The 281,072-nt window shown below is 38.9% G+C and overlaps 4 protein-coding genes, 3 non-coding genes and 2 pseudogenes across 15 annotated transcripts; 2 read left to right on the top strand and 7 right to left on the bottom strand.

Moving 5' to 3' along the window:
* Positions 1-780: 780 nt before the first annotated feature.
* Positions 781-2,685, bottom strand: RRS1 (ribosome biogenesis regulator 1 homolog). Its single transcript, XM_054590042.1, has one exon. The coding sequence runs from the start codon at positions 2,584-2,586 to the stop codon at positions 1,489-1,491; it is 1,098 nt and encodes a 365-aa protein (XP_054446017.1). The 5' UTR covers positions 2,587-2,685; the 3' UTR covers positions 781-1,488.
* A 116,133-nt stretch (positions 2,686-118,818) lies between these two features.
* On the bottom strand, positions 118,819-119,410 carry LOC129084014 (rRNA-processing protein FCF1 homolog; annotated as a pseudogene).
* Positions 119,411-119,718: 308 nt separating this feature from the next.
* On the top strand, positions 119,719-121,553 carry LOC129084125 (mesoderm-specific transcript homolog protein-like; annotated as a pseudogene).
* A 45,353-nt stretch (positions 121,554-166,906) lies between these two features.
* On the top strand, positions 166,907-167,497 carry CRH (corticotropin releasing hormone). The gene has a single exon (XM_054590041.1). It carries the CDS (start codon positions 166,907-166,909, stop codon positions 167,495-167,497), a length of 591 nt encoding a protein of 196 aa, XP_054446016.1.
* A 1,377-nt stretch (positions 167,498-168,874) lies between these two features.
* On the bottom strand, positions 168,875-210,304 carry TRIM55 (tripartite motif containing 55). 9 transcript variants are annotated; one of them, XM_054590217.1, is made up of 11 exons: positions 209,951-210,303; positions 209,248-209,420; positions 203,856-204,021; positions 201,783-201,878; positions 189,683-189,916; positions 189,311-189,333; positions 189,082-189,206; positions 187,524-187,822; positions 185,917-186,169; positions 184,472-184,559; positions 168,875-169,821 (listed from the first exon to the last, which is right to left on the bottom strand). In XM_054590217.1, the coding sequence occupies exons 1-11, from the start codon at positions 210,116-210,118 to the stop codon at positions 169,716-169,718; spliced, it is 1,731 nt and encodes a 576-aa protein (XP_054446192.1). In that variant the 5' UTR covers positions 210,119-210,303; the 3' UTR covers positions 168,875-169,715. The 9 variants fall into 9 exon arrangements, with proteins under 9 accessions (XP_054446192.1, XP_054446183.1, XP_054446184.1 ...); XM_054590214.1 differs by having other exon boundaries at positions 169,753-169,821; positions 185,882-186,169; positions 187,524-187,825; positions 209,951-210,304; XM_054590208.1 differs by lacking the exon at positions 184,472-184,559 and having other exon boundaries at positions 185,882-186,169; positions 187,524-187,825; positions 209,951-210,302.
* A 6,777-nt stretch (positions 210,305-217,081) lies between these two features.
* On the bottom strand, positions 217,082-217,154 carry TRNAA-AGC (transfer RNA alanine (anticodon AGC)). The gene has a single exon. It is a non-coding gene; the product is annotated as a tRNA-Ala (tRNA).
* Positions 217,155-217,282: 128 nt separating this feature from the next.
* On the bottom strand, positions 217,283-217,371 carry TRNAY-GUA (transfer RNA tyrosine (anticodon GUA)). The gene is given in 2 exon segments: positions 217,283-217,318; positions 217,335-217,371. It is a non-coding gene; the product is annotated as a tRNA-Tyr (tRNA).
* Positions 217,372-217,924: 553 nt separating this feature from the next.
* Positions 217,925-218,018, bottom strand: TRNAY-GUA (transfer RNA tyrosine (anticodon GUA)). Its single transcript has 2 exons — positions 217,982-218,018; positions 217,925-217,960 (listed from the first exon to the last, which is right to left on the bottom strand). It is a non-coding gene; the product is annotated as a tRNA-Tyr (tRNA).
* A 12,278-nt stretch (positions 218,019-230,296) lies between these two features.
* Positions 230,297-274,031, bottom strand: DNAJC5B (DnaJ heat shock protein family (Hsp40) member C5 beta). Its single transcript, XM_054590040.1, has 4 exons — positions 273,892-274,031; positions 248,790-249,003; positions 246,253-246,424; positions 230,297-230,391 (listed from the first exon to the last, which is right to left on the bottom strand). Exons 1-4 carry the CDS (start codon positions 274,008-274,010, stop codon positions 230,297-230,299), a joined length of 600 nt encoding a protein of 199 aa, XP_054446015.1. The 5' UTR covers positions 274,011-274,031.
* Between the last annotated feature and the right edge of the window lie 7,041 nt (positions 274,032-281,072).

Raw genomic sequence — 281,072 nt, 5'->3', positions numbered from 1 at the left:
AAACGAGGACCCTGCAAAAACCGTGAGGGTCCCTTTTTACAGGGCTTGTGTTCAACTTCTAAATCAAGCAGGAGTAAAAGCAAAAACAATATCCAAACAAAACAGTAACCTGACCACCTCCCTCCACCACTAACTTGAGATTCTATAAAGTTAAATGTTAAATGCTCTGTGATTGGCTTGGATTTGATGAAGTTGTTCAGAATTCCATTAAATGGTTTCATGAGTAGTTAAAACTTTTTATCATTAGACTATGAGGGCATAGCAGCCCCAAGTGCATCCAAGTGGAAAAGCTGATCAATGGATCAACTTGGTGAAGCTCAACTGTAACTCAGAAAGTATCCTACGTAGTGATTGAGCATGTATCTTAAGTAACCTGCAAAAAGTCAGTATTTTCGTTTGAAAAAAATTCCCCATTTTAATTTCCTATCAATTGTCAGACTAAAGAGCAGAGTGGCTCTCGGCTCTGTAATAGCAGCAACCCCCCCCCCCCCCCCCCCCGCGCCCCGGATGCTAGATCTACTATGAATCTTTTTTCAGGAGATATTTATTTTTACAAAGATGAGTTACTAAGGTCAAATAGGAAGAAGAGACCCAGAATAGCTGTAAGTATTTTGCCACCTAAACAAACCAGGTCAGGTCACTTTTACAAATTAATCAAAAGATAGTAAAATGCTGTTCAAGTAAGAAATCTGTAAGTTTTCTGTCTTCCCAACAGATCCTACTTGAAATGTTAAATAAATCAGGGACATACACATTGAAAGACTTGAGTATTTTCTGGATGAATGATGATTATTACCATTATTTATTTGAGCCCATTTTATCATTTACAGAAAACCAATGTTTTCAGCGTTGAAAAGCAGGAAATCCCTTTTCAGAAACACCAGCTATACTACACCTTCTATATTATACCTGATATTAAAAGAAGTATGATTTTCTTTTTACAGTGGTGTCACTGAAATCATCACAATTTAGCTACCTTGTGTTTTTTACAAAGTAAACGAAAATTATCTGTACCAGATATCTAAGTCACTGGCTTTACTTAAAATTTCTACCAATAGCCGAACAGTTAAAAGCAGTATTACATACAGGCACACTTTTATTAGTAACTTTACAACAATTACTTTTAAGGCCAGTTCTGAAAATGTTATCTTTCTTTGTGCCCATCCACCCCTTTGATAAATACACAAGCTTGTTATAAAATAACACCAAACTCTCCCTCACACCACATCCAAAGTTAAAAAAAAAAAAAGGTTGTTTTGACCAAATTCTTACGTCCCCAAATACATCCTTTAAATCACCAGCCTAAGACCTGCTTGTTGGAAAAAACATTTGTGAAGTCCAATATTTACATACTCCTTGAGGAGAGGGCATTCCTATCCCTTCAACCTCAAGCTCAAAGAAGGCAGTGGCCTTCTTCATCCCCCTACAGGACTTGGGCCTCAACATTTAAAATAGTTCTTGGTTTACTGGCGGGTCGGAGGGTGAATTTTACTTCCTCTTTTTTCCTCCTTGGGGCTGCCCTCCTTTCCTCTTGCCACCCAAGCCAGGTGGCCCGGAATTCATCTTGCCTCCCAAGCCTCCTTTCCTCTCCCTGCCCTGGCTGGGTGGACCCCCTTTCCTCTTGCCTCCTGGACCCTGCCGGCCCCCCCTTCTCTTGCCCTTTTGGCTCATTTTCCTCCTTTTGGCCGCCTCCTCTTGGTCTTCCTCCCTCATCTGTTTATTGGTGGCCCTCGTCACGTCCAGCTGAGGCTTTTTGCTGTTCATGACTCGCAGCATCTCCAACTGGCTCTTTTTCTCTGCTGCAAAGTCCCCAAAAAGAGGCTGAAACTTTCTTTTCTTGCCGGAGCCCCGGGGCGCCTTCTCCTTGGGCAGGCGCTCCTGGAAGCGCCCCACAGAAGCAGTGGAGACTTTGGCCACTTGCAAGGCGCGGCCCAGCTCCTCCTTACTTTGGTGTCCGGTAGGGCGCAAGCCGGCCGAGCTGGGCAGCTGCATCTTGTGCGCGCGGGCTAAGTTACGCAGCCGGTTCAGCTCGTTCTTGGCCACTCGCTCCTTTTTGGCCTCAATCCTCTTGGCGAACTGGTCCTCCAAGGGGTCGGCATTGCCGGGCACTTCGATCAGCCATTCCTTGGTGTCGTCGCGGGCGCGCTGGTATCCCCAGCGGCGTCGCCACTGGCCGCTCACCTCATCCCACACCAAATTGGTCTTCTTCTTAGGACGGATGCCCTTAAGACGCGCGAACTGCTGCCAGCGGGTCAGCGGCCGCGGCCGAGGCACCGGCTTCTCGCGCGGCAGGCGAGTGGTGGGCTCCGGAAGCTGCGCCACCAGCGCCTCCTCCACACGCTCCGTCGGCAGCTGCCACAGCTGGTTGATGAGCAGCTGCGTGTTGTCCCGCGCCAACGCCCGCAGTTCGGCCTCCGGCGTAGGTCCCCCGCGCCGCAGGCCGGTCGGGGGGTTCCGGTCCAAGGCCAGTAGGTTACCCAGGTCGAACTCCAGTTCCAGCTCCTTGTGCACCGTGATGCGCTGCAGCTTCTCGGCTTCGTCCCGTTCGGCCTTTGCCAGCAGCTCCTCCACACTCTGGCCCTCCATGGCTCCGGCTCGGCTCACTAGCTCCAGCAAGACAGTTCAAATTACTTCCCCGCCAGCACCGGCTTAAGCCGGGGAAACACAACCACGTGCGAACACTCAGGCGCGCGCCCTGGAAAAGAAATCTTTACATCCGGAGCAACCGGAACTGGTTCATAATCCGCGCAACTCTAGAAGAGGCCGGCAGAGGGCGGTGTTGGAGAGCAGATGAGATTCAAAGCGGCCCTTTTGGCTCCAGCCGGGACGGAGGCGGAGCTGGCACGTGGAGCCCACACTACGAATTGCAGAGGCCAAATGGGACGGCGGCTCCCAGGAGGCGGTGGCGCAGGTGGGAGGTGCAAGTTCCTGGGCTACGTGTTGTGGGGTTCCGGAGCGACTCTGTCGCAGTATCATTGAAAATGTGTTCTCAAGATATTTAGCCAGTCAACCCTTTTTGGGACTGGACAAGTTATACTTCACTGGAACACTGACCCGTGCGGGGGCGGGGGTGGTCCTGGGTGAGGGTTGAGAAAAACTCTTTCCGCAGATACCTGAAGCTAAGCGTAGGAGACCTGGTTTGCTTTGGGCCCCAGGGGGGATTACAGACCGCCCTGAGTGGTGTGCGCCCACCGCATCTTGCTGAACGCTGGTGTGCCAGAGTCGGCCACCTCCTCTCTTGGCTTGTTGCAGAAGAGCGCCCGGCCCTGCAGGTGGACGGCTGGATTCCAGTCCTGACTGTGCCACTGTTTGACCTTAAGCTTTAACTTACTTGGGCTTATTTTAAAACCTGTAACCGTGTAGGGTTGTTTAAAGATAGATGAGCCAATATGCCCCCAAGGAAGCTTAGACTACAGCCTGGAACTTGTATTGCATACCAGTTATTAGTTAATCTTCATAAAGGTTCCAGGAGCTATGCTAAAGAGGCAGTCTTACACGGTGATTAAACACCAGGTTCTTGAGTCAGACAACCCAGAAACAGATTTAGGTTTACTGTACATACCTTGAACAGGTTGCTTAAGTCCTATTTATAAGGTCATAAATAGGAAACAGTTTATGGTACATAGTAAACGCTCAAGTCTTAGCTGTCGTTATTCTCTATATTATCCTGATGACAAAGGAAAGCTCAGAGAGGTAAAATGACTTGTTGAGTGTTATGTAACTAGGAAATGTGGGAGCAGAAGGAAGCTTACTCACAGCTTTAAGACTACTTAACATTCTCTGTTAAATGTCTTCTAGGCTCTTGATACATTACAAGTGTGGTCTTTGGACCAGCACGAATAGCCCCAGCTGGGAGTTTGTTAGAAATACAAAATTTCTGGCCTCACCATAGACATAATAATTTAGAACCTTCATTTTAACAAGGTCTCTAGATGATGAATATGTACAATCAAATTTGGGAGGGACTGCTGATTGTGGGGTTAAGAGGTTTTGTTTTCCCTTAAAAGGAGTTTGGGAGTATAAAAAGGGGTTATGCTGGAGACTTAACCTATAGAAATGGACATAATAGACAGTAGGGAATAGATTCGGTTTCTCCTAGAGAGGGCTTTAGATACAGCCCCATCTGACACACCTGTCCCCTGAGTTTGGTCTCTACTTGAACTCACCATTTTTACTCAGCTGTTCTTTGTTCATTCACTCATAAAACATTTAAGGAACACATTTTATACTTCAGGCATTGGGCTAGAATCTTCTTTCTTCCTCTTTTCTAAAACTGTTTTATGATTTGCCAGAGTTTTTCTGAACTTTTTTACCTTAACACACAGCACCACATCTTTAATAGCAGTGATCCTCTGGGCCAATTCTCAATCAATGGCCATATTAGGTAACATCTTTTAACCTTAAAACTTTTGGGATTTGCCTTAGAAGAGAGTTAAAGACACTGGTGTCTGCTCTAGAGTTGGCTTAGCTTCCGAATGCCTTCCATGTTCTAGACACTAGATGCAAAGATAATTGAGGTCTTATGGAACAGTGGGGAAGAAAGAAAGGTAAAGGGAATTATACCATATGGCGTGATTGGGCATTTAATAGGAAGTACAACTATGTAGGATTTATTTCCTCTAACAACCCGAGTTAGGAAAAAAAAAAGTGATGTCAACAGGAGCTGAATGGTGTGAATTCTCACTGGTTGAAATGGTATTTGGTTTGAATCATGTAAGTCAGCTCTTAATTGAATTCTAATTGTTTTATGCTCAATGGCTTTTTAGTCCAAGTGGATTTTAATTTCCTCAATGACTGGAGACTGATTTTTACTTCCACTTTGTTGAACATAGTGCTAAATGCATAATAAGTTTTCAATACATGATTACTTGAAAGAATAAGCCTAGTAAACAGACTTATCTTTTTTAAAATTATATTTTATTGATTATGCTATTACAATTGTTCCAATTTTTCCCCCTTTGCCCTCTTCCACTCAGCACCCCCCAGTCCCTCAGGCGATCCCCACACCATTGTTCGTGTCCCTGGGTCATGTGTAGGCTATTTGGCTACTCCATTTCTTCTACTGTATTTTATATCCCTGGGCTATTCTGTAACTATCTATTTTTACTTCTTAATCCCCTCACCTCATCACCTATTCCCCCACAGCTTCTTTCCATATAACAACCATCAAAATGCTCTCTATCCATGGTTCTGTCTCTATTTTTTTGTTTGCTTAGTTTTTAGATTCAATTTTTGATAGATAAGTATTTATTGCCATTTTATTGTTCATAGTTTTAATTTTCTTTTTCTTAAATAAGTCCCTTTAACATTTCAAATAATAATGCTTTGGTGATGACGAACGCCTTTAGTTTTTTCTTGTCTGGAAAGCTCTTTATCTGCCCTTTAGTTCTAAATGGTATCTTTGCTGGGTAGAGGAACCTAGGCTATAGGTCCCCATCTATCATGACTTTGTTGTTTTTTTTAATATATATATTTTATTGATTATGCTATTACAGTTGTCCCATTATTTCTCCCCTTTATGCCCCTCTGCCCTGCAACCCCACCTCCCAGAATCTTTCCCCCACACCTTAGTTCATGTACGTGGGTCATACATGTAAGTTCTTTGGCTTCTCCATCTCCTATGCTATTCTTAACTCCTCCCCCCCCATCTATTTTGTACCTACTGTTTGTGCTTCTTATTCCCCATTCTCCCCTCTCCCCCTACCCCCTGATCTCCATTTCTGTGATTCTGTTCCTGTTCTAGTTGTTTGCTTAGTTTTGCGTGTGTGAGTGTGTGTCTGTTTTAGGTTCAGTTGTTGATAGTTCTAGGTTTGTTGTCATTTTACTGTTCATAGTCCTTCATCTTCATCTTTTTCTTAGATAAGTCCCTTTAATATTTCATATAATATGAGCTTGGTGATGATGAACTCCTTTAACTTGACCTTATCTGGGAAGCACTTTATCTGCCCTTCCATTCTAAATGATAGCTTTACTGGATAGAGTAATCTTGGATGTAGGTCCTCGCCTTTCATGACTTTGAATACTTCTTTCGAGCCCCTTCTTGCCTGAAAGGTTTCTTTTGAGAACTCAGCTGATAGTCTTATGAGAACTCAGCTGATAGTCTTATGGGAACTCCTTTTTAGGTAACTGTTTCTTTTGCTCTTGCTGCTTTTAAGATTCTCTCTTTATCTTTAATTTGCGTAATGTAATTATGATGTGCCTTGGTGTGTGCTTCATTGGGTCCAACTTCTTTGGGACTCTCCGAACTTCTTGGATCTCCTGGAAGTCTATTTCCTTGGCCAGATTGGGGAAGTTCTCCTTCATTATTTTTCCAAGTAAATTTTCAATTGCTTGCTCTTCCTCTTCTCCTTCTGGCACCCCTATGATTTGGATGTTGGAACATTTAAAGTTGTCCCAGAGCTTCCTAAGCCGTTACTCATTTTTTGAATTCTTCTTTCTTCATTCTGTTCTGGTTGAATGTTTATCTCTTTCTGCTCCAAATTGATTTGAGTCCTAGTTTCCCTCCCTTTACTGTTGGTTCCCTGTATATTTTTCTTTATTTTACTTTGCATAGCCTTCACATTTTTGTCCATTTTGTGACCATACTCAATCATTTCTGTGAGCATCCTGGTTACTAGTGTTTCCAATTGTGATCTGCTAGGTTGGCTATCTGTTCATTGCTTATTTCTGTTTTTGGACCTTTGATCTGTTCTTTCATTTGGGCCATATTTCTTTGTCTCCAGGCACCTGTTATGTTGGAAGGGGTGGAGCCTTAGTTATTCACCAGGTCAGGGAAACCCAGGTAGCTGCATTGTGATGATGTGTGTGAGGAAGGGTTGTGTGGAGAGGGAACAATGCCGCTTGCTCAGCTCTCCGCCGGCTTTCAGTTACTTCCCCCGCTACCCGCAAGTGAATTGAGCTGTTCTGGTGCTGACTCCCGGGTGAGTGGGTTTGTGTACCCTCTAAGACCCTGTGGGTCTCTCCAATGAACGGTCCTGTGAAGCTGGGAGTTTCTATTGCTGCTGCAACCCCCACAGATTTTTACAGCCAGAGGTTTTGAGGCTTTCTTTTCCCACACCGGAACCCTGTATTATGAGGTCTTTCTCACTCCCCAGCTGTTCCTTCCATTTCATCCGCCTGCAAATATGGGACTGACCAGATTGCAAGTCGCCATCTTGCCTGCCTGGCTTCATGTCCTCTCTGCCCTGGCTGCCCATCTCTACCCTTCCTACTGGTCTGGATAAATGTTTTTTCTTTAACTCCTTGGTTGTTGGACTTCCACACAATTCAATTTTCTGACAGTTCTGGTTATTTTTTGTTTTTAAATTTGTTGTCGTCTTTCTTTTGGTTGTGAAGGGAGACAATGTGTATCTACCTACACCTCCATCTTGGCGGGGAGTCAGTTCCTCTAGTGAACACCTATCATGACTTTGAATATTTCTTGCCAATCCCTCTAGCTTGCAAAGTTTCTTTTGAGAAATCATCTGACAGTCTTATGGGAATTCCCCTGTAGGTAACTAACTGCTTTCATCTTGCTGCTTTTAAGAGTGCCTCAGTTATCTTGAACTTTTGGCATTTTAATTATGATATGTCTCAGAGTGAGTCTCTTCACACCCATCTTGTTTGGGACTCTCTGTGCTTCCTGGGCTTACATGTCTATTTCCTTCACCAAATTAGGGAAGTTTTCTTTCATTATTTTTGCAAATAGATTTCTAATTTTTTGTTCTTTCTCTTCTTCTGTCACCCCTGTGATGCAAATGTTAGACCTCTTGAAGTTGTCCCAAGGGCTGCTTATACTATCCTCATTTTTTTGGATTCTTTTTTCTTCTTGTTCTGATTTTTCTTTCTTTCTTTTTTTTTTTTTGCTTCTTTATGTTCCAAATCATTGACTTGATTCTCACCTTCATCCACTCTACTGTTGTTTCCCTGTAAATTGTCCTTTATTTCAATTAGTGAATCCTTTGTTTCTGTCTGGATTTTTTTTTCTGCTCTTGAGATCCTCACTAAGTTCCTTGAGTGTCCTTATAAACAGTGTTTTGAACTCTGCATCTGATAGATTGCTTATCTCCATTTTGTTTAGTTCTTTTTCAGGAGTTTTGATCTGTTCTTTTATTTGGGCCATGTTTCTTTGCTCATTTTGGCAGCCTCCCTGTGTTTGTTTCTATGTATTAGGTAGAGCTGGTGTAACTCCCTGTGTTGGTAATGTGGCCTGATGTAGCAGGTGTCCTGTAGGGTCCAGTGGCACAACCTCCCCTATCACTTAAGCTGGGTACTCAAGGTGTGCCCTTTGCTTGGGTTGAGTACACCCTCCTCTTGCAGTTGAGCCTTGATTGCTATTGGCAGGCCAATGGGGAGAATTTACTCTGGTCAGTCAGCTACAAGGATTGGCTGTGACCAGTGACCACTTATCTCTGCTCTCCATGGATAATCATCTCTGTTGGGACAGGGTTGTAGTGCAGCACTGACATGGTCTGTAGCTGTCCACTGGTTGTGCCGACTCTGGGGTTTCCCACGTGTGCAGGCCAGGGTCAGCCCCCACCTGTGTTTTGTCCAGGACCACCCTGCCTGAGCTAAGAAGCAATCTGAGATTGCTGCTGCTTGTGCTGGGCTTGGAGATTCCCAGGCAAAGCCAAGCTGTGAACCTAGGCTGGTTGCTGCTAGTGCTGGGCCTGTAGCCCCTTAGCAAGAGGTGCAGGGGCTGGGGGGCTCCCTGAGGCCAGCTGTTGCTTGCTTGAGAGAATTTAGGAAGTTGTGAAGCATAAGCCAGGAGCAGCTATTCATATGTGAAAACCCGTAAGTTGGGTGGGATGGAGTCTCTGGGTATCTCCAGGGTGAGGCAAACAGTCTTAGCCAGGTTGATGAAGTCTCAGGCAGGGCAACAGCCTGCCAGCTCTGTGGCTCTGTGGTGGGAGGGCTCAGAAAAGGGACAATGGCCTCTGCCTGCCCCTCTGTCCCCCTGTTCTCATCTTGATGCCAGACACTTCAGTTTCTCCCTGTATGACACTGGTGCCTTTCAAGCTGCTACCCTAGTACTGGACCTCAGAGAAGTGCGTTTAAGTCCACATGTGCATTCTTTGAGAGGAATTGCTTGGGACTCCAAGAGTTTCTTCCACTGGCTCAGTTCCTGCTGTTTTTCACAGCCAGAAGTTATGTGGCTTTATCTTCCTGGCACTGGAACTCCAGGCTATCAGGCCTGGTGTGGGGCTTGGACTCCTTGCTCCTGAGATATTCCTCCCAGATTTTTATCCACTACACATGGATGTGGGACCAGCCCATTCTGTGGCTGCACTCCTCCTACCAGTCTGGATGGATGTGGTTTTTTAAATTCCATAGTTGTCAGATTTCCATTCAACTCAATTTCTGACAGTTCTGAGTGATGGTTGTTCTGTATTTTAGTTGTAATTTGATGTGGTTGTGCAAGGAGGTGATCCGTGTTTAATTAGGCCACCACATTTATTGGAAGTCCTGAGGCTTTTCTGAGGCTCTAAAATGATTAATGTTGGCTGTGTGTTAGATTCAAAGTGAACAAAACTGGTACGATGGGGAATTAGGGCTTAAAAAAAAATATCTGATTGAAGCAAATAAGTAAGTGGTGGTTTCCATCTTGCATTTGTGTCATATTTATGTTAGGCAAGACTGCAGCATCAAGAAGAAGAGAACCTGCCAAGGATGTGTAAATGTATGTGAAATTATTTTAACAGTACAACAAATGGTTGCATTTTTTATCTTTTTATTATCTTTTATATTATCTTTTCCCTTTGTTGGTTTTTTTCCCTTTGTCTTTTCTCTATGTTGGTTTCCCTTCCTCCCTTTGTCCCATAAGACAGGGCTCTCAGGTTTGATCAAGAGGCCCTCCTTTTCTCTTTATACCTGCTCTTTCTGAATTTCATCCACTCTCATGGTATCAGCTGATATTTGTGCAGATTGTTCTTTTTTTAATTGTTGACACTGTTACAGATTGCCCTGTTTCCTCCACCTGTGCCCCCTTCCACCCAGATCCCCTGCTCCTGCTTTTACTACGTTGTTGTCTGTGTCCATGGGCTGTGCATATGTGCATATATGTTCTTTGACTAATCTCTTCCAGTCCCCCCACCCTCCCTTCCCCTTTGAGATCTGTCAGTCTGTTCCATGTATTCATGCCACTAGTTTTATTTTGTTCATTGGTTTATTTTGTTTTTAGGTTACACATAGGAGTGAGATCATATGGCATTTGTGTTTCTCTGACTGACTTATTTTGCTTAGCATAATAATCTCCAGGTCTATCCATGCTGTCACAAAGAGCAAGAGTTCCTTCTTTTTTATAGTTTCATATTACTTCATTGTGTTAATGTACTGTGTGGATGGTTCTTAGAGTATATCTTTCTTTCATTCCTTTTCAGAGCTTTTGACTCAAATCTCCTGCTGGCTCTTCTACCATACTCTGAACTCAGTTTGTGTAAGGCTACGTAACACATCATGTTCCCTCAAATTTGCTTCTTACATCATCCATCCATCCATCTACTTTTTCCCCCAAAAAATATGTTTATAGAAGGCTCTTTATGCCCAAGGTACTGTGCTAGGTATTGGGAATATAATGGTTAGTAAAAATAGGCTCAGTTGATATTACTGTTGTTTTAGTCTAGTAGCTCAGGCTTGAAACTATGATGTTATCCTTGACCTTCCTCTTTTCATCCCTAAATCCACTCAGGCAGAAAGTCCTGTTAAATTTGTCTTGTGTTTTACCCTTTCTATTTCCTCTTCTATGACCTCACCCCTAGACAGGGTCTCTTCCATTTGCTTCTTGAGATTCTCCTTCTACTCTGCTCTCTGCCCCTGGCATTCAGCTGGGTGCAGCCCGCAGGAGGTGGTGATAGAAGATCAGAGGGTATGAAGAGAGTAAGGTGAAGGGATATATGCCTCTTGCCCTCTGCAGATTGCTGTGGGTTGGCTGGTTCTTCTTCTTTTTAACTTCTAATATTTGAAATTTTTTTCACTTACAGTTGACATACATTATTATATTAGTTTAGGTGTACATCTGAGGGATTAGACATTATGTAACTTACTAAATGATCATCTTGATAAATCTCGCTCCCATGCGATACCATACATAGTTATTAGAATATTATTGATTATATTCCCTCTGCTGTACCTTCCATCCCCATGACTATTCTGTAACAGCCAGTTTGCACAACTTAATCCCTTTACCTTTTCACCATCTCCTCAATCTCCTTCCGATCTGGCCACCATCAGTGTTCTCTGTATTTATGAGTCTGTTTCTGTCCTGCTTGTTTGTTTTTGTTTTAGATTTAATTGTTAATAGATATGTATTGCCATTTTATTATTCCTCTTTTTGGTCTTCATTAAAAAAGAAAAGATTTTATTCATTTATTTTTTGAGAGAGGGGAAGGGAGAGAGGAAGAGAGGGAGAGAAACATTGATGTGCAAGAGAAACATCAACCAGTTGCCCCTTGAACGCCCACAACCTGGAACCAGGCCCACAACCCAGGCATGTGCCCTGACCAGGAATCGAACCAATGACCTTTTGGTTTGCAGGACCATGCCCAAACCATTTAGCCAGACTAGTCATGGCTCTTCTTCCTCTTCTCGTTCTCCTCTTCTCCTTTTCTTCTTCTCCTTCTCCTCTTCTTTTCCTCATTTTCTTCTCCTCCTCTTTTTTCTCTGTCTCCTCTTCTTCCTCCTCCTCCTTTTAACATTTGATATCATACTGTTTTGGTGATGATGAACTCCTTTGGCTTTTTCTTGTCTGGGAAGCTACCTGTCCTTTGATTCTTAATGATAACTTTGCTGGGTTGAGGAATCTTGGTTGTAGGTCCTAGCTTTTCATCACTTTGAGTATTTCTTGCCCCTCCCTTCTGGCCTGCAAGATTTCTGTTGACATATCAGCTGACAGTTTTATGGGAACTCCCTTGTAGGTAATTAACTGCTTTTCTTTTGCTGTTTTTAAGATTGTCTTTAACCTTTTGCATTTTAATTATGATGTGTCTTGGTGTGGGCCTCTTTGGGTCCATCTTGTTTGGGACTCTGTGCTTCCTGGACTTGTATGTCTATTTCCTTCACCAAATTAGAGAAGTTTTCTGTCATTATTTTTTTTAAATTATTTATTTTATTTATTTACTTTTAGAGAGAGGGAAAGGGAAGGGAGAAAGAAACGTGTGATAGATTTGGTTGCTTCTTGCAACCAGCTGGGGACCTGGCCTGCAACCCAGGCATGTTCCCTTACTGGGAATCTTACTGGTGATATCTCGGTTTGCAGGCTGGCGCTCAATCCACTGAGCCACACCAGCCAGGGCATCATTATTTTTTCAAATAGGTTTTCAATGTCTTGCTCTCTCTCTTCCTTCTGGCATTCTCAAATGTTGGTATGCTTGAAGCTGTTCCGGAGGCTCCTTCCACTATCCTCATTTAAAAAAATTTTTCTTTCTTTTTGCTATTCTGATTGGGTGTTTTTTGCTTCCTTATCATCCAAATCCCTGAGTTGATCCTCAGCTTCATCTACTACACTGTTGATTCCCTATAATGTATTCTTCATTTAAATTAATGTATTTTTCATTCTGACTTATGATTTTTTGTCTCCATTTTTGTTTCATATCTCTTTGTTGAAACTCTCACTAAGTTCATCTACTTTCCTCCTAAGTTCATTGAGCATCCTTATAACTAGTGTTTTGAGCTCTGCATCAAGTAGATTGCTTGTCTCTGCTATGTTTCATTCTTTTTCTGGAATTTTGTTCTGTTCTTTCATTTGTGACATGTTTCTTTGTCTCTCATTTTGGTAGTCTCACTGTTTTTTTATTTGTTTGTTTTTTATTTTCCTATGTATTAGGTAGAGCTGCTACATCTCCCTGGCTTGGTAGAGTGGTCTAATGTAGTAGGTTTTCTCTAGATTCCAGTGGCACAGCCTCCCCTATCACCCAAGCTGGACACTTGAAGTGTGCCACCTGTGTGGGCTGTGTATACCCTCCTCTTGTTGACAGCTGTTTGCACATCAATGGGAGGGATTTATCCCTGGCTGATCAGCTGCAAGGACTGGCTGTGACCACCAATTACTGACCTCTAACCACTGTGGAAGATCAGCTGTGCAGGGGTCCACCCCACAGAGCAGGTCTACTTTAGCAGGGTTCTGGTGCCTGCTGATTCCACCCTTTGAGTGTGCTGCTTGTGGAGATAGTGCTTAGATGTGGTCTGAAGCCATCCCCTGGGTGCACTGGCCCTGGGGCCTCTGGGGAGGTGCAGGCCAAGGTCAGCTGCCACCTGTGTGCTGCGTGGGGCCACCAGCATGAGCTACAAAGCAGTCTGCAGATGGTTGCTACTTGTGCTGGGCTTGGAGGTGCCTAGGTGAGACCAACCTGTGAACCAAGGCTGGCTGCCACTAGTGCCAAGCCAGGGGCCACTTAGTGAGATAGCATGCTGAAGCCAGATGCTGCTTGTTTGAGAGATTTTAGGGAAGTCTGAAAAATGAGCCAAGACAGGCCATTCATATAGAAAAGCCACTGGAGAGGGCTTGCAGGGGCCTGAAATTTGGGTGGGGCTGGGCCTCAGGGAATCAACAGCTTGAGACAAACAGTGTGAGGCAGGTTGATGGAGACTCAGATATGGCACCTGCCTGCAGGCTGTCACGGGGTAGGGCTCAGGAAAGGAACAGTGGCTCCTCCCAGTACTTTTGTGAGGGAGAAAGCTGGCCCCTCAGCTCTCACCCTGATGCCAGACGATTCAGTTCCTCCCTATATACCTCTGGTGCCTTTCAAGCTGCTGCCTCTGCACTGGAGCTCAGAGAGAGTGAGTTTGAGTACGTTTGTGTGCCGACCCTTTAAGAGGAGCTACGTGGGACTCCAGAAACACTTTGTCTCCCTTAGCCTCAATCCCTACTGGTATTTATAGCCAGACATTAAGGGGACTTCTCTTCCTGGCACAGAGCCCTGGGCTGGGGGGCCTGGTGTGGGGCTGGAACCTCTGCAGTTGAGATATGCCTCTGGATTTTTATCTACCACACATGGGTGTGGGACCAGCCCTATCTGCATCTCTGCCCCTCCTACCAGTCTCCACGTGTCTTCTTTAATTGTACAATTGTAGGACTCCCATTCAGCCAGATTTCAGGTGGTTCTGCATGATGGTTGTTCTTTAGTTTCGTTGTCATGTTGATGTGGTTGTGGGTGGATGTGAGTATTGCATTTACCTACCCCATCATCTTGACTGGAAGTTTTGGCTGGTTCTTCTCAATGGCCATAGCTCCAATTAGGCAGCTGTCTCCATGCAGCCACCCTCTCCCGGCTCCTCTAACTGCTGCTCTGCTCCTGTAGGCCTGGGAGTGGTTATGGCTCTTGCCATTGTAGCACTCTTACTTTTGAGTTTCATTATACTATGCCCACATCTTTATAATATTCCCTTGGTGGATCTTTCTTAAATTACCCAGCTTGACCTCTATGTGTTTCCTGCCGGGACCCTGACTGATACCCAGGGAGCTATCCCAGAAGCGTCCTGACAGTTTTCTTCCTCTTGTCTCTCTACAGGCCAGTCCTGAATATTTATCTTACACAGGTCTTGCCAAATCACTTTATTCAAAAGTTCCTTTCTCTACTCAATAAAATATGATTGTTCTTGGTGTTGAATGTTCCTAATTGGGCCCCAAACAACTCCTTATGTACATGGTATGATAGTGCTCCTTATCAGTATTTTCCATGCCACCAAATATTTCTTCCCCATTCCAATTTTTCATCTTAGCTATCTTTCTACAACCTTAAGAACAGTCCTCAAAAAAGTAAAAATGAGGTTCAGGAAAGAAGAAACAGTTACATTTTTGTAGCAACTATTAAGAAGGTTTTCATTAACGAAAGTAAACTATAGGGAGATTTTACCCCCTCACCTTCAACCAGGGACAAGAAGGTTAAAGACATGAAAGTAACACCTTTCATCTTCCCTCAAAACATAAATACTTTGGCCAGTAAAATATTTCTTTGAAGCAATTTCTTCATTCTTTTGATACTGCATTAACTTAGATTTATTTTCTAAATGTTTTTGAGCTGCTCCTTTTTGGTAGTGGAAAATTTTAAGGATGATTCAACCATTCTTTGAACATAGTTATTTTGAGGTGTGTGTGTGTGTGTGTGTGTGTGTGTGTGTGTGTGTGTAGGAAATTCAATGAGCCAGTAATTTGATAAAATAGTAGAAAAGGTTCTTAAAATGCTTACCTTACTCACATAGTTCATTTTTACTGATTTATAATTTTAATTTGGAAGTACTTGAAAGGAAAATTTAATTTTGAAAATTTCTTAATTATAGACAAAAGTCTGTATATTGATGTGCCTCAATTTTAGTCAGAAACCTGACCAAAAAAAAAATCCTTATTTTAAAAAAGGAACAAAAAAGGTATAATATTAAAATTTTGTGCCATTAGTGTAGAAGCAGATTTGAAAAAGCCTACCAGTCTATATTTGCCTGGAAAGTAGTTTAGATTTTAGTATAGTAAAAATAATGGTAGCATTTTGGAATTAACTTAATTTGTTTTGCTCTCTGTAAAATACAAAATGGTTTCTGTTTTTTAAAAATTGGCAAATGCAGTTTTCTTTAAAAAAATTTTTTTAACCTTACCTGAGGACATTTTTTTCATTAATTTTAGAGAAAGGAGGGAAGGAGGGAGATGGAAGGAGGGAAAGAGAGTAAGGGGATGGGGGAGAGAGAGAGAAAGAAACATTGGCGTGAGAGAGAAACATGGATTGGTGGTCCTCTTGTACACGCCTTGACTGGGGATCAAACCTGTAACCCACGTATGCCCTGACTAGAAATCAATCCCATGATCTTTTGGTCTATGGGACAACGCTTCAACCATCTGTGCCATACTGGTCAGGGCAAATGCAGTTTTCTTTAGTTGCCAAAATTTTGTCACTGCTTGTGGTAAGCATCGCTGGCTGGTGATTTTCATTCATAAGACTTCATCACTATATCCCAAGGGAATGAGACTGATGTTAGGCTTCAGATTTTACTTCTATAAGGAATTTAATATGAGAATGAAGGATTGATCTATAAAGGAAAAGTGAAGTTTCAGAATTTAAGGGATATTTGTGCTCAAAGAATCCAATAACAGAAAATGTAGATCTATTTTTTAAATTATACTTTTCTATTCTATTTTAGTTTTTGAAAGTAAAATTCCAGTGAGTAAGAAATGATTTTGTATACTCTTAGTCAATAAAGTATGAACAATTTTTGCAAATAACTTTAGAATGATTTACTCTAGATTAGGCAACTGAGTCATAATAAATGCCTTTCCCCTCAGGAAAGCAACTTTATTGTCACACAGTCTTCAGTTTGTCTAATTTGTCTTTGTAATCATAGACCATGTGTAAATGTATATTAATCAAATATTTCTTCTAAATTCCCCAAGTAAGCAATATTAATAATATACAATAAGTTACTGCTATGCCAAATAAACATTAATTCTTGACTTCTCTTAACCAAAGATTGTTTCTAAATGTTATTGACCCATTATTTTTTAGAACACATCTATGAAAAATATGCACAGAAATACTAAAAATATGACTACATATCTGGTAATTTTGTAGCAAACACTTGTCTTTTTCTAGGTGCTTTTACTTGCCAAAGGAAGACAGCAGAGGAAAGAGCCTCTTAGTGGCAAGGAGGTGTGTCATTGTGTTCTTACCAGCATCCAGGAGTGTACTGCAGTTTCATCTAGCTCATTGAGCCACTTGGTAATGAACAAGATCCAGTTGCTTGAGGAGTGTGTACTTTCTTGCAAGGTCTAAATAGAACTTGTTATTTAGAATGTATAAATAATGTTCCTGGTATTTTCCAGTATTTATTTCACTTGCCTTATTATCTAAGATAGTGTTGAATTTCAGTTGGGGAAGCTGACTTACTGTGATAGGTCTTGGGTTCCCTTCTCTGGAAAACCTCTGGATTTCAAAGGAGATATAGTTTAGGTTTCAGGCCTCAGTTTATTTAGAAAATAAAAGGGTTTGACTAGGTGGCCCTTTTAATTCATCTCTGTGATCCTTTTGTTAAAAATTTGTGCTCTTCAAGTGTTCCAATATTATTTTCTTATAAAGTGCTTTCTTTTATGCTTTTTTAAATTTATTGATTTGATGGAAAGAGGAAAGGAGAGAGAGAGAAACATCTATTTATTGTTCCACTTATTGATGCATTCATTGTTTTATTCTTGTATGTGCCCTGACTGGAGATTGAATGTGCAACCTTAGTATATTGGGATGTTCTAACCAACTGAGGTACCTGGCCAGGGCACCGGGTTGTTGATTAAAGTTTTTGGCTGATATATCTCATTTTAATTCCAAGGCTGTCTGTATGACTCCACATAGTGAAATAGCTCCCTGCATGTACAAGGAGGCTGTGACTACACAGTGCTAGTCAGTTTTTAATAACATGGAGGTTAATTATTGTGTTTTGTGGATTATTCATGGTGCTTTTCTTTTTTCTTTGCTTAACAATTAAACTACTTTGAGAACTGGAAGGTAGAGTAGAGAACGAACAAGCTATAGTTCATTTTACTATTTGTTAATGGCTCGGGAAAAATAGTGGGAAAAATATAGAAGCTATTTATGAAATATTTATAAAATATTTATATTTTACAAGGTTAGGTCTGAGAATGAAAGATTGTGGATTGGTTCTATCTGTGTCTTTCCTGGCCCAAATGTAGAACTGATGATATTCTTCAATTATTCCTCAATAGTTATAATAAAATTTTAAAGAAAGCTTCAAAGTTAACTTCGTCAAATAATAAAATTAGGGCATTTTTGTGTTTCCCCGGTTTGATGTTGCTTCAGAGAAAACTAATGAGAGAATTTCAAAACATAGAAGGTAAAGTAAGATAAAATAAAACAACATTTCTGGTATGTTTAGTAATTATCATTCTGAGAATGAGTCTTGGTGATTTCTGACCTGATTACCCAGGGAAAAATTTCCCAAGGGATCATTATCCCATCTGAAAAATGGGCTATTTCTAAATTTTACAGTTCTGTGAGTTGGAGATAAATTATTCAAATATACTTTTTCAAAGAACCTTAGAGAGGTAATCAGGAGACAGGTTCTGGCTCTATCTCTGCCACTGTGTTGTTGTGTGTGGCTTTGGTAGGTCACTTCACCTTTTTATGAGTTAGTTTCCTTATCTTGAAATAAGTTTCATTAGCTTCTCTCTGTGCCTCTTTTAGCTGTGTGTAGCATTCTGTGCTTTTGTTAAGATGGCCTCAGGAGAAAAGAGTGGGTGATGGTGAAACATAGACTTGAAGACAGAGGTTCTTTAACTGGGTTCCATGGGTGAGCTTCAGAGAGGTGTGAATCCCCTAATGTTCTATGAAAATATCATATGTGGTTATGCATGTGAATTTTTACAGATCGAAGACATTTCCCCCATAAGATTCTTAAGGCATCTCTGACTCTCTACCTCACCCCCCAAAAAGGTTAAGAACTACTGTACTATAGAAGAGGGAGATAAATGAAGGCTGGAGGGATTAATTGGTGAAGACTTTATGAAGGAAGAAGAACTTGAGTTGGCGTTTGAACTTGGATAGAGTTTGAGTAGATGTGGGGAAGAAGAGGTGTTCTAGGATAGTAACAATATGAGTAAAGACATGTAGCCAGTGTTCATGGAGCAAATACAGTGTATCAGGCACTGGTTTTATTTATAAATCCTCACAATAGGCCTAAAAGGAAAATATTATCAGTATCTTTATTTTATAGATGAGAAGACTGAAGATCACAAGGGTCAAGGAACTTGTCTAAGGTCATGAAGATAGTAAATTGTAGAACCAGGTGGTTGGTCCATCAACCCAGGCATGTAAGCACTATACCACAGAGCTTCCTCTCTCTGGTCCATTAGTGGTTTGGTTTGACTAGGATAGGTGATTTGTATTGGGAGGTATAACATAAGCTTGGCTAGATAGGTAGGGCAGTACCAGATGTGGGGTACTTTTAGGATTTGATGCCAGAGGAAGATTTTAGACCAGTTAAGATGTAACCAAAATGGTATTTTCTTAATTGTATTTTTTAAAAGATTTTATTTATATATTTTTACAGGGAGGGGAAGGAAGGGAGTAAGAGAGGGAGAGAAACATCAGTGTATGGTTGCCTCTTGAGTACCCCCTACTAGGGACCTGGCCTGCAACGCAGGCATGTGCCCTGACTGCGAATCGAATGGGCAACCCTTTGGTTCACACGCTGGTGCTCAATCCACTTATCTTAATTGTATTATTTACATCTTCCATGTTCTTACTAAAATTTTATCGTTTTAATCTATCATTTACTGAGAGGTCTGTTGAGATCTTCTACTTTGATAATAGATTTATAAATGTGTAATTCTACCAAATTTTCATTCCATATTTTGCTATTATGCTACTAAAGAAAATGAACATTTAGATTTACTAAATCCTCCTGGTGAATTTTTTTTATTCTTTTATCATAACATAGTGATCATCTCTATCCTTAATCATGCTTTCATAGTACAATAGCTATATTGCTATTTTTGACTAGTATTTGTCTGATTTATATTTTTCCATTTTTCATTTCCAAACTGCATATGTCCTTTTGCTTTAGATATATCTCTTACAAGAATGTACAGTTGGATTTGTTGGTGGTTTGTTTTTTTCAATCAAATCTGACAATCTATGACTTTTAATTAATACATTTAGACTATAGTTATTTAGATTACTGATATATTTATTTCTATCTTATTTTATGCTTTCTGCTTACCTGGTCTTTTCTATACCTATTTGTCTCTGCTCCTGCATTGTATTAGCTTGATTGAGTTTTCTTTCTTTTTTTTTTAAATTGAGATATAATTGATAAATAACATTATATTAATTTTAGGCATACAGCATAATAATGTGATACTTGTGTATATTATGAAATGATGACCACACTAAGTCTTGTTAATGTCCTACTTCATCATGATTGACTTATTGGAAACACTCTTGGGAAGGAATTCAGTTATTTTCTAAGTTTTTACTGCAGCATTTAGAAATCCTTTTGAGATAATTCTGTGAATTATCTCATATAACTGTTGTAAAAATAATTGCTAGATAAGACAATGTGGTATAATTTTATGTATATGTATATAATTTGAAATATTTAGAGGCTATTAGTTTTTGTTGTCATCATCTCTAACAGCTATAAAAATAAAGGGGAAATGGGAACTGCTACTTAAACAAAAGATATTTTACCAAATATTCTTTTTTCATTTCTTATTGGAATCTTATATGAAGCTGTTTTCTTACAATACACAACAAAAGGATTTATTCTCTCGACAATATATTTAATAACAGATGATTTAGCAGGCACTATTGTTACCTTCCAAATCGTAATTTCTTCTAAGCAAGTAACTGTTGAGAACACTTTGTTACATTATATTTTTCTTCCTGTTTACAGCTCCCAGGTTAACCAAATACCTAACTACACTGCAGCTTTGCTACTGAGCCTTTATGAAAGTATCTCATACTATTTGCAGTCTTGAAAATGGACACATAGTAGTATATTTTAATTTTTTCTTTTTAGTTTGCATAGGTCATGAGTCAGCAAACACTTGGAGAATGCCTAATGCAACAGAACTCCAAATGTTACAGAAAGACAACAGGGTGCCTGTACTGCAGCGACTGTTAGTATAACTGAAGAGAAAATGCCATATGGGAAGGCATGTGCAAAGTGTGGCTGAACTTCCCGGACATCGTAATGTACCCTAGCGCAGGTATTGGCCCTTCCCGTCATACCTCAGTACCAGTCCCAGCCCTTTTCATGGCCGTGTGTTTCCTACTTACCATGTGTAGAAAGAGAAGGGAAATATATTTTGAAATAAGATCCAGTGCATCCCAGGAGGAAACAAGATTTGAATGAAGTATCATCTGAATAAAATGGAGGATAAAAGTTTGAAGAGATGTCTCAATATTTATGAAGTCCTTTCTGAGTTGTTTAGTAGTAACTAGTGGGAAATGAGAAAGATAACATAAATATAACTTACAAGTGTGCTATTTGCCAAGAGTCATAGCTCATGAGTTAATGAGGAAAAGTCAATGTTTCTTTATTGGATGTTGCTGCTCCTTCCGGTTTACATTCAGAGAGGTGAGGTGACTTCCCTAGGGAACCCTGTCCTCTCACTACTGTCTTTGGACTGGGGCCTTCCCTGTGCTCTCCTCCCACCACTGCCAGAGTCCAGGCCAGAAACCGTGTTTAGGATGCTGCCAGAAAGCCATCAGAATCAGCGCTTTCCAACTGTACCATTTGCCCTCCCTCCTCCTGGGTCCTGTCTTCTCTGGGTTTCACATGTCCGTTCTGAGATGCTGTGGGCCAGTGACCTCCAACTTAGGCTTTCTCAGAACCACATGAATGTGGTTCCTTATGATCTCTAATATATGTTCCAGACTCTCAGTACTTGGGCACTGTTACTGAGTTTAGGTGCAACATATCAATCAAATTTCTTACTGTTTTATGCCACAAAATTATAAAAATATATTATTTTAAAATTGAGACAAATGACAGTGACAACTATAATTTAAAATGTAAACCTTTTGTCCAGCAGAACTGAAGTCAGAAATACGTAGTTTTGGAAAACAAAACTTCAAGTATCCTAAGTTTTTTATATGATTTAAAAATGGCCCAAGTACTTTCTAAAGATTCTTTAATACTACCAGATTCCCCAGAGCATACTGAACCAAGTGGCTTGTTCTGTTTCTTCTTGATACAGTAGATTAAAAATGTAGCTTTGGGATCTTGAGCCCATGGGAACAATATGTTAAGAATGGTAATAACAGTACCCAAAAGGACCAGGAAGGAAATGTATGAATGAAGCCCACAACTACTATACATTCTGACAAACTATTTGAAGAGGTATTTGGGTTAATGGCTTCCTTGGTCTAGAAAACTTGAAAATATTTTTTAGTTACTATAGGTTAATCTGGGGCTAAAAGTGACTACTCAAGAAACCTGTTAAGTGTGTTTGCATAGTCTTCTCACACTAGCATTTCCCTGAAAAGGGTGCCTGGGTACCTTTTCACATATCCACTGTGTTTCTTTCTCCGAGTCATCAATTATTTTGCAAGGACTTTCCAGTTCATCAGACTAAAGTATAATCTCATCTGCTCTTAAACTTAATCAGCAAGCAAATAATAGTAAAAGAAAAAAAAGATTACAAAAAACTGAAAAACTGTCATGGGTATATAGGTTTTTAAATGTTGACCCCAGAAAATCATATATGGCTGAGAAACAGCAGCCTCTTTCCTGAAATATGCCCATCTGAACCCAAGTTGTTATTACTCATAGCAAGAGAGATCCATCTTAAGGACGAATGATCTGGGTTGCTGTGGAGATGATGTAGGCAATCATTCAGAAGATTGGCCCAGAAATATATTTCCTTAAACATCGATAAATCTCATGCAACATGTGTCAGTCTGTGGCAATTATAAAACAAATTGGATGTCAGTGATTTTTAGTGACTCTGCCCTCAGGCTGTGCCCATTACGTGTAACCCACATTTACATGCTATTGTGAGTATGAAAGTAGAAACTTCCAAATGACGCCCTCTGCCGCATAGTTATACACACAAAGTGGATGATTTTCAGATTTGAATATGTGTGAGAATTACTAACAGTACTTATAATAGAAGATGGTTTTAGTCTGATTTAGGGGATCTTCAGGCCATGTTTTGAGAAAGTTTCAGAAGCATCATAGAGGTTTTTACTTGTTTTCTTGATAAATGGTCTTGTTCACTCTCTGGAAGCCACTCCTTCAGCTACGAAGTGTTAAGGTTACTTGAGTAAAGGTAAATATGTCAGGGCCCTTTTGTCACATATTCAGGATGACTCCAAAATTTATACCCCTAATTCAGAACTTTTCTTTGAACTCCGAGTGAATATATCCAACTGTCTCGTGGACAACTCTGCTTGAATGTCTGATAGGCTTCTCCCACCTCACACAGCCACACTCAAATCCTCCTCCGAGCCTGCTCCACATACAGTTCTATTTCAGTTAATGCAACATCATTCTTCTAGTTGCGTTGACCAAAAATCTTGGAGTCATCCAAGGAATTTTTGTCTTATTTTTGTCATCCCCCATATCCAATTGCCTGACAAACCCCCTTGCTTCTAGAGACATTCAAAGTATATTTAGAATCTGATTATTTTCCCCTTCTTCTTGCTACACCTTGGTCCAAGCTTCTAACCATCTCTCACCTGAATTATTTCATGTCTCTTTACTGCTTTCCCTGCTTCCATTCTTCTTCCTTTACAACCTGTTCTCAACACAGCAGCCAGAGTGTTCTAAAACCAAAACCACATCCTGTCCTTCTGACACGGATTCCCCATGTTACTCAGAGTAATAGCCAAAGAACTAAGATTGGTGTACGAGGTACAAGATCTTTGATGTCTTCTTATACCTCTCTCCCACCTGTTTGCTTTTCTCTAGGCTCAGTATCTTCAGTACTATTCCTTGAAGCCACAAGGCTTCGTACTAGCTGTTCCCTCATTATACTAGTTGCTTAGAATGCTCTTCCCTGAGATGTCTGAATGGTTCCCTTTCTTACCATCCTTAAGTCTCTACTCAAATGTTGTCTTCATGAAGGGCCAACTCTTACTTAATTATTTATTTAACATGGCGACCATTCTCCCCTTCCGCACGTTTTCTCTACCACGATCCCCCAGCCTGCTTTGCCCTGCTCTGGTTTTCCAGAGCACTTCTCCCATGGTCACATACTGGATTAGGTTTTCATCTTTTCACCAAATGATTCACTGATTTAGTGTTTGTTATTTATTTTTCTTTCTTCCACACTAGAGTTTGAGTGTCACAAAGGAGGGGTTTTTATCTATTTTGTTCACTGGGGTGCTCAGTAAACTCAATGAAATATTTCTGGAGTGGTTACTATAAGTAAAGTGCTGTTTTAAGTTCTGAGAATACAGTAGTGAACAGACAGGAGAGCTCTTACTTCTTGAAGCCGATGTTCTAGTGGGAACTAACTGCAAAATAGCAGTACTGCAGAGTGTGCAGCATTTTGTGTGGAGAATAGCACAAGGGGGCTGATAAAGGGGAACACCTGGAAGTGGCTCTCAGCAAAAGACAGAGTGGTGTGCAGGAAAGCTAAAACTTCCAGAAAATAGGAGTATTTACAATATACAGAAGTACAGGAATTACAGAAAAGTGAGCATGAAGAGGAAAGAATGTGGGGCAGGGGGAGAGAAAGAAAGTTATGAGAACAGCATATAAGAGCAGCTCCAAATAAAAGTGGTTTAACCACACAACCGTTTATTCTCCCAAACGAAAGAAATCCACAGGGAGGAGCCAGGCGTTGGATGGAGGCTTCAGGATCCCATCAGAAACCCAGCATCTTATCTTTCTGTTCCGCCATCTTCAGCATATGCCTTCCATCCTCAAAAATCACTTCCAGGAAGGACACACAGGGAAGGGCAAAAGGAGTGCATCTTCTGGCTGAGGAATCTTTCAGAAAAGGACACAATACTTCATATGGGCTGGAACTTAGTTGTTTTGCCATAGCTAGTTGCAAAGCAGTCTGAGAAAACTGGTCTTTTAACCCAGAGCATTGCCACTGCAAATGACTCTCCCCTAGCAATAAATGGACAAGTTAGAATTTATTAGAAGAGGGCCCAAGATTAAAACACAGAACATTAAAGGATCAGACCAAGACCCTGAGTTATGATGCCTGGGAGGAAGGGTTGGTCGTTAAAATGGTACTTTGATATCATTAGTTCTTTATACTTGTGTGTTCAGGGGTGATTAGCAGGGAGGGAGATTTCAAAATTACAAAATCAATGTCCCAAGAAGAGATGGTTAGAGTTTCAAATTGAAAAGGGGCTTTGGTAGTTATGTGATTAATGCTTCTAACATGGAATGTTGAATATTTTTATGTCTTTTGAATAAAAGGAGTGTGGGAAACTAAGACAATTGATCTGTCTTTCAGATCACATTTAGAGAATTTTTATAAAGAGGATCAGGAGTTACTTGTTTCTAAATTTATTTTAATATTAGTATTTTAAATAAAAAGGAATAAATGTACAGTGAAAAGTAAGCCATTTCCTATCCCAGGCCATTAGATCCCCAAACCTGTGGAATTCCAGTGTCTCTCCCCAGAAGCAACCACTTTTATCAGTTTTTTGTAGGAGTCATATGAAACTGGTGAACCATGTGAAAACAAATGTGTGTGTCTCATTATTAACAGTGAAAACTCTGATTTTAAGGCAATAAAAGAAGTGCAAGCTCAAATGATACCACTGTGGGATCCCCCACCTAGATTAAGCCAGGCAGATGTTACTGCCTCTCAAACTCTTTCATGTATATTTATAACTATCGTTATTTTTATTCTGGCAAAACATAATATTTGCCATTTTAATTATTTTTAAGGGTACAGTTAATGGCATTAGATACATTCACATTGTTGTGCAACCATCACAGCCATTTCCAGAACTTTTTCGTCATCCCAAACAGAGACCCTGTTTCAAATAAATACTAACTCCTCATTTCTTGTTCCCCTAGTCTCTGGTAACCACCACTCTAACTTCTCTCTCTCTGAATTTGACTACTCTAAGTACCTCATGTCAGTGGAATCATACAATATTTGTCCTTTTGTGTCTCACTTATTTCAGTTAGCATAAAGTCTTCAAGATTCATCCATATCATGGCATGTGTCAAATTTTCTTCCTTTTTAAGGCTAAGTAATATTCCATTGTATGGATATACCACATTTAATTTATTCATTCATTTGTTGAACATTTGGGTTGTTTTCACCTTTCTGCTATTGTGCATAATGTTGCTATGACCTTTGATATAGTATAAGTATCTGTTTGAGTTCCTGCTTTTAATTCTTTTGTATCCCCTATATTTTTGTGTGTAGCAAGCTGTGATTTATTATAGTTGATGCATAGAAACACAGATGCTTTAAATTTCTTGTTAGATTCTAACCCTTAGACAGGAATTTTAATTTTTTTTCCACAAAAACTTACTCATTTGGTCATGTAACAATTATATATTTCGTACCCACTGAGTACCAGATAGGCACTATGATAGACTTTGGGAATACAGAGTATAACAATGAATATGACATCTATCATATTGCTATGAGTATAGGTCTAATGAGGGACATTTTTTTTTCACTCATCTAGAACAATGCCTTGCATATTGTAAATATGCAACAAATATTTGTTGACTTGTGACTTACTGACTTCATGTGTCTCAGTGTATCCTAAGAGTGTGATGTTAGTGATTCAATAGTAGTAAAAATATTTGGAACAAATGGAAGCTCTATGAAATTAGGAATCATGCCTTTCTTGTTCATGTGTATACTAGCAAATAGCATGGTATTCAGCCCCATAGTATGGGTTCAATAGTTCAAAACTGAATATTGATGACATATTTTGTTCTAATGAACTGTGACAAGTTCAGATGAAATCTACCCATGTATCATGAATGGACAAACTGAGGCATTTAAGAAAAACATTGACCAAGTCAGAAATAGAACCTGGGTCTCCTGATTCGCAATCTGATGCTTTATGCTCTTGATCACACTAGTGTATAAAATTAGAACTGATGTTCCACCTTTCTGCGAAAGATGTGAACTTTAATTAGGTGTAATCACACACAGTATGGAGAAGATTTAAGGCCTTTAAATTTCCTAAAAATGATAATGAATCAGATTCTAAAATGAGCTTGTTAAATGCTATTCTTAACTTAAAAAGATAGTAGCATATGATGGTGAATTGCTCTTTGTGCTGTGAGGTGTGAGGTGTTACCGTGTTGCCTGTTTGGGAATGCCTTACAAAGCTGCCTAACTTTATATACCATTTCTCTGTTCATTCAGCTTGACCTCATTCTTGGAGTTTGGAAAGATATCCAATTCTTGGCTATCAATAAATATTTAAGCCTTCTGGGTGTTTCTGAGCAACTTGTTTGAAAACATTTAATCTTAAATTGTGTGAGTTAAAGTTCAAATCACTTTATTTCATTAGGAATTGTGGCTAAATGTTTCATGAGGGAAAAAGTTGAGGTCTTTAATTATTAAAAAGTTTTTGGATTCTTTGTGAATCTTAAAGCCAAGTTATTCTAAAAATTTCAGACATTTTAATTTCCCAAATGCCTCCAATATTTGAAATCAGTAAATTTTTTTTATAATAAAACTTAAGAATACCATTTGGAAACGCATGGAATTCACACCCAGCTTTAGCTGATTAAGTCCTGAAACTGTTATAAGGCCACTAATGGCACAGGAAATAGAGGACCTTAGTTCACAAGACAAAACTGTTGTGTGTGTTTGTGTGTGTGTGAATGTACAAAGAATTTGACATTTTAAGAAGAGTGAATTGAGCAGAAATTATCTAGAAGAAGTTGAAGAGAACAGAGTGCTACCAGTGCTATCCCAAAGTTAAAAAGGACTTGGGTACTGTGAGGAAGAGATTAAGCCTCAAGGTAAGACTTGTTGCTTTTGTATTTTTAAATCAATTATTATTTCTTTTTTCTTGAGAGTATCTTTTTTCTTAATATATATTTTATTGATTATGCTATTGCAGTTGTCTCGTTTTTTCCTCCCCTTTATTCTCCTCTAACCTGTACCACCCCACCTGCCAGCATTCCCTCCCCACTTAGTTCATGTCCATGGGTTATACAAATAAGTTCTTTGGCTTCTTGATTTCCTATACTATCCTTAAACTCCTCCTGCCTGTCTTGTACCTACTATTTATGCTTCTTATTCCCTGGACCTTTTCCCCCATTCTTCCTTCTCCCTCTTCCCTCTGTTTTACTGTCAATAGTTTCTGATCTTTTTTTTTTTTTAGATAAGTCCCTTTAACATTTCATATAATATGGGCTTGGTGATGATGAACTCCTTGAACTTTAACTTGTTCTTTTCTGGGAAGCATTTTATCTGCCCTTCCATTCTAAACGATAGCTTTGCTGGAGAGAGTAATCTTGGATGTAGGTCCTTGCCTTTCATGACTTTGAAAAGTTCTTTCCAGCCCCTTCTTGTCTGCAGGGTTCCTTTTGAGAAATCAGCCGATAGTCTTATGGGAACTCCTTTGTAGGTAACTGTCTCTTTTGCTCTTGCTGCTTTTAAGATTCTCTCCTTATCTTTAATCTTGGGTAACGTAATGGTGTGTGCTTCCTTGGGTCCAACTTCTTTGGGACTCTCTGAGCTTCCTGGATCTCCTGGAAGTCTATTTCCTTGGCCAGATTGGGGAAGTTCTCCTTCATTATTTTTCCAAATAAGTTTTCAATTGCTTGCTCTTCCTCTTCTCTTTCTGGCACCCCTATTATTCAGATGCAGGGGTGTTTAAAGTTGTCCCAGAGCTTCCTAAGCTTCTCATTTTTTTGAATTCTTGTTTCTTCATTCTGTTTTGATTGAATGTTTATCTCTTCTTTCTGCCCCCAATCATTGATTTGAGTCCTGGTTTCCCTCCCTTTACTGTTGGTTCCCTGTATATTTTTCTTTATTTTACTTTGCATAGCCTTCATTTTTTTTGTCCATTTTGTGACCATACTCAATCATTTCTGTGAGCATCCTGGTTACTAGTGTTTCCAATTGTGCATCTGCTAGGTTGGCTATCTGTTCATTGCTTATTTCTATTTTTGGAGCTTTGATCTGTTCTTTCATTTGGGCTGTATTTCTTTGTGTCCAGGCACCTGTTAAGTTGGAAGGGGCAGAGCCTTAGTTATTCACCAGGGCGGGGCAACCCAGGAAGCTGCATTGTAATGCTGTGTGTGGGGGTGGGGTCTAAGAGGGAACAGTGCTGCTTGCTTGGCTCTCCGCCGGCTTTCAGTCACTTCCCCTGCTACCCACAAGCAAATTGGGCCCTTCTAGTGCTGATTCTCAGGTCGGTGGGTTCATGTACATTCTAGGACCCTGTGGGTCTCTCCAATGAATTCTCCTGTGGGGCTGGGAGTTTCTCCTGCTACCAAAACCCCCACTGTTTTTTACCTCCAGAGGTTTTGAGGCTTTCTTTTCCCACACAGGAACCCTGGATTGGGTGGTCTGTCTCACTCCCCAGCTGTTCCTCCAGTTTATCCACACACAAATGTGGGACTGCCCAGTTTGCCATCTGCTGCCTTACCTGCCTGGTCGTTTAGTTGCTGCCTTGCCACATGGCCTCTCTGCCCCAGCTGCCTGTCTCTGCCCCTCCTACCAGCCTGAATGAATGTTTCTTCTTTAACTCCTTGGTTGTGAGACTTCCATACAGTTCAATTTTCTGGTAGTTTTGGTTATTTCTTGTTTTTAAATTTGTTGTCCTTCTCTTTGGTTGTGCGAGGAGGCAAAGTATATCTACCTACGCCTCCATCTTGGCCAGAAGTGTTCTTTTTTATGGTGACAACAATAAAGATCTAGAGTCTTAGCAACTTTGAAGTTTATAATACAGTATTGTTGACTATAATCACTATGGCATGCATTAAATATCCAGGATTTATTTATCTACTAGTTTTAAGTTTGTGCACTTAAACAACATCACTCTAATTCCCCCATCTCCCAGTCCCTGGTTACCACTGTTCTACTCTCTGTTTTTATAAGTTTAGCCTTTTTAGTTTCTACGTATATGTGGTATCATATAGTATTCATCTTTCTCTGTCTTATATCACTTAGCATAGTGCCCTTAAGGTCCATCTATTTTGTTGCAAATGGCAGAGTTTTCTTCCTTCTCACGGTTGCATAATATTTCATTGTATATGTGTATGTACATCAAATCTTTATCCACTTATCTGCTGATGGACACTTAGGTTGTTTCCATATCTTGGCTGTTGTGAATAATGGTGCAGTAATCATGAGAGTGCACATACTTCTTCAATATCCTATTTTCCTAAGTCCTAGAAAAAAACATAGGAGGAGCTCCTTGGCCTTGGTCTTTGCAATGATTTTTTTTTTTGGATATGGCACCAGAAGCACAAGCAACAAATGCAAAAATAAACAAGTAGCACCATATCAAACTAAAAAGCTTCTGTAGAGCAAAGGAAACCATCAACAAGATGGAAAGAAAACCTATGGAATGGGAGAAAGTATTTGTAAGCCATATATCAGATAAGTGGTTGTTGTCCTTGATGATGTACAGGTTTTCTACATAATAAAATATGTTTTTGCCTTATAACAGGAAATGCTCAGAAGCCTTCATAGTTACTACAGTTTGTCACAATTATGCATATATCTCATCAATTTTGTTGTTGTTCTTGTTTGCGTATATCCCAGCACACACTTTTGTAGAGTCAAGAGTATGAAGATAAAATAACCAAGTTGTGGCCCATGATGTTTGGCCCTTCACTACCAACCTTTTTAATTTGGGTGAAATAAATATGTTCAAGTGTTTGTTGTGTTAGTAAGGACCAGAGCAATACCTATAGGTAATTTGCTAAGATCAAAGAACTGACAGTGGATTTTGGTCAAAAGTTGTCTTGGTGACTGACTCAATTTTGACGTGCTGATTTCCTTGGTGCTACCCTGTTTGTGTCCCAGTGAATGAAGGGGGCTCTTCTTCTAGCATGCCATCTTTTCTCCCTACCCAACCACATGTAGTGAAAGAGCAGAAGCTGAAGTAGGAGAACCTTCTTGTCAGTGAGTTCCACTCCTGATCCTCCCAGACAATTGTCAGAGCCCAGTGAGAGGAGATATCAGTAGTTCCCATTGTTCTGGTCAATTAACATGTATACCTCTGAAAAAGGTGGGGAGACTGTCAGGACAGGGAGAATTGGGGCTAGCGGTGGTAGGAAAATATGGGAGGAAAAACTAGGGTCAAGTATTTTCACCAACATCTAAGACAGTGAACAGAAAGCTAATGCCTTGGCAGTCTTAACCTCTAAAAATATTATTGCAGGCTTATGTTCTATCCTAAGTGCTTTGCAGCTATCACCTCATTAAATTCTTACAACACCCTATGAAGTAGGCATTATCCTGTATCTCTACAAATAAGAAAACCAAGATCCACAGAGAGTTGCTTTCCTAAGATTATGTGGCAAAAAGGGGCAGAAACCAGAATTCAGATTCAGGTGTGATCTGCCTCTAAAAGCACTCTGCCATTGTGCATCTCCAGAATAAAGTATGCCCTTCCTCTAACACTGGACAGCTCTTGAAAAAGTCCACATATGGTCTGAAAACTGACTAAGGTTATTGACTGGCTGCCTGTAGTCCCAGGCCACTTTTAGGCCCCCAAAGGAGTTTGGCAGAAATGATCACTAGGTAAGGGTCCTGAATAACTGAAATTTGTCACATAGTGGGAATAGATTTACAGAAAATTTAATCTCCTATTGTCCTGCAGAAATTGTGCCACTGTCAGAAGTTTGTCAGACCTCTGTTTTTACAGCTCCACATATTCTTATGCAGCCATCACCAAGTTATTACCTTAATACCATCGTCTACCATATATTAAATTATAGCAAAACATCCCTGACATGCTCATTAAAACAAATGTCACACTTGCATGATCACTGTCAATAGAAAGGTGTACACACAGAGGCATCTGGAAAACTGATTTTTTCAAGTAGCAGCTACTGTCCTCATGGAACACATATTTGAGGAACTGTTATGGGACCTCTGCTGTCCTACCTTTATATTTCTTAGAAGTCTAGACTAGTATAGTTAACTGGAAAATTGTAGAGGAGGATTAAAGGGAGCAATCTGATGAAAACAAGTTTGTAATGAGAAAAAATGACATGACTGAGGGGGGAAAATATTTCAGAGAGGGGTATTACTAAACAGGAATGAGGACAGAGGAGGGCCTTCAAGTGGGGCCATCATCTGATAATGATATGATGATTTCATGTATTAGAAGAAGGGGACAATTTATTCAGTGTGCTCTTAAGGGTAGAACAGAGTCCACCAAACCGGGGTCCATCCACAGGAGAATAGGCTGGAAGGTCCAGAGCCTGCAATATTATTGGCTCAGGAATGGAGAATGCAAGGAGGTTTATGATATGCAGAATACTTTGTGATTTCCAAAGTGTTTTCAGTAAGTGATTTCATTTGATCATCTTGACCCTGGCATGAGATAGGTGTTATTACTCACTTTTTACAGATGAGGACAAGACAGTAAGCAAGCTATTGGAGCTCACATAGCCAGGAACTATCAAAATGGGGACTAGGGGTTTAGGACTCCTGACTCGAAGACCAAACAGTTGCACATTCTAACAGGGACACAGAGAATTGCCCTACTTTGGGGGCAAGGATGGGAAGGTGGGGAGAAGATCTATCAGCAGGAAGCAGAGGCCCAGCTATGAAACTAGGATTTGATGATAAGTCTTAGGTCTTTAGAAGGATCCCTGGTACCACGCAAACATCCGAAGATCAACCAGAAGATCCTGGTGCCAGGGCAGGGAGAATGGGGAACAAGACAGCAGTCAGTTTGATAAAGTACTGTTCTGGGCACTTTTAACAATCTAGTGAAGGTAGGATTATAATCTTAGAAGAATTAGTTGGGCTTTGGGGGCAGGGCTGGATCTGCTATGGATAAGATGGCCTCTGCCACAGGGGCCAGTGACATAAGAAGATTATCCCAGGACCAAGGAGAGTGTTGGAGGTGAGTGCTAGACAGTCTAACACTAATGCTCAGTGTGACATTTGCTGCCTTGTAAAACAAGCTGGATACAGGGTACAATGAAGAGGGAGCCCTGTTTGGGGGAAATTGTAGATTACATGACATTGAATGTCCCTTCCAAATCACAGCATTGATAAGCCTGTAAATAAAGTGCTACTGGTCAGATCTCTCTTTATCAAGGGGTTCATTGGACACTTACAGGTATTTTATTTCATCATACCCCTCACCACTCCCTCTCCACCCCCATTCACCCCATGGCTCCTCAGAGGCTCTCTCACTCTTTTCCCAGTTCCCATAATGGCTGAAGATGGACCCTGATCCTAAATACGGCTGTATATAAAAGGCCGATAGCTTTGTCCACCAGTCCTGGGTACTGACCACTCAGCTTTCTTCAGGCCAATACATCCAGAACAGGGGCATCCTCTATCCAGTAACTTTCACAGGGCCAAGGACCATGAACATCTTGCTCACCATTGAATTACTAGTGCCAGTCCTAGAGTATTATATGCAGTGAATGACTGGAGAGTGATGAATGAGTGAACACAGTTGCCAAAGAAGTCTTGGGAGAAAGGTGTTATCTCCAAGATCATTTCATGCTATTCAAGGAGCTGATTGAACCGAAATTCAATGCCTCCAAGAAACCAACCAACCAACCAACCATAATCATCTCCCATTTGGCCCATATTATGAATTGGGAGGGAATAATTGTATAGTCATACCTAGGAAAGGCCCCCAGGGTAGTCCCTTCATGTTTTAATTGATCTATAGACCTTTTCTTTGTATTTTAAAACCCAGCACAGTCCCTTGGATATAGAATATGTTCTACAAATGTCTGCAATGGTGACTTAAGTGCCAAGAGTTCTTGCAGTAAGGCAGTTTCATGTACTTAGTAGTTTCCTCACCCAGGCTTGAGAACCTGATACAGTCAGCCTCTAGGGTTTGTTAGGACTGTAAGTCATGAATGCTTGTCCTGTACTCAAAGGGAATATAGATTCTTCACTAGGGGACTGTACCTGCTGGTACAGAAATACACTGTAGCTTTATTTACAGAGTATTTTGGGCCTTTAACAGAATAACCCTGCTCAAAATCCAACTTTTTTTTCTTTTTAAAAGTGATTCATTCAAGTATTCTTTTTGTGACTCTTCTGTATCTAACACTCTTTTAGGATAAATTGTTATGTATAAATAAAGTTTTAAAGACTTAAATCCTCATTGTAATCTTGCTTCTGAGCTCATCACAATTTCACTGAGATCAGTTGACCTCCAGTCACTAAATTTAGCATTGAACAGTTGAGAGTTCTCTTAGCTCTAGATCTATCTACTGCCTTGACATGCCCATTTGGATATTCTAAACCACTTCTAACTCAATTTGTCCACGATTGAACTGTAAAAATTGAGTAGTTTCTCATAAACTGGTTCTCTTCAGGTATTTTCTAGTCTAGCTAATGGTATCACCAGCCAACTGGTTGTATGAGACATCAACTTCCAATGCATTTTTTAAATTTGTTAATTCAGTAAATTACAATACTTTTTTAATTAAAAAATTTTTACAGTTTATATTCAATATTATTTTGTATTAGTTTCAGTTGTATAGCATAGTGGTTAGCCAATCATATATTGAATACAAAGTGTACCTGCTTGAGCCATTCTTTATTTTTTTTCTTTATTGACTTGAGAGAGAGAAAGAGAGAAACATTGATGTGAGAGGGAAAACATCAAAAATTTTCCTCTCATACGCTCCCTGACTGGGGACCAAACTACAACCTAGGTATGTGCCCTGAATGGGAATCAAACCCATGACTTTTTGGTGCTTGGTTGGCGGATGTCCTCCCCCAAGCTATTCTTGACAAATGCTTCCCTACCATTCACTACAAAATCCTGTTGATTTTATCTCCTAAGCATCCCTCAAATTTATCCCCTTATTTTCATGCTCATTGCCATCACTTTAAGCATGCACTATAAATCAACTGGGCTACTGAAGTAGTTTACTTTCTGGTTTCCATGTCTCTGCTCTGATCTCCAATCCAAAAGTAAGCTTTCCAAAATCCATCTCTGATTACTTCACCCCCTTGTTTAAAGCCTAAGCAGATTATATTCCACTGCTCTTAGGTTAAATATCAGACTCTTTGAGAAGATCTACAAGGTATGGCCTGGCCCATGCCTATGTGGCCAAACTTCATCTTTCCTTATATATGCTGTACTTCTCTCTCTCTGTTCCAGCTACACACTGAATGGGACCACCTGCTCTCTTATTTAGCTCAATCCTCATAGATTACAGATGGGACAACAGGCTCAGGGATAATAAATAGGTTTGCTTAAGATCAAAGCAAAGCAGGCTCTTATCTTCAAGGTCACTTTTCACCATAACAGCCTACACTGCGTTAGTTCATGAGTGTTATCCTATTCTAATATGACCAAGAGAGCTCTGCAGAAAAGAAGGAAATAAATTGTGTGTGACTTCTTATTTAACTCTAGTGAAACCATCATTTTTACTTTTTTAAGTTCTTCAGAAAATTCAGGATGTAGCCAAAGTCAGGTAAAACTATTAATAGTGTCTTTCTTTGGATGAAAATTCTTTAGAACATTTTCAGTCCATGAAATCGTATTTGAAAAATGTTCTTGTATTATCCTTGGTTAATGATAGGATGATAATGTGAAATAAAGATTAAAGGTCCGTTGTCAAATGTAGCTATTAGCCAAAAAAAGTCTTCCAGACAGGGTTTCCTAAAGCCTTTTGAGCCCTGGCATAGTTGATGAACAGAGTGGGTTAGAGATGTGAATCATCGGTGCCCCCTGTCCGATAATATTTCCTTGGGTAGCAGCCTGGATGTGTTCAAGTCCCAAGTTATCTGATGGTTCTTTGTTAAACTGCTTTAAAATGTACTTTGTCACCCTATTCTTGATAGAAGGCCGGAATGACCGTGCTCAATTGTGAGCTTTGAGGACTATTATGGGAAAGTGCTTATTTCATGAATTAATTTTCTTCACTGCCACAGAGACCCGGATTAATGCTTTTCATTCAGTTGGGAAGATATGGGCAGTCTCTAAGAATGTCTTGAAGTGGAAAATGATGAAGTGATCATTGTCAGAGGTGTAATGGATGTGATATTGTGAATAGCTGTGCTCCATTTAATGAGTCCATGGTTAGAAATTGAAGAAAAAGGCATTTTCAGCCCCTTTATCCTCTAGGACTTTTTAGAAGTTCTAGAAATTTTAAAAACAAGCATTAGAAATGACCACTCCAAAGTACTCTTTTCAAGTTACCAAAGATTACCATGGCAACTAAATTACTACAATTAAGGGAGCGTGTTTAATGATGTTTTTCAGCCCATGTACCAGTTCCCTGTTTATTTAAGAGGAAATACCAGCAGTTGAAATGCCTATGCTCTTTGTTAAGAAAGAATGAGTATTCTCTCATTCTCTTGAGAGAAGAGAATGGTAGGGAGAAGGTGTATACTCTTAGCAATATGAAGAGAAGTGTGTCAAAAGCCTCCACATTCATCTTCATGTAAGTGCCTGAGGACATTGAAAGAATGAAATTGTTCAATGACCTTGCAAGAGTCAGAAAGGCAGAGTTTTAACTATAGGGACAGTTTTGGGATGATCTGGTGGTAGCTTCTTTTCTACATATGTTTTTGTGTTCACCTATGTTCTGTGCATTTCATTTCATACCCCACTGAGTAATTTCTTTTCATGATCTGAAAAGGGAATCAGGAACCAAAGTCTAAAACCTTGTTACACATCTTCAGAGGACCTAATATAATGGCCACCCTGGGATATCGCTTCAAGTTTTATGGACTAAGTTTTTTTTTGTCATTTATGTGTATGTTCTTAGTAAACTCCTTATTTCATTGCAATGTACTACAAACATTAATCACTAAAACATACTAACCTTTGGTGAAAAAATAGCAAAAAAGGTATTTAAAATGGAAGTTTTTGTTTTATTTTTTAAATTAAAACATTTATAGTAAGTGTAGGTGTGTCATTTCAACCTGGAATCATTTATTTGTACACTCAAGTGATTTTACTTCCTTGATTCCACTTGAAATTACCACAACATTATATACTTAGAAGTATAGATTCTTGTGTTTGGAATGAACTTTAAAAGCAATTTAGTTTGACCCCTCCTCACTCTCCCCTCCTCCCATACCTATGTAACCTCAGTTCTAACAATTTTACTGACAGGACCATCACTGCCCCTAGAGACAGCCACCTCATTAACTGTACAGCAATAATGGTTAAAAAATTCTTTATTTTGTTAAATTAAAAATTGATACCATAAAACTTCTATTTTCTGATCCCTGCTTCACTATCTGGATAAATGGAAGTATTATATGCTGACAACAGTAAAAGTGATAGGCTTCTAATGAATTATTTAAGTGCCACTGGGTCAGAGGTTAAAGGTTTGTGCAGAATGGGATGAAATTCATCTGGAAGGAAATTGGGCTTTGTTTGGGCTAGATTTTGAAGGAGGTGATCACCTTATTTTGTGCTTATGGCATCTTCTTAGTCTTTCTTCAAATGAGGACTATCTTTGGTTATTTCAGTTTTGTGAGAAGAGAAAAGGGCAATTGGCACAGGGAACGGAGGACAAAAGATCAAAGCTGAGTTGATCCTATTTGGAAATACATATCGGATCTTGGTCTTTAGACTTTTGCAAACTTGAAGTAGCTGGTAATTTGATGAGATGTCCAGAGAGAGGCTCCACACGGTAGAGGACCGGTAGGGGATTTTCATAGAGTCATAGATTCTCAAGGTGGTTATAGAAATTCTCACCGCAGTGAATCCACACTACTTTGTGTGGCAGCAGCTGAACTTTTCAGCTGCTCGTTGAACAGTTCTTCCTGTGTTGAGTTAAAAGCCATTTTTCTCCCTGTAACTTGGACTTATTGGTCCTAGTTCTTTTATCTGTGTGACAACTTTCAAATATTTGGAAGGCAGCTATACTTACCACTATACCACCAATGCTGCACATCTTTCAAATATTTGAACATAGCAATCCCATTTTGTTTTCAAGATGACCCTTCTTTCAGCTAATCTTCCCAGTTCTTTTAATGGTTTTCGTATGAAGTTAACTCAAAGGAAACTAATTTCCCTGTATACTTCATAATACTTAAACATGTTTAAACCATTTTTTGAGAATATTATCTTTGCTAGGCATTATGTTTAACATTTTACCTTTAGATAAATATTGGATAAATATCTCCCGTAAATATTACTAAGTATTTTCTCATTTAACTTTCATCACAATCCTATGTTATATATCCTATTAATATAAACATTTGGCAGATAAAGAAACTAAAGCCATAGCTGGAGCTGATATTTTAGTCTCCATCTTTTGAATTCTAAATTCACCATAATAGATTTGTTCTAATTTATTAATCATCCTATTAAAGGACCATATCTAGAGCCAAATACATGACTGTAGGTATGATCCTACATGCATAGAGCAGAGCAGAACTCCTTTTATTTTGGAGAATTTGCTTTTGAGAATGTAGCCAAGATCTCATTAGTTCTTTGGCAAGAGAACATCATGCTGTTGACAATCAAACAAACTCATGGTTCTCAAAATATGTGCTCTTATCAGGATATGCCTTCCCAATTATACTTGCATGGTTTATTTTTTGGATATGAGTATAGAAATTCTTAGCTATATTTATAAACTTTCATTTCTTGTTATTCTTAGCTTATCATTTAAGATCTAAATTCTGGCATCCCAATACCATTAGCAAAGTGCTAGAGTGAAGGTAGGAATTTTTGTCTAACTGAATGATCAACAAGGAAAGGTTTATTCTATATAAGTTATGAAGACAAAATATGTTTTAGAAACATTTAATAAAAGAGAGTAATACATTTAAAGTTTTATTAATAAACTAAAATTCACATATGTAAAACAATTTGGTCCACCATAATCTGTGTCCTGTTTTATAGTCTACATTTTTTTTGAAGGAATCCTGAGGTATTCTACTGTTGAGATTTGTAGGTACACAGTTTTAGGTTGGTTGGTTTCATGGCAGGTGCAATGCGGTAACCTATTCCCAGCCTTTGCTGTGGATATTTCAGTTTTGTAGATATGGGGTGGGATCTGAGAATTCGTACTAGAACCAAAATTCCCCAAGTGATTTAGACGCATAACCAAGTGTGGGAACCACTGATTTCGACCATTTCCATCACTCTTTGTGACTGCGATTAGTACAATTCATCAAATCTTTTGAGTTCTTCCTTCTTTCTGATCACATGGTAGAATTGCCCTCACTGGCCTTTTTGTGGTTCTGCCCAGTAAGCTGTGAGTGGAAATGATCCGTGCAACTTTAAAGCAGGAACATTTCATTGGTAATGCTAGACCCTCAGGGCTCTCTTTTTGCGTCTGGTATGGGGATCAGAAACATTCAAGATGATGGTTGTTTCATCAAAGTCCCGAATTGAGAGAGGACATATAGAATGGGCAAGAAATATATTTTTGTAATTTTTAGCCACAAAACATAAAATAAGCCTATTTTTAACTGATGGATCATAATATCTATTTGTATAATATTAACTTTTATTTTATTAAAGTAGTCCATGAATAATGAAAACATCAAATAAAACTAAAAGACATACTTCTTATTAAACTTTTTGTTCTTTCTCAATCCCTTAGTCTGCTTCCCGGAGTCAACCATTTTTAATCTTTTACTTTGTTATATTTGGGTTTCTTTCCTTCATATTTTAAAATAACACATTTATCATGTTATTTATTGATTTATTGGTTTATCTCTTGTTTTGGTGGCTGAGTACTTAGCTCTCTTATACCATGATCACTTAATTTCCCTCCCCCTAACCTCCCAGTATCATATTTTTGGATTAAAGAATCAGTTTTACGTTATTATTATTATATAAAATTATTTACTGTTAAGCCAAGACATGTTCTCCAGTTGTTTTCTTAAACAATAATGGCTTTTTTCCCCCCCTAACATATTTTTTAAAGTCTTTCATTTGCTTAGTTTTCTTATGGCTTTCTCTGCCTTCTTCTCCTCCAAGTATTAAATATATCTGGCTGAGCAATAGATTTTCTAAAGTCTCCAACACATCAGATAATATATTAGTTCCATCTCTCCCTCAACACCTCATCATCCACTCTTTTAAGGGTTACTTTTCACCTGATTTCCATATCTTCCAAAAATGTATTGAAATCTCTCATCTGCTCTTCTTCTTTTCTCCCATTCTTTCTTTTCCTCTGGTTGGATACCATTCTAGTTCTCTAAAAAATTATTTTTGGCCCTGGCCAGGTGGCTCAGTCCCTACGCCTCTTGCTCTGATAAGGACTGATGTCCTCTAGATCTAGGCTACCAGTCAGCCTGGGACTTCCACGGCAATTTTCTTGCATTAGATCATGTATCTTCATTTTTCTTGGATCTCCCGTCAGCTGCGGAAGCCCCTACTTCTGTTGCTTCCCAAGAAAGATGCATGAGAAGTAATATTTTTGAGTACTTATTTTAAAATGTCTTTATTCTTACATTTATATTGTAGTTGGGCTGGATATGTATAGGTCTAGGTTAGAAATGATTGCCTCTCAGAACTCTGAAGGTACTTTCCCCCCATTTTCTTTTAAAATCCAGTGTTGATATTGAGATTCTAATGAAATTTTGATGATTCCATTACTTTGAATGTGACTTTGTGTGGAACTTTTATCCTTGATGTTCTGAAAATTTCATGATGATGAGCTGTAGTATAGATTTTAAAAATTCATTGTGCTACATACTCTCTGGTAAATTTATATTCAATACTGGAAATTTTTCTTGTATTCTTTCTTTGATAATTTCCTTCCCATCATTTTCTTTTTGGAGAACATCTGTTGGTTGTGGACTCTCTGAACTGATTCTCTGGTTCTTATTTATTTATTTTTCTCTAGTTTTTATTTCCAACTCATTCTCTTTTGGTCACATTTTAAATTATTTTTGGAAATTTTCTTCTTTTGACCCTTCAATTAAAATTTCCATTTGGTTATAACATTGACTTCTAGAGAACATTCTTACTCTCTCAGGCTTCCTTTTTTAGAGCATTTCAGCTTTGCTTTATGAATATGATTAATTCTCATTATTTTGAAAATGGTTATAGATTTTAAAAGCATTTGTTTCATTTTCCTATATTACTGTGTTTTCTCCAGCCTCCTTTTCCCTTTTGTTTGCTTTGGGTTTTCATTCATATTGCAAACTTTCCTTAAGTGTTTTTAATCTTTGGCTGTTTATTCTTGCTTAAAAAGGAGGCAATGAAATATTGACCAGAAGCTCTGGGTATTTGTGAAGGACTTTTCAACTGGTAGGTTTCATTTGGAAAGTGATCCCCAAATACTAGTGTGTTGAAGTATTTTGGAAGGGGAACTTCAGTTCCCTATGAAAGAACACTGCAATCTCTTCCTCTTGAGAGAGCTTGTGTGTTTACATATACTTGTCTGTAGGTACTCTGGGAATTGGTGGGGAAGGAGGCTTTTATTATCTGCCTTTCTTCCTACCCTGCTTTGGTTTTTTTTTTTTTTTTTTGTCATACCATTGTGTCTGGTGTATCCAAGATTAGAGCTTCTTTGGCTCTATTATTTTCTCCTGTTTCCTGTGGAGGAAGCATAATCACTGCTTTGCACAGTGGCTATGCAGTGAAGGAGACTGGCGATCAGTCAATCAGTAGAGGTTTTTAAGATGTCTGCCTGTTTTTAGCCTCACTCCCACTTTTGCTTTCAAGTGCTGAGCTGCTCAGGGGCAATGCAAAGCACATGGCTCTCTTCTAGCCATATTCCCTTTCTGAAGGCTCTGAAGTTGGAATATCATCCACTCTTTAAAGAGTTATTTTTGAATTGGTGATTCAGGATTCTTAGGGTACATTCCCAGCAGTGGAATCACTGGGTCACAAGGCAGTTCCATTTTTAGTTTTTTAAGGAAATTCCATACTGTTTTCCACAGTGTCTGCACCAGTCTGAATTCTAACCAACAGCACCATTACGTTCATAGAGGCATGATTTACAATAACCAAGTGCTGGAAACAGTCTAAGTGCCCATCAGTAAATGAGTGGATCAAAAAGCTGTGGTACCTTTACATAATGGAATACTACGCAGCAGAAAGAAAGAAAGAGCTACTACCCTTCGCAACAGCATGGATGGAACTGGAGAGTATTATGCTAAGTGAAATAAGCCAGGCAGCGAAAGACAAATACCATATGATTTCACCTATAAGTGGAATCTAATGAACAAAGTAAACTAATGAACAAAATAGAACCACAGGGCGTGAAAACATGGAACAGACTGAAAGGGACCAGAGTGGAGGCGGGAGGGGGATAATGGTGGAAAGAAGGGGAAGGGACTAGAAAAAGAACATGTATGAATGACCTGCGGACATGGACAACAGTGTGGGGATTGACTGTGGGAGTCAGGGGTGTGGGATGGGCAGAGGAGGGCAAAGGGGGGAAATTGGGACAACTGTAATAGAATAACAATAAAAAAGATTTAATAAAAAAAAAAGTTACTTGCCCTGGCTGGTGTGGCTCAGTGGATTGAGAACTGGCCTGAGAACCAAAGGGCCGCCAATGTGATTCCCAGTCAGAGCACATGTCTGGGTTGCTGGCCAGGTCCCCAGTTGGGGGAATGTGAGAGGCAACCTATTGATGTATCTCTTGCACATGGATGTTTCCCTCTATTTCTTTCTCCCTGTCTTCCTCTCTCTGAAAATAAATACATAGAATCTTTTTTTTAAAAAAGTTACTTTTCACCTGATTTCCATCTTGCAAAAATATGTTGAAATCTCTCATCTGCTGTTGTCTTCTCTCCCATTCTCTCTTTTCCTCTGGTTGGATACCATTCTAGTTCTTTAAAAAAATACATTTTTAGCCCTGGCCACGTGGCTCAGTTGATTGGAGCATCGTCCCATGCATTAAAAAAAAAAAAAGCTGGAGGTTTGATACCTGATCAGAACACATACCTAGGTTGCAGGTTCCGTCCCTGGGCAGAGAGCACAAGGCAGGCAACTGATCGATGTTTCTCTCACATCCATACCTCTCTCTCTCATTCTCCCTTCCTTTCTCTCTAACATTATTGAATATATCCTCATTCATTCAGGTGAAGGATAAAAAACTAAATAAAAATAGGTAAGTAAAAAATTATTTTTATGGGTTTTGAGAAGAGACAGAAATCAATGACAATCCTCCATGTTTAACTGGAAATCTACCAGTACCTCAGTTTTTAGAGGAGAAAAGGAAACTTTGAGAGGTTGATGGAGTTCCTTAAGATTATACATTATAGTGGAGTGGAGAGCACAGACACATTTCCTGAAATTGATGATAAAATTCTAGCAAATCATAACCTGTGTGTTACCCATGTCCTATATCTTAGTACATTATCTATACTGCTAATATTTTATTCTTGACCCATGAGATCAAGACATGAAACATTGGCCTTTTCTCATTAAAGAACCTCTGTGGATATGGACTCATTCTTCCCTGATGGTGAACAAAGCCAGGAGTGGGCTCCTTTTCAATGAGGAGACAGAAATAAGAAGTGTTTTGTTTAAACTCATCTAGTGAACCATCAAGAGTAGATACAAGCACTACTTGCAGTTATTTTTCTTTTGGAATTGTTAGTATAAATATTAGAAATGGAGTAAAAGAATTAATACGTATTAAAGGATAAGTCTTATTGAGAATCTCACCAATGTGCTGCACTGTAAATGTGAATCAGTGGCCAACTGACAGTTCCATTAGAATTTAGGAGGCCATGGAGGTGTTTCATCTAGGAGTTTGTGATACTGGGAAAACTCTGGGAACATCTGGGTCTCCACTTGTTTAAACTTTCATTTCTAAGTTGTGCTATTAATATATTGCAAGGAAGCAGCAGGAGGGGGAGGAAAGTGAGGGAGGGAGAGAAGGGAAGAACAAGAGAAGGAGGGAGAGAGATTGATTCCTAGTTGTTTCCTTTGTGAGCAAGTACTTTCCCACAAAAAAGTAAATGGAAACCTTAAAATTTGTCAGCACGTCTACATTTAGCCCACATGTTAAGCACTGAATAGTGTAGATGAACAGAGGAGAGAAAAGCATATGAATTGGTGAGATGGTTATAGAGTTAAGGATATCAAATAGGTATATTCAGCATATTAAAAATGTAGAATATTGTATTTTGAGGCCTGATACCGATGTAGATAACCAAGATCTCAGTTTTTTTTCTCCTTCCAGAATTTGAACCAATTTGTACAATGTTGCTTATGCTTAGGAGTTCTAGAAAATGTTTGGTATAAGCAGAGGCAGAAATAAATAGCTAGCATGAGGCTATAGAATGTTTTGCAAGTTTCTTTTTTTTCTATTGTTTTACCTGAGAAGACAGTAGAGAGTTAAGATTGAGGGCCGTGGAGTCAGATGACTTGGTTCCAATCCTGGAGTCATGGGCTGGGGTCTTTCAAGTTTGGCCTGCAGGGTATTTATAGGAATTGACTCCTCTGGACAGGAGAGGGAGGAAGCAGACTTGGGCAGAGGGAGGAGTGGAACTGCAGCACCAAGTCCAGCAAAACCTTAGCCCACCCCATGGGGTGCCTTGGAGTGAGTAAGACCCATTACAACTGCCCCTCAGGGATCCCAAAAGGTTAAACCTTCAAACCCCAGTGATAATCAGCCATTGGGTTTGGGCTGCCCTGGGAAGGGTGTACTCTTGGTCGAGGTGCTCTATCTAACTGAGGAAGACTCTGAAGGAGCTGACAGCTTGCAGCTGTTGCTGACAGCACTCCAAGTAGCAAGGAAGGACAAGTCATTCTGTGAAGGTGGTCTGGGTGGCACATCTCATTGAGTGTCACAACTGGCTCTCTTTTTAAAAGCTATGTAACCTTGGGCATATTACATAAAACCTCAGTGGGTACTCAGTTTCTTTATCTGTAAAATGGGGATAATAACAGTACCTATCTCAAAGTTTATGTGAGGATTTAGTCAATTATTGTAAAGCCCTTAGAACTGTGCCTGGCACACAATGGGCATAGATATAAAGGTTTGCCATTATTCTATTTAGGTAATCTTCCCCTCTCCTGATGGTAGTCCATTTAATGGAGAAGGTTTCTAGCATTTTCATACTTTGTAAGATATGGTTCACACTTTGGGAAGAAGGTCACAACAGCTCTTTTTGAAAGATGTCATAATTAGGATACTTCATGTTCTTCCTTTGTCACTTGATATGTGATTTATACTGCTAGCAGAATGTGCTAATGACCTCTGAGTAATAGAATATTAACAACTTCTAATAAGCTGAACATCATAGTCAGAGAGCTATTCAGAAGTGATTTGTAAATTACACGATCCCATTCTTAATGTGTATGCATTCCTCTTATAAAATAATATTTAAAGATTAATAATTAAGGGAATTTGTCTTTAACCCTCTAATGATTCATAAATGCTCAAGAGTATCAATAGAAGTTTAAAACCTATTGGACTTTTGTAGTTTCTGTAGCTTTGAATTTTTCAAATTTTCTTTGAAAAGCACTGAATATATCAAATAAAACCCTTTAAATTCCATTCATGACTGAATTTGAAAGGATTATGCTCTCATCTGAGAAGTGGCAAATTATCGATGATGATGAATTATCAACTAGGGAGTACTTACTATTGAAGAAAGTAGGTGGGGGTATTGAAGTAGGAAAAGGAGGATCTGCTAGAAATAAAGACCAATTACTTTTTTCATATATTTGTTCACTGAAGAAATATTAATCTAGCACCTACTGTGTGCTTGGGTGTTGGGATGACTAGAACATGAATCCTCCTTTTAAGAAGCTTATAGTCTATTAGGGGTTGCAGATGAGGGGGTAGGGTAGGGAGATGCACATAATATTACAGATATTGTAATAACGATACAAGGTGACATTGAAGTGGGAGGCCTGCATTTAGAGACTGGCCTTGGGAATGGCAAAGAAGGAAGTGATGTCAGAGATACTGCAGGTGAAGAATAGGAAGTGCTTGACCATCAATTTGCTGAGGCAAGACAGAGAACTACTCAACAAGTGTCAGAGAGCCTTGGCTGGTATGGCTTAGTGGATTGAGTGCCGGCCTGCAAACCAAGGGATTATTGGTTCAATTCTTGGTCAGGGCACATGCCTGGGCTGTGGGCTGTGTCCTCAGTCTCGGGCCTGCAAGAAGCAACCGATCACTGTTTCTCTCCCTCTCTTTCTCCCTCCCTTCCCCTCTCTCTAAAAAAGTAAAATCTTAAAAAAAAAAATTGGAGAAAGAGGCTATCCTTAGGAAAAGTAGGACATTTTGGTAAGATGATGGATTTGGTTTATACACATTAGTTTTAACTACATGGGAACATCCAGACAGGTATGCAGGTTTGTGAGTGAATTTGTGGATCGGAAAAGAAAATAAAACTGAGGTTTCATTGATAAAGTTGAAAACAAAGTATATCTTTACTGAGTGTAACAGTTTGCAATCAACTGTGTATTGTGAAATCCAAAGTACATTTTCATAATTATATTATTTATTATATTGAATTTTATTCAGTTAAAATGGCTGAAATGAACCACATAATTATATGCTCGAAGCTCCATTTGCTAGCGTATCTGTATTTGATTTGCTGAATTTTTCTCTAAGAGTGATTAAGCCCATAAGTATGAGGGCTACTGAGTTTTTTAAAAAATATAAAATATTATTTGCTTGTCAAAATTAAACTAATGGAGCACTCCATACAGTAAAGAGTGGCAGTCTGCTCTTCCCAAGCCCCAACCCATCCTACTCCCTAGAGCTAATAACTACTAGCATTTGGTATGGATCATTCTGGTCTTTAACTTTTTTTTTTAATGCTGATGGAGTTTATGATGGAAAACGCAGGGTGCTCTGTAGCCCAGCATTCACCTTTCAACAATCCAATTAACCAGGTTAGATTGCACTGTGACCATGTTTATATACAAGTGTATCTCTGAACAGGGCTGGAGGGAGATTGTGGATTAAGACAGTCTTTCCCAAGCATGGGTGTCCCCTCCTTCTGTGGTAGCAGGGCCTTGGTTACAAGAGCCCCAATTTCTTAGCTTCCTTAGTTGGTCCTTCCAGGACCCACCTGTCTCTAGTGCAGGAAGGGTAAGGGGCCAAATCTGGGGGTGCTGAGCACAGTTGTTCAGTGCCATCATAGTGTATATTTTATATTTTATCTGTATATTTTCTGTAAATGAGTTTATACCATATATACTGCTTTGCATCCTACATTTTTCTTTGCACAGAATATATTGTGAACCTTTTCCTTGTTGAAACACATGTATCTTATTCTTTTTATACACTGCATAACACATACCTTAATATAGATAAATTATAATTCATTTAACCATTCCTCTATGGATACCTGTTTACAACTGCTGTTTTTCAAATTACAAAGTGTGTCTGCAAACATTCTGCATATACATCTGTTCACTTGTTCTAAGTGTCCTAGAAGTGGAATCACTAAAGGAGATCCACCTTTTAAATTTTGATGCATTTGTCGAAATGTATCCAAAGAGGTTCTACCAATTTATACACCCTTTTAAAGACTTCCTTTTCTTCAATAATTATAGCTCATTTTTATTTCCTTTCTTCATGCAAGGAAATTTGTGTACATTATTTCATTAATCCTTGAAAGGGTCCGTGGAGGTAGGTGATATTATTGTCTTCATTTTGAAGGTTAGGGAACTGAGACTCAGAGAGATTAAATATGATTCCCAAAGTCATGTAGGTAGAAAGCAGTGGCGCCAGTATTTGAACTGATTTAATATTGGAATTCATGCTGTTAACCACTGTCTTGCCTCCCTGAGGGACGAAAAAACCACAAATCTGCAGACCACAGTGGCCTCTAAAGTGTTATGCTTGAGCCACAGATTTGGTTTTGGTCTTTCTTTTTTTTCAATTTAATCTTTATTGTATTTTTTTTTTTCATTACCATTTAGTCCCCTTATATCCCGGACCCCAGCAATCACCACACTGTTGTCCATATCCATGAGTCCTTTTTCCTTTTTACTCAGTCCCTCCACCCACTTACTGCCCCCTGCCCACTAGTTGTGATTGTCTCTCCATCTTTGAACCTGTCTGTTTTGTTTGTTGGTTCAACTTGTTTATTAGATTCCACATATGAGTCAAATCATATGGTATTTGTTTTTTTCTGACTGGCTTATTTCACTTAGCATAATGTTCTCCAGGTCCATCCATACTGTTGTAAAGGGTACAATTTTCTTCTTTTTTACGGCAGAGTAGGATTCCATTGTGTAAATGCCCCATAGTTGTTTTATCTTCTCATTTATTGATGGACACTTGGGCTGCTTCCATATCTTGGCGACTGTAAATAATGTTGCAGTGAACATAGGGGTGATTTCGCTCTTCTTGGATGCTAAAAAGAAAGGGAAATAATCAATTACATAGAACTCATTTTAAAGGCTTTTTAAAAAATCAGATTGATATTTTTTTCTGCTTGTAGCTCTCTCTAGTCATCTTGTCTGGCATCCTGCTTGAGAGAAGCCATGTCAAAGATACTTTACTGAGCCACGTCCCTAGAGGGACAAGAGCTCAGACCAGTGTTGGCCACACTCCCTGTGACTGTCCTCAGTGTCTGCTGACAGTTGCACAGTTTGTGTTCATTACTCTGATGCAATAGGTTATCTGGGCAAGGAGGACAGAGGAGAGGAACATGGAACATGGCCGAGACCCTATGGCTCTCTTGTGAATATTTAAGAACCATTTAAATAGATTTCTTTTTATCCCCTAATGATGACAGCACTGAAACTACTTGTCTCATTTTTCAAATCAAAGCTTCCTAAAGCAAAATGGCCTGGAGACTGAATAGCTCTTGAAGCTCCATTAATCACAACAGGGGAGGGGTGAGGTAGGGAGCCCAATAAGTTGTTCAGGGAGTGGAAAAGTACTTAAGACTCAAGACCACCTCTCCTTTTAGCCAACCTTTTCATACTTCTGCTTTGAAGCTGTATATTTTTGTATGTGTGTGAGGAGTTCTTTTGTTTTCTTTTTTCTCAGAAATGATTTCATAAGTACCTTCTTTCAATACACACCTATTGCTTTCTCTCAAGAGATATTGCTGGAGACAGGCAGCTGTGCCTTGGGCCCTATCTGATGCATCTGCCCTCAGAAGATGGGGCTCTGAGAAGACATCTTGAGGTTTGGAATGGTAGCCCCCACTGGGGTCATCATCTCCCTCATTTTGAGGAACTGGAGTGAAGTGGGTTGAAATTCTGCCTCAGCCTTGGTTACCTGTATGACACTGGTCAAGATACATTTTTGAGTTTGCTCATCTGTAAAGCCTTGGTGTCCCTTTTGGGATAATACCTGTCTCCCAGGGTTATTTTTAGGATAAGGGGTAATTCTCTTTTTGTCATTGACAAATCTTGCACCAGCTCTGTCTTTTATCTATTGTGGCAACTGCAGAACTTGCACAGTATGGGAGCTGGGATAATCATATGGTTACGTTGTACAGCTTTGGTAGGTATTGGGGCTTTGAGGCTGCTCTCCACAGCTCTTTAAATAAAATGGAGAAAACTCAATTACTCATTTCAAAACTTGGGGAGGGATGTTCAGAGAGACTCTATGGGGTAGGGACTCTAAAGCCTCTACAGACCCCTTTGGAGCATTCATTGCTCAACTACTTTGTTTAGTTCCATAAAATTTGGTCAAGTAAATAAACCGTCTCCTCAAATTTTTTTAGTTGTAAAAAGAAGGTAGCAGTTTCTACTGCATATCGTTATTGTGAGGATTCATGAAAACTTCATATCAGCATTGCCTGCTTTATTTTTTCCATTCAGGTACCTTTTATGATCTCACTTATTTTAGTTTCCTTGTTTATCTTCGTAAGTGTCCACCTTTCCCACTGTAAGCTCTTTGAAGCCAGAGATTTTGTCTGTTTTGCTTACTGCTCTATCACCTAGTACAGCACATGGCCCATAGCAGCTACTAAATAAATATTTTTTGAATGAAAAAATATGGAAATGCTTAGAACAGTGCCTGAAACATAGTAAGCACTCCATAAATGTGAAATCCTCCCCTCTTTTTTATCCTCACCCGAGGGCATGCTTATTGAGTTTAGAGAGAGGGGAATGGTAGAGAGAGAGACACACACATTGATGTGAGAAACATTGATTAGTTGCCTCCCATATGTGCCCCAACAGAAACTGAACCCACAGCCCAGGCATGTGCTCTGACTGGAAATTGAACCCATGACCTTTTGGTGCATGGACGATGCTCCAACCTAGTGAGCCACACCAGCCAGAACAATGTGAGCCCCTTTAAAAAAGCATTAGCTACTATCTATAAATTGGGGATAATAAAGCATATACCTCATAAAATAGGATAAGAGATCATATAGTGTACCTGGCACAGCACTCAGTAGGTCCTCAATAAATGGTACCTGGATTATGTATGAGTGATTGTCAGTTATGCTAGTAAAGTATCTTATAAAGAGAGCACACAGTTTTCTTCAACTCTGTGTTTGAGCTCATTGATTTTAAAATATTTGACCTCATGCAAGGGTAAGAAAAAGGGTTAGAGGGGGAGCCTTGAACAGTCAATAGGTATTAGGAAATGGTAGCTATTTTAAAGTAATTTCAGTACATGCATCCAAAAACTTTTTAATGAGTTCCTGATTATGCTCTTGACACTGTGCTAGGCATGGAGGTAATGAAAAAGACAAGAATGGCTTCCTTTAATGGCCAATCAGGAATCAGCATATTTTCAGAACTGAAGTGCCAGTTCTCATGGGCAGCTGTTGGAGGTACCCTTTCTGGAAGGCTTAAGTGACCTAGATATCATTAATAATACATACAAAGATACACATCCACCCACCCACTCATGAATATTCATCGCAACATTAAAAAATTTAAACCAATCTAAAAGTCCTGCAGGAAGGGCTTTTAAAAATAGTGTGTTTAGATAATGGAATACTATTTGGCCATTAAAGGTAATATGTGTAAGTATCTTTATTGATATGTAAATATATTCACAATATAGTTATTTTAAAAAATTTACAGTATGATCTAAATTTTGAAAGTCTATAGGAGTAATCGATACACAGATTTTCTTTTAATTATTTTGTTTTATTATAATTTTTAAATACACATGGGTATTAATTTAAGCATAAAAATCTAGAATGATACACACTCAAGTGTTAACAGCATTAGAGAAAATGTTCTATTTTCTCCTTAGTGGTTATTTGTATTTTCTAATTTTTCTAATCTAAATTTTTCTTCATTATGTAATAAATGTAATAAATTAAAAAAATTATTTTTTATTATTTATCTTCAGGAAGTTACATGAGAAACTGGTAACATTTGTTTCACCAAGGGAGGGAAACTGGGTGTCTGGAGAACAGGGTTGTATGGAGGAGCTTTCACTATACACTGTACTTTTGAATTTTAAAATATATGAATGTAATACCTATTGGAAAACATTTTTTAAAATTTATAGTTGATGGCCTGAGAGATGGCAGAGGGTACCTTGACTGGACTCCTGATGTAGGTGAATGAGCTTTCTCAGATAAGCAGCAGCTCCTGCAGTGGGGAGATGGTGGCTGGGACCTCAGCAGCATACATGGGGAGGCTGTACGTGCTCTCTGTAGGAGGAGAAAGCAGGCGGAGTGAATTCCTTGAGTAAAACTATGCTGCTGACTGTGCTAATCTTTCCCTTTTCCCTGATGAATCACCTGGACTAGAACTTGGGTATCTATGAGAGCCCAAGATATTTATCTAATAAATTATTATTTTTAAAGATAAAAAAGTACATGTTCATTGTAGAAAATTTATATAAAGTGAAGACAATGAAAAAAATTATTTGTAATTCAATTCTAAAAATACTCACTATTTACATTTTAATGGTAGTCCTCAATTATGTGTGTGTGCATGTAGTACATTATACAATGCGTATGGCTTTGTAACCTGCCCTGAACATGTATGAGTGCTGATGGACTGACCCAGGAAGGACTGGATAGGGAATAATCACAAAAAGGTGTTCCAAGATTTCTTCTTTCAATGTTGCTTCTGAAAAATATATAAATTAGGATAGAGAATCGTGGTCATTGAACAAACTCATTCATTTATTTATGTATGTATAACCCTGTGTTCCTCCATCCTGACTAGCCAGTATCCATGGTCTGAAGTCTCATTTACTTAATGATATTGAGCCCCCAACAACTAGATTGTCAGGACAGTAGACTTTGTGACCCTGGGATCCCTTAGGATTGATTCCTTTTTTGTTCTGTATCTTTTTCCACTTCCTTTCTACTGGATCATTTCAATTGACATTAAAAGTTGTTCAAGCCTCTCTTATCTACATATCACCCTCCTAAACCTGCTCTGCCCTCAACATTTTCCATTTCAGAAAGTGGCATCTACAGAATTGCTTATGTCAAAGAGCAAAGAGCAATTTCTCTTTTCTTTTTTTTTTTCCACATTCAACCCATTAACAGGTCCTGTGGTCTTTATCTCCAAAATGTACTCGATTCATCTACTTTTCTCCATTTTCAATGTTACCACTCTAGAGCAAACCACTATTATTATGCAAATAACTTCTTTAACTAGTCTTTCTACAACCCATTTCCTACACAGCAGCCAATGAGACCTCTGACAAATCTAAATCCAGTATGTCTTTTCTCTACAGAAAGCCCATGAATGACGTCTTTATGTTTAGAATACTTCATTTTTTATGATGACCTAAAAGGACCCTTGTAGGCTAGCCCTGTCCACATCCCTGACCTTGCCTCATCTACTTTGCCCCTTTAGCCACTCTGGCTTTTTTGCTATTCCTTGTAGACTCCTATTTCTTCTGCTGCAAAGGAAGCTTTACCAGGAAGAGACCATGAATGTCTTCTTTATTGATGACTCCTCAGTGTGCATTCCAGCTTCTTAAGCATAATAGGTCTACCATATATACTTTGGAACAAGTAGCTGAATTTATGAGCTAGTGAGGATGATAAAAAAAAAATGCATAAGCTTCTAAAATATCAAGCCAAATGAGATAAGTTTGAAGTAAGTGGTCTGAAAGGCCATGGAGGGGCTACTTATTCTGGCTGAGGGGGTCACTGACATCAAGGATGCCTGACTCTCCAGGCTAGAGAAAAGGAGTAGGGGCAAAGAGGATGACAACCAGTGGTCCTGTTGAATTGGGACATAAAGTATATGTACCTGTGCAAATTAGGACTGGAGAGGTAATTTGGGGTGTGATTATGAAGGATCTGTAGTGCCAGGTGTTTAGACAACTCATCTGATAAAGGAAACATCCCCTTCTACCTCCTAGGAAGCAAAATGATCATGGCCATACGAAGATAAATTGGTCCATGATCTTATGTGATTGACAGTGAAGATGAAAGAAAAACGTAGAGATGTGAGGATTATCCTAAAGAAACCATCAACAGGAATTAATCACTGATAAAAGTGGAATGACTATGAGATGAGGAGACAATGCAGATTTGAGCTTGGGTGATTCAAAGAATGGTGGTATTATTGACAGAGATAGAAAATCATGCAAAAAGGATTTTTTTTAGGGGGAAGATGATGAGTTTGGTTTGTAACCTCTTGAGTCTAAGGTATGAATAGGACTTGCAGTGTGTGATGAAATTTGTATAGGCAGGATTACAGATGCTTTCATTTATTCATTCATTTGTTCAAATATTTGTTGAGCATCTAGCATATGCCAGGCTTTGTATCAATCATGGGGAATACGAAGATGAAAAGCATAAATGATACCCCTGGGATTTTCCTTTTGCATTATCTAGCTTTATGGCTTGGGATCAAGAGAAAGATACTCCTTTACTGACATATAATTTTAAATGATCAAGATCAATATAACTATTATCATGTGCATGAATGTTTATATTTTCAGCTCTGCTGTGATTACAAGCTTGTATTAGAAGGAGTTTTATCATATAACACAATTGCTTATAACTCATAACCTAGGGTTCAAGGAAATTTTGATGTGATTCTCAGAAGAAATTTTGAGGAACTATGTCTTTGACATTGACCTATGATTAAGTCATCTCATCCACACATTTATCACATTGCAATGTCACTGGAAGAAGAGCCAAAAATATCAACTCCAATGTACTCCAATGAATTTGGAAGTCTGTTTTTCACTGGGTATAAATTCTGTGGATAGCTTTTAACATGGTGTTAATCTGGAGCCATCTTCAAAAGTGAAACAATACCACCTACAGTCAGCCTTGGAAGAAACAGGAATGACTATTTAATGAGATTCTTGCCATTATTCTTCTGTTGAGAAAGGATTGGGTATTGCAGGCAAGGTGAGGAAAACTGTGGGGAGAAATCAGAAGGCAGAAATGTGGGTAAATGGGGAGAAGAGTCTTGAGAAAAAGGGACATAAGTTTAATTATAACCATGCATGTTAGTTTCTCGTTATCATATTTTATTTGCACAATAGCATGCAAATGTGAACGATAATTACCTTTTCCTCTTTACAGAAACAAATCAAAGCTCAGAGAAATTAAGTGACTGAGGTTACAGGACTAAAAGCTAGCAAATCTGGGGCTTGGCCCATGGCTTTGTTTCCAAGTCTAGGATTCTTAGTACTGTACTGAACTGCCAGGAGATGCTGTTGGCTCTGGTGCTCTGTCCTACTGTTATACCTTTGCTCAGGCTTGCAGCTGAGCTTAAGTCCTTCCCTTACCCTCCAGGGTTCAAACCATACTCATCCTCTCATGTTACCTTCCCTGTGAAAGTTTCTCAGATCCTATCAGATAGCACTCAGCAGTTCTTCATCTTTACCTCTCTTATGGTGGCTCTCTTTCTCTATGGATTGTGTTACACTCTCTCTTGGCATCATAGTAGTTACTTATGTGCATGTTTTATCTCTATGGATAGACAATAAACCCTTTCAGGATAAGCCCTGGAGCTGAATCATCTTTATTTTCTCACAGTACTTAGCACAATGCCTTGTAGGCATTTGGTAAATATTTATTGAATAAGTAAGTGAATGAGTAAATGAGTCTTCAGGTCTGCTGATCTGAACCAGCTGGATAACTGCTAGGATTCTCCTTGCCTCCCCACTTCAGGGCAGGGCTGATATCACTTGGGTGTTATGGAGGGGAATATCCAGATGGAAAAAAGAGGACAAGTTTGTTTTACTTTTCACAGATAAAAAATAGAAAGATGTAGAAGTAGCGAATGGTTAGGCTTAGAACTGAGATGCAATCTGTACAATGATTGTCTGAGGGTTTTAGGAAAATATTTCCAATTCCTTTGCTAATATAAATTGGAATACTTAACACTCTGGGCTGTGTTATTTGGCACAAAGAGAACAAAAATGTATTATATGAAGTGTGTTATAGGGAAGCCAAAAAGATCAAGAATAAATTGAGATCATGGCCTTTTCCAGTCATTTCACTTTGGGCATGCACCATAATAGTCTAATGTCTGCATTATCCATTTTGGAGTCCGGTAATTCTGTCCACTGCTAGGCTGCCCAGTGTGCTTGGAGCAAAGACAATTAATTCAGTGGCTTTGTGGCTCACTTCCAGCACACTGTACTGAAGAAGTTAGGCGTAGCAGTGAGGAAGAACTGAAGACTAAGGAAAAAGAAGCAAAAGGAACTGCTGCCACATCCCTGGGTGAAATTATCCCTGTGCCAAAGAGATATTAATCACTCTCTCAACCATCAAGGGGAGCAAGTCAAGCATAGCTTATTCTGTAACCACTTTGAAGTGGAATTAAGGCTATTCAACTTTAAAGTTTGGAACCAAGTAATGTGGGTATAGTCTGTGAATGTGGTGACATACTTTTAAGGAATCCATATGTGTGTTGTCCAATACCCATTCTAGCATTCTCTTTCATTGGCTGTTTCCTGAAGAACTAATAATTAGTCCTCTTATGTCAATGAAGGCAAAAAATGGAAAATTATGAAATTCAGTCTAAAATGCATTAATACTATTTTGACCAGGTGAATAAAAATTAATAAGACTTTAGAATGTAAAAAGCTAGCCATTTAAAGGCAGTTATTATTTCTTTGTAGCACAGCATTCTTAAAAATGACTTTTCAGATAGATTGTTGTAAATCATATAATGTTTTCTAAAGGGAACAATATTGTACCTTGGGGTTTCATAACAATATCATAAAAGCAATGTTAACATTGAATCTGAATCCTCTACAATAATTGAATATGGAAAAATTGTGGTCCATATTTGAGTACCTGAAGTTATCCAGTAGAGTTATATATTTTAAAATACTTTATAAAATATAAAATATTACATAAATTCTATTATTATTAAACATGGAAATAAGGGAATGTTAATATTCAAGAGGTTGTTTCATAAAGCCTACACAAAATAGAGCCATATTATATTAAACATTTGACCTATTGTTAATATGCTACTTAGAATAAACTATTAAACATCTAATTAGTGACTATTTTTCTTAGTTTTCTAAAACTTCTAAGCTTATTTTTCTTTAAAAAGGGGGTAATTTCAATGAGGCAACTCATTTCTAAATATTAAAATTGTTGTTTCCTTTTTTCTTAATATATTTATGATAAGAAAGTTGATAATTTGATTAGGACTATAGTTCAAGTAGCAAATTCACTTAACTACTGTTTGTTGTCTTTTCAAATGTGCAGGTGTTATCAACACTAGGGTATCGGGAGAACATTCATTCATTCAACAAGTATTTTATTGAACATCTGCTATATACCAGACACTGTAGGTAATGGGGTACAAGTGCAAGCAACATGGACAAGGTGCCTGCCTTAACAGAGCTTTTGTGTCAAGAAAGGAAAAATAACATGATGAGATAGAGAGTGACTGGGTTAGAGGGAGATGTGTCTGTTGGGAACCACCCACACTGAGTGACCAGAGAAAAAGACTACCGGAGGGGGTGCTATTTACTCTGTGATTTGAATTACAAAGAAAAAGCAGTCATATGACAACAATCTGGGAATAGAAGGCTCCAGGAAAGGAACAACAGCATATACAAAGGTACTAGAACAGGGATGAGCCTTGAAAGATAAAATATGGGATGCCCAGCTAAATTTGAATTTCAATTAAACAATTAATACCTTTTTTTTAGTATAACTGTGTCCTCAATATTGTATGGGTTGTACTTATATAAAAATTACTCCTTTTCATCTGAAATTAATATTTAACTGGGCTTCCTGTATTTCTATTTGCTAAATCTGACAACACTAGCCTGAGGTGTTCAAGCAGCAGGAAGTAGGCCAATTTTGCTGGAAAAAAAATATGTAAGTGGAGGATGGTGGGTGCTAAGTTCGGAGGTGTTGGTAAGGGCTGGAGTTAGGGTCTTCTCAGTTAAAGTAAAGAGTTATGGATTTATTCTTAGTGGAATGAGGAGCCACTGGAGAATTTTAGATTTTGTTTATTTATTTTTAGAGAGAGGAAGGAAAGGAGAAAGAGAGGGAAAGAAATATTAATGTGAGGTTGCATCTTACGCTTCTCCTACCAGGGACCAGGCTTGCAACCAGGCATGTGCCCAGCCCTGGGAATCAAACCGGCAACACTGGTTTGCTGGCCGGCGCTCAGTCCACTGAGCCACACCAGCCAGAGTCGCCCCTGGAGAGTTTTAATACAGTCTGGCCTACATTTTTATACCTCCTGTGTGAACAAATTGTGGGAAGCCAGAGTGGAATCAGTCAGACAGGTAGGTGATTATTACAGAAATCTGGCAGAGGGATGATGGAGGCCTGAACTGAGATGGTAGCAATGGAGGCAGAGATAAGTGCATGGATTTGGGAGAGAAGTAAAGCTATCAGGATTTGTGGAAATGGATATGAGAGGTGAGGGAAAGAGAAGAATTGAGGATGACTGAGCAACTGGGTGGAAGGGGTTGACATTTAAAGATTAGGGAAAAGTGGTTTGGGAGAAAACAAGTTTGTGGGAAGGAAAAACCAATATTCTGTTTCGAACCTGCTAAGTTTGAGGTGCTTGTTACACATCTAAGTAAAGGTATCAAAAGACAGTTGTGTTAATTAACCTGCTCCTCAGGGGTTTTGTTAGGGTCAAGATATAAGTTTGGGAGTTTTCAGTGTATATATGGTTTTAAAAGTCATGGAACTGGATAAGATGGTAAATTCTTGTTTGTGGTAGTTACATAAGCGGCTGTAACACTGAATTAGCAAATATTGAATCATTATTCTTTGGGGAAATACAGAGTTAGGGTTCCTTTGAGCAATTAATAAATGATCTTGTTTTATGTTTATTTCTGTTTATTACATTAAAAAGTATATTGTTGATTCATTTACATTGAACTTACGGGCCAGCAGCCCTATAGCTCATTCTTGACTGAAGCTTATCTAACATACGTGTCTTCTCCATAAGGCACATCATAACCTTCACATGCTTAGCAACACTACCCAGAACTACATTTGGAGATCATTTTAAACAGCGAAATCAACAACAAAAAGCATAAAAATTCAAAAACATGTGGAACTGAATAGACTATAAAAAGGGCATTAGTTAATAGTATGCAAGCTGGAACAAGAAGGAAGATGCCACCTCAACTGGCAATGTATGTGCATCAGGGGACTCAAATTTTGCCCTGCTGTACATATCCATGAATGACCGTGGAAGTGCTATTGAGTATTTATTTGGGGATTATAAGTCATTTTAGTGAGTAGGCTAATTTTCAAATACAGGCTCCATGAATAATCAGGAGCTTTGCCTGCTTGTTGTTATGTCTTTGAGAAATTATCTCTTCCTTAACCTTCTCTACACAAAGAGTTTATTTTCCCATTAATTTCTCTGAAAGCCTAGAGAAGGTATTTGCCTGAAGTCTTCTCTTCACTGAATAAAATGGACATAACTGTTGAACAAGAAATAAGATCCTGCTGGAGAAAAAAGTTCGAGGACATATGGAACAGTCTTAGAGAAAATTTCCGAAAAAAAGAAAAAAAAAGAAATATCATAGAGAAAAGATGATACTTATGGAAGACAGATTAAGTGACCCAACAGAAGCATAACAAAATTTATTTGAATAAATAAGTAGAACAAATGGAGAAAGAAAAAAATATTAAAAGTTACAGTAACAGAAAAATTTCCTGAGATTAAGAAAATGTCAGAGATAAAGAGAAAAAATGAATATATAATGATTAACACTGATAATATCCTGAAGTTATTAAATTTCAAGGTTAAGAAAAGTCTCCTTTAGGCTGAGTTCAAAGGTAAAACTTTTCTACCCAGCCAAGCTATTTTTACAAGTAAGTATAACAGAAAGACATTTTTAATATGCATGGTCTTAGGGTATTAATGCATCCTGCTTGAAAAAAATTGGTTATAAAATATAGACAATTAAATGATACACAATTTTAAAAAATTAAGAATGGGAAAGCTATGATATGAACTGACTAGTGGTGAGCACTTAACATATTTTTAAAAGCTACTAAAGCTTTAAAAAATCCTTTTGAAGGGAAATGAATGTAGCAATTGTAATTTAACTCTCAAAAGGGAATTAGATACTGCTTATGGTCATTTGAGCAAAGGGAGATGAAATTACTAAATTCAGATAGTGTGTTAGTTTACACTTATGATAACACATTCATAAGAGTTGTTAAATATATGGATAGATAAGAAAAGGATGGTCACATATTACATTGCATATTTTAATTACTGATCTGTTAACAAGTCTAATTCTAATCTGAACTTTATAAACTAGTTTTTTTTTTGAATTTTGAATTTTTTAAAAATTTTTTTAATGAATTTTGAATATTTTTAAAGAAAATATAAATCCAACGAAAGAAATAAAGGTTAATGAAAATTTCTATTTGCCAAAATATCATAGACAAATAATTTTGAACCTATCTTTAATGCAGAACCCGGCTCTTAAAAGTCCACAGGAATCAGGTATGCTTTCACAGCCGCTTTTCTCAGTTCTTTCCCTGCCCCATGGTGACGCAAGCCCCAATGAAGTTTATACATAGGGCACATACCCATGTGGACATATTCTGAGAGCTGTAAATCTACCCCTTTCTCTGCTCCTCAAGAAAGCCTCTCACCATGAAGTGAGTCCATCAGTTAGGGTGCTGTTAGCTGCAAGTAACTCTTAAAATTGTTCAAGTAATAAGGGTATTTATTATTTCACAAAACTAAATCCAGAGTTAGAGTGGATCCAGAATTGTTAAGTTTAGAAAGTGAACAACATCCAAACCATGTTTTTTCCACTTTTCTACTCTTCCATCTTTGGTGTGTTTGCTGTTGTCTTCAAGTTTAACCTCTCATGGCTACATGCTATCTATAGAAGCTTCAAGCTTTACATCCTCACATAAGTATAGAACACAGGACATCCCTTTCTTGTTTCCCTTTCAGAGTCAAGAAGAATCTGCTGGAACCTCCCTGAAAAGACTTACATGTCCCATTGGCCTGATTTCTGTCATGGGCCAATTCCTAAATCAAACATTCGTCGCAAGGGAAATGGCCAGGGGGCTCACCTCCTCTGAAGCTAGGGTCCTGTTTTCAGACAGGAAGGGACAGGCAACCAACAGTTTCTGTTAGAGTGAAAGTGACATGATAGGAGTAACTTTCAATTGGCTATAACATTTGTATAAATACATGAAAAACTGTTCTTTACACACCAGTAATTATTGTTATTGGCAAGATCAACTGAAGAATGCTAAAATTAGTGGGCAAAACTTTCAGGAAAAACAGGATATTTGCATAGCCTGAAACTATTTTTCCAAAAATATTTGTTAATTACTATGGTGTTTTGACATATGTCCACAAATTCTTATACCAGAAGGTGGAACTTAATTCTCCTCCCTTTCATTGTGAGCTTGATTTAGAAACTTCTTTTAAGGACTAGAGTATGGAAAGGGAAAAATAGTAACTTTACAGTGAAGAAAGCTGGCAGATACTGTCTTACCCAAATGATCAAGGTTAACATCACCAGTAATAAGTCATATTGAAATCATGTACCCTTGATATTATGTGATGAGAAGGACATATCACTGCTGTGGTATTCTTCCCTCAAATGTGTAACCTCAGTCTGAGATGTTTCTCAGAATATCCGACAAACCCAAATTGGGGAATGGTCTACAAAATAACTGGTCTGTATTCTTCAAATGTGCCAAGATTATGAAAAAGAAATGAGGAAAGACTGAGTAAATATTATAAATTAGAGAAGTTTAAGAAGATATAAAGGCTAAGTGCAACATGGTATGATGAATTGGAATCTGGAAGAGAAAAAGAACATTAGTGGAAAAGCCAGTGAAATCCAAATAATACTGTAGCTTAGTTAATAGTATTGTACCGATGTTAATTTCTTAGTTTGTAAGTGTACCACGATTATGCAAGATGTTAATGTTAAGGGAAACTGAGTGAAGGGTATACAGGAACTCCCTGTACTTCTTTGTAACTCTTCTGTAAATCTAAAAGTATGTCAAAATAAATAGTTTTAAAATAATTTGGTTATCAGAAAAAAAAGTTTTTTTATTATCAGGACTGATTACTTTAAACATATAACAGATGATGACACTCCAACATCTCATGGTACCTCATTTGGTTGAAAGCAAGTGCTCCCTTCTTTTGCTTATTTAAAACTATTAATAGGTGTGTACTATGTGACAGGCATGATGCCAGGTAGGAGTAGCAAAGCCAAACTGGAAAGATACTGCCCCTGTCCTGTTCTATCTCACATTCCATTGACCCAACCTGGAAAGCAATGTTTTTTTCCTACCCAACACAATAGTGCTTTGTAGAAAAGTTTGAACATTGGGAGTTTTGAAATGGGTTACATTCTATATGCATTTTTTTATTTAAAAAATTGCCTCTAATTTTATAAAATGTGGGAAATTTATGTTATTCATTTTTTAATACTATTAGGGCAGGTTAGTAGGAACCTAGGAAATTTCCTGCAATTACCTGGATGAAGGATTATCTCAGAATAAATGAACAGGACTTGTGTGGCTTTCCTAAGGCGATGATGAAGCTATAGCAGGATATGTAGAGGAGGTTTTAACAAGGCTGCTGAGAAAATTTTTATTCAAAATTTATTTAAAATTACCATGTTAGTTCTTCATAAGAAGCCAGGATAATAAAAGTCTGTTTTGGGGTTTCATTTTCCTTCTGGATATTTAAAAAAAATTTAGGAGTCCCATACATAAAATAAGAAATGAAGTAACTGAAGACATGTTTATTTCAACAAATTAATTGTGGTCAAGATTCATCCTATAAAATTCAGAAAATATTTTCTGGAGCTAAATGAAATAGACAAGTTTAGTTTTCGTCAATCTTGAGGAACATTACTTTAATCAGTGAGATATGTGATTTCTATGTTTACTTTGGTTCTCTTCATCATTGCATTTTTCCCTCTAAAGCAAACTTTCACAGCTTTTACTTGACTGCATCTATTCTTCTTTCTTTTGGTGATATCAAGAGATTTTTATTGAGGTGATTTTTACAAAAAATTAATGTATGTATCTTAAGTGCATAATTCAATTAGTTTTGACAAATGCATGCACTTTTATATAATAATTGTCATCTCAATCAAAATAAAGAACATCTTCATCATACTAGAAGGTTCTTTCATGAACCCAGCAAGTCTACTCCCAACCCCTAAGCACAGTGTTATGATTTCTATCACTGTAGGTTATTTTCCCTGTGTTTGAACTTTGTATACATGGAATCATTCAGTATTTCTGTGTGTTCGGTTTCTTTTGCTCAACATATTTTTGAGATTCATTCAATTGCTATGCATATCAGTAGTTCATACTTTTAAATTGCTAACTAGAATTCTATCTTCTGAGTGTTAGAGTGTTGAGTTAGAGTGTTGTCCCATAAACCAAAGGGTCATGGGTTTGATTCCCAGTCAGGGTGCATGCCAGAGGCAACCAATCAATGTTCCTCTTTCACATCTATGTTTGCCTCTCTCTCTTCCCTGGCCTTCCCCTCTTTCTAAAATCAATAAGCATGTCCTCAGCTGGGGACAAAAAAAAGTTAAACATACACCTACCCTTTGACTTAGCAGCTCCACTCTAACCAACTGAGCTACACCAGCTAGGGAAAACTTGATACAATCATTTCCCAAAATGTTTGTATCATTTTATAATTCTACCAGTAATATACAGTATTTCAGTTGATCCATATCCTTGTCAATATTTGCCACTGTTTAATTTTAACCATTCTAGTGGATATGAAATGGTAATGCATTGTGGTTGTTTAATTTGCATTTTCCTAGTTTCTAAAAAAATGAGAATATTTTTTCATGACTTAGTGACCATTTGTATACATGGTGTTTTTTGTGTTTATTCAGGCCTTTTGACTTTAAAAAATATTTTTATCTTTTGTTATTAATTGATAAGTAGTTTAAGAATATTCTGGCTATTAGTCTTCTGTTGGACATATGTATTATAAACATTTTTCCAAGTGTTTTCATTATTCTCTGGGAATTTCTGGATTCTAAGGTATATGTATATTTAATTTGACTAATTCCAGATTGCTCTCCAGAACGGCAGTAGTCTCTGTACTACTAATAGGAGTACGTATTGCTATGAATATTTTGCGTTATTCAGTTTTCAACATGGTACCAATCTGCAAGGGTAAGTTAAGAACTCATTGTTTTATTTTTCATTTTTCTGATTGCCAATGAACTGGAAATCTCTTCTAAGCCCATTAACCTTTTCAGTTTTCTCTTTTGTAACGTGCCTATTTATACCTTTTCTGCATTTTTCCTATTGGCCTTATTTTCTTTTTCTTATTTATTTGTAGGACTTATTGTCTATTCTATACAGGGTGGAGGAAAATAGGTTTATAGTTCATATAAAAATATTAGAATAATTAATAGAAAATAATACAAGAATAAACTGTTTCACACACTCACAACAGTAAACCTACTTTTTGTCTCACCCTGTATATTAATTACTTGTTAACTGAAGAAAATGAAAATATCTTATTTGTAATTTATCAACATTATCTGTTATCCCCTATTGAAACATAATTAATTTGAATCATAAAAGCTATTACTTATTTTGTTAGATCACAAAGGTATTTTCTTACATTTTGTTCTATTAACTTTATATTTTATATTTCATATTTTGATGTGAGATCCATCTGGAGTCTATCTTTGACTAAAGAGTTAGGTAAGAATCTACTTTTATTTTTCTCCACATAATTAGCTGTTTTCTTAAATAGAGAGCTAAATAATCTTTCCTTTCGCAATGATCTGTAGTGCTACCTTTATTGTATGTTAGGTTCCTGACTCTGAGTTTCGTATTTTGTTCCATTGATTTTATGTGTTTTTATTGTGCCAGAACCAACATTTTAAAAATTAATATGGCTTTGTAAAAAGTCTTACTACCTGGTAAGGTCCCTATTTATCCTTCTGTGTTTAGGTTGACTTATCTATTTTTGGCCTTTAAAATTTTCATATAAACTTGGAGTAAGTTTAAAAACAAAACAACAAAAAATCCAACTGGAATTTTCATTTGAATTGCATTAAATTGTATGTCTGCTTGGCTATCGATATCTTTATAATTTTAAGTTGTCATATTCAAATATCATCAAGTGACTTTCCATTAATGCAGTGGATCATTTATGTTTTTTCTTTTAAAGTTTTAGGGTTTTCTCCGCAAGAATTTTATGTATCCTTGTAGCAAAATACTAGATACTTTAGAGTTTTATTGCTCTGCTAAATGATTTCTTGTCTTGTTTTGTATTTTCTAGTTGGTTATTGCTGATGTGAGAGATACTATTGGTTTTTATTGATAATTTTATATTTTTACTGTACTTTTCATTTAGTTCTAATACACTCATTCACTGTCTGTTGATACACTTGCATTTTCTATATGGATGGCATATCATCTGCAAATAATATTTTTATTTCTTCCTATTCCATCTTTATACCTCTTATTTCTTTTTCTTTCCTTTTAGAGTTAACCACAGTCTCGAAGACCAAGTTAAATTCATTCTGCTTTTATTTCTTATCTTTATAGGAATGTGTATTATTTTGTTCCAGTTTTGGTGTAATCTTTACCTAGTTAAGAAAGTTCCAGCCCAGGCCAGTTTACTCAGTTAGTGATACTGTTGTCCCAATATGCCAAGGATACAGGTTTGATTTCCAGTCAGGGCACATACGAGAAGCAACTAGTGAATGCATAAATAAGTGGAACAACAAATCAATGTTTCTTTCTCTCCCCCGCCCCTTTCCTCGCTCACTAAAAAATCAATAAGTTAAAAAAAGAAAGTTCTATTTGATTTCTAGTGTTACTAAGAATTTTAAATAATCAAACATGTTGAACTTATTCAGATTATTTAATTCTTTTAAAAATGTGGTATATATACACATAACATAAAGTTTACCATCTCAACCCATTTTAGTGTACAGTTGAGTGGCATATAGTACATTCACACTGTTGGGCAACCAGCACTACTATCCATTTCAACAATAAACCATCTCAACTCAAAGGTCATAGATACCTTGTATATTTTTTTATAGTGTTTTAAATTTTGCCCTTTACAAAAGAGGAATCTATCTTAAACTGATTGTTTGGTCTGGTGTAAAATAGGGATCCAATTTTATTATTTTATTTTAATCAGTTCTAGCAATATTTATTTAAAGTCCATCCTTTCCCCCTAATAACATGAAGTGACATTTCTGTCATACACAATTTGTTGGAGGGGTAGGAAGAAGGACATTTAATTTTTATTTAATTGTGGTAAAATTTATGTAACACAAAATTTACCATCTTAACCACTTTTAAATTACAATTCAGTACTCTAAGCATATGAGATTTTTTGAAATGATTATCTTTTTCTTATTGATTTAAAATTTTACTCAGCTCTGGTTAGAAAGCTGAGTCTCTAAAAATACTGAGTATTTGAAATTATTGCTTTTTGTGGCTTACCACACTCAATTTCTGTTAATATTCTAACCATGAAAGGAAAAAGACTAGTAGTTACTTTTCTATAAATCTGTGTTTCCCCCTTTATTTTTTAATTTCCAAATTTATTTTGGGACAGGGATACAGTAGCCCATAAAAATACAACATCTTGAAATAGGATACTTTCACTTTTATACATTTAAGTTCCTATTTAATTAGTAAAATGAGATTTTTGGATCATTATAGAAGGATGTTCTTAGTGAAGTCAACATATAGATTTAGACATTTCTTTATTGTCATAGAAATACAGTATTTTTTCCCTAATTTTCCTAAAGGGATGAGTTTTTGGAAAGTTTAAAACTAAAAATTCTGAGACAACTCAGAAATAAGTATAAGATTTAGGTAATTAAGCCCATATTTTGGGAAGGACTTTGCCTCCTTCCCATCTCTACATTTTGCTTCTTACCTCTCCTCACCAGCCACACACAGAAGAAACTTGGCTTTTCTCATTTAACCTGAAAGACTTGTATAGGTAATAAAAATGGTGAGCAATTACTTTCTAAGGAAGAGGATTCTGTTGTTCATCAAAACCTAAGAATGCAGACCTGGTGCTGAAGCTGGAGTTCTACTGAATTGTTTTTCATAATTGTGGAGGAAGGTCTGGGATAGAAAGATATCCCAGAGTTAGTTGACTGAAAAGAGGGACTTTGGGAGAACTAAAATATCAAATCGAGCATATTTAAGTTGAATCCCATAGAGTATATAATGTAACCCCCTTTGTCAGTTTTCCTATGAAATCTTAAGTAAAATCTATGTCAAAAAGAATGTAAGAGGCAAAGAAGACAAGTGATATTTATTATGCTATTGAAACTGTAGAGGAGAGAAAATCTTTTGCTCTGCCCCCTTATAGTCTTTGACCAGAGATTTATGAATTAAGCTGACAAAGATATTAACGGGAGAAAAGGCATAGGAACTTTATTTATATTAATATTGTTATGTGCACAGAGGCTTTATAGAAAAGAAATGAAAAACCCAAAGAGGTGGTTAGTCTTGGGGGTTTATATACCATTTTAACAAAGGGCAATAAATTGTGGAGAAGTGACCAGACACAGGAAAGGAAGTGTATAGGAAGGTGACTAGAAAATGTATGGGGGGAAACTAATAGTAGATAAAGGTTTGTTGACATAAAAAACATCCAAACTGTAGAGAATTTTTATGAATTTATTTGAGCCAACTGATGACAATTGCTGGGAAGCAAAATTTCAATGGATCAAGAAAATGACAGTTTTGCAGCTTATTTTTACCTTAGAATAAAGAGAGATATAAGAAGGTTCACATGAATTTCATTGGTGGTAGAATAAGGAGGTGAGAGAAAGGAAAAGTGGGGGGATCTCTGGAACTAAATAAAAAGAAAAGAGAGACACATACTTCTTCTACTTTGGGGGGTACAGGATAGCTAATTAACATCTACAGCGCCTAGAGATGTATGAGGGGAGCAAGATAACAACGAGGGTTCTTTGGTCTCATGCTCTGGTTGGCAGCTGTGCCCTGTGGGGTCTGGAATCAGAGGTTACTCTGACATTCAAAGGTATGTTATCTTAGATGCACAAAGACAATAGATGGGCTCACCTAAAGAATAGATTGACCTTTATCAAGGCAGTTACAAGCCTAGGACATGATTACCTGCCATGACTTGCTTTTAGTTAGGAATTTTTATGTTCAGACCATCCGATATGGTTACTTTCGGTCTCTGACTTTGTAGGGCCTGCCACGCAGGCCTCCCTGGAGCTTGTCAGGTTGAGTGTGTGCCCCCTTTCTCACCCACAGGTTATTTATGCAGACTCATCTTGGTGTCATTTCCAGTGATGAGTCATTCTTCTCTTCCTGATATAGAAGAGGGGGTGCCTTTACAAGTGGTTATTTCCTTTGTGGAAAAGAAATTTATGTTCTGTTTTTAGTCAGATAGGAGGAGGGCACCTCCTGTTTCTGCTTTCTCAATTACCGTCAGTTCAAAATAATCCTGTGCCAAAGTGGCATTTTTTGATCCCCTTCAAGACATTTTATAATCAGTAAGTCCCTGTGCATCTTGCAGATGTTCTCTTGGCAAGAGTTCCTTGAGGTTTAAGTCCTTGCCATTCTACTTTATTTTTTATTGATTTTGGAGAGAGAGAAGGAAGGAGGGGCAGAGAGAGAGGAAAGGAGGGGCGGGGGTGGGGGGGAGAGAGCATTCAATGGTTGATTCTTAGATGTGCCCTGACTGGGAATTGGACACACAACCTTGGCATATCAGATGACACTGTAACCAACTGAGCTACCCAGCCAGGGCTAGGTCCTTGCCTTTTTTAAGTTCAAGGTAATCTGCTGCTTGAGGCTGCCTGATTTCTCTCTTTGCTCTCTGCCCACACCAGTTCTCCTGAACAGCCAGTATTCAGAGCAAAAGAGTAAAGTTATCAGAAAGGGATTTGAAGGGGTTCTGTGGAACCTAATTATACAAATTCAATCTGTCTTTTTCGAAAGTTACTGAATTATCGCAAATGATATAAAAATAACTTTCTAAATCAAAGTTATTTTTCACTCTGTCCTCTCCCCAGTGCTTCCCCTTTGACTAGATTCCACCATAGACACTGAGTTGGAACATGATCCCTATCATCTTAGCACCTGTTGAACACTTATTGTTCGTTCACCGCATGAGAACAGCTTTGCTTCTCTGTGACTTAAAGGAGACATTTTTGTCTCCCTGAGCCCTTGCATCAACCAATTATCAGCAAAAAATACAAGGAAGCAAACCCTGCTCATTGATTTATTAACTTGGACCCCTAAACCAGTGCTGCAGAGGAGGAAAGGCTTTACCAAAGCCTGGGACTCTGGGAAGGCTTCCCTATCACTCAGGAACTAGAGCAGCAATTACAATGTTACTCAAGACTGCTCAGTGCGCCAGGGCTGAGCCTTCTGCTCAACAAGGGAGAGGCTCTTTGGCTTCCCATGGTGCAGGAAGAAGGCAGAGCCCACTAACACTGCATCCCTATTTCCTTTCTGATCTTGAAACTTGGTTGAGCATTTCTTTGTGATATACATCACTTCTCCTTACCAGCTGTGTGGGCAAGAGGAAAAGCAATTAAGGCTCTTATTAATCACCAAGTTCCCGATGAGAAGAGTCAAGCTGCAGCAGAGTTAGACAAAACAACAGCAGCCCTTTTGGCAATGGAGTTATAAAAGCAGAGAGCTCAACATCTTAGAGCTATATTTGGACTTATTCTTTCTTGGCCTAAAAATCCTATTGAAGATGTACGAACATCCCAGAGGTGATTAAAAACTTGCCTTCCTTTAAGTTTTGGAATTGAGTTCAAACAGTATTTGAGCTTGGCAAGCTTTGAATCTCCCTTGGGAAGTTGCAGCAAAAATGAATTGGAAAATGTGTCTGCACTTCTACAGAAGAGAAGAGAAAAGGTCTCATTGCCTTTTGTTATAATGTCTATATTAGAATTTTTTCTTCACTGAAATCCATGGAAAATCAGGAAAACATTTGATGGAGATAGTTCTATAAATAAATTAAGAATACCTATTGAAATTCTGTCCATTTTATAGGATTAGTACTATTCAAAATTTTTGAAGTGGGCAGTGTCTCTTTTTAGAATTATTTAAACAAATTATAGACATTAATAGGACATAAGCCCCCTTTTCAGGCTCTCTTTCCCAGAGCTAGCTGGACCCCATAAAGCATGACTGACCCTAATTGTTTTTTGAGCCTTTATTCTCAGGACTATAACATTACTGGATGCATCCTGAAGGCACAGGGGCTCCAGGACCACCCAAAGATAACATCAAAACAAGCTGCAGCCTAACTGAAACATCTTGCTCGACAACCACCCCATTACCCGATTAAAAAAACTCAAAGCCCTAACCCCTCGGTGCTGCTACTGGTACACTCCTCTGCACCCAGCCCTTTCCCTCTCCTGGGAAAGTAAAAATAAAAAAACTTTGCTCTCTGCACTGTCTTCTCTTTGTGAATTCTTTCACAGTCCATATTACCGACCACCCTAACACTCATCACATCATTTTATCTTTAAATCCATGAATATGTACGTATAAAAATAACCTTACATTTTCTTACCTGTGCTGCTAATTATATTATCTGTGATACAGGCAGGATGTGGTGGCTTGCTTAGACACAAAGACCAGTCACCTTCCAATTCTAATACTAACCCATCTGGGGTAGAGGCTTTAGGGGCATTTTGGTTAAGATCTTTTTCAGAATGTTGCTGGGAATTGCTTTGGCTGAAATGATAGAATGGGGAGTTAAGAAGAAGGAAGAAAACTAAGTACAAAGAATGTTAATTTTACAGCTTCAACCCAAATCCCTGCAAGCAAATGGGTGTAAGGAAACACAAGAAGGACAAGAAGGGAAATCCCAGGCAGGACCAAACAAAAAGTTCCTGAAGTGGCTACTGGAGCCCCAGGCATGGAGGAGGAGGCTCAAATTTCCCTATTCCCATGACATTTTCTTTTACACTCAAAATGACTCCTTTCTGGTCTGAGGGATACTCCTTCACAGGCGATTATGAGGAGTAATTTGTGTTTAAATAGTCTCTTGCATGGTATTAAAAAAAATTCAACTGAGTAAATTTGAGGATCTAATTGGTTTTATTAAGCCATTCATGGATTGGGCAGCACCACATCTAGCAACTAGAAGGTTGCTCTGAGCGCTTGTACAAATGGAAGGTTTTTATAGGAAGAAGGGTGAGGCAAGGGAACTACTGACAAAAGAAAAGAAAGGATCATTTGGGGGCCAGGACATCTTTTTTGGGGGGGAGAAAGAAAAGGGGAAGGGTTTTTATCATGAAAATTGCCTCCACTTTCTATAGGGGCTGGAGAGGACCCTTGTGAGAAATTAACTTACTAGTGCTTGACTAGAAAATCCCAGACTGGTTGGTTAAGATTACATTTTTAGGAGAGGCTGAAACAACAGTTAGATCAAGTATTAAGTCTAGGTTTGGTATCATGGGCTTTTAGCATTAGTAAAGCCATTTTGGTCCTGTGGGTTTTTTTCTTTATCAGGTTGAACACTCAGGGATTGCCTCAATAATCATGTCTAAACAAATTTTGTCATGTAACTTTGGAAACCTCCCACCTCAGCACTCAAAGCCAATATAGAGACAACAGAAATCAATTATTAAAACTTGGATTCTGAAACCAGGCTACATGGTTCAAATGTGGATTCTTCACTTACCTGCTATGTGAGCTTGGGTAAGTTATTGAACTACTCAGTGCCTGCTGGTTTACCCATCTCTACAGAGGGAATAGAAGTTGTATCTATCTCAGGTTGTTGTGTCGCTGGCACATAGTAAGGTCATTGTAAATGTTTTTAAATAAAATTTAAAAAATAGAGGAGGAGTGATTGTGTGCAGACATTTGGCACCATGTAATTACTACCTATAGTTGATACGGAATGACTTCTCCTTGGGTATTGCTTCCAATCAAACTCCAAAGCAAGACAACTTTAGTGGCTCGTTTATCACCTGTTCATACCTGCCACCAAATAGTTTTCAAGTGACCCAAACTTCCTAACAGGATGCAGCCTATTATCTAGGGAAGTACAATGTTTGTGAAGTGGATACATGAGCAGTAACAATTTTCAGGTGAGGATCCACATGACTGCTGCAATTTTGCAATGTCATTAAACATGAAAAAATGGCAGCAAATGTAAAGGGACAGGAAGGATTCTAAGGGGTCACTACAGCTAGGCTCTCCACAGATGCAAAGTTTGTGTCCAGGATCTAATAGACTTTGGGATTGTTTCTGACAGTGGGAGGAACAACTTGTGACACTAAGTCTGAAGGTAAACGCTGACATGTTTGAGATGGCTCAGTTCATTTACCTTGGATAGCACAAATGCCCATAATTAGCCCCCAATTATTCAACATGTGGCTTCTCTTCTGTTCTCCCTCCTACTCTCTGGATTTTTACAGTTTCTATCCTGAGTAGCTCACACGTAAGAAGGCATCAAAATAAGTATGTCCATCTTATTACTCACTAATAGCCCTGCTGAAAGGATTTTGGGATGGGAAACTACAACCCTCAGCTCAAATGAAAAGTTTGGACTAGCCTTGTGTTATGGGTTGTATTGCGTCCCCCTAAAAGATATGTTAGAGCCTCAATTTCCAGTAGTTTAGGGTGTGATCTTATTTGTAAATAGGATCTTTATAGAGTTAATCAAATTAAAATGAGGTTCTTAGAGAGGGCCCTTATCCGATATGACTTGTGTCTTTTAGAAAGGAAAATTTGGATACAAAGATAAATATACGTAGAGGGAATATCATGTAAGGAGATACAGGGAAAGAACAGCCATACATAAGCCAAATAGAAAGACCTGGATCAGATCCTTCCCTCATAGCCTGCAGAAGGAACCAACTCTGCCAAAATCTTTATTTTGACCTTCCAGATTCTAGATCTGTGAGAGAGTACACTTCTGCTGTGTAAGCCAACCAGTTTGTGGTACTTTGTTATGGCAGCCCTAGGGAACTAACAGTAGATTTGCATTCCTACGTATGTATTGACTGCTCCTGGCACTACCATTACTTGTGTCTCCCTAGCTTTCCCTAGCTAAGTGGCTAGGTGAGGATAATCAATGGTTATGCGTAAGAACAATGATATTTGGTTCCAGCTCTATTAGCAGCATTGCTAGACTCCAGTCTCTGTGTTTTCTTCTTTGATAGTCACTAAAAAGCTCTTACTTTAATGTTTGATGCCACTTTCTACTCTGATCTGTAGCCTTAGCAATAGCTATTAACTTAGGCTCAAACAAGTCCTGTTTAAATGGAACCTATACATCTCTGTTTGACAAAACATTTATGAAACTTATTTGACCACAGAGCAATTTTGTGATATAACACATGAAGGATCCTTTGGAATTACTACCCACAGTATTTTTGATTTTCTGTGAATAACTAAGGTGACTTTTCAAGGAGAAATCAGGATTAGATCCTGGATTGGGAGACAAGAATTCTTGGAACTCCCATGGGATGAAAATTATAGTTGTCATTCTAAAGTAGTTGACATTTTAGATCAGATAAATCTTTGTTGTGAGGGGCTGCCCTGTGCATTGTAGGATATTTAATAACATCCCTGACCTCTACACACTAGATGCTGGTAGCACCCACCTCCCACTCATTACAATCTAAATGTGTTCAGGCATTGCCAAACATTGGTGATCAAATTGCTCCTTATTGAAAACCGGTAATCTAAGGTCACTTAAAAAGATCACAAATTGACACTCATTTTCCATATTGAAAGTAGCAAGATAGATGAGTGAACCAGAAAATCATATTGTTTGCGTGTGTGTGTGTGTGTGTGTCTTGAGGGAGGATAAAATAGACAGGTAAGAGCCTCTATGGAGTCACTTACAAAAGATGCAGAAAAGGGACACAAGACAAATGTAGGCCCTATTTACTCTGAAACCTCTGTGAATTTACTAGGTAGAATTATTAGCAACTTTCCCATTTTTACTGATTTTGTTATTGATTGGCTATTTATCCATATAGCAAGTATCAGTAAAACTCTTACGGAACAAAGAACCCATGTGTTTTAGGAACTATGAAGGAAAGTGTACACATAAATGATTTACACTTGGTAGAAGACTTGAACCAAACCAAGCTCTTGTCTGTATCAGGATCTTTGCGTAGGGTACTCATTCTACTTGGAGTGCATTTTCCTAGTATCTTCTCAAACATTGCCTTCAAGAAAAAAACTTTTCCTTATCGTTCTCTTTAAAAGTATACTCTCTGACCCAGAAATATTTGTTTTTTAACCTCACTGGCTAATTTTATTCTAATAAAGGGACCAAGATTTTATACTTCCTGAAAATGTTTTCTTGTGTATTATGTGTATAGTAATTTCATCTATGTTGCCAAAAGAAAGTGAGTATTATAAAGTCACATATAAGACAAAGGAAATCCTTTTAAACACATCTCAGGAAAAAATTTCAAGCAGCTCATCATGTCATTTATATATTGTCAGTAGACTGTAATACATTTTAAGGCTTGAGTCAAACATACAAACATTTTATTAGTATACTGTTCATAAATTAACAGTCAGGTATTAGACATAACATTGTGTTTCTAAGAAACAGGAATAATTTGTAAATGATAAACTTGTCAGTTTATAGTCTTTGTGTTATTTTGTATCATTTTATAGCAGTTGCACTGGCTATTATATCGGGACACTCTGAATCCTATTTATTATTTTATTTTAGTAGGCAGTCACTCTATTTAGGTTTAGCAAGTAAGTCGCGGCCTACTATTGTAGACTGTGGTTTCAATGACAGTTTAATTTTCAGAGCCTGGATAGTTCTGTTTTGGTCTGCTTGGATTTCCTGGTGCCCTTGTGGCTCTAACAGATCCAAGCTAGTGCTTCTTGAAAGGGTAAAAGGAGCTTGTCCAGGCAGCATGGAGGCCTGGTGGGGACAAGGAGCACTTGCTGGGTCAAGCACTCGTTGAATCAGAATCCTGTGCCTCCTAACTGCCTGATATTTTTCAGAGAGGGCTGTCTTAGGCCCAAGACAGAAAGAAAGCCCTTCTGGCCACTTAATGTCAGCAGAGCTCCAGAGAGATTCTTCTTGCTGGTTCTACTGGGCTTGCTCAATAAAGGAAGTTTTATATCTTAACACCCTGATTATTTCCTTCCTAGCGCTCTTTATCCAAAATTATATTGATTGATTTGATTTCTTTTTAATTATCTGTCTTTACATTAGAATGCAGTTCTGTGAAGGCAGAGGTTATTATTGTTGTTGTTATTTTTAATTTACTGCTGCATTCCAGCACCTAGACAAAGTAGGACCTCAATAAATATTTGTTGAAGGAAAGAAGAAATTCCAAAGATAGAAAAGATGGTGACAGCTGTAAGGAGGAGTTGAGAGTAGACTTGGGTCTTTAAATACATTTTCTACTAGGCAATAAGGCTAAGACTTATTATCTATCTTATCTTCTACAAAGTTATTGAGTTCCTCTTCTGAGCCAGTCATTGTTTTATGGCCTGTGAATTCAAAGTGAGTAAAATGCAGCTTTTCCACCCATGGGGCCTGTGGTCTAGGTGAAGAGACAAAACCACTGATCTGTGTGTTCTCCAATACTGGCAAAGATGAAGGGATTGCTGTATAAAACATTGAAAATGTTATCTAGCCTAGGCCAGCCTGCCCACCTACTTAGCTTCAGATTTATGCAGAGAAATAAAAATGAAATAGGAGTAGCTAGTTCTTTCCAAATTTTAGGAAGGGTTCCTCTTTTATGACTACTCTAAAAAGGACTTCTACAGACTTTAGGCTTCTTATTTGAGTGGAAAAAACAGTGACCAGTACATTCATTTTTTATTACAAGAGGAGGTGGATGGATTTCTTGTTCTTCTGTATATTTGCACAAATATTTGTTGGTTAACAATTATGTGCACTAAGCTAGAGTTACAAAAATAAGTTAAAATCCTTACTCAGAGTCTTGTGTGGAGGGAGATCTGAAAACTGTTGTAAAACAGTAAGATGAGCCCTGGCTGGTGTAGTGCAGTGGATTGAGTACTGGCCTGTGAATCAAAGGTCACTGGTTCAATTACCAGTCAGGGCACATACCTAGTTGCCAGCCAGGTCCCCAGTAGGGGACATGTGAGAGACAACCACACATCAATGTTTCTCTCCCTGTCCCTCCCTTCCCCCTCTCTCTAAAAATAAATAAATAAAATCCTTAGGGAAAAAACAGTAAGATGATCACTCCAGTGGATGTAGGGATAAGGTGCTGGGGGAATGTGGGGAAAGAAATTCCTGTGTCTGCAGTGGAGTCAGGAAAGGTTCTCCAGGGAAGCTAGGCTTTGAATTCACCAGGAAAAATGACAACTTTCCAGGTGTCCAGCCACAAGGAGATCCCTGCTGGAAGGATGAGCCTGTGTAAATGGTCCAGCAGGCATGGTATGGTTGCAGATCTACAAGAAGCTTAGTATTGTTGGCACAGAAAAAGTGAGAGAGAAAAGAAGTAGAACAGTAAATAGAAACTGAAATCTGGGACCAGACCATGAAGAGTCTGCGGTGTAGGAAAAGGTGTTTGCCTTTTATGGCCTAGAGTGCTGGTTTTCTAGCTGTAATTAGAATTATCTTGGAGAACTTTTATAAAAAACCAGTGCCTTGTCCCAGTCCCAAAGATTCTGACTCCATAGGTTTGGGGTCAGATCTGAGCATTATTATTGTTTTCAAACTTTTTATCGAAATAAAATATACATGCATATTCAATCTCTATAGTCATCTGTGGCCACTGGCTGGTCTTCAAATGTGCTGTTCTTTTCTCCCCCCATGTATCTTTTCTTTTGTGTATGATACTCTTAGAATATCTTTATTTTTTATCCTGTTTCTCTGACTTTTAATTGGTTATCATTACTCAAATCTAGCATCACTTCAAGAGCCTTACTTGATCTTCCCAAGCAGAGTTATAAATCCCTCCCTGTGTTTCCATTGTACTTTGTACATGATTCTCAGCGATTGTTGTCCATTTGACTTAGTTTGGGTCTTGGGTAGAATACCATGACTGAGTTATTCCACCCAGGCTGAATTCAGTGGGAGAGACAAAATCAGAAGGGGGAATGGATACTGAACATCATAACAACAAATACGTTGTCTTCATACTGGACTATGAGATCTTTAATAGAAAACACTGTGTGGTGTTAATCTTTGTTCCAAGTCAAGCTCTTGGCTCAGTAAGTGTTTGTTGAGTGAATGGTTCCTACCTTCAGTTTCAAAGACATGGGTTTATTCTGACATCTATTCTATTTGGCATTTATCTTTTCTAAAGTTTTTCAGTTTATTCTGTCAAGCCCCCAGTAATTCAAGGATGGGAAAAGAAACTACACAATGGCTTTTAAGATTATTATCAACCAAAAATGTCTTTGAGAATCTCTAAATCAGCTTGTTTCTATTTGGCCTCCTGAGGAGATGATGCTAAAATGTGAAGGTCAATGATAGGGAGCTAGGCCAAGCAGCTGGGATCTAAACCCTTTGACCCCATGGACAAGTGCCCTCTATCCCTGCCAAGATTCAGATTAGTGATAGGGAGAAAACTAGAGGTTTCTGGACTCAGGGTGAGAGGTGCTCTACACTTATTGAATTGATTAAATTGACAAACTACATGGAGATAGAAAATGCTGTTTTAATTCTGCCTTACCTGTTGAATTTTCTCTAAGGACTTCTTCTAACTTATATTTTAAAATTGGAGAAAAAGGCTGACAGTCAAGAAAGTTCATATGTAAGTACTAGTTTATAAGCAATTTTCCTAATTCATCTTAGTCATTTCAAAGTTGCCATTTAATGGGTAACAGTGTTTCCCTGGAGGGATGAATATATTCCATTAAACTCACTACTACCTCAGGGGCAGACTGGATTTGATTTTATGAGGAGTAATGATTTTTTCATAAGATGCACTTTACTTCGTGCAGTATGGTATGATTCATAGAATATAGTTTTTATGCTTTAATTATCCTTTCCATGAATAAACCCTATTTCCTGAAGCTATAATTCCTATTGTAAACCAGCTAGGTCCTTGTGCATGATACTGTGCAATTGACTGTTATCTTGTGTACCTGCATTAAATGTCACAAAATGCTTTACAAGGGGAAATGAAAGAGAAGGAGGAAGATAAGGAGGAGGAGAGAATAGGTGAGGCTGAACCTCCCCTAGGTCCCCAAAGAGAACATCTCCAACAACCAGTTACCTATCGGAGCTCTAGGGAGAAAGATGGATCTCATTGCTGAACTTTTATTAAATTATCTCCGTAGAAGTTTGCTCTGAGCCATCAAAGCACTCTTTCCAGTGCTGAGGATTGAAGGGCATACCTCAGAGCTACTCTCTGCTTTCCCCTCATCTCCCTCATTGGTCAGAGCTTATCTGGGCAGCTTGGATTACTGACTACTTAACTAACTAAGTAGAATTCTGTAGCGGCCTGACTGACATCTATTTCTTTTTCTTTGTTTTCTCCCATGGTAGCAGGACCTTTGTTTTCCTTTGTAGCAAGGGGGGAACAGGTGACCAAGAATCCTGCTTACCTACATTTCTCCTATCTGAGTCCTATATGCTGGCTGGATTACAGGAAAAAGTCCAAATTCTTTGGCATGGGATAAAATAGAATAATAAAAGTGATATTTTGGGACTAATAATTTGGCAGCAGAAAGTGAAGGCAGGGAGTAAATTAGCAGCCAATTAGAACAGGTTGGCAGGATATGGCCTCAACCAGGAAGAAATTGTGCCAGAATTATTATTTAGTGAGAATTTGGCCAAAGAATATATATACATCGAGCACCTATTAGAAGCTAAACCCTGTGCTAAATGCTTTACCTACATTATCTCATATGACAAAAGTAATTCCCCTTTGAAGAACATATATACTTTTCTGCTATGACACAGCTGGTAACTACATATTTATTTGTGTAATTAGTTGGTTTAACATCTGGCTCTACCCACTGAGTTTCCAGTGCTGAGGATTGAAGGGCATACCTCAGAGCTACTCTCTGCTTTCCCCCTCATCTCCCTCATTGGTCAGAGCTTACCTGCTCTGCAGATGCTCGAAAAGTTTGTTGAATGTATGAATAAATGACTATGTCTTAGTTATGACTATCGTGGAGCCTAGATTCATGAGAAGAAACCTCACAGAATTCTAGGAAAACCTGAATAACCAGTATGCAGGAAGGGGCTGAACTGGGCAACTTGACCACTAGAGAACTTGCTCATTAACATGACAACTTCTAATGCTTCTACACTATGGCTTTCAGTTTAAATTCTTGAGAGGGATTCTGATTGGCCCAGCTTGAGTCAGTTGCCCACTCGTGATTCAGTCAGCTATGACCAAAAGGGCAGAGTCACGTAGTAGGTAAGTATCTGCAGGATTCCTCCCTTGAGGGCAGTGGGCAAGGCAGTTCTCAGAGAAAGAAGATTTCATGTAACAACTTTATTTGGGGCTGAGAAGAGAACCCAAATAGTGTTTATTATCATACAGGTCTGGAAGGAAGAATGTGACATAATGCATAGAGATGCATTGAAAAAATATGCAGTATGACACAGTGTCTGAATGCCCGATTTCAAGCCCCAGATACAACACTTACTTCCTGTGCGATCCTAGGCAAATTACTTAATTCTCAGTGCTTTAGTGTCCTCCTATACAAAATGAGGATCATGACAGTAATAACCACTTAGTCTTAATGTGAGTTTTAAAAGAGATAATACATGTAAAACATTGAAGAGTTCCTAGCATTGTAAGCACTCAATAGAAGTTAGATTAACATCATTCTTATGATAAAAGATGAGAAAGTTCCATTTAGTATATCTTTTTTCCTTTTAGTAAAACAAAATATCTCATCAGGATTCTTTTAAGATATTAAATTTCTAGGAGAGAGTAGGTCTTAGTGTGATGAATAATCTAGATTTGGAGAGGATTTCAGTAAGTCCAAAGTATTCATTAGATCATTTGATCCTCAACTTTAGCAGTTTATTAAAACAGCAAACTAGATTTAACATCAGTTCCCACATAGATGCTTTAAAAAATCAGTTTTTCCATACTTTCTAGTTGCACTGACAGTGGAGGACAGAGATTGCATTTCAAAACTGTTAGTGCTTCACCCAGACCCCATGTTGAAAGCCAAGACCCATAGGCATGTGCTAATAGGGATGTAATGAGTTAACCATCTGGCTCTCCAAGGCTCCTAACCTAATCACTTTACTAATGCTTTAAGGATAAGGTGAAAATTTTGTAATCTCTATCTGTTAAAGCAGGGAGAACAGGCAATTGGGTATGCTCATCCACCTATTTAGTCAAAGGTCATTGCATTGATTTTATTCCTTCACATTTAGCAACACATTACAACCTGAAACATATGTAACAAATGTCAACCTATGCTTCTTGAGCCTAATGAATTCCTCTGCAAAGCATCAGAAGGGCAGTGAAGAGCAACTTGGGGGAGCCTTTCAGAAGCTTTGTGAAGTGATTGTACTATCAAATATATGGTTTTCTTTTAATTTAATTATATCCCCCTTCCTGTTCCCTGAGGTCTGGGTTCTTGCTTTACATGCTGAGGGATATATTAATAACAACTCCCATTTAAAGTCAGTTTATGTAAGGAAATATTATATTATGATTACAATTATAAAAAAGTCCTTTGAGTTTCTGATTGCCTTTTGATTCTAATATTTCTTTTGGTGGTCAAGTCATTTATCATTGAAGAGCAGAAGAATTTTCAGGTTGAGAGTTATGGTGAAGGGTTCTTCTTTAAAAACATGCTACTCTAGATTTTAGAGAATTTCAGCACTGGGAAGCAGTTTAGAGATCTGCTGGCCCATACCACATGCATTAGAAATGAAAACACTGGAGGCTGGGGAAGTTACATGATTAGTTCAAGGTCACTCATTTGTATAGTGGTGGAGTTGAACTGTGGATTAATAGATGAAAGTTATTTTCACTGAATATCATGAACAGAAAAGAAGTTATACTCCCATCACTCATCCTATAGAAAAATTAGTTAATGTGAGTATTATTTTATTTAAAGTTTTGTGGCTTTGATGTTGTTCAGAGTTCAACTTTTTGTATTTGTTTTCCAACTTTAGCTTTTGTGGTTGAGATATATAATCGTGGCTACCTTAATGACTGCTGTGATTCCCATATGCCAGTTTAAACCGAAGGACTCGGGATTAGTCATTGGACTGGTCAGTATGATCTCGTTTGGTTCTTTCACTTCAGGGATGGTATAAATACACTGTATTTATTACATATTTTTCTTCTTAATTATAATTAAGGAGATAAATGAAGCCCTCCAACCCAAGTATGATACTAAGAAAAAGTTACTGAAAATATGTAAGCTCTTATTAAGGTAGTAATCTTTTAAACATTGGGAAAAGCTACAAAGCTTCCCTGCAAGGTCTTGTGTGCTCCCCTGCCCCATATTTCATATAATAATTTTACTTGGGCGGGGGGCATTCTTACTCTTTTTACAAACTTTTTATTTTTTTTATTTTTTTATTTTTTGAGGCTCAGAAGATAATTTTAATAACATTTAGCTGATTACTACAATCCCTTTTTAAAAAATTAATTAATTTATTTTTTCAAATACATTTGTCTCTGCCTCCCCTCCACCACTTTCCCTTGCCCCCTCCCTCCCTCCCTCCCTCAGCTCTTCCCCTTTGGTTTTGTCCATGAGTCCTTGCTATATGTTCCTTGACTTTCCCCTTCCCTTCCTTTTCCCACCCCCCTCCCTCCTTCCCTCTTGTCTCTGTTGGTACAAACTTTTTATTTTTTAGTGTAATAATTCCTTTGCTTTTTCTTTATAGCACTACCATATGTATGTATTCAACAAAAATAAAAAATTAAAAACTTTATAGTGTTTTGTGAAATGGCATCATTAAATGAGTACTCTTCCATTCAACACTGCTTTACATGTCATCTTTCGTTCAACACTATGTTAGTGAAATTCATTCAAATTTGCATGCAGTTGCCACTTTAGAATGTTTGTTGTTGTATACTATTCCAATTGTATAAATATTCTAAAATATATTTATCTCTTCCTTTAAGGATGGATATTTAGGTTGCTTCTAGTTTGGTGCTAATACACATGATGTATTACAAAAAAGCCTGTATTGTGCCTTCTGCTGAATATGTAGAGAATTTCTATAGGGTTTACACGTAGGAGGGAATTGCTGGATCACAGCATAAGCTCATCATCAAATTTACTTATAATAGTAATTATAAATGCCACTTTTCCAAAGTACAGCTTATCCTCATTATTTGCAGATTCTATATTTCTGGTTTCTCTTGCTTGATAGAATCTGTAACTCCCGAATTATGCTCATATTGCTTTCATGGCAAACCATGGACACGCACAGAGTGACACAATAATCGAGTTCCTGTTTTAAAGGGCTCCCAGTTTTAGTGCTGAAGTGCTGTCTAACATTGCTAGGCACAGGAGGCTGTGATGTACCTTAAGAAGAAAATATGTGTTAAATGTCATCCTTCAAGCATGAGTTATAGCGTTGTGGGCCAATAAATCTACAATATATATTAAATAAGGTGTCCTTGAATAGAAACACACACAGAACATGTTATGGATTAATTGGTTGATGAAAACATTGTTGCTGGAGACTTGTTCCCCTGGAAGCAGTAGTTCAATATTTGCTAACTCAGTGCTTGTGGCAACTTTGTAGAATGTAACTACTGCAAATAACAGAATCAACTGTAGTTGGAAATTTACACTTCTACCAGGAATGTATGAGAGTTCTCAATGAGCCACATTCCTGAAAACACTTATTAACGTCAGATTTTTTTAAAAATTTTGCCCATCTGGTAGATGTGCAATAATATTCCGTGTAGATGTTTTGTGATGATTTTTCCTATTCCAGCTCTTGCCTATTCATTTTTATTAACTGTGTGTGTAGTTCCCTCCCCCTCCCCTCCTCCTCATCTTCCTCCTCCTCTTCCTCCTCCTCCTCTCTGTATGATTGTAAGCTTCTTGAGGACAGGGGCTGAGTTTTTTTAATGTTTGGATCCCACACTAGAGCACAGTGTCTTGAAGCACATAATCCTCATCTTTTAAATAAATGTCACTTTTGAAAAACTTAGCCAATCATTTTTCTATTTTCTCTTTTATTTCCCAAGTCACTTGCATGAAACATGGTCCTCCTGCTCCTGCTGAGTAGTCAGCCTGCATCTTTAGTTCTTGTGGTGACAGCCACATTGTTCTACTCGTGGTAAGATGAAGGGCATCTTGGACTGTGCTCCTGGAGGGCCTGGAGGATTCATAAATCATGTGAGCCTGCCCTCCTGCAAACGCCTTTAATAATTAATGAATGAGGAGAAAGGCATAAGCTGCGATATGTTTTTCTTTATCATGGAACATCTTTGTAGATTTTTCAAGTCCAAATTTAAATGAAAACAGAAACAAAGCTTTCACTTTGAGCCTTTGGTTGCATATCATGGAACAATTTCAGTTTGGAGTGAGATGATAACTCCTTTGGAATCAGAGGGATTTCAAGAGATTATAGAGGAACCTTGTTTTTTGGTTTGTGACCAGTTGATTCAATTGGAAATGGATTATGATTAGAAATATGATTTAAAGCCATGCCAAAAGCCTTCAGAAAATTATACCTATATGTCCTCATAGAAGTCACCTTTTTCCAACATGACAGAAAACACTCTGTAGTATCAGATTCTAGAAACATGGAGTGTTAGAACTGGAAAGAACGTTAGCGATCCAGCCTCTTCATCCTATGTAACCACAGCCATAAAAAGATTTACTGAAGATCACACGGCCAAGTAGTGATTGAGGCATGCTTGATAGATAGGCTTTTTAACTTGTTCACATTCTCTTCTGTTATGAATATGTGATAATAACAGAGTTTGGAGAACTACAATACTATCATCCCATAATCCCAACATGTTGCCTCTTCTCTTAATTTGACTTCTCTGGGCCTTAGCTTGCTGGTGCATAAAATGGGGCCAGAGGGGAGGGGGCACTAGATGATACACGAGTTTGTTTCTATTTCTAAAGTTTCATTCTTTCATGGCTCTTTAAAAAAAGAAAATAGAGATAGTTATTTAAAGAAGCTTAGAATTATTTCCTTCTTCAGTCTCATCTCTTGCCACTTTGTGCCCATCCCATCTCCTCAGCCATCAGCAGAACTGAAAGTACCACTTCCCAAATGTCTGAGGTTTTCTTGTCTCAGAGCATCGGGCCATGATGTGCCCTCTGCTGTCTTTGCCCTGCTAACTCCTATTTGTTCTTTAAGGTTCAGTCTGAGCATCGACTTCTCAGGAAGCCTTTCTTGGTGTCCTTTTATAAGCTTCCCCAGCAATGGCTCTTGTTACACAGTGTTTATCATTTGTATTGTAATTATCTACTTAGATCTCTCTCTCTCTCTCCCTTTCTATGTTGTGAACTCCTCAGTTCTGAATACCAGTGCCTGTATCATGCCAGGAACATAAGAGACGTTCGATTAATGTTTGTTAAATGATATATAGATAGATTGCCAATTGTTTATCTTCAAGAGGTGACCAGCAGTTCCACACTTGTGTCCATGTCTTGTCTTTTTACAGACATTGACACCTTGGCATTGGCTGGTGGGCACAGCCAGTCTGTGTCTTGGATTGAATAATGAGGGTATTAAGATTCACTTTCCATGATCCACCTCTACACATTGTCCCTGTGAAGGTCCTTGGTGCCCATTTGCTGATGGAAGAAGCTCAAGGTGAGTGACTTTTGAACTTTCATTATTAAGGACAGCAGGAAGCTAGTAATTTGCCGTCTGGCTCACCTGAGCGTGCCAAACTATGTTCCAATGAGGGGGCTCCCCAAGGAGGTGCAGGCCCCAAAGAAGGTGTGGCTCCTATGAGTTTACAAGGTATGGTGTACACAGGCAACCTCTTTAGAGTTTTAGGAATTTAGGTGTGATGTTTTCTCTGTAGCTGGAGGATGGAAAGAGGTCAGTCATTCTCTAAAATGCTCAGAGGTTTTTCCCTCTGAGTTTTCTGAGTGGTTTCTAACATGTGTTAACTCAGGCTGCTGCTAATTGCTTCTGATGGCCGGTTAATTGCTGGCAATAGCAAGTGGCTGTCCTGAGAGTAGCAAAGGCCTATCCCAGGATAACAGGAGTAGGGCTAGAATGGTATAAATGGCACTGGGTTGCCCAAACGTAGAAGCCCAGATTGCCTAGGCAGCCCAACAAGCCACTTAGCAGGGGGAGCCCAGAAGGGAAAGCTTGCTTGGGAGCCCAAGGCCATCCGGAGTATGAACACAGAGGGCATGCTTCTGGCAGGAGCTGGGACTCTGCTGTGTTAATTTTCATGCTAACCAATAAATGGAAGTTGGGCTCCAACCTTGAGGAAAGTTGCTTCTCAACACCTCAGTGTCAGAATTCTGGAGGGATCCAGGATAAAATAAGAGAAGTATTACCAAATAGAAATCAGGAAATTCAAGATTTTGATAACCTGATCAAAATTAGTAGAGGGTATGCACATGACATGCAACAGAAAAGTAATTCCAGGCTATTGAGATTACCTAATGATTGCTCACCCCTTCCTCCTCTCTCCAGCATAGTTATGAGAGAGACTTCCCTTCTTCTCCTCTGCTTTTCCTTTTCTCCTGGGCTGCAGTGGGGATGTGGACAGAAGCAGTCCTTTCTGCCACTCATTTACTGAGGTCACTGATTACATTGTAGCAGGCTTTAGGGATATAACATGCAAATAGATAGAATTTAAAGTGATTTTGTCCTTGCTTTTCCTTTATTCCTCTGAATGTTTAATTCAAGTATTGATCCTCCCTGGATGCTATTTCCTTTTCTTTGGTTGGGGTAAGATGAATGGGTGTGTGTGTGTTGGATGATGTTTCAGCAGGAAGACCAAGGTACTTTCTTTGTAACTTTGAAATCAACAGCAGACACACAGGGAAGGAAATTTTGGCTTGGGAGTCTTTGGATCAAAGGGTGTCTGATTAGACTGGTTACTCTATGTCAGAATGAAGTTACCACAGAGAAACATATTTAATCACTGGTTACATCTGCTGGGACCCCAGAATGAAACAGTTGGCATACTGGAATAGTAAATTGAAGAGTGTTTAATGAACAGATATTTTTCCAGAGATACAGGCTGTGTTGAGGACGTCAGCAAGGGATAAAGAAGCACTCAGAGAACAGCAGCATGTAAAGAGGCTTCTGATTAAAATTTCGGTGATTTTATGGAGCTGCCACTTGGAGAGAAGATACTAGCTGAGGACTAAAGCATTTGACCATCATGGCGAGTCATTCCCTTCTCACTGGGTTGCTTATCCATAGGTAGTATTAAGTAATTTTATAGATGAGGCATGTTAAGGAGTTTGCACAATACTATATCTCCAGTAATTGGGAAAACTGAGATTTGAACCTAGATCTATTTGAATCTAAATGCCATGTCCTTTCTGGCTATAGTCATTGCATCTTTCATTTAAGGCAGTAAGAGATGGAGGAGGGGTGATGTCATTCTTACCTGTCCCTTTTATTATGAAAGCAAAAACTACTGTAGTCTTCCCTAGCAAACTTCTACTTATTTCTTACTGGCTAGAGCTGTGTTACATGGCTTCCTTACATGCCCATCTGCCACACGTCCAACTGCAGAGAAGGCTGGGAAGGCGTGAAGTATTTGGCTTTTCCATCTTATATAGTGGAAAGTAATAAGGGAGTAAGAGTTGAGAATGATTCTTGGGTCAGCCTACTAGTGGCTGACTCTTTAGTCTATAGTGTTTGTGGCACATTCTTTCTTCAGGAAACTTTACACATTCTAGCTAGTTTTGGTGAGTTAATGGAACTCTTCGCTTTCTGAGTAATTAAGGTGGCAGCATGTTTCTGATCTGTTATGTATTGATTTTATAGTTTAACTCTGAATGCATTTTGACATACCCTGTCTCTGGGTGTATGAGAGACACTTCACAGGAAAGCCTGTGGGTGCTAGCAATCATGCCTGTGGTACCGGCCTTAGAGGTCGAGTGGAAAGCCCTGATCCCTGGCACATAACGGATATTTGGCAAATGGTGGCTGTTATCATTCTTCATTGTTTCTGCATTTGGATAAGACAGGGATGATAGAGGAAGATCTTGGATGGAAATGGCTAGCTATGCAGATGGTGTTGACAAATGGGGTTTGGATGTGTGAGCCCTGGTTTAAGACACCAGATGATTCATTCTTGGCTAAGTGTGGAGAATGGATGGAGGGGTAGAATTTGTTCAGAAGCTAGTTAATAGATGTAGAGTGCTTTGAACTGAATAGGGCAGGAGGAGGAAAGAAAACCACAGCCAGATAAATCAGTAAAATCAATTCTATAGAGAATAGGAATTGTGAGTTGAAAGAAAGGTAAAATGATGGTAAATTGTTGCAGTTCACATGAGAGAGGATTGGGGAGTGAACTGGGGATTGTAATACTCTGTGCTTTACACCCTTGTCAGACTGGCCCCAGTGTATTAGTCATGTCATATTTATGTTTACTTTGTCTTGTCAACATAATCTGAGATAAAGCAAGCACCATCCTAATTTTTTCCAAAGAGGATGAAAATAGATCGTAAGCCTCAAGTATGACATTAAGTCTAGATGATGACTTAGATAACCCAGGATTCAGGCAGTAAGGCCCTTCTATCCTGTGTGCACTCTATTAATGTATTCTAACTATGTGCTATACATGGATTTTTAACAAACCATTCTGTAACATCCTGGTAGTATTTTTGGCATTTTGGTCGCCTGCAATGGCATCAAGATAATTTCCCACAGGACAGGGGGAACCTCAGCAAGGCCTCTGAAAATCGCGAGGGGGGAACCAAAAAAATCCGGAATTTATGTATCAAAAATTATGTACTTATTCTTACATGTTTAAACACCAGGCTCCTTCAAAGTATTCTCCATTTGATGCAATACATCTATCGAGACTTTTTTCCCACTGCTCAAAACAGTTTTTGGAACTCATGGATTTTGATGCCGTTTAGTTCTGCCTTTTTTTGTTTTCCCTCTTCCACATCAGCAAAACGTTTCCCTTTGAGGACTTTTTTTCATCTAGGGAAACAAAAAAAAGGTTGCTTGGAGAGAGATGGGGTAAATAGGGAAGGTGGGGCACCAGGGTCATGCCATTTTTTGCTCAAAAATTGCTGAACACTCAGGGCAGTGTGGGCAGGTGTGCACCTAATTCACCCATCATGAAATGGGCAAATGTGTTGAAAGAGTCTTCCAAAGAATTAACTGAAGCTGAACACAGCTTCTCACAACTATTCCCACTAGCTCTCTGCTACAGATGGGTTCCTAGAACACTCACCTAGCCGGAAAGCCTGTACAAAAAGGGACCCACTCTCCAGAAGATAATTCCCTTTTTTGGGGGTCCCCCTTCATACATGAGATCTTTGTAGACAAATATCAGCTGGGAGGTACTACAAACAGAGGGAATCCTGTCTGCTCCTAGTGGCAATATTCTGGGACTTGTGCTCCAGGAAGGAGGTTTCTGGCGATGCTCCATCTCTCTGGTCTGTTCTAGTGATTGGGTGAAGACACGAAAGGTAAGTTAATCAAATTTTAAGACATGGTAAATATTGACAGATTTTCATGTTGGCATGGTGTTCCATCTGTTCTGATTCCATGAATGGAGCTGTGGGAAATCAATTCCATTTTAGACCAGGTGATGAGATGTGAGGGAGATGAGAGCGTGGGAACTGGCTATGGAATATAACGAGGTATGGTTCAGTCCACAATATTTTGAATGAGGTGAGGGGGAAGAATGAGAACAGGACTCAGCCTTAAGAGGTGTGTATGGCAGAAGAGATCTAAGAATGTAGGTCCTAGGTGAGGGATATCACAGAGCAGGAGGTGAACTAAATTCGGGGTTCCCTGGTGGAGGGGACCAGTGGTTTCCTTACGGAATATGAAAGAAGCTGCTAACCACCAGCATCCTTATCACATGTCTGCTCTACCTATGTTAAGCCAGCCTGGCTCACTACATACCATTGATAGGTATAGGGAGTGTGGGCATGTAAGCACTGGGGTTCCTGCTCTCACACTGTTCCTAATCAGTTTCTATCCTCCTTCCCTCAGATGCTGAATCACTGAGATGTGGTTTTGAGACATGGCTTTCTCTAATAAATAGTTTTCAAAATTCTTTAACCTTGACCCACAGGGAGAAATACCTTTCATATTACAACCCAGTATACATACATTGATATATACATGCCTATGATACCACAATAAGAATTTCATGAACTTTACCCTTACCCCATTTGATGAACTCAAATGGAGTCCATTCCATTTCACTTAAAAAATGCTAACCACAACACACTAAACTGATGTATATCCCACTAGTGAGTTGTGACTCATAGTTGGGAAAAAAATTGTGGTAAAGGACTCAGGCTTGACTTTTGATCTTTTTGCTGTCAGAACCCTGCATTATCTTGGGTAACAACCCTTGACCCACCTGATCCCATGGAACCTAATCCATGCCTCCAACCAAATGCCTTAATTTCTTCCTCACAAATGGGCTAACAATGAATGACTTTGGGGGACCCCAAAGACTTTTGACCCAAATAATTTGCATATATTTCTTCATGTAATTCTCATAGTCATGCTGTTTGTCCATTTGGATATTTTAATTCTCCTTTCACAAATGAAGAAAATGAGGATCAAGGAAGTTGTGTGATTCATCATCAATGGTCATAAAAATATTAAGTGGAATAATTAGGACTGAAACCCAGTACTGTTTGAGTATAGTTTCAAGATAAGATGTCTCTCCTCTATACTCAAGATTCCTACCCATAAATCTCTCCTATATAGCCACTCTGGAGCTTGAATTCCCTTTCCACTTTTCCTCCTGAATCTCAGACCCTCTTTTTGCTATATATGCCATTGGAATAACTTGAGAGTAAACATTTTATGTAGCAATTTTTTTTTTGTCAATAACATATATCATTGGTGACTGTCCTCAGCCCCTTGGGTAACAGTGTATAAAAGTTTGACTTATCCTCACAAGTATTTCCTAAGAAACATTTTTAATGATGCCATCACAGAAGCAGCTGTCTGTTATGTTGTCTCCAATGACATATGACAGTCTACCTCCTTAATTAGGAGCAGAATGTATGTATGATTTATATCTTCAAGCTGTGCCTCTCTAACAGGTGACATCTCAGTTGTTAGTGTTTGAAATATTCTTTATAAAGCCTAAATTTAGTAAAACAGAATGAAGATAGCAAAATGGAAGACACACCAGGTTCTGGGAAAATTCCTTATTACCCTGTACCTTCTTTATGAATAAAATAAATGTGCCAATACATGGCACCTGGAGATGCAGAGAACTGTAGAATTTTAAAGCTCCAATGATCTTTAGTCAAATATGGATTCAATGTCTTTGTGTTTGAAGGATATTTTCAAATGGGCTGGGGCAGTTTTATTGCTAAAAAGAACATGAATCATGTATGCATAAATAGAAAAAGATCCTATAGTTATTTCATTAGACTGGGAGTTTGGTCACTTAAAAAATACAACTTTTTTCCTAATTTTAAAACAAATACACATTTATTGTAGACAATTTTGAAACAAAAAATGTGTAAAGCAGGAAATAATGCACTCAATACCAGAGTTAACTGTTAATACTTTAGGTATATTTATCTCGTCTTCTTTTCAATATATCTCAATATACCTATGTACTAATATGTTTACAAAATTAGGGTTAAACACATTATATTAAAATCCTGTCTTATATCTCTGCTTAAAAATTAAATTAAAAATTAAAAAATTGTATAACGAACTTTTCCTATGCCTGTATTCTTTGGAAATATATATTTTTACATGTATTTATTCCTTTCTTGGGCATTCTAGTTTGTTTTTAGGATATTACAAGTATAGTCAAATATTGCTATGTTTTTACATGCAAAATTATGAAATTGCTATATACAGGAAAATATGAGAAGGTGGAAAATATGAAAACCAATAGTTCATGTAAAAGCAGTTCTAACATTAACATTGCCTGTTTGCAATGGTTTGGCTTATGAGGAGGGCCTGTCAGGCACACTGTTTTATTTTGTGACAGCATAGGTATTTGTTTATTCTATGTATATTTGGTTTTATGCAGCACAGTTCCTTCAAAACCCCTCCTTTCTTCTGTTTGGAATGATACACAGGTCCTCTTGGTGACTGATGTTAGCTGATGGAGTTGATCAGTTAAATCATTGGTGCCAACTTGAAAAAGAACACTTTTTATTAATGGCATTCTTTGACCAATATATTTTTCTTTAAATATCACTTTTCCATTGTAAGATGTTTCAATCAGACTTTGTGTTATAGATTCTGAATTATTTTAATAAATTGCTATTTTTAAAAAACAGGATATTTCATGAAGAGAGGAATTTGAAAGAAAAAAATCTCCAACTTTTTCTTCTATTACTGTTCACCTCATAGCTCAAAGAAACAAAAGCAACAGGAAGTCACCTGGCCCGGGTTTGGTCTTGGGTGTGCCAAGGACCCCAGGACTGCCCGTGTTGGTTGCCCTTTAATTATTCACAGTGACTGGAGCTTTTTGTCTTTCTGTTTCCACTTAATATTCCCCAAAGAGATCTGATTTTCTCTCTCTGTTATGTTAACTATTAAATTAACTTTGTAATACAGTGATTTTAAACTGTGTTCCACAAGGCACAAAGGTGTTATCTCCCAGGCTACCTGGGATGTTGTTATATATGCTGATTTTGGACCTTAATTCTAGAGATCCTTACCCAGTAAGTCTGGAATTGGGTCCACATTTTGAGAGGCATCCTCCTAGAGAGAGGGCTGGGTAGTGGTAGGCAGATGGGTGGGCTTTAACAACCACTCCCTGTGTTCTACAAGAATAGAAGTTTTAAAAGAAGAATCTAAAAACAACCTTTCTAAAGACTGCTGTTACTCCACCCTAATACAAGGTTTAGAAAAGCATTGACTTTCAGAAGCTTATAGAGACTTTCAGAATCTATAACACAAGGATGTTACCAGCTGCTCCATTTCTGGAAAATCTATAAAATGCTTTGTCGATACTTCTGTCTTCTTCCGGTCCTTCCTCCTGTTATTTACTCTCAGCAGTTGAATGGACATTCTCTGTGATGTGAAGGGTGATACTAGTGGAGATTTCCATGAAGAATGAGAAAAGGAGCAGAAATAGCTACTTAGTTTTTGCAATAGCCTAAAAATATAATACTAATGTGCTTCACAATTTTTGACGTGTAGGGGTCATCCCACAGTGACATGTGAATATGCTGTTCTTTTCAAGTGGGTTGTTGAAAATAGATAGAGTAAGTCATTTTTTTAAAAAAACATGTGCATTATGTGGTGCATTAAAAATAATTCAGTATAGACATGTAAATGTGTGTGTCTGACTTGCTTGGAGTCCATTCAAATTTGAGCAGTCAGTTAACCTAGGGTGCATGCATGTTTCTAGGGATGGTCGCTTGATATTTAACCAAACAGGCAGCCCTTCATCCCTTCCAGTCATCTTTATCTCTGATCAAAACAGGACAAGGCATTTTGTTAATGCTACAAATAGGTTCTCATTGGTGAAATAATGGCTTGCTCTTTGTACAATGGCTTTTAGAAGTAGTTTTTTTTTCATTGCTGAAATCACAGGTGTTTAAGATATATGGATTGTTTGCAATATTTTAGAGACACTTTCCCTCTCTGCATGAGAAGGTATAGGAAGCTAGGATGCTTGTCTCCCTTTACCTATGGGGTTGGTGCCTGAGGCTTCAATATAATTTGATGTTGGGTTCCCACAACTTTGAAGATTCTGGTCAGTTAAGGCTGACTGAGAGATTAACTGAATTTTGCATGTATAATTTATGTTTTTCTTGACTCTATATATTCAATATATATATATTTTTTCTTGAATATATATTGTGTGCAACATGTGTGCATTTAAGAATCAAGAGCTTGGGCTCTGGCCAGGTTTCTCAGTTGGTTGGAGAGTCATCCCATACACCAAAAACAAAACAACAACAACAACAAAAAAACGTTGTGTGCTCTAGTCTGGTCAGGACATGTGCCTGAATTGCGTTACCTCCTTGTGCACCTCCTAGAGACAGGTGCAGGAGATAAATGGTCGATATTTCCCTCGCATTGATGTTTCTCTCTCTTTCTCCTTTACTTTCTCTCTAAAATCAGTGGATATATCTTCAGGTGAGGATTTAAAAAAAAATACAGAGTTTGGGACTTCATTTAGCTAAGGAAACAGGTGCTTTTGCATTATCTGCTAATAAATGCTTGTAGTTGTAGCAGAATTTTATCTGAAATTGCTTTATTTATAACCTGCCACAAATATAAATATTTATAAGCAATATGTTACTACAAATGTATTTTCATATAACAACATTTATGGTATCAAGATTATAATTGAACAATGTTTTGAAGTATTAAAACAAACCATTCATTATTACAAGAAAACTCCTTTTTGCCTTAAAAAGAAACCCAATTTTCTGATAAGAATCAGAATAAATATATGTTTAATTTAAATTTTATGGTAAGTAATATATGTTCATCTCACAATAAATACATTTATCTGACAATATAATGGATAGTGCGTTGTCTTTTCAAAAAATCTGTGCCAATAGTCTTTCTATTTTTTTAATTATTCTACATCAAATAGATAAGGAAGAAGCACTTCTATTTCTGAGAAGATGGAGTAGACAATTTTTTCCTGTTTATTCTGCTATGTACAACCCTGGATAGTATATGTAAAACAAACATAAGGAGATTCTGAAAGAGGTAAAAAAGAAGGCAGATTAACTAGGATCCTCAGGACCCATAGAACAACAAAACGGTTAATGCCATGGGTTTTCTTTTTGTCTCAGAAATTCCAGACTTAGTTCTCCATATGCTGGTAATCTGGAAATATCACTAGCTGGTAGCTGTAAGAGCTTCCACAACTGACTGATCTTTGTTCTGAATGACTTGGTCTTTTAAAAACAGCAGTTACTTTCAGTGAAGCTGTGGTCAAACTCACAAACCTGGGACCATCTTGTCTCAGATATCTTTGGGTATCTTTTACTCTTTCTTGAACATTTATTTTAAGCCATGCTGTTACCATTATTTCTAAGTTCTTGGATAAACATCATAACTCTAGAATTTTGACAACTTTTATTTTTATAGTTGTAATCATTACTATTTCCACTGAGACACTGACTTTGATCCCATTTGGGATCCATAGTGAGGTTTTCCATGAGTGGTCCTGAGTAATACTGGGAAAAAGGCAAAGTCGACTCAGTCTCCCACCTGCCATCTCTGCATCTTGTGCTCCAGCTGTGAAGCCACAGAGAATGAGTGCATTTTATGCACCTGTCACATGAAGTATCTCTGGAAGCCCCACTAAGTTCTGAGCTCCAGACCCAGTGAAGAGGACTTGAGTGACTCCCATTAGACAAATGTCATGTAACACAGATAGAAGTAAAATTCTCTTGGGGGTTTATTAGAGTGACTGGGTCCTTCAGGTTCTGCCTGTTTGGCCGACCTAATAGTGGTTCCAGGGGGTTTCTTTACTTTTTGAAGTGACTACATAGAGTGATCCCTCCTCTATGGAACCTGCAGTGTCAACTTCACAGAGCAGACCTCCCTGGGATTTAACTAGATCCAAGTCAAGTCTCCAGCATCCAAAGCCCGAAATGATGCTGCCCTACCCATTAACAGTGCATTTCTAATAGGAGAAGGATGGTGGTTTTGAGGAAAGGGAGGCTATTTATCACGTACTTTCTGTCTGATTGCTTTTTAGCCATGGGGATCTGGGCTCTTGCTAATATGCCTCGCTGCCCCAGCGTCTTAAGCGCCCTGAGTGAGAAGTACTATGCATTGGATTGGAAAGGTCAGCCTTGCCAGAAATAGATTCTATCCTCATTAACATCTTAACTTGATTAATCACTACTGTTTCTATCTTTTTCTGCACTTTTTGTTTATTGGTTCTTTGGTTCACCAATTCTTGTATTTACTGAAATTTGGAAGATGGAGACAGAAGAAGAAAAAAATTTGAATTCTCACTGTTTAGAGTCCAGTACGTGATTTTTTTTTAGTTTGGAAGTATTTGTATAAGGTTAAATTTTAATTTTCTCTTTAATAGGTTATTCTTGATATTTTATTTCATTCTCTCACTTTCCCAATTTACTGTTTGTATGCATCAAGGTTGTTTTGTATTATATGATCTTCAGGCATGAGTGAAATTTACTTAGCCCATTATATTCAACATTCATATATACACATTGATCTTCAGTCATTTTTTATATTAAAAGCTTCTTAGGATGTGGAGTAGCATAGCTGTTCATAATGGAAAATCCTGGTTGGTAGAAAATAAACTTCATTTTTGAGACAATAAAACATCAAGGACAATAACCACTTGCCATGCTTATTTATTATACAATCCCTTGTAGGATTATACACTTAAACAATAATGAAAAGAAAAACAGAAATGAGAACCTGTCTCTCCTGAGAGTTTACTTTTTTTACTTTACATTCCCTGGCCGGAAGCCTCAACTTTTTAATCGTAAGTCTTAAGAAGAGCATCATCTTGCATTTCCTGGACAATATATCATGCAGTGACTCACAGAGCTGGCGTGTACAGGACAGGCACATCAGGTTGCTCTAACTGAGAACAAGACAACATGATGTCACAGGGTCAGTTCTGTGTAATGCGTCATCCACACAATATTACCAGGCAGCTCCTGCCTTGATTCTGAATCTCAGATGCTGCAAAATGCTGGAGGGAAAAATCTATCTTATGGGATTTTCTATCACAGGCATAAAATAAAAATCAATTTGATCCATTGGAGGTACCTTTACTCCCAAAGGATCCCAATGTACTCAGCTCCTACCCCAGGAGTATTAGTCATACACCTCTGAAACGTTGTCTCCTCTGTGCTAGAAAAGGCAGGCTCTTCCGAGGCAGCCCCCTCTGCAACATTTTATTTTGAGTGAAATATTAAATAGTACTTCTGATTAAAATATCAGAAGAAATTGTAGAGAGGCAAAATGTAATTTTCCACCTCAGGATTTGATCAAGACACTGTGGTTAATATCTTCCTTTTTTAGAGGATTGTATGATTTAAGGGGAAAAGCGCCCCTGTTCATTGCAGAGGACAATGTGAGTTTACAGGGATGTGGGTAGAATGAAAGGATGGGAGAAAACAGGCCACCACAGTTGGAGGAAGGGTGGGAAAGCTATTAAGTCATTATCTGTGTGAAAAATATGTGCCTGGTATTTTTGAAATGTTTGTTAAAATTGGATTGTCCATCAACTGACAGGGTACATTTCCTCTTGAAACTTTTGAATGTTCAACATCCTAAGGACAGAAAGCCCTTAAAAAGCCATTTGCTTCATCTTCTGCATTCAGGTTTAGTTGCTTAAAAACATCTCAGAAAGATACCCTTGTTAAAAAAAGAATTCTGGGGAAGGAATATCAGAATCAAAGGCAACATATTCTGTAAGTTAAAGTCCTCAAGTTTCAACTAAAATAAGTTTATCCTGTTGCAAAGGTAAGATTATTTAAAAAAAACAAACAAACCAAGGTTCTCTTTGTTCTTCATTTAGAGTAAGTAAAAAGTTGCTCTTCACTCTGTGAAAGCCATTCCCACACTGAGAGACAATATGCTCCTCTTTTTTGCTAAACTGAATAATTTCCATTTCCTTAAAAGTTTTTCTAAGTTTCATTTCCTAATTCTAGCCCTGTGAATGTTAATGAGAGGGTCCAAAATAAATGGGAGAGCACTTGAAACTTGACTGATTTAAAGCATTTTTACCATTATTACTTCATATTCATTCTGAAGAATCTACACTCTTCACTGAGGACACAGCAGATAGCTGAAATGCTGACAGGATAGGTAAGAGCCAGTGAAATCTTTGAATTTATCTCTTTGTGTAGCACAAGAGCCACTGACATGTTATAGACTATGAGAAATATAGGACAGAAACAACATTGATTGCATTGGGCTTTCAGGTGGCACCTGGCAGAAGTGTCTCAGACATGGCATCATGGAAGACTGGTTGGTGTCAGTTTCCCTGGTCTAGTCACTGGTTGTGAGGTTTCAACATGGATGGCTATTGCTATTTTCCTCCCAGTGTTGGTACCCAAGGGTAATCCTACAGGTACTGTTCCTGGAAGTGGTTAGAATCAATTCCTTGTGGAATAATTGCCATCATTCTGTAGGTTCACGTTTGCAAGGGTAATGTTCCAAAGGCTGTTGATTAGCTTCTTTGCAGTCTGTTGATGATCCACGTAAGTAGCACCACATGGATGGTGCTATCTGGCTTCAGCTTCTTTCTCTTATGTGTAGATAACTGTGTTAAAGGTAATATCATGGTCTAATTTGGCCAGTTTTTAAACTACTTAAAAAGTAAAGTTAATTGTCTAAATAATATAATTATAGCAAATTAAAAACCTAGTACCAAGCCCTGGCTGGGTGGCTCAGTTGGTTTGGAGTGTCGTCCCCTACACCAAAAGTTTGTGGGTCCATTTCCTGGTCAGGGCACACACCTAAGTTGCAGGTTCAATCCTTGGTCAGGGCATTCATGGGAGGACACTGATTGATGTTTCTCTCTCATGTTGATGTTTCTCTATCTCTCCCTTCCTCTCTCTCTAAAATCAATAAACATATTGTCAGGTGAGGATTAAAAAAAATTTTAAACCTAGTGTCTAAATATGATAAAATATAATTTTTACCAGTCTTGACCTCATTTCAATTTCTGCCTAGGCTAACCCTGAGTCTAAAAAAATATTTTAAAAATGTTCACTCAACAAGTATGCTTTGAGATGTTGGGTTTGTAATAATGAATAAGACAAAGTTGATCCATATCCACAGAGAGATGATAATTGGCAGGAATACAATCTTCTAATGGGTTGAAAGCACTGCCCCCGTCTCCCGCCCCTGGAATTGCCGTTCTTTTGGGATACATAAGGTACCTGGGGTCTGGCTCTAGTTCCTGAGCAGGAGCAGGAAGTATGCTAAAGCTCTTGTCAGTAGAAGAGGAGTCAAAATTAAAAATGCACCTGGCGAAGCCAGGCTTTCAGTGTCCTGCTCCTAGTTCTTAGAAGAAAAGTGCTGTTTGATCCTTTGTTTCCCTGTGGTAAAGCAGAAGAAAGGAGAAATCTGGGGCTGTGTCCACAGAGTAAGTTCCCTTTTTTTCCAGAGGGCTTTTGACCTATTAACTTCTAAGGCCCTTCAGCTTTCCCTTACCTCCCATAGTATAGTGACTCTCTTACCTACATCTTCTCATGCACTGTGATTTTAGTAGTGTGGCCTCTGAGACAGTTCAGTTATATTTTCAAATAAATATTTTTTATAAAATATGAAAAATTGTACATGTTCATTAAGTTTTGCAAACATATGTCTGTGAAAAGAAGAAAAAAGTCTATAATCTCATAACCTAAACATATCCACCATTTATATTTTGTTGAACTGTCAACCAGACTATATTTTTCTTTATATGAGTTCTATTTTAAAATACAAAACCGTAACATATGTTACGCTTCCTTGGGTTCCCTTTGCCTTTTGACTTAACATTATATCTTAAGCATTTGCCATAGTATAACATTCTTTTCAGAATCCTTATTTTAATTATGTCATAATATTCCATTGAGTGGTGTCACCTGATTTTATTTAATTATATTCTCTCATACATAGACTTCCAGTTATTCACTGTTATAAACAATGCTAAGAAGAATATTGCTGTGCAGGTTATTTAATCTATTTCATCTAAAGCTAAGAAGATGTATATCAGTTTATATCAAAACTAATTCATCAGATACTTTTGAGTAAGACATAGGGCTTTGAAATAGAACTCTAAAGGCACTAACACTCCTGAAACTTTCAAAATGCCCACTCTCAGCCCCTTTCCGGTCCCCCACTCTCCACTATGAGGAAGGAGTGAGCCTCGCTGCTCCTGTCGGTTTCTCCTTTCTCCCACAACTATGTCATTTTCCCCATCCAGCCTCGACTGAATTGAGTTCTCATTGGTTAGGTTTTTGAATAACCCAAAATGTCATTCTGGAAACTTCAGTCAGCTCATGTATTTCTGCCTCTAGGTGAAACACAGACTTTGGCAACTATCTAGTAAATTTACCTCAAGCTTCTTAGAAACAATTTAGGTCTGAATTGTCTGGTTTGGTTGGTACTAGGGACATTGTAATTTGGTGATAGCTGAGTACATTTTATCAGGAGAGGGGGCCAGGCCCTCTCTGCAGCAGATGCGTGGAAGAGTGGAGTGAGGTGATCAGCAGGAAAGTAAGCATAGAAGCTCCAACAGATGTGGCTTGGAAGTCAGGGAAACAGAGTCTGAGAGGTCAGTGGGGGCCCTGTAATGGCTCTTCTGAAGGCAGCATGCAGTATGGCCGCAATGAAGATTTAGACATGCTTATGTGATTTGTTGACTGTCTAGGTGGGGACGTGAATTGGAAACGCAGTCTCATGCAGCGTATTATATCTATTTCCTAAGATGAATAGTTAGAAAATTAAGGATTTTATGGGCCACTTACCTGCTTTTGAGCTACGTAATGGCACATAATTCATATGACGTATTGAAATGGAAAGTAAGATGTGCCTGATGGCTTTAGATAATCTTGTCATTCAGTTGTGAAATATAAGTTATGAACCTGAGAGTTTAGATAACAACCAAGACCTATGAGCAAGAGGACGTGAAACATCACTGCCATTCCACTCACTTGAGAACATCCAGGTGGAAGTAGAGTAGAGCTCCATGAAGCCTGAGGGGTCCAGAAATTCATTTACAATGGACAGGGTCCAGGGTCAGAAGGAAAATGTTGGAGGGAGGGAGCAGTGAAGGTCTAGGTTAGGGAACCCAGAAAGTCCCCCTCTTGTCACTGTTATTTCTGCAGCTGCTTCCTGCATCTTTTCTTCACACTGGCTTTCTCTCCTCTGTCCACTTTGCTGAAAGCAGCTGTCCTCGGAGCCCCTGGGTATTTATATCTCCTCTCTGTAAGGGGCCAGCCCAGACAGAAACTGGACCCTCTTAACCCTGATTCCAAATTTCCAACTCTGGCCCAACTTCAGGAGAGTGGCTCACAGAGGGCAGATATGCCTGGAAGGCCTGGTTTGACAAGGGGCATTTTTCAGAGAAGAGAGATTGTTGAGAGCTGAGTTAGCAGCCTAGAAAGTGACTTCCCTGGTCTACTTTTTAGGAGTCTAAGGGCTAGGAAGGTTGCTGAGTGTGTGTCCTCCAGTGTAGAGTTTCTATGGGGGATGGATGCTGCAGTTAGGTTCACTGGCATTTTGTTATTTTCTGAAGTCTCCTTCAGACAACTGCAAGGGTAGAAAAATGCCAAAATTTCCTCCAGCCTAATCAGATTAAGAAAGAGACAACCTTACTCCCTGGCTGTATTATTGAAAGGAATCTACATTGGCTTTTCTTCTCCTGGGCAGATCAATGTCAATTAACAGCATGTTTTTATTCATAAAGAAAATGTACTATATCTTTAATCCAGATGAAAAATGAATACACATCTAAATGACAAAGTAACTTTATTAATTTCTCCCAACCAGCTAAGCTTCATAACTGCATGATTTTCATCTTGTTGCACAGAAGCCCTCTTTGCTTCTCAGACACACTCTTTGGGCATACAAAGGTAATCTGTAAGAGTTGATACAGCTGGTGGTGTCCCTGAGTTGTGGGCCTGCATCACTCTTCTCACTTTCAGGTGCCAATGGCAAGACCAGCCCCGTTGTTGATGATGGCAGTCTTGGCCTTTAGTGTCTGATGGATGGAGCCTTGGACCAGGTTTATGGATTATATATTTAATGGGACAGTCAAAATTCAAAGAACCTGGGTAGGTCTTTGGTTTGACATTCCCTGCTTGGACAGACCCTGTCAGCAAGACCAGAGGGGTCTATTTTTAGAGCACATAGGAGAGACCTCTCAGGGGCAGAGGAAATAAATCAAGCTTTATCCCTGTATTCACGTACTCCACTCATTTATGAGTTCATATTTTGAACACGATATTGTCTATCTGATGTACAGTAATGATACAGTGACCTAGACCTATCCTCAAGGAGCTTTCCAACCAGTGATAAGCAATTTCCATCGACATCAATGCTTCAACAGGGAGTAGAGGTATTAGGAGAGACCTTAGGAAATGTACAGTCCTGCACCTCTGCGTAGCAGAGATGGCACGAGGGGGAGGTGGTAAGTAAGTAGAGATATGAAGGTGCCACCTGGCAAGGAGGATATGGGCATGGAAATATTCTAGGTACAGGGCACATCTGCTTTGGAGAAAGTGGGGCAAGGTGTACTAGAGAATCTAGGGAAGCCCAGGAGCACAGGTCTGGGGCTGGAAGAGGAGCCATGCTGTGCAGATCTCATAACCATCTAAGATGCTGGACTTCTGGCCAAAGAGAATGGGAGCCACTGAAAGGCTTTAGGCAGTGGAAGGGGATGAAGACTCTTCTCCCTTAGTGCTTCCAGCTCCACTTGCAGAGTCAACAATGCTTTTATTAAATGTCATGAGTCCAGTTTTGTAAATGTTTCCGGGCCCACTCTTATTTTATCCACATGTGTTGAATTAGAAGTGAATTAAAATGAAGGAAATTCATGTGTTTGGTCCTGTCTCTGGGGTCAGCCAAGGCCATTTCTCAGCTTCCTCTCTTCTTATACCCAGTTCTTCCTGCAGACTCTTGTGACTGAAGTCCCAGATTCTCATCCAGCATGACCACTTTCTTTGGCACAGATGTGATTTCTGTAGGAGTCCATGACATTTTTTTGGTCTTTACTTGTCTGGTGTGCACTGACTTATTCTCTCTGTGAGGCATACAGGAACCTGTGTCATTCTGCAAAATATGTAGAAAGTTTGTGGTATGGGAACCCAAGTCACAGCTGTTACAATGAATCTGTTCAAGGTTCCCCACAGAGCCTAATCTGTGGGAAGTGTGCTTGGGTACAGGGAGGTTATTTTCATCTCCTTGGTATCGCTTTGTTCTGTGCTTCCACTCAGGTGGCCCTCTTGCCTCATCCCACCATTTGTGTCAACAACTGGAGGCAACAGGGAGTGAGGGAGACAATTGAGGAAGATTCCAGTTTTGTCAATAAGATTCGTTTATGGAAGTACAAGAGGACAAAGTTAAGTTTCACTCAATTCAAAGTCTTATTTCTGACTTTAATTTCTGAAGACCTACCTGAGGGTGCTGAATGTAATTTAGCCAAGAATACGGGCTTTAGAATGGAGCCAATCTGGTCTGGAATGTCGGATCTGCCACCTACTGACCATATTGGCATTAGGCCTCCTTGGGTGAGCAGCTCTGCACGGAGATGACAGCATCCTCGTTTTATAATTCATAAAGTTGGAGAGGAAGAGGTCAACACAGGAACAATCTTTAGTGTGCCAGTCATTGAATGACAGCTGTGACCTATAGTTCCAGATGGATCTTCAGCATTACTACCATAACTGAGGTAGAAGATAGTGGTTTTAATTTGAGAAGGCTAGGTACTATAGACAGAAGCAAAGGGCCCGGCACAAAGCAATGCTTCTGGCTGCTTCAGCTACAACAGGGATCAGGGCCGCCTCCAGGTGGCCTTTGACATGCAGGTATGGATGTGAAGAAGCAATGGCAGCCACAACCTCTTGATTTCCCCACATGCTGGAAGAGGAATGAGTGGCATATTGTACAATAGCTCTGAGTCTACTGTTGCTGTTCCAGCTCAAGGATCTTTGTCTAGCAAAATGGGTTCACAGGGCTCAGAAAAGGGTCAGTAAGAAAAACAACCAGAAAAAAAAATCCGTCTTTGTTTTGGCAAACAACCGTGAGCAGAGTTTGAGAGATGACATTCACGACAAAGGCGTGGAGCTCCTGAAGTTTTACCCCATGAGTCCCCATCTTTGCTGAAGTCTCCAGCTGTTGGGACCAGGCTGGTATGAGACAAACAAACTAAATTTGCCAACTCACCTAGCTGTCCTTGAGGCTAGAGTCTAGACAGAGGTCACTTGAGCCCGCTGACCATGTGTTCCCTTGTAATCCTGTGGTGAAGGCAGGTAATGAGGCCAACTTCACAGCTTGCAAAATCCATCACCATCTGCATTCATTCATCAATAATTTGATGCCCACAATGTACCCAGCACTGGGCCAGTGGGCTGGTAGAATCTGGGGCTACAGGGATGAAAATCTGATTTTTTTTTCTCTCAGAGTCATGGTTGGGTGGAGGACACAGACAAGTGGACTTTATAATACAGTGTGATGAGGACTAGGCAGGACCCCAGGAAAGTGTGGAGGAAAGGGCACCCAGCCCAGCTCAACCAGGAGGCAACGCTCAAGCTGTGGCTTTAAGGACTACTATAAGTTAAAAATTGTGGCCCCCTCAAAAAAGATCTGTGGGAATCCCAATTTCCAGTGCCTCAGAATGTGACCTTATTTGGTGTTAGGATCTTTTTAGAAGTAATCATCTTAAAGGGGGTACTTAGGGTGGGCCCTGATGCAGTATATGTCCTGATAAAAGGGGAAGACTTAGACACAAAGAGAGACACACACATAGGAATAAATGCCACAGGAAGATTGGAATTATGCTGACAGCTTGATTTTGGGCTTCTGGTCTCCAGAACTGTGATAAAATACATTTATGTTGTAAGCCAACCGGTTTGTGGTACATTGTTATGGTGGGAACAAGGAAACTACCAATAGACTTGGTTTATCCAGGTGGAGGAAGAGGGGAAGGGAGCTGCCAGCTGGGGCGTGAGACAGGAACATGGTGTGCTGTTTGCTGGTACAGCTGAGGCATAGGAGTGGGGGCGGCTGTGGTAGGAGTTGATGCAGGAGAAGACTGCAGGGGCCCTTCCTCTCTTTTTCCACCTGGATAATCTCCAAGTCCTTGTATTAGTTTCCTAGTTCCTTCCATAAAAAGACTGGAAAAGAAGGTATTACTTAAATTGTGAAGATCTTGGCCTGAGGCCAAGAGTTTGGGGTTTATTCTGAAAGTGATGGGGAGCTACAACGGAACTCCATCACAGTCAACTCGCCCCTTTAGCTGCATTGCACAGGTTGAGCTGCTAGGAGTGGAGCTCAGGGAGGGAGGTGCTGACCTTCTTCAGAGGCTGCTGCAGAGACTCAGAGAAGGGGGACCTGGATGAGAAGCTGGTAAGGGGAGGGTGACCAGCTGGCTGAGGGGGATGAGGGAGGGGCTGGCGAGCTGAAATGGATGCTGGTGGTCTTCACTGAGGTGAAAGAGGAGCAGGAGCCTGCAGGGGAAGATGGTGCTATTCTGGGCCTGCGGAGTTTGAGGAGTCAGTGAAACATCTCAGTAGAGAAATCCTGCACGACCCTGGCTAAAATCCCTGGTGAGTAATTTAGGAGATGTTCTCTAGGCTGCCTTTTGTGGACACAGTCATCTGTGAAAAGTGTGGAGAGGAAGACAGGGCTAACGGTGGCTCAGAGGTACCACTGGGACACCCTCCCCCACTGTGCTCCAAGGGGCTGTGTGGCATCCTGAAGAAGCTGTGCTCCTTCCGTCCTTCTCCATGGCTGGGTCCCTGACTGGGATCCAGGTTCACACTGGATGGACCACAGCTGGCTACTCAGTCTTGCTGACCCAGGGCTGAGCTAAGAGGCAGATGTGTTGGTCAGGGGAACCCATCTTAGAGATCTGAGTTCTTCTGCTAGTCTGAGCCTAACAACTCCTAATGTAAATTCCCCATTTTCCTGGCCTCACTGATCTGTACTGCACCTCATCACTGTCATTGTGAGATGTCGGCTGATGTTGGTGGAAAGAACCCTGGGCCTTGAATCTGGAGCCCTTATGTGTGGTCTGACTCATCCACAGGTGAACCGTGAGGCAGCTTTTATTCTGCTGGCTTTTCCTGTGCCTTGGCTTCCTCGCCTGAGTGCCAGCCAGGATCTCCATCAAGTCAGATTATGGAGGGTTAAACAGATGATACAGTAAAATGCTTTGAGATCTGTGAAGGAAAAGTACCTTGTAACTGTATATTTTATTATATTATCAGTGTTGTTAATAGTATCTTCTCTGCTGGAAAGACCACTGCATTGTTTTTAATTCTCTGTTGGGAGGTCATGCTCAGTATTTGATTCCTCTCCATTCATATTTCCCCTTTTTCCAAGCTGGCCTTCTTCTAAGACCCACTTTCAGGCCCAGATTACCTTAAGACCAGTTTTCCATTGATGTTTTTCTGACCCCTTCTTTTCAAGTGACTCTTGTAGCACTTGATGTGCTTCTATTAAAGAACATACTCCCTTTCTCCCAGCCTGAGCTGAGGGTCTGGTCTCTCTCCTAGCAGCTGCTGGCTACATTCAGAAAAGATGCACTCATTTCCCTGTCTCATAACTAGGTGAGTTATATTAAACGCAGCCTAAGATCTGTAAACCAGCCATTCACAATGAGAGGCAGGACCTGGGTTTCTCTTTAGGAGATGCTCAGAAGAGTAAAAAGGAAGGCTTTATTACTATTAGTATCAACTAACATTTATCAGGTGCCAAACAGAACACAAGGCTCCATACAGCACAGAACGTCTGTATTATTGGCCAAATAAGGGAGAAATTCATCATGAGGATTCTAACCATCAGTAACCCTTAATATTGGATGTCATGACTCCCCAGCTTGGCTCTGTGGCAGGTCCCAACCTGGAAGTACAAAATCTGCAGGGTGAAGTCCAGGAATCCGTATTTTTAAGAATCTGCCAGGGAGACTCAGGCACCTGTTTAAGTTTGAGGACTGCTGCAATGCTCTGAACGGCACCTTCACCGACAGCGCTGTCAGGGGTCGTGGGGACTGTCTCGCCTACCCCCATCTTCATCCATGCTTACTCTTACGTATTCGTTCCACAAATATTTTATTGACAGCTGGCTCCAAGCCAGGTGCTGTGCCTTGTGCTCGAGGCCCTGGCCAACATGCCAACAAGCAGGAAGAATACAGTCCGTGCTCCCAGGGACTCAGTATCCTCTGCTCTGACCTTACTGGTCTTGGCCAGATGACAGAGGGCCGGAAGTTCTGCAGAAGGAAGGTCAGGGTCTTTGTGGTGGGAGCATGGGGGTTGTAGAAATAGGGGGAAACCCATACAACTCCTCCCTTCTGCCTTTCTTGCTTTTTGCTTTTTTGCCACAAATGTTAATGGAGGCAACACTTTAGAATATGTAGACAGGATACTCGGGATCCAAGTGCCATACATAGGCAATGTGGTGCCACGCCAGTTCCTTCTGTGACACGGGGCCTCCTATTGTGGAGAAGGTGGTATGTGCAATGGGAAATCAGGGCCTGGACTCAGTAAGAGCTTGATGAGCTAACAGAACAAGGCCCCCCCTTCTCACAGTGCTCACATTCTGGTGAGAAGAGGCAACTGAAACAAGTCAAACATGAAGACAAAATAAGTTTGGATGGTGACACTGCCATGAAAAACGAGAAAAATTTAAGATTTAGCCTGAAACTGGTGACAATGGGTCTTGGAAAGCCAGCAAAATTTTAAGGTACATTCTTCCTTCCCATCACTTTGAAAACACCGCCTAAATCTCATTCCCTAGCCTTCCCTGGGACAGGGCATTAGGTATAAGGCTTTCCTATTCTGTCTCTCTCCTGCCTTGAGGTTTGCTGGTGACTGTCAGGCAGCAGTGGCCTTGTAAGCAAGCACCCCAGACCTTCTCAAGCCTCCATACACCCCAGTCCCTGATTCAGTCATCCTGTCTGAATTGTGCAGTTATATAAGGTTAGGCTTCTTAAGCCTCTGTTTCTTCACTGTCTCTGGTTTGCCCAGATACCTGTGTCTAGGGCAGCTGCTGGTTCATTTACTACTTCTTGAGGCCGGGTGAGGGGGTTCAGTGAAGCTTGACTGTGGTGGTACGTGACTTTTCTGTGTGACTCACATGATCCTCAGCAGGGGCTTGGGCTGGGATGCAGGGCTTCTGTCCCATGTTATAGCACTTCTATGGGAAGGGAAGAGAAGGTGCATTCTTTCTTTATTTTTCCCAGGGCATTCCAGTAAACCCCTGTCGTGTGTGTTTGGTGGCTTATTTAGGATACTCCTTCCCTATTCCAAGTATACTTTAAGATATCTAACAAACATTTGTAAAATACAGATTAGAAGAAGTTGAGAAAGGAGGAAAACAAACAAGAGTAGAGACCAAATGGTATATGTATTAAGCCAATTCAAAATGCAGACTGGAAAATGTTTTACTTGTTTATAGATGAATAATAACTTTGCTTCTCTCACAAGCAACAAAAAGGACAGGGCTGTCCCTGCCTGCTATGGGGCTAATGTCAGTCTCTACCGCTGACAGATACATGAGGGGCAGAAGTGAACTAGATCCCAACCTCAACGTGCTGGGTGAAGGCCCTCTTCAAACACATGTCCCTCCCGAAGACAATGCAGGCAGGGTGGGCAGGAGTTCCTGGGACAAGGTTTTCAGCAGTAGCAGGATTGAAGCCGAGGAAAGATTTGGGCTGAGGTGTGTATCAGTTTTAATCCCACTGCTCTGCATATCAGCTCTATGATGTTGAGCAGTTTTCTTAATCTTTCTGAGCCTTGGTTTCTGCATCATTAAATGGGGCAAATAAGGCTTACCTTGTGAGGACTGAATGATCTATGCAGACTCAAAATGTACTCTGTGAGTGGGCCTATTAGCATTGTTACCACCAAGATGAACATGTTAATTGACAATTGGCTAATAGTTATTGAAACCTGACTTTCTAAATAGCTATGCTACCTTATTTATTCCCACTGCAACCCTGGAAGGAAGGTACCATCACTCTAGTTTTAAGGTAAGGAACTATAGATTCAGAGAAGTTAAGAAATTTGCCCTGTATACTGAGCCTCCATCTACTTTGCCTTTAAGAGGTTAGAAATAAAAAGTGTGTCAGCCTTGGCCCTAGTGGCTCAGTTGGTTGGAGCATTGTTCCATACATCAGAGCATTGCAGGTTTGATCCCTGATCAGGGCACATGCCTGTGTTGTGGGTTTAGTCCCTTAGTCATGGCACATGAGGAAGGTAACCAGTCGATGTTTCTCACATTGATGTTTCTCTCTCTGTCCCTGGTGAGGATATTTTTTTAAAGTACTTCAAAGAGGAACTTCAAGCCTGCTCAGGGAGTACTATAGTAATATTCATTGCAAAAATAATAGGTAACTCTTCTTGGACACCTTTTTGTGTTAGGCATTGTGCTTATGCATTTTACATGAGTTATCCTACTTGACCTTTAAAATTCTCTAGAATAGGTATTATCATTAAGTTGGTTTTATCAGTGACCACACTGAAGCTTAGAGAAGTTACCTTAGCAAATTGAGGATCCAGAATTCCTGAGACAAGCAAAGGAGACTGCTCATTTGTTTTTTCAACAACTAACCATTGAAGAGCTGCCACACCCCAGCCATTGCACTAGGCCCTGAGGATTCCATGAAATGCAAAACAGACAGGGTGGCTGCCTTCATGGAGCCTGGGAATCTCATGGGGTAAACAGATAGTCACACCCAGCAGGATGAGGCTTGGGCCTTGATCTCTCATCCCTTATTCTGGATTTCTTCTCCTACACTATGTTAAGGGGAGCTACAAGTTAGCACCTAGCCTGCTGGGCCATCCTAATTTTTGTAAAAGTCAGATAGAATTTTGCTAGAGTCTATGGCCTCATTTTCTGGACTGGTATTTTGTTTGTTTTTGCCATAGAACTCTTCCCTTTAATGGAGTCTTCCATAGGAGCCCAACTCTAAACAAAACAAAGCTGGAACTTTCAGGTTGAAGGTGGGGGATTTTTCTCCCCTCTCGTCCCCAATGCCGCTAGGGACACTTCTCCAGACTGAGGAGAACCCACTTAGAAAGTACTGATCTAGATCATCATACTTGGAGGCTTAGGATGGGAAACAAACATTGAGACATTTTCATTCAAGGAAATGGTCTAGTCACGAGAAAATTTGTTCTTTTGCTTCTCTTTCTTTCTCCCTTTGATTTCAACCTCTTTTACATCATTATTGCTCACTAGTATCTTTACGTGAAGGTTGACAGAGAAGGGTAACGTTATTAGTTAACAGAAAAAAGCTTATTCAGAAGAAAGCTGGAAATGGAAAGCAGACATGGGATTTTTGTTGTTGTTTATTTAGTTTATCTGGGCTCTGCCAACTCAGTAACCAGAGAGAACCAGGAGCTGTTGTGCGGTCAAAGGCATTTAATTTCCCCATTTGGGCCTTTTTGCTGTTGTTATTCTGTTATTTTCCCTATTTATTTTTAGTGTTTTTAGTTTTATGCCCCCTTATTTTAAGATCTTGCTACTTGAAAACCACAGAACTAAAAGGAGAAAGAGCTTATTCCTTTCCTTGCTGTATAAGCATGAGCAGCTATCCATGTGACTGCATGCATATTGTCACATAAATACATACATGCACATATACAGATGAGAGAGAGAGAGAGAGAGAGAGAAACAGGGGGGAAAGAAAACTGTTTCTTTACCCTCCTGGTTTTTGGAGGCCTGCAAATTAAACAGACAAAAGGCAGATTAGTAAGAGAGAAGACTGATTTTTATTCGTGTAAGTATGTACATGGGGGTTCACAGAAATATGTGACTCAAAAGGGTGGTTAGAATATGGGGTTTATTTACTATCTGAATAGGGGAAGGTGAGAGGAAGTAGGGCACTTACAGAAAACAAATGACTTCTTAATAGGGAAAAGGGAGGGGAACAAAGGACACTTATGGGAAAATAAATGATTTTTTGAAAAGATAAATGAGCTCTTAGGAGAATAGGTGGGAGATATAATAGGTTTTTTTTGACAATACCTGTTTGGGTTGGTGGTAAGAGTCAGTCTTCCCTGTTTCCTTCTGGGAATGGGATTTATGACCATTGAATTATTTGGGGAGGCTCCGTGTTAAGGCAGATAAGGGATTCCAGGGACTCAAATGCCTTCAGCTGAAAATAATTTTTATGTTTCAGTGGTGTATTCTGGATCCTCTTATGTCATGCATACTTCCATGATCCGTGCCTGTGTCCCACAGTTAACAATTGGTGAGAGGGATCTGCAAACGATGATGCCATTTTCAGATTTTTTCCCCTTGTTTAGGGACTTAAGCCAGCTCTGAGCAGAGTTTGTTTATCTCCTTAAGTATGGGATCCACATGCTTTCATGCGCATGGAAGAGCTGAAAAAATGCATACTTCTCCCATTTGTATCACTTTCTTCTATTTGTTGCATAAAGACCTCTTGATTACTTGCTAGATGGCAGACATTGTGCTAACAACTGGGAATATAAGAATGAAAAAAACCTCCCATTTTTAAGGAGCTCACAGAGCAGTGTGTGGCAGGGGATAGTCACGAAACTCCTAATAAAATACTGTGTGACAAATACTGGTACAGAGAAGGGCCCACAGTGCTATGGGAATGAATGGAGAGAATTCTCAGTTCTATTAGGGCAGGGTAGAGCATGAGAGAAGACATCACAGGGGAGATGGCTTTTAAAATGAGTTTAGAAGGATGGATGAAAGATCACCCAGGGGTACCGAGATGTTACGGGCAGAGGGAATGTGTGCAAAGGCATGGGGGCAGTGTTTGGGGGTCGCTCGTGATACCATGATTAGAGCATCGGTATGTTACTGAGGTTGAGGGTTAAGGGGAATGCAGATGACGAACCTAGAGTGTTGCCTTGGGCAGGCTAGGAAGGGCCCTAGAGCACCCTAGCAAGAGAGTGGTGGGCAAGTTAGAGGGAGAGAGCACTGTAGGCAAGGGGCCCAACAGCAGAAATGGAAATGCAATTGTGAGAATGGATTAAGATTAATCCTGTGAATAGCCTACATCTGCATAGAGGCACCTTCACTGTTCACCTGGCTGCCCCAAGGGGAAAGCTAAAAGTTAAATGGCCTCCAACAGCAAGTTGGGAAAAGTTAAGCATGCTCTGAAATATCTGTTTTGGCTTCTAGCTTTGATTATTGTTACAGAATATGCATAGCCAGGAAGGAATTATACATATGTATTTCCCAGTGGCTATTGCTAAGCTAAAGGGAAAAGAGTATTTGCATTTCTTAAAGAATTGATTGAGATTCGAAAGCCACACTGGAAAGTTAATAGTAAAAATGCACAGCTTGAAAGACGTTGCTTTTTGGCATGAAGAGTGCAGACCAGATTGACTCTAACTGTGACACAGTTATTAATTAAGTGTTTATAATGAGCCATTATAAGGCCTTTTTAGTCCTTGGGGGAGGAGACATGGAGGAGGATATGTCTGTGATTCTGGCAGAAATTACTGTATAATTTCAATATGTGTTTAAAAAGAATCAAGTAGGAAGAAGGATTTTGTGAGGTGAAACTTGTCACACAGATTAAAACTAAATACAATGGGGGAGAACAGGGAATATATATAAGTGTTTTTTATTCTGAAGCATTTGCTACTACAAACCAGCCTTAATACTAAAGAGGTTCTGGTACCAATTTCAATGTATGTGTGTGTGGTTGCTTCCCTACACCAACAAGCAGTTCCAGACACTAGCAGGGGGTCTGAGAATTTAACTTCATTCTGACACTCTCTACCCAGAGATAGAATCATGTTCCACAGATAAAGGGCTCAGTCCCACAAGACAGCCCTCTGCTTCAGCCCAGGCACAAGCCCAGGCTATTACCTGTACTTCTGACCAACTGGCTATAAATCAGAGGTTCTCCTCTCCTTGGGTTTGATTAATTTGCTAGAATGGCTCACAGAACTCAGGAAAACCCATTTACTCACTAGATTCTGATATATTACAAAGGATATTAAAGGATATAAATCAAGCCAGTTGAAGAAATACGTAGGGCAGGGTCCTAAACAAAGGAGCTTCTGTCCTCATGGAGCTTGGGGCCTGTCAAGGTGGATCTCAGAAAAAGGGCTGATGAATTATCTTTTTGTGTGTGTTTCTATTGAAGCTTCATTATGTAGTCATAATTGACTAAGTCATTGGCCATTGGTGATAGTCAATGTCAAGCCCATCCCCAGAAATCAGGGGGTGGGACTGAAGGTTCCAATCCTTTTAACACGTTGTTGGATCCTATTGACAATCAGCCCCTACCCTTGGGTCAGGACCAAATATCACCTCATTAACATAACAAAAGACACACTTGTTGCTGTCATCACTAAAGGATTTCTAAAAGGTTTCTTCAGAGCTGTGAGATGAAAATCAAATGTTTATTTCTTATTATTAATCACAATATCTCAAATACCGATTAGGAAATTAGATAACACTTTGAAGTTAATTAACTCACATTGATTTTGATTTAATAAACATCATGTTAAGTAAATACCAAATGTTTCCTCAAAGCAACATTACTGGAAATTAACTGTAATGGAATGGATGAATCCCTATTTCTTATGGAACCATTAAGCTCAATCAGTGTCCTGATCCTCAGTCCACAATGACAGGACAGGACGGTTAGGCAAGAATTTGGCTAAAACCATGTTACTAATCGCAGGGGTGAAATGTAAAACCATAGCCAATCCTCCTTGCTTCATTCCTCTAAGCAAATGGTTCCAAGCTCTACTACTGTTAGGATTTCTAGATGTTTTGTAAACTGGGCTGTGGCTCTGAGAGGAAGCATTGGTGTCTAGTGCCTGTGCTTGCTTTTGTATTTGGCATTAATGTCTAGCTCTTTAGGTATCTTCATAGTGTTGGCTTGATTTTTGCCAACTAATATTTGGCTGCCTTTCTGAAGATGTGAGATTAAAAACAAAAACAAAGTAATTTTTAAGGGAAGCTGCTTAAACTGAATAGACTAACTGATGTTTGTAACCATTACACTGGTGCCCCTTTCAGACACAACAAGAAAAACACTGTCTTCCAGAATGCTCCCTAAACAACACCATTAGAGTGAATTCCTGTCTTGTGTAGCCATGCAGCACTAATAGCCTGGGAAACTCTGCAGACTGTGGCTATGGTCCTTTTACATCTCCCCCCTTTTCCCCAGAAGCAACCTGCCTACATCTGGAGGGCTCTTAGGGGTTAAAGCAGTTTTACTTACCCTAAACTGCGTTTTCTCTGCCTTCAATGCAGGGATAAATTAGGACCTGAGAGCCATTGGGAAATGAACACATGTAAGTGAGATCATGTAATGTTTGTTTTTCTCTGACTTATTTTGCTTAGTATCATGCCCTCAAGATCTATCCACATTGTCGCAAATGACAGGATTCCATTCTTTTTTTTATGACTGAATAATATTCCACTATTTATATATATGTGATAAATATATACACAGGGGTGGACAAAAGTAGGTTTACCATTGTGAGTACATGAAACACAGAGTTTATTCTTGCATTGTTATATGTTAATTATTGTATTTTTCCACACGAACAACTGTAAACCTACTTTTGCCCACCCCTGTATATGACATATATTTTATTCATTCATCCATTAATGAACACTTACATTGTTTCCACGCCTTGGCTATTGTAAATAAGGCTGCTATGACTATGGGGGTGCATATACCTTTTCAAGTCAGCATTTTATTTTCTTTGTATAAATACTCAGAAGTGGAATTGCTGGATCATATGGTAGTTCTATTTTTAAGTTTTTGAGAAACTGCTATACTGTTTTCCACCATGGCTGCACCAGTTTACCTTCCCACCAATAGTACGTAATGGTCTTCTCTTCTCCACATCCCCCATGGTACTTACTATCTCTTATCTTTTTTATAATAGCCATTTGAACATGTGTGAGATCATATCTCATTGTGGTTTTGATTTTTATTTCCCTGATGATTGTTGTGATGTTGATGTTGATGTTGAGTGATGTTGAGCACCTTTTTATATACCTGTTGTTTATCTGTATGTCTTCTTTGGAAAGATGCCTGTTCAGATTCCCTGCCCATTTTTTAATCATATATATTTTCTCTTTTTTTTACTACTGAGTTATATGAGTTCTTTGTATGTTTCTGGATGTTAACTCATCAGATATATGATTTGCAAATATTTTCTGTTACTTGGTAGATTGCTTTTTTATTTTGTTGATAGCTTTCTTTGGTGTGCAGATTTTTAGTTTGATGTTAGTTTGTTGCCCTTTGCTTTTGGTAGCAAGCGTGAGACATCTTATTTGGTCCTTTTGTTCTGCAATGTTGAACAGAAGTGGGAAGAGTAGGTATTCTTGTTTTGCTCTTGAGCTTGTGAGCTCTTTTCATTTTCTCAACTGTATGTTCCCCAGAAGACATTTTTTACTTTCTCTTCCTCTGTTTGCATTGGTGCATTCAGCTATTGCTTTTGATGACTAATGTTCCTACTTCAGACATAATAGATAGTCTACTGCATAATTTTGGAATTTCTACTAATACTACAGAACTGAGCTCAAATATTTATGGAGCCTTTTTAATTTCCCAAAAGCATGGTTAGATACTCCTTTCTTTATGTCCCCTCATAGTTCTTCACATATACATGCTTAACAGCAGTAATCATATTGATTGTAATTATTTGTTTCTCTGTCTCTCTCACTGGACTGTGTCCTCGAGGGGCTGTGCCTTACTCATATTTGCATTCCCAGAACTGTGCTTAGAGCCCCTCTAATGCCCAATGATGAATATATGAAGAAACAGGAGTCTAACAGCTGAACATTTTCACCTATTTAATTGGAAATTTGTTCCTTCTTTTTCTGATACTCCTGTGTGTGACAGTGCATGCCCACTTGTACCCCTGAGGATATTGCCCTTCATATCTTCTCCTGTTATCTTTACATTGGCGTCTGATTTGCAAATTCCTGAATTTTTTTGGAAGAAAGTGTTCTGTGTAAAAGAGGATACATATTTATTTTAGATAGTAACAAGGTAAAGAGCCCAAATTTGCTGTCTAACTAAAATGAAAGAAGAGGTATTTATCCAAGATTCAATTTGCTTCATTCTCTCTTTGTTATGGGATGTCATGTGATACTTTTATTTACTTTAAAATGAAATGCACTGCCATGAATGCTGTGGCTCAGTTGGTTGGGCATTGTCCAGCAAAGTGAAAGGCTGTAGGTTGAATTCTGGGTCAGTATATGTGCCTGGGTTGCAGGTTTGGTCCCTGGTCAGGGCACATACAAGAGGCAACAGATCAAAGTTTCTCTCCCTCTCTTTCTCCCTTCCTCTCTCTTTAAAAGTAAATAAGTAAAATCTTTTTTAAAAATAAAGTTCACTGAAGAATGTCCTACAGACCTAGGATACAGATTATATTTGGATTCTAAATAACTGTGTAGCCCATGAAAGTCGAACTCTTTGCTGTTAAACCTACATATTCTTTTTTTCTTCCCTCTCTTATTCACTACTAAGGTAGTGATGATCTGGGGAAAGTTTTGGATGAACTTTTATTATTCTTCTCAAATAATGTCTTTTTATCTCCACGCCTTGAGGAATTGAGAATGTGTTTTCTTAAAGATTTCAAGTGAAGTTACAATCTTTTTTAGCTTGAACACTCTACTTCTTTTGGAGAAGGGCATGGCTTTTTCTCATGGAAATTTGACATTATGTTATTGTCTTACTTCAGAATAAAGCTGAGAGAAAGAGCTTAGGAAAATCAAATTGGCCATATTTTTTCCAACTAGGAAAATTATGTGATTTGCATCCTGTATTTCTTTTTAACATTCACTGACCATGTAGCAATTCTGATAAGATAAAGAACTATACGATGGTAGAGGAGTGAATGGAAGTCACATTGACCGCCCCCCAGGACCAATCTGGAATTACAACTAAATTGTGGAGAAATCACCCAGAACAAACAATTGAACAATAGTGAGAGAGAAGCCTTATAACCTTGTATCAACAGAATAATCAGCTTCAGCACAACCTGACTGCACCTGCACAACAACACACATGATGTGGTGGGTAGAGTGACCCTTAGTCAACGAGCTAGAGGGAAGGACTCACCAAAGAATGACCAAACAACAATCAAAACCCAGTTACTTCCCCAGAGAGCCAACAGAAATGGCATAAAAGGCATTCCTAGAGCATCAAGTTGAGGAGATCAAGGAGACTGCACCACCGAATCTCACAGGTCTCCTACCATAGAAGTTCATACCACAAAGTCAGGGATCAATCTAAGAATCAGAAGCAAAAGAGGAAGAGACTCACAAATAATGGGAAGACAGAGAAACAACCCCCAATTGAAAGGAAAGGAAGAATCCTCAGAAAGAGTGCTAAATGTAATAGAGGCAAGTCAGCTATCAGATATTGAGTTCAAAACAATGGTTATAAGGAAGCTCAATGAGTTCAGTGAGAATTACCAAAAACTACAGGGAAACTATGAGGAACTTGCTGCAAACTATACCAGCATGAAAAAGGACATAGAAATAATCAACAAGAGGTAAGATGAAATGAAGAATACAATTTCAGAATTGTAGAACTCAGTAGAGGGAATCAAAAGCAGGCAAGATGAAGCAGAGGATCAAATCAGCAAGCTGGAGGACAAGGTAGAAAAAAGCTCCCAGAAGGAGCAAGAAAATCTAAAAAAGACTCAAAAAGAATGAAAAAGGGTTAAGACAAATGCAAGACAACACAAAACATAATAATATCCATATAATATTGATACCCAGAAGGAGGAGAGGAACAAGGGATAGAAAACCTATTTGAAAAAGTAATGATGGAAAACTTCCCTATTTTGATGAGAGAAAAAGTCACACAAGTCCAGGAAGCACAGAGGGTCCCATTCAAGAGGAACCCAGTGAGGCCCGTTCCAAGATACGTCATCATTAAAATGGCAAATATCAAAGACAAAGAGAGAATCTTAAAGGCAGCAAGGGAGAAACAGGAAGCAACATACAAGGGAGCCCCAAAAAGGCTAGCTGCTGCCTTCTCAACAGAAACACTGCAAGCCAGAAGGGAATGGCAAGAAATATTTCAAGTAATGAAAAGCAAAAGCCTGTACGAAGACTGGTCTACCCATCAAGGCTCTCAATTAAAATGGAAGGCGAAATAAGGAGATTCTCAGACAAAAGAAAGCTAAAAGAATACACCTCCACCAAACCAGCACTGCAAGATATGCTAAAAAGACTGCTTTAAGAAGATGAAGAAAAAGAGTAAGAGAGAGAATGACACAGGTACAAGGGGAGAAATAAATAAGTACCTATCAATAATAACCTTAAATGTAAATGGATTAAATGCTTCAATCAAAAGGCAAAGGGAAGCTGAATGGATAAGAAAACATGACCTGCACATATGCTGCCTACATGAGATCCAACTCAGAACTAAAGACTTACACAGGCTGAAAGTGAAGGGCTGAAAAAAAAATATTCCAAGCAAATGGACAGGGGAAAAAAAGCCATGGTAGCAATACTTGTATCAGACAAAATGGACTTCAAAACAAAGGCCATAAAAAGGGACACAGAAGGACACTTCATAATACTCAAAGGAAGACTCCATCAAGGAGACATAAACATTGTAAAACTATATGTACCCAACATAGGAGCACCCAAATATACAAGGAAAATCTTGGAGGACTTCAAGAAAGAAGTCCTCCAAACAACAATCAAAACCCAGTTGTCTCCATTTTCCTCTCATGACTTAAACCTGTCCCACCCTCAATCCGTCCCCACTTTGGCTTTGTACATGGGTCCGTTATACATGTTCCTTGACTTGACCCTTCCCCTTCCTTTCTCCCGTTATCCCCCTCTCTTATTCCCTCTGGATACTGTCCGTTTGTTCTTTATTTCAATGTCTCTGGTTATATTTTGCTTGTTTGTTTTGTTGACGAGGTTCTACTTATAGGTGAGATCAAATGGTATTTGTCTTTCACCCCCTGGCTTATTTTACTTAGCATAATGCTCTCCAGTTCCATCCGTGCTGTTGTGAAGGGTAGTAGCTCTTTCTTTCTGCTGCATAGTATTCCATTGTGTGAATGTACCACAGTTTTTCGATACACTCATTTACTGATGGGCACTTAGGTTGCTTCCAGCACTTGGCTATTGTAAATTGTGCTGCTATGTACATTGGGGTGCATAGGTTCTTTTGAATTGGTATTTTGGGATTCTTAGCGTATAATCCCAGCAGTGGAATTGCTGGGTCAAAAGGCAGTTCCATTTTCAGTTTTCTGAGAAAATTCAATACTTTTTTCTACAGTAGCTGCTCCAGTCTGCATTTTCACCAATGGTGAACTAGGGTTCCCTTTTCTCCACAACCTCACCAGCACTTGTTGTTTATTGATTTGCTTTTGATGGCCATTCTGACTGGTGTGAAGTGGTATCTATCTCATTGTGGTTTTAATTTGCACTTCTCTGATGGCTAGTGATGCTGAGCATCCTTTCATATTCCATTGTGTAAATGTGCCATAGTTTTCTGATCCACTCATTTACTGATGGGCACTTAGGTTGCTTCCAGCCCTGTGTATGTCCTCCTTGGAGAAGTGTCTGTTCAGGTCTTTGCCCATTTTTTAATTGGATTGTTTGTCTTCCTGGAGTGGAGTTGTGAGTTCTTTATATATTTTGGAGATCAAACCCTTGTCTGAGGTATCATTGGCAAATATATTTTCCCATACAGTTGGTTCCTTTTTCATTTTGCTGATGTTTTCTTTAGTTGTGCAGAAGCTTCTTATTTTGATGAAGTCCTGTTTGTTTATTCTTTCCACTATTTATATGTTTATTTTAGACAGAGGGGAAAGGAAGGAGAAAGGGAGGGAGAGAAACATCAATGTGTGGTTGCCTTACACTTGCACTGGGGACCTGGCCCAGAACCCAGGCCTGTGCCCTGACTGGGAATCGAACCAGTGGTCCTTTGGTTCACAGGCCTGCACTCAATCCACTGAACCACACCAGCCAGGACTAATATAATGATAGTTTTATGTAGTTCAGCATATCTTTTTAATTATCATTGACTTGGGGGCTACATTTTTAGGCTTTCAGTTGGCTAATTTTTATATTCTATTATTCCTACTTAAGAGCTCATAATACATTTATATTAGCTCAAGTAAAATTATATATTATTATTTGTAAACAATGAAGAGCTAGAACATACTATAGCATTCATCATAAGCATTTCCCCAAGTATATTCAGTAACATTTTACTGAAATTACTATGTGACATTTCATGGCAATTCTTATATAAAAATTACCTTGTATTTCTCAAATTAAGGTAAATTTATATTATTACGAGAGTAAAAAGAATAATCACCATGAAATAGAAACTTGTATAGGATTTTAAACTGAATTCCTTTTTTGCCTCCCCAAGCACTATCTTCATCATGTTCTTTCTTACCTGAGATCTATAAGCAGGGTAGAACTCAATTTTGAAGTACAGAAAGGCTATATGATTTTGTTATTTTTTATTAAGAGAAAGAACACAAAATTAAACTTGCAAAGTTAGATATAGAATTTATTCCAAGGAATCACAGCAAAGTGCAGATTTAATTAAAAAATTTTAATCCTCACCTGAGCATATATTTTTATTTTTGATTTGAGAGAGAGAGAGAGAGAGAGAGAGAGAGAGAGAGAGAAACATTGACCAGCTGCCTCCTGTACATGCCCTGAATGGGGACTGAACCTGCAACTGTTTCGGTGCATGGGACAACACCATTCAACCAACTGAGCCACCCGGCCAGGGTACAAAGTACAGATTTTAAAATGCTATATATTTTTTCCCATACATTTTTGGCTCTAAATTCTTTACCATCTGTTCCTGTGACAATAATTTTATCCAGTCTCTTTTTTGTCATGGTTGATTACAATGTGTCGTTATTATTACTGATAGTTCTGGAAAGTTTTTTCAGCTTCACTCATTATTGTCATATCATGTGAATTTTTAGAACTGTTGACAAATACAGAAAGCTTCTATCAATTTTCTTTCTATGAGCTATCATAAATGTGCTTGTTCTTTGTAATATATCTTTACACTCTGCACCATAAATCCAGGGATTTCATGTGTTACTTTAAGAAAGTTGGATGTGCTTGAGGTAGGGGAATGGTTCGGAGCATGGCACTGATACTGATGACACTCTGTTTGGTTTACACTACTGTTTACTGGACCTTCTCAACTCTTGGCTATTAAAACGTGTTCAGATGGAGATAAGACTACTGAAGTGCTTTCAAGCCAGGTTTTTATTTTATTTTATTTTTTCCAAATAACTCATTCAGTACCATGTTTAATAAACTGGCAACAGAGAAAGTTGGTTGAAAGAAAGCAGAAAAACACTTCGTCTTTTAAGTATTAAAACCAAGGGGCTCCATAATCATCTGGCATCTGCTCAATGTTGTACCTGTGGTTAGAAATGTACTTGCGGGGAATTCCAGGGATCTTCCTGATTCTTCCTTTAAGGTCCCAGTCAATTGTGGCCACCATGTAACACTTGTGCTAAGTTACTCTGTACTGAACGGTCATCTGCATAGGTTCCTTTGTGTGTGCATGGTAATAGTTCAAATCTTGGATCCTTGGCGATCCTTAGAGCCATTCAATACTTCTGCCCCAATTTCTCATTTTCAGCCATTACACAGTCAGTTATACAAGGTATACACTTGGCATAGAGACAGTCCATCATTGACTGCAGTAAGTCCAGTTTAGCCTTAATGGAAATGTTAAAGTTGCTATCACCCAGGATATGGTAATATAGGCCCAGTTGTGTGTTATATTGGAAGAGTAAGCAGGGAGAGTATCGGGGCACTTCCTTTTCCCTCAGTACACTACAATCATTCTTTTCTATCTTTTTAGGTTTTAATATATCCTTTTCTTTAAGTCTCTGATTTCTCAGGCTAAGCATTTGCTTCATGGTCACATATTTCCTTGTTTTCTTTTGTTTCCTCATGATTATGCCACATTCTTATTTCTGTCAAGCCAGGTTTTTAAAAATTACATAAACTTTTTACTTTAGAATAGTTTAATTTACAGTTTCAAGCCACTTTTCATTTAGTCTTCTTAATGTTGTGAGATGAGCATTTTAATATTTAAAGGGGTATAAAGATCTTACCTAAAGTGACAGCACCTGTCAATTATGGGCCCCATGCTGAAGAGACATCAGTGTTAACAGCTTTTATACAACAAACATTACTAGGAGGCAGTAGCAATTGCTGTAAGATCATTATGTAAATAACTAAAGGCAAGTGTCTTCAAATGATGGTTGTTCTGTAGTTTAGTTGTATTTTTGATGTGGTTGTGGTAGAATTGGAGTACCACATTTACTTATGCCACCATCTTGAGCAGAAGTCCTAATTCAGTACCCAGATATTTAGTCAAACATCAGTTGGGCTCTTGTTGTGAAAATGTTTGGTTTCATTCACATGAATACTTAGAGTAAAGTTGATTAATGTGAGTGGGCCTCATCCAGTTAGTCGTAGGCATTAAGAAGAAAAAAAAAACTGAGATCCCCAGAGGAAGAATTCTGCCTCCATGCAGTCCTTGGACTCAACTCTTCCCTGGGTTTCCAGTCTACCCCCCTACCCTGCAGATTTTTGACTTGCAGTCTCCACAATCATACAAGCCAATTTCTTAAAGTCAATCAACCAATCTTCTTCTCTCTCCCCCTACTCTCTCCTTCCTATTTTTTCTGTTTCTTTGTGGAACCCTGACTAATTCACATAGATTAAGTATCGATTTGTAGAGATATTGTAAATAATATAAAGGCAACAAATTTGGTTGGAGACTTTTCTCTCTTTGGCTTATCTCTCTTTTCCTTCTTACCCTTATTTTGATTTTCAGGTTTTTAGGGGACAGACATCTATACATCTTTGCTTAGTATTTGCTCTCTTTGTTATGGATAGTCAGTAAAAGTAACCATTGGCAAAGTATGTTCCTATACATTATTTAATACTTACACCAATCCTGTCAGATATTAAAAATATTCCTGTTTCAGAGATGAAAGAATAACATTAAAAGTAATACTGGACCTCTGGCTTTAGGCAGTGCATGAACAGCGGGTTCCTCCTAACATGGAGCCTTATAGTCCAGATGTTACCTGAATCAGGCTGAGGGAGTGGTGGGTGCAGGTGGGGCTATTGGCGGTGCCCCTGCCTGTGGGCTATCTACACAGCCCCACAACTCCCTTCCCAGATTTTCCCTGCTCTTCACTCAGGGAAGTTTTCAGGCAAATGTTTCACCTGCAAGGGACAGCACATCTTCTTCCAAGACTCTGTGGGTATATTTGGAAGTCAGGAGATAGTTGTGCTTTTACATGGCATTCCAACATCCAGCTATGACTGATACAAGATTTGAGAAGGTCTGATGTTGAGGCTTTATCAAGGGGTGACCCTCAATTTCTTAGGCTTTGGCTTTAGCGATAAACCGAGATCACGTCATTACTCCATATTTGAGCAGACCAGCATTGTGGAGGCACTTTTGAGGGATCTGGAGCTTCAGGACCTTGGGGTCAACCTTTTGTCTTATGATTATGGAGACATCATTGCTCAGGAGCTCCTTTATAGGTTCAAGCAGAATCGATTTGGTCAGCTTACCGTAAAGAGTCACTGTCTGTGAAATAGAGGTATGTTTCCTGACACTCACCATCCTCTCTTTCTCCAAAAGGTTCTCAAAGGTGAAGGCATGCTGTCAGCCACCCTGAGAGGACTTATGAACTCCTTTGTATTCTCCCAAGGTCTCACCTCAGTGGGCCATGCTCCTGACCCTCTGAGAGTGAGTTCTCAGGGACATGGGACATGTGGGCAGGGATAGGCAGTAATGACGGAAATTTAGTTATAGACAGTCTCTTATAGGGCATCGATCAAAGGAAGGAGTGTAGAATACGCTGGATGTTTGCCTCTGTAACTATTCCCATTCATTTTATCTGTGGGCCTTTGGATCCAGTGAATCCCTGTCCGGAGTGTTTGGAGCTGCGCAGAAAAATGCTGCCATGGTCCGCAGTGTTGATTCTGAGTGACCACATTAGCCACTACCCAAAGCCAGAGGATCCCATGGGCTTCCTGAGTGCACATATGGGCTTCATCTACTCCTTGTGAACCAGAAAGAGTAGCTTCCCTGTATTACCTCCCTTACTGCCTTATCTGTTGTGTATTCCATTTAGAAAGAAATGCACAAAAGAGGTTCTGGTCACCAAACACCCTTCTCTCACAAAGATCCACCTGACTCACATTGGTGAGCAGCATATAGTAAAAAGCCAGTAGAAGCTTCAGTTAATGATAGCCTAAGAGTCCACCTCCCTCCCATACCATTGACATCTGATCTGGTATATGGACTTGCCTTTGCCTTGTGTTAAGAGGAAATTCTGATCAGCTCTACTACTCATGGTTGCAGAAAGACAGACATTCTTTTGCATAAAAGTCTTTTAACATTTCTATGGATTTTTCTGAAATACTTAGAAGTGCTAATTTCTGGCCCAGCCTCAAATGGAATCTTATAGTAAACAATGAGGAGATGATGCCTGCTTTACTCTCCTTGATGGCTTTTAAGAGCACATTTTTTTTTTGAGTTTTCTGTGCAGCACAGCTTCAAGGGAGAGTGAATCTCCTTTGTCATAACTTTGGATTTAGTTTCATCAGCTGCATCTAATTATAGACATTTTGTTAAAATAGATTTTGTTTTAAATAATTAAGTATTCTAAAACTACTTTAAGACTATGATTACTTACACGTATTACATGTATTTTAGAAGGGTACTAAACCAGCAGACATTTACTCTGGCAGAGTAGTGAACCTCATTAAACATATTTAACTTCTGAATAAATTGAAGTAAATTGAAACTATTTACAAAATTTCCTAAAAATCACGGGGCATTAAAGACCAATAGCATCTAGCCAGAGATTTACTGTTATTAGCTGGAAAGACCAAATCTAACAGCAAATAACAGTCTGCTCATACCTCAGTGCCTCAAAATATGTCCCTCCTGAACTAAAGGGAAGGGCAGGGGAGTGTTGTATAGTCCGAGTTATTATGCCAGTTGCTCAAATTCTCATTGCCTGCCCCAGAGAGTCTTCCTCATGTAGCTCTGTAATTCCTGTACTTTATAGACAGAAAAGTTCCACAAATTTTAAGAACAAACTCTGAAAAGCACGTGAGCAAATGGTGCTGAATACTTTTTTTATAAGCCACCGTTTCATTGTTTTAGTCAAAACAGGGTTAAGTGGTTATTTTAAATTCTTTTTTTAAAATGGCAATTGCAAGTATAACAACTGAAAGTGGAATAAGTGTTTATTGCCTATTAATAACAATAAACCTTGACAAAAAAAAAACCCTTAGTAGTTGTTGAGCTCATCTGGGCTAAGTATGTCACAGAAATAATCTCATGTAAGCCTCCCAGTGACCCTTGGCATGGGTGCTCTTACTGTTCCTCATTTACAGACGAGCACACTGAGGAATGCATCCAGCTAGTGGCTAGGTTAGAACTTGAACTCTTATCAGCTGATTCCAAAAGAGCTTGTTTTTTTCCTCCCACAGAGAGTTCCTTTCTCATCCCTCCATCTCCACCCTGGTGAACAAGACACATCCAGAGCCCTTTGGTGGCATGGGTCTCTGTGCTAGCATCGTATTTCTGGGACTGAGCTGAAAGTCTGGTATTCAATTAGGACAGAGATCAAATGACTCCAGGCTGCAAAACCAGCTCCTTGCCCCTCCTGAGCTAAGGATTCTCATTTACAGCTATTAATATTGAAAGAGATGAGATATATCATTGTATCAGTCATCAATTGTCTTCTGCCTTCATTGTGGAACTGCAGTACAATTCTGGGCACAGTTCAAAGCACCTGAGAAAGTAAGGAGAGGAAGCAGAGGCTCAGAAGATTTAGGAACCATAGAGTTCTTAGCTTTTTATTCTTCTTCCTCATTTGATAGGTGAGGACACTAATGCAGGAGAGTTAAGTCACCTGCTCAAGATACTTTAGACTGGAGCAGCTAAAATTTAATGTGCACACGGAATCACTTGGAATCTTTGTGGTTCTCTAGGGTTAGGATGGTCCCGGGAGTCTGCATTTTTTAACAAGCTCGCAGGTGAACTTAATATTTCTGATCTAAAGGCTGTGGTATGAGTAGGAAGGCAGAGTGAAACATAATGACAGAGGCATTTCCCTCAAGTATCTTGCACATCTAACCCTTGAAGCATGCAAACTAACTCAAGTTGTGCCAGGAGTGGTATGAGAAAGCTGGTAAGATGGGGTTGTAAAATGGACTTACTCATAGCTTATAAGGCAAAGAGTGCACCATCCTGAGTGGATTATTGGAAATGGGTAAATCCCTGGTACAGAGTGGAGGCCCAAGCACTAAACTTTTCACCAGCGGTGACCTGTAAATAGCCCCAGTGAGGGCAACCCCCTTTTGGGAGCAGTGAGTCAGCATTTGAAAATTATTGGGGAGAGGGAGATGTCTACAAAGGCAGTGGACTTACCTGGTTACTACTTACAGGCATACCCCATTTTACTGTGCTTTGCTTTATTGCACGTCGCAGATGTTGCATTTTTTACAAATTAAAGGTAAGACCTTCCACCAGGAAAAAGATTATAACTCACTGAAGACTAAGACGATGATTAGTCTTTTTTAGCAATAAAGTTTGGGGGTTTTTTTTTGTTTGTTTGTTCCTGCTCTTCAGTAGCTGAAATCTTTTCTTTTCTTTCTTTTTTTTTTTTTTGATAAGTGCATTCTTCCCCGCTGCCCCCCACCTCTTTGTATAGCAGATATTGCTGCTGCTCTGCTCATACCCTCTCAGGCACTCATTTCTCCATGCAGTCTCCTTACTGAGCACTTGTTCTGACTGTGTGAACACAGTGACTTTACCCATATGGCAAGCCAGATGTGACAGAGAATCATTGTGCCCCCTAAAAACAACCTTCAACCAGTGATAGATGGGTTTTGGTGGATACCCCAATTTTCTTGCCCTTCCGGTGGGCCGACTCTGTGGACTATCCTTCAGAGGTCCGATAGGATGAAGCTCCATTGACCTTCAGCACTAACTTCTTGATGTAGAATCCTTCATGGGCTACTCATATTTATAAAATATACCAGCTGGGGTACAGTGAGTAGGATGAACGTAAGGGTTATCCAAAGCAGTGGGATCATTCAGGAGGCTAGAAGTAAGCATATAGATTCGTCAGCTCAATCTGAGGAGGAAGTCAGCTGCCAGATTTAACTGAAGACGAAATCGATGGCTTATGGGTGTGATGATTCCTGAACTGTGGCAGCAGTTACGTAAAGAATGACAGGTCAAGGGGTAAGGGCTTGAAAAGGAGAATCAAACAGCAGGTTAGAAACTATAACTCTCATATCTCTTTTAGGAGTGAAATTCTCTAGGTTCAGTCAACAATAAAGTATTTTTAAATTAAGGTGTGTATATTTTTTTGCACATAATACCATTGCACACTTATAGACTATAGTCTAGTATAAACAACTTTTATAAGCACTAGAAAACAAAAAAAAGTGTTGCTTGCTTTACTGCAACATTTGCTTTACTGCAGTGGTCTGAAATCAAAATCTGCAGTATGCCTATAGTTGTACTAATTCCCTGCTGAGATGAGATGGGGGGCCTTTCTAGGAGAAACTGGAGGCCTTTGACAAGCGACTAAAGGTTAAACCGTGAGAGCCAGAGGATCTTTTTGATAGTTTACAAAGAGACCCAGCTGAGCAGTGTCTTGAGAGAGAATTGGAGAGCTCGGGGACTTCCAGTGTTCAGCTGAGGCAAGTCTGTCATAATAAGGTCAGGGTCCTGGTTAAGGAAACCTTGTACCCAGAAACATGGCAGGGAGGCATCTGAATGGATGTCTCTAAAGACTTTCTGAACCCTCAGAGTTTCCCTAGTACAAGCCAGCACTCCCCCTGTGCTAAGAGATGTTGTAGAGACTTCATCTCCATAACAGGCTTGCCCCCTCTTGCTCACTTGGCTGCCATGCTGGAAACAGTTTAGATCTTAGCATAACCTGACTGAGCCATGCTGGGCCTGATAAAGGAGAAAGGAGATTATACACTGAAGGAGCTTCAAAAATTAGTTATAAAGTACCTGCCATGAGGAAAGTACTCTTGGAACTAGATTTTGAGAGTGCTTGATCAAGGGGACTGGAATGTGTGACTAGATTAATAAGAACTCACTTTCTTGGGGACATGGGCTTTAATAATCTGGCAAGGACCCCAGGTGTAATGAACTGAATATTTGTGTCCCAGGCCCCCCAAATTCCTATGTTTTCATATGCTGAAACTCTAATTCCCAATTTGATGCTATTTGAAGCTGTAGACCTTGGGAGGTAATTAAGGTTAGATGAGATCAATAAGGTAGGACCTTTACAATGGGATTAGTGCCCTTATAAGAAGAGACCTGAGGTCTCTCTCTCTCTCTCTTTCTCTCTCTCTCTCTCTCTGTCTCTCTCTCTCTTTCCCTCTGCACCAAGAAAAGTCATGTGAGTATATAACTGCTAAGAGGACCCTCATCAAGAATCTAACTGTGCTGGTACCTTGGTCTCAAAATTCCAGCCTCCAGAATTTTGAGAAATGTTATGATGAGAGTGTGCAAGGCAACGAGAGAAGAAGAAATCCCAGCGGTTCCACACAACAAGCCTGGCTCCCTGGGTTAGGCCCCGCAGAAGGCTTTGGTGCCTGGGAGCATGAAGATGCTGGGTGCAAAGGAAGGGAGGAGGGGGAACAAAAGTGAAACCAAACTCGATCATTTTATTTTAAGACCAGTCTCCATTCTATGAAAACTTTCCTGTAAAGATTTTCAAAGGAACAGTAAAAGCACCTATGAGGAAGAGAAGTGGTCCTGCCTCTCTGAGCAGTGCTCACCATACCTGACTCCCTTTGGGAGCACATACCTTCCTCTTGTGGCCCTTCAGAGCCTCATGCAAAGGGGCCACACATCAGACTCATGCTCCAACGAGAGTAGATTCTTGAAACAGTGCAATGTGACAGTGGCCTGGAACTTTTTGAAGAGTCCCAAACATTTTAATTATCGAGAATGATTTAGCCCATTTCAGATGAGGTTTTCACAAGTCCCACATACATCAGAATTTGCTTGAGAACATGAAATAAAGTTTTCCATGGCATTTGCAATGTGGCTGGACCCCCACTTATACTGAGCCCCACTATGAGCACCATCTGGGCTTGTCTACAGGAGATACACTCTGTGCATCTCCTCCCTGGGGCGTGGTTGGAGACAAGGTGGACAAGGGGAGGGAAGGAATCGAAATAGGGAAAAGGTGGATGGAACTTTAGTTATTCTCTATGACAGGTGGCCTTTAAAATTAAGTCAAAATGAGACTTTTAGTCACTGCTGTCATTCAGCTGATACAAGGATTGGATGAAATATAAGGACACTTTTAAAGTATATAGGAAGTACTTGTCATTTAAGTGCTTAAAATATACTTATTGATAATAGAACATTATCTTTTTTGTGTGTTACCCTTCCTCCTCCCTATAACACCCTCTCCTTCTTCCCACCTGCCTAATCTTACTTCTCCTCTTGCTTCCTCCTTGAAGTCTTCCCTGCTTGATCCAGTTCACAGTAATACATTCTTTGCTTAATGCTGTAGAACTTATATCTACATACATAATGAGCACAGACAACATTTTACCTTGTATTCTGCTCTATGCACATATCTTACCTCATTTGAAAACAAAAACAAGGCAGTGGAGATAGTGATTAGAGCATGGGATAAGAAGCCAGAATGACTGAATTCCATGATTTCTTAGCAATGTGAGCAAGTGACTTAGCTTTTTTCTAAGCCCCAGTTTTCTTATCTCTGAAATGGAAATCTACAACTTACTCATACACTTGCCTTGAAGATTTAGAGATACATAAATATGCAAAGCACCTGGTACATATTAGAAACTTTTTATTTATTTATTTATTTATTTATTTATTTATTTATTTATTTATCTTATTTGTCTTTGTATTTGTCAGAGAATCTAGCAGAGGGACCCAATACTTATTTCAAATATTTCAGATATTTGAAACAAAATTGAATTGTATTTTTGCAATCATTTTTTAGATAAAGGTTGTTATGAAAATGGTACCTCTCATACTTTCCTGGGTATATGAATTCCTTGGAAAATATATTTTGGCAGATCTGAGGTAGGAAATTTGAGCATGATGATCTTCACACCACTTGGCAAAACTGCTATAAACTCAAAGGTTGCTTTAAACCCTCCACTGTGATGTGAGGCTATATATTGCATAAAAAGAACATAATTGCCCTGGCTGTTGTGGCTCAATTGGTTGGAGCATCTTCCCATACACCAAAAAGGCTGCAGGTTCAATTCCCAGTCAGGGCACATGCCTAGGTTGTAGGTTCAAACCCTGGTCAGAGCGCATATGGAAGGCAACCAATCAACATTTTTCTCCTACATAGACGTTTCTCTCTCTCTTCCTCTAAAATCAGTAAACATATTAAGAAGTTTTTTTTAAAGAATGGACTTATACAAGCCTCTTAATAATAGACTCACTCTGCTGCCCAACCTCCTTGGACAAAGTGACCACCAGGAGGAGGTGGGTATGTGTGGATAGGTAATGTTGCCATCTTGCAACCATTGGGCTAGAGCCATTAGCTGCTGGAGTGGGTACTACATCTCTAAGTGGGCTACAGAAGTATTTTCTTAATTAAATGAAATCCTAATTGAATGAAAATTTCTATTCATTTCAAGGCTGTATAATGTCGTAATTAGAAACCTAGCTATATCTAATGCTGTGAATGGTGATCCTAGTGTTATTTCACAACAGTCAAGAAGCCTGAGCAGATAATTACAAGTACTTCACTGTGATAATTGCCAGCCTCAGAGAGTTCCAAGGAAAGCATGCCCTTGGAACCAACAGCTTTGAAAAGCTAAAGCACTACTCCAACCTCAGGCATTGTTATCGATAAAAAGATTGCATCTTTTATGATGCGGGGTTGTTATAAAGGAGGTTCTTTTACATGTAATTGGTTTCCTTTTAATTCACCAGTCCACAATGAATTTGTTTTAATGAAGCATGGGCTGGGCTGAGAGCAAGATGAAAGAAGGGCAGCATCTAACAGGGAAGAAAAAGGAACATTGAGCCCAGAAGCACCTTCCATTGTGCAAGGACAATCTTGAAGGAGATTTCCTAGTTGTAGCATTTGCAGCTTTAATAGTGGACTTGAAATGTAAGCTCAATTTATTTTCAGGCAGCAAAGAAGTTATCTGTAGAGATACCCAATATATCTTAACATCCAGATAGATTCAAAACTAGCAGACAACACCTGGAATATTTCACAAGATGTAAACCAAGCAAAGTAATTCCAGAAAAGTAGGTACTACTCTATCTGCTCAAGCCTCAAAATCAAGTCCAGAAATCCAAGAGGCTGGTTTTTAAATTCCTAGAATAGGAACTGAAAGATCAGCCCACAAAGCAAGCACCAAGAATCAAGAAGTTTAGTCATTGAAAAGAATGAATGTGACCCAGCCAGTTTTCAGTGGCTTGAATGTTTATTCACGTGTTTAACAGACATTTCTGAGTTCTTCTTTGTGTCACTGTGTCCCTTAGGGAAGACTCAGACATATAAACAAATATCTTTTCTTTTTCATTCCATCCAAGGGTGAATTATTTCAAAAGAAATTGTTGTGATTAGGAAAATAAAAGAAAATTAAGTAAATAAGAAAAAGGGAACAAAACAGTTTCTTTGCATATAGATGCAGAGAGAAAGTTGAGGTCAAAGGTAGTTAAAGTTCTCAACTAGAAAACAGGGAAGTTTGGGGTAAAACAACAAATGGAATGCGCAATTCAGCTGCAGCCTGGCCTGATGAATCTAAGCAATGCACCAGATTCTCTCAGTGTCCCACAACATCGGATTGGATCAGATCCAGCACAGCTGAGACGATAACACTCATGACCACATCGGTGTGAATTCACTTTTGAATTGCATTTTCCCCTCAGTCAAAATGTACCCTTTGAGGTCCCAAAGATAAGGAAAAAGAAGGAAAAGTCAGAAATAATTGTCCAGTAGGAGAAGGTATTCTCCTGCTCTCCCGCTGCACAGCCTGGTCACCACACTCCTTCAGAGTGGTCACCTGGGCAGATGGGTAGAGAAACAAGTTACAGACTCAGAGAGGACGCTGGTCATGGATCTCCCTGACTGTCATCATCCAACCTCTTGAATGGTGAGCATGTTGCACTCTTGTAAAACTGGCAGAAATAGATCAATAAAGCCCCTGGAACCTTAGCTCATTCTGAATTTTTGTCCCCTCAGCTCAGTCACGACAACTTTGTTTTTCAAATGGAATGTTCCGTCAAGAACTTAAAATAGTTTCAAAAAATGTTTCACAGAAAAGAGAAAAGGTTAAGGTTACATGAAGCTGGCTCAATCATTTTGTGAGCTAAGATGGGAACTTTGATTTTTATTTCTGGTATATTTCATTACTGCTTTAAAGGGAGAGAGTGAAAGGCATTTGGGGATGTCTGGTCGGAGAAGGAGTGGCCTGGCACCAGCCAGGATCTATGCAGATACAGATCCTCTACCGCATCCAGTACCCGCTAGTTCTCAGTGAGGAATGGGGGAAACTGAAATTCCTGAAAGCCAGCTTTCTTTGCTTCTCTTCCCTAGACAGCAACTCATTACCTACTGGTTGCAGAGTGAGGGAGACATATTTCTAACAGAACATACCATGTCTACTTTTGAGGACCTTTTATCACCTCAATTATCTTTATTGTGTCTAATGGGCATGGAGCTAGGCTTCAACCACAGCATACTTGGAAATGGTTTTAGAATTCTTCCAGTTCCAAAGAGGTATGCTTTAAAGCTCTTAATAATATTTGCCTTTTCTTAATGAGTTAAACAAATGAAATGGAGATGGACAGGCAATAGAAGATCCACTGGGAGGAAAACCTCTTTGAGTCTCTTTGTTGTATCCAACAGTAAGTGAGTTTATAAGGGAGGAAGGATATTTCACTCATGGGGTTAACTTTGGTGTGAGAGGCAGTGAGGTTGGAACTTTTGAGGTTGATTTCAGGCTCTGCCATTTACCACCTGTGCAATTTTAAACAATGACTTAATCTCTGTGGGTCCCCCTTCCTCATCTGTAAAATGGGGATAGTAGTAATATTTACCTCCTAGGGTAGCTGTAACCAATAAATGAGTTCATATAGGAAAGGCCCTTTAATAACTGTGTCATAATGTGTTTACTATTAGAGTATTCATGTAGGAAAGGGAGAAAAAGATTAGAATAAGGTGAAGCGATAGATATCCTGAAAGATACAAAGCTAGTCCCAGATTCTGGGTCCTCCTTCAGAAACCACTTAAACCATCAGCACCGATGGTGGTTCTCTCATACATGTGGAAAGTACACTCAGAAACAAGAAAAAACCTTTTCAAATGATCATAAACCCATAGGAAGTCCAAGAAAACCAAAATGAGAACTCCTGCTTTCATTCCTGTACAAGCTCTATATACAGCATGTTAACAACTGCTTTATGGTGTATAATTTGTAGAGCCAATTAATCAAGGATTACTGGAAAAACATTTGATAAGAAAAAGTATCAAGCTCTCATAAGGTTGAATGGATCTGCCTACCTGTCAAATTGTTCAACGCAAAAAAATAGAGTGAGTAGAAATGGATAAGAAGAGGTAAACCATAAAGGTTATGCTCTTTCCAACCCTGTACCAGATCAGTTGTTAATCCATAATAAGTGTTCTTTCAAAAACCTCCACTTTTAGGAGTCTACGTCCTTTGAAGTCTATAACACTTCTCCAAGCACAATGCCTGTCACAGAGCACTCCTGGTTTTTAAAAAGAATGACTTAATGGACATATGGATGACAGATGATAGCTAGATGGAGAGACATATAGATAGACAGATGTAAATTTCTTCAGATACCTAATCCATTTGAAAGATAAGTATCTAGTTTTTCACAAATCCCCAAGATCTTAATTATGGAAATTTCTAGATTTCACCCAAATCAGTTTTCTGTATAGACATAGGCTTTTTGTGCATATCATTATACCACAAATTGTCTTTTCAATTTCCACTAAAATTTTATCCCTCATTTGATGAGCAATTTTTGTACTAGCTGAGACACCAGCTGAAACTGTTTCACAAAATACTTTTTCTTCTTTCAGTGGAGAATATATGGTGAATTGCTTGTATTCATAGAACCGGGTCACTGCTGAATTTCAGATTCCACTGCTTGATTTACCCCAAACTTCTGTTTTCTAGTTGAGAAATATAACTGTCCTCGACCTCAACTTTCTCTTTACTGCTATCAGCAACATTTGGTTGCCTTTCTTTTCAAATATTTTTTAAAACCACAGAAAAATATAATTATTTTATTTCACAAACACCATTCTGAGATGTGGAGATCTGAATGGTCAGCTATGTGAACTAAGTACCTAAGGATCTTAATCCCACATATCATTCTGGAAATATGACACATCATAGAATTGGCTTCCAACCTGAGTCCCCATGATGTAACATCTCAACTTGCAGGCCACCTTTATGAGTGTATGTATATAATTATATATAATAATTAATCATAGCTCACACTTCTGTGACTTTTTCATCATAAATAAAACCCTTCAGTACCAACCAAATCTCATATGTACAACCATGTAAAGAGGGTGACATCAATATCATCAATAATTAAAAAACAATTTTTATCAAGACAGCAGATTTGGGGGTTATTGTTCTCCAACATTGTTCAATGGGTTGGGAAGGCCTTTGTTTTTTTCAGATGAGATAATAGAGTGTCAATTTCCTAAGTGTGAATGAAGCCTATGCTTTACCACATGCCAGCTGTGTGACTCAGGGTAGGTCTCTTAACCTCTTAGTGTGTCAGGTTCTCACCTGTTGAAATGGCCCTACTTCACTGGACTGTTGGAACGTCAAATGAGATAATCCATGTGAAATCTGAAAGCATTGTCTGGCTTGTAGTCCCTGTTATTTCTGATTCAATGCCCATGCTTCCCACAGGACACCCAATTGAGTTCCTCTCTTTGGATCACGGACACTTCTGAGGCTCAGCACACTCTCAGAGTAGAGATGACTGGTTTGTCCTTTGGGTAGTATAGATTGAGGCACCTGGAACAATACTCAATTCTTAGAAACATTAAATAACAACCATTTTATTATGCTCACGTATTTTGTAGAGCAGGAATTCAGAGTGCAGTGGGGATATCGTCTACAGTGCCTGGTTCCTCAGCTCAGGAGATGTGGTTGGCCTTCACCAAGACTTTGCCACTCACATGTTTGGCACCTGGGCTGCTGTGTTCGTTTCTTAGGGATGCTGTAACAAAATACTACAAATTGGGTTGCTTAAAACAACAGAAATGTATTTTTTCACACTTCTGGAGTCTAGACATTTAAAATTAAGGTATTGGCAGAGTCATCTTCCCTCAAAACCGTCTAGGAAAGAATATTCCTTTTTATCTTCCAGATTCTAGTAGTCTCCAGGAGTTCCTTCACTTATAGCAGCACAGTTTCAATCTCTGCCTGTTTTCACTTGGTTATCTTCTCTGTGTGCCTGTCTTCACATGGCGTTCTCTCTTTTATAAGGATATATTAAGGGCTGTACCTATTCCACTATAACCTCATCTTAAGTAATTACATCTGCAACAGCTATTTCCAAATAGGTCACATTCTGAAGTACTGGGGCTTAGACTTCAACATATCTTTCAGAGAGATACAATTCAACCCCATTATAGTTTGGATGCCTCAAAGACTGGGCTTAGCTGGCACTATTGACTGAAGCACCTGCATGTGGCCTATCCATGTGGCGTGGGCCTCTCACAGCTTGGTGGTTAGCTTGTGAGAGGGAGCATTCTGAAAGAGAGCATTTCAAGACAACCAGATGGGAGCTGCATGGCTATTTATGACTCAGCCCCGAAGTGAGACAGTGTCATTTCTGCCATATTCAATTGGTCAAATTAATCACAATTCACCCAGATTCTACCACTTCATGGGAGAAATGTTAAAGAATTTGGGGGCTATATTTTATGTGCTTCCCATCACACACAGCCTGGGAACAGTTATTCTGAATTTGCTCATTTTAATTTCTATATTAAATAAAGAACACAGGACTTCTCTGAGGAAACTGAAAGGATATTCTCTCCCACATTCTTATAAACATTTTATAGTGTCATTCTGAAGATGAGATACTAGGCTTAACTAATGTATCTTTTCATCTTAATTTAAAAATCACCAAATAATTTTAAAGAAGAAAAAATAGGACTGGGAGAAAGTATTTAAAAATATTTTTTATCCTCACTTGAGAACATTTTTCATTGCTTTCAGAGAGAGGGAGGGAAAGAAAGAAACATTGATGTGAGAGAAAACATTGATTGGTTGCTTCTCGTACATGCCCCAACCAGGGATCAAACTCGTAACCTCGGTATTTATTGTGACTACAAATCAAACCTGCACCCTTTCAGTATATGAGACAATGCTCCAACCAACCAAGCCATACCTGCCAGGGCAAGGATAAAGTATTTTTTAAAAAATTTTATGTGAGCTGAAAATAGATGACATGACGTGAGCAGTTGCCAGGAGGTGGGAAGAGTCCGTCCGGCGAGAACGCTGCGATCCCACAGCAGTAAGAATCGAGGCTGTGGCATGAGCTTACTCACTGCTGCTTGATTTTAGAGAACAAACTGCCCAAATATTGTGGAGAGATGATGTGAATATCAAATCAGCCTACTTTTTTTTTCTAATAGCTTCCTAAATACACTCAGCACATACTTTCTTATAGAGCTTTCTGAAAATGGGCCTAGAAAAGTAAATAGATACCTGACCATCTACTGTGGGGCCAGATATTACTAAAAAATATGACTTGCTACATATATTTACCAAAAACATGTATCAAACTGTTCATAGCAGGACTATTTGAAATAGCCCCCAGCTGGAAGCTACCAAAATGCCCACCAACAGCAGAATGGATACAGTGTGGTTATTAACAGTCAAATACTAGACTGCATAGTGATGAAAATAATCTACAACTACACCCAACAATGTGGCTGAATCTCACAAATGATGGTCAAGGAAATAATGCAGATACAAAAAAGAATGTACTATATGATTTTCAGTTTTATAAAGTACAAATGCAGCAGCAGAACTAATCTATGATGTTGTTTAAGGCTAGTTAATAGTTACACTTGGGGAGTATCTGTGTGAGGGGAGAAGGGCTTGTGGTGATTTTCTCTTTCTCCATCTGAGTGCTGGTTACATGGGTGAATTCAGTTTGTGAGGCTCTACACTTCTGACATGTAGTTTTCTGGATATATATTTTGCTGGAGTAAAAAATTAAAAATACAGTACCTGCCCTCAATCAACAGGCTATGACAGAAGACTGAACATGTATGTATTATCAGAGATCACACAGAACTCACACTGAGACTTACAGCACTCATATCCACATAGCTGGCTTTCTTGGCCTGGCTGGTGATATGTTTTATTTCAGCAAGATATTTTCATTTTATTACATTAAAATGGGTATTGTTAAAAAAAAAAAAAGTAATTTAACTCTGGTCCTTTTCTGAAAGGATGAGTCAAGGAGTATAGGGGCCTTTAGAGTCAGAAAATTGCTCACTCATCACTTTGAAGGGACCCAAAACTGCAGAACAGGAGAGCCATTGGTTACATCAGCTGAGGAGAAGAGAGAGTACAGAGGGGACAAAAATGTCCAGATAAAATATGGGCTTTGCTGGCTTCTGCATTCATCTCCCTTCCCTTCAGATCCAGGGCTCTCTCTGGCCAGGGTCTTCCAGGATTCCAGTTTTCACTCCACCTTCTATCCCTCACTTCCATTACCTATGTTCTACTTTCCCAGGATATTCACATGGAATTCTGTTAAAACTCTTTCTCCTTTGGGCGTCCTCCTTGTTTTACTTTCTCCACTGGTATTAATGGCCACCTGTTGTCTCGGAGGTCTTGATCTTTTGTGACAAACCACCCTCAGCAGATTTCATTGAGGTCAGTTTGCTCAAGGGGCTTAGAGTCTTTGGGAAGGCAGACCAAGCTTCCAAACTCCCTTGCCCTGCAATAAACTAGTCATAGATCAGGATGTATATGGTGCATAGCATGTTTCCCATGCAACATCAGGGAAGGAATGGGATGCATTGGTTATTTTGTCAAGTTGGCAGCAGTTTCCCTGGAGAAAACTGGACCACTGTGCTGATTGAAAAGAGTGCCTAATGAAAGGAAAAATCAGTCATGGGCCAAGGTCTGAGCTGAGCAATTCCTTGAACGCAGCCATAGAAAATGTTCTTCAGGGTATGGTGTCCACATCACTGACCAGGAAAGTTGCCCCGTGGCTTAAAGAGCAGCACTCTGCTTCTCCTGCCTTAGTGAAGTGAGCAGCACATTTAACTTCCGCTCCTGAGGCCTTCTGAAAACCATCTCAGCTCTTCTCCTTTCCTCAGCTGTGTTTGTTCCTCGGTTCTCGCCGAGCAGCATTTTCACTCGGTTTATACATTACCGAGTGTGAGGAGCCGTCTGAGCAAGCAGATTGGTTGCTAATAAGGAAACTGGCACTGGCAGCTTCTCAGGCTCTGTGAGAGAAAAGAGAGATCTTCACATCAGAACAGTTTAACTCTAAATGTAGCATATCTACTCGTTTAAATTTAGAGAGAGAAAAAGAGAAATTTAATTGTCAGGTTGTGGTGAGTAGTGTCACAGTTACTTAGATTATGAGAAATACATCTTTTCAACAGCTTAAAGGTCACAGTTCTCATCTTTCTTTCTGGAATGGGCAGCTCAGACAGGATCCAGAAGCCCCAGCCTGTTTCATCAAACACTCAGCAGAGGAAACAGGAAGTATTTGTTGCATGGAATGTTCCTTATTAGTCATATGATTCTATTAACTCAGCCCATTCCTGTCAGATTAATAGATATATTGGAGGTTTTTAGAATTAGAAGGGTGCAGAGAGATAATCCTGTCCCATGTTCTCATTAAAAAAAATTTTTTTTAATTAAAAAAACAAACAACTCTAGGTCCAGTGAGATTAAGTAACTTGCCTGAAGTATTCCATTAGCCACAGAACTGGGACTGTAATACAATTTTGCACCCCCCCCCCTGCCGCCAGCCCACTAGGAACTCTATTTACTGTGCCTTCCTGATGACCTCTTTTCTGTAGAAGTCTTTTAGAGTTTAGAGTTAGTGTGACTTCTTGCCTGAGAGGTACATGTCTCTAGGATGAGGACCATTTGGGAGATCATTATGAAAGAAATAAGATGAGTTCATTTTCCCACATGCCCTCTTCACAAATCCAGAATGTCCAGCCACTTTCAACATCCATTGTGGTGCTAGGACTGAAAACAAGTGCTTCTGAGAAGCCTGCTTCAATCTATAATTGCTCTGGGGGAGTTAGCTGTGCACTGAGCCATTCCTGATATAAGGGTCCCTAGGGGATCTTAGGGAGCATCTGAAGACGGCATGTTCTGATTTAAGCCCAGGCATTCGGTTCTTTGGGGGAAACCACCCACCTTGCCATCTCAAGTCTATGCCATGGTTCCCAAATACCCAAGAGAGTAATAATATCTCCCTTTCTCCTTGAAGTCCTGATGTTGAAAGACCTAAGGCAGAAGCAAACCTTTCAGAGACTTTTGGCTGCGGTTTATAATTATGTCTAGCAGACTCTGGATGTTAGGAGACTATAATGTTTACCTAGATAAATGGCCTTTTGCATGGCTTTTTGTTTTTACCCTCAGAAAACTTTCATAGAAGAGAAGATTCTACTTTTTTCTGCTCTGTAGGTGCTCAGAGTTTTGCCAGGCAGGCTTTATAGCTAATAGCAGTAGAGGTGAAGGAAGTTGCAGCCAACACTGTGTGCCACATGCAGCATTGCAGATCATGGCATGGTTAAGTGCCCTGACAATTTTGAATTTTCTGAGTCCTTCTCTGTGACTAGTGCAACTGTTGGAAATAATGGGCCATCTCTGGGAATCCTGGGATGTTTCAGAAAGATATGAGATTTTAGACATACAAACTCTTCTGTTTGCTTATACATATTCTCAATATCTATTTCCCATTCCGTAACTTGTTAAAGCATTCCTTCAACACTTGCTGGAGAGTCTTGAAACAAGCTGATAAATGAGCTTTTATGTATGTGAGTTGTTCAAAATACACAAATACACAGAAACACAGATCTGTGACTCAATTTAGGGTCTGCTGATTGGGGTTCTGGGTAGTTTTCTACTATACTTGCGTATTCTAATGGTGTACCCTCAACCACTGAAATTATTGACAGGAAACATGTGTGATGATTTTACCAAAAATCATCATGGAAACTTTGGTCAACATTCTAACTTAACTGTAGTCAACACATAATTATGATTTGATGTAATGGATAATAAATGCAATGCAATTTATAGCCTACCTAGAAATGTATTATACATATTTTTGACAATAGATTCACCCTCATTATTTACTCAAACTAAAAAAAAATTTTTTTGTTTCCTGGGCTTATATCAATTAAAAAGAAGTAATCTGGATAGCAACTAGAAGTTAGCCTGGGACCATGGTGGATCATAACCCCAAGGACCCAAATGTTAGCAACAGTATACAATCACAACAATGTCAATAACTAAAACTCCAAGTGGAAAAAGCACACCACAATTGCCCTGAAAAAACAATTAAGTTCTTGAAGAGTCATACAGTCCTTAATCTTGGAACCATCACAGCTCAGAGGATAGGCTTTCGAGTCTGAGAAAGCCAGTTAAAAACGAGGCTCTACCTGTCATGTACCATTACAAGCAACCAGGAAATGAGTTAAACCTTAACCAAACCTCAGTTTTCGTCTCTGAAAAATGGTGTGTTTGGGAGTGGAGTGTAACACCTCTCTTACAGGATTGTTGGGGAGCATAAATGCCGCTTAGCACAGGCTGAGGCACATGTAAAATGTACTGTGAATGTCAGCTATTATTATACATCATATTATTAAATACAGTGTATGATTATATGCAAAATAATAGCTTTACACATTGTCACTCAATAAATTAAATTTATATCAGTCAGACTGGAAAGTTTCCTAGATTAAATATCTGATGAGAGCTTAGATGGATTGACCTTCACAGTTCATTCTAACCCTGAAGGTCTTGATTTAATAAGCTCTTTTAGGGGTTGAGCACTAATTTAAGCAAGATCCTACTGTCATGTTATTTTTAATTAGGTGGACTATTAATGAATAGATAAATAAAATATAACCGAGGAAGAAAACCACAGATTGAACACTTGAATTCTTCTCCACTCCTGTGCAAAACCTCACAGTAAAGCAATTTAAAATACATGAACCTCTAAGAATTAGAGACAGGAGGAAGAGATGAGAGCAGAAAGTTTTTGGTAGCTAGAAAGTAAATATGAAGGCAGTAACATGCTTGTACAATAGATTAGGGACAGTTGAAAGTTGCATGTATGTGGAGGGGAGAAGACAACAAGAAATAATGAGAGAAAAGCAAGCCAATTTTGATGTGGCACCTTGGAAAGGCTTAGGCTAGGAAACACGCAGGACCACTGAAGGAGAGGGTATTGAGCAGGTCTGAAAGCAGGAGGCATGTTTGAGAGTGTGCTAAAGGAGCACTGGACCTCAGGTCTTCCCCTTGCCGCTCAGCCGGGTGGCTACCCAAGCCCCACCTTTCTCCCAGCTTTTTCTCAGTCATCTCTGGCCATCTCTTACCAATTTTTCTCAATTTGCTACAACCTTTTTTAGTCTACTTTACCCCAAAGCATGGAAACAGAAGTTTCTTTCCATTCTCCAATGCTTACTAACACAATATAAGGTAATGATGTTCAACAAACTTTATAAAAAAAGGAAAACCTGAAACAAGAGACTGTATATCACTGTTCTTAGATTCTGTTGTCATATCCTTTTGAACATGGTAGACAATCTCCCACTGGTTCTCTCCTCTGGCCCTCACTCCTGCCCCTGGAACAAGGACCTGCCCTTCTCCTTGCTTGGAAATCTCCTTTATCTTGTGTTTCCAGACCTACAGTCAAAGTAAGGGAAAACTTGTTAACAGTGTAATAGACAATATAAGAGTTGACAATGTAGTTGACAGATCTTGCCTAATCTGAAGATAGAATTTATCATTGTTGGAGTAACAAACATTCTCATGTGAAGCATCTAAAGCTGGAGCACTCCTTCTATTCAGGGCTTCTGCAAGACCAACAAGTTGCTATTTCTCAATGCATAACTAAAGACAACTCACAAAAATGAACTACCAAGAATAAATGGAAGATGATTTACCCTCAAGAACATATTCTGAATTCTACCCCCAAAACAGATGCTCCTAACAATTCTCTAGAACCATTAAAAAACCCCCTACAGATATCAAGATTGAGACACAACCTCTGAGCAAAAAGAGTTTGTCGAGGTCTATCTCTAAAATATCATTTGGTTTCCCAGTATATTTCCTTTCTGATTTCTCCACACAACATTTGCTTTCCCCTTATTGGTGTTCTCATTCTTGTATGTTTATACAAATGATACAATTTATAGCTCTATTACAGCTTACTGTTGTTATTTGTTAGTGGGACTGTCTATCCTGGGAAGCTGTGAACTATTTGAGGGCAAAAGAGTATTTTATTCATCTTTATATTCCTGGCACATAGTAGGTACTCCATAGTGCTGCTGCTGAATTGAATTGGCTATGGTAAAAGAAAAAAATATTTCTCCTCAGCTAGTATTTGTTTTCTAGGATCCATTTCAATATACTTCCAACTCAATAATTTGATTTAAGAAACAGGCAGAAAGTGAATTAAACACTGTTTCTGTTTAAAGGTGGGGGAGGGAAGTCAGCCACATTCCAAAAATAGCTATTCTGTCTCACATCTTGAAACAATGAGTGCTGTGTTCAGAGAGGACCCTCAGAAAAAAGGTCCAACTCTTGCAGTGCAGCCATAAGCTGGGAGGGAAATGACAAAGGATATCATTATCATTCTGACATTTTTAGAAGTCCTTTGGTGACAGGTCAGATTTTTGAGAATTGAAAAATGATAAAAATAATCTTGTTATTCCACAAAGGAGGCTCTATATATATCAGGCTGATTTTGAACACTGCTTGAGAATGTTGAGAAAATATTTTTAAGTGTTAGTGAAATGATAGGCTTTGGGGGCAGACCCAGGCTTGCTTTATAAAAAGATTTATCTTGGTGGTGGTGGTGGAGGCGGGGGCGAGAGATTTTAGTGATGTAGGCATCATAAAAAATCAGCAGTGGATGTAGATTTTGTTTCCCAATTTTTTAAGAGAAGGCTCCACGTGGGAGAATTTCATGAAATATATAGAAAACTGAAAGTCACTTTTGGAGTTATTCGAGGTGCATGGAGAGCCTGGCCCCCAGCAGATAATCACGCTACTCAGATCTCAAGGCACCTTCAGTTTTCCTTGCCTTCAGACTGCAGGATTCTGCGGGGTTCCTTTTGCAGCTTCCACGTACAGCTATTGCTGAGTGGCCCCAACTAAAGGAGCATGGGGCTCCAGATTTCAGGTAGAACTGACCCTCTTTATTTGGGATGTTTGCTTCTTTAAATATGAAGCCATATGCCTCTCTAATTGTTTAGGATTAGTCATAAGTTAAGTAGGACAGAGAAAATGTCATAAATAGTTTATTGCATATTTATTCAAGAAATGTAGGCTAAGTTTATATATCCTAGCCACCAAAAAGAGAGAGCCCATGTGTTCATTTAAAACATTTGGTTCCTATTTCATTTAGAATATATCACTCTAATATAAAAATGATTCTATAAGATTTCTATGTAAGCTGCTCTTTTCCTCATACTTATTTCACTTCTTTTTTATTTCTTATGTTTCTTAAGTGTGACTTTGAGCCTTGAATTCATTCTCTTTATGTCTTTTGAATGTTTTAGAAATATGGATTAAAAATATAAGTCCACATATCAAGGGAACTTTGTGCACTTATTTCTTTGGTGTGGAGAGGTGACCACTCTCAAGGTTCTGAGTTCATTTTACTGAATAGTAGGATTTTGGTAAATTGGATCTTACTACGGCCAAGGAGACCTGACTATAAAACTGAAATAATATTAAAATGTAAAATTAAGAAATATGTAAGGGCCAGAAGAAAAAAATATTCCCCACTACTCCAGTAAAGCACAGCTGACAATAGGACCTTTAAATGGCCTATGTCATTCACCGTGTGCCCCAGGAGGCCTGGCACTATGCCTGAATGACATCAGGGTGATTTGAGGAGTTTTGAGTTGTCTGCTTCAAAGTGCCACCACATCAGTATACCTGCCACAGGGCACACATGTTCCTCCATCTGTCAAGCACTTAGTCTTAGACACTGAAGGCCTCCTGCAGAATGCAAACATGTTTCTGGGAAGGGCAATACATCAATACACAGCATCTGATATCATTAGTTATCCAGTTAACTGGCCTGTCTCCATGAGTGTGGATCAGAGAGAAGGAGGAAAGAGGAGGAGATCTGGAGAGGCAACATTGTTCTGGCCCAGATGAAGGGAGCACCACACATCCAGTCTCTGGGCAGTTAGTGTTGGGAGAGGGGAGAGGACACTAAGAGAAGGAAGGAGGAGGGAGCAGGTGAGGGAGACCACGATGACCTCACAATGTTGCTGTGAACCTACAGTTTTGAATTTGGCAGAGCCACTTGAAATAAGTAATATTTCAGAGGTAATACATATAAGCTCTCTCCAGTTTCTTGTGGAGTTTCCACAGGTCAAGGTCTCTGTTGTTATATGACCATAAAACACAACCTCTTTGGAAATTCTACTGCCTGTGGCACAGCAGGAGTTTGACACAGGTAGTTTGAGTGGTTCAGCTCCCTGAAGACAGGTATGGAGGGATTCTCTCTGGCAGCCATGAGGAGCATCCCCTTCAAAATCTTTCTGGAGTTCCCCACTCCTGACAGCCACTTGCCCTCGAAACATTTTCGTTACTGCAGCATGAGCAAGAAATGCTGGAGTATCTCTCTATGACTTAGGATTTGCAAAAGATGGTAAGAATCAGGGTGGGTCAAATGTAAGGAAAAGTGCTGCAGCTGGGGGTCCAATTGATCACTGCCAGTGCCCTTTGGAGGCTGTACACTGCATTGGTGCCCACCACTTAGGGTGGGTCTTTCCAAGTCCTTTATGAGCCCTTGAAGCCACGAAGTGTGCTGACAGGTCACTGATGTTAATGAGCCCAAGTAGAGAAGGAAACTGTAGGCTGGCAGCTTCCTCCATCAGATTCCCAAAGGAGCCAACCTGTAACTACAGGACAGTGCATTTATACAAACATCCCCCTGGGGAAGTGGCTCTGGGACAGACAATTTTCTTTCTTTTATCTTTTTGCCCAAAAAGAGGCATAATGGGGTGGGAAAGAAAAAACTTAGAGTAATGAGGCCATGTATTCAATCACATTCTAGCAATTTAAAGCTCTTGTCATTCAGAGCAATTAATTTAGTCTCATTGAATCTCATCTTAGAAATGCAGATGATTGTAATAATTGCTTCATTGAGATGTTGAGAAGATAAAATAAGGTCAGGAATGAAAATTTGACATTTATCACAATGATGTTTGTGAGATTTGTGAGATTCCCAGTTTCAAGGTCTGGCTTCTGAAGGGAGAAATTCCAAGTTCCTCCTGAGTGCACTAAGCTTTCGGAGCACTTACCAGGATTTTAGCTATGAAAGGAATATTAGAAATCATCTTGTCCAGGTACCATACTTGAGTTTATTTTTGTATTTAAAATTTATTCTTTATTAAACAAATGCCTGTATATAGTTTTAAAGCAAAATATTTATGATGATAAACAGCAGTTTCCTACCCCCAGTGCACCTCAGATCCACTCTTTAGATATCTTGATGAATTCAATTTTAGACATTATCTAGTATTTACTGCTCTGATATATGAGTGTGTAGTTTATTACACCTACCATTTATACCCATCCTCCCAATATAGTCTTCTCACTATTTTTAGTTCTTCATGGCATAACTTTTTAACTTCAAAAATTAACAATTTTATTTCTAAATTTATCATGAGGCTATAATCCTTGACTTCACACTTTGAAAGATGAGGCCTTTGGCACCCCTGCCTTCCCTTCAGCCCTCTCTACTTCCTACTTGCCAGTTTCTATCATTTGAATTTTTATGTCTCTCTTGCTAAAGTTGGTGATGTTTACATTCTGTGTTATAATTATAATTAAGTGCCTCATGGCTTGTCCATAGGTTGTTTATAAAAGCTTAAAATCAATGAACTGTTTACCTAAGTTTGGTTAAGTAAATGTGGTTTACTGTAAAGCCAAGTGGAAGACAGTGATTACATTGTCCCTCATGTACAGCCATTTGTTTCTCCCAGTTTCTAATTGAACATTTTTTCTTTATCACAATTTTGCTCTTATCATTTGCTCATTTCAAAATTTTTAAATTATGCTAGCTATTCCTCAAGCCCTCCCCTCACCCCATCCCAGGAGGCTTCCATCCTTCTCTAGTTGACTTGTAGATTTGTGTTAGACTTGTCTTTGCTTTTCTGGGTGAATCTCAAGCTTCCTGGAGCCCAAGACTTCAGTTTTTTAAAAATTTACTTTACAAGTTGAAGCAGATCCTCAAATAATTTCCTAAAAACAGGACTGCCTCAGATAAATAATTTTTCTGGGACTTCCTTCTACATAACTAACTTGATTTTTAAAAGTATTACAAAATTCATGGGCTCATGTGGAATGCAGTGTTTGATTGGACCTAATTTAGAATATTGGCTAAAGATGGGATATTTGCATATTTAATGTTTAACCAGTAAATGTGAAGACTCTTTTCATGTTCTTTATTATCAGATGCACTATTTATGACTATATCCCACCATAAGGAAAGAGCAGCAATAGTATTATTACTCACAATGACAAGCTCATGGGAACTTATGTGCTTTGAAACAATATATCTGCAATTCTGTAATACCATTTATTGAATGCTGGTTCTAGTTTTACTTATGATGCTGCCTCATACATCATGCCACTCAGGAATATTGGTTTCCAATGACAGTCTCAGGAGTTGTTGCTGTATTTCAATGATGATGATTGCAAATGCAAGTCTCATCCAGAATATGTAGGAAAATATGAACAATAATTTGTTTCCTGCTAAGTTGAATTTACCACTTGGGATTTTGTAACATAAACATAAAACAATATACCCTCCAACTCTGTCTTCTCTTAAGTTCTTTATGTAGTAATCACTGTATTCCTATAAAGGAATTATTTTTATTTTAATACTGACTGCACCCTGCCTCCATTCATTGCCACCAGTGGAGAAGACTGTAGGTGGAATGAGGTGAGTGGCCTTATGGGCACAAAGAATGTCTGTCCTTCATCAGACGTGGCTTCTGCCAACCTCAGAAAGCATCATTTCCTCACTTCAGAGGAGACAGGGGAGAACATCATTTGGGGTCACACAGAATTAAGGATGCCTGCTGCTACCCTGGGTTGCCCGAGAAGGCAGCACCATAACACAAAGCCAGGCAAGCTTTGACAGACACGTGGTCCCACACATGCAGCGCAAGCCAAGGGTCCACAGTGTTGAACCCAGGGCTTGTCCTGTATTCAGTGTTTGAGAATCACTTAAAATGATCAAGTCCATGCCATTCTGGCAGCCCAGTCTCACATGATTCTGTGAAAAAAATATGACACCAGACAGCAGGAGCAATTCACTTGCCAAAATACCCTCCTGGAACCAGGGTTAGCTCAGGACTTCAAGAAACACTGTGGCATGAGTCCAGAGCTCCTTGGAGTATCTGGGCAAGCTCAGGTGCAGGGTAAATGTTAGGAGAGCACCGAGAAGGGGATCAAAGGGAATTGGGGCCCACATGGACCCTGGTTCAGGCTGGGGTGCCCTAAAAGGCGGGTTCTGCTGGCCCTGGCTAGTCCCAGGCACCAGAGAAGAGAGGCCTTAGGAAATTTCCAAGGAGACACTTCTGGAGACCGGATCCCATGAAGAACCAGATCTGAGGTTGGTTAATCCAGCACTGCTAAGTCCCAGGAGAGAACTTAAAACTTGAAGAAAAGTACCCTAAGGAAGGAAGAGTCTCAAAGCGGAGTTGCTTGCAGATGTGAAATGTAATATTTTTCAGTTTATGCACTTCTAAATATGGCTTTTACTACCCTCATCCTTGATTGTTGAGTATGGAATTCAAGGTTGACAACCATTTTAACTCAGAACTTGGAAGGCTTTTGCTCCACTATCTTATCAGATCCAGTGTAGCTAATGAAGAAAGACCTGAAGCTGGTCAGAGTTCTTGTTTTTTATAGTTATCTTTTAAGTTGCTCTCCTTCCTGCTGAAGCTTCTTAGTGCCTTCTCTTTATCTCTGTATTACACTTTTATAATGCTGAGTCTAGATGTATACGCATGTAAATGACTTAGGTAATTCATTGTCTTGGGTACTTGACTGGCATCTTAATTTGGATGCTCATGTCTGTTGACTCTCTGAAAATCCTTTGTGATATTCCTTTGATTTCTTCCTCTTTGTTTTCCTTTTTGTTACCCTATTAATTAGATATAGGACCTCTTGGCTTGATCCTCTATGTATCTTACCTTTTATTTTCTCACATCTCTTGATTCTACTACCTGGTGGTTTTATTAGACTTTATCTACAATCTATTTGAACATCTGAGTCATATTTTAATTTTACAATAGTTTTTGCTCCTTAGCTATTTGTATTTTGTTAATGCAATTACTTTTACTCTTTCTGGGAATATTAATTTGAGAATTTTTTTTATTGTTCAAGCATTTCATTTTCATTGTACTTTACAAAAGTTTCAGTCTAAGTTTGAAAAAAAGAAAAAAAACAAAAACTGAAAACTAACACTTTACTTCAGATAGTTTGGGAAACATTGTAATTAGAGAATTTATAAAGCTTAAATTGTGTTTCTAAATTATGTTTGTTCCTATCAGAGCTACATATTTTGCTTGTTTATCTTGGTCTCCCTCTTTATTTTCTTTTTTCTTTCGTTTTTTTATTGTTCAAATACATTTGTCTCCATTTTCCCGCCACCACTTTCCCTTGCCCCACCCACCCCCACCTTCCACCCTCAATCCTTCCCCACTTATCTTGGTCTCTCTTTTGTGTTGTAGAGTTTCCTCAAAAGGTCAGTGATATTTGACTATTCCATCATATTTAAGAATCAGACAATAGACTCACCAGGTGTGTGAATGTGTCTGTCTGTCTGTCTCTCTGTTTGCCAGGAGAACAAAGATGCTTGCAGGCTGGCTGTTCCCACTGCCATTCTCTTCAGAGAGATTTTCTCTCTTTAAAGAAAAGAGTACCCAACAAATTATTAGATTTTTTAAAAATTATAAACTATAATAACAGCAAAAAGCTTTTGGGAGGAACCCATTATCCCAAATTTTTGAATTTCTTTTTAAAAGAAATTGAACTCCAATATCAGTAAATAACTCTGTTTAAAACTGGGAGGGTTGCCAGTGGATTGAGCACCAACGTGTGAACTAAAACTGGGAGGGTTGAGAGTGAATGGCTCTATGCTCCATCTTCTATTAAATCATTACAGATAAAAGAGTAGTTTCATTCATTCATTATTCATTTATTCTTTTATTTAGTTTCCCAAACTCTGGCTGATGGGAAGACTTGCAATGGGGGGTGGAAGGGGCAGTGTGTGTGCTGTCTCTGCATTTCTGTGTGGCATTTGTATGTGTGCACATGTATTGGGAGTACTAAATTTGGGTTTGCTCAAAAAGGAATAAACAGAGTTTTATGGGAATAATTCAGAAGATAGCCCTATTACCCAGTGTTTCATCTAAGAACAGCACACACTCATTCGATGTTGTTGATTTTTATTCTTTGCACCCACAAAGCACTCTGAGGTTTCTTTAAACATGTTGATGGATGGTGATTTTGACCCCAGTCCCCTGCCTCCCCGTTTGGACTGACAGTACTGGCAAACTGCTGCCTGGAGGGCTCCTGTTGCCTATCAAAGTCAGTTCTAACGACGCTTTCAACTTCAACACGCGTCAGGTACGAGGGCTGCACCAATGGAGTTGCAGCCTCTAATTCCATTCTGAGGGGGGGCCAAGGACTGTGACACCTGGAGCCCACGACCTTGACCAGCGAGCCGAAGGCACTAAATCCTGGACTGGGGAGCAGAAAGAATGCTGTGGACTGTGAGTCTCCAGGGATCCAAAAAAGGGAGAGATGGGGACCAGTCTCCAGGGGAAGGTACAGCCTGGAAGAAAGGAGGGCAGGGTTCAGTCATTTTTTGTTACCATAGGGGCTACTTTGTTTCATTTCTTCAAACATTACAAATTCTAAGGTAGAAGGGACTCCTTCATGTTCTTTTCCAGTTCCCTGACAGGGCCAGCAGATAGCAGTGTCTGTATACTGGTTGATTGATATCTGTATCCTATTCTCTGTTTCAATAATAGTTATATGAGATTTCATTATTCATATATTCAACAAATATTTATTAAGCACCTACTTTGGGCAAACCATTATTTTAACTCTGGATTACAATGGTGAGCAAAACAGACACAAATCCTGCCTTTATGGAGAGATAACAATAAATCCAATAGTTAAGATAGAATGTGAGCTCTAAGGAGGACAAGTAGAAAGCAGAAAGGGATTTCAAGAGTGTGGGGAAAATGGGTTAAAATTTTAGATAGGATGGTCAGAGAAGGTATGTGACAGCCTGAGAGGTTTCCTCAGCTAATATTGATGAGCGATGCTTTCTGTTTGGCTCACTTTGTAGTAAACTCAGCATGTCACTTACAAAATGGGGTTTTTGTTTGTTTGGTTTCCATAAAACATCTTTCTTCACCTCTCAGAGAATTTCATGATCTCTTGCTCCTGTCTTGGCCCATCCCTCCCCCCGTGCACTGGGTTCCCTCTTTCCCATCTCCTTGAGATGCTCTTACTCATTGATTTGGAACTCTCACCTTTCTGTGGGCTTAGGTTGAAACTTGCTTTAGGATCTTCCTTCTTAATAAACAAACACCTTTCCTGAATGTTACATCTATTTCTTCCTGTGACTCTACTCTCTTCTCTCTTTTACACCAAAACTTTTTGAGAAAATGGTCCCAATTTACTTGCATCACTTCACTTCTCAACCCATTGCTATATGGCTTTCCTCCAAACCATTAAAATTATACTTGTCAGGGTCATTGTGTAGATTATAAAGCTTATCACTTGGCCTCAAACCACTTTTCTAGGTTTTCTAGGTTTTCTAGATTTTGGGATCCTGGCACCAGGAATCTGCACCTCTGTTTCCCCTTTGTCATCTGGTTTCCACAAGGTCTTGCTGAGGGGACCCTAGAGGGAGACTGGCAGACAGGAGAAGGCAGAATGAGTTTGCTCTTCTCGTTTGCTTGCCGATTTGGTCAGCACCTCACCAGCATCAGCCCCACACTGCAGATGTGGTCATTGGTTCCAGTCTCCTGCCTCTGATGACACTCCCAGAGGCACCCTCCTGCCCCTCTCCACAAAGGTCCCAGCCCCTGCTCTTCTGGGTCCTATTCTCCAGGCTTCTAAAGCATGAGCCCCAGTTGAACAGGACTCCTGCCCTGAGTCCCAGCTTCCTGAGGTCCTTCTCTGAGCTCCAGAGATATCAGCTCCAGCTAGGCCCGCCTCCTCCCTGGAGGCCCGAGCCAAGCTCAGTGAGGCCTCTCCTCCAAGGGCCTGGATTCCAGGGGCTCCCACTTCTGCCCTTTGTTTCCCTGGCTCTAGGGAGCAAGTTGTTCCTTGTAGTTAAAATTCTGTGCTTTCTCAATGTTCCCTTCATTTTTTTCAACACTCTAACCCCTGTTTACCGAACTCCTTATATTAAATCTCTTTTGAAGTAACTAGGGTGGCTTCTCTTTTGCTAACTAAACCCTGACTTATACAGCTACCAAAAGTCCCCTGGTTGCCAAATCCAATGAATATCTCTCAATATTTGCATCATAGCCTTTTGGTGCAGTATTTTACTTTTCTGACTACTCTCTTCTTCAAGAGCTCTCCCCCAACAGAACCCTCAGCTTCATGATACCATTCTTTCTTGGTTCTCTCTCTCACTCTTGAACTACTCTTTCTCAGTCTCCCCTGTGATCTCTGGCTACCCCTTAAAGCTTGGCTTTCCTCAGCCCCCTCCCTGGTCTCCTCATCCTGCTCCTCCTAGGTCATCTGAGCCATGGCCTCACCCTTATGCTGAGGGCTCCTGCTCTCCAGCCCTGCTCAGACTTCTCTCCAGGGCTCACCCTCCTGTTTACAATTATTGGTTAGATATTCCTACCTGGATATTCCCCAGGTTCTTCAGTCTCAGTATTTCCCAAGTAGATTTTGTCTCCTCATTCCAAACTGCTCTCCTGCTATGTTTACCATCTGCCCCATTGCCTAAGACAAAATGACCAGATTGGTTTGGACTTGTCCTCTGCCTCAAATCCTGCCTTTTGCGGCAACGGCTTCCATCTCTAGCCTCTGTCATAGTTCAGTTAATAAAAGCTGAAATTATTACTAACACTTGTAGAGCGCATACTCTGTTCCAGGACTTTACATAAACTCATTTAATCCTCACAGCAATAACTCTACGAGGTGAAGCCTATTATTATCCCCATTTCACAGATGAAGAAACTGAGGCACAGAAGTTTATATGACCTACCCAGTCACACAACCAGTAAGTCACAGATCCAATACTGGAATCCGGGAGGACAGGATCTTAACCATGCTGTTTGACAGCTTCTCAGGCACCTTGGACTGATTCTAGCTAAATTGATTTAAAGGTTTCTGACTTGTGTCTCTGCTCTTGTCTTGTCCAGCATTGTGTCTGGAACACAGAAGGTACCCCAAAGTGTTTATCATCATCATCGTTTTACGTGCTTTCCTTCTAGTCCAACCAGCCTGAGTGTTTTCTAAAATACAAATCTTCCATTGACATCTCTCTGCATAAAGCCTCACTGGGTCCCCATCAGCCCAGGGCCACATTTCAGGTCCAGAGTCCTTTAGGAGCTGCCCCTTATTGACCTTCTAGTTTTCCCTTTCAACACTTTCCTGTTTGCACATCTTCACACACTATAGGAAACCACCTGCAGCTCTTGGGACACTGGGAGCTTCCTCGCAGCTCTGCTTGTTTCCATCCGAGCTGCCTGGTCTGGAGAGACCACTCTCCCTCTGCTTGCTGACCATCGCTGTTCTTCCTTCCAGTCTCATCTCATTGCCCCTCTGTGGAGCTCTTCCCAAACCCTCCCTCCTTTCCCCATCAAAGCAGACTTCTTTCTCTTTACTCACAGAGAAGGCACTTACCACAGATGTTATTTTTAATATGTCTTCCCCAGTGGGCAGGGAATACCTCAAAGGCACCAGGGATTTTAGGTGTTCATTTTTATCTCCAGCATTTAACATGGAGGCTTGGACACAGGAGATGCTCAGCAAATATTTGGGGGACTAGTAAGAATTGTTTTAGGACTTTCTGGCCAGTTGAGTTCAGTGGTTAGAACTGGAATTAGACCTAATTCAGGGCATAGGTATATCAGCTGAAAGACATACCCCCAGGGACAGTCTTAGAAACAGAAGTCACTTGTGTCAGGTTGAATTTGGCAGTTGATCTTGGCTGCCTGACAGTCCTTAGAGTAATATAAGAAAACTTCGACAAAACAGTGTGACCTGCTCTTGGCTTTGAGAATCCTACCAAATGGTAGAGAAATAAGAAGCAAGACTCCCAGCAAAGGCAGCATGCTAATCAGCACCCTGTGTCTTGTCTCATGTTGTAAGAAAAAAAGAATCATGCAAATGTTGTATAATTGTTTGTCTTCATTATGTGAGCTTGTTCCTCACTTCATTATATGCACAGAATTTGCAAGTTGCTTTCTGCCTTCTTCCCATTTCAAGTAGCTGAAATTTCAGGAAAGGTACATATTAATTAGCAGGACGCCATATAGCAAATATTAATTTTGAAACCGGTATAAAGCATAAACATCACTTATATGATCCATTATAACATGAGAAACTGTACACAAGTTTTCAAGGCCCAGTGAGATGGGGAGGTTGGGATCTATTCTAAAGAAGTGCCTAAGTACGTTCATGAGTAAATTGCCCCCATTGCCCTTGAGAATGGCAGTGAAGGGTGGATGGAATGGGATGTGGGCCATGGTGTCCACAGAAGAGGTATGAGGGTTAAAATGAAAGACTCATAGGTAGAGAGCAGGCTGACAGCTCTGGGGAAGTGGGTTAGAGGGTGGAGAGATCGAGCAAAACAGACGAAGGGCTCATGGACATGGACAGCAGTGTGGTGACTGTGTGTCGGGGGGAGGGTGGTGGAAGAAAGAAGAGGGTGTAAGGGGGATAAATGGTAATGGAAAAAATACAATAAAAACAAATTTAAAAAATAGGATAAACCAAAAGCCAACAGCAAATGGCTATGGATAATGCCTAGATATGTTTTCAGGATGTTCCCACTGAATCCAGACATTTTAGTTAGTGTTCTTTTGAATGACTTGAACATAAACAGTATTTCTCAAAATCACACCTTGTAGTTACTGCTGAGGGAAGAGAAACCCCGCAGTATGGTGTAAATATGGGGCTTATTCCTTCACAGCCATATAATGCTGCCCACCCATCCCCAGAGATTCTAGGGGACCTGAATAGAAAGAGGAAAAGGAGAGAACAGAGGAACTTTTAGGGGGATCCCAGGACCCTTCCATGTATCAGCTGGGAGACATCAGCTAAGTTACTCGCCTGTTCTGAGCCTCTGCTTTTTCATGTAGCAGGGGGCCAGTGAGCATTAGAGATATGGGAAGTAAGGTTTCTGGAAGAAGCATAAACAAAGCAAGCCACTATTATACTTTTCTTGACCAAAAGGGAGAAAACTGCAGTGTCCTAAATTTCCCAGAGGAAAAGTCTTGGTAGCTAGTTCCTGAGAACCTGCTCAGCCCCTTTTAGCACCTGGCCCAGAAGATTTCTGATAAAACCCCAGCAGATACAAACATAGGTTGGCATTTTTATGCGTTCATTGGTTGATTCTTGTATGTGCCCTAACCTGGAATCAAACCTGCAACCTTGGCGTATTGGGACAATGCAGTAACTATAGTCAGGGCATGTTCTTAGCCTTATTCTTATCTTGATTCTTAGTCAAGTATGTAGTTGGCCCAAAGATGGTTCTCAGTGTTGGAGAGAGGTGACATGGTTTCAGGGGCTCTGACATTGGTTTGGGAATGTCATTGAGGCTTGGATACACAAACAGCCCCTTCTTAATACTCCTAACACCATTCTGACAAGTCTCACCATTCTAGTCCTGAACTGGGGAGTCTGCCTGTGTATAAAGGAATGGAGGTCCCAGTGCTACTGTGCTCCATGATCCAGAGCCGCCCCCATGATTAGACACAGAAATGGAAACAGGGGAAATATAACAGATCTTGTGGAGAAATCCAGACCACTCAGCTTCAAGGGGTTTGGTGAAAAAGCTTGCTCTTTCTCCACTTCACCAGCAAAAAGTCATATGAAAAGTTCAAGCACCCAGGAAGATGGCTTTTAGCAAAACACCGAAGCAGCCAAATAAATATATTTATGGACTTTCTAAACTTAGAGCAGTGAAAAGACATACTGTTTATAAGCACTTGAAAGGTACAAACATTAAAGGAAGAGGAAGCTGAAGGACTGCAGAAGAAACTGTATCTCAGAATGTCTTGTGAAATAGGCCAAACACGAAATTCTCCAGGAAGTGAAGTCTGAAAGAGGCCTGCTGGTCTGGGGCTGGCCTTTTGGAAAGACACGAAGGCAGCGTCCCTGTGCTGTCCTACCGCCTCCCTCGGGCTGGGGGGTGGGTCTTCCAGGGACTGATTCAGGGAGACAGATAAGATGAGTAAGAGGTAATTTTTTAAATTTATGATGAATGATTATTTCCTATTACCTGTCTTTATAGCAGAGACTAAGAATGAAGCAATAGTAAGGTTGTCTAGGAGCATTTGGGGTGTGGACAAAAATGAACTCTCAGCAAGCTTGATGGCAGTGGTTTTCTAGGTCACCTCTGGAGAATCTGATAGGTCCAGAGCAGCCTGCAGGGCAACATGGGCTTCCACAAGAGGTGGGGGGCCTATGGATCTTGGAATAGAAAAAGTATATATTCTTGTATTTTATTTTTAATTAGGAATGTTAATTGTTTTTAACCCTCCTTATGATGCAAAATTGCCCTTTGAGTGCACCTGCTTTCAGTTAAGGCAATAAATGTTTAAGCTGAGAACAGAAGATTCAACACAGAAATAATCCTTACATGAGCAGACATTTACTAAGGAGTGAGACATGAGCCGAAAGATATTTCCCAAGTCAAAATGATGCTATTGCTGAGTAAAAATGTAGGAAGACAGGAAGGAACCTAAATGCATATTGTATTACTAAGTGAAACAAGCTAATCTAAAAGGCTGTAATTTGTATGATTCCAACTATAAGTCATTCTGGAAAAGGCAAAACTATAGAGACAATGAGAAGATCAGTGGTTGCCAGGAGTTGGGAAGGAAGGAGGAAGAGATGAACATGTGGAGAACGGGGAATTTTTAGGCTTGGGAAAGGGTCCTCTGTGACACTATCAGGGCAGGTACATGACATTAGGCACATGTCAATACTCACAGAATGTCCAAGACGGAACCCTAATGTACACTGCATACTTTAGTTAATGATAATATGTTAACATTGGCCCATCAATTGTAACAAATGTTCCACACCAGTATCAGATGTTAATGGTTATAATAATAATGGGGAAAAACTAAGAGGAGGATACGTGAATAGGAGAAAGAGTACATGGGAACTCCACTTTCTGCTCAATTTTTCTGTAAAGCTAAGACTGCTCTTATGAAATAAAGTCTGTTAATTAAATTTTTAAAAGTCAGCTGGATGGCTGAAAAGCCTCTGGTATTACAAGAAAAACTTAGTGATTGCACTTATTTTATTTTATTAATAAACATGTATCAAGCCTAATAAATACTGGCACAATACTAGGCTCTGAGGAGCTGAGATAAGGTAGGAATCACTAGCTTCAACTATAACAACAACCATATCATTAGTCCAACAACAATGACTAATGTTAATTGAATGCTTCTCATATTCGAGGCCCTGAATTTACTATTTCATTTAACCACAAACCTGAGAGGAACAAATAAGGGAACTGATATTTTATAATTTTATAATTGGCAAATAAGGAAATAAGTTTGGGAAATTTAGATAACTTTTTCAAGATCTCCAAGCTAGGAAGTAATAAGTGGAAACACTTTGACAAGTGCCATACTTGGAAATCTAGTGTGTCCCCTGCAGGAAGAGGGAGCCCAGTAACAATCTTTTTTTTGCAAGGCTGTGTTGAAGAGATTTTTTTCTAGTGAAATCTTTGAGTAAAGATATTAGAACAAATTCTATCATAAACAGGATTCAGATCTGGTGTCCTGCTTCAAAAAGCTGAATAACATTTTCACAGAAGAAATCTATCAGTTTATTTAATTGCATTTCTCCATTCAAATAAAATCCCTTCATTGCAATTGTTTCTGGGAAGATGAAAGTACATTGAGCACAAGGCAGAATTTTATAGCTATTAAGAATTAAAGTACAAAAAAAAAAAAAACCAAGTTGGAAAAGAAGGTGATGCTCAAATATGTACCTATATTTAACTACATTTAAACCTATATTTAAACTTTGCTACAGCTTGAGACTGTTAAATCTTTCCCATTATCCTGGGAACATTGTTGCTCAGATCACCTTCTAGAATTTACGCAAAAAAGAAAGGTGAACATGGCAAATCAGATGGACCCTTTCTTTCCCACATATAGGTTCCACATAACCATCCCTTCAAGAATTCGTTGACTCACAGTTATGAAACCCCCTTGAACTGATCTAGGCTTTTTCTTAAGTCAGACGTACATAGTCAGTCTCCAGCAACCAACAAATACATATCATGTGTAAGCAGTGCACTAGAAGTTACAGCTGCAAAGGTGGGAAGTAAGCTTACAACAAGCTGGGAGACAGACCACTAAGCACACCCATGAAAATTAACTATAGATTTTATGATGATAGTTTACATCTCATTTTCCACAGATAAAAAGATTGAAGCCTTGGAGATAAATAGAGCTTGCAGCAAGGTTCACAAAAGGTCTGAACTCACAACCAGTAGCAATATCTTTGAGATCCACAGCTGCTGAATGTTGGCTGCCCATCATCTCTGTTCGCCCCTGCAACCTTCATTGCCAACTGCCTCTTGAGAAATTGAATATCCTTTACAAAAAAACCCAATGTCATCCATTGCAATCAGTTCTATACAGAACTTCTGCTTTTTCACACCCTAGAAAGGTCCTCCTTTGCAAGATGGTCCCACAGATTTTTACTGGGCTAAATTACTGTAGAGATCAACTCCTTCCCCTGACTAGGAAGTGTGCAAACAGAACTGATCATTTCTTGGGTAGTGAGGGAGGGCTCAGCAGCTCCTTGCTATAAGGTGATGACTCTTCCCAGGGTAATACTCAAAAGCTCTGGTAACAGATGTCTCCCCATACCCCAAAACCCTTTCTTTAGTGGTGAAAAGTTCTTCCTGAAAGTGGTAGAAAATACTTAATAGTTCTAATCATGGACTTTACTATGGATAGAAAAGAAAGAAAGTACATCTGGACTCCTAATAAGTGCCTGTTAGGGTGGTCAATGATGCGGGCTGCAAAGGAATTCACAAGAAGAAGAAAATGCAAAAAGCAAAGTTTTTATTCACTTTCCAAGAGTGGAAAGGGGCTAGGCACAGAGAAATGCACCAGCATGGAGGTGTGGGGGCTTTGATATTTTTATTGGATTATAAAGGGTGAGGGTTTGCTGTTGTGTGGCCCATATTAGGGGCATTGCAACACATGAGGTTTCCGTTGGTTTTGCATAAGCTGCAGTTTGCTCCAGTGGTTACCTTTTGCCTGCAGCTGTGGAGAGTAGTTAGTCACATTCTGTTCTTGCTTTCCAGTGATTTCCAGTCCAGGGCACATTAGCCCAGAGGAGCAAAGTGGCAGTAATGTTTAACAAGGCCATAGGCCTGCTCCGCAATGGCACCACAATTGCAAATGGCATCAGCTTTATCCTTTCATTGCCTCGATTTATTATGTTTCACAACTAGTCTCACAGTAAACATGTTTTGTGGTAAAAAAAAAAAAAAAAAAAAAAAAAAAAAAGCCCAGGATGCTGAAGATTTGGGGATTTACACTGCAGAAAAATTATCTTGAAACACTAGCAAATTCTGCAGTGGAAAATATGTTTAATCTTTCTTTAACACCCTCCCCTCTTTTTACTATTTTCTAACACAAGTAACATTCCTAGAAGAGCTCTTTGGAACCTTTCTTTAGAGTCAAGAGATGTTCCTGAATATAAATACCTATTCAGGATGTTTGAATGATGGATTTCTTTCTTATGACCAACTATTGTGAGAGGATTAGTTCCTGCAAATTGCCCTTCATGACAGAAAGTTCACACATATCCTCTCACTGCCCTCCATTTATTATCTGGAGCCTAAAACAGAAAATTTGATGTATTATGATGTAAATAGAAAGGTCAGTCTTGTCTATCAAAACAAAGGCTTATTAGAGAAGGAGAACTATACCCCTTTCTAATTCTCTGAGTCATCCCTCCAGGGTAGATTACTTCTTAACTTCTGGAAAAATAAAGGGAGGGATAACAAAGTCCTTTTCATTTTCTCAGGAAAGGGGATAACGCACCCAAGTATGATTTCTGGATGCTGAGAGATTTACTGACCGATGGGGAGCTGAAAGGAAGCCCTGCCCCACCAACCCCTGAGTAGGAGTGTGGCTGCCCACAGGTAGTGTCCTGGGCTCTTAGAGCAGTCCGCAGAAGACACTGCCATTGTGTTGTACTGTTCTTGTCATCATTAGCCTTTGATACGCATTCTACAGCAGTCCAGTGGTAATTGTTACTGGTGATGTCCACTCTTAGTTCTTAAGTATGGCACAGAAAGGATTCAGAGCCAAAAACTCTAGCACAAGAGGAAGTTTATTTAGCATGAAAATTGAAAGTACACTCAAAGCGAAGATTTGAGTGACCTCCTCAGAGAGTTGCCTTGGCTTTTTAGAAAGAAAGTTGTGGAGTCTGAACAAGTAAGCCGGCTGGGCTGCATGGACTCAGGAAGCAAGTTACAGAGGCAAAAGAAGGGCCCTTGGAGACAGCTTCGGGGGGTTATCCCAGGAAGAGCTGCTACTGCCCACTGCTCCCTGGTTGCAAGTCTTGCAGGGACCCTTAGAGCTCAGGAGAAAGAAAACAAAGATGCAGGCCGGAAGAAGAAGGTGTGAGGGTGCCCGAGAGAGAGCGCTTGCACTGGGTCCTTTGTCTTTGGGGTTTTTATCTGTTTTCTGAAGGCAGAAATTTTAGGGGAGGTTTCAGGGGAAGATCTCAATAAAATATGTATCAGCTTTCCAGGTGTGTCCTTTAATGTGCTGATTCACCAAAATGAACATATAGGATTAAGGTCATGATCTCTACTGATTGGTTGGTGCTAGGATAGGAGGTCATTGGTCATTGCATCTGGTTCTGATGCCCGCCATGACACATTGCTTCATCTGATTTTTCTACTTTTCTGGGCCTGTAGCTGAAACATGACTGATACCTAGTTATCTCTAGTGTGATGAAAATTCTCTCTCTGTGGTGAAAAGACCTGAGGCTTTGTTCCTAATATTATATGATGTTGATCAGAACCTCATTGTTCTGAGGGCTTAATGCTTAAGGGAGTGGTTGTGCAGGGGAGAAGGAGGCAGGTTAGTCAGGATGCTGGATGAAGCCAGTCTGAATCAGCTGTCGGTCTTGGTTTCCCCATTCCACTTGCCCAGAAATTTTCCTAGCTTCTGCTTCTGTAATGATCCAAGGACCATAACTCCCTTGTCTGTCTCTTTGCCCTTTTAATTTATTCTTCCCACCGTATTCAGAAAGGTCTTTCCAAAATGCATGTGCTTTCACTTCCCCTTACTCTGAGACCCCATTGAAATTATAGTATAAACCTAAACTGATGAAGGGAGCAGGATAAGGACCATAAGCAGGTAAGAGGATTTTAACAAAATCTGAAATAAGGAGAGCAGAAAAGATGAAGTGGTGTCTGAGGAAGTAAGACAGAGGAAGCAAGCAGCTATAAAAGGTCTGCGAAGGGGTAGCTGAGGAATGAGAGCAGAGAAGATGGAGTAATTATTGAGAAAAACAGTTAGGAAGCTATTGCAGAAGGCATACAAAAGGCAGGCAGGAGCAAGTAATACAGATGAGGCACACGAAAACTATATAAATCAACGAAAGTAAAACAGAGTTAAGCCAGGGGCCTGCTACATGCTGCCTGGCATGGAAATCAGTTGACCAAAGATGCAAGCAGACCACGACAAGCCTCCAGAACAAAGAAAATTCCTGTAAAGATTGTTTAATAGCTACTCACCCATGCTTTATAATTTACCCATACCACAAAAGGAAAGCAGACCACAAAATATGCGTCATAAAGGTTAAAGTTAATCCCAGTGGTATTTTTCCACTGTTTCCCCACACCAATAATTTTCCATAGAAATTACAAACAGAGCCCTGGCCAGTGTGGCTCAATTGGTGGGAGTGCCTTATCATGACCAAAAGGTTGCATATTTGATTTCTGGTCAAGACGCATACCTAAATTTCGGGTTTGGTCTCTGGTCCAGGCACATAAGATCTCTGGTCCCTGTGCATATGGGAGGCAATGAATCAGTGCTTCTCTCCTGCATCGACATTTCTCTCTCTCCCTTCCTCTCTCTCGGAAAACACAGTGAAAAAAATGTCCTTGGGTGAGGGTTAAAAAAAGCAAAGAAACTGCAGATAGAAGCTCAACCTTTAGAGGTGGTCAGGGTCTCTCTTCCTTCTCTTGGAGGAGAGTTTGCCATTCTGTCTGTGGAGTGGCTTTTCTTGCTTATCCTTTCTGCTCAATAAACTTGCTTCCATTTTAAACTCTATGCTGGCTTAAATTGGAATTCTTTCCTGCATGAAGCCAAGAACCCTCTTGGCTTGGGGCTCAAACAGAGGTGTAGGGACTCACCCCTCCAGCATCAGAATGAGCCCAGGAAAGGCGCAGGGCTTGGAAAGTCCAAGTATCATCAAAGGCCGGCATAAGAAAGCAGGTCAAAAATAATGAGGATACTTGAAAGTCTCTTTATAAGGACAGTGAACCCCTCTATAACCTTTGTCATATGTAGAATGTCAAGCATTCAAATGTCTACCTCTTAAGAGAAAAACAAATATATAAACATTTGCAAAACTCATTGTTATTGGCTTGTGTCCTCCTGACATTTATATGTTAAAATCTTAACCCCTAATACCTCAGAAAGTGACTGTACTTAAAAATAGGGCCTTTAAACAGGTAACTAAGGTAAAATAAGATTGTATGTGTGAGCCCTAATCCAATATGATGGGTATCCTTATGAGAAGAGGAGATTGAGAGGCACACAGGCACAGAGGGGAGACTATGTGAAGACACAGGGAGAAGACTGACATCTGCAAACCAAGGAGAGCCGTCTCAGAAGTTATCAGTCTTGCTTGCACTTTGATTTTGCTTGGACTTTCAGCCTCCAGAAGTGTGAGGAAATAAATTTTTGTTGTTTAAATCACCCAGTCTGTGGCATTTTGTTTTTGTAGCTCTAAGAAACTAATACATATATTTTCCTTAACTGAAATTGAACAGCTCCAGAGAAAATTTCTCTGCAGTGTGTCATTTATGGTATCCCCAAAGTAGTGACTGCTTCACCATCTACTCAGCCTAAAAGGAAGGCTGCTTGGGGACAAGGCCCTTGTCCTTCACCAAGAGTTCCCATTGGCTTTATATTGCCTTATTTGTAAATATGAAGGTGTAATTATTCACATATAGGTTACCCTAAGAGACTTAAGGATAGTCTTCAACATAAAATAGAGAAACCAAGATAAACAAATGATCATGAATAGAATAGATAATTCAAGGAAAGAAAGTTTAGAAACTTTATAGTTAAGATTCTTAAAGAAATTTAAGAAATGTTACACTATAAAGCAAAAGTAAGAGTTAAGAAAAAATAATGGAGGAAGAATAAAAAGTTTCGAAGTTGAATATATCACTGTAAAATAAAACTAATTGAAGAGCTAGATTATATTTAAGAGCCTTTCCAGGGAGTAGAACCCAAAACAAAGAGTTCTAGGAGGAGAGAACATAACACAGAAAGCTAACAGAAGGGAAACATCTTATAATAGGAGTCCCAGAAAGAAAGAACAAAGAAAATGGAGAAAATTATTATAGAAATAATGCAAGAGATTTTCCCATGCTTGAAGAGCAAGAGTGTCCAAATTAAAATGGATAAATGAAAAAACACCCAAACACCATTGTTAAATTTCAGAACATTAACAACATAGAGAAGACACTAAAATATTCAAGAAAAAATGAAAAGAAAAAACAAGCCCAGGTCCTATGAAGAAATGAGAATCAGATGACATTGAATTTCTTATAAGCAGCACTGAATGATAAAACACAAGAAAATAATATTTGTCAAGTTCTGGAAAAAGCCTATGTTCAACCTGAAATTGTATATCTTGCTAAAGTATGACTCAAGTATCTGGGTAAAATAAAACCACTTTCTGAAATGCAGAACTCAGAAAATTTACCTACCATACATCCTTTTTTTGGGAAAGTTATCAGTGGATGTGCTCTAGCAAAAATAAATGCAGACATCAAGAATGAATAAGTCATAAAATGACTTTAATTCAGAAAAACAGAAAAATCCCAGAAAGACAGATGTGCAGCAGATTTAGAAAGTGACCAGTCTCCTGAGTACATTCATTTTGCTGTTAAAAAAAAAAATTGCTATTTTACTTTTGAGGGTTACCCTTTTGATAGGAAAGAAAACCCGAATAATAATTTTTTAAAAAGTGACCAATCTGAAAGCAGCAGGTTTGAGTGTTCAGGAGAGGAATCTTAAAAAGAGGGGGAGGACTTGATAGATTACTTGTCATGCTTGAAATCTGAAAAAGATTGGGAACATAATTAAAAATAATAATTGTAGGAAAAACCAAACTCTGAATGTAAAAAAGGCAATTGATAATTGTAAAATAAAAACAAGAAAGGAAATCTAATCAGAGCCTATGATTTTGTTCTACAGTGAACAATTATTACATAGTGAGTAATTAATAACTATATTGAACTTTAAATTTAAGTCAATCTACAAGTCTGCTTAAGCCAGAGCAGAAGACTTAACTATAATTGTCAACTTATTTAAATTTTTGACGTGAACTTTGCCAAAAGAAGCATATGTTGGAATACTCCTCAAAAGGGCAAGGAGGTGAAGATGACAGGAATAAGCCCAGCAGTTACCTATTACTTCTGATATTTCTTTATTCATTGGACTGCTGTGCCAGGTCTTTTTAACTTTAACTATACCATATAAAAATAGTAACACTGACATTCTAGAAGTAAAAGTACAGGTGACAGAGTTTGGGAGGCCAAGGTGCAGGGGAGTGAGTAAAAATCTGAAGGGATAGAAATATTCTCACAAGGGGAGGGAGTAAACTTGTAATGTTCATATTTGAAGGACCAGGAAATGATTCTGTGGGAATAATATTTAAAAGTGCAAAAGTAAGATATCAAAGAAAAATTAAAAAACAAGTTATTAGAATGGTGATCAACAGTGAGGAATAAGTAGAAATTGTGACACATCTCTTGATGGAATACCATGCTGTTAATAAAATGGACATCATTTAGATGTAAGAAAATGTTTGAAATATAGTTTTGAGTGAAAAAAGTAGGTTATAAAATTTTAGTTATAAAATATCTAGTTATTTCTGGCTGAATAGGCTTATGAATGGTTGTTTTATACTTTATTCATTCAACAACTTTTCTATAGTTTATCTATGCAAAAGGCTTGTTGGATATCTACCATGTTTTAGTACTTGCTAGGGCTGGAGTAATTAATATGGAAGTTCATAAATACAATAAAATCTCTGTTATATAGTTTACAGTTCAGCAAGGAAAATGCATGTTGTACCAGTAATGATTTTAAAATGTGATATATATGATGGACATTCGTGATGTTAGATGAACACAGAACACAGGTCCTAAACTTAATCTAGGAATCTGGAAAAAATTCCTTCAGCCAATTAGCTTCCTCTTAACTAAGAGAGGTTTTTGTTTGTTTGTTTGTTTGTTTGTTTGTTTTTAAAGTAGAGATTCAAATTAGGAACACAGTCCTACCTCAAGTAAAATGTATAAACTCAGGAATATTTCTCAAGGAAAATAACAAAATATTAACTGAGATTGTCTTTAGATTCTAGAATCTGAGGAATTTTGTATTCTTCTTTATACCTCTAAGTGTTCCAAGTTTTCTACAAGGAAGATGAATAGCTTTGATAATCAGAAGAGAGTAGAAGTTACTGTTACCTGTGAACCAGTTAGATATTTATGCTGTTTGAGATCCTTTCCTAGCCCTTCCTATGGAAGCAGAGATAGTTAGCTATTAGTCCATCTAAAGCACAGTTACAAGCAGTTACCAAACTACTTGTCCACCCTAGCCATTTTTAAAGGCTGTCATTGGAGATGGTAAATTTGTTTCAACAAATATTTCAGTAGCAAACTTGGAGACTCTCTTTGTTTGCCATGAACTTTGCAAATAGAAGCATGCATTGGGATACTCCTCAAAAGGGCAAGGAGATGAAGATGACAGGAATAAACCTAGCAGTTACCTATTATTTCTGATATTTCTTTGTTCATTGGACTGCTCTGCCGTGTCCTTTTAATTTTAACTATACCGTATATTATGTTTTAATTAAATTGGTTCTCCAAAGACGCCTTTCAAAAAGTTATTCCTACATGTAAGGTAGTCTGTCAGTGGTGATTTTTACGGAGGTGGGCATTTAGTTTACTGCACACATTAGTCCTCTGCAACAAGTTATTTTTCCAATCATACATCTATATCACTATTTTTGAGAACTACATCAGTCTATACTTTATCAAAATTAATGCATAAGTTGTCAATGCATTTAAAAACTTCCTGTTATAAGATTCAGCTTAAAGGTAAATTGCAGTGTGTGCACACAGAAACTTAAAATTTGGTGTCGCGGCATCAACATGGACAGGAAATCTCTGTGTTCTTGTGCCTAAGGAGATATATATATGTGATAAGATTTATCAATATAAGGAAAGTCTAAGAAAAGATACCTCAGGATTATCGTGTGAATATGACACTTTACCTAAATTTGTCTTCTCACTTAAGTATATTCATGTATCTCTGCTGGAAAAGGAAGTTCTAGGAGTATTGTTATATTACAGAAATAATGCAGCTGGTAGTGAAAAGAACTACTAGTAACTAGTTGAGTGACTTCAAGTAAGTCATTAACCTCTCTGGTTCTCATTTAAACCAAATGATCTCTTCAAGTCATTTCTAAGGTGAACATTCAGTGATTTGATGAGAACTAACTTGGGATAAATTGTGGGTATGGAGGGGCTACTCTGCCTAGTGCCTGTTCCTCTGGGGTATAGGCCTCCTGTTCCTCACTCTTAGAGCCACTTTGTCCCTAACTAACTACCTACTCTAGGAAAATCTCACAGCAAGGATTCAACAATGAGGAGAGAGCTCTACTGAAACAACATCCCCCATACGGCCCAATAAGATAAGCTCCAAACATGTGTCTTCTCTGGAGGAGCCCCCCAGGCCTCCCTAGCTAATGCACTGGTCTTATCCCTTTCCTTGTTCACCTTCTGCATCCATTTACTCAGACTTCACTTTCTGAATCTACTTCCACCTCCAGAGTGACATCCAAGCTGACATCTGCCAATGGGAACAGAGAAGAGTTCATAAAGAAAAGTAAGCAAAAAAGATGAGATTCATTCCAACTTAAAAGGGATAGAAACCCACAAAAATAAAAAGTAAGGTTCTGTATGTTAGCTACCAACATAAAACACAGCTTTCCTCTAAAATCTCAACCATTTTCCATAATCATGGTCTTCTACTAACAACTTACATCCTTCCCTAAAGACACATTTCTTTCTCTGTTCTCTCATGTCAAAAGAACGTTCCATTGCATAATGATCCAACTATGGGCTGACTTCCCTGGAAAGTGCCAGAATTTCTCTTTTTATCTTCCTTTTATTTCTAAGAGCAGTCGAAATGTGCATTGCATCATTTGTCATATTAGCTACAAGGAAAGTAGCAAGAGGTACCAGAAATGAGGAATGAGGAAATTTCTGATAAGCCACTCTGATGGGTATCGCGAAGCTGAATTGTAGATACTAGAGTTTGACATTGCATTTTGAATTGCAGAATTAGAGGTAACTGTCTCCCACCTATATGGGAGTATCAATTTAATTCAAAATGTGAGTGTGGTTTTATAGGCATTCCATTCTGTGGTATTGCCAGAGAGCATTTATTTCTTTATCAGCCTCCCATGGAGCACATTTGAATTTGTAAAAAGAAATGATTAATAATAAAAAAAAAAGCACCCTAGGTGCCCCTGATATGGATACTAAAGTAGATGTTAATAGTATTTGGAAGTAAAATGAGTAGTTTACCTTTTAACAGATTTAATATCCATCAATGCAAACATGCTCTGTTAAAAAGAAGTTTAAGCCTTTTCCAATATAGAAAAGAAGTTAACAGATGCTTTTCTCATTGGGTTTGCACTTAGTAACCTAAATAAAGATTGTTGCATTCATACACCTCTCACTAGTCCTTTCTCTCTCTAATTTGGGAATAGAAAAATCCACAATTACTTTCAGATTCTGATAGTAGAAACAAAGCAGGAGCAATAAGGTTCTGGAAGAACTTAAGATCTTTGCTGCACCCCAGACTGAACCTGGTTTGTGCCCCTTCTTCATGGGAGTAGCTCTCACCATTATTTAAAAATCCTGAGCTGTGTTTTAAGAGGCTTATTGGTCTCGCTGCTGCAGATGCATAAGTCTGTTATATGTTCTTGGAAAGAAAAAGCAAATGAAGGCTTAAAAACTGAGTATCCCTGCAGTCCCATCTCCTTGTTCTCCATTCTTATCCAGGCAGGAAGGCGATGGAACACTTTGTCTCTCAGCAAAGGGATATTTTCAGATTCTGAGGTATTGCCCAAGACAGCTTGGGTCAGAGAAGTTAGGAGGACAAGGGCAGAGGAGGATCCAGAACCTCTGCTATAAATGGTTGCTTTCTCTGCAGGACTGCATTGATAGACCTCCCTCCCCTTGAACTTTCCCTTCCTCCCATTCGCTGTCTCTTATTCTGATCCTCAAATTGGCCTTTCGTAGTAAGAGGTCAATATGTTTTCACACTTGGGAAATCTCATTCAAGAATTTTTGTCAATGGACAAGTCATAAGAAATCCTTCCATTTTAGGGCTGGTTGACGTCACCAAGGAGGCGATAAATATCTGTTGATATAATTGGATGTGAGATTCAGTGTTGAGATAGCAAAAATTCTGCCCCTGGTTCCCTGGCAGGGCCTTATGATTTATGCAGGAGCAGAGGCAGCACGCAATCGAGCTGTCAAGAGAGCGTCAGCTTATTAGGCAAATGCTGCGTGATTTCTGAAGAGGGTCGATGCTATAAAAGCCCACTCCAGGCTCTGGTGTGGAGAAACTCAGAGCCCACGTCCATTGAGAGAGTGAAGAGAAAGAGAAGAGGGAAAGAAAAGCAGAGTGGAAACAGAAAGGAGAAGGAAAGAAAGCCCCTTTAAAAAAAGAGAGAGAAGAAAAGAAAAACCCGGAGACGTTCCTCTGCAGCAGCGCCTCAGAAGGTAGGGAGCGCTTAGACGGAAAGGCGCCTCCAACTTCGCCCTGCCTGGGCTGCCCCCGCGCAGTCCGCGCCAGGAGCCGCTGCCGCTGTCCCTGCGCCCGCGGGCGGGAGGGCGTGGGGGCGGGGGGTGGGTGGGGAACGTGTGTGTTCGTGTGTGTGTTTGCTGACTGTGCCTCAAGATCCGTATACTAGCTGGGATGTGGCATAAACAAACTTAGACGGCTACTCATCGTTCCCCCAACTTCCAGTTACTCCTCGCTGGCGGTGTCGATGAGCACCCCATAGCTCCCCATCTCCAAAGGAAGGACGCTGGGGCAGGGATCGGTAAGGAGGAGGAGGCAGAAGTTCTCAATCTAGAGGAAAACGCGGAAACATCCGGAAAGGAGTGGGGGTTTAGAAGGGTTGAGATCTTAAATTTATAGATCTTCTCTAGAGCTCGAGAAATCAGTTTTAGGGGTCGTTAGAAAGGGGATTCTGGGATCGTGCCTGCAGGGGCCTCGGATGGAGAAGGGTCACTCCAGCCTGGCGAGGGGCTGCGCTACGGCTGCCCCGCAGGCGCGCCTTTCCCGATTTCCCCTTCACTCTGCCTCTAGAAGTCCCAGGTCGGTGGCTTCAGCACCGCGGACAGCGCCCGCCCGCGCCCCCAGCCGTGTCTGAGGTGCCCTGTAAGAAGACCCCTTATCCTCCCCCCAGTGCACCTCCTGTTGAGCTCAACTCTGACCAACTCTCTTTCTCCCTTTCCTTCTCTTATTTCGCCCTCTGCCCACCTCTGTGCTGCAGCTAGCGCCCCTAACATGAGACTGCCGCTGCTCGTGTCCGCGGGTGTCCTGCTCCTGGCCCTCCTGCCCTGCGCGCCATGCAGGGCCCTGCTCATCCGGGGGCCCGGCCCAGGCTCCCGGCAGGCTTCACAGCTCCCCCAGCCCCTGGATTTCTTCCAGCCGCCGCCGCAGCCCCAGCAGCCCCAGCAGCCGCAGTCTCGGCCGGTCCAGCTCCGGATGGGGGAGGAATACTTCCTCCGCCAGGGCAACCCTAACAAGAGCCCCGCCGCTACCCTCTGGTCGGCCTCTGTGCCCATCGCGGGCCGCAGCGGCAGACGCCCCTCTCCGGACCAGGCAGCCGACAACTTTTTTCGCTTGTTGCTGCTGCAGCAGTCGCAGCGCCGGCGCCCGCTCGACAGCCTTTCGGGTCCCGCGGGGCGCGGGGCCGAGAGCGCCCTCGGTGGTCGCCAGGAGGCGCCAGAAAAGGAGAGGCGATCCGAGGAAGCGCCCATCTCGCTGGATCTCACCTTCCACCTCCTCCGAGAAGTCTTGGAACTGGCCAGGGCCGAGCAGTTAGCGCAGCAAGCTCACAGCAACAGGAAACTGATGGAGATTGTTGGGAAATGAAACGGTGCATTTGGCCAAAAAGATTCTGCATTTACAACAAAAATAAAAATAATACAGTATTCTGTATCATAGCTTTGCTCTGATATCATTTGTTTATTTTTATATAGCTTGAAATGTAGAGGATGTACAGCAAGAGCGTCTCTACTCCTTAATTAGCATGCACAAAGTGTATTCATGTGCAGTAACAGCCACAAAATGGCATTTGTATTGTGTACTTTTAGTTTCCATTTCCAGGTGTCTTTAGTGGTGTTTAAAAGAGTGTAGATGCAGGAGGAAACGTTTTGAAGAAGCACAGAGAAGTTCACCCAGTTGATTTTGTTGTGGTGTGAGCCAAAGAGAACATCGTTCTCTTGTGTAGGTGAGAGAAAATTTGTAGGCTCTTTGAATCAACTTTTCCTTGTAAATGTTTCAGTGATAAAACATCCTTCCAGTCCTTGGACAATTTGGTTGTGTAAGAGAATGTTCAATAGTTATATTTTTAATAAATGTTGCAAAGGTAATTATGACTTTGTTTTTCCTCTTCAATGCCTGTAGCAAAACAAAACAAAACAAAACAAAAAAACCCCCACAAAACTCTCAGCTCCTAGCTTCCTCTGAACTGACTTCAACACAAGAAAAAACAAAACCCCTTGCATTTTTCTCTATCACAAATACAAATGAAAGTCAGTGACTTACACAGATCCTGTGATCTTTTTGGGTTCATCTCTGTACTTCAGATTACTACTCTGATATTGAGTTAAATAATTTGGGAAGTTGCTTCCAGCTCTAAGATCAATTCATAATGGAAATGACTGATTAACTATAAGATGCAAACTAATTGGGGAGGTTTGGGGAAGGAGGAAAGGAAAAGAGGACTAAGGAGATTTTTCCAAACCATAGGGCCAAAATGCTGCATTTTTTTTTCTGTGAGAAGTTCTCACACATTATCCATAAAATACTTTTTCTAAGTATTTCCCAATGCCTAATTCTAATAGGATAAACTTGCTAGCCTCTCCACTTAAAACAACTAAATTTAGTTGCTATAAAATGGCACTGGGGGAAAAATTTTTATAAAGAATATTTTGACTTTAGTAACTCCACAAATACCCTCCTGATTTATGTCTATGCCAACCCTAATCATTTTAATTCTTAGAAATGTAAACTATCTCTATTCACTTCTGAAATCAAATAACACAATGAATTAGTTTTACAATGCATTCACCTTTGGTAGTTTAGTTATAACTTTAAAAATTTTGTTGAATGTTTAATTCCTTAAAATTAATTTGGATGTATGAAGGTGCTTCCTCCCTTAAGACCTTTAAATATACTTGACTAATGGATTTACAAAACACTGAATAAATCACTATAAGACTAAGTTGTTAAAAACAGCATTTATTTAAGAGTTCATACAGAGTAAAGTTATACTTATGTTCTGAAGGAGGCATTATAGTGGGACAAATAAAACATTTAAATATATATACATATATAGTATTGTGCGTATATATATTTAAATACATGCAGTTGTGTCTCAGTGGATACATGAGAAAGTAGACAGTTCCTGTTGAAAGTTTTTTTTCAATTAAAGTGACTGATATCTGCATACCTAAAACTAAGATTAGAAAAATGTCACAAGAAATGTCCTAGACCTTCAGCCTTCTGGACTATGAAAGTGTCACTAGAGTCAAAGAACATTTCTGGATGTACATCCAGTGATATATGTTATGGAAAAGAGAAGACCTTTGTGAAACATTTCATGCCTTTGGTCAATGATTTACCTTTTGTCCATGTATTGATAAATCAGTCACTTCTGAATTAATACTTCACTGACCCTCTGCATTGTTTAAAAGGAAAGAGAATAAGAGCTACTATGATATAATAACAAAAACCAGTGCCTATCAGAGACAAGAGTGTAGTACCCACTTTTTTCAACACTTGCCACTTGTTACTGACACACGCTCATACATACCACACTTACACCTCCTTCATAATGCTTCCCACACAATAAAAGACTTGCATAAGACCAAGTTTCTTTTTCCCAATGCTTTCTGAAACTGTTTTCCCTTCATGTGTCAGATAAGTCGCCTGGAATTAAAGACTTTTTTGGCAGAAATCTTGTTCAGAGGTCCCTTTCATCATCTGTATCGTATTAATTTCATCTAGTTTCTCTCTTGCCTGTATGCATCTCAGCCAGGCAGACAGAGGGACAGCAGTTGGAATGAACATCATTCTTTCAGGGAATTCAACCAGGAAAAGGAGAAGACATGGCGAGCTGGCTCAGAATCAGCTCCATTCCCACTCCCTGTAGCTGCAGCCTGTCCCTGGAGGGGAGAGTCCTCAAATCCAATCTGCAAGAGAAGAAAATCTGAGTCAGAGGAATAAGAGGCTAGTCCTTCTGGGGGTTGGTCCAGTCACATTTCTACTGAGAAGAAAGGATCATCATCATAATAATTATATAGAACATAATTATTATTAGAGATGGAAAGCAAGCTCAGGTTATCTTGGCCATGGTCAAGAGCCATGAAAGTAATTCACACTCATGATCCAAAAAGGGGCAACAGTAACGCATGCAGTGGGAAGGTCTTGGGAAAGAGTCCAGGCTATTCTACATTTTTTTAAAGGCCACTTGTACACTATTTACTGAAATAAAAGTAGCCTTGAAACAAACTAGAATTTGGATTTAGAAAAGTCTGCAGTATAAATAAAATCCTGTTTTAAATGACATTGTTATATCGCATGATATCACAGAACATTATTATAATTATTTTTAATATCTCCACTGCTAAAGTAAGAATTTCTATTAGGATGTGAATATATACAGTATAACTTTTGCAAAAATGTAGGCTTAGTTTTGAGCAAATCATGAATGAAAGGACTTTTTTCTTTAGGCCATAAAATCTAATAACATCAATATTTCTAAAGAGATATCTATCTTTTATATAGATACCTGGCAGATACAAGTTGTAATTATGAAGTAATTGATCAATCTAAATGCATAAGTGAAATTTACAGGGTGAGGCAAAAGTATGTTTATTTTTGTTCATATGGAAGATAATATAATAATTAATAATAATACAAGAATAAACTCTGTTTTGTCTACTCACAACTGCAAACCTACTTTCATCACATCCTGTATTTATGTCATTTTGAATTTCAAATATAACTTGGTGAAATGAGGGACAGTTATAAAGAAGTTTTTGTTGAGATGCAGTATGATGTATAAACTCAGACTCCTTATGTTTAAAGAGACCACAACAAACACAAGTCTTCCTAGGAGAACTACCAAAGTCAGGCTAACATATTCTGATGACTTAGATTATCCTGCTGAATTAGAATGCCATGATTTCAAAGCAATGAGGTAGGCACATGCATTCAACATAGAAGCCCTGGGTGATTTTATGAAGCTGCTGCATGAATGGACAATATCTGGCACAGGCAAAGCAGAACTTTGATAATTATGTAGTTTTGTTGCTGCTCAAAATATTTTTGAGTGAAAAATGAGTGCTTGTCCTGCACTTTATCAGATTTTACCCTAAATATTTGTTTTGCGGTAGTGTTTCAAGTTCAGTAAAGTTATCCTGAGTCTTTATGGCTTTGGGATTATCTTTCCCATGGCCATGTTGCTCTATAATATGATAAAATCAATTGGCCACAGGAGAATAAAAGTGAAGCATGCAGTTTTCTATGAAGGAATAGTTGAGACATCAAGCACAACTGGGCTTCTACAAAAAGGCTGCTATTGGATTCTGTTGGTAATGGGCTGGCTACCTCAATGTCCTTAAAGTTGAGGTGGAATGAACATCATCTTGACGGAATCCTGTGCCTATTTGTGCACATCAGATTCCTCTCCTCCCCGCCATAGTTACCTTAATCCCACAAATCCCTCCCCTCCAAAAAACAAAAACAAAAACAAACCAACCAAAAACCCCAAGTAATGTGGGCATATCATTGACATATAAAGTACTTTTTCCTAACTATTCTATACGAGTGAATAGTGGATTCTGCCTGGAGGAACAGACCATCAGGTCCATTTTATAGACTCTTTTCCTTGAAGGCAATTTCTAATCTAGCAAGGCTGCCATGACAGCTGTTCTAAAACATTTAAAGGGTGGCAGTAGTGGGGTAAGGTATTTTCTGCAGAGGGATATAGTCTTTGTGAAACTGTTGGTTGCTAACAAACCATTTGGGACTTTTGGAATGTATATATATTTTTGGCTTTTCTGTATTCAGGTTTAAAATCTATCTTTCATTTCAAATATATTAGCTGTTAATGCCCTACAGTCTTCAAAATTTGGTATTAAACAATTTGGGTTTGTTGCTTCATACTGTCATGTTCTCAGTCAGTTATTAGATTTTCCTCCAAACAGTATGGACCTTATCTTTCAGATGAGCTGTCTTTCAGAGAAAGAAGGCCCGTGTGATAGTGGGGACCAAGAGCAGAGATTATCTGTAATCTCTTTAGGTGCAAGACATTTAAAAATCAAGGGCAAGGATATGGAGGGAAAAAAATGTGAAATGGTATTGCTGCTGTAGAAAATAGTATTGTGGTCCCTGAAAAAGTTGAACATAGAATTACCATATTATCCAGCAATTCCATTTTTGGGTATATACTCAAAAGAGATAAAAGCAGGGGCTCATACAGATATTTGCAAACCCATGTTCATAGCAGCCCTATTCACAATAGTTAAGAGGTGGAAGCAATCCAGTGTCCATCACTGGATGAATAGATAAACAAAATGAGGCCTATACATATAATGGAATACTATTCAGCCTTAAAAAGAAAGAAAATTCTGACATATGCTATGACTAGGATGAACCTTGAGGACATTATGCTAAGTGAAATAGGTCCATCAGAAAAAGACAAATGCTGTATGTATGATTCCGCTTATATGAGGTATCTAACGTAGTCAAAAATCATAGAAACAGAACGTAGAACTTGGTTGCCAGAGGCTGGGGGTAGGGGGCGATGGAGAGTTGTTTAATAGGTAGAGTCCCAGTTCTGCAGCATGACAAAGTTCTGGAGATCGGCTGTCCGACAATGTGAATATACTCAACACCATTGAACTGTAATTTAGAAATTGTTATGATGGCAATTTTTATGTTATGTATGTTTTACTACAATTAATTTTTAAAAAATTAGGAGACTTCACATTAAAATCTGGATTTGTAGGTTCTCTTGACCAAGCGGAAACGTAGCAGCCCAGAAAGAACCTGCATGGGTCTCTGAGCAGCACTGCCCCTTGGCACTGCGTGCGCTCTCTCCCCCGTGTCCCACAGGGCCCACCAGCCACTTTTGCCTCCCTGATGCGAGGCTGCTTTCAGTGGCCATTTATCATTGTGTTTGTACAGTTGCTTTGCTCAGAGCAGAGTTAAGAGGAAAGCAAACCATATTTTGTATTTATGCTTCTATCAACATTTTCTTTTATTTGACCTGCTTCTTCATTAATGTTACCTTCTTAGTCTCCAGGGGCACACAGCTTGTTGCTCTTAACAGAAAGCTTGTTTTTAGTAGGAAGTTATCAAAGAAAAGAGAGTAAAATGCTCAGTGGAATATTTGGCTTGATTTATATGCCAAATGTGATCAAGTTTTTAAAAAGCCAACATGCTTCTTGTGGCAAGACTGTTGAAAATCAAAGTGTGAAACCACCTTCAATGTTCAGCTGAGGCCAGATATATCCCTGGGCACTTAGCACAGGGGTACAACTGGGTGCAGAGCGGTGAGCACGCTGTTGCTTTGGCTTGGTGTGATGCCAGCAGCTCCTTTTTCTCTAAATTGAGCTCGCGACACATGGATACACTGACTGCACAAACCTAAACAGATGCTTTCCTGATATTCATTCTGCCACAAGTCTGGGTAGCCACGTTTTGGAGGGGAATAATAATAACAATTATTATTATTATTATTTTAGCTGATCCAAAGTAGAAGAGTGAGCTCTGCCAGGTAATTTTATCAGTAACCAGTGCCTGCAGGCTGCCAATAAGCTTCCTAGGGCTCCAGGAGGTGCCGGCCTCAGCCCTTCCCCAAATGATAACCTCTACATCACTCACGATCCTGATCTGTTAAAATTTATGTCTTGTGTCCCCTTCCCTCAGGCTTATCCAAGTGATAGTAACTGACCTGATAAACTGAATTGCAAGTAATGTATTAATGGATGACAACATCTTGATGTGCACTCCTGCAGTGGGGAAATGTGAGCCTGGGCCCCCACTCTTGGGCCTTCATCTCCTCTCTGCTGCTGTGAACGTCGATCATAAATGCAAGCTGACAGCAGGATCTGGTTACCACTGCATGTTAAATGCCAGTCTTTCTAGGCCAGTTCAGAGGAGCCCTTGCTTGTCTATAATGAAATACATTTGCCTTAATGGAATGTGGATAGGATAGGTAAGGCTAGACTTGAGGCTGCTGAATGGGCAATCACCCTGTGTCTACCCTGCACCTGCTAGGCTGGGTCAGAGAATCAAAGACAGATGCTGGAAACAAGTGTGAGTAGGAACGCTGAGGTCGTGTTTAGAATGTTTATTCAGAAAGTCTAAACCCAAGCATTGGCCTACTCCCCTACTTAGCATTCCTGAACCTCCGTCCCTTGGATAGCTTAAGCATTATGGATTCCAGACTAGAAAAGAGAGTACAGCCAAGAGCGTGGGCCAGTCATTATGCTGGACAAGTAAATGAGGCAGGTCTGTGACTCACAGGCAAGGGTCTAAGCCCTGGAAAATTTGTTGGGCAGGACTGCAATTGTGGGCATTTCTTTAACAGGAATACGGACATTTCTGCTTAGTGGCAGAGCAACCAAGAAATGTTAGGAACGAAGCACATAACTGTGAAAAGATAGCAGACTCTCCATGAAAGCTAGAAGAAGAAATAGAGGTACACCCTCCCCTAAAGGAGTTCTGGAAGGAAAACACTCAATAAAAAGCATTTTATCTTCTTTGGAGGATTTACAGCTGTACACACGATGAGTGACTGATCGGATGAGTGAATGGAATTGATTTGGGGGCTTTGTTGCCATTAGCTACTTCCTTCTTGCTAAGGGAAGATCTGAAACGAGTCATTTCCTTCAGCCTATGAAACAAGAACTTAAACTTGCTCACTTTTTCTTAACCTAGGGGAGGATGTACAGTGTATTCTGTTTCAAACAAACCAAACAAGAATTGATGGGGCTAGGAGAGGAGCAAAAATTAAAAGCTAGATGTTTTCTCAGATATGGACCTGACAATTGTGTATCCAGTATAGAGTGGTTGTGTGTCCTCATCATTTCTGAAAGGAGGACTGCATTAGAAAGAACTGTTAATTAGATCATTAATTCCTCACAATCAAGGGCTTCTTTGCCTTGCCAGACAGGTTCTCAAGAACTATGGGAGGGTGACAGTCTTATTATGCCTAATTTACAGAAGAAAAAACTCAGAAAGGCTGAAGAACTTGATCCAAGTAACTCTAAGGATAAAGAGCTGAGCGTTGTTAATGGTGACCACAAATCCAAAGAGAAAAAGGGTAGCTGCTGCTGTTGAGCAGATGAGACTCAGGGCATGGCCAAATCCACCCCTGGAAGTCAGATAGAGAGGCAGGTTGCTCAGCAGCATGGGGTGCAACTACAGCACAGTAATGCTCTCATTTGCAATGAATGGCCACATCCCTACAAGCGGTGGAGGCCAGAAAGGACCTCTGTGCCCTGTGGAGGTTGTACCGATGTGTCATGAATATTGAGTCAAAGCAACAGAACCTTTGGTCACACTATTTTTGCTTCAGTCACATCGCCCCAGGGGAAGTGGGGATTCATTCACTTTTCCTAGATGTGGGCTTGGCCTCCATTATACTGCACACACGCACTCCATAGAGAAAGACAAGGGACCACTCTGCACCTTACTCCAACTCTTGTGATCTTGAGCAAGTCACTCACCCTCTACGATCCCTTAATATAAAATGGGGAAGTTTAACAATTCCTTCTGTACAGGGTGTTGGGAAGTTTAAATGAGAGAATCTCTATGAAAGACTATGTAAATGATAAAGCAATATATACACATTAGTTACAGCCATTGCCACGTGGAATTTGTTTTTTAGATGAATTAACATGATTGTGGATTAATTCTTTGCTTTGTGGGCTGTAGTGGAGACAAAGACATTTCAGGGAAATCACTGAGATACATAAAGACAAAAAATCCAAGGGATATGCAATACTGACATAGGTCTTAGGTTAAATGAGAATAATAAACAATTTAAAAACACAGGAAGCAAAACTCAACTAGCTATGTCATGACTTCCCCAGAGAGCTCTCTCGGGTGCCTGCGCTACTGTTTTCACAGAATTGTAGAGCTGTAGGCACAGGTTGCCAGGGAAATGAATTCATTACATTGCTCACACACAATTTACATTATATTTTCCTCCTTAAAGTGGTTATATCCATTTAGCTTCCTATTTAAGTGACTTTTACTAAGGATGCTATTTGATCCTGAGAAATATAGTCTATAGTTTTAGTATAGGTTTTTTTTTTGTCCTTCTAGAAAAGACCCCAAATTGACAATTATTAGGATGTCACTTTCCCAGTAGGAGGGAAAATAAGCCCAGAAAAAAAAAATTGCTGCTGTAGGATACAAATGAAAAAGCATTTATAATGTTAACGTAATGGTCTCACTAAAGCTTACTTGTTTAAGAAAAATCTTACTTTCTTCCATATTTTTTTCTGTATAAAAATGACTGCATTTCATTATTATAACTTCTGATAATTTCCAGGATTATTAAGCCCTGGACAATGTTAACCAGAAAATGCAGGCTAGTCCTAACCATTGATTAGTTTTGTCTTTATTTTAAATAAGTTGAAATTCCAGCATAGTCAGGATATGGGGCATATCAGTGATTTGTAAGCTTGAATCTTCTAATTTATAAAATACAGCAATCACTCTCAGTAGGGATTTCTGTTAGAAAATAATTCTATACCCTGAACCCCTCAATCAAATTTAGAGAACATACATACATATTCATTCATTTCAGTTTCTTTTGGAAAATTAAAGAGATCATTTGAAAAAACACAGGATCTATAGTCACACTTGTGGGAAATCATGTTTTTGGTCTCCTACTTTATTTTTTTAAATGTTCTATAATACCTTGTGAAATTAATCTTGCTCAGAAAAGAAGACTTCCACTCTAGTCAGTTGGCTCAGGTTGAGCATCATTCCCTCTACCAAAGTGCTGCTGGTTCAATTCCAGGTCAGGGTACATATACATAGGTTGTTGGTTTGATCCCCAATTGGGGCCTGTATCAGAGGCAACAAATCAACGTTTGTTTCTCTCTCTTTCCTTTCCTCTCTCTTTAAAATCAATAAACATATCCTCAGGTGAGGATTAAAGAAAAAGAAAGAAAGAAAAGAAGACTTCTAGCCCCTAGTCTTTGGTACTCTCACCTCTCAATCTCTGATAGCAGCTGGAGTTGGTATTTGCCTTTGAAATCAGAGTGAATGATTTGGTCTCAAAGGTTATTTGCATGAAAATGATTTTATCTCTTTTGTGTGTGACACCTTGTGGAGACTCAGGGCTCCCCTAGCCTGCTTTGACCTATTGTTCATTCTGGTTTAGAAAAATATGAGTATTTTCAAGGGGACTGCATCTTGGGATGATGAGAAATTTGATAAGGTCTCAGGTTTGAGGACACATGTATTATTTTCTGAGAGCCTAGGAAATAAACCCTGGGCTTCAAGAAGAGAAAAGAATCTTTGCTTGCCTGTCTTCTTAAAAAGACAGCCTGTCTTTTTAACCATTTAAACCACAGGTCTTTCTCTTTCTTCCTTTCTTTTCCTTACCTTCTGCTTCCTTCTTTTCTTCCTTTCTTCCTTTCTATTAAAAAAATTTTTCTTTTCATGTTCCTCTGGAAGTACATTTATAATGTCCTGGGTTGAAAATTACGATGGCCATGGGTTGGGAGTGTGTGTGTGTGTGTGTGTGTGTGTGTGTGTCTTTTTCCACACTGGCCCTGACCTTCACATGTCCTTCTGCTATTTTAGCATGAAGAACCCACAGGTGTGGGTGATCCATACTGTTCCTCAGGTGCTGTCTCTGAGCTCATGATATGCTAGATGGAAACACCGAGGACCGGAGAAGGGACAACTGCACCACTTGGACTGAGACCCATGAACCTTCTCCACCAAGAGAACAAGCCTAGTGCTGGAAGTCCCTTGCCCATGACAAGGTGACCTCTGTGGAAACTGGTTTAGACAGGACAAGGAGTGAACTAGGCATAGGTGTGTCATGAAAATGGACAGAGATATTAGCTCATAAAGCAATTTACATCAAAACTAAAAATAGGGCACGATGGATCACTGACAACTAATCAGCAGATTGTAAAGTTCAGGCTAGTCACTTAAAAGCATCAGGAACTTCAGCCTTTGCTATATTTGGCCTTGTGCGTGGCTGGAGGAGGAAGGGGGGACAGGCTTGTTGGATTTAGCCCAGCCATTTGGAATGCCATAAGGAATGTCAGCACCTTCCTCCTCCAGGCGCCTTCCCACCTGCACTCTATCTTTTCTTAGCTACCTTAAACGATAATATATGTGAATGAGGACCCTCTTTATTTCCATTAAAATAGGCAGACATAAAGAGAGGAAAGATAGAAAAGAAGTTTTTTTTTAACACTTATCTTGGGATAAATTTTTCAAGAAAACATAGCAATGTTAAATATGAATGCACCTAAACAAAATTTCAAAACTGATAAACCTTAAAGGGTAAATAGACAAATCCACAATTATAGTCAGAGATCACAAAATTTGTCTCTCAGCAACTGATAAAACAAGTAAATTGAAAATCAGTAAGGTTAAAGTAGACTTGAACAACACTATAAATCAACTGACCTAATTGATATTTGTAGAGTACTCTACCTGACAACAACAGAAAACATTGTGTCACAATGTTTTCCATTGCACATGAAACATTCACCAAGTTAGATCATATTTTGGGCCATTAAACAAATCCTAATAAATTCACAAGGATTGGAATCACATAATGAATATTCTTTTTCCACAACAGAATCAAATCAGAAATTAAACAGAAAGATATCTAGAAAATCTCCCAATATCTAGAAATTAAACACTACTTATCTAAATAACCAGGGGTCAAAGTAGCAGCAACAAGGTAAATTAGAAAACATTTTGAATTAAATAAAAATACAACATATCAAATTTTGTGGGATCACAAGTAGTGATTAGAAGGAAATTTATCGCATTAAATGATTTTTACTAGGAAACAAGAGAGATTTTAAATCAATAATCTCAAGCTTCACACCTAAGAAACTAGAGAGAAAAGAGAAAATGCAACCCAAAGCAAGCATAAGGATGAAAATAATAAAGAACAAAAATGAATACAATAGTAAGTAGGAAAAAAAACAACAATAAAGTCAAATAAAACCAATAGAATGGAGGACTTACATTACCTGTTCTGGAGACCTTTATAGAGCTATAATAATCAAGACAGTGTGATATTGGTAGAGGGAGAAACATACAGATCAATGGAAAGAAATAGAGGGTCAAGAAGTAGACCTACACACATACAGCCATCGAAGTAATTCTCTGAAGAAAGGCTAATTTTTTCAACAAATAGTGCAGGAAGAAATGAATATCTATACAGAAAACCAAACAAAACCCCCCCACACAAAAACTAAAAACCTATACTCTTGCCTCACATATACAAAAATTATCTTAAAAAACGATCTTGGATCTAAGGTAAAGCTAAAACTACAAAATATTCTAGAAGAAAACATAGGAGAAAACATTTTGATTTTGAGTTAAGGAAAGATTTCTTAAGTAGGACACAAAAAATACAAATTATAAGGGAAAATAATAAATTGGACTTCATTAAAACTAAAAATGTTTGCTCTTCAAAATACATTGCTAAGAAAATGAAAAGGCAAACCATAGACTGGGAGAAAATATTTGCAAAATGTGTCTGATAATGGAGCTTTATCCAAAATACATAAAGAACTTTCTGATTGTCTAAGGTGATAATCCAACAAAAAATGTCAGCAAAATGTATCAAAGTAAATATAAAAATGACTAAGAAGCACATGAAAATGCAAATTAAAACTACAAGAAGATACCGTACACATTTATTAGAATGGCAAAAATGTAAAAGGTTAACGCAATACCAAGTTCTGGCTAGGATGTGGAGTAACTAGAACTTGTAACATTGCTGGTAGGAACACAAAATTTAATAGCCACTATGAAAGAGTTTTATAGTTTGTTATCCATGAAGTTATCCATGAAGTTACTATATAATCCAGCAATTCCACTCCTAAGTATTTACTCAAGAGAAATGAAAAAACATATTCACAGAGATCTACATGTGAATGTTCATAGCAGCTTTATTTATAAATAGCCAAAACTGCTAACAACACAAGCATCCATCAAATGATGAATAGATAAATTGTGGTATATCCATACAATGGACTACTACTAAGGATAAAAAGAAATGAGCTACTGATACATGCAATGAAATGGATGAAACTCAAGAGCATAATGCTAAGTCAAAGAAGCCAGTCACAAAAGTCTACAGAATGCATCTTTTCATTTATATGATTTTGTAGAACTGGAGAACTCTAATGAGAAGCAAAACATAAACTGGGATGCAAGAAGGGGATTAACTGCAAAGACACATGAGGGAACTTTTTGGAGTGAAAGAAATATTCTATACCTTAACCGTGATAGTGGCTATACAATGCTACATATTTGTAAAAAGTTCTTGAACCTTACACTTAAAATAGGTGAATTTAAAATCATATATCTTTCATCTTTTCATCCATCTAATATTCTGTGGCTGTCTCTAATGTGTCCATTCTGTCTTTGCTCCACTGGACAATGAGCTCTGTAAGTGCCTTTAAGTGGGCTTCAGAGTTGAATCATCATGGATTTTTATGGAGTTTATCTAAACTCCATCTAGAGGGGTAATAACAGCTGTGTAAACATTCATTTAAATGGGTGACTAGGAGGAGAGTTGGAAAACAGTTTGGGGAATGGAGATTTATATAACACCTTCAAGATAAGAAATATATTTTGGGCCCTGGCCGGTGTAGGTCACTTGGTTGGAGCATTGTCCCTTAAGTGAAAGGCTGCGGGTTCAATTCCTGGTTAGAGCACATGTCTGCATTGCAGGTTCATTCCCCAGTCAGGGCATTGTGGGTTTGTTCCCCTGGTCCGGGTGTGTATGATCCCCTGTCCACACAGGGGCATATGGGAGGCAATCAGTTGATGCTTCTCTCTCACATTGATTTTCTGTCTTTCCCCCTTCTTATCTCTAAAAGCAATGAAAAAAACGTTCTTGGGTGAAGATTAGAAAAGCATAAAAAAGAACTATATTTTGGAAAACAAAATGAGCTAACCATTTCACAGAGAATTTATGGTTATTATATTGTCACTCAGAATGATTTGCATCAGTCCTAAGTCCATAATCCTCCCAATGAAAACATCCTGAAACAGTTTATAAAATTTTTAGTACTAGATTTTTCACTCTCTTATATTGTACAAGTAGATGAATATTCCCATTGAGTAGTTGCCTCATTTTCCTGGTGAGAAAACTGAGGCTCAAAGAAATTAAACACTCAGGGTCAGGTGTAGAAGCAAGATGACTAGGACCTGAATCCTTTCTCCTAATTTCATTGATCTTTCTAGTACCCCAAAGCTTAGCAGAATTTCTGCCCAATTTATTGGCCTATTTTCAGGCTAGAAGATTAGAATGTGAAAAAAGGATATGATATTCTTGAAAACAACAGATAGCTATAATATAATAAAGCTCTTAGAGTCTTATAAAACTAAAACTTCATGCTCTGGTAAAATATATGAGCTGTGATTCTTTATAGAGGCAGAAATTGCAGAAATTTGAATGTCTAAGTTCCTATCTCCAAAGCAACTGGCTCTTTGTGGAGTGTGTGTGCGCGCGCAGGCGGTGAGATGGTGGAGTGGTCTTCTGACCTTGAAGCAGCTGCCACAGTCCACCTCAGGTATTAGCCAGAGCAGCTACCAAGTTAATCCACCCAATAGGAAGACATTTTTCTGGAAACCCCTGTTCCCTGAACAGATTCCATTAAATGGTTTGGACAAATTCTTCCACACAAGGCCACTCAATCTCACTGGGAAGGGAGAAAGGGGAATAAGGAGGGGTTTATATCTGTTTCTTCCACTTCAGGAAAAATCTAATTGCCATTCATATTCACCCCCAAAATACCCAATTGCCCGTGGGGGTGGGGTCGGGGGTGGAGGCAGTCCCTGTATTAACACCCAGGTGTAATTTGCATGTGAGTAATGCAGAAAGAGGAAGGGCAGCAAATGGAAGCAGACGGGACCAGGCATCCCCAGGAGATGAGGCTCACTAAGGCTGCTTTCCAGAAGCTGACCTATCTCACAGAGTTCTTCTCCGCACCTTTTTATTGCCCTATCTTCTGAGGTTGACAAGAGGCTGGTGTGACTTTTTCAAAATGAATTAAAAAAAAATAAATGCATGACAAAGGTCAAATGTCATTTCCACCAAACTCCCTTCGCATTGACCGAACATATAGTATATGCATGGCCTAGAAAGATGGAAACTTAGAGGGCAATTTTGGAGACCTGTTCATGTAGAGAGATTTTGCATGGTTTGACCTATGACTACTTTTAGGAAGTTTTCTAGGAGGAATGAGGTGTGATTGGATTCAAAATGCATCCTGCAGAAGAATAAATGGGAACCATGGTCGTCTGTGAGATCCACCTTCATATAGGGCTGAATCCAAACCTTGTCAAGAAATTATTTTTTCTTTGAGAATGAGGGTGGAGAAGGCAACAATGCTCTTCTGACCTATCAAAAAGCAGAGTCCCCCATTCACAAGTGGTAGAGAGAGTTGATGTCTAGCTTTTGCCATGACCAGCTTCTAACACATAAACTACCTATGTGATTAGGTGAAGAGAGAAAGTACATGATAAAGTATAGACTACATGAAATCACAGGCAGAAAAAGCAAGGGCAGATGAATGGCAATGAGGGAAGCACCTGGAAATAGAACACTGGCCTTCTTAAAAGATTTACAGTTCCACTGATGAGGTCTGAAGTGAGTTTACAGATGAGCAAGTGAGCCCGACATGCGTCTGAGTTTCTAAAACAACCTCATTCCCTTACATGGGACCAGTAAAGAGAGGTCAGACTGCCAGTGAAGCATGGAGAACTTTGTATCACATTCTAAATGTTCAGGGAAAGACTAATGATAAAGTATGAAATTCCAACAAGCTAACTTTGCATCGGATAAACACTAATTTAGGAAGCTGGGTTCTGAGGTGGTGAAGGTAAGTCAGGCCTGCAAAAAATTCAGAGGCCAGGAATCTGATACCATGGTGAAGTCTCTATCCTTCTGTCCATATCTCTTTTCACAAATCAAAGAGTGATACTCTATCATAAGCAGATTTCCTGCTCTATGTGAAAGGCCCTTTTTCAAATGCCAAGAACTACACAAGCAAGGTTCTCTGCAAAACTGAATGTCAATTCAGTCTACCTCACCCGGTCCCCACTTGCTTCACCCTCATCTCACCAGACAGGCACATGAATAATGTCAGTGTACGTGACATGGGCTCAGTGGATGGCGGACAAGAAGCATGACTCTCCCCCTGCAGCCTCAGAGAAGTATTACAAGGATATATAGCAACCAATCCCAAAACCTGAATTCTCAGAATGTAAGCTGGACTCTTTAGACAATTATTCAGATCCACACTAGATTATTCCAATAAAGCATGGCGTTTTCTCTCTCCCCATTTGCCCCACTGAGTCCATGGCCCATACTTCCTCCCACTTCTCTTCAACATAAATAATGACAGGAGGAGGAGCTAAGCACCTGAGCAGACTATAAGAACACTCAGAACATTCTAGTGGCACAGGTTTGTGACTATTAGACATTGGGGGCAGGTCCCACTCACACACAGGTAAAGACACAACAGGGCTCCATGGAGATCCCACTGCCTTTGCTGAGCAGACAGCTAATGAGGGGAAAAGAAACTGTGTGATGGGAGCTTCCAGAAGAGTCAATGTCAATCCAGGGAAAAGTCAATAGCCAGAAATAGGAGAGGCCTTTCAGCACCAGTCACCCTGAATTGCTTCTGAGCTACAGGCACAGGGAGCTGGGTCTCAGGTCTAGCAGGGTCATTTACTAAAAGTATAAGGGGTTTGAATCTTTAATTACTATTAGTTAAACTGATAATATTTAAAAGTTGTTAGAAGAGTAAGATGTCAGTCCCTAAGCAAACCTCATAACAGTAATCAAGAAAAGGCTTGAGAAAGTTGTCTCAGAAATAACATGTTTTTTGTTGGCTTTATGACATTTCTTTGGTTCTAATTCTTTATGGCTGGCAAATGAACATTGATCTCTGGCTCTTTACTCTTTCAGATTTCACCGGGCTGCAATGCCCCTGATGTTGCTGTACCCAGGGCCCCTTTCTCTCAGGGACCCCATCTCCCAGGAAAGACATTGTAGAGTCTCAGGGTTCAAAGATAACTGAGAGGTCACCTAGACCACCTGCCCGCCAGATCAAGAATTGCCAATATATCCCCAACAGGAATCATCTGGCCACCTCCTGAGCCCCTCTGTTGTAAGCAGATGAAATGCTGCTACTTAATCTATGGAAACCCTAGAAAGTCCTTTGCTCCTCTTCTCTCTATTTTAATAGCAGTGAATTCTCACAGTAGCTGAGACCTTTTGAAACTGGTCTCCCCTAAAGGCCATTTGGGAGGGTCCATTGTTACTGGATTACTGAATAATTGCCCACCAGTCACTTCTGAGTCAGGATTCCCCTCCATGCAAGATTAGATAATGGAGCAATTCTCCTCAGGAAGGTGCCTTGAGGTGATTGCATTGTGGGAGCTTGAGGCCACAGTATTGTCTAGGAACTTCGTTCTTTTTAGGTGGCTGAGCCTCAAGGCTCAGAAATTTATCTCTGGGCCTACAGAAGAGAAATATGATAAAAGAAACTACATGAGATGTTAGTCAAGGGAAAAGAAAATATTTCCTACCCAATAAAGTAAAAATCAAGCTCTGAATCTGACTCCAGATGTAGTGAAGTATAAGAAAAGCCAAAAGTGCTAGGCAGATTGCTAACTCCTGTGAGAAACAAGAAGAAAGCTTCACTGTTATTATCAAAAAAAATTTTCCCAACATTATTTAGATGGACTTTCCATTCTGGTTCAGAGCCCTATTTAGTGCTTCTCACAGGGTCTTTTCAGAAAACAGCTCCTCCTCACTCAACTTCCAGTAAAGATGTAAGAATTCCCATAAACTTTCTGGACATAATCAAAGTCTACTCCATTTTTTTTTAAACCCAAAATCTACTTCAAAAGACTTCCTCAAACCAAACAATTATTTTTGTCATTTTCATCTGTGAAAATAAATATATAGCACAAAATCCTGTTACTTTTAATTTTCCAAAACTCATTTCCTTTTTTTTTTTTTTAATCTCATGAAATGGAGGTTCACTTGAGTAGGTACAGGCAAGATAATGTTATTTTCTGATTTTTGGGAAAAAATGTTGTTTGTTGTTTGTAATCACCTGATGACCCAGGAGCATGGAACTGCAGAGTGCTAGTTTGACAGCCCCTTGTCTGGGCAACAGTCACTCCCACACATCATTTAAGAATGCTCACAGGAATGGAGTAACCATGAACATTCTTCCTTGTGAAGAAATTACAGAAGATTTCTTCTGTGGAATCTTTGAGCCATGCAGACATCTAACCCAGTGTTAGGCAGAAGATATGGATGTCAAACTTTCATTATAAGAACAAGAGAAAAAAATCAAGTGTCCCTTTTTAAAAAATCCGATGGAAGAAAACCCGTGCTTTTCTGCTCCCAGGAGCTCATGCTTAGGAAGCACTGGTTTAATCAAGCCAAGACTATCTTTGTCTAGACATAGCCAGCACACTCCCAGAATCCATGAATCACAGGTTATTTTCCAGAGCAGACTTAGAGCTCAATTCAAACGTGCTCCTTGGGGTTTGCTGGGAAGGGAACAAAAGCGGGTCATTAGTCTTTGGAAGCCCAGGGAGGACAGAGAATAGGCTAAGCAAGGACAAGCGGCCTTGCAAAGGGGAACAGGGACACCAGGCAGTCACTGCAGACAAAGCAGCTCTCAACTGCATGCTGAAGGGCCAGGCCCTCTAGAGCCCCGTCCCCTGGGAAGCCGGGTGTGAGGTCACCACTCGTGAACAGAGTGAAGTCAAACTGTCTTTCTTTGTTTTGTTTTATGTAAAGCTTAAAAAAACAGGTTAATATAAGGCTTAAACAATAAGCCAGCATTGAGGCTGAGTTGTTCCTGAGATTTTCCCAAGGCCACAGTCTGCCCCTTTGGAAGCCCTTCTTTCTTGCTGCGATTCTAGCAGGACCCTGGGCGGCACAGGGAAGCATTCAGACACAACAGCATCAACACTAACCTGAGAAGTAGCTGCAGGTGAACTAGTTGCCTTACCACTCACTGCTGCCCTCTCACTGGCTGCGGCTTCTGCCACTTCTGCCTTCTGCACATTCGAATCCTCAGAACCTGGAGGCCCTATGTGCCCCAGACCTTCGCTCACTGGGGTGGAAGGTGGGTTGGTGGTAGCTTTCCGGGTTTGGCCTTTATACCAACTAGGGTAAAACAAGGGATCCGCAGTGTCCGTTGATGCAGGGACTGGAGTTTCAGACTCTGTGGTCTGCTGAGAGCCAGTGGGTACAACCTCCCCCTTAATCAGGACAGATACATTCAAAAGTGAAAAGAGAAAAAGAAGAAGAAGAAGAAAAAAAGCAGTCGATTTTAGTTCTCTTCAGGTTTGACAACTGTGAGCTCTGTGTGTAGTGCCTGATATTGCACATTTTAGTTCATCCCACCCTTGGCAAGTGCTAAGAGAAGAAATGCTAACAGTAGTTGCCCTTCTTCATGGCCTCGCATGTGCCCCTCTTCTTTTGTGGGTTTGTCTTTAACGAGATGATAGCCTGGCCAGGCAGACAACGGAGTCCTAAAATGAAAGTTACTTACAAAACATCAGATATGGGAGAAAGGTCAAGCTATTGACCAAAATTAATTTTTGACATAAATGGGCCCCTAAAAACCTCTTTCCTAAAACCAAGGATTGATCTTACTTTCATTTAGTTACCACCCCTTTTTGAATTTCAGTGCAATTGTTATACCCAGATTTTTAAGATTGTAGGAACTATAAAAATAATATTTTAGCCTGGTTTCCTATGGAAGTAGAGCATAGAGTATACTTTCATCCCTGAGTTCTCCCTCTGAGGTTTTGTTTCTGGAGGTAATTTCAGTCCTCTTTAAAAGCAGGTACAAAAACAGAGCTCTTTTGTGATGAGTCTCCATCGTTCACAAACTCAACAGGTTGGGATCTGTTTGCTGAAGGTGACATGCAGTCAGCACAAAGCCTTGAAAACTGGACAGTGAATTCTTAGAAATATAAGGTCAGCGAATCAGGTACAGCATCTGGAATAAGCTAATTTCCTCGGAAACTTTTTAAGCAATTTTGTCAATTTATAATCTCATCACATGAAAGATTCATAGAAAATTAAGCTTCATTTTTTTCCCCACTGAATGAAAGCTATATTTGTATTTCGGGGTAAGCAAGAGGAACATAAACTAGCATGGCTTCTCTATTTACTTCCATTATTATCTACAGAAAATGCAAAGTTTGAAAGTATAACCATTTTTGTTTTTCACCCTATATTACATATTTCTCATGCTATACCCTATATCTGTATTCAGAGCAGGCCTAATCTTCATGCTGTTGGCTCTCTCTGAACCTCTTACATACACACACACAGTTTCCAGACAAAGATTGTCTCAAATTTGAGGGTGGTATTGATGGAAAATCATGTTAAACCAAGTCTTGCCAACCAGTTATAACAACAAGTTTGTTGAATCACCTGCAGGGACCTTTCTCCCTAATAGTGTTACTGCTCTGAAATCTTTTGTCTTCTGCATACAAATGTCTGGCATATAGTTATCTTTTCCTTAAGGTAGAATAAATTATGTAGGTTGTCGGGCAAGGAAACACCGGCAAGTCCTGTGGGAAAGAACTCTTGAACAGTTACCTGTGTCACTGGGGCATCAGCAGCAGGTAGCAGGGCTGGAGGTGTCTCTGGAGAAGAAATAGGAAGTGTGGCTGGGGCGGCCTGGAGCTCTGAGGCCAGCAGAGAGGACTCCAAGGCTTTCTCTGGACTTTCATCTTCTCCTGGTGGCTCTGTTCGAACATTTTCTACCTCTTCCAATTTTACTCCTTCTTCTCCTTCTCCCTGTCCCTCTCCTTCTCCCTGTCCCTCTCCTTCTCCTCCGCCTCCTTCTTCTCCTTCTCCCTCTCCTTCTTCTCCTTCTTCTTCTTCCTCTTCCTCTTCTGCTAAGGTAATGTATTTTTAAATCATTACAATTACCACTGCTGCCACGAAAATAATTAATGGCCAAGGCTAGGAAAAATCATCTTTAATAGATACTTGACTATGGCCTAAGTATGCCATGCTGGAACTTTGTGCTTTTAGTTAAATGGGGACTAGAAAAATGTGAAGGGAGCCAAATTGTCACCATCTTCTTTGCTCCCCTCCCAAGTATGATGTTCAGTCTTCATCAGCACTAGTCACCATCCCCCGTCCACCCCTGAGAACCTGTTCATGTTTTTATCACACTCTGTCACAGCTTCCGCCTCCTGAAGGACTAAGATTGTCACTTATTTGTCTCCATCAGAGCAAACAGAAAAGTAACTCTCTTCCTTTTCTGAGAAAAGACACAAAACCCTTGTCTTATTTTAATTTTTTACCTCCTTTGTTCAGTAAATGCTGACTTTTGCCACAGTTAATGCCATGACTCTTTTTCTAATCCACTGATCTTAATACTATTCCTTCAGGCAATATTAGGTAATTTTTAAAAAGATCCATCCTGAAGGTTTACTTTTAAAGTTATATCTATGGACACTAAAACGGCTTCATGGCATTAGTGGTGGTTGAGCTGAGGTGTTTCATCACCTAGATGTGCTAGGATGGACCAAGCCATCAAAGATTTGGTAACTTCCAAGGCTATTTTCTTCTGTTCAATGATTTCATCAGGATAAATTTCCAGGAGTGGGATTTCTGGGCTATATGGTAGGAATGTATTTATAACTCTTGGAGTACATCTGGTCACATGGACTAAGTTTTACTTCCAGGTTGTGCATTATTCTATGACTTGCTACTATTCTTGCCCTCTAAAGTTTGATTAAGTGGACGTGCACACAATATCTACCTGGATGTCTTCTATGTTTTATATATTATCTCACCCTTAACCTTGCACCTGATGACATTTTACTCATTGTGGCTAATATCTTGTGTAGGGTTGAAATTGAGATTTTGTTATCACCATCAGTTATTAAGTATTTGACTATCCAGAGTCAAAAGCCCAGTAATAGCATTATAATGGGCACTGTGATATGCAAGGCTCAATAAACACTGTCAACACACTGTATGATTTTGAAATGAAATAGAGCTTCACATTAAATTACAATCCTCGTAACATTGTCACCATCCATTCTGAAAGTGATTCTGAATCCACCTTTCCTCCCCCTGAACTCTTCTGCGGCTTTCACACACCTGCAGTTTGGGCCAAATGGTCACAAGAATAACAAACCTCTGTAAAAATCAATTTCACGTATTATTTTTTCTTCTCTATTGAGGTTGACTGTGAAGTGGTTCATGTTCTCATAACCATGCTCTATTTTCTCCATCTGAAATGCTTTCGATGCTTCAGAAATTCTGCAAAAAAGACAAGTTGCTACTTACTGTCACTGTTGACTGTGTGATAGTCTTGGGTAAAAATGAAAAATATGTATCTTTTTCCATAAATGAAAATTACTTACTTTTGTAACAGGGTTTTGGCATTCTGTGGAAGCAAAGAAAAGACAAGCCTACTTAAATTATTTTCATCAAAGATGATGTTGAGACTTAATTCTTCCCTTTGCTGACTCTGAAAATCTCATGGCTTAGTTTTAAATGCCATAAATAACTGTTTCTTTAAACCAGAATCTTCTTATATTTAAGCAATGTCATGAGACCTTACATATATACTCGTGAAATTTTTAAGCAGATGGAAAATGAGCCCCAAATGGACTTATATTTGGTAAAAGCAGATCAGACTGAGATGTACATAAAATAACAAAACTATGATGACAACTATTTCTCCAACACTCACCTGTTTGGTTAGTTTTCTTTGGTGTCAAAAAGAGACTTACCTGCAGAAATACTGCCATTTCTGGCTCATCCATGAACTGGATTCCTGACTCAACCAACTTTGATACATTCTCCAAGTGATCAGAATACTTTTTGATCAGAGCACGGACATGTTCCAATTTCTCCCCTTGGGTTCGGGTAATGACTTGGGTCATCTCATTCTTCCTCTCCTCCAGAATGCCATACAGGTAATCAAACTTCTCGCAAAGTTCCTGTTTCTGTTTTTTGCAGCATTCCTGTTAGTTGGGTTAGCTAATGTTAGAAAGTATTTGAAAGAATGTCTATTTGGAGAAATTACCTGGACATTTTAGGAAATAAGAAAATTTATTTATGTAGGATTTTTTTCTTTTCTCTTAAGCATTTACTTATACTGTCACTTACTTATAGATTCCCACTGTGCTGCTACTTTGAAAATCCCACTTTTATCAAATTTGATAGTTAAACAATCAAAAATCAATTAAATTGGCTAAATAGAGGAATGATTTTTCAATCTTCTATATTTTATAAGTGGAGAATTTCATATAAATTAGGATAGGTTTTGTTTTAAATTACATATTGGCTATATAGCTTATAGGTTTATATTTTGCTTGGAATGAATGTGTGTGTGTTCGTGTGTGTACATATGTGTATGTATGTATATGTAAGGGAAAAAAAAAACTATAGTCCTTCCTGGCTTGTACTCTCCGTTTCTCTCTGCACCGCCTATACCGCTACTGTTCTCGTTTCAGTCCTCCTGTGTAGATTCTGAAGCTTCCAGTGGCCTCTGTATCTGGGATACCTGCTTCAAGCCAACTAACGCCACTTCCAGCAAATTCATTCTCCTGGGTACAGTGCTTTGTCTCTGTTATGACTCCCCATTGCCCAAAGAATAACATTTTAACTTTACAACTGGCTTTCAACTCCCTTCATGACCTGGTTCTAGCTTTCCTTCACAATATTTTACTCTTCTCCATCACATACCATGCCTTTGTCCCACAAAAATGAATCACTCACTTTCTTTGCTCATATTCTCCCTCTGTTTAGAATGTTTTTCCCCAATTCACAGTTGCAAATGCTAAGCAACCTTAAAGACATATTGAAATACCACTTCTTCCATGAAGCTTCCCTTGATCTCTGTGGCTGAATGTCATCTTTCAATTTTCTAAAATCCCATAATAGTTATCATTTATGGCATATACTTGTAACCACCAGATGCTCTATTTATCCAATATAGTCTAAGAGAGGGAAATGCTGAATCAGGTTTTGGATTCCTGGACAGAAGGGCTGTATGTGAATCAGCCTTGTCCATCTGCACTGTGTGTCTAAAGCATCTCCAGTATCATCTTGCTCCCTTTACTCTGAGTCCATGTTTAAATCATAATTAACTTTCCAGTTGGCCTGGTCATTGGCCTTTTGGTTTTTCAAGCTCCAGTAAGTTTGGCATGTGTGTATGCCTGTCTCCCTGGACCAGACCACCTCTGGGTCCAGGGCCTTTACAGCTGAGAGCAGGTCTTTGAGCCATGATGAGCCAACCTAGAACTCTTGCCCAAGCGGTGCTTCCTGAATCTGACCAATTTATCTCTCACATCTCTGACCTTTCTATGACCCTTATTACCTGTTCTTTCATCTTAATAAACATTGTTCTCTTTGATATCACATACTACTTTCTTCCTTTATATGAATTTCTTAAATATCTAAACTATAGAATCTGGGTCTGCCTAAGACACATACCACCCTGGAGAGCAGATGTTCAATAAATATCTGTTGAATAGATTTTTAGAAATCATGTTTCATTTCCCCTCAACTTCTCTACTATTCTATGGCTAAGAGAGGAAAGAAGGATGACCTAAAGCAAATAGCTGATTATGAAGATACTCCACAAATGTGCAAGCAATACATCCCTCACTCCACTGCCTCCATTGGGTAACAGTTCTCATCACATTCTTAACCAGTTACAATACATGGAGGAGATCTAATGGTATAAACCATTTAATAGTAAGTACAGTATTCCTGTCATCCACCCAACCATTCATTCATTTAACAAATAATTCTTAAACATGTCATTTGTGTCAACCACTGTGCAAGGCTTGTGGGACCTAACGATGAAGTAAACATAATTACTGTTCTCAGGGAGCTCACAGTTCACGAAATGAGAAAGAATATGGGCCAATAATGTAACACAACCTAGTAGGCTAAATAATTGAAATATATTAAATATTTATACCAGGTTTTATAGACGCACAGAGGTGGGGCCTTAATCCAACCCTTTGTGTGGGTGGTGGACATCTGAGGGGAACAGGACCCAGGGGTGTGATGTTGAGCCAGGAAAAGCTTCTTAGAGAATGTGGTGCCCAAATTTGGCCATAAAGGATGAATAGGAGTAGAGGAGGTACAGCAGAGAATAAAATGTGTGGAGCCTTGGCAGTTGTCAAAGTAACAGGACTAGGGCGCACACAGCATGTCCAGACATGGAAATTGCCAGACTTACCAAATTTCCATCCATTTCCAGCCCTTTAGCTTGAGATGTAGACTATTATGCAGCCTAGGAACTGACGACTATTAGTAGCTTCCCAATCAAACTTTCTCTGTATTACCTTCTGTCCTAAGCTTACAAGCAACCATGTGTCTACTGCATTTCTGAAATATACCTTTGATGTTCAGATGCTTTACTGTTTACTATAAAACAATGATGATTTCAAGTTTATTTTTCTAAAATAAATTGTGACCCTGGCTGGGGTGACTCAATTGGTTGGACTATTGTCCCCTATACCAGAAGGTTGCAGGTACGATTCCTGGTAGAGGCACATGCCTGGGTTATGGGTTTGATTCCTAGTCTGGTCATAAACAAGAGGCAACCAGTCAATGTTTCTCTCCCACTCCTTCCCTTCCCCTCTCTCTAAAATCAATAAGCATGGCCTTGGATGAGGATTAAAAAATAAATAAAACAAAACAAAATGAATTGTGCATTTGAAACATTTATAATAATAAGTATTATATGAAGTTGTTATACTGGCAGAAGGTCTTTGTTTTATAGAAGTTTTCTCTGATATGATTTAATATGTGGAAGAAAATGTAAGTTTGTGAAAGCCAAATCCTTTTCAGTGAGACTAATGTGAAGTCATGCGTCATGGCTAGTGTATTCACTCAAGTCAAAGATTAGATCACTTATGTGGGCCATATAATTTTCCTTAGTGGCTTAAATGGAATACCAAGTATTATTTTATTTCTATTTTGTTTTTTTTAATGATTTGTATTATATTGAATTTTGTTAACATCACTATCATTTTAATAGCAACTATCATTTGCTTATACTTTACAGTTTAAGAAATGCTACCCCATGAATAATATATTTATTACTATTACTTATTATTATCATCATCATCATATGACTACATAGTTGTAAAGCATTTATTTGCCACATAGCAGGCACTATATAAGTTTTTATTAATTTAGATCCAGTTTTCCTTGATTTGAATTAATCAGTTGTGGAATTTTGAAGTTGAAAGGACTATCAGAAGTAACTGCTACAAGCCAATCATTTTACTCACATAGATACTAAAATCCAACAGAATTAAGTCACTTTCTCAAGCTATTCTATCATTTACTGCCAGTGCCTGGCCTAGAGCCAAGATTGTTGAACTCCTGGGTCATTGCTACTCCCACTGTACCCAGCTGTGACGTACTTCAAAGTAGCTTAAAAAAAAAATTTATGTGGACTGCTAATCAACTGAATATGCACCTTTTAACAACTCTAGTATGTTGCAGATGAGCTCTTAATGATAAGAAATCTCAGTTGTTTCAGAATTATATTCATTAATTCATTCCTTAAGCAAAATTCACTGAGTGCTCCTTATGTACCAAGCATTATAAAATCTAAAAACCTACCATAATTTTCCAGTGTTCAGGAAAACAGCAGAAAAACTATATTTTCTAATACCAAAAAAACCTCACTTCTTTTTTCTCTTGTTTAATGTGTGTCTTCAATTTAATTCTATGCAAAATATGGTAAGAGTTAAATCTGTTTCTGAAATAGGAAAAATATATGATTCTTATTTCAAATAATAAGATTGGTACTTAGAAACAGAAATTAACTTAAGATGTTCAAGTTAATCTAATTCAGATTCAAATGAAAAATACTACATGATATTGAAATTCTTCTATTTTTCCTTTTGTATTTATTTATTGATTTGAGGAGGTGTAGGGAGGGAGAAAGAGATATCAATTTGTTGTACCACTTATTTATGCTTTCACTTGTTGATTATTATATGTGCCCTGACTGGGGATTGAACCCACAACCTGGATGTACCTGGACTGTTGATGCTGTAACCACTGAGCTACCTTGCTAGGGCCAAAATTCTTCTATTTTTGCATACTCTCTGAGGTAGAAGCAACACAAAGAGAATAATATAGGCACTTTCAATCTTTCTTGGGTACAAGGCCTTCAACATGCTGTGAAAGTTGGTAAACAACAAACACCTCAGTTTATCAACTTGCCCTCCAAGGTACTTAGTAAACAATTATATGCTATGAAAGGAAAAAAAAATGCTCTTAGGAGCCACCTCCCTACAGGTAATGATTACTCTGAATTTCAGTACCAATTGGGTTTTTGTAAATGTGGATCTGAAATGCTTTCAACAATGACTTTCTAGCAACCTAAAAATGGAATGGGGAAAATGTGGACTTCTACATTATCAAAATGTCTGCAGACAGCACACTCTAAGGGATGATTGTTACCTGCCAAAGCATGATAGCAATCACATTGATTTCTTCTCCACAAAAACTTCCTTACCTCAAAAGGTTTCTCCTTGTTTTTAACATAACTTTTTATTTATTTGAGTAAAAAGGTATATATCTTTAAGCCCAATTCCAGCCTGTATACCACCTCTTTCCCTCACTTCTCTGGATAGTAACTGAATCAAGATCATACTTTTTGAACTTTCAAGTTTATTTTTTTGAAATTTCTCCATATTCTCCCTTTTAATGTCTGAGATTCCTCTGTTGTCTCTGTGTGTGTACACCTGCAATTGTACCCGCATGAGCATGCTTAACAACTGAAGTAACTTCCCTCATAAATACACTAGGTGCTGGCCTCTGATCATAATCTGATGCAAGTCCTCAGACTGCCACATGACCTTCTTCCTGTTTTGACAGGACAATTGCATTTATTGGCTTCTTAGGAGAACCAAATAAAAGTTGTCTGCAATACTTTAATGAAAAGAAAACTTATCTCATCTATAGGGAGAACCCAACATGGATGCAGTATATGAAAAAGGGTTATTTTTATAAAGGGAGAACTATTCTGCCCATAATAACATGGTAAAACGATGATAGGCAGAATATTTGTTTCTAAGCAATGCTATATACTCTTCAGATGAAAGGAAAAACCTAGTAGCATTGGCTGTTTCCTTAGAAGTGTGTAGGTAACCTTTAATGTTTATCTAAAAACCACTGCTTAGCTATAGCCTTCATAGAAATGTTAAAATTCATTGACTCTAATTTTTAGCCACTTTTATATTTTTATGGAAATAAGATAAAATAATATACATAACTGCAAAGAGAAGCTTTTAATGGGGAAAAAAAATCAACAATAGATGATCTTATTCTAAGATCATCTTAGATCATCTTAGAATGAGATCATCTATTGGTAGGTAGCCTGCCAAGCAAGGTACTGTCCTACCACCATTTTTTAAAAAAATCCTTACCCAAGGATAGTTTTTTTAAAATTGATTTTAGGGAGAGAAGAGGTAGGTGGGGAGAGAGAGAGAGAGAGAGAGAGAGAGAGACAGGCATTGATATGAGTGGATCAGTTGCCTTCCATATGCTCCCTGACCTGGGATCCAACCCGCAACCCAGGCATGGGCCCTGACTGGAAATTGAACCCACAACCTTTTGGTGCACAGGGTCATGCTCCAATCAACTAAGCGACCTGGCCAGGGCCCACCATTTTTAATGGCTAGACTTTCAGTGGCTCACTTTTTCCTCAGGCACTTAACTGCTGTCTGAAATGATCTTGTTATTTATTGTTTTATTATTTATCTCCCCTACTAGAATGAAATCTTCTGAAAAGCAGGAAGCTTTTTTGTTTAGTTTATCACTATTTTTTTCAGCATTATGTGTGCATAATATGACACATAATGCTCACATGAGAAATATGGTTTGAATGATTGGATGAATGAATGAAATATGACTTGTAATCTAGGAATAGTTTAGCCTTCACTCAAAAGTTTCTATTTTTTTCTGTTCCAAAGAAATATGTATTTAACTGGGTACCCCAAGCCTCTGCTTCATTTAATGCTCACAAGAAAAGAACAAGAAAAAGTTATGCGATCCGAAGGAAGTCATTTAATCTCAGGGCAATTTTTTATTTTTATCTGTACATTAAGGCAGGCAGCGGTCCCCAACCTTTCTGGCACCATGGAGCCTGTCTGGTGGAAGACAAGGAGTGGAGCAGGGAGGGGAGAGGCAGGGAGGGGAGGGTGGGGGCGGGGGGGGCGGGTAGCTTAATTCCACCAATGTGGATGGGGGTGAGGGGCAAACAGGGGGTGGAGCTCAGGAGAGCTTTGCATGCGCTAGGTTCCTAACAGGCAATGGCCCAGTACAGCCTGAGGCCTGGGGATTGGAGACACCTGCCTTAAGAGATCAGAATGAATAGTTGCTAAGGTCTCTTTTTCCTCTACAGTTCCGATATTCTACAGGCTATGAAATGCCTCTTTATATATAAAATGTCTCTTTTGATTCCTGGCAAGTTTCAGCATGGTCATCTACAGCACTAAGCTGTAAATTATATGTCCCAGCCCTGCATTGTCAGTCACATGGCAATGTGCCATGGCCACGACAAGAAAAACCTGAGACAATTGTGACCACCGCTCTTACCATGTATGGAGCGTGGCTCTGTGACCAAAATAGGGATGAAGATAAGCTTTTAGCCCTAACACTTGTCACTGAGCAACTGGCTCTACCCAGCCCATTCATATCTCTACCACATTCCTCCATTCATGCACTTGTTTGGAGCTGCGGCTCTGAGTCTGCAAGTGCCCTCTGAGATTCACTTGAAATACAGCATTTCAAAATTCCCTTCATTAAGCCAAAAGAGGGTAACAAAAATAATCAATAGGTTAATAATACTAAAGAAAGAATTATATTAAGGTAGGAAGATTCTCCTGAGGAAATCAAACCCAACCTTTCACTGGTAAAGGCTATAAGCACTTGGAAGAAGTCCCATGAGTGTAGCCTAGGATGAGAACCCAGGTCTCTGCCAGGCTGCACTAGAGAAGAGACAGACACATTAGAAAAATGCTGTGCCTACAGGTACTGGGGCTTGGGCTCACCCCTCTCCAGCCTGCGAGGGGGTCTCTGTGCTGTGTTCACTGGAACAACCCTATTCAATGGCCATCGATCTCAAGACTCCCAGAGTCATGCTTTTCTTCTATCATATTGTGTCATTACCCACTTTATGTTAGAAACATAATTCTGTTATAATTTATGGAAATTCTAATGCTTACTCCTGGGGTTCTTGGCATAAGGGGTTTTCTGGAATAGTCCAGATCATTTAGAAGCTCCTTAGGTAAACCCCCTGAAGGCTGAGGGCCAGGTAAGCCCTTCCTAACTTGAGACCCACAGTTCAGTAAAAGTCACAAGACCACAGTAAGCTGAACAGCTGTTTAATTCACTCCTATCTGCTGTGGGTAGTCAGTATCTTCCCTGGAAGAAGTTCAGCCTTTGTTGGTTACCAATATTTCCAGTTACTGCAAAGCCTTTTAGGTAAAGGTAGAGCTTCTACTCATTCTCAATTTTTCCCTCTGCAAAGAGTTGCTTTATCCTGCCATCAGAATTGACCAAGACCCTGACATTCTTATTCTGACTCCACTTAAAATATGCTACACATGCTCTGGTGGTTTAAATGACCACTAACGTCATTAGAGTAAGTGTGCTCTTTCTAAGATGACTCTGAGGATGATACGAGGTGATACTTATCAAGCCCCTGGCATGCGCCTCTTACCCCAATTTAGTCATCACAACAACACTGTGAAGAAGGCATTATCTTTTAAGCACATATTATATTGCCTCTAGAATATTAGGGCATGCCTTAAAAATTAGGGCATGCTTATTAAAATGATTTTTATTATAGCCATACTTCTTATTTGTAACTGCATGGACAATGTCTCAAAGCTGTTTAGGTAAAATCAATGTTTTGGAAACACAGTGGTTTGTTCTCATTGCAAAATCATTGGAGAATTTTATTAAAGTTCATTTTTTCAAATATTGCAAATGCTGAAGATCAAATATTTATTATTCAATTTGTAGCTGTTTCCCCTAAACGGGGTCATTTCTAGCCTGCCTGCCCACCTGCCTCAGGAGGGTCAGTATTAATAGTCTGCTCTCTTGGGGCCATTTACAAAGACTATAAGAGGGAGGTTATATTTTCTAGGGAGAAGAATGAAAGTCAAGCACATTTGCCTGGAAACAGAGAGCTCTGAGGCAGTACACTTCACCACGCACTCCAGCAGCCCGTCCTCAGCCCAGCCTGTCCCAGAACAGCTCTGGGCCTGGAAAGACAAAGGTAGCCCCAGACCATGCTGGGCTCCACTAGAAGAGCCCAGAAGGCCTTCCAGTGCCCTGCAATCCAGAGCTCTGGGAATGCCCCAGGCTGAGCCACAATCCACCAGGACAGGGAGAAGGAATAAAGGCTTCTTCATCTTGCATCAGACCACAGCTACAAAGGAAAGTGCCGCTCCCCTTCTGACACAGTTTGGACTGCCCTTCGGTGACTACACTCCTTCTCAGTGCCACTCGTATGGTCAATGTAAACTCACATTAACTGGATACATTATTTTTAAAGGATAACAAGGAGTCCACGGTATGATTTCCCCTGAACTCAGCAGCTGTCCAAGGCCAGTCCTAGGCCAGGTGCCTGCCCAGACCAGCCCTGCAAGACATTGCATGATTAGGGACAAAATTAGACATGTGCAGGGAACAGGCACTTGACCAAGGGGCAGGTGTCAGGCCCCTCACAGGGAGAGGTGAAGTAGTTAGGGAAGGAGAGAGCCCACCCCAGGGGCTACTCCATTTCCCATCCCTCAGGGGTTCCTCACCAATCAGAAAGGAGAATTCTTTAACAGCAGCTCCCCACCCCCGGTCAGCAGCCACCAAAAGGCTTCTCAGAGAACGTTTCCAGGCGGGTGGTGAGCGGAGCCAGAAAGGGAAACAACCACCCCAGGCAGAACAGGGGACACAGGAGCTCTGTGGTCCTGACCCCGGGTACAGAATTCACCTTCTTGGCAAGGCAGGTCCGTTTCACTCTGAGCCAAGGACCCAGTGTGTTTCACTAGCTGCCTTCCTGACTGGCAGAAGTGAGCCTCTGGTGCTTTGTCCACTGATAAGGCCCTACCTCTCCAGGAGAGTACCTTAGTGATTACAGGTGCGCACAGTGTGGCCATTTTGTGGCACTGTCTCTGTCCTCAGGGCCTCTTCAAATGGGGGATATTGGCATCAAGGTGGAATCATAGAATCAGAGACCTCCGTGGGGTCTGAGCCTACCCCTGCATTTCCAGATGAGCCAACTAAACTGTTCTGAAAGAACTGTGCTTACCTGAGCCATATTCATTCATTCATTCCTTATTTATTTTATTGGGCATTGAAAATGTCAGGTTCACTTTAGAAAAATGTGGAATGCAGGAATATATAAAGAAGGCATTGAAAATCACCTGTGCTCCCACTACTCACTGCCCTTAACCTTTGATTTCTGGAGTTTCCTCCCGCCGCCGCCCCTGCTGCCCCATGAATGTACATAGAGTTATTTAGGAATACATGCATTCCATCCTGTTTTATATGCTGGTGTTTTTTTTTTTTTCCAATTTATTTCCTTAAGGTAAAACCCAAGAAGTGAAACAAACAGGTAAAAGGGATGGACCCTTTCAAGACTCCTGCCAATTTACAGTCTTGTCTTGAAGCCTTGCTGGCAACAATCACACACCCTCCTCTAGCACCCTGAGAAAGTACTTATAAAAGTGTGCTATGTTTGATGAATGTTTTTATCAGTAACTAGAGAGGTAATAATCCTGATGGCCACTGCCAAGGAATTCCTCCTGACATCTGCACTAAATTCCTTCTGTTGACTTAACTTCAAACCTGTTCCTTCTGGTCTTGTTCTCAGTGGAAGAAAAAACAGCTGCTTCCTATTGTACCCTTGAGCCTCCAGGAACAAAGCAGGTTGTCAAATCTCGCCTTGCCCTCTCCTTGTCCTCTGACCCTGGCTAAATGGAGCCAAGCTGTTTGCATTTGCTCAGGGCCAACTGTGGCTCACGGGACTTTTCTCCTGTACTTGTTCCCCAGCCTAAAAGTCCCCGACAGAAAGCCTGTTCCCACAACAGAGGTCTCTGACCAAGGCCCAACCGGAGATGAGTATAGATCACGTCACCGGCCTACTTAGCAACACACCCCTATTTATACACTCAAGACTCATTGTGGGACCACACTGGAGTGCTGATTCATGACTTAATGATTGATTTGTATTTGGCCTTTACTGTAAATAAGTAAAAAGAAAAAAGTTTATATTGTTCACTTCACAGTCCCTGAGTTTTTCACAAACCCTGAGCTTTTCACAAGAGAAAACTTTGCTTCTATAAATGGATCCCAGATTTATCATGGATTTTAATAGGACTATGAGTGTGGAGAAGACAAGAGACTGACTTTAATTATGTGTAAGTTTATAATGAGATTATGGCCAATGTCTTGAAGTCATCATCTAGGAAATAGCCTTTGGCTTTTGATAGAATGTGCCTTTCTAATGATAAAATAATAAGACTAGGGCACTTACCTTTTGCCAGGTACTGTGCTAAGCATTTTGCTTATGCTTATTTAATTTCTCACAGTAACTATAAAGTAGGTACTATGATTACATCACTTTTACAGATGATAAAACTGAAAGATTGTACATGTGACTGGATCTTAAAAGTATAATGCTTAGCTTTTTTAAAAAAATAAGAAGCAGAAAGAGAAATACAATACAATGCCATTTATAAAATTAAAAGACATGCATATAAAATAGTACACGTTTTATAAGAATACAAGTGCACAGAACATCAAGCATGTTAGAGTGGTTATTTACAGAGAAGAGAACAGGAGTGGGAAATGGGGATAAAAGGAAATAAATAAATAACAAGAGGGATCTTGCCCACAGATATGAAGACAATAAGCCATGAACTGAGCAGTAAAGAACATCAACTCTCTGCACCTGAAGTCCAACTGAAAAAACAAATTACCCCAAAACTGAGATCGGTGGGGAGGAATAAAGGGCTTCAGGGTACCGAGCCAGAGACCCAGATGTCTGACACCTGCCCCCCTGCAGCATGGCTGAACTAGTCTGTGAATCTTTGTCTTAAAAAGATATCTGCTACAGAGCTAAAGCATTTTAGGCTTCAGCATTTTGACTTCAGCAATTATACAGTTTGTAGCTGACCTTGAGAAAAAGTGGATTCCCCGTGTTTTTCACATGCCAAACCTAAGTGGGAGCTAAATAGTCAGCCATTCATCCATTTATTCACCAAATTTTCATTAGTATTTATTATGTGCCAGGTACTGGGCCAGGAAGAGGTCAAGGAGAGTTGAATGAACCAGAATTCGGGCCTCCATGAGCTTCCAGGTACTGAACCGTTCTGTAACCATGGTCAGGCAGAGCTCCCTTCTCCTGCTGGCCCTTTGCAGCCGTACTGTCAGAGCACGGATGTGCAGCTCAAACCTGCACGTGAATTCCTAAAGCACTACCTAGCATTTCTTAAGACCATTTGGGCTTCCACCAAGGAATCGTGCTATGAAAACAGACAACGCTCATTTTCATTATTGGGAATTAATTTTTCTTGTAGGCAGTCTTTCAAAATGGGTTGACCAAGAAAGAGCAACACATGTAACAAAACCCTAGTAAATGTGGTGAAATATGCCTTGTTGACTCATGTGGTGGCCTCTCTTCCTGTACCAGAAGGTGAATATTTTAGAGACATACCAGGAAGGAGGTCATTCGATAAAGAGAGATTGAAAAGTTGAAATGGGGATTTCTAGTGTGATATTGAGGAAGCCCCACCCCCAGGAGTTCAGGCTGGGTTTATGCTCCTGTGGAGTTTGACTTACCTCAATAGTTTTACAGGTGTCCTCCAGCTGGCTGATCACTCCCTGGACTCGATCATTGTTTCCCACGAGGACAGCAATGCCATCACTGAGCTCAGACTAATGAAGAGAAAAGAGGGGCGCAAGATCTTAGGGGTTTTCTAGTCAGCACTGATTATGGATTAATCACCGTATCGTCCTCATGGGTTCTTAATCTGGGATCCGTAAAACCCTAAGGAGTAACAGTGGGGCTTGAGAGGTTTATGAACATCCTAATCTTGTAAATAAATTTCTGTATGGATGAGTATAGAAATGCACTTGTGTGGGAAGAGGTTTCATGTTTTTCATCAAATTCTTAACTGACTGTGACCCTGCTAAAACATTTAAGAAGCTAAATTATAGGCAATAGAAGAACAGCATGCTTAAGCTGAAGAATTCTAAGTATTGTTTATAAATTGAATGGAGTCCAATATGTGACATCATGGACCCAAAATAAAGTATTTGCTGAGTGTAGCTGAAGATCAGTTTTACTAGGGAAAAATATATATAGTAAATACTCATTCATTCATTCACTTATAGTTATTCAACATATACTTAATGCACCTTCTATGTGCTAGGTGTACACACACTCATATACTAGATTAAGTCACTACAAACTTGAAACTACTAACCTGCAGCTGTTTCTAGGGGACATTTCTCTCAGATTCTTGACCCAAGGAGATTCCATTGTTTGTGCTTACTCCCTTCCCAAGGTTGGCCTAAGGAGCACCAGGGGACACAGAATGGAGAGACCGGCTTGGTCCATCTCTGCCTTTAACTTCTTTATGATATTGGGCAAAACATGTCATCGAATTTTCTCACACATTAAGTGACAAGAGCAGTGGTTGTAAAACAGTTTAAGGCTGCAGAACCCTTTCTTCAAATAGAAGAAATAGATGAGAGTGAAGCTGCTTTGGCCACACAGGAGCGGGGTAGAAGTCCTGCCATCTGTCCTTCTGCCCATCCCACATGAGTCTCCAGGGCTCTGAGGGAAGCAGGTGAAACTGGTCCTATTCTGTCCTAGCACACTAAGAGTTGCGGGCATGGATGGAAGGAAAGAAGGAATAAACTGTAAGTGGATTGAAAATTAAGTGTTATATCAATAGATGTCTTAATGAATTCTGCTTCTTTAGCAGTTAGTGCTCACCGGGGAGAACTGGTGTTGCCCAAAAGTTTGACTTCTAAATTTGATGCCAGCTCTGATCCTCACAGCGAAACAGTGACCAATGTGGAATCTATAATTCTAACAGAAAGAATCAGAGATGTGGAGCTGCTCAAAGCCTAGGTGCCTAGAGTGGCTGCACCTATTTGAGCACAGGACTCTGTGTTTATTTGGATCAAATGGATAAGTTTCTTCCTGTCCATGGGTGAAGCCATATTGGCAGGTTAGTGATAGACTGAAGGAGATGTTGCATCTGGTCAGAATGAGGGGACTGAGCCTGGAGGCCCTGGAGTCGGGGCACAACGAGAAGACCTTATATCAACTGGTCCAGGGCGAAAGGCTCGGAGGGGGTTTTCACCTAGCCTTGAGGGCCAGCACAATGCACTGTTTTAAAATTGTTCTTTAATAAAATGCCATTCATTGTATCTCTTCCCAACTAGAGTGAGGAAGACAAGGTGGGTGGATTGGTGGGGATGGGGTAAAAGGAACCTTTTGTTGGTGAATGAAGAAAAGTACTCTGTGACTGGAGTAAAAACTTGTCCTCTTCTTATCTGTAGTCTGAACTTCAAATAATGTGTGAACAGCTTGAGCTGAGAGTCCCACAGTGCTGCTCATCTTCAGCAACCTGCCAAGGGCTCCAAAACAGCGACACTTCCCCTTCAATCTCCTTCTTGACCTTCCTCATCCCTTCCCTCTCTGGCCTTCCAGACCACCCTTCAGAGAATCAACCATGTGGCCACACATGCGTAGCATCCCATCCAGTTTGATCCTCTGCCCTTCCTGTCTCAAGGCCCTGTGTCCCCACGCGGCTTGGATGTCCCCCTTTGGTAGCAGGGAGCCAATCACAAGGGCACTTGAAAGGGGCTGTGGAGGAGGGAGGGGAGGGGCCCTGTTACCTTCTGCCTCTGGAACACATGCGTGAGGGGTGCCACTTGGCAGTCCTTGTGTGCCCCAAAGATCTTGCACAGAGAGCAGGTGGGCACCTCGCAGTTTAGACAGTAAATATTGATGCGCTCCTCTTCATGCTCCTCGCACCTGGGCTGATCGGACTTCTTTTCTGGTCTGGAAGGAGGCAGCAGAAAAAAGCCTCAGCTCCCATTGAAGCAGAGCCCAGATGGGTGATCAGCATTGCAAACCCCAGCTATCCCCTGGGTCAGCAGCAACTGCATTCCAGAGGCTCCCAGAGCCGACCATATTCAGTTTCCCTGAAAATGTGGCAGTAATGTTCTGACAAGCCTCTAACAACCAGCCTGGGGTGGGGATGGGGGATTGGAGACGCTGATCTGTAGCATTTGCCAACCTCAGTAGTGCGAATATTCCAAGTAAGGCAGATTTCAAGGTATTGAAGGTTCAAAAACCAGCTAGTGCAGTTCCTGAAAGTTCGGAGTATGCTCTAGTACTGTCTCCCCATCCCACCAGTTTCTCAAGAGAACTCCTGCCATTCACCCAGAAAAATTCAATGTAAATAACTTCCTGAGGACCTGACAGTGGTTAAGAGTGGGTATATGTGCTCAGTGAAAGTGAGCAATTACACTGAATAGGCAATAAGAAAAATGCAGAATTCTGTTCTGGGACGTGGTGGACCTTGGAACTGCAAATCTCACAGATAATCCCCAAATTTTAGTTTTCCCAGCTGGTCAGCACTAACCAAAACTCTCCAGCTGCAGCTGATAATAATGGAATATGGGGCTTGTGTGTGCTAGTGAGATGCTAAGCAAGCAGTAAAGGATCAAAACCATGAGGGAACGGTGACAAGTCATTGCTACTAAAGAAGAACCTGTTAGCAGTGGAATCAGCTGTAGCAGCCCAAGTTCACAGCACATGAGAGCACCCTGAATATGCCCCTAACCATCAGCACGGCTTAGGTGTCATGATCAAGGTCACATTTACACCAAGTTGTGGTGCTTTAGAGTCCCTCTGGAGAGCGTCGTGGGAGGTGTGGATGTAGCCTATTCATTCAAAAATCTGGAATTTTTAGATATCTTGTCTAAAGACTGAGGCTTTTGATAGTTTTCAGAGGTATTTGAAAAAGTTAAATACAAACCCAAACCTTGCCTTATACTCCCAAATATATGGTTATTTAGAAGTATCTCAGATTTGGAACTGAATAGTTTTTTTAGTTGTTATCAAAATCTACTTTTTAAAAACTGCAAATTTTTATGGGCCATGAAGTCAATTTAGGGGGCTGTGACCAGCATTGTTAAAATGAAATAGAATAGCCAATACCGTGAACTACATGTAGGAAGGATCAAGTGTGATATGTGAAACTTTTGTTTCAGTTGCACACATATACGTATGTACATATGAGTATAATATATGATGGTATGATAATATATGATGGTAATATATCAGGTATGATGTAAACCTGAAACAAAGTATGTATTTCATTATATTTATTATCTGTATCCATCCATGTATGTAATGGTCATTAGATCACAATGTAAAATGTACTTCCTACTGTGAGACATGAATCAAAATGTTCGAAAACCACTAATGTTGATGTGTGATATAATGTAGGTGGAGACCCAGAACTCAGAGACAGGGAATATGCTGATTTACATCTGTAAGTCACTAGGTTGAAATCAAATGCTTGAGACTGAGAGAAATCCTGGGTCTGGTAAGGAAATTGCATGGACTGCCAGCTTCAAGATTTCAGAATCTGACTTTTATAAAAGGAATTTTTGCTTGGTGTCACAGCAATGTGTTCCCATGAAGTTGGTGACCTCCTGGCCTGATTTCTGTCATATGCCTGGAAGCTAACAGAGGAAAATAAACTCCACAACCAAGAAAATGTATCTGTCCTCCCAGGTCTGCCTGTTTCCTCCACTAGAATATGAGCCCTCTGAGAGCAGAGACCATGGTCTGTCTTCTGCTATGCTCGATCCTCAGTGCCCAGAACAATGTCTTGCATAGAGTGGGTGCTCAGTAAATAGTTATTGAATGAATGAATGAGAATCAAAAGAGAATTTGTCAGATTAGTACTCCCAGTAATCTAACATTAAACCACTCGTTTGGAAAAGGCCCGTGAAATACGAAGAAAGCCTGGGGTCATTTAGTACTCATGAGTGGTAAAAAGACCAGACTATAGCCTAAAGACATTATTGATAAATGACAAAGCCTTCTGGGGATTGTGTAGAGACTGGGAGTGATGATTTGGTCTTTGGTTGGTCAAAGGCTTCTCCACCTCTAAAACTTTTCCTCTCCTGTGTTTCCACCTCATAGTAAATGCGGAGAAAGTGTCTGGAGCACATTTACTGGAAAATGGCATGGGTGATGCTGCTGCGGCTCATCTATCCTCGGCATTCCTGAGGCAGCCTGCATGCACTACACTGGTCTGAAGTCAGTAGCTCTAACCACAGATGCTGTGGTAGAACTTGGGTGTGTTCAGTATATGCCAACACTGAAGAAGTGAAAATAGCCATAGGCTCTATGTTTAGTTTTTTATTGTGATTATTTATTTTTCAAAAAACAATATAGACTGACAACTACTTCCCATGTTCCTTAGTAGGTTTTTCTTGTTTAGGGGGCAACACAGGCCCAGAGGCATTTCCCTCTTACAAATGAGCATATAATGACAACCTTTAGACAACTTAAAAGATGTAATAGACTTGGGACAAACATGGCATGTAGAATAAAGATGTAAATGCCCTTTCATGACATGAGGTGGCTCAGCTCACACTGTGGTTCAGGGCTCAGTGCCAAGTGCTGGCAGGGGCCCCAGGCATTTGTGCAGGCCAGGCTCAAGGAGTCTGTTGGCTGCACTCTCTGGTCTCTGAGGTTGCTGGGACCATCTTAGAGTTTCCTGAAGGATGGGCACCTGGTCTTAAAGAGGCATTTCAAGCAGTACCTTTAAGAGTCAAACTGATGTTAAAGCTAACTTCCAGCTCAGCTTCAACGTAAGGGGACTCTGTGGCCTTAGGTGAATTACTTAACTTCTTTCAGGCTCAGCTTTTACTAATATCTAAAAATTGGGCTAACAGTCTTCTAATAAAAATATAACAGAATTTAAATAAACACGTGCATTTATTTATTTGCGTTTCCTCTTGAAATCCCACTAAAATAAGAGGCCTTGTAGTAATATTTGAAAGTTTAAAATTATATATATTAAAAATTTTTAATAAGGTAATAATAACAATAATAGTCAAACCTCACAAGATTGTTCTGAGAATTCAAGAATTACATATAATTTATGTGTAAAGCACCCAGAACAGTGGTTGACACATACTCAGCACATACTAATTTTACTTACTATATTTTAAAGTTAATTATTACATTCATTATTAATATTCGTGAAATCAGTTCCTTCTCTTGTCATTCCCCGCCCCTACTGTGGCTAGTTCAGCACCATGCAGAATTCTAGATAAGAAAGCCAGTTTTTCCAGACCTACAATCTCTAGTGTTTCAGTAGAAGGTCAAAGTTCACCAGCTCCTCCCCTTTCTGCCCATAAGCCCGTTGACTGTGGGTCAGAGTTGGGTCCGTCTCATTCTGTATAACACCAGTTATCCCAGGATCCCCTAATATGCCCTGAAGCCCAGGTTCTGGGCTCACAAGGCCCCCAGCCTCTAGGGAACAACTGAATTTATGCCCAAACATTTGCCTGAGGCCTTTTTGCAACCAGTGGTTTTGCTACCAGGTGAAAATGTCCCAAAGGCAAGTCTCAAGTTAAGAAACAATAGCATAAGAAGAGCTTGATAACCCCCAAAATACCCCTATTGCACTCAGCTATGAGTTTCATTGTTGGACATTTGGTTCATTGCTTTTATAAAATTTGTTCACCTGGGCATTATTTTGGGCACATGCACCACACAAACTTTATAGTTAACCAATGTGTCTTATAGTTTTACTAATGCTACAAGTTGTAGTGTCTCCTTTTCTCTGGATTTCATAACAGTTATTATTATTTCACATGTTTCAAGCTCTCACTGTGGCAAATAGCAAAACAGAAAATTATTGCAATAACTAGAACAAGTAGGAAGGTTTGTGGTGTTGCTTAATCAGCTGGCACTTATGGAGCAACTATTTTGTCCAAGGCACTGTACTAGGCACTAAATCAGTTGTTGTATATACTCCCTTAATAACTGGTTAATTTTTTAAAGAGACAATGCATGTATTTGCATTTTAAAGTAATGAAGTACAATGAAATCCAAGCAACAGCAACAATTGTACTTTCCTTCTTCTCAAGAGATTTTGGGCTCAAGGGAAATAGCCAACTCTGTATCTCTGCAATATATCATCAGCAATCATTTTTCTTCCCCAGTTCCATCTATATCCTGGCACTACCTAATTTAGTTTTGAATCATAAGCAGAAACTAATAGCCATAGTGATTATAATAATTATATGTTAGATTTATAAAACAGCTTTCCTTCCAAGAGTGCAAGGCTCTCAGAGCCCTGCAGATGTTCCATAAATACATGTCTTCTAGTAAGAATCACAATGAGGTCATTTCTAGATGTTCTCAATATTGCTGTCAAGCTTTGTGGACCTGCCTGACCTGTATGCAATTGAAAAAGGCCTCTGCACACCGTGACTTCTAGGAATGAACTCTCACAGTGTTGTCTCTAGGAAAGGAACTCTATAGCCAATGTGACTTGATGAGGAAGAAGCCCCCCTGTTTAAAAAATGATTGGAGTATATACGGCATATCAATTAATCAACAGGTAAATGCTAATAGAGCAGTTAATACAATCTAGAGATAGGAAAACATAACCTGAACTCGATATTTTTCTCCTCATGTCTCTAAACTTTAAATTGCTAAATGCCAAGACTATGCCTTGCTTAACTTTCAGAGTCAATACCATAACATGTTAGAGAATTATGTTTTTATTTTTGTCTAGATACTTTTAAGGTGATACTGTTTGAACTAGGAATGAACTATTTTGGAAGATGCCATTTCTGTGATTTTCTATAAAATTTTATACTATAGTTTTATACTATACTATAATTTCCTGGAGCTACAAAGGACCTGTGAAGTACAGAAATGTCTACACTGCATATAATACAAGGTGTGTCGTGGGACAGCCTTATGCCTCTTTCAATATCACCCTTTGGGCTGGATTAGTATTGAGGTACTTCATTCTTAAATTGATACATTAGCATGGTCACCAGCTCCCTTCTTTTCTCCCCTAAGCAACTTTCACTGTCATTGGAAAAGACTGACCTGGGAAAACATTTTGCAACAAAACAATTAGCCTGTGATTGCTAAACAAGCTTCAGTGTATTGACCCACTAAAACAACCAAACAAATAAATAAAACTTCAAATAGGGTTCATACATGGAACAGCCATACCTGGTGGACTCCTGCTTGTAGATGTCAATGATGTTTTCCACCAGCAGGTTCCTCTGAAGTCCATATATCCCATGTCTGTCCAAAACCACTTCATGCCTACAGGACGGGCAGCGGAATCGGCCCCCTGATGCCACGGTGGTGCCGCCTCTCGTGGGCAAGTACGGATTAGAGGCCTGTTCTTGCCAAGCAAGAAAAGAGGAATTGAGTAATGCCACAGGTAGCCTTTCTGAGACTACTCTTCACTCTCTGTTACTGCAAACAACATCAACTTCTACTTTAAGGTTGCCGTAAGATAATCCCTTAGGGCCTTATCGGCAAGTGACCCTAAAACACAGAGCCAGCACTCACCTACAGACAACTGCAACGTACCGTTTTCAGCATGAGATGACTTTTCCATCCAATGTTTTCATAACCCAAATTTCCAGCCAGAAACGGAAACATTAATATCTTGGATAGTAATTCATTTACAATTTTGAAACAGATTCCATTTTTTAAAAAACAAATGTGATTCTTAGTATTGAAATAAAATTAGATTGGGGAATAAGAGGAGGCTGACAGCAAAGCACAAAGCAAATCATTAAAACTTTTTTGTTTTTCTTCAAAATTAATGCAGCTTTTTAAAATTTTCTAAAGGAATTCACCCCAAAGCTAAGCACTTGATTCAGTGGAATCTTTTCCACCCCTACATTCCAAACAAACCTACCTGGAATATATCACTGGCACATTTCCTACACAGGTTATGCTGACAGGGGAGAATAACCACGGGCTTCGTGAACATCTCTAAGCATATGGGACAGATGAGTTGCTTCTCCAAGTTGTCCATAGTCTGCTGCTCTTTGGAAAAAGACTTATAATTCAAGGATGCGCTCATCTCCTGGCCGTCCCCGTGCGCACTGCCAGGGAAAGGGTGCTCCGAATGGTCTCTACAAGTGTTTCCTGGAAATAATTCCAAGGCTTGTGTGATCAAGTGTCCTTCATGTTTCTTTTGGTGGAGGACATTGTTTCAGGCCCAGGTTCCGAGTGGGAGCCGGAGCTGTTTTTAGCAGCTGGGGTCATGTGACGGAAGGCTGACTTGTCCATATAAGCCAGTGACAGGAGGACAGATTCTGACAGGTGACAGAGAACAGGATCCAACATTCCTGCGCCAGGGAGTGAAAAGAGTGAGTGGCAAGAAGGATTATAAACCCCATTTAGACAGGGTTGTGAGGAGAAGGAGGTCGAAGCAGGCAGTTGTCAACAACAAATGCGAAGGGGCATGCTGTGGAGTCACTGAGCCTTCTGCCCTCTGTGAGTCTTCAGTAAGGACATGGTGACAGGTTTTTCCAGGACTGGGAAGAATGCATCCCAACCAACAGTCTAACTGTATAATGAATACCATTTCTGTCTCGAGAGTTTAGAAAGTGAGTTACCCAAAGCAGCACCATCATATCATCTTAGGTGAAAATAAACAAGACATGTCTTAAAAATCATTATCCTGGCTTCACAAGGGCAATCATCTAAAAAAGCTTGCTCAATGTTAAATATTTCATCTTTGGAAGGGCTGTGGTATGGGAAACATTCTAACTTAAAAACTGTTTTCAAACCTTTTCACTATAAAAGTGTTTACCAAGTAAAAAAAAAAAATCCAATGCCAATGGATGATTCAATTATTTTTACAAGGCTATGTGATAAAACTCTAGTATGCTCTTTTCTGTTTTACACTGCTTTCCCTCTTCTTTGACCTTCTTTCATCTTGTACGCCCACTCCCACCCCTACACACACAACCAAATACAAAGAAAATTGGTCAATCTTTAAAAGGTGCAACAACTATCAATAATGAGGTAGTAACTGGCACATGGGTTAGCAGAACCATTGTTTCATTTTGACATATGACAGGTGACAGACATCAGTGCCATTGCCAACTGAAGTGAAAATGAAGTCCTGCTTCTATACCTGTTCCTTATCTGGTCTGAAATACCTACTCCCTTTTGCATTTGCTTGATCCTCCAAGTCAATTTTTCAAATGACAGTTTCCCTGGTGGTTTCTGATATTCTTGGTCTGCTCTGGAGTCATAAACATCAGTTCCGATATTTGCCAGGATTTTGTGAAACAACTGTTTCATTAATACAAGGGGGCACCTATACAACCTAAAATTTATTTATTAAAAAATGTGCACTTATTTATTTGTACCTGTTTCAACTTCAGTCACCTTCAAAAAGTACTCTCCATTTGATGCAATACACCTATCAATATGTTTTTCCCACTGCCCAAAACACTTTTTGAACTCGTTGATTTTGTTGCCTCTTAGTGCTTTGGCCATTTTTTGTTTCATCTCTTCCACATCAGCAAAACATTTCTCTTTGAGGGGTTTTTTTCATCCAGGAAAACAAGCAAACAAAAAAAGTCATTCAGGGCAAGATCTGGTAAATAGAGAGGGTGGGGCATAGAGGCCTTGCAGTTTTTGGTAAAAAAGCGTGGGCAGGTGCACTTGTAAACCACCCATCATGAAATGGGCAAATGCATTGAAAGAGTCTTTAAAAACAATTCACTGAGGCTGAATACAGCCTCTCACAACAACACTGGCGGGTACACTGATACAAATGGATTTCTAGAATAGTCACCTCGCCAGGGAAGCCTGTGTACTGTGAGGGGCCCACTCTCCAAAATATAATTCTGGGGGTTTTTTGGGGGGGGAATCCCCTTCATATATATATATATATATATATATATATATATATATATATATATATATATATATATATATAATAAATAATATATATTTAATTTTAAGTCAGATTAAAAATGAAAAAGAAAAACATGTCTTTTTTAATGTGATGAATTTTCAGTTTAATTTCTCCTTGATTTTAAAAATCTCAAATAATGAAGATATTTTGTTTACATATCCCTGGTGTACACTTAATTACAGTAGAGACTAGGTTGTTGTGACTGGTTATGTGTGATCTTAGTGCTGTGTGCGCTGAAAGCTTATTGAGAATCTAAAAAGCTCCATTAACTAATAATAAGTTATATATATTCATAAACATTGCAGTGATCTTTGGAGAATTTTATTATTCCTTTCAATAGCTATTGAGCAACTATAGTGAAGAAGGGAATTGGTGAAATCTTTTTACTGCATTAATTCAGCTCAGTTAGCCTGGGCAGTTAATTGTGTTTATCATTGCATGGACTATGAAGCTCTGAGCACAATATGAAAGAAAGTTTCTACTATAAAAGACTTTGCAACCTAAAGAAAATCACTTAAATTAATGATATACATTGTAGCAGAGTCTATCCTTCTAAAAGGAGTTTATTCTTTCAAAACACATTGTTTATCATGTCTTTCCACTGTGCCTGGCCCTGGAGATTGAAAGACAAAATAGACACAGGTCATTGTCCTCAAGGAGCTCAGTCTAACATTAGAGATGGGGCATGCATATACAGAATCACGGTACAAGAAAACGTGTTATGTAGGCGCACAGGATTTCAGAGCTGGAGGAATTAGGAGGGCTTCATGGGTGCGGTAGCATATGAATTGATCCAGTGAGGGTCACAAGTGGGACTTCCTAGGAGAAGGCACAGAAGCAAAGACAGTGAGTTACAAGAGTTCTGGGAGTGCTCAGAGTGTAGGGTGCTTTGGGCTGGAGTGCAGAGCATAGTTCTGGCTCATTGGCAGACCATGCACACCAGGCTAGAGTTTTTAACACTTAATAAATTAGGCAGCAGGAAGTTGTTAAAAGCTTCTTAGAGGGATGTTTCCATGAGAAATGTGCATTGGCTGGATTAATCTCACATTGGTGGTTGGGAAGATAAGAGTGACAGTGACCCGGCTACGGACCAGAGGGGAGGTTGTTGCCAATAGCCTAAGTGAGAGGTCGCAAAGCCCGGGCGCCAGGCAATGGCAGCGGGGAAGGAAAAGAGGAAATGGACTCTGGGTCAGCTATGAAGGAAGAATTCACAGAGATGACTCAGATGCTGAGTGTGAGCAATGAGCCATGTTGTGGTGAGAGGTTACACAGTGAGTCAGGAGACAGGCCTGTTCTGCATTGATGTCCGCCTCGCTTTGTGGCCTCAGGGAACTGAACTCACCTAGATGGGTTTCACTCCTTTTATCTATAAGTGAGTGTAGTTCATAACCTAATTTTGTAGAATTTGTAGGGGAGAAAAACCCTCTGAAATAGTATTAATTTTGACATTGAGAATCCCCAATTTGATTATTTGATATAGAGTTGATCCCATCCTCTCTTCTTTTCCCCTGTGCTCCTTCTTGCTCTCTCTGCCTTTTATATTTTTTTTCCTAGAAGTACCCTTTGAGGCTAACACAGGAAACCAGCAAGAATACCATAGGTATATGAGTGAAATTGATGGGTAATAATTTCCTTCTCCTCTTCAGCTGCTTTTCTCCATTCCTCCATCCTTCCCCCTCTCAGAGACCAGCAATCTACAGGGTGGACAGAGGAGTTAAGAATGAGACATGGGAGAAGCACCCTGTTCTAAAGAGGAACCAGAAAATTTTAGCCCACCCCCAAATCATTCATACAGTCTGAGAGACAGGTAGAACTCTAGAACTGAACTAGAATTGAAGTCAGCTTCAAGTGACTGGGATTTGAAGTGGACTTTGGGTCTCCACAGAGCCATGAGAACCAGCCTAGTCTCCTGAAAGTATCCTGGACTCCACAGGAGTGGTGCACAACTTCCTCCCCTTTTCTTAACCCACACTAGGACAGGGGGTTGAAACCAATTTGGGCCAATTAGTAGGAAGTCCTGATTGCCCCTCGTGCCTGAGTTCCACCAGATTGGGGCGGGAGTATGTTTAAATATCGAAAGACTGAAGCAAAACTACCCCTTCCCTTACCTCCTCCAACAGTTTCCCAATCCCCAAAATAAATCAGAGGAAATAAGGTGGGTCCCTAAGAACCTGGGTAATTCATCAAACAGAGGACTTAAGGTCAGATAGAGATAAAGGGAAGTAAAAAATAGATACAGTTTGGAGCATAGAACTGAGGTAGAGAGAGTACAGCCCTGGTGGAAGAGAAAACAAGAAGAATCTCCTTACAGCAAGGACTTGACTCATGACATCTAGAAAACACTTAACATTTTCCTTTGGTCAATATTGTCAGTCTTTTCAACTTAGCAGTCTATCTGGAAATAGGCCATGTAGAAATACGATTTTTTAATTCTTAATGGAAAAAAATTACAAAATCTAAAATTAAAGAGAAATGAACTACCTTGAAAAGTACTTAACAGAAGCCAACACTTTGACATTTCTTTCATTAGTTTGCAAACTTCTGACTAAAAGCTTTTTTATCTTGATAATTACTCCTTTTCCAAATCTGTTGTTTATAAATTTTACTTCATTGTAATTATCACTGAGGAAATGTTTGAAAATTAACATATTGTACTTTTCTCTGAACATTCCTTAGCCAGAAATAAACAGCGACAGTACCAACAAGTAGCAAATATTTTAGCTAAGGCCTTCCCAGTGTCCCTGTCTGAACTCCTTAGCTTGGCTCCAGGTCCTCAACTCCATCCTCAGCATATACAATTCTCTCCTACCTCCCCTTCACCCCAGCCTCCTAATTGATTACTTTGAGTTCACTCTTGCCTCCTGCAATCTGTTTCTCATGTGTCTCTCCCTATTTAAATCCCATTAATAGTCATATTGTCCCTAGGATAAAGATATTAATCTTCACTGTGGATCCCTAAGGTCTGATTTGGCCCTTACCTATCTCTCTGACCTAACTGTCCAACAGGAATAAGATGTGAGTGACATATATGATCCATATATAAAATTTTAAATTCTAGTAGCTACATTGAAAATTAGGAAAAAATGGAATTAATTTCATTAATATATAATACTTAACCCCCAAACATATAAACTATTATCATTTCAACATGTAATCAGTATTTTAAAAAATGAGCTATCTGTAAATAGAGATAATTTTACTTTTTCCTTTCCAATCTAGAGGTCTTCTACCTCATTGTTTATTGCACTACTAGAAATACCAGAATGGGCATTCTTGCTTTGTTCCTGTTCTTAGGAGGAAAGCATTTATACTATTAAGTATAATGTTAGCTGTGTGCTTTTCACTGATGCCCTTTATCGGTTTAAAGAAGTTCCTTTCCCTTTCGTGTTTGCTGACAGTTTTAAAAATCAGGAATGGATGTTGAATTTTGTCAAATACTTTACTGCATTTACTGAAATGATCATGTGGGTTTTCTTCTTCAGTCTGTTTACTATGATGAATTAATGTTGATTTTGGAATGTTAAACCACTCATATTCTTGGAATAAATCCCACTTGGTCATGAATTCCATTCCATACCCAGGTTTCTGATCTGAAGACCTTGTTTGAATTCTTTCTCACTCATCTTCCCTAAACATGTGTTCTCCACCTGGATTTTGGGCACATTCCTTCCCATTCTTTTGCTTTATTGTGCATGTTTTGTTCTTTTAGTCATTTATAGTTTCACTGCCAGTTCCTCCTGTTAGCCAGCTAGAACACCATAATCCCAAAATTTGGAGTGTATCATCTGGTAAAAGCATCGTTTTTCCTACTTTGTAATTCATTTTCCTCAAAATGATGAGGGTATATTTTAAGCAAATCACTTATACATTCCATTGAAAGACTTTGTTGAAAAGAATAAAATGACATAAAAACAGACACCGTTCTTAAAAATGAAAGATATACCAAAAAAAAAATACAGCAGGATGTACATACTGGTAACAAAAACGTACAGGTTGCATAGAATCCTAAAATGAACATTGAATAAAAGAATGATCATTTATTAATTGTAATACTCAAAAAAAGATAATGTCTTTGCCTTTAAAAGATTTATGCTTCGAGTTTGGAACTACAGTATGGTTTCAACAGATTTTTTTGTAGCTGTATTCTAGAAAATTAGGATAGGGAGAATTTATGGCCAGAAAAGCCTTTGTGTGTGTTTTGCTCAATTTCTGAATTTTTCAGTGGGTGTATTTGTGTTTTTGTCTTTGTTTAACAAAATAGACTACAGTCAAGGGCAACCCTGTATGCAGGGTCTGGTACAAATAACACCCCTTTTTATTACAAAATCTTTTATTACAGAATCATAAGCACTAAATCATGTAATTCTGTAACACAACAATATTACACTCAAGCACACTGTGTGACATTTTAGGTGAAATGTTCAAATTAAAACTATAAATTATTACACCCATATTACTATCCCACCAACCACATTCTAGCAGGCCTTACTTCTGCTGCACCCTGTATAATTTTCCTCCAATGAATTCCCTTAGTGCTGAACTCTCTTTAACTTTTCAGTTGTTTCCCAAGAGAAAAATGGCATTAGAACTCTCTTCCATCAGCAAATCCTGGGTTCAGGGTCTTTCTCTATTGGGTCACCTCTCAGGGACCCACTGCCTTATACTCTGATTTGCTCACAGCCACTGTACACCACTGTATACAGTTGAGATGGAGCAGAATAGTCCTTGCTTCCAGAGCTCAACAGAAGTTTAAAGTAGTCGGCGCACTTTTCCAAGTTCTTTGTTTTTTGTTAGTTTTGATTTTTCATCTGTCAGTTATTCTAACTGTGGACAGCTTAGTCCTGGATGGATCACTGGAAGAGCAGCCATCAATCAGAAATTACAAAGGAATTGAAATGACAAGATGTGACTGCAATGTCATCATTTTAGGAGAGAAAAAGAACCAATCTCCTCAACTTCCCAAAGTAAGTGTGTCTAAACTTTTAAAACTGTAAGGGTTAACTGCCAGCACTAATATCCCTTGTCCGGAAGTTTTACAGAACAGCAACTTCAAACTTGCCATACTCCTCGGTAGAAAGAAAAATGACGATACCAGGCCAGAGGAAAAACTGGAGGATGCGGGCATCGATCCCGCTACCTCTCGCATGCTAAGCGAGCGCTCTACCATTTGAGCTAATCCCCCACTGGCTCTCCAACCTTCTTATCTCTTCCCCTAGAGAGACGTCAGCAAATTTAGTAACGGTTACATATTTTTGATCGGATTCCTGAACTTCCTCATAACTGAAATGAAAGCAACAAAACAGACACCTCTTCTTCGAGCCGGAATCGAATCAGCGACCTAAGGATGACAGCGGACGTACATCTACAGTCCTCTGCTCTACCAGCTGAGCTATCGAAGGGAGCGAGAGAGTAACCTTTTGACTCTTCTCCATAACTTTTAGACATTTCTTGCTTGTGTGCTTTCTACCGTTTCTCTCCTGACTTCCAGGTCTCCTGAGCGCAAGATCTTCCTCGCGGACCTCCCGCCTCCTCACGGCAGCCGGCAGCCGCAGCGATCGCTTTGGCGCCGGCCCTACTGGAGGCTCTGACGAGAAGGTCCGAGGCCCCGGGGAGCCGGCGGCCTGGCCATGCTGGCTTTCTCTGCGTGGCCCAGGGGCTCGGGAAACACCAAGGACCATTTAGTAGCAAGCACCGGGCTCTGACCTGGCAGCTTCCAAACCGAGCGCAGGCTCGCTGCCGTACTTGAAACTTGGACGGCAGGGCCCGCTTCCGGGGTCGGCAAAAGACTTCACACGGGAGCTGCTGCTCTAAGCCTAAACTGGAGCTAAAGTGCTAGAACTTCCGACTATTTTTGGAATGTAATGTGTATTTTAAAAAAAAAACAAAAAACAAAAAAAAAAACCGCAAAACCTAAGTCATACACTGTTGAGGGGGGGGAAAAAAAGAGTTGTCTCCTTCGAGCCGGAATCGAACCAGCGACCTAAGGATGACTTGTGAAATGGAAATCAACTACAGTCCTCCGCTCTACCAGCTGAGCTATCGAAGGGACGAATAGCCAAGTTTCGCCTCCTGAGATTCAACACGTAAAAACAAGAGCTCGTCCAATTTTAGACAGGGATAGATTTGAGCATGCGTAATCCAGAGGCGGGGGTCGGGGGACGGGCGGCGATCCGCGCCTGCGTCGTTTTACGCGTGCGCAGAAAGATAATCTGACTGCTCCGGGGAGATACTGACCGGGCGTGAAGCCCCCAACTCGAGTGTCGAACACGTGTGGTGCCAAGAGCCGGTGACTCTGACGCCCCTGCTGCATGCCTGTGCCACTTTTCCTTTACTGCCGCGCGTTGTGGGAGGGGATTGTCTGATTAGGCCTCCTTACTCTATGGTTTGTATACCCCTCAGTTGCCATCCCTTGGAGGGACCAGTGGCACAATGGGTAACGTGTCTGACTACGGATTAGAAGATTGTAGGTTCGACTCCTGCTTGGCTCGGCTTTTTGTCATCTCAGGGTTTAAAACCGTGGATTATTTTAAAACAAATTTCCCCGCTCCTTTCCAGAGGCTCTGAAGCACTAACCCGAGCCCAGGCCTTCGCAGGTAGGAACCTGTCAGTGTGAGCAACATGATTCCCGTGACAAAGCTTGTTCAAAATTCTGAGCAACCCGCAGTGCAGCTCAAGTACTCGGGTCTTGTAATATATTTGAAGACAGCAGTCACTGTTACTAGAGAAACTGCCCCCACCCATCCCCGACTGTGCAGATGGCAAGAAGTTAGTTATTTACATTGATTTTTTAAAATCCGAATCCTGTTTTATTTATTTTAAAGGTATTGAGCTCCTCTTTGGTTGTAAGCATAGCATATAAACCATCCAATTACTTCGGTTCTGCCCTCGAGTCTTTAACCAAGAGGGCGTTATATTGGTTTGAGCAAACCGAATCTTTATTTTGAAATTGTATTGATCTATTTGTGGGAAGGAGTTTAGAATTACTTCTTAAAACTCTGCAAGTAAGAGAGCAATTCCTAAAAGTAAAAGCTTTAATAAAATTCGGTAAGAGAGAAGTTAGGAAAAGAAAGTGTGAAGTTAGAGGAAGGGACTGTTTTTTTAAAGTGCGAAAGTGGTTTCCTTAACGCTATACGAATATGGTTAAAAGAAGCTAAAAATTTAAGAAGGGGAAGCACAGACTATGTGAACAAAATAATGGTGGATTTTATTTGTTTCCTAGTGAACATTTTGCCATTTTTCACATGTAACAGGCTAATATATCTTTGAAGTTACATAGTGTTTCTGAGAGTTAACTATTTTGTGGGAAGTTGGGGACATATGTTATACCCCTCCCATCAATTTATAGACAGATGCCTGTAAATTAGGCTAATAGAAAAGAGACTCCATCTTTTTTGTGCGTTTTCATTTTACAAGGGTGGCAAGTAAGGCATTTATTATCCGTACAGGTCACTGTCATGGCCATTGTTGCACTGTGGCAGAAACCCTGGCCTGTTGGTGTAACTCCTTTCTGATTGCACCCTTTACTCCAAAGGCCAACCAGACCATAACAACACATTCCATGAGGAGAAAGGTGGTGTAAGTTTTCTGGCTCTCTACTTGTGACAGATCCGCACAGTTAGTGTAAGCAAGAGGGACATTTATTATAAAAATACAGTGTATCTCAGGGAAACCAAATATGAAATAAAATTGGGCCTTATGCTTTTTTTCTCAGTGCCTCTTAGGTTCTCTTATGCTCTCTAGTGCACAGAGATGAAAATATGGTGCTGCATCCCCCAGAAGTTCCTGACCTTTATCCCTCAGAGTCTATTACTATAAATTTAGTATTTGTGTCCCCTCAAATTCATGTTTTGAAAACCTAATGCCCAATTGATAATATTAGGATGTGGGGCCTATGGGAGGTGATTAGGTCATGTGGACAGAGCCCTTATGAACAGGATTAGTGCCCTTGTAAAAAGAAGTTCCAGAGAGATCTTTCCTCTCTTCCACTATGTGAGGATACTGTGAGGAGTTCAAAAGTCTGCAAGTGGGAAGAGGGTCTTCACCAAGACCTGACCATGCTGGCAGCCTGATCATGGACTTTCAGCCTCCAGAACTGTGAGAAATAAATATTGTTTATAAGCCACTCAGTCTGTGGTGTCTGTTTTGTTACAGCAACCCAAACAGACCAAGGCATCTATCAACTAGAGGTTTACTTCTGTTTCTCAGTCCTTACTGCAAAACTCTTCATTGTTCTGGCATCAGTTGGATGCATACTCTTAACCCTGAAATGTGTCTCAGGATCAGGATTACATTAAGCCATCAGGGTGGCTTGCCTCTAGCCTTATTTTTAGGAGCATATAATTATATCTCCTCCTCCCTAGGATCCCAATGAAGAAATAATAAAGATATACAGAAAGAAAAAAGTCTTTTGCAGCATGGAAAACAACATGAAGTACAATCAGCAAACCTGAGATTTTAATTTCCATGATATGGAAAGCAAATGAGATTGTATAGACACATAACCTAGAATGGAGAAAACCACATCTCAAAATGCACATTCTAGAAGCCAGTAGAAACAGAACCATTCTCCCCATGAAGCTCCCAAGAGGCTACAGGAAGAGAGGCAGCAGCACAAAGATCAGAGGCCTACAACAGTGTGCAGTTGCTGCATTTATCCTCAACTTGAGCTGCCTGGAGAACTACTTAAGCAGAGTAAATTTACCTGAGAAGAGCCCATGGGGTGAGTATAAAGCTGGGGAGAGAGGCAGTGTAGAATCTAATAACAGTAGACATGGAGAGAAAGAGCGGCCACTCAGAGTGAGTCCCTCCTTGAATTGGCAGTTTGGGGGATCTTGGACCAGCATGGCTGTATTCTCTCATGCACCATTAAAGCCTGCTAGGGACAAGCAGGCTTTCCCATTTATGGAGACAAATTTTGTAGATTCAAATCAATATAGTCCTTTATTCATGAATATAAGTAAATGTCTACCAGACACCAGAGAGGAAGCAACAACTTAAAAGAAAGAAAGTCCATGGTGAACAAACAATATAACTGATCAAGGAGGAAACAAAAATAACAAAAGGAATAGTACAGACTATTTTTTAAAATGCTAATTGATATCATCCGGGACATCTAAGAGGATATTGCAGCAGTAAAAACCAGAATAAGGTGTTACTGAAGGGAGCAACAAAGAGAATAATTGAGTTCTTGAAAACTAAAAGTGTGATTGCTGAGGTGAAAAACAGCACAGACATGGCTAAAGATCAGATTTGAAGTTATAAAAGATAGAACGGAAAATGTCCTTCAGTACACCAGAATACAGAAAACAGGAAATATTAAAGTGAAAGCATGGAAAATAGACCCAGAAGACACAATGCTTATCCAGCCAGTTCCAGAAAAAGAAAGCAGAGATGATGCAGGGAAAGGAATGGAAGAAAGACATTAATCATCAGAGTGAAAGGGACATCCAAGTAGACTGAATGAAAAACAACTATGCCCGGTCAGAGCCTAGTGAAATTTTAAAGCATTGAGGATAAAGATGAAACCATAAAGGCTTTTAGAGATGGGGACAAAACAAACAAAATAAAGGCTAACTACAAAGGATGGGAATCAGATTTTTGAACAGAGTTATCAGCAATACTGGATGCTAGATAACAGTAGAGCAAGACCACCAAAGTTCTGTGGGGAAATAATTTTGAACCTAGAATTGTATAACCAATGAAAGTAGCAATCACATATGAAGACAGATAGTTCATGCTTGCAAGTTCTCATAAATCCAATGAAAAACTTAAATCTAATGATTTCTTTCTGAAACAAATTAAAAATACTTGAGGATGTTATACTGATTGGATTCTTCAGTAAGCAGAAGCTGACAGAGAACTAGAGTACAGAATTTTACTGGGGAGTAACATCTGTGAATGGAAAAGGGAAGGACACGTATTTAGGTAGGGATAGTAATTAGACAATGATGCAGACCTGACAATCTCTGCTAGCCCCCTTGATAGCTGCAGAGCAATTATTTCCCTTTTGAGGAGTCCTGAGTTGGGCAGAAATGGCTAGGTCCTCCTTCCACCACCTTGTTCAGTCACTGGCCAGAGGCTGGTAACCTTGGACCCTGAAGGAATTAACACCCGGAGGCTCTCAGTTAACCTTTCTCCTTGCAGCTGGACATTAAGTCCCTTCTTGAAAGGAAATCTAACAGCTAATCTCTGTGGCTGCCACAGATGTACTTCAGCAAAACAAAGTAAGAATCCAAGAAAGAGGAGTACACAGGATTTAAAAAAAGGCGGGGGCAGGGGGGAGGAACCAACTGAGGAACTCAAAATAAATCCCAGGTTGACAGTGATGCAGCAAGCCAAGAAAGCAATCAGGACAAAGTTGAGGGGGGTCAGGGGTATGGAGGGAGGTCTGAAGGCTCTGAGAATATGATTTTTCAAAAAGCAAGTGCATTCTTCCACAATAGTAATAGTGATTTAGGACCAGGAAGACATTAGAGACAGGATAAAAGTATGGCACTTTTCTCAAAAGCAAAACAAAAATAATTAGGAATTTCTAAAAAGAGAGAAGAGAGAGATTTCTAAAGAATTCATGGTCCAAATTAAAGCAAACTGAAATTTGGCACAGTTTTGAGAAATCGATGACATGTGTTACAGGCTAACTTGTGTTCCCCCACCCAAATTTTAATATTAAAACCCCAACCCCCAGGACCTCATAATGACTGTATTTGGAGATAGGGCCTTTAAAGAGGTCATTAAATTACAATGGAGTTGTTTGCATGTACCCTCAGCCAATAAGATTAGTGTTCTTATAAGAAGAGATCGGGACACAGGAAGAAAGAGGCACCAGATATGCACACATAGAGAGAAGACAATGTGAATGCATATTCAGAAGATGACCATCTGCAAGCCAAGGAGAGAGGCCTCATAAGAAATCAAACCTGCCGACACCTTGATCTTGTACTTCTAGCCTCTACAACTATGAGAAAATAAATTTATATGGTTTAAGCCACTCAGTCTATGGTATTTTGTTATGGTAACCCTAGCAAATTAATATAGGGGTGGTAAAGAAACAGATATTTGCTTTATTTTCTGCACTTTTCGGTATTGTTTACATTTTTGTTTAACTGTATATAAATTATTTTGTATAATGTGTGGGGCATATAGTCAAGTAATTGTCATCTAATACAGTATCTAATAAAAATTGTTTAGAAATGGAGGACCTGATACCCAAAGATATGAAATGACTTACCTTCAGTAACAGAGTTGCACAGTGGCAGATGAGATCTCAGATCTTCTGAGTCACCGGCCAGAACTCCCTCCTTAGTACTACTTGGTCTCCCTGTCCCCAGTTGAACACTTGAATTAGACAGATGACTGCTGGACTGCTTCCTGGGAGGAAGGAAGCTGAAAGGTGGCTTTTGATGTCAGATTAGGTCAGACAATGACTAGGATATTATAGGAGTAACAGAATGTTCCATTTATTAAAGGAAAAATCTCTTATCTCTAGAACCAAAGATCAAATTCCTAGAATTGATTTTGGGAGTGGTGCTCCCAAAAAGATACCCTGAGGCTTGAAGATAAAAGCCATTGTTTAGTTGAAAGGTACATTACATATATGCAGATGGAAGAACTTTCAAGTTCTTCCTTTTGGTTGAGGAAACCATTCTATAGATCAGGAATCTCTACCAAGAAATACTAAATAATAAGTAAATGAATAAATAAATTCCTCAGGATGACCCTCTGATTGGGGAGTAGGGCTCCACTCAGATTTATGGATTTCTCATCTGTGGCTTTCTGTAAATTTATACTGTGTCCAAGAAGATATTTATGAGAAACCAGAGATTGTCTCTGAGATCAGAAAGGGAATCATTCTGCAGGACTCTAGAGGAGGTACAGTTGATTCTTGTTACTTGCAGTAATTAGGTTCTATGAAGTCACCATAAACCCTAATTTAGTGAATAGGGAATTATTGTTCCTAGGAGAAATACAGGGCTAGGTTCCTGTGAGCCTCTGTTCACATTTTCATTTAGTAATCAATATATACCTATATAATATGTGTTTCTGTTTAGACACTGTGTTTAACATATATTATTGATTCATTAAGATTGAACTCACATCCAACAGAAGCTATCTAACATACATATTTTCTCCCTAAGGTACATTATAGCTTCTCACACTTAGAAACACTAGGCAGCCCTTCAGCATTATGCCTTTAAACATTTAACACAGTGAAATCACCAACAAAACACACAAAAAAACAAAAAACAAAAACAAACCCTGTGGCACTTGTTTACAGTAAGAAAGCTAAGATAAGAAGACAGAGCATTGCCTTGCCCAATCTTAGCTGGGAAACTCGAATTTCTTGTCATTCTGTGTATGTCTGTGAATGACTATGAAATAAATTTTATCAAGCAGGCAAACTTGAAAATATGGAATCTGTGAGTAATGAAGGTTGATGTGTTATTAAGTCAAACTAAATCCTCAATTATATGCCAAATCACTACATCAAAAGATTTTTTTTTATTGTTATTTTATTACAGGTATCCCAGTTTTTCCCACTTTGCCCTCCTCTGCCTAGCCAACCCTCCCACCCCGGCTCCCACAGTCACTCCCCACACTGTTAAAGAAATCCCTAGCCCCTCACCTCCATTAAGAAGGTTAATAGGAGCCATTTGTATTACAGAGAGATGAGTGACCTTGGCCAAGTTACTTAACCATTCTGTGTTTTCGCTTCTTAGTCTGGAAAATAGGGAATGATAATAATGGTGATAGCACTTGTCCTATAGGTTGTTGTATTAAGTGAATATGTAAATATAAAATATATAAAACCAATATAAATCTCTTAGAGCAGTGTCAGATATGAAGCACTACAGCTGCTGGTTATTATTATTCATTTCACATATTTTTAATTTCTGAAATTATAATACTCCTGGAAAATGACAGTTTAGTAAATAGTTAATGTATACATATATACAAATAAATCATTCAAAAAAACTTTAGGAAAACATTGAAATTTCATTACTGAAGTGAAAATCTGCCCTAAAAAATTTCCCCCAATTATTCTTCATCAGGAATGAAAATGTATTGTAGATGAAACTTTGTCTGAAAAGAGATGAATTTGGATATCTCAGGAGTGGAGATACTTGGACACCAGAGCAGATTACTCAAAAGTAAAAGGAAAAAAGCAACCCTCACTAGGTAAGATCCCCTCTTTCTTGACCTGGTAACAAGGCTCTCAGGCACTGGAGAAGCTGATAACTGGATTATTAGCTATCAAAAAGCTCAGTAGGCAGTCCAGAAGTGAACAGAATGTGTTAACAGATGTCTTGTTACTGCTGATTTGATTCTAGGAATTTAGTTTTGCTTCTTGGGGACAGCCCTAGAACAGCGTGAAAATTCCAAAAAGTTGTTTCACACTGAACATGTTTAGGTATTCTTTTGGAACAAGGCTTTTCTCAAAAATGGCATATGTTGTGAGAATTAATCAACTAACCAATAAGTATTTATTAGTTTACTACTTTGTTTTTAGCTCTGTGTAAAATACAGATGTAAGATATATTGGTAGTTCTGGAAATCATTGCTAATTTGAGCCATCTACAATTTGGAAATGGATTTGTTTTACAGAAACTGGTTATCTAAACATAACCTAAATTTTTGGCCCTTTGTAGTCTAGAATTGCTGAGGACCGAAATGAAATTAATGTGACTTAGGTGTTCAGGAAGGCTGCAGGGTGGAAAAAGGGGACTTTGGGAGAGGATGACTAGGTTATCTCTGCTTGGAGGACTGATGTCCTGGGAATGGGCGATTGTCTTTATATCGGTGAGAAGGGAGGGCAGGCTGCTGAAATTTCTTAGAAAGATAACTCTATAATTGAGGCAGAGGCTTGATTGGATTTCAAGCTAACATATTAATTTTTGCACTAATTCAATGCTAAGCCTCCCTAAAAACTAAGGATTCTAGTAGTTTTTGTGTTTCTAGGAGTAGGGATTTCTCTTTTCTATGACAGGTCAATTTACGCATTTTACAAATGTTCCCCAGCTGTCAATCCCATGTCAGGCATTGTTTTAAGCACCAAGGATTCAGCAGGACACACAACACAGACAAAAATCTTTGCCTTTGTGGTGTAGGAGACAGACAATAATCATGATAAAAAGTATGTTGTTGGAAGGTGTAAGAAGAAAAAAATAGAGAAGGGGTGAGACAGGAATATTATAGGCAGGGCGACTGGTCAAGCCTATGGAGAAATGCCATTTAAGAAAAAATCTGAGGGAAGTCTCCATGTTCTAAATTAATCTAATTCTGAATCAGAGCTGTAGTTTATCATGGTAGAAAATACTTTACCTCAGCCAGGTTTTGAGAGTCCCTCCCCTTCCTTTGGTTTGGGAGTCCGTAGGGGTTTATGTCTCTGTCCTCCTGAGTTTCAAGCCCCTACTCTTGCCCCAGCCTGTTTTTTCCTAAGGTCTCAATGTCCAAACCTGTGTGGTTCCTTTGGGGAGCCAGATGTGGGCACAGGAATCTTTCATTATGGCTGCAAAGCTGCGACTTAATTTTGTCACCTAGGCATCCTCATGTTATCTCATCATAGAAGCCATCCTCTGTAGGGAAAAGTCTGGGCTACTCTGGGAACCCTGCCCCGTCTCCCCCACAAAAAACTCCCAAACCCATCTTTAGTCTAGAGGCCACTCATGATGGGGGTACTTGTCTTCCTCAAATTTCAGCACACACCTTTCTGATGGCCTTTCTAACAGCCCAAGCTCCCCAACAAAAGCCTGGGTGGTGGCTTTCCAGGCGTCTGACTATCTTTGTTTCTAACCTCTAAGGCTATGCTAACAAGAGAGTGACCTTTTTAAAATAAAACCCAGTAGGAGAACCTTCATTCCTTTGAGGCTTCTAAACCACTAAGGACAAAACAAAATTAATGTTTCAATAAATTACCTTTCTATACATTCAAATAATGAATGTAGTCACTATAAATTATTGCTGTTTGTCAGTACACTTAGACAATTGTTTGAAAAATACCTTTGTTCCCCCTTTGCCTATTAGCATTGTGATTATTTATGTTTGAAGTTAGGAAGTTAGGGTAGTAAAGACATTCTTTTAAGAATATTCTGCTACCTGGACTAGTTCTAATCTTTCCTCCCCCACAAATTGCAGTGGATTTACAATAGTTCAGTTTATCTAAAAGACTAGTAAATGTTTAGGGAGAGAGTTGACAGTGGTGAGCAGAGAGATCAGGAGACTAAAACAGAGAAATGAGGGTCAAATGGAAGAAAGGTAGAAGTGGGAAAAGGAAGGAGGTGCAGGAAAGGAGATGGAGTACTGAGAAATAGGGAAGAGAAGGGATGATGGAGAAAATGAAATGAAGTTAAAAAGACTCAGGATGAAGGAGTGAATAAAAAAGAGGAATATAGAGTAAGAAGGACAATGGTAAAACAAGTGCGGAGCACTGATTCAGTGTTAAACTTCTGGAGGTGAGAAGTTTGACATGGTATACTGGGCTAAAGTCAGCGTGGTGATAGGGCTGTGTTTCTTCCTGGAGGCTCTAGAGGAGAATCCATTTCCTTGAATTTTTCAGCTATTAGAGGCTGCCTGAATACCTTGACTCTTGATCCCTTCCTCTTCCACCTTTGTCCTATTTCTGACCATTCTCTGATATTCAGTTGCATTTTTCTTGCCATTCTCAGTAGTCACACCTCTCCCTCTCTATAGCCAAGAAAGGTTCTCCATTTTCAAAGACCCATGGGATTAGACTGAGCTCACTTGGATAATCCAGTATCATCTCCCTCTTTTAGGGTTCTTAATAATTACAATGGCAAAGTTCTCTTTACCATTACAGGTGATGCATTCATGGGTTCTTGGAATTAGAACATGCACATCTTGGGAGGTCAGTATTGTGCCTACCACAGAAATGATGCAGCCTTAACTGGAACACCCCTCATAGATCAAAAGATCAGGCAGTGCATTGCTAGGTAAGTGTATTTCCAGGCTAGGCTATGTCAAATCTGTTTTAGCCTATTTATCATTTGAAATAGAATGTCATTTATTATCCAAGAATTAAGAAATACATATTTTGGTAAATAAAAATACATATTTTATTATATTCTAAGGAAAGACAGCAAAAAGTAAATGAGGGACCTTGGAAACTTTATGTGAAATCTCCTATTCCAGTAGCCTGGAGACCAGGATCAGGTAGTAAGATGCTGAAGTGGGTGATTCATTTGAGCCTGCATGAACCAGGGCCATGCCACCATTGCTAAGGATCATGGGCAACATGTTTCTTCTTTCCTTGATGTTTCTCTGCTGAGATGCTTGTGGATTCAGAATGACTGCTGGTGATTCCAAAGGACAGTGCCTGTTGACTCCAACAAGATGTTTAAGTGGCCCCTCCTCAGGTTGAGTTCATCCTTGTTTCTGTGTGGCTAAGGGATATTCTGTAAAATTAATTTTCTCATTCATAGGCATTCATGTGCTTGCATTTGCCATACATCATTGTAACTAGAAACTAGCCCTTCATGGGAAATATCGGTCAGGATGCACTCAGGAATTTAATTCCACCATCTGATTCTGAATCTGATTCATGCCCTGTTCTCATGTTAGACACTCTTGTACCAGCTCTCCGGGCAAGCTGGGAGCAGAAGAAAAAAATTCCATGTGAGAGAGAAAAATGAGGTCTAGTAGAGAAAGAGAAGATGAGCTTTGTTAGGTGAGGTTGTTACTAAAAAATTGACCTGACCTTTGCTGATTTCAGTCTTCAGGAAGGAAATGTAGTGGTTTAAATTATCCACAGGTGGGGCTATTTCTCTCAGAGTCTGAGCTCCTCACTGGGGCTGTTAGTGTTGGGTATCTTCATGAGTCTTGTTTGGTGAGAGTTTATATACATAAGGAACTCTCTTTACATTTTTCTGTGTGGATCAACATATACAAATTGATGTAACCCTACCTTATATTTGTTAAATACTTGACTTTTCAGAGTTCTTTCACCTCAACTCTTTAATCTGGTCTTACTGAAGTAGTTAGCAGGAACTTAGAAAGTTTCTTAACTTTTACACCAGGACTCTTTCTACTTGATTATTTCTATTTAAAAAAGAATTCCAGTAACTCAAGAGTTAGAGCAGAGTTTTAATAACATCAGAACAGTTAGAGGTATCACACCAATTTTCACAAGGTATATTTAACTTCGATTAACTATAATTTGGTGGTGGGGAATAAGAAACAAAGGAAAAAGAAAATAGCATTTAATAATATCATATAAAAACATAACAAGATCTTGAAAAATGCAATGTTACGTGAAGATCTAAGGAAGACCTTGAAAAAAAAACCACTTTTGCTGCTGTAGTATTCAGAAAAATAGCACATTGTTTCCACCACATAATGAATATTAGTATCAAATAAATAAATGCAAAGATGACCTCTAAGCTTAAATGTTCAACATGCACAAACATAAGCATTTTCTGGTCAATGTAATTAATCCCACCAAAAATGGAGTAAGTGATAGGCCTTTAAAATATAGGCTACAGAATTTAGAAATCTACCCTTTACCTCATGTGATTTCTTTTTTTTCTTTAGTCAAGCTAGTCTAGGCCAGTTGTGCAAAAATTATTTTTACTTAAAAATTGTCAGCACATTGTTTGGGGCTGATGTGGGCTCAGAATGATTTTCTGGATCATTTATAACATTTAACCAGGTTAGAGTTTTGTTTTTGTTTTTATGTACATCTAAAAGTACACACGAAACCTGTTTCTTCCTGGTTTTACTTGTCATTTTTCAGTAAGTTAAAATTTTAAAACTTTCAAACATATGTTCTTAAACATATGGTTTGTTTTTTTACCTAATAATTTCTTTCTGCCTCTTGAAATATTTCTGTAGCCATATTGAATATTGATAGGGAAAAATCTCTACAAATGAAAAATTATTCCTACTAAATTCTAATGTATATTTTGCTGATGATATTTATGGCAGATATGATTATTGCATTTAGTTAAATGAATGAAAAGTGGCCTCTGTTTTGGAATACTATTTTAGCATGTAAGGAATGAGGTCTGGCTCACATAAAGGGCAGGCTTACAAAGCCTGCCCAGTGCCACTGTCTTACCTTATGCAAGGAGCATAAAACAACTCTTCAGGCCTTTATTCACTGAAATGGAATGTTTCATTAGGAATTTTACTCAAAGAGTAAGTCTGCATACTGAGAAAGTTATGTAGGGAAAGTGATTTTTCCCTAAGCTAAAAATAAAATACAAATGTGGAAAAGTTCACAGCGTTTCATGCCCCATACCCTCTCCCCATGACCACTGAAGACATGGTTGAACCAAGAGGGGGTACTGTGGACCCTCCATGGGCTTGATATTAAGAGTCTGTGCGATAACTTCGAGCTCCTTCTCTGATTAGCTGTGTTTTCTCATTTGCGTTTGTAGGCTGGAGAACAACTGGAAAGTCCAAATCTAAAAATAAACAAAGCAAAACAATAAGCATCCTCTTATTATGCTATGTTTTCTTTAATGAGGCAAGTGGTGGATATTTTCATTGAAATGGTTGGCAAATCAATACAATGCATAAGCTATTTAAGGACTTCAGCAGGGAGGAGACACTGTCTTTACACTTCATTTAAGTTCCGTCAGTTACAGAAACATAAAACCAAAGTTCTGAGATTACACAAAACAATGCATACTGAGTGAGAGCCAGTAGGAACAATAAAAGGCCAAATCAGACCCAGAAAGGCTTCACATCTTGCATTTACCCGATACAGAATATCTTAAAAAGAGACTTGTTTTTTAAATGATCAAATGAATTTTGAAATTAATAAAAAAGAACTTACAGTGATTGAAACACCTGCAATTTTAAAAACTTAATGAATGGGTTTAACAGCAAAAAAGAGAATTAGTGAAATGAAAGACATCTGAGGAGATTAATCATAATGTAACACAGAGAAACAAATAGGCAGAATATAAAAGAGGTTAAAAGACATGAAGAATAGAATAATTAAGTCTAACTTATATGTAATAAGACTTTCATAAAGAAATGAAGAGTCAAGGCGTATTTAAAGATTTAATGGGTGAGAATTTCCTAGAAATGATGAATGACATCAACCCACAGGTTTAAGAAACAGCCAGGACAAATTAAAGGAAACTTGTATTTAAAACACCTTAGTGACATTGAAGAACACCAAAGACAATGGTTTTAAAAGCAGTCTTTTGGCAAATATGGAAGCTTCAACCTATAGCATTTTATTTTCAGTATGCTAAAAGAAGATATATCTACCAATCTCAATATGTCGACAAAACCTATTATTGTTACATTTCTTTTTTTAAAATCATGATATATGAGTATTTTCAGGCAATAAAAACAGAAATAGTGCCACCAGTAGACTCAATTTAAAAGTTGTAATTCAGGCAGAAAGAAATTGTTACCAGATAGAAAATTTCTGTTGTAAAAAGGAATGACTAGTAAAGAAAAGGATAGATATGTGAGTAAAACTAAATTATTATTGACTATATAAAACAAGAATAATAATTCATGATGCTTAAAATTAAGATAAAACTAGACTACAATGATAGTGTATAAATCAAGATAAAGGTGATCAAGTTTAAAGTGCTATAAATTTCTGGTGTTTTCAAGAGAGAGGCTTCCCACCCTTCCCCTCTCCAATAGGAATTAACTTTAAACTTTGATAACTTAAGTATACTTGATAAATTTCTAAGGTGCCCCTAAGAGAATGAAGAGAGAATATAATGTTCAAACTGGAAGGGAGAAATAAATGGAATATGAAAAACATACTCTACCAACACAGAAGAAGGAAAAAAGAAAGGAAAAGGGAAACAAAAATAGTAATGTAAAGTTATAATTATAATAATTAAATAATAAGAGAAAGCACAAATGTAGTACCTATTATGTGCCCAGCATTGTTCTCAGCACTTTATGTACATTAATTCACTTAATAACAGAACTACAAGGCAGGGTTATTATTATAGCTATTTTATAGTAAAGGTAACGGAGGCAAAGAGTATTTCCCATAGTTATACAGTTACTACCTAGTTACACAGGCAGTAATAGAATTGGTATTCAAACCTAGTCAGTATTTCTCGGTATTGGTTCTTTTAAAGACAATGCTATGCTATCTCTTTCAAAAGAGTAAGTTAATATTAAAAATCAAAATACATCATTAATTATAAGAAATACAAGGGATTTAACACTGTTTAAAAGAAAAACACTATCAGACTGAAGATACATGAAAGAACATAAGGACAAAATAGTTGAGAATAAAAGGATGAAGCATTTACTATACAAATATTAACAAAAATAAAGCTAATATAACTATATTTAAACAGACAAAAACATATAAGACAAAGAGCATTGCCAGCTCTAGAGGTTAACTACATAATAATAAAATGTTCAATACACCAAATGGCTATAAAAATTCTTAACTCATGTACATTAATAACACAGCCTCAAAATATATGAAGCAAAAATTGACAGAACTTTAAGAGAAATAGAAAATCCATTATCACAGTGGAAGATTTGAATGCTCCTCTTAGTAACTGACTAATGAAGTTATCAAAAAATCTTTATGAATATAAAGAGTTTGAAAAGTGTGATGATGTGTGCTATCCCCCCATCAAAAAAAAATTTTTTATATTGAAGTTCTAACCATCAGTGCCTCAGAATGTGACCATATTTGGAGAGAGGGTCTTAAGGATGTAATAAAGTTAAAATGAGGTCCCCTGGGTGAGGTTTATTTGAATGGTGTCCTTATAAGAATAGGATATTAAGACATAGACACACAGAAGTAAGACCATGTAAAGACGGGAGAAAATGACCGTCTTACATGCCAAGAAGAGAGGCCTCAGAGGAAACCAACCTTGCAGCACCTTAATCTTTGACTTCTGACCTTCAGAATTTTGAGAGAATATATTTCTCTGTTCAAACCATTCAGTCTGATACTTTGTTATGGCAGCTCTAGCAAACTAATACATACAATAAATTAGCTTTATTTAATCATCATATATGGAACAGTGAACCTAAAAATGCAGAGTGTACTGTTTCGAAGCATTGTGGAACATTTATAAAAGTTAAGTTCTAGATTGTGAAGCAATCTCCAAGACATTTCAATGTATTGTATCATGCTGTCTGCAATCTCTAATCACAGCACAGTTAAGTTAGGTAAGAACAATAGTAAAGTTTACAACTCACACAGGTTTACAAATTAAGACATATGTAAGTCTAAGTTATACCTCAAAGAAAAAATCATAATGGAAATTAGAAAGTATTTAGAACTCGCTCGTAAGAATAAAATAATAATGTGAGTGTGAAGCCCAACTGGTACTTATAGGAAAATTTATAACCTAATAGCTTATTATCAGGAAAGAAGAAAGGTTTGAACAGTAAGAAGTATAAAAAGTATCCCTTGCTGGTGTGGCTCAGTAGATTAAGTGCCAGCCTGTGAACCAAAGGATCGCTGGCTCGATTCCCAGTCAAGGCACGTGCCTGGGTAGCAGGCTAGGTCTCTGGTGTGGGGTGAGTGAGAGGTAACGACACATTAATGTTCCTCTCCCTTTCTTCTTCTCTCCCTTTCTCTCTCTAAAAATAAATAAATAAAATCTTTTTTTTAAAGTAAGAAGTTAGAAAATTAACAGAATAAATTAAGTAACAAAGAAAAAATTAAGTAGAAACACATATACAAGATAATCAACAAAACCAAAAGTTACTTATCTGAGAAGAGTGAAATTTTCAAATCTCTGGCAAAATGAGTAAAAAAGGAAGCAGAAAGAACCAATGTAAGTAATAAAAATGGGACCGTAATGCAGATTCTACAGATGTGTAAAAAATAATGAGAGGAAATTTTGAAGAACCTTTTCTTAATAAAGAAAAAAGGAACCTAAATGGTCTATACACATTAAGTACATTGAATCAATAATTTTTTTAAATCTTCATCCAAGGATATATCTATTGATTTTTGAGATAGAGAAATGGGGGGAGAGAGAGAAAGAAACATCAATGTGAGAGAGAAACAGTGATTGGTACACGGCCCAGCCAAGGATTAAACTCACAATCTATGTATGTGCCCTAACCAGGGATCTAGTGCACAGACTTCTGGTGTACAGAACAATGCTCTAACCAACTGAGCCACCCACCCAGGGCCATTAAATTAATAATTTAAAATGTCTACAATCTCACTGTCCAGAAGGTTCCACAAAACCCTGGAGGAATAAATCCAATGATACATATTGGGTATCTCGGGAATATGATTGTTTTAAGGCTGGAAAACCAATTCATATAATTCTTCACATGAACAGACTAAAATAGAAAAACCATAACCATCTCAAATGATGAAAAAGTATTTGATAAAATTTCACACACATCTTATCAAATTCTGACAAACTAGGAATAGGAAGACAACTTTCTTAACCTGGCCAAAAACCTACAGCAAACCTCATAATTTTGATGTAATCTTGAAAGCATCTTCTCTTCAACATTACACTAGTAGTCTCACCAAACACAGAAAGGCAAAAAAAAGAAACATGGTAAAGGATGGGAAGAAAGAATTAAAACTATCACTATACATAAATAATTGGAAATAGAGTTTAACTAGTTCTTGGATTCAAAATCAATGTTTAAGAAGTACATTTTTATATACCAAAAAACAAGTAGAAATTAATATATTATACCATTTATTTATTTATAATTGTGTTAAAGTGTTTAGAGTATTCATGAATAAATGTCACTAAAGATATATGATATATCTTTAATGAAAGCCAATAAAGAGACCTAAATAAATGGAGACATAAATACCATGTCACGTATTAGAAAACTCACATTTTTAAAAATGTCAATTCTATCTAACTGATCTACAGTGTCACTGCAATTCTAAGAAAGATCCCAAAAGTTTTGTTTAACAAACTTGTGTTAAGAACTTCACAAAGCTGATTTTAAAATTTATATGGAAAAGCAAAAAGCAAGGATAATGAGACTGTCCTGAACAACAAGTTAAAAAGACTTAATAAAGGTATTAGGAATTGTTATAAATGGGCCCGGTATTGCATCCAGATAGACAAAATGATCAGTGGACCAGGACAGAAAGCCCAGAAACTACTCCATCTATATAGTAAATATGTACCAAAATCAAGACTAGAAATCAGTGTGCTGGGGCAGTTGTTTTCTATATGGGAGAAAATGAAATTGGAATCCTATACCATACCACATGCAAAAATCAATTCTAGATGATTAAATGTGAAAATCAAAATTATATAACTTTGAGAAGACCATATAGAACACCTTTATATTCTTGGGACAGGGAATGATTTCTTAATCAAAACACAAAAATTGCTAAACATAAATGCAAAATTTGATATATGACTACATTACAATTAAGAACTTTGGCTTATCAAAAGACATATAAAAAGTGAAACATCAAGTCATAAACTGGAGAAGGTAGTTTTAACAAATATAATCAACACAGTTAATACCCAAGTATAAAAAATCAGTAAGTAAGAGGCAGATGACAGAATAAATATGCAAAAGATTTGAGCAGGCATTTCATTGAAGGATAAACCGAAATGACCAAAAAGCATATGAAAAAATGTCCTACTTTGCTAGTAATGAAAGAGCTAAAAATTAGAACCACAATGGTATACAATTTTCCAACCAGACTGGGGCACATCAGGTGATGTCAAGTTTTGGCAAAGATGTGGAATAACAGAAAGTCCCATTAACTATTAGTAGGAATGGAAATTAGTGTGACAATTTTGCAAAACAACTTGGCATTATGTAATAAGTTGTAGATATGCATACCCTTTGATTAAGTTATTCTACTCCTGTGTAAATATGTACCTAGAAAACTCTAGCACTCATGCACTGGGAGAGGTGCATAAGAACATTCATAGCAGCATTGTTTTTTTAGTGGCAAAAGAAAGTGAAACTACCTAAATATCCATTAGTAGAATAGATAAGTTATAGATGTTCTCATGGAAGAATATTATATAACATTGAAAATGAATGAAAGATAGTGAATGTCTCTCAGAAATATGATATTGAGTAAAAAAAAAATAAGCAAGTAGAAGAATAATTGTTGAGTATAAGTCCATTCATTTGAGTTCAAAAATGAGCAAAACTGACTTGTGGTCAGGATGGTGGCATAGGTCCTTGCACAACCACATCAAAATTACAACTAAAATATAGAACACCCATCACTCAGAACTGTCAGAAAAAGAGTTGAATGGAAGAATGACAACTACAGAATTAAAAAAATCACATCTATCCAGACTGATAGGAAGGACAGAGACAAGGAACATGATAGTCCATATCCCTGTATGGTTGATAAAAATTCAGAAAGAATATCTTGGGAGTGAGGAGTCCCAGCCTCACACCAGGCCCCAGAGTCCAGAGTTCCAGTTCCAGGAAGATAAGACCCTGGAAATTCTGGCTGCAAAAATCAGCAGGAATTGAGTCAGTGGAAGAAAATTCTGGAGTCTCAAGCAATTCCCCTGAAAGAACCCATACACGGACTTACTCAGACTTACTTCTTCTGAGCTCCAGCACCAGGAGAGCAACCTAAAAGGTACCAGTGGCATGCAGGGATACAGGAAGGAACTGAAGTGTCTGGCATCAAGGCGGGACCTGGGGAACAGCTTTCTCCCAGACAAAAAGGCAAGCAAAGGCCTTTGTCTCTTTTCTGAGCCCTCTCCCCACAGAAACCAGCAGGTAGGTGCCATATCTGAGATTCCATCAACATGGCTAACACTGTATGCCCCACCCTGGAGATTCCCTGAGAATCCATCAGATCCAAATTATAGATCCATCCAAACTGTTAACCATGGCTTTTCCATATGAATGGTTGGTCTTGGCTCATGTTTCACAACTTCCTAAATCCTAATCAAACAAACAACGGCAGGCCTCAGTAAGCTCTGAGGCTTCATATAACTTGCTAAGTGGCCCCAGGCATGGCACTAGCAGCAGCCAGCCTAGATTCACAGCTGGGCTTCGCCTGGGAATCTCCAAGCTCAGCACAAGTAGCAGCCGTCTCAGATTGCTTATCAAAAGACATATAAAAAGTGAAACATCAAGGGTGGCCCTGGGCAAACACAGGTGGGAGCTGACCTTGGCCTATATTTACTATATCAAATATTAAAGAGACTTAGTTAAGAAAAAGAAGATCAAGACTATGAAATATAAAGTAGCAATAAATACATATCTATCAACATTTGAGTCTAAAAAACAAACTAAACAAACAAGAAGAACAGAGACAGAATCATGGATATGGAGAACATTTTGATGGTTGCCAGATGGAAGGGGTGTATGTGAGGAGGTGAGGGGATTAAGAAGTACAAATAAGTACTTAGTTACAGAAACTCCATGGGAATGTAAAGTACAATATAGGAAAAGGAGTAGCCAAAGAACTTATATGCATGTCCCATTGACATGAACAATGGTGTGGGGATTGCCTGAGGGATTGGGGAGAGTGCTTCTTGGAGGGGACAAAGGGGGAAGATTGGGACAACTGTAATAGCATGATCAATAAAATATAATTTAAAAAAATAATAAAATCAATACCAGTAAAAATATGCAAAACCAAGCAAAATACTGATTAGAGATGTAAATGTATAATTGTAATACTAAAAAGAATAGTAAGAAATGATTACATTATCACAGCCAGCATATGGATGGAAAATAACTGTACCCATCAATGAATGAATGGATAAAGAAGGAAATCCTGCCATTTACGACATCATGGATGGAACTTGCATGCATTATGCTAAGTGAAATAAGTCAGACAGAGAAAGATAAATACTGTATGATCTCACTTACGTGGATCTAAAAAAAGACCCCAACAAAATCCAAACTCATAGAAAAAGATATTCACTCTTTTCAGGCTGGAATCATGGAGGGTGCAGAAGAGAATAAGGTTTCTGCTGTACCAGAAACCCTTAAAAAAAGTGAAGGAATTTTGCAACCTGAAAATCGAGTGCCTAAGAAATAAGTTTGCCCAAAAGACACTTTGAAAGGCAAGGAAGAAGCTTATCTAAGAAAAAACTAAACACTATCACAAGGAATACAAGCAGACGTACAGAACTGAGATTCAAATAGCTAAGGAGGGCAAGAAAAGCTGGCAACCTTCATGTACACACGGAACCCAAACTGGCATTGTCATCAGGATCATAGGTATCAATGGTGTGAGCCCAAAGTTCTGCAAGGTGCTGCAGCATCTATGCCTTTGCCAGATCTTCAATGACACTTTTGTTAAACTGAACAAGGCTTCAATTTAACATGCTAAGGACTGTGGATCCATACATTGCATGAGGGTACCCAAACCTGAAGTCAGTAAATGAATTAATCCACAAGCATGGCTATTACAAAGTCAGCCAAAGGCAAATTGCCCTGACAGACATAATGTATTGATTGCTCAATCTCTTGGTAAATATGGCCAAACATTTGGCACAGTGTCTAACTATATCCTGCAGATAAGATGGTGAATGGTGCTTGAGATGTCAGATACAGCAGGTATAGTCACTCTGGGCTGTTATATTAAATAGTTTTAATAATGAATTGAATGAAGCAGAAGTTGTGCAGAGATCGTATTTACAAATAACCCCAAACTGAAATATGCTTGGACAAAGGCCCATACTATCAAAAGTAAGTGTGATAGATGGAAAGCAGCTGGAATCCTGACAGTTTGCCAGAGAAGAGCAAGGGTGATAAGACTGAATTAGGGAAAGGAGTTGAGAGAAAGCCAGAAGGGTCTGGGGAAAAGAGTGCAAAAAAGTAGAAGAGAGGTGAAATATTATTCAGCCATAAGAAGGAATGAAGTACTGATACATGCTACAATGTGGATGAACCTAAAAGCATGCTAAGTGAAAGATGCTAGGCACAAAAGGACAAATATTGTATGATTCCATTTATATAAAATATCCAGAATAGGTAAAACCATAGAGTAGAAAACAGATTTGTGTTCACTATCACAGCCTCTGTGATCCACCTTTGGCAGGCTTATTATACCTGTACATTAACTGTGTGTGATTATGTGTTGAATATTTGTCTCCCCATCTTCTCTGCTGGAGTTTAAGTTCCAAGACAGCTGGCACCATGTCTTTTCTCTAGCACCTAGCATAGTGTCAGGCAAATATTACAAGCTCAATTAATGTTTGCTATAAAAAAATAATCTTGATAAACCTGTCTAGTAGATTTGCTCACTGAACCTTGGCAGCCAAAAATTGAAGAAGCTTTGGGTCCAACTTTGAGCTGCTTCTGGAGTAACATCCTAAGTTGAGTCACTTGTGCTGCTGCCCTGGCCCAGGACCTTGATGATGCTTACTTGGTGTTTTCACGTAAAGCAGCAGCAAAAGGCTCTGGACTAGTTACAAGAATTATTTTCCATGAACCATTTTCAGAAATCAATCCCTTTTGATTGGGTGAAAGAGAGTAGGAAGTGGAGTGGGAATTAGTGAAAATGGAGATGAATTTAGTATCTTCCTTGGTGCCCTTTTCCTGGTTAGCTTTGTTTGATGAACACATGTAGTAAATGTCTCAATATCTTAGCCAAGCTCAAGAGGCTAATTATAAGCCATATGGCTTCTTCAGCTTAGTGGCTGTGAATTTATTTGAGTTTCAACCAGGTGAGTAGCAGGAACAATTAAGCAATCAATGAATTTTTCTATGCACTGAGTCTCACATTTTTAGAACCAAGGTCAACACTATAAAATCTCCTCCTTTACATACTTTAATCTTTTTTATTCTCTCTCCTTAAAACAAAAATTAGGAAATCATGACTTCACAAAAAATTTTTAGGGTTTAACCAGAATTTTTCGATCTATTGCCTTCAGCTTGGAAAAGAAATGAATTTATCTCTTGTATTTTTGGTTTGCTGTGCCAGGGTGTTCAGAGATAACAAGTTCCCATTTATGTTCTTGCCTCTGTACTTTCTCTCTCTCTCTCTCTCTCTCTCTCTCTCTCTCACAAATACACACACACACACACACACACACACACACACACACACACACACACACACACATCGTTCCAGGGAATTGGGTTCTATCTCAAGATGGCCTATAAAGCCCTTATCGCTAGTAGAATTCTGATTATATTGTGGACTTCCACTAATACAGGAGTATAGGGTCTTATTTGTGAACATTTGAAAGGAAGGGAAGTTACCTTTGTCTTTCAAGTTTCCAATACAAATAAAGGAGGTGGGCACCCCCCACAAAGACACTACCTCTCTTATATTTACTCTTGATTGATTCACAAGAATAACAGAATTCCCCTGTGTTCCCAGGATTTCACTGGGAATACATTTTTATTTTGAGACTGAAATGGGAATCAGCTTTCAAGTTCTATAGTTTCCAGTGTATATTAAAGATAACACTATTTTGAATGTTTCCCCTTTATTTCTTAATGATAGAAGCTGGGTTATAACTCCTTCACATGGTTGAAAGAGACATAATAACCTAAGTAAATCCCTCCTCTCTACTACCAAATCTCACTCTGTACCACCCCTCTCAAACAGAGACTGGTACCATGTTACAGTATTAAAAAGTATCTTAGGCATTAGTGTCAAGGTGTAGGCATGTTTGGAGTATGCACATAATAAAAAATATCCAAGAAAAATCATAAACTTTAGCTATAAAACTAGAATTATTAAACTATCTCAAGGCAGGTGAAAACATTTCTCACATTTTAGTAAGTATATCAGTTAAAAAAGGGTTTGGTTTGATATTTCAAATTTGAATTTTCATAAGTTAGAAGATATCAACAATATCTTGTAACATGTTCTTAAATGTGAAAGTTGAGGTGTTACTGAAATCAAATCAGAAATGTATTTCTCTAGTTAACTCCCATTATTAGTCTTTTTCTTTATTAGTCTTCTTTACTAGTCTAGTTAGGCATAAGGAAACAATAAAGTATTAAGAAGATACAACTTTTATTCTGGAGAGGGATTAACTCACATTAATTTTATTATATCTTGTATCTTGGCATTTCTGGAAAGTGAGGGAAAATAATATAAGAAAAAAATGTAACCATACTTCTTTTAAAAAAATATATATATATATAAATAAATTTCTAGTTGTAATCTTTATATACTGACCAAATTTCTAAGCACAGTATAATCTGTAGCATAGCACTTAAATAAATAATTAATGTAAAACCCTCACTCTATCCATTCTGTCATCTCGATCATCTTTCCTCTCCTCTAAATGCAGAGTTCTGTGCTCCAGAGGCCTTTTTCCCTATTCCTTGCCAGTAACAAGTTTGACTTCCAGATGTAGAGCCCGTACAAGAAAATATTCTAATAGTATTAGCTACATAATTTGCAAAACCCAGTCTAAAATTAAAATGTAGTATACCTAATTCAAAAGTTAAGAATTTCAAGATCATGACAGCAGAGCAATAAACCAAGTTCTGGAAATCTTAGCCAGTGTGATTGGACAAGAAGAAATAAAAGGCATACAGATTGGAACAGAAGAAATAAGGCCCTCTATTTGCAGATGACATGACCGCTTATATATACAATCCCAAGGAAATTACACAAATACAACTTAATAAGTGAGCTTAACAAGAGCACAAGATACAAAGTCAGCATACAAAAATAGTTGTAAATTCTTGTGATGAACAATTGAAAACCAAAATTTAAAATGAATGCCATGTATAGTAGCTCCCTCCAAAATAAAATACTTACCCATCTCATAAAATATGTACTAATTCTGTATACTGAAAACTACAAAATACTCACAAAAGAAATCAGACGAGACCTAAATAAGTGGGGACACATACCATGTTGGTGAATTGAAAGATTCAACATAGTAAAGATGTCATTTTTTTCCAAACTAAGCTACAAAGTTAATGCAATACTAATTTAAAAATCAGCAGTATTTTTTCTGTCAATTTAGACAACCTGATATTAAAATTTAAATGGAAACTCAAAGAAACTAGATTAGCCAAGGCATATTCTTTTGAAAAAGAATAAATTTGGAGGAATCACACTAGTGTTTTAAGACTTATTTTAAAACTGCAGAAAGGAAGAGGGTGTGTTATTGGTAAAAGGATAGACATACAGGTCAATGGAATGGAATAGAGTCCATATAAATAGACCCACAGAAATATAGACAATTGATTTTTGACAAAGATGCAAAGACAATTCAATGGAGAAAGGATAATCTTTTCAGCAAATGGTGTTCAACAATTATACGCAAAAAAAAGTCTCTACCTAAACTTCACACCTTATACAAAAATTAACTCGAAATGGGTATAGATCTAAATGTTAAACATAAAACTTTTAAAAAACATTGGAGAAAATCTTCATGACATAGGCTTAGGCTAAGAGTTCTTAGACATGACATCAAAAGCACAATCCATTAAAAAAGTTAATAAATTTTAATCAAAATTTTTGCTCTGCTAAGCAACAGCATATATATATATGTGTGTATATATATACACACATATATATATATGACATTTTTGTGAAACAAACAAAACCCCATAAACAGTTACCTAAAAATTTTTAAAAATTTTTATCCTTGAGGATCTGGTGCCACAGGGTTGATGTAAACGTGCGTTTGACTCTGCACCTTTCTATGGTTGTTGAATTTCTATGAGTATGTCTTATTTTTCATACAAGACCTCAAATCTCCCCACCACTGGTAGCTTTCAAATGAGGTTGGGCAGCAATCTGCTAGAAAAGCTATGGAGAGATGAGGGTTGATGCCTTGGATTCCTTCCAAGTCTAAAATTTTATGATTTTGTGATTAGATCTAACATAAGATCATTAAAAATCCCCTAAGTGAGAAAATGTTTGCCATATTTTATTTAATTTCAGAATCACTGAAATAAACTACTCAAAGCTCCAACATCTCACAAGTGCTTTCTAATAGACTCAAATCTTGACATATACTGCTTATCATTTGTCATGAGTAACTTGATATATAAGTGACTAGTACCATTTTTAAGTGTATTCTCTGAAACAACTTTAAGTGGGTCACCTTCTTTTGCAGAACAGAAGAGACTAGTATATTAATTGGATCAGAGTCCAGAAAGTATAGTCTTCACATGGAATCTGCTTTTTCATCCTTACAAGACTTAACTTGTATTAGTTTTTATCAGTAAACTATATTAGGTCTCTGAATTAGTGAAGTGAAAATCTGAAACTAACTAAACTAATGCACCTAACTACAAATAAGGCATAAATTCTCATAATGAAATGTTATACTGGGGTGCAGTGGTAGTGGATTTTACTGCACAGTTAATGACATTTAAGCTTTGGGATCTTTATCTGTGCAGACCCTTCCAGGGGCCCTAAAGGCCCCTGGAAATGTCTTCACGTTTTTATAGATTTTGCAAAAGTAAGATATTTTAACCATAACCAAACACAGTCCCTTTCCGCTTTGTTTTTCCTCCATCATGTTTTTCTCCTTGATAAATGGCAACAGAGGGGCTATGGACATTTTGGAGATTTGGTTAAGGAGAAATAGAGTTGGGGATAAGTTTCATTTGAGTTTAGTAGGATACGTTTTTGTGGTTTGCAGCAACTGTGTATAATTATTAGTGACCATACTGGCACAGGAATGGCTTTAGGATACGCTTAGCGCTCACTATGCCAATTCACTTGCTGAGGGGGCATGAAGACCCACCCCAGAGGGGGCGTCACACAATATGAATGTGTCAGTGGGCTCTGATCCTGGAAGTATTGGGTTATGGAGAGAAAACAAGGTTTGAAATGCGCAGAGTAAGAAATGATGTGTGGAAATTTTTTCCCAAATTTTACATGTTATATATGAAACAAACTAGTTTTTGCAGATTTTACAACAATTCCTACAAATTTAGACAATGTTACCAGTAATGAGTTGTAAAAATGAAACTTTTTTAATCTACTAATAATAAAAAACAAATTTTGATCAAACATACTAGATAGAGGAAAGACAGAATTATTTTTTTATTCTTACATATGATATTATTAAATTTTTGTTAAATGAAGAGGCAATCAAACAGCATGCACCCAGAAAGCAAAGGGTAAAAGTATTAAAGAAATGTGCCAGTCAGTTAAACTATTGCTATTTTTCTAGATTTTGTGATATTTATCTTATTTTTAAGCTTTGCAATTTGTTGTGTTTTCTTCTCATTTTAAGTAAATATTCACTGTGATTCAATTTTGCATTCTATATTTGTATTCTTTTTCTTAAAAAGGACTACCCAAGTTGTACAAATTTCAGCCCTACAAAATCTGGATTAACTCTCCATAGGAGCTTTTAAGTATTTAGGAATGGAATAAAGGTTTTTCCTCTTGGTTTAGAATTCTTAGTAACACAGTCAAATAGGATCGTGATTTACTTAGTCTAGAATCTGACCTCTGCAATGGAATTGATAGTTCTGGGGGTTCAGAACTGAGAGCAGTGAAAGACACATAGATTTATCACCAGTCACCCTGCAGGAAGGAAACCTGGGTAGAATTTGGCACCAAGGATGAATTTCTGTTCCAGAAAAGAAATCTGCAAAAAAAGTCTGCTGAAATGACCTGGTGGAACTTTGATCTAATTTAGAAGAAAAAGGACTTTGAGGCTTTTCAGGGAAGTATGAACACTAGATTTGTGATATCTAGGTTCAATTCACCTAGTTTTGGTTTCCACAGTGTAAAACACAAGTTAAGATAAGATTGTTACAGTGGATGACAATGACAATGCTGTCCAATCTCACCGTCCCTTTCTATCCTCTGTCAGTGATTGGGCACTGGACAGAATTGATGGATGTTACGTGAGAGCCTGTGAACAACAGAGCCAGAGACCTCTGACATGATCTTAAAACAGTTTACCTCCCTTGCAAGAGCAGATGGGATTAATACACTGGGCTCATTGTTCTTAAACAAGTTATGTCAAGGTCACTGGCCCTTCTTTGAAGAGGAGTTTGCATATATGCATCTCTTTTTAACCTATTTATGAGTCATACTGCTTGCTTGCTCTTTTTGATGTTTATGCCCTCATTAAAAGACTTGTTCTTTTATATCCCAAATTAGGCAAAAGAAACTTGTAATTGCGTTGCACTATAGGCCCACAATTTGGTTCCCAGGGCAGCGATAAAAATTTGTAAGAGCACCTATCCCTGTTTGTTGGACTGGCCACCCAGTGAACCCCAAAGGAAGGAGTCATAGGTTACAGAAAAATCCCTTCTGTCCTTTCTGACTCCCCAATCCTAAAATGGTCTGAAACTAAGTATGATTCACATGACTGAGCATCCTTTAAGCTGGAGTCAAGGGTGGGTAATAACTGGATACTACTTAGCATCACATTCGATTAGGAATAAAAGTTAAGTGGAAGCCTTTAAGCAGTCTCTGCTGCTTGATGTCACGGAATTTCTGTTTCGGTGTGATGCAAAGAATCAGTGTATGGTACAGTCCAAAGAAATGCACCATTCCTAATTTCAGCAGTTCTGAAAACACTGGACCACTGTCTGAATTACCAAATAACTATCTTATTTGGAGGATTCTTTGTGACTTAGTGATACAGTCTGTAATTGAGAATAATGGTGCATTCTACAGGAGAAAATGATAGTAGGTTTATGGCTACAAGACGGAGAGGAAAATGGTGGGTTTGACTCCAGTTTGTTAAACAAAGGCATTTTTCAGAGACCATGAAACATTCCTGGTGTTGTGAATTCTGTGAGATTTTATCGTTTGTTACATTTTTTCTTTATCATTTCAAGTAATATATCATGACTATGCATATACAGAGACAGAAATGTTGGGGTTTTTTTTAAAATAGGACAACATTCTTGATGTTGGTTTGAGGCTAGCTCTAAATGTGTAAGTTGAGAAAGAGGCTTCATTTCCAGGGAAGAAAGACTATGCTCTCCCAATGTTACCCAAAATTCATTATCAAATAATCAGAAAGAATGAAGGCTTGCTGACTTTTCTTGATGTCCATTTCTCTTCTATTTGAAGTGGGATCTTAAAGTAACAGACTGAAATGCTTTTCCTGGGAAAAAATTTTTACCTTGGTTCTCTTACCTCTGGGCACTCCCAAACCTTCCTGAAGCCAGAGCTCACACAGTTGAAATGAGAACATGAACAGTACTAGCTTTGCATGTTGTATTAGATTAACATATTTCATGATTTCTTTCTAATGGTATGAGGCTCTGCTTTTCTCTGTCGTCAGAAAAATTACCTTTCCTTGTACCGTCTGCAAAGGAAGTACCAAAGCTGATAGTCTGTGGAATCCCCCACAATTGGTTGTTGGATCTCCCTCACTTTAGTTATAACCATCACCAGGGACCCAGTACTTGGCAAGGCCTATGGAAGGATACCCACTACCTCTGCTCTTATCTTACTCCACCTTTTTCCATGTCAGTCTTGATCTGCTCCTCAAGATCCTCTGGGGACACATAGAAGTCCTCTTCTGGCACTGATGATTTGGGTCGGCAGCGTCCACAGCAGCAGTTGCAACAGCAGCACAGACAGCAGCAAAAGTAGCAGCCAGTCAAGAGGCCAATAATGACAAACAGGGTCTAGGAAAAACAGGCAAAGCAAAACAAAGGTGAGGGGTACTGGGGTGTGGGAGAACCCCAGAAATCAAGTGTGTACCCTGTACCTCCAAAGACCTAAAGACATCGCAGTTCACCCTGCACCCTCATCCTTTTTGCATGCAATCTTTTTAGTTTTCTTGGAAACAAATTCTGTATAGAGTTTTGCCTAGCAGGTTAAACCCAGAGGGAATGGCTTGCGGCCAAAGTAATGACATATGACATGTTCTTCTTTATTCTTAAGCTATGGTGACCATTATTGACAGTAAAGCAAACAAAACAACAAAGAAACAAAGCAACAAGTAAAATCTCTACAGGTCTCATGATCTAACCAAGGGGACAGAATCATTCTCACCAAATGAGCTGTTGATAGCTCCCCCTCCCCCACCCACATTCCTCTTAGTCTCCAAGTACTACTGCAGGGTCTCTCTTCATTATCTCTTACATCTCTGTCTCTATCATGGCTGGTAGGGCTTTAGAACAGACCCCGTTATCTCTGCTCTGGACATTTCAGTAGCTTTGTAACTGGCCTCCCTGCCTCCAACTCTTGCCCCCTAATCCACCCTGTGCACTACTGCTGGAGCTCTCAGAAACATGTCCTCTTGAACTCATGCAGCTCTTAGATAAGGCTGGAGCTCCTTATTATGGTCATGTGGGCTCTGCCAACCCCTCCCCCTGCACCAGCTGACCCTGTTCCTGCCATACCTCCCATAGCTGTGCTTTCCCTATGGATTCATCTGCCTAAATGTCCCCTGCCCCTCCCATTCCCCAGCCATCTAACAAATAGACACTCCGTGTTTAAGAGTCATCTCAAAGATCCTCTCTCTGACATTTTTTCTGATCCTCCTCCCCTTCTTTGTGCCCCAACTGTACTCCATACAAATTTCTATCATGATGCCTTATTTGTTGACAGTTTAAGACATTTTCCACTTCATAGATCTGTTTCCGACTGGAAGATTCTTGAAGGCTAGAGCTGTATGCTAGTCATCTTTCAATCCCTCCTACGTAAAGATTTAGTTCCGAGCATGTGGTAGACACTTAATAAATACCTATTGAAGTAATGAAGGCATAAAGTAATAGGTAAACAGATGTACCTTCCTGCGGAAAGAGTGTCATGTCTGGAGGTTAGGTTCTGGGGCAAGCCCACAAAATGCCCATATTGTTATATGTGAGCATTCAGTCTATCTTCATAAATGACAGTGTCAGTGTGTAAACTCTCATTCCAAGTTCCATATCTGCTTGGCAGGAACTTGTCTCCCTCTCAATTCTTCAACAATAGAGAAAGGGATTTTCAGTGGGAAAATTATGGAGACTAAAGAAGGTAAAGGAAGCTTTAAGATGCAGACTCCATGCTTAAGTATAAAAACATATTTTCTCTCTTCTTGCATGTATAAAACTCTTTAATATAGCAAGATTTATTTTAGTGAAAGAAAATAGCAATTAGAATACTATAGAGCATGAAACCTACCTGTCTGGAGATCAGCACCTTCTTAAATGATTAATTACTACTCATGAATGTGAGTTCATGTGATTTCACAAAATGTGTGAATTGTTCACATGTATGTGAACTGTCCAAAAATATGCTGATGGATTATATGTATGGTTCATATGCAAATACATCTTTATCAGAAGATGAAGATATTAAAACTCATAAACAAATATAAAGCCATGAACAAACATACATGTACTAGGGATCCCCTGGAATCCACACAAAATTTACTGTCAAAAACCAGTTCTAATTTCACTGAGCCCTTAAAAATGTTGCCTTTTTCTTGGCCAGATATCTTTTTTCTCTCTTTCCCTCTCTCTATCAGTCCAATTCCCTGTTCTGTACCACTGAATTCTTACCTTTCCCCTCCTCATTTCCTTCTCCATAAACTCATTGCAGGCTTCATGAGAACCTATGACATAATTATCACATACTCTCCCAAGTATTGTGTTTGCTGATGTAGCCTATGTTATAAATAGTAAAGTACATGGCTAAATTTTTCCTATAATAATTTATTAAACAGTTGTCACACTAATAAGTTATTTTTGGTTTTGAGCAATGAGTCAGTTCTTAATTAGTCACTATGGGGAGAGAGAGGGCAGTCAGAATTAACCTGAAACTTCAAATTCAAATATAATTAATGTCTGGAAGGGTTTTAAGTCATGCTGTATATTATAATCATTTGATGAGCTAAAGCAAAAATGATCCTCAAATAGTAGCTTTCCGTCAGAGTTATATTTCCTTATATTTACAAGAGTTTAATAATATATAAAGTTGGCTTTCTTTGAGATCAAGTATAAAAAAAGTGAATAATATCATGATCTAACAGAAAATTGTTTTTAAAGGAAAAATATGATTTACCTTTGCCCACCAGCTTGACAACATAAAGTAGGTGTTAACATTTTCATCTCCAAATTGCTCAGCCACATATAGTCCCAGCGATCCATACTTGTCATATATGTTTCTCTTTGACATGTCAGTAAGTATTGTGTGGGCATTGTTGATTTCTTTAAACTTGTCTGCAGCAGATGGATCATCTGGATTTTTGTCTGGATGGTGTTTCAAAGCCAACTTTCTTTGAAAAAAAGTAAGGAAAAGTGTTATTTGACCCAAATTACAATGACATTTTAGAAGGGCACTATTCATTTGTACATCCTTTATACATGTAAATATGTGAAATGATAATGTTGATTTAACTAAGCAAGTGTTTAGTAAATGTTGTCTCTTGTTTCTAATGTGTAGGCAAAATAGTATTGTTTCTCCTTGCACATTCTCAAAGAGATTCTCAACTGCATGGTTGTTGAGTCTAAGACATCTTGCTATTAGCAAATATGTGAATTTTATTTTTACCTGGAAGCTGATCCGGACCCTACCTCAACATGCAACATTCATGGAACATTAAAAGTTCCAGCTCAGGACCAGTTTATACCAAAATTCCATTTAGAACTGGAAGAATTTTCCAGGATTAACAAAACTTGCTTCACACCACGTATTCTAAAAGTTAAATTCAACTATCGAAAAATTTTTCTAATTTATTCTCCCTTGAACAGACATTACAACCCCTTCATAAATCTTCCACAAACAAATTCCCTTTCTTTTTCTGAACAAATACTGTGACTTCCCTTGTATTCAAATGTATAGTTTACCTCTTTTCAAATAGGTCTTTCCACTTCAAATAATCCATTGAAATTTACTTGTGAGTAAAAAGTCCTGTCTCCTCTGTGGACCATCGAGCAGTCTGTAAAGGGTGTAAAGGGTGTGGATATGTGTTGTGCTACATTGTGTGTGGCGGTGGGGGGGGGGGGGCGTGATTTGAGGGTATTCTTTATTCTTCAGTTATACTCAAGTATTTTTTAAAAAGTGAGTTTATGATAGTCAAGCTCTATCTGGTGGCTCCCTACAGGGAGATTTAAATATTAATTTAAGTCATGTTCATAGTTGAGTCTATAGTATTTTTTCCACTAAAAAGTCAATTAATTGTATGACTATCTACTGGAAATTTGACATGACTTATTCTCCCTACTGTGCCCATCATAGGTACATGTAGAAATACACCTTAAGCTTTTGTTTATTTTATCAGCTTAGATTAAATTGTTTTATCCTAATGGAACAATAAAGGCCATAAGTAGAGCAGAAAAGTAAAGTGTATCCTATAAAGCAATCTAAACAATAAGTTGGGGAAAAGCCACACCTATTTTATAGAAATCAGAGTATTGTTGGGTTAGAAAGTAAGTGAATAATAAAGTAGCTCAGTATCAGAATGCTTAAAAGTACCAAAATATTTAAAAGTACAAATTGTGGTGTATAATCCATTCTAACTTTGAACTCAGAATAAAAAAGACTAAAACAATGATGGTTCACTTTAAATTGCTTAACCAAAACACTTTTCAGCCCTTTTGAGAGATGTTTTGGGTATCTATAAATTCTTACAGACGGAACTATTGAAGACATTTTTTATGTGCAGAATTTATGATGAAATCTTGTGTTTATAGCACAATATGCCTATTTTGTCATTTTACAAACCTTTCATACAGGTTCATTTTATACATATTCAGGGACATGTACATTTGGGAGTTCTCAGCAAGTAGATAATTTTAAGACCCATGGAATGGTAAAAGATTTCCAAGAGTATGGGTCCAAGAGAAGTCCTAAGACTGAGCTTTAGAAAGAGGGAACCAGCAAAAGAGATAAAAAGAAAGATGAATGATGCAGAAGGAAAAATCCAGAGAATAGGGGATCTTGGGATCCAAGTGAACAAAGTATTTGAAGAAGGTCACATGTGTCAAATGCCATTCACAGGTCATATATGATAAAGACTAAGAATTGAAATTTTAAAAATAGACTTCAGGCCAAGATGGAGGTGTAGATAAACATGCTTTGCCTCCACGCACAACTACAGCAAAAATTACAACTAGACTACAAAACAAAGAACACCCAGATTCATCAGAAAATCAAACTGTATGGAAGCCTGACAACCAAGGATTTTCAGAAACCACATTCATCTAGATGGGTAGAAGGAGCAGAGATGTGGAGGCATGGAGAGGTGCAGAGAACCATGGAGAGGTGGTGGATTGGGTGGTCCCACATTCACATGTGGTGGATAAAAATGGGGAGGGATACCTCAGGAGCGAGAAATCCCAGCCCCAGACCAGACCACCCACCCCAGGGTTCCAGGGCCAAAAAGATAAGCTCCCATAACTTCTGCCTACAAAAATCAGTGGGGTTGGGGCAGTGGAAATAACTGCAGGATTCTTAAGAGACTTCTCTGCCCACAAAGGGCTTAGGACTCATGCAGACCTACCCACTCTGGGATTCAGCACCAGAGCAACAGCTGGAAGGCACAAGTGGCATAGAGGGAGAAGGGGGGAAAGTGAAGTGATGGGCCGGCTGCGGGGGAGCAAGTGCTGGAACACAACTTCCTCTCAGTTAGTCTCTAGAGGCCAGGCAGCAGCATTGTCCCCTCTCTGAGCCTTCCCCATGGAGAGCCACAAAGTGGTGAAATGGGTTGCCCCACCATGGTGACCACCTTAGGCTCCACCCCACATAATTTACAGGTGCTTTTTCTACAATAAGCCGTGCCGCTAAGACAGGGAGTCAAAGCAACTCTACCTAATACAGAAACAAACACAGGGAGTTTGCCAAATTGAGGAGGCAAAAAAAAATATGACCCAAATGAGAAAACAAAACTCCAGGAAAAGAACTAAATTAAATGGAAATAAGCAACCTATCAGATGCAGACTTCAAAACACTGATTATCAGGATGCTCAAAGAAATCATTGGGTACTGCAACAGCATAAAAAAGACCCAGACAGAAATGAAGGATGCATTAAGTGAAATAAAGAAAAATATACAGGGAACCAACAATGGAGGGGATGAAACCGAGATTCATATCAACAATTTGGAACATAAGGAATAAAACACATTCAAACAGAACAACAAGAAGAAAAAAGAATTTTAAAAAACAAGAATAGAATAAGGAGCCTCTGGGACATCCCCAAATTTACCCACATCCGAATCATAGGAGTACCAGAAGGAAAAGAGGAAGAGCAAGAAATTGAAAACTTATTTGAAAAAATAATGAAAGAAAACTTCCCTAATATGGTGAAGGAAATAGACACAAAAGTCTAAGAAGCACAGAGAGTCCCAAACAAGTTGGATCCAAAGAGGACCACACCAAAACCCATTATAATTAAAAATGCCAAAGGTTAAAGGTAAAGAAAGAATCTTAAAAGCTGCAAGAGAAAAGCAGAGAGTTACCTACAGAGGAGTTCCCATAAGACTGTCTGTTAATTTCCCAAAACACTCTTTGCAGGCTAGAAGGAACCGGCAAAAAGTACTGGAAGTACTTTTTTTGAAAAGTACTTTGATGAAAAGCAAGGACCTACAAACTAGCTTACTCTAGCCAGCAAATCAATTAGAATGGAAAGGCAGATAAAGTGCTTCCCAGACAAGAAAAAACTAAGGAGTTCACCATCACTAAACCATTATTAGATGAAATGTTAAAGGGAATTATATAAGAAAAAGAAGACTTAAACTATGAACATTAAAATGGCAACAAATGCACAACTATCAACAACTGAATTTAAAAAACAACCTAAGCAAACAAGCAGAACAGAAACAGACTCATAGATATGGAGACCATTTGGAAGGTTATCAGCTGGGAGGGGAAAGGGGGAAAATGAGGGAAAAGGGGCAGGTATTAATAGGCACAAATTGGTAGGTACAAAATAGACAGGGGGATGTTAAGAACAGTATAAGAAATGGAGTGGCCAAAAAACTTATATGCATGACCCATGGACATGAACTAAGAGGGGGGATTGCTGGAGGGAATAAGGGTACCAGGCAGAGGGGGGCAAAGGGGAAAAAATTGGGACAACTGTAATAACATAATCAATAAAATATATTTTTTAAAAAGACTAAGAATTGATCACTGAGTTTAGTGATATAGAAATCTTTGGTGACTGGCTTACACACACAACACACATGTATATACACAGACAATTGTGAATGTCTTCATATAGGGAAAAATAAAGCAGAAAATAAAGAGTAAAATGGAAGGTTATAACCACAATTAACTGTGCTTATAGATGCATGTTGGGATTATAGGTAATTCCTTGTTTTGTTTTTGCTTGTTATAAAAAATATACATATTACTTGTATGGTTTCCTTCCCTAAGCAATTTAAAGCTCTAGTTACAAATTCTGCACTCTTTTAATAGCTGAAAGTTTAGAGTTGTTCCTTTAAATGACCCACTATAAGTTAAAGGGGGGAAAAGGAAGACAGAAAGAAGTCCTCAAACTTTAATGATACAACAATCATCATCAAAAAAAACCTCAAGTGGATTCTTTAAGCACATTAATTTTAATGGCTTGATATTCCTGGAATTCCCACTCTATGGCCTAGAATACAATTGCAACATTTTCTCTACTAGTTCCAGAGATCATGTGTAGACCATCAAATCCAAGAGCTGTTAATTTCTGCTTTGAAAGAAAGAAATCCCTGGAAAATGGCTCTTTATGTACATTTCTTTGTTTCTAGCATTCAGTTGTAGACTGATAGACACTGCCCAAGACTTAGCCGGAGAACCCAGCTTCCTGTCATATTTTAACTCCTGGATCTTTGTCAGCTCACAAGGGCAGATGCTCTCAACCATTTATCACATTCCTCTAACAATGGAGTTGGCAAATTCAGAGGGCTGGAACACCTCCATTTGTCACAAATCCAATTCCTGGTTGCCAGCAGCATTTTGACTCCTCTTGGCAGATACTCTCAGCTCTGAGGAATCCTCAGGAAATACGGCTTACAGAGATAGCTGCCAAAATTACACAACCGCTCAAGGAGGTGGTAGCTGATAGATGACCCATCCCCTTAGGAATTATCTACAGAGCAAGAAAACATGTATAAGATTTAGGGTGAAAGAAACTGCATGGAGTACATTTCAATGTACCTTTACTCACATATTAATTTTAAAGATCTCTTTTAATAAATTTATCATGTTATACTTAACAGTGAACATAATATTCAACCAGTATGTGAGGCTTTAATTCTAAATCTTTCTTTAGTTCTAGTTACCTGTTAATCTGGTATGGCTATAATTAATATTAGAAATAGCAACAATGCCTCTAATTTCCACTTCAAAATCCAGTGACAGCTATTCACTATTTACAGTGAAGTCAGTGAGTGGCACAGAAGGTAAACATGGATTTATAGTTGGGATTACTTAAGGCCCTTAAGACCTACCTTTTTTAGAGGCATAGGAATACTTCTCAGAATTGTAACGCTCCAGTCAGTTCTCTTCCTTGCACACTTAACACTCAGGTGAGATCTACCTACTATTCTCTCAGTTTCTGAGTCACTTAAGACCTAATTCTGACCATGTTGCCCCAGCTGTAGTTCAAATCTATCTCCATGGGTTTGGAATGTCAGAGGAGACTTCTTGTGTGGGAAGGCTGGCCTCTGAGCTTCAGGCATGGCTGTGTCTCTAGCTGCCTTTCCCCACTCAACATATTTTCAGCTGCTTTCTCCAGTCACCTTCTGTTGCTCCCTACTTGAAAGATTTCCTTACTGCTATGTGATTTCTGTTAAAAATCCCTCAGCCACAAAGTTTATTATCTTTCTAATGTCCCAGAATAAAGACACCTGCTGCCTAAGACAAAAGAATAGAAGAAGGAGAGTACACGGAGCCAGCATGTACTGCAAAGATAGCAAAAGAAAGCAAAATCTGAGCTCATATTGTAGACTATTCTTTCCAGGTGAAAAAAAATGGCTACAAAGGGAAGGAAACTGATGATAGATAGGAAGATGAACTACTATAAATCAGAGATTGCCGGTGAAAACAAACCCTAGATTAGTAACCCTAGGTGTACAGCACATTTTGCAGCTATAGAGAGTCTGATAATATGTCATAATACTGGAGATTCAGTGAAACTCAGGCAACACCCAAGTGAAAATATAAGAAAACATATGATCTCCAATGCACATCTGCCTGACAATTTGTATTGACAGACACTTTAATATTTGACAATCCTCTTTTGTGGTTAACTGTGCATTTCTTAATTTAAGATATCCTCTATTTATTTGCATGTTAGTCTTTTACCATTTTTTAGTTTGATGTTTAGAATTAATTTGCATGATTTAAAAAAATACATATTCTTATATGAATCCTTTGTCAGTTATTTGCATTGCATATGTATTCTTCACTTCTGGGGCTACTTTTAATTGTCATTGTTCTTAGTTTCTTTATGGAATCTTTTGACAAACAGAAGTTCTTAATTTTAATTTAGTTGAATTAATCACTTTTCTTAAATTCAGGAAGATATTGTCCTATAAACTATATAATTTTAAAATCTTTACAGATTTGCATTTCACATGGAAGTTGATGATCCATTTGTAGCTGATTTTTTTAAATTTGGTAGAAGGTAGGCATCCAATTTGATTTTTTAAAATGGATATCCAACTGTCGTAGCACCATTTATTTATAAAATTAAATATTTTTCTTGTCTTTCTAGGCTCTCTATCCTGCTCTATTTTGCTATTTCTGGGCCAATAGCAGTCTTAAATATGATACTTTCCAAATATATCTTAATATCTTAAGAGGAAGTTCTTCCATATTGTTGTTTTTTAACAGTTCTGTGGCTATTCAGAGTCCTCTGCATTTCCACATAATTTTTAGAGTTTGCTTGTCAATTTACACACACGCGCGCGTGCGCGCATTATTGGGATTTTCATTGCAGTTGCGTTGACTCTCTAGATTAATTTGGAGATTGACATTTGTGTAATATATCCACTTATTTAGAACTTTTAAATGTTTCTCAGAGTTTTATAATTTTATCATATAGGTCCTGCATATATTTTAATAGAATTATTCCAGGGAATTTAATTTTTTGTATGTGGTTTTGACCTGAAAATTTTTCCTAGTTGATTTCAAATATAAAAGATTATTATATATTAACACTTTTTATCCCACAAACTCCCTAAACTTATTTATTAATTTTAAGAAATTATAGGTTCTTTGCATTTCTACATACACAATCATATAATCTGCAAATAATGTTTTTTTCTTTCCAATTCTTATACCATTTACATTTTTTATCTTACAGTCTTGGCAAAGACCTTCAGTAAGATGTCAAATAAGAGTGACTATAGCAGGCATCCTTTTCCCCTTCTTCTTTCATTTATTCACTAAGAGTAAATGGATCTTGAATTTTATCAAATGCTTTTGCTACATCTGTTGAGAATATATGTTTTTTCTTTGAATCTGTTAATGTAATTGATTTTATAATATTAAGTGAAGCTTGTATTCCTGGAATAAAACTCAGCTTGGTCATTATGTATTTTTTTACTTATTGTCAGACTCAATTTTTCAATATATGCGTTGAATTCTATAAATTTTCCTCAAAGTGTCATAACTGCATTCTACAGGCTTTAACGTGAAACATTCAGTTTTAGATATTTTCTAAATTTAATTATGGTTTATTTTACCCATGAGTTATTTTAAATTGTTTCTACCAATTTTTAAACATATTGAAATTTTCTTGCCATCTTTTTGTTTTTGCTTTCTAGCTTCCTTGCACTTCAGTGAGAGAACATATTCTATATGATTTATATTCCTCAAAATTTGAGACTTGTTCTATGTCTCATTATATGTTGAATTTTTATAAATGTTCCATGTGTAAAGAATAATACCTGTACCTGTTCAGTGCCCAGTGCCTTGTTCTTATATAAGAGCATTAGATTGTTTGTTAATTTTTGCTCAAATATTTTTATATTCTTAACCATTTTACTGATCTATCAAGCAGGGTATGGTAAAATCTTCCACTATGACTGTAGGTTTGCATAAATCTCCTTAAAGTTCTGTCACTTTTTGCTTTGTGTATTTTAGGCCACATTTTTTTAAAGCATACAAATGCACATCAGTTTTATATTTGCTGAAATGAAATTTTATTATGAAATATGCCTCTTTATTGCTAGTAATACTTTTTGTCTTTACTTTGGTATTAGTAAAGCTATACCAACATTCTTTGATTAGGCATCTACATAGAATATATTTTTCTCTCCTTTTATTTTTAAATTTTTTATATCCTTATATATGTGATGTCTTTTGTAAATACCATATAGTTTTGTTTTTTAATTCACAGTGACACTGTTTCTTTTCATTGAAGCATTTAGTCATTGTTTATTTTATATAATTATTGCTGTATTTCAGGTTAAATCTACTACACTTTATCATGGTGTTGTATCTTTTTTTGGTCCATCTAAAATATATTTTCTTACCTCTTCTTTTTTGTCTTCATTTGGGTCAATTCTTTTTCATTATTCTACTTTTCCCCTCTGTTACTTTGGAAACTGTACATTCTTTTATTATTCCTTTTGGGGTCCTCCTAAAGACTACAGAATTCTTGACTCATCAGTGTATAATGTCAATGAATTTTTGTCTTGTCTTAGAAAAACAGTAACACTGATATTCTCCCCTCAACTTAAGTGTTGTTGGTAGCATGTACTTCAATTTTATAAGTCTTTTAAGCCCCAAGAATTGTTGTTTAATACATTTAGCACTTAATGATGTTTTATACAATTAGTACTTCTGTACATTTTCTCACATATTTTCCTACTTTGCTTTCCTATTTTATTGCATGGGATCATTTTCCTTCTATGAACATCTATAGTATTTCCCTTAGTGCAGGCCTGCTGATGATTAATTCCTATGGTTTTTGTTTAGCTTAAAATATCTTTATTTTACTTATTTTTAAAGAGTATTTTTTCTGCATATAGAATTGTAGGCCATCAATTATTTTCTTTCATCATACCAAAGATTTCAGTCCATTGTCTTTTGGCTTTCATTATCTCCATGGAAAAGTCTAGTAATCGGCCTAATTGTTGTTCTTTGAAGATAGTCTGTAAGGCTTTTCATAAGGCTTTTCATAAGGCTTTTGGTTGCCATAAGGCTTTTCATCTTTGATTTTCAGCATTTTTATATGCTTGGATATATTGTTTTTACTTATTCTGCTTGGCTTTTATTGGGCTTCTCTTCTGGTATTTAGGGATTGATATCATTCATGAACCTGGGAAAATTCACATACATTATGTTTTCAAATAACTTTCTCCTTAATTCTCATTCTACTCTCCTAAGACCATGTAATTTAATCCTCTGTGCATTTTATCTTCTTGTATTATTTTCCGTACTTTTATAATTCTTCCTGGTTATTTTCTTCTGGCCTATCTTCAGACAGCTCTCCAACCTGTTGAACCATACCTTTGAGACCTTGAGTTTGGTCTTTGTATTTTTTAGTTATAAAATTTATCTGTTTATTTAAAAAATCTGAAGTGTCCCTTTTCATAATTTTCAGTTCTCTGTGCATATTTTCATTGCTGTAATTTATCTTCTTGATCCTGATAGTTATTTTTTAATGTGTATCTGATCATTTTAATACCTGAGATTTCCACTGTCCTATTTCTATTTTCTCATTTCTGCTGATTCTTGTTCACATTGTCTCGACTTGTATACTTGGTCATCTCTGTGTGCCAGATATTATATTTTAAAAACTTTTAAAGAAATACTTGGAGAACTAAGGAGATGTTATCTTATACCAGACAGTAAATTTTTGTAGCTTGAAACAACAAGCATTTTGTTTATTTGCCTACAGTGTTGTGATTGGGTTGGACTTGGTGGGGACAGTTTTCTTGCTCTCTCTGGCTTTGGCTAGGACTGCTCAATTGGAGCTGAAGGATCTGCTTCCAAGATGGCCTCATGGCCTGCTGGTAAGTTGTACTGGCTGGGAGCAGCAGGGAGCTCAGCTAGGGCTGTGGGCAGGGGACTCTGTTGTTCATGTTGCTTTTCCACATGGCTAGTTGAGGTGCCTTGCAACATGATGGTCTCAGGGTAGTTATATTTCATCAGTCGTGGCTAACTTAAGCCAAATTGCAAAAGTCAAAGCTGCTAGGCCTTTTAAAGGTTTAGGTAAATCATCACTTCTGCCACATTCTACTGGTTAAATCAGGTCAGAGAGCCAGCCAGATTCAAGAGAGCTACACAAAGACATGAATACCAGGGGACATAGAGTGTGGGGAGGATCGCTAAAATAATTACCAACTACAGAACTTCCTTTTTACTCTTTCTCCTTGGGCTCAGTGCTTTGGAGTCTAAGTAGAATTGCAGGACTTCCATTCCTGTTGGGTCAGGGTCCAAAAGAGTTCCGCTTTTCCCCCTTTGTAGAGTTCTGCTCAGCCTCTCAGCTTCTTTTCTTCCATATTATGACCTAGTCAGCAGTAATTCTTTACTCTCAAATGCTTTTAGGATGTATATTTAGAAATAGAACTTTCTTTTTAGTTTTTCTAGTTGTTCTCAGCAGATGGGAGAATTGGTACAAATTACCTAGCCAGTGATAATCAGAAACTCTTAATTCAGAAACTTCTGGTTACTTTTTATATTTATGTTCTCTTTTTTTTTAATATACTCACATATTAATTTCACAAAAGGCTTTATATCACTCTTATATAAATTAGCCAAAACACCTCTATGTTGACCCATGTGTTATTTCTTTACTGCAGGCTGAGACCCATAGCTAAAAAGCCCAATGGTGACAAACTCACATTTTTATGCATTCAAGTATTTTAAAAATAACCCGAGCAAGGGTTGTTAGCTTGCCTACTTTACATACCCTACCTCTCCTGGCCATTGATAAGTTACAGCCTTGAAGTTATAGGACTCCAAGCTGCTGTGGCCCTTTGCAGCTCTCTGACTTAGAGACTCCTCAATGCTTCTAAGTGGCATCAGCTAGGTAGTAAGCCTCCTTTCCAATCTCCCCCTCTGCTGGGAGTGCCTGTGCCCTTTTCCCCTCCTGAGGGTGGCCCCATGCTATAAATCTCTGGGTAGTCTCATGTCATGAGGGATTTCCCCTCTCATGTGATCCTGTTGAAGCACCTCCAGTAAAGCATGTTGTGTGTTACTGGCTTTCTTGGTCATATCTTTTCCCTTGATCAGCCCCAAAGTCTCTCACACCCCCTACAATCATTTTGTGTAATTGTACCCAGTACAGTTCCACTCCCTGCCAGAAGCTTTAATACAATATGCTGCTGAGAATAAGCTGGAACGAAAGTGTTAGTGGGGCTCAAGGAAGCAGGTGTTACTAGGCCAGGATTAGTATAGAATCAAAGGACAGAATAACAAGGCCAGGGCACCATTTTGCTTCAAATCAGATAATTAGGCCAGTACTACCTCTGCTATAAAATTATTTCTGAATACCGGCTGCTCTAGCATATATGATTCAAGTAATTTACCATCAAAGCCCCACCTAGGGGCCTCTGAAGGCACATTACAGTCCTGTGATTTCCTCACATTTACAGATGAAATATTTGAGCACTTCACCCCAGTAATTGGGTGTTTACTGGGATCCACAGTCACATTCATGACTCAAGACATCACATGAGATAACAGCAGGAACTATGATGATGATGATGATCTATTACAGAGAATTGGTCTTTTCCCACATCGAGAGTCAAGTGCTGACCTCTAGTGGCAACCAAGACAGTGATATCTCTGTACTTAAATGATTCCTTGGCAAATAATCTTCCCAAATTTATACTAGAATGTGTAATGACTTTATGAAGCATTATGCTTGGGTATTTTTTTTTAATATGAGAGTTAAAAATACTTAAACTTCTGAAAAGTTCAAATGCAAATTGATAGAGATTTGTTTTAGGCAGTTTCTTTTCAATGGCTGGTTTAAGAGCCAGCTCTTTACCCTCCCTAAGAAGGTAGACTAGACTAAAATATTCATACAGACACAGTAGATAAAATGTCTACATAGATATTTTAGAGTCTAGATAGAATTATTTGTCTATACCAGGGGCCTCCAACCTCTAGGCAGAAGACTGGTATCAGTCTGGGCCTGTTAGGAAACAGACCACACAACAGGAAGTGAGCATGAATGCAATGTGCTTGAATCATCCTGAAACCATCCCCCACACCTTGGTCCGTGGAAAATTGTCTTCCACAAAACTGGCTCCTGGTGCCAAAAAGGTTGGGGATCGCTGATCTACACTAATCATGAAAGTACCACTTTAGGGAATGAGGACTTGAAGTTCTGACACCAGTAGACCACTGGCAGTCTTCAGCAAGCCACTAAGATCTTTGAATACTGTATTTTAATGTTTTTCCTCCCCAAACAACAGCTCACCCAGAATCTGAGAGCTGCATACAATTCAAGATCTCAGTAACTGGCTCAGGATCCCAACAAAAGTTTCTGGACCTCTAACCTTATTACATTTCCTGGGAATTTTTTTTCATTCTTATTTTTTTAAAGACAGCAATCTCTATTGAACTCTGGACATCAAGGGAAAACAGGACTGGAATGTAGGAGAAATGGTTATGAAAACCTTGTCTCCTGCTTTAAATAGCAGTTCTCAATACTGGTTCCAGTCAAAGCCCTCAGCAGGCAGTTGCTCTGATGATTTCCCTGATAATTAGTGATGTTGAGCACTTTTCATGTACCATCAGTATGTCTTCTTTGGAAAAATATCTATTCAGATCCTCTGCCAATTTTTTTTAACCAGATGAGTGTTTTTTTCCCTACTGAATTGTATGTGTTCTATATATATTTTGGATATTGAATTCTTATCAGATACATGGTTTGCAAATATTTTCTTCCATTCAGTATGTTGTCTATTCATTTTATTGATGGTTTTCTTTGCTATGCAGAAACATTTTAGTTTGAGGTAGCCCCACTTATTTATTTTTGCTTTACTTGTCTTTGCTTTTGGTCAAATCCAAAAAAATCATTACCAACACCAATGTCAAGGAGCCTACCATCCATGTTTTCTTCTTTGAGTTTTATGGTTGAGGTTCTTACATTCAAGTTTTTAATCCATTTGGAAGAAATTTTTCTGTGTAGTTTAAGTTAGTGGTCCAGTCTCATTCTTTTGCATGTGACTGTTGTGTCTTCCCAACACAATTTAGTAAAGAAACAGTCCTTCCCCCCATTGTACATCCCTGGCTCCTTTGACATAAATTAATTGAACCATAAAAGCATAGATTTATTTCTGGGCTCTCTTTATTGAGCTATGTGTCATTTTTTTCTTCTAATACAATACTGTTTAGATTACTATAGCTTTGTAATAGGGTTTGAAATTAGGGAACATGTTATTTCTAGCTTTGATCTTCATTTTCAATATTGTTTTTGTTATTTGGGGTCTTTTGTGGTTACATACCTACTTTAGGACTCTTTGCTCTATTTCTGTGAAAAAATGCTATTGGAATTTTATAGAGATTGCATTGAAACTGTAGATTGCTTTGGGCAATGTGGACATTTTAACAATATTCTTTCAATCCATGAGTATAGAATATCTTTCCATTATTTGTATCTTCTTCAATTTCTTTCAACAATGTTTTATAGTTGGTTAGTTTCCAGGTTCCAAAAAGGTTGATCCTGACACCCTTTTTTCAGATATTTAGCTGCTTTTATGGATGAGCAGACCCTGGAGTTCCTTATGCTACCATTTTCACTGACATCATTTCCTATCAATACTTTTAGCATCTACAGCAATTTCATTAAAATATATTCAAGTTTATAGAAAACATACATATCCCTTTGAAAGTATACTTTTATTATTTATGCTTTTGTTTTATAAGCATAAATAATAAATACTGAATATGAATACTGATAGACATAAAGCAGACTTAAGGAACATTTTGTTATGCAATAGATGTAACAATTTTCATTGAGGTCAAACAGTGTTGTACCTTCATATTCTTACTTTTAAATTTATGTTTACATAATTCCTTTCAATTAGTGTTTTAGATTATTTGGTTTGACAACCATTGCTAAAGCACCCAGGAAGTATTGCTTTTTCTCACTGATTTATTCATTTATGCTTGCATGCGTGCATTTATTCATCAATTATTTATCAAGCACCTAGTCCATGAGGCATAGCTGTATGTGCAGAGTATTATAGCAAGTAACTATGCTGAATGTGCCATGATTTTTTTTTATATCAACAAATGACTTAAGAAGTTGGACTTTACACTATGGCCAGATATAGGTGCATTACATTACCTTAGGACCTATAAGAATTCCTTTATGGATCTTACTATTTTAACCATCAAGTGTATAATACAAACTTTTCTAGTAAATACCAAAAGCCACTTCTGGCCCCAGTGCAAGGACAGACATCACATTACCTGGTACGTGCAGTCATCCCCTAGGTGTGCTGAGAGTGAGCCCACTTCGTCACACTGTCTGGAACTTGGAGCTGGGTGCTTATTGTGGGTCCCTGTCTCTACTTCTATATTTAAAAACAAAAGTAGAGAGAGGGACTAAGAACCCTGAATTTCATCCCCAGGCTTCCTTCTTAGACATTGGCCTTTGCTCCATCCTCCAGTGTGGCTCATCCCTCAGATTCTGGCCTTTGAATCCTTAGGATTCTTGGCAGCTATTTTAAATCAGAGATGCAATTATTAAGAGCTGTGGGCTTGAGTAAGGCAATCCAAGTGCAAGTACTTAGTGCGTATGACTCTGGACAGCTACTTAACCTACTTTTCTAAGTCCATTTCCTCAAGTGTAAAAGAAAGACAATAATAGTACCTACAATATAGACATGTGACAATATCATGATGACTACAAATCACCGAGCATAATGCCTGGCACATAAAAGCATTCCATATATGCTGGAATGTGGCTTGTCCTTCTGGCTTTTCTTTGATTACTTTTTAATATAAATTGTACTAAAATTAATACTGCATTCACTTTCTTCGGGAAGACTTCTCTAATCACTAGTCCAGATCAGCTGCCTTTGTTATATACTCTTGTGGAGCAATGCTTTTTCCTCCAGGACACTGTATCTCATCAGTAATTATACACATTCTTGTCATCATTTGATTACTTTCTGTCTCCTCCACCATACCTCAAGTTACATGACGTAAGTAACCACGATTTGCTTATAATTGTATTCCCAGAACCTACTATAGTGCTTGGGACAGGAATGAATGATGAAATGAAGCATTCACTTTTATTTAATTGATTAATATGAATCCAATGCTCAAGTTAATCTATTCCCCTCACAACAGACTCCCTTGTTTGATTTGTCTTTCAGTATGTATCTTTTAAGCCTTACTAAATCTAACTCTTTATATGTTCTTTAAATGGTATAAACTATGTGTTTATATATAGATACAGATAGGTATATGTATATGTATATGTATGTGTGTGTGTGTATTCATCTTTCACAGTACAATATGAATAAGTACCCAGTACTAAATAGATATTGAGTGAATGAGTAAAAGAAGTCATTGACCATTATGATTCTAGAACTCAGAAACAAATGAAGTTGAAGTTGCATGAAGAAATAAGAGGATCAAGTGGAAGATTTGCCATGGGAGAAGGGAGGTTATGCAGCTGACCTGGAAGATAACTCTGATATAGCTTCATATTCTGTTCTCTTTATTTTAACAGAAGGTTTTAGAATTCAGGAAACATATTAGTGTTTGATAGGGATTAATTTCAATTTATCTTGTGAGCTTGAATCATCACTTTGCCTTGTAAATATTTACAATTCTTCTATTAGCTATGCATTCCCCTGACATTTACACTTTATTCATCAGCAGCCTCTGTTATGACCTGTAATTGCTAATAATCATGGGTAAAAGCACCACAGCTTGGGGTTGCCACAAATCACTATGGAAATGACACTTTTTCCTGCTCCTTGTGTAAACAGCTTTTGACTCACTGAGGCAACTCAGCCTCTTTCAAGATGAAAGATGAGTTCCAGAAAGTTCCAGGTAAAATTGAATGAAATAGAAGTATGAATTGAATTCCTGCTGCTCTGTGAACCAGAATATTTGGTGCCTTGCCAACAAGGAGAAATTAAGCTCATCCATGAGGCACAGAGACCCAGGTGTGATGTATAAAACCAGTTCACTCTGATTTTGTGGTCTCAGATGTTACAGAAGAGTTAGATCTTATTCAGTAAGTAGGCCAGCATTTTGTTAGATTCTTGCACCAAGGCAAACCAGCCAGCCTCCCTTTTGGGCATCCTAATCTTGTTTTTATCTTACTTCAAAAAATATATATCAATGTAAATAAAAACTAACACTTAAGTTACACATGAGATTTTGAATACTCAAGACTTACATTCTCCAAGTTGCATAACTGGCTATATTTTCTTCAGTTTTCCCTTCCTTATTCACTAATTACTTCTCATTTGAAGGTCCCATGGCCATACAAAATGCACCGGGTCCCAAACTCCAACTATGACCTTTCCTTGCTGATATGCCCCTCTCTATTTACTGAGTCAGTAAATGACTCCCTGTCCAGCTAGGGGACCAAACATTTGAGAATGATCCTGAAGAAACTGAGAATATAATCAAGGAGAAAACCTGGAGAAAATCTAATATTTTCTAATTCATTCTTGTATTTGGCAACATTAGTGTGGTGCTAGGGCTGGAAGTGTAAGGAAGACAAAGCACAGTGCCTTTCTTCAGGGAACTGATTGAGTGGGAGAGGAGAGGGAACTAAAAAACCTGTAAGGTTTTTATGCTCTGATAGAACACACAGTGGACCATGGAACATAGAGCAAACCTCAGATAAGGTCCCCCACAGACCTTCTCCCAAACCCACCTAAATGACTCCTTGTAAACATTTTGGGTATAATATTTGGGGATCTCCATCTCTCTCTCTCTCTCTCATTCTAACTTTTTGCTTATATGCCTCTTAAAATTTTCATAAGACTGTTCCTTCCACATTCTAATTGGTACCAATATTTTTATGAGAATGAACAGATGCAAAGAATATAAACTTTTCAGCATAGTACCAACATTGGCATGTTAAAATAAAACAGTTTTAACACTTTTTAAAATGTATGCAATGGAATTGAAATGTCACAGAACATAAATACCTCCCATACATACTCACATACATGCACACACACATTCCTTGGACAATCTCCCTGTGCCCAGGCCCTAACTAGTTTGAAGAATGCCATCCTATAGGGCTATTTCTGGGACTCATATGTATCCTTTGTGGCACCCAGTACCCCGTGTGCCAGACCTGAGCTAAACACTTTACATGTATCGTTTCACTTAATCCTCAGCAATCCTCTGAGCTCAGTATCATTATCTGTATTACATGAAGAAAATGAGGCTAAGAGAAGGGATTTGAATCCAGGTCTTTTCTGCATTTATACCCTATGCTTTTAATTTCTTTATACTTAGAATTCACTGCAACCAAGAGATCTTAGTGTTAAAATTCTATGTGGAACACCTTAAAGAGAATATGTAACTTCTAGCATCACTCCTAATACCTCCCACCTGCTTTGCTTTTCTGCATGGAACTTACGACATCTGATAGACTGTATGTTTTACTTATTTGCTTATTATTAAGTTTCCCTTTATTAAGCCCAGAATATAGGCTTCAAAAGTACAGGGATTGTGTATGCCCAGCACATAGTATGTGCTCAATAAATAGTTGTTGAATAATGAAAAGAACTTGCTGCTAGAAAGCCATTAATGAATGTGCGAAATTCTAGACATACCAGTGGCTGCTTAGTGCTCCCATCAGCCTTCTTGGCTTCTGCAGGTAGCAGCATGATGAATAGATCAACAGTCTACTGACTTTGGAGTGAAGGATTTTCATGTGCCAGTCAATATCAAGAAAAGAAGAATCTAATCACACACCTAAGATGCTTGCTGAGCAGCAAAATACATTTACCTCTTTCAAGTTACTAAGGAGAATCCAGAACAGTTAGCCTTGTGTGTTGTAGGGCTATGGTAGGGATGTGGATGCATCTTTGAGCCAGTACAGCCTACTGCTCATGACTGAAAGTTTGAGAACATCAGGGCACGCTTGGAGGCCTGGAGGCAGCCTTCCAGAAGTCCCCCAAGCCTGAAGAAACTTCCAGGAAGAAATCCAAGTCATCCCCTGCTGGGGCAGCCACAGCTGTGTAAGTCTGATGAACCACTGGGGCAGCTTTACAGAAGCCTCTCTGGGGATGAGATAGGACCGGCAGGGTCTTCGGGAAGAAAGAGCCAGGCATGATGAGCTTGACCCAAGAGCAAAGCTTTATCTCTCTGAGAGTATGGAGATTCTAAGAATACGGATATTACTGCTCGTCTCTGACTTACCTATGAGCCCAGGTTTGGGTCTCTCTATAGAGAGAAATCTATAAGAAAAGACAAAAGCTTTTGTACTAAATTTTTATATTCACTGGAGTCTCTAACAGAGGGTATCACAAAAAAGAAGGAGTCCTATATCCAGCCTTCTACCTTCTAGCAGGCACTGGTGACTCCCTCAAGTGTCAAGATAAATAGCATAAGGGATTTCTTGGCCTGGAGGAGTAATCAAAAGACTTGGACACCGAGTATTTAGCAAGGAGTACGTCTTACACCTGCCAGACCTAGTAGGGTGGCACAGAAATACAGCAGAGCAGCTATGCCCAGCTGAGAACCAGAGGAGCTACACCTGCAGAACCTAGTATGCCCAGAGCTGTGCCTAGCAATGACCAAGGACACACCCACTGAGCGAATGAAAAGCAGACATCACTAACAAGGAGCAACACTGCTACCTGGGGATGAACTCACTCCTGGATCCTGGGATACTTTCCTACAGGAGACTCCTAGAAGGACTTGGCTGATGAAGACTTTAGAGGGAACTCAAGTTCCTGGTCACTTGAAAGGGGCCAAAGCCTGGTATTGGGGATCAGACAACAATCTTTGAGTCTCATATTTCAACAACGGACCATCTGCCCCTCCTCCTCTCCTCATCTCCTTCTTCCCTGGCTTCCTAACTCAGATTCCTGTTGCCTCAGAAGGACTATGTATATTTGGTGAAAAGGAAAAAACATGCCAGTTTAAAGTTAGGGCAAATATGTGCAAGATGGGTAACCGCTTAGCCATTCCAGGTGTATTTGATTAACTCAAATGAGTCTCCTAAAGCCAGCATGAAAAGGGGAGTAGAGAGTTTTAGGCAGCCAGAGAATAGAGAGAAATATTTGCTTATCTCTTGCAAACACTGTTAGGATTAAGTAGAATGACCTAGAAATGAGAAAATTGGATTAAACGAGCCTTAAACTTCAAGCTCCTTGGAACGATTCTGCTCTGCGACGTGAAAGGCAGATGTATTCCATAATGAAGGCCGTGGATGAGGCTTGTACCACGAGACTCACCCTGTGATGTGACACTTTTGACATGGAGCAAAAAAAGTCACTTTAAGCTGGATGAATGGTTTTTGACAATCGTAGCAAATGGCAGGATAATTTTAGACATTTAAGGATGACGAGGATATCTATCCATTCATAATAGTACCTGGTATTTTCATTGTGCTTTTCCACAAAGGGTTCCACATAGTATGAAAAAAAAGATCTCATTTCTCTTTACAAAATTTCAATGAGACAAGAGCTTCAGTACATGATGGATTGACACAGTAGAAGCCTTCCTCTTGTCATTCCTCCCAGCTGTCCTTTGAGGTAGCTGAGGACTCCAATTTATCATCTGATAAATGAAATACGATTTCACTATTGTAGGAAAAATGACAATGTAGGGAAAAAAGATGCTTCACTCAGAAAGATTTTTTGATCCAAATTTATAAATAGAAGAAGGGGCTTAAATAGATCTGTGAGGCTGCTCTTTATTTTAATTCTTTGAAGGAATGAAGAACTAGAAATACTGATAATTTCCTTCCCAACTCTATATCTCTTTTAGATAACATTGACACTTTTCCTTCCATAGAATTGGATCCCACAGTCCTTGCTAAGGTAATGGGTATTTGTGATTCTGGATCTCTAGGCAGAATCTGCCAGACGTGGGTGAGCATCGACCCAGCTGGGTCTTAGATCCTTGCTCCAGGAATTTGGAATAGAAGCATAGCAAATACTGGGAAGTAGACAGGAAACAAGATAGTTTCTCTCTCACCACCTCTATTTACCTTTCTGGTACCACAGGGTTTTCCTGTGAAGCTCTAAGTTGGTTTAAAAAGGCAACCTTGATAGAAAACAGCCTAAATATTTATTAATAGGGAACTGCTTAAATTATGGGATATCTTTATAATGGAATATGCTGTAGTGTGAAAAATGAAACTTTTTATGAACTGATCATTCCTGAGGATGAATTCCAAGGTATATTGTTAAGAGACAAGTGCAAAGTACAGGATAGCAGTGATAGTATACCATCATTTGTATAACAAGGAAGGAAAAATATCATATATGCTTAGACCATTTACATTTAATGTAATTATTGTATTAGGGGTTAAGTCTATCATTTTATTATATGTTTTCTGTTTGTGTACACTGTTCCTCACTCCTTTTTTTTTGTCTTCCTGTGAGTTATTTGAATATTTTTAGGGATTTCATCTTGATTTGCTTCTAGTGTTTTATGTGTGGATGTGTAAATATGTGTGTGTGTGTGTGTGTGTTTATGTCTATATATATGACTTATCACAGTCTACTGATATTATATTATTGAGTGAAATGTATAAACCTGACTCCCATTTGGGTCCCATTATCCTCCGCAAATTTAGATATAATTGTCTTGAGTATCAGATGATGTTATAATTTTTACACCAATCATCATATGCAATTTAGAAAATTCATGAGGAGGCAAATCGATTGTATTAACCCATATTTCTGCATCCATCATTTTCCTTTCTCCTTTCCTGATGATCTGAGAGTCCTTTCATCACTTTCTTCTTTTTGGAGAATATCCTTTAGCCATTCTTTAAGAGTAGGTCTGCTAGTGATAAATTCTCTTAGTTTTCCTTTATCTGAGAATGACTTTATTTCCCCTTAAGTCCTGAAGTGTAGTATTACCAGATACAGAATTCACAAGTTGACAGTTCTTTTCTTTTAGCACTTGAAAAATGTGCTGCTTCTCTCTGGCCTCTGTTGTCTCAGAAGAAAAATCTGCTGTCATTTGAATTGGTGTTCCCATATAAATTATGTGTTGTTTCTCAGTCTGCTTTCAAGGTATTTTCTTTGTCTTTAGTTTTCAGAAGTTTAATTATGATGTGTCCTGGCGTGAATTTCTTTATATTTATCAAATTTATTATTCACTCGGCTTCTTGATCTGTAGGCTTATAGATGTTGCCAAGTTTGGAGAATTTTTAGTCATTATTTCTTTAACTACTCTTTCAATGCCATTCTCCTCCTTCCCTTCTAGGACTCCAATGTTATGTTGGATCTTTTGTTACAGCCTTACAAGTTCCTAAAACCCTGTTGTTTATTTTCTCTCTGGGTAAATTCCACTGATCTGCCCTCAACTTCACTGTTTGTATCCTCAGTCACCTCCCTTTACTACAGAGTTTATCCAGTTAGCTGTAGCATTTCTGTTATTTTTCAGTTCTCTAAGTTCCATTTGGTTCTTTTCTTATAACTACTATTTCTCTGATGAAGTTTCTGTTTTTTTTCACTTGTTTAAAGAGATTCATAATTGCTTGCTGAATCTTTTTTATTATAGTTACTTTAAAATACCACACAAATCCAATATCTGGTTCATTTCAGTATGGGAGTCAGGTGATTATCTTTCCTCATGCACGTTATAATTTTCTTGATTCTTGGTACAATGAGTTATTTTCATCTGGACATCTTAGCTGTTATGTTAGGAGACTCTGAGTCCTATTTACATATTTTTATTTTAACAAGCAGCCATTCTGGGTTTAACAGGCAGTTTCTAGCTCACTTTTGTGGACTGTGTATCCACTGACAATCTAATTTTCAGAGTCTTTATGGTGCTATTTTGGTCTGGTTTATCCTGCCTCTGGAGCCCCCACTGGCCCTCACTGGTACTAGTTTAGAAAACTGGTGCAATGAAAAGGAACTTCCCTACCTGGGTTGTCTGGTGCGTTTAGGTGAGGAAAGGGAATCTCCAAGGCTGCAAAAAGCACTTCCTGGGTCATGTCTTTGTTATTGCAGAATCCTCCTTGTTAATACCCCCTGTCAAGTAGGGTCTCTGGGTGAGAAAGGGGAGTCTCAGGCTGGTAGGGAAGTCCTCTGGCCAGTTTCGTAGCAAGGACTTTCAGATGGTCCCCTTTGCTGCTTCTGCTGGGCTTATCTAGAGTTGTTGGCAGGGCTCCTGTTCAATTTGGAGGAAGAATAAGATACCTGACTGCCTTCCCATTGCTGGAGTGTGTATCGGGAAAGGCCAGGCCTGGGTTATCTTCTCTTGGGTGGGGAGTCATAAAATGCCCCACCACTGTGTCGTTCCCTTAGTCCTGTGGTCCCTAAACAATTCATCTTCTCTTTCTACTTTAGTTGTCTCTTGCGTTATTCTAAGACTTTTTAGTAATGCTTAGCAGAGAGGAACAGAGACAGACAAATCTATACCATCTTGCCCAGCCCAGAAGGGCTGTATAGATGCTTATATAGGTATAAGATCTCTCTAGAAACGTACACAAGGAATTGCTTTCCACGGAGAGGAGGAAACTTGAGGATCTGAGGTATGAGGAAGACATTTTTGTATAACTGTTTGTATGATCTCAAAAATAAACATAAAATATAAAAGAAGGTAAAATGTCTTCTAACCCAGCTTTGTTTTCAAGAGCACAACCAAGGATTACAACAAAGGTCAAGCAGCGTATGGATTCAACAGTTGGTAATTTTATTAAATTTCATTGGCTTTTAATTTCACTATATTTTGACTGCTTTGATCCAGATCCTTGAATATAAGAATAATATTCTCAGTAGATTTTCAGCCTGCTCATGCACTTTAAATAACTTGCAGAATACAAATGTGTAATTTAGATAGAAGTAGATGCGTTTGGCAGCATACTAGTGCCCTAATCAGCTGAAAAAATATTTGTATGACATTAAAACAAAATTAATAGGAAGATGCTGATTACATGAAAAGACTTTAGGTTGTAATTATTAAACTTGCAAACAGCTCGGCATAATTAGTGCCTTAATTAGGATATGACCTGAAATTTTAACTTGCGAAATTAATAAAGGCAATTAAAAGTCGTATTTGTAAAGTGGGTTTTAAAACTTAGGAAGTAGTTGGATATCACTTTTTTCTCATTTTGGAGAGCATCTTTGTAGGTATTAAGCTTGCAGCACAATTATTTTGATTCGCAACTCCCATCACCAGCACAAGGTCTCAGTCCCAAAGCCTTAAAAGTCAAGTTTAGTGACCCTCAAACAAGGACACACAGGACTCAGCAGCTCCCAGGCACACCCCTGGGTAGCTCTGGAACACAGTAAAACAGCAAAGACTCTTCCTCTCCCTAGTACCTTAAGGGAAATATAAACTAGAATATTGATATGACTTGGATCAAACTTTACGATTTTCACAGAACTGTTTGGATTCAAATGACAATTTGTTCTTTAACACATGTTTCTTGAAAGCATTCTGAGTCCTACAGTTTACCACATGGTAAAGGTTCCAATCCAAAGCCAAAGAATTTTTCCATTAATAGATAAAAATAGAGAATTCAATAAATTTCAGTGGGCTAGTGATTTAAGAAAAAATAAATCTTAAATTCTACCTTTATTCCTTATGTCAAAATAAACTCCAAATTGATCAAAAATTTAATGTAAAAAAGTAAAACCATAAATGTACTAAAAGAAATGGGTTAATATTTTTATAATATTTTAATAAGAGAGGCTTTTTAACCATGACAGATAAAACAAAAATCCATAAAGTAAATGACTAACAAATTTATTTACTTAAAAATTCTAAACTTATGTATCTCAACTATAACCATAAGTTGTAAAATAACAAGTCCAAATAAGAAGTAACCAATTAAAAATAAACTTTTGTTTATGCTTTGATTTATTTTTCTTTCTAAAGGCACAACTTTATTCCTCAATAAATAAGGAAATAATTGAAAATATGCATCATGATTTATGTACAAGGTAGTAAACTATAGAGAAAAATTAAAAGAATGTACACGTTGCCCTGACCAGTGTGGCTCAGGGGGATGGTGACGTCCTGCAAAGCAAAAGGTCACCAGTTCCATTCCTGGTCAGGGCACATGCCTGAGCTGTGTGTTCCTTCCCTGGTTGGGACATGTACAAGAAACAACAGATCAACATTTTACACATCAGTGTTTCTCTCCCTCTCTTTCTCCTGCCTTTCCCCTCTCAATAAATAAATAAATAAATAAATAAATAAAACCTTTTTTAAAAAGAAGAATGTACATGTTTAAAAATAGCTTATGAAGTAATTAAATTAGAGAATAACCATAGCATTAAAAATATGACTATTTAATGATACCAATATAGTTTCATGATAGAACCTTGTTAAAGTAAAAGATAAAGAATACAGATGCATCCAGTTTGTTTTTAAAATGTCTTATCTAAACAGAAAAAAGAATAGAAAGAAAAATATTACTAATTATCATTAGAGGTAGAATTATAGATGTTATTATTTTTATCTTTAGTAGTTCCCAAATTTTCTATAATAAGTTAATTATTTTTGTACTCAATCATTTTTATTTTTAATTCCTTGGAGCTTTAAAGAAAAAGGTATTTCAATTTTTCCCCAAAACAGCTAGCTTGGAACTAGGTTAGATATGAGAGATCAAAGTTGAAGATTTTAAAAGTACAACATATAATATAGCAATGACAACAAGCCCCCATTTATTTTTTTCAAATCCCTCTCCCAGATTTGTTGTCACTGTATCACGTGGGTTAAATTACAACTCCTAGTCATTCACAGTGAGATCTCTCTCTCTTCTTTCTCTCTCTTCTCTCTCTCTCCTTCCTCCCTCTCTTTCCTCTCTCTTTCTGCCCCCACCTCTCTCACTGTAGTCTTAGAATGTAGGCTGCCCTTTCTTAAGGCCCAGCATCACAAGACAGTTCTTTCACAAAATCAATATCTGCCTCTCTATTCCCATCTGCCTGTATTTGTACAACAGGGAACATGAGTTCCAAAACTGAGGTTACCTGGTCTTAGCAGGAAGCCAATGTCTAATTGGAGGCACTTGCCAATCGCAAAATAACTATCACTAGTAGTACAGGAAATGTCATTATTGAATTTTCTTTGTACCTGTAGGTTTTCTTAATTTCTTCAGTTGATGCTCCTTTATGCAGGCCAAGAATTTCATATAGAGCTTCCCCAGAGGTCGACATAGTCCGCTGTCTTTGGGTAGGTGTGTCACATGCCATTTTCTCGGGCTATAAAACTGAAGGGGGGAAATGACCATGAAGCTTATGCATACTGGATTCTCACTCTCTAAAAGGGAGATAGTTCCCTTCTGACCTTTCATAAAATGACAACCTGAAGTACTTTTCTGTGCCAACTGCAGAATGAAGGGAGGAAAAGGTTAGGACTGCCAAAAGTAGAACTTCAAGTAAGTACTAAAGACTATAGGTGGCCATGCAAAGGGAATGTGGCTTTGCCCACATGCTTAAATAGAGGGAAAGTGTTGTTTAAACACCCAGCTAATTCAGAATTGTTGAGGAACAGTCCTCACAGGTCAGCCACATGTAGATTTCTTTTTGCCAGAATTTGCAGAACTCCTTTTTTGTTTGCTTCCCAAAGTTAGCAAGCAACGGAAATAATCATCCATTTTACCTTGACTCTATTGGCCTGGCCATTGTTAGAGTTTAAAGAAATAAAAACAAAACCAACTTTTTGTAAGTATCAAGAAAAAAAATCCTGGTCTTATCTAGAAGCCAGGTTAGAACTTCTCTGAAGCAATGTGATGCCAGAGGCCCCGCAGGGGCCAAGGTTCTGCACCTGGGATAACTCCTTTCCCTGTGGTCTCTCCAGAAAGAGTTGTGCTATCCCAAGTCCCAAGGAGCCATCTTCCCGCTACATTCTGGTGCTAAGAGGGGCACGCAGCGTAGCAAACACATCTAGGGGCATTCCTGCATCCACCACTTAACCTCTCCAGCCTTCACGTCTTCAACTGTAATATAAGGATAAAAAAGCCCACATTATAAGGATATCTTCAGGATTTAGATACAATGAATATAATGTATCTAGGACAGAGTAAGTTCAAAGGAAAAGGTAACTATTTTTATTATAGGTGGCACAGTGTATAATTCAGAGAGTGCACGGTAGTCAGACCCTCTGGGTTAGAATATAGGCCTTGCCATGATTCAGCTGTCACCTTCCCTATCTGTAAATCGGAGACAAAAATGTGCCTGAGCACATGGGGCTGTTGTAAGAATTAAATGAGTTATTATATTAAGCAAAAATGAACACCATTGTTCATAGCAGAATCATTCATAAAAGCCAAAAGGTAAAAACAGCTCAAATTGTTCATAAACAGACAAATGAAATGTGCTATGTACATACAGTAGGATATTTTTCATCCATAAAAAGAAATGGAATTCTGAAACATGCAACAATATGCATAAACCTTGAAAACATTATGCTAAGTGCAATAAGCCAGTCACAAAAGAACAAATATTGTATGAGGTACTTTTTAAAATCAGCTTATGCTTCCCATTATAATTTTATTGCATACATTTGTATCCACAAATAACAAATTGTTTTTTTCTTTTTTTAACGATTTGTATTTTATTTTTCCATGACCATTTAGTCCCCTCGTACCCCCTACCCCAGCAGTCACCACACTGTTCACCATGCCCATGAGTCCTTTTTCCTTTTTGCTACATGACGTACTTTGAATAGGTGAATTCACAGAGACACAAAGGAAAATAGAGGCAACCAGGGGCTGAGAGGACATAGGGAATAAGGAGTTATTATTAAATGGACATGATGAAAAAATCCTGGAACTACATAATAGTGATGGTAAAATATCACAGTGATTGTATTTAATGCCACTGAATTGTACACTTAAAAATAGTTAAATGGTAAACTTTATGTTATACCTTTTATGTTTACCATAAAAGAAAAACAAGAAAAAGAACATAAAAACTGCTCAGATTGCCAGCTCCTCTGACCACAAGTTCCTTGAAAATCATCATTCATTCCTTGGCTTTGGATGTTGCGTAGCAAGTGCTATGAGTGACTGAATGTGAATGAATGATTGTAGAAGGGCCCAGAATTTGGTGTCAGGGATGTGGAGATATTAATGCTCCATGTAAGGAATCTATAGAGCCAGCGGTGGCGGCAGCATAGCCCGGTGGGCATGTCCCAGTGTCAGCTGGGCTTGGCCCAGCTCTGCTCCCAGCAGGCTAATGACCAAATTCTGACACATGCGGCAATATGCACAAACCTGAAAACACTGTGCTAAGTGAAATAAACCAGTCACAAAAGAACAAATGCTGTATGATTCCTTTTGTGGCAATACAGAGCCTGCCAAATGTTGCCTGGTAGATGAGCATGGTTTTAGAGGCCCCTGAAACCCCAACATTGAACAGCAAGTGCTCGTAGCCCTAGGAAATTCAATTAAAAAGATCAATGTGGAAAACTTCAAAATGTTTTTGTGAGCTTTTAGCTTCTAAAAGTCAGATCCCAGGCAAAAATCCTGCAGCCCTGTAGGTACGGAGGACAACCCTGACCTACCTGAGGGCGCAGCTGTGGCATGGCTCATTGTTCCCTCCTCAGCTTCTCATGAATGTGGACCCCTGGAAGTCAGAGGGGCCCTCATACCAGATTCCTGGTTCACACAGGACAAGAGGAGAAAAAAATACCAATTTTGCTTGCCACAAAGCAGTATCTAACCGATGTCCATACTGAGTGGCAACCATTCAGTAAATTGTAGCACTTTTTTTTATTGCTGCTCTGCCTTTCTCACCTACCCATCATGCTTTCCCTAGGAAGTAAGCAATTCAAGGCTTAGGGCTGTGTCATTCATCTCTGTGTTCTGCTCCTGCAGCTCCACCCTGTCTTGGAACCACAGCCCAGCTGACTATTCACAAATGAAGGAGAATAACAACCTCCCTACTTCCTTTCCTGTCCCCTCTCTCCTGCTGCCACCACACACACATAGGCTCAGGATACTGACGCTCTGCTCCATACATATACCTAATAGTCCCCAGTAATGGAGGCAACAAGCAGAGTTCTCACAAGTCACACTCTAAAATGAACGGGATTTGGAAAATAAGGATTTCTGTGTGGCGTGCTAGACAAGGAACGGGGCCACAGTCATCATGCTTGTCTCTCTGAAAGTGTAAGATCTTGCTAGATAGCAAACCCCCAAAATCACTAAGAACATATCAACGTAAAGATTCAAATGCTAGAACTGTAAAATACAGAATTCGAGGTCATCAACTTAAATGCCATTTGGGGCACTCTGGCCAGAGATTATTATAGTAGACAACTTTGATATTAGCCTATTAGCTACCCCTGTCTGGGGAATTCTTAGGTCACCACTAAAACAGATGCTTTTCATGAGACCTGCCTCAGTCCTACCTGATCTTGTTTGAGTAGATCTGATGCAACAAATCAGAGCCCTTCCCTAGGTTTTCTGTTTGTTTTTTTTTAATGTAAGACAGTCTCTCAGATGGTTAAGCCTGTAAAATGTAAAATTTGGGTATTGTTGACTTGCCTGAAAAGGGAGAGATTGAAACTGACTCACAAAAGAGAAGCAGGACGAGAGGGAGAGAGAGCCCCAGTGGGGTTGAGTCCTCTGGTCCCAGTTGTTTCTAGGTGCACTTACAACTCTTCTCCTTCTAGAGTTCGTCAATCAATCTTTGCTTGGATTGAGCCAATAAAATTCCTCCTCATACACAAATTTACACACATTTTTTTTTCTTTTGAGCAGACTTTAGCTATATTTTGGTCACTGTCAACCAAGACTCTTTAGTGTCATGTGCTCTCTCAATTAAACACCAGTAGTGGTTCACTGAACACCTCCAAGCAAGGCTAATCCACTGTGGATTTTTCTTAAAGCACTGCATGTACTCTTCTTTAAAATTGAATGTGGCTTCTAGGTAGTTGGGAATGAATACTGTGGGGAAATAATGATGATATATTAAGAGATTCAAACCAAATAAATTCAGATGTATTATATAGACATTACTAGCATGGCTAAAAGGAACAATGATAAATCTGGGTCAAGATGCTTTCATAAAGAAAGTATATAGATAGCTAGTCAAGAGAATTAAGAAGAAAAAAAGTATGGCAGATAGACCTTTGCTTTTTCTATTTTTCCCTGTATTCAGCATTTGAAAGGAAGTTTCAATTTGAAGGAAAAAATATATTTACTCATCATCATCTGTATCATGAAATAAAACAGTTGTCATGGTTCCCATAAATCAACAAATAGTCCTAAAATAAATTTCAACAAGGCACAGATGTACACAATTTTCACTTTGGGGAGCATCATACTCCATAACCAGCTTTGATTCCTTTTTAGTTGGGTCCTGTTGTCACTAATACAGGAAAAAGATTTATGGGTTACTGACAATAATCTGCTAAACAGATTATGATAACACCCACAGCAGACAATTCAGTTACTTATTCAAAGTCTACAGCGCAAGCCAGGTCTTTAGGGAGATTGCAAATTAATATGGGATACAAAACTGAAAGCCGATAATGAAACCAGTTGTTCAGGGGTTAAATAAATATTGAATATAGAGGTCAAACAGAACAAGAGGGAATATTCTAGAGGACAAGGATTCAGCTTTGTGCCCCCAGAGTCCTAGCATTATGCTTGGCACATATTAGGTATGTGATAAATGTCTGTTGGGTAACTAAATTAAAAACTGGTTTACTTAAATGGCAATGCCAGGAAAAACTTCAAGAGAAGATGAAATCTGAGCTGGTAATAATACTACCACTTGTTCCTGTAAAACCTGACACATCCTTCTATTATGGCCCTTGTGCCTAAGCCTGACCTTGGATCTTCATGGATTTGGTGGTCAATGACTCTCTTGAGCATCTGTTTGCATATATCAACATGAAAGAGGACTTTCTGGTTTGGGGGAGCTGGAAGAAGAGAGACATTTTGACAGTTTGGGACATTTTTTCCCCCAAGGGTGCCTTCTTCAAAGTTATCCCAGGTGTGGAATAAGAGAGATGGGGTAAGTTGGAGGCTACTGTTTCTAGAGAATAGTAGTGGAAACAGCCTGGAATTTCTCCTTCCCTGTCCCATAGCCATCCCTCTACACACTCCTCTTCCCAGTGGAAAAAAGGAAGGCAGATTCCATTTCTCAAATAATTTCATGCATAGACACACCAATGAAGACAAGGTAACTGGTGATTCCCTTGGTTTATGCATTTTTTTCAAATCAGCTCTTCATTTATAAATCTAATCACACTGTAATCTGTACCTGAGTAAAATCTAGTAGCTGACTTGCTTTATGGTGTGGATTGAACAATATTTAAAATGGGCTGTCATAGAGAGTTTGGGAGTTGTTCGTTATCTGTATCATCTTCTTTGCCCTATTTTCCAAAGATTTCCTTTCAGACAGATAACATCTATTAATTAAAGTACTAAAAAAAAGCCCATTTACATCGGTACTGGAACACAAGATAAAGAATTGGTTAATGCGGTTAGTAGCTGGCTAATTATAAACTGAAACATAAAGGAACCAAAAGACTGCAAGGTTGCTGTAGGGGAAGCCAGCAGCAACAACCTGCTACTTTTTCTGTTTCCTTGCTGAGCTCTTCATATATCATTAATATATACAATATTTAATTTCAAATTCAATAGAGCAATACATTGAAACCCTTAGTTGTTTTAATGTGTGAAAATATATTATGTCCTGAGAATACACTACAGAGTATAGTGAAAACACCCCCTAAAAGCTCTCCTTAAATAACCTTAAATAATGGAGTCATACCCTTATTTGATTCCTTATATAAGACATAATTTTTTGAATTCTTTTTATGTAGCCTTTTGAATTCTAATATTCCTTTGAAAAATTTAAGTCTTTATTATTTATTCATAGTCTCTCATCTGGAAGCTACCCAATGAAGTAAAAAATGTTATCATGCAAAGTTATTAAGTAATTTAATTTTGATCATCCAGTATATGATACTTAATCTTCTGAACTTAAATATGTTCTAGCTGCATTACAGTTCATTACTATCATAATTTCTTAAACCATTGATCGCTATACAGTCATCACAAAATCATATATGGCTCCACTGTCCCTTGATAATAGATCGAATTGAAAGAAGGTTTAGCATTCCAATAATGATGGATATCTAATTCAAAATAAATATATATTTTAATGGTTCTAATTCCAGGAGTCCTACAAATACTGTTCTAAAATTTTCATGTTGACTTGAAATGTTCCTTTCAAAGCAAAAGAAGCTTCATCTATATCTATTATGTGAATTCTGAAAAATGGAAAAAAAATCAAACGATGCCTTTCTCACAGGGAGGGTCCTTTCATAGGTGAGAAAAAGAATATGGGCAAGGGAGATGATCGTTAAACACAGCAAAAACACTTTTCGCGGCTTGGGTCAGGGAAACCAACATCCTCTATCACTTTATTATTACATCTGTAATTCCTCCATAGGAATCTATCTATTAGAACAAAATCTCCTTATTTAAATCATGTATCTTAAAGCTAAACATACATCCCAAATGCTAATTCTATGTTTTAAAGTAATAATTTTTCCAAGCACAATTACTTATTTGCTATTGAAAAAAAATTCTCTTAATTGCACTGGTACTTATGTAAACAGCAACCTAACCACAAGACTTACAACTCAGAACGCTTAAATAATCCACAATACCTGTTCCTGTAACTCCAATTCTGTGTTCTCAATCTGGAACAACTTGACGTTTTTAACTGGTCTGGAAATAGGTGTGCAAAGAAATAAAGGGAGGCAAAAATGAAAGAAACTGTTCCATACCTGTTCCACTGTTTAAAGCAAAAGGCTGCTCCTTTCCATTGTTCCCATACAGAGTAAAGCAGGTCAACGGAGTCAGATTACTTTTCATTTGTTACTCTATCAGCCAATTGGTTATCCCTCTGGAAAACATAACAAAGAGAGAATAAAACATGCATGACCATAAAGGTTGCCATTACAAGGCTTCTAGTGATACCAAAATACATGCTACAGCTCATTTGCTCATTAGTCAACTGGTGCTTGGTTTAACTAAACGCTACAATGGAATTGCCTCCAGGTTTCCACCAGAATTTTCAATTAAAAAACTATGTTGGACCTCCTGACATGCAAAGTGAATTCTTTTAATATTTTTATTGAGATGTAATTGACAAAACATTATATTAGTTTCAGATGTACAATATAATGGTTGATATTTGTAAATATTACTAAATGATCACTACGATAATTATAATTAACATCCACCACCATATATAATTACAATTTTTTTTCTTGTGATGAGAACT

The sequence above is a fragment of the Pteronotus mesoamericanus genome, unplaced genomic scaffold, assembly GCF_021234165.1.
Source record: "Pteronotus mesoamericanus isolate MK-2021 breed Mesoamerican mustached bat unplaced genomic scaffold, CSHL_Meso_final scaffold_174, whole genome shotgun sequence".
Classification (NCBI taxonomy): Eukaryota; Metazoa; Chordata; class Mammalia; order Chiroptera; family Mormoopidae; genus Pteronotus; species Pteronotus mesoamericanus.
Note: the sequence above shows the minus strand (reverse complement) of the source record. Positions and strands in the feature narration are given on the sequence as shown.

Coding starts and splice junctions, on each gene's coding strand:
- RRS1 (XM_054590042.1), bottom strand. CDS start 2,586: ATGGAGGGCCAGAGTGTGGAGGAGCTGCTGGCAAAGGCCGAACGGGAC.
- CRH (XM_054590041.1), top strand. CDS start 166,907: ATGAGACTGCCGCTGCTCGTGTCCGCGGGTGTCCTGCTCCTGGCCCTC.
- TRIM55 (XM_054590217.1), bottom strand. CDS start 210,118: ATGAGCGCATCCTTGAATTATAAGTCTTTTTCCAAAGAGCAGCAGACT. Junction 189,334..189,682: donor AAATGGCAGTATTTCTGCAG/GTAAGTCTCTTT, acceptor TTGCTTCCACAG/AATGCCAAAACCCTGTTACA. Junction 189,207..189,310: donor GCCAAAACCCTGTTACAAAA/GTAAGTAATTTT, acceptor TCTTTTTTGCAG/AATTTCTGAAGCATCGAAAG.
- DNAJC5B (XM_054590040.1), bottom strand. CDS start 274,010: ATGGCATGTGACACACCTACCCAAAGACAGCGGACTATGTCGACCTCT. Junction 246,425..248,789: donor TGTCAAGCTGGTGGGCAAAG/GTAAATCATATT, acceptor TGTTTTTCCTAG/ACCCTGTTTGTCATTATTGG. Junction 230,392..246,252: donor CAAGACTGACATGGAAAAAG/GTGGAGTAAGAT, acceptor GTTTATTTTTAG/ATTTGGACTTTCCAGTTGTT.